The following is a 279,933-nucleotide window of genomic DNA, read 5'->3' as shown; positions in this document are numbered from 1 at the left end:
GTGATCTAGAAGACAGGGCAACAGAAAGCACCCATTCAGAAGAACTACAAGAGAAGCAAATAAAAAAGAATGAAAATAGCATAAGGGACCTATGGGATAATATAAAGCGCCCCAATCTTCGCATAATAGGGGTCCCAGAAGGAGAAGAAAGATCAAAGGGGATTGAAAAGGTTTTTGAAGAAATCATGACTGAAAACTTCCCAAACTTAAAGAAGGAATCCGATATCCAAGTACAGGAAGCTCAGAGGGTCCCAAACAGGAAGAACCCAAATAGACCCACACCAAGGCATATCATAATCAAGATGGCCAGAGTCAAGGATAAACAAACGATTCTAAAGGCAGCAAGAGAAAAGCAAAGAGTAAGTTACAAGGGAACCCCCATAAGGCTCTCAGCTGATTTCTCTACACAAACACTACAGGCCAGAAGGGAGTGGCAAGATATATTCAAAGCCCTGAATGAAAAAAAGATGCAGCCTAGGATCCTTTATCCAGCAAGGCTATCCTTGAGGATAGAAGGAGAAATAAAGAGTTTCACAGACAAAAAAAAGCTGCAGGAGTTTAGCAACACTAAACCCATGCTAAAAGAAATATTGAAAGGGCTATTCTAAATAGAAAAGCAGCAGGATGCTACAGAAATGAGAAACACACAACTGGAAAGGTGATAACTCATGAATTACAAATAAAGTAAACATGAAATTATAAAAGAAGACATACAAATCACTGAGAGTGGGAGAGGGAGGCAGGGAAATATAGAATATTTTTTTCTTTCTTTTTTAATTTTTTTAACAGTAGGATGGGTTTGAGATCATGTTACTATCAGTTTAATAAAAACAGTTATAGTAATGGGTTGATACATTTACAAAAAAGGGTAACCACAAGCCAAAAGTTTACAAAGGAGTCACAAAAATTAAATAAAATCCATGATAATACAAAGGAAAATTACCAAACCACAAAAGGAAGAAGAAAGGAACAAAGAGGATATACCAATTCAACTGCAAAGATAAGTTCAAAATGGCAATAAACACACATCTATCATTAATTACTGTAAATGTTAATGGACTGAATGCTCCAGTCGAAAGACACAGAGTGGCAGACTGCATAATAAAGCAAGAACCTTCAATATGCTGCATACAAGAGACCCACTTTAGGGAGAAGGACACATATAGATTGAGAGTGAAAGGATGGAAAAGGATATTCCATGCAAATGGAAAAGCCAAAAAAGCAGGTGTTGCAGTACTGATTTCAGACAAAATAGACTTTAAAACAAAGGCCATAAAGAAAGATAAAGAAGGACATTTTATAATGATTAAAGGAGTGATACAAGATGAGGATATTAGACTCGTTAATATATATGCACCCAATATAGGAGCACCTAAGTACATACAAGAATTACTAACAGAGATAAAGGGGGATATTGATGGGAATACAATCATAGTTGGAGATTTTAACACTGCGTTAACATCACTAGACAGATCTTCCAGACAGAAAATAAACAAGGCAACAGAGAAATTAAATATTACAATAGAAAAACTAGATTTCGTGGATATTTTCAGAGCATTTCACCCCCAAAAATAGGATATACATTCTTTTCAAGTGCACATGGAACATTTTCCAGGATCGATCATGTACTTGGGCACAAAAGAAACCTCAACAATTTTAAGAAGATAGAAATTATCTCAAGCATCTTTACTGACCACAATGCCATGAAACTGGAAATCAACAACAGAGAAACAAAGAAGAAAAAAAGGAAAGCACGGAGATTAAACAATATGTTATTGAAAAAACAATGGATCAATGAGGAAATCAAAGCTGCAATTAAAAAATACCTTGAGACAAATGATAATGAAAGCACAACCACTCAAAACCTACGGGACCCAGCAAAGGCAGTGCTAAGAGGGAAGTTTATAGCGATACAGGCCTTCCTCAAAAAAGAAGAACAATCTCAAATAAACAATTTAACCCACCACCTGAATGAATTAGAAAAAGAAGAACAAAAAGCCCCAAAAAGCAGCAGAAGGAAGGAAATAATAAAGATCAGAGAGGAATTAAATACAATAGAGATTAACAAGACCATAGAAAAAATCAACCAAACCAAAAGCTGGTTTTTTGAAAAAGTAAATAAAATCGACAAACCTCTGGCCAAACTCACAAAGAAGAAAAAAGAGAGAGCACAAATTAGCAAAGTGAGAAAGGAAAGTGGAGAAATTACAACAAACAAAATAGAAATACAGAATATCATACGAGAATATTATGAAAAACTATATGGAGCCAAACTGGATAACCTAGAGGAGATGGACAAGTTTCTGGAGACATACTGTCCACCAAGACTGAATCAAGAAGAATCTGAACACTTGAACAATCCGATCACTAGAAAGGGAATAGAAATAGCAATTAAAAACCTCCCTACAAATAAAAGTCCAGGACCGGACGGCTTCACCGGGGAATTCTACCAAACATACAAAGAAGAACTCATACCAGTCCTTCTCAAACTCTTCCAGACGATTGAAAAGGAGGGAATACTCCCAAACTCATTCTATGAAGCCACCATCACCCTGATACCAAAACCAGGCAAAGACACTACAAAAAAAGAGAATTATAGGCCAATATCACTGATGAATATAGACGCCAAAATCCTCACCAAAATTTTAGCAAATAGAATCCAACAACACATAAAAAAGATTATACATCATGACCAAGTGGGGTTCATCCCAGGGACACAAGGCTGGTTCAACATACGCAAATCAATCAGTGTAATACATCACGTCAACAAGAGAAAGGACAAAAACCACATGATCATCTCAATCGATGCAGAAAAAGCATTTGATAAAATTCAACACCCATTTATGATAAAAACTCTCGCCAAAGTGGGTATAGAGGGAACATATCTCAACATAATAAAAGCTATATATGACAAACCTACAGCCAGCATAGTACTCAACGGTGAAAAACTCAAAAAAGCTTCCCACTAAAATCTGGGACAAGACAAGGATGCCCACTATCACCACTCCTATTCAACATAGTCCTGGAAGTCCTAGCCACAGCAGTCAGGCAAGAGAAAGAAATAAAAGGGATCCAAATTGGAAAAGAAGAGGTAAAAGTGTCATTATATGCTGATGACATGTTACTATATATAGAAAACCCTAAAAGGTCCACACAAAAGCTACTAGAGCTGATTGAAGAATTCAGCAAGGTAGCAGGTTACAAAATTAACGTTCAAAAATCAGTTGCATTTCTTTACACTAACGATAAATCAACAGAAGAAGAAAGTAAAGAAACAATCCCCTTTAAAATAGCACCCAAAGTAATAAAATATCTGGGAATAAATCTAACCAAGGAGGTGAAAGAATTATACACAGAAAACTATACACCATTGATGAAGGAAATTAAAGAAGACTTTAAAAAATGGAAAGATATTCCATGCTCTTGGATTGGAAGAATCAATATTGTTAAAATGGTCACACTGCCCAAGGGAATCTACAGATTTAATGCAATCCCTATCCAATTACCAAGGACGTATTTCACAGAACTAGAAAAAATCATAATAAAATTCATATGGAACCATCAAAGACCTAGAATTGCCAAAGCATTACTGAAGAGAAAGAAAGGCTGGAGGAATAACTCTCCCAGACTTCAGACAATACTATAGAGCTACAGTCATCAAGACAGCATGGTATTGGTACCAAAACAGACATATAGACCAATGGAACAGAATAGAGAGCCCAGAAATGAACCCACAAACTTTTGGTCAACTCATCTTTGACAAAGGAGGCAAGAATATACATTGGAATAAAGACAGTCTCTTCAGCAAATGGTGTTGGGAAAACTGGACAGCAGCATGTAAAACAATGAAGCTAGAACACTCCCTTACACCATATACAAAAATCAACTCAAAATGGATTAAAGACTTAAACATAAGACAAGATACAATAAACCTCCTAGAGGAAAACATAGGCAAAACATTATCTGACATACATTTCAAAAATTTTCTCCTAGAAGAAATAAAAGCAAGAATAAACAAATGGGACCTAATGAAACTTACAAGCTTCTGCACAGCAAAGGAAACCAGAAATAAAACAAGAAGAAAACCTACGGAATGAGAGAAAATTTTTGCAAGTGAAACCGACAAAGGCTTGATCTCCAGAACATATAAGCAGCTCATACGACTCAATAAGAAAAAAATAAACAACCCAATCCAAAAATGGGCAGAAGACCTAAACAAGCAATTCTCCAAGGAAGACATACAAATGATCAAAAAGCACATGAAAAAATGCTCAGTATCACCAATTATCAGAGAAATGCAAATCAAAACTACAATGAGGTATCACCTCACACCAGTCAGAATGGCCGTCATTCAAAAATCCACAAATGACAAATGCTGGAGAGGCTGTGGAGAAAGGGGAACCCTCCTACACTGCTGGTGGGAATGCAGTTTGGTGCAGCCACTATGGAAAACAGTGTGGAGATTCCTCAAAAGACTAGGAATAGACTTACCATGTGACCCAGGAATCCCACTCCTGGGCTTGTATCCAGAAGGAAATCTACTTCAGGATGACACCTGCACCCCAATGTTCATAGCAGCACTATTTACAATAACCAAAACATGGAAACAGCCTAAATGTCCATCAACAGGTGACTGGATAAAGAAGAGGTGGTATATTTATACAATGGAATACTACTCAGCCATAAAAACTGACAACATAATGCCATTTGCAGCAACATGGATGCTCCTGGAGAATGTCATTCTAAGTGAAGTAAGCCAGAAAGAGAAAGAAAAATACCATATGAGATCGCTCATATGTGGAATCTAAAAAACAAAAACAAAAACAAACAAACAAACAAAAACAAAGCGTAAATAAAGGACAGAAATAGACTCACAGACAGAGAATATAGACTTGTGGTTACCAGGGGGGTGGAGGGTGGGAAGGGATAGACTGGGATTTCAAAATTGTAGAATAGACTACACTGTATAGCACAGGGAAATATACACAAAATGTTAAGATAACTCACAGAGAAAAAAATGTGACAATGAGTGTGTATATGTCCATGAATAACTGAAAAATTGTGCTGAACACTGGAATTTGACACAACATTGTAAAATGATTATAAATCAATAAAAAATGTTAAAAAAATTAAAAAAATGAAATTGTCATTTGCATCAACATGGATGGACTTGGAGGGCATTATACCAAGTGAAATAAGTCAAACAGAGAAGGACAAATACTGTACAATATCATTTATATATGGAATCTAGAAAATAAAACAACTAGTGAGTAAACAAAAAAGTCAACTCACAGATATAGGGAACAAACTAGTGGCTACCAGTGGGGAGAGGAAAGCAGGGAGGGGCAATGTAGAGGTAGGGGAAAAACAGGTTATTATGGGATAATATGAAACCATGTGAGTGAACCTTTTGAAATTGTAAAGCACTATAGAATTGAAAGACTCATTCAATTTGTTAAAAAGTGAAAAAAAGGAAAATCTATATGACATTCTAGGAAAGGCAAAACTACAGAGACGATAAAAAGAGCAGTGGTTGCCAGGGGGTGGGGGGAGGAAAGTAGGGATGAATAGATGGAGCATGGAAGAGTTTTAGGGCACTGAAACTACTCTACATGATAGTGTAGTGGTGGATACATGTTGTTATGCATTTGTCAAAACCTCTAATATTGTACAATACAAAGAGTGAACCCTACTATTAAACTAGGGACTTTAGTTAATTAAAAAAAGTCACAGTACAAGTGGAAGCAGAACATTGTTCCACTATGGTTACTGAATCAGCAAATCCTCAAGTGGAGAGTTACCCATCATAAGGGGCCCCTAGAAATATCCAGACTTTGCAAGCGCCATTAGCCTGTTGCTTTATTTATGCACAGAGGGGTTTTCAAAGGAAAATTTGGTTTCCAAAGGAAAATTCAGTTCCCAAAAGAAAAAGACTAAGGTGGGGTAAACCCTGAAGGGCAGAAGGACTCATTCACACATTGTATCTGTCTCTTCTATTAAAGTAAAGCAGTGCATTCCTCGGATGGCACACATGTTACACATCCATGCACACACCTAGCACTTACCAAATATGAAGCAGACATAAATCGCATGCCCAGGGTGTAAACTTGAGATACACAACAGACTAGATTGGTTCTACTACATTCATGTATCAATACTCAAAGCAGATTTTCATTCCGAACCAGAAAAAAAAAAAAAAAGCAGAAAAAAGATGAATATTAACAGGGTCTCATCTAAAGCAGTACTTCTTAACACGGGTATGGAAGCGGTATTGAGTCTTGTTAAATGCAGATTCCCAGAATTTGAATCAGGAAGTCTAGGGTGAGCACCCAATATAGGCAAACCCTCCAAGTGACTTTCATGCGAGCACCAAGGGATTCTGATGTGGTCAGGTCCACACTCTCAGAAAATCTGATTTAAAACCTTGCTCTAATGCATCACGTTAAATTTGATCCTCAACTGATTCCCATGCATGTTTAAGAAAAGGGAAAGAGATCTGAGACTAAAAGTTTCCAAAAATATTCATATTCCCAAAGACTAAACTCTATTCTCTTGGTACACCTGTGCTTTTTAAGTAGAACACACAGTTTAAAAATGTCCCTTTCTGCAAAATTTGACTCAGAAGGGTATTTGTGCGAAGGCTTAGTGAATCTCAGTCATTCTCAAATTCTATTATGTACATTGTGGGAAAGAAGGGTAATTTCTCACTGTCTTCAGTGAGGGAAGACTCTTATTTTATTAAAATTCTAAAATAGGAAGAAAACTGACCGAGAATTTTTGCAGTGAGAGAGAATCTGATACTATGTTAATTCACAAAGCCTGAAGCTTCTAGCAATACAGCAGGACAGAGAGTACTTCAGGGAGATTAAGTGTTCTTTGTGGAAGTCAAGACTTTCCAGCACCTGAAAGCCATCATCATCACAGATTTCCCCAAGTTCTATGTGGCTTTTGGAAACAGATATCCTAAAAATAGTTACATGAGGATTTGCTTGAGTTTGAAAGAGTAACTTTGTGTCTGTACTTACAAAAGCTAAAGTAAGCCAGAGAACAGCCTTAGGAGCTTTTCATTATGATAAAAGGAAGCACAAATATCTCCTAGGTAAGAACAAGATTTTTTTTTAAAAGAAGAGGGAAAAAATTAGAAATCTTAAAAAATTTAGAAAGACTGAAACAAGGGGAAGTTTCATTGGTGAGTGGCCTGAAGCCTTCTCTTGATTGGCATTTGTCCTGATACAGACTAATTTTGCTACTTCTCCAGTCAGTCTCTGTCTTCATCTTGTGCTTTCTCCTCAATCATGGTAAACTAGAAAGAGCTGGACTTGCCATCAGAATAACAGATTCTTTTTAATTCTTACTTTTCATTGAAGTGTAGTTGATTTACATTGTTAGTTTCAGGTGAACAACAAAAGGATTCAAGAACAACAGATTTCTATTGCTGTTATGATCTGAATTGCGTTTCCCAAAATTCCTATGTTGAAGCTCTAACTCCCAGAAACTCAGAATCTGACTGTATTTGGAGAAAGCGCCTTAGAGAGGTGATTAAGTTAAAATGAAGCCCCAAAGCCAACCTGACTGATGTCTTTATAAGAGGGAATTTGGACAGAGAGAGAGAAACACGAGGGATATGTGTACAGAGAGACAAGATCATTGAAGACACAATGAGAAGACAGGTATCTCCAAGCCAAAAAAGAGAGGCCTCAGAAGAACTCACATCTGGTCCTAGACTTCTAGCCTCCAGAACTACAAGAAAATGAATTCCTGTTGTTTAAGCTGCCCAGTCTGTGATGTTTTATTACAGCAGCCCTAGCAAAAACTTGAGGTAAAACCCTTGTCCCAGTTTCCTAATTAGCTTGTTTCCTCATCTGTAAAACAGATAAAGACATAACTGATGCTACTTGCACAGAATTGCTAAAGTAAATTATAATATGTTTGAAAAAACTGCAAATAGGGTTACACAAATGCCATCGCTAAAGCAGTTCACTATGAGAAGCTCTTCCCTGGTGCTCGCCCTTTCCTGTGCTGAAAGCCAGCTGTGGCATTAGGAAGCGCTGATAAGCCTACTGTCATCACTAAGGTCACACCCAACTTGTGGATTCCTGAGACTCAGGGTTGTTTGTGCTCCTTGGCCTAAGCTGTTGACAGCTGAGGACAAAGACAGGTAAACATTAAGTATGAGCAAGAGAAGAGGTTCTCTAGCCAGTCCCATTTTCTGTAACGCTGAAAATAATAACAAATATTCCAGATTGGAAAGGAAAAAAGTCATCTCAATGTTTACTCTTGTTAAGTAGCTTAAAATTGAGGAAGGAAAAACTGAAGACATTGATATTTGGAAAATGAGTTGAGAGGAAATAAGAGTAGGCAAGGCACTTTAATGAGAGTTCTATGAGGTATAGGGTTCTATAATGTATGACTATGAAAATGAAAAATGTTCAAAAAACGTTGGGACAGAAATAACTGAAATGCATTTGAATTCAATTTAAGGGGCTATAGAGGGCAATAAAGGAAAACAGAAGTAAAAAATTATTCTAAGAATATAAATAGCCTTTTTGGGAATACTGAAATATTGTTTATAAAATAAACAGACATTATAAAAAAAATGTGCAAAAGTCGAATACTACATTTCAAATTAAAATGACCTTTCAGTTCTTAGATACCTTAGAAATGAGCTCATAGAAACTAAAATTTGAAACTAAACATCTGAAAAACTAAAATTTTTCCCTGAAATGGAAAAAAAAAAAAAAGACAAACACGGAAAGAACACTAGCTCTTGTAATACATTACTTAGACGGATGTCTTGATTTTTAGAAAGTTCTGATTTCTTCTACAATGTGATTCTCAAATGTTAGTGTGCATCAGAATCATCTGGAAGGCTGGGAATAACAAATTGCTGAGCCCCACCCTCAGGTTTTCTGATTTAGGAGGTCTGAGAAGAAACTCAAGAGTTTGCATTTGGAACAAATTTTAAGGAGATGTTGTCGCTGCTGGTCTAAGAACACTTTGTGAACCAGAATTCTACAATGACGATGTTGGCGTTCCAGTTGAACACCATGGACTGAATACATTCATTTATTTGCACCAAAGGCTGCTATGTATTTGCATTTATCTCCACTCTTTCCCATTAAAAACAACAAATTTTAAGGACTGAAAAACAGGTAAGAGGCAACTGGCCTAGAAGACCCCAGAAAGCTAAAAGCTAGGCGCTCTCTGGGAATAGGCAATATCAAACAGAAGTATGCAGAGCTCGAGAGCTGCAGGCATCTCTAAGATAAGTGTAGGAGGTAGGACTGAAAATAGGAGAATCTGTTCAAAATCTGGGGCAACTAAGCCCCAGATCTCCTACTGTATCCCCACAGAAGATTGCATGTTTACCACCAGAAGGAATTAAACCATGAAGGATTTCGGGTCAGAGGAACCTGGCAAAGCTTGGGAAGTGCTTAACGAAAAAGCGAGGGACATAAAAGGAAAATCTACACACTGAAAGGCAACACCACACACACACACACACACACATACACACACACACACACACACACACACACATACACACACACACACACAGCTCCAGCCTCTATCCCTGGCCCCTTCCCTGTGCCCCACACAAAACACTAACTGGGAAGCAGAAAATTGACATGGTCCTCACTGGTAAAACGAATCAGGCCAAGAGAAGAGACCCATAGATACTGATATTAGGGGTTCCCCCAATGAAATGGGATCACTATCCAATTATTCTGCATTGAAGACCAGCAGGTATGCCCCAAGCACACACAAACAAACTAGAGTGTGCAGTGCCTCACTCTTAGGTGTGAATTATTTTCCACGGGTGACCAGATATCAGAACAATCCACCTAACAGGATGACAGTGAACAAAATAAACCAATAGGACAAGAGAACTTACAGAAAGCAAAGCTAGTAAATGCAACAATCAAAACAATAAACAACTATAAACAATGCTTTTAAAAAGAAAAAGATGCCACATTCATAGGAAAAAAATCCAGATGTCATTTAATTTGTTTAAAAAGGAACAACAAATATTAAATCATGACAACAGAAATGAAAAATAAGGCTGAGAAAATCTCCAGTGAAGTACAGAAGTAAAGTAAAAACATACAGCACAGTCCCTCTGAGTCCGTGGTGCTCGGCTGGGGGTGATTTTGCCTCTTAGGGGACATTTAGCAATGTCCAGAGGCACCACAGGTCACAACTGTGGAGATGGGTGATGCTGTCATGCTGCTAAACATCTGTTAACCAAACATTCAGAAATGAAGACCTGATTGAAATAAAGAGGGGTTCATCTGGGGTTTGTTAGGACTGCAGCCTGGGACCCTGAACTTGAACTGTGCACTTTAACTGTGTTCCACTAGACTACAGAATGAAGAATGCTTATAAAGACAAAAACTTCAAGGTCAGGTGCTTTAGGGAGAACCCAGGCCACTGTAACAGTGAGGAGCCAAAGTGAGCTGGGCATACATTTATAGTGTGGGTAAAATATTCTGCTTTTGCTTCTCCCTTTGAGACAGTTTTTATGTTTATTTGGGGTGTAGTATTTCAGTATCGACACATACACACGGGCACCCACACACATACACCAAGATATTGCTTCCCCAAGAGCAGTGGATCTCAAACCTGTACATGAACCAGCGCCACCTGCAGGGCTTGGTGAAACATGAATTGCTGGGCTCCAATCCCTGAGTTTCCTTTTTTTTTTTCTTTCAATTCTTATCAATTTTTTTAATTGAAGTATGGTCAGTTTGCAATGTTGTGTCAATTTCTGGTGTATAGCATAATGTTTCAGTCATACATATATTCGTTTTCATATTCTTTTTCATTATAGGTTACTACAAGATATTGAATATAGCTCCCTGTGCTACACAGAAGAAACTTGTTGTTTATCTATTTTATATATAGTAGTTAGTATCTGCAAATCTTGAATCCCCAATTTATCCCTTCCCACCCTCCACCCTCCTCTGGTAACCATAAGTTTGTTTTCTATGTCTGTGAGTCCGTTTCTGTTTTGTAAATAAGTTCATTTATCTTTTTTTTTTTTTTTCAGATTCTATATATGATAACTTCCATATAAGTGATAACATATGATATTTTTCTTTCTCTTTCTGGCTTACTTCACTTAGAATGACATTCTCCAGGTCCATCCGTGTTGCTGCAACCCCTGAGTTTCTGATTCTGTAGGTCTGGGGGGGGGGGGGGCAAAGAACTTACATCCTAACAATTCCCAGTTGATATTGCTGCAACTGGCCCCAGGACCCATTGGGAGAACTACTGCCCTAGAGAAGGAGACAATATAGATGCTTCTGCTGAAGTGATATGGCATTCTACAAAGCAAACTATCAATAGTCACGTAAAATTAAAACAGCCTTTAAATAAGCAGAAAGTACCTTTATGCTTTTTTTCCACAATCAGCAGAAATACAAGAAGACAGACAGCCCTTATGTCTGAGAACTGAATTTAACCCAGTTCTTTTGTAAATTGCAGTCCATAATATTCTTTTTTCTCCAAAATTTAGAGCCTGCAAAACCTTTACCCATTTTATTAATACTGGCTCTTATAAAACATTACCGCAAATCATGCTTCAGTTTTTACAGAGTGGTTCAATAAAGTGGGGTAATATAAGTTGGAGACAAATTCTTATTCTCACTGCCCAAAAGGATAAACAAAGGATAAATTACATTCAAGGAGTTCGACCTTAGCAGGAATTTTGAAGGCATTCCATATCTACCAAAACTAATCAGCTGCAGCCTTCTGGGAAAAAAATTGGGGCATTTCTATTTTTTTCAGGCTTTCTATGGGATGGCTATAAAAGCAAAGGATTTTGTTTTGGTTTTTTAGGAACATAAAGTCTCATAATTCTTCTACATTTCAACACCAAAAAAATTTTTGATGAAGCACTTTCAGCATTTTTAATGTATTTTTAAAGGCATTTAAACATACTAATTTAACAAGTGTTGGCTTCCACCAGTTCTTGTTTGTTCTATTTGCAGCTGCCTCCTGAGACTTAGATAAGAGCGATTGGTTTCTCTTCCGTGGAGGAGCAAGGGTATGACGCTAGAAGACGGGCACAGGTATGATGCTAGGGGTAACAGCCAACAGCATGGGGCTATAAACAAGAGGCAGGGGTTAGGGGGTTGCCGCTGGGTCCTACTTGGTATCAAATCCATCTAGTTTGCTTGCCTCTTCATCACAGAACATGAACGTGATCGGTATCTTCGCTGTAAGTGTCTTAGCCATAAACATCTTTGCCACAAGCATTTTTGCAGCAAACATTTTTGCCACATAAATGAATAGCCATGGGCAATTTTGCTGTGAAAGATAAAATAATGAAAAATAAAAGAGGGCTATTAAAAATGACATAATGAAACACAAGAGATGAATAACACAATTAAAAAGACTATTAGAAAATACAAAATATTTGAATACCCTTAAAATGTGTAGAATCATGGCAATACTGCTCAAATAACTGATTTTATTTTGTGAGTTGTACCTAGCACTCATCTTCAAAGTCTTCTATTCATAGTACTATGCATTTTTTTTTTTTTTGGCTTGTTGATACATCTCCCTATTTGACATAACACTTTTCTTTTTTGCTAAAATTTCTTCATTAAGAGAGGTCTCAGTTGCCAAATACTAGGATGCACATTGGTAACTAAGCTTTGGGTTGCACTGTGGAAGCTTCTACTCTGCTATTTGTTCTTGGCATATTGTCATATGTCTGTTGGTAGATGTTCCAAAGTTCTATGGGAAATGTGAGTTCAGCTCTATCAGCTTGATAAAGCCACCAATAATGTCACTAATTAGAAGAAATGCTAAGGCATTTCAACCAATTGAAATCAAACTGTCAAACCGAACTGTTGGTCAGTTATTTTATCTTTCACAGCAAAATTGCCTTATGGCCAATTAGTTACATGGTGAAAATGCTTGTGGCAAAGATGTCTAAGGCAAAGATGCTTACAGCGAAAATACCTGGAACCCTGAAGAAGTTCGTACTACTGACTTTACAAAAGATGATCCATTCAGGCACCTGCCCCTCCTCTCTAACAAAACAATTCTCAAGAAGGCCAACAATCGCCTCCATGTTACTAAACCCAGTGTTTACTTTCATTCTTCATCATAATTAACATTTCCAGGGCAAATCAACACTGATGACCACATCATTCCTCTTGGAATAATCTCTTCCCTTGTCTTTGATACTTCATGTTTCTGATTTTTCTCCTACTTCTCTGGCTGGTCCTTTTCAGGCTCTTCTGAAGCCTGGAGCACCTCACATCTTCCCTCAGCTCAATTCCTCATGCCTTCAGTCTCTCCCTAACCCTCCTCATGGGTACCACAGCATCCATCACTCTCCAAATGCCAATGTTCCCAAATTATATTTCAGTCTAGAACCTTTTTCTCAGCTTCATATCCACATGACCAAAGCTGACTGTACGATCCCTTCCCTAAAATCTGATCCAATATTCTCTACCTTGGTTGTGCAAAGTCTAGAAGACCTATTCTTTCTCCCTGCGCCACACAAAAGGCATCACCATGCCTGTAAATGGCTCTTGAATCCTTTTATTTCTCTCCACCTCCACTGCCACCACCCCAGTCCAAGGCACCACCATGTTTAGCCTGGATTCCCACAGTAGCCAGATCCACACACACATATCCATTCTTGCTGCCTCTAATATAATCACCACAAGGCAACCAGTACCATCTTCTAAAAACACAAATCTGAGAAGAAACCTCTTAGAGAATTCAGTACCAACCAATCTTCAGCCACTTCTCACCCACTGGCTAATAAACTCTGCATTCCCCAACTGAAAAAGGTGGTGATGGTTAAACTTAGCCATCGCCTTCCTCACCCATCCTCCTCAGCAAGGAAACTCTTATCCTGTCACAGAGATGATGAGATTTTTATCCCTCCTCCAACCTTTTTGGGAAAAAATGATGCACTGGGACTCTTTGGAAATTTTGTTTCTGAAAGAAAATGTCCCTCACTTACCCCATCCTTACTTTGTAACCTGGCTTATAGCAGGTCATTCATTTTTGTAGCACACTTTTTAAAAACAGTTATAACCTGGTCCTATCTTTTAGGGCCTGGACCTGCTCACACAGCAAGAAGAACAAAGCCACCAACTTCTATACATGGAAGTGTGTCCAGGCTTCAAATAACTTGAGTCTTTTTCTTTCTTTCTTTCTTTCTTTCTTTCTTTCTTTCTTTCTTTCTTTCTTTCTTTCTCTTTCTTTTCTTTCTCTTTCTTTCTTTCTTTCTTTCTTTCTTTCTTTCTTTCTTTCTTTCTTTTTTCTTGGCAAGGTAATGTAAAATTAAAATGGGGAAAGGTATTTAATATTTAATACTAAGCTTTAAAAAGAAATCTGCTACCATTGCTATGTGTCTTGATGCAAAGGCTATGAAAATAAAAGAATACAGATGATACTTGGCATTCAAAAAAAAAAAAAAAAAAACACACACAAGTCTGATGGTGTGACCCTCTTATTTAAAACTTTCCAAAGGTTTGGCATTGCTACTGGAAGAAAAGAAAATTCCTTAACACAACTATGATGCGAGCCCGGCTTCTTCGAACCCCCAGTCTCTGCTGCACCACCACTGCCCCTTATCCCCTGGGCTCCCTTCAGATCCTTAAATGCACACGCTCCCACCTGCTCTGGGTGCTATTTGCTCTGCCCTGCCGTACACCCAGTTAACTCTTGTTCATTTTGGCTGTCAGCCTAAAGCCCACCTTGTTAAGTAAGCCTTTCCCGACACTCAAGACTGTGATATCATACCACCACATACTTCTCCTTCATGGTACTTATCACAATCATGATTTTCTGTTTATCAGTATGATTGGGTGAGTAATGTCAGTCTCCCACTCTAGACTGTAGGGCAGACTGTAATTGCTTTGTCATGTATTATATCCTCAGCACCTGGCCCTGCCAGACGCTCAATAAATACTTGTAGAATAAATGAGTAGATAAACAAGAAAGATTAGCTGGGAATACATTAATGCACACTCTCTAATAAATAACATAGAGTCTGCTGACAAATAAATTGGCCACATAAAGAGGTGAACACTCACATAAACCGCCGATCCTTCAACACCTTGACTTTGGGGTGCTTCTGGCCTAATAGCTCATTTCTCCTCACTAGACGGTCAGTGGAATCCATAGACGGGTGGGTTTGGGGAAATACTTTTACCCAGAACTTTCTCCCATTGACTGGTCCTAAGTCATCCACTGAGCTACTTCCTGGCCCTCGGCTGTCCACATGCCAGAATGTCCCCACAGGCTGCTCACCTTTTGTACCAGCACCTTGTGCTAATCCCAGAGATAAGAGACATTTTCAGCATGGTAGGCATGGCCCTTCATGGTCCAGCAATTCCCTGAGTAGCACCCCCTCCTCAGTCACTCCTGAGCCTCAAACACAACGTGCGAGCCCCATTCATTTACTCCAAGTTCTCCAAACGTACCAGATTGGCTCTCCTCCCCAGCTTTGCACAGGCCATTGTCTCCGTCCACGACACTCTTCCCAGTGCCTCCTCCATCCTTCACACCTCTACTCGGCTGCCACCTCCCTCTGGCAAACATTGCTGTCCCAACAAGGCTTGATCGGGTGCTTCTCCTGTGTGGTTCCCCAACCCGCTGTGTTCCCCTAACCGTAGTGTGCCTCGCAGTGAAGCTACCTTGCTGTGTCCTTTTCTGGTCTCCCTCACTAGACCTTGAGAGCAGACGTTGAGTCTTTTTCAGGGTTGCAGCCTCAGGGCTTGGCACAGGGTTAGAAGCTAGTAGGTAATTAGTAAATCCTTATCGTGTGCCTATAGCAAGCCTCAGATTCTACTCATGCAGCAGCTCAAAGTTCGGTCTGTATCGCAATTCTGCAACTCAAACCAGTTCTTGATCCATTTGCTTCTACACAGATTCAGTACCACTGCAGAAACCCTGAGATGCGTTGCTTCCCTAATGTTCACTCTGCAAAAACGCCTACTGGAAAATGTTGCCTTGTGTGCGTTACCGAGTATAAGGCACTTTGTAGGCTTTTTTTCAGGGTTTTTTTGTAGGGTCTTTTTTGGTAGGTTTTGATAGGAAGAAAATAATTTTGCCAGAATCAGTACAATTTAAAATAATTCCCTCCCTGCTAGGCCGACGGCTTTTACTTTACTATAGCACTTTCAAAAGCATATTAGAAGAAACATCAGTATCCAGGGTGTTAACTGGTATTAGGTAAAAAAAAAAAAAAGTATTCCAAAGTTAAATATGTTTGAGAAACACTGGATAAAACAAAGATAAGTATCTTTGCTAAAGGACTTCTCAGGGCCTTTAACAAATTAGTCTACACTGTGAATTTCCAAGAGGAGGGTATGGTTCACAACCAATTTCCCAAACACATAAATCACAGGGCTCCAATCCCACCCCTTTTGTGTGTTTTGGGGGCACTGGTCTTCTAGGACCTCACATTGGGAAATGCTGCTTTATGAATACTTTCTGTATCTTATAGTGCACATTCCCTCGGCTTGGTTAAAAACTCCGATTGCTGCCTTATATGGAGTTATACTGTCCATCAGTGTTGGGTCGACTCACACATACAAGTGACATCCCTGGTCCCCTGCTTTGTGCAAGAATACACACAGCTGATGAAGCACTGTTCCCACAGCTCTGCCTCTGAGGGAACTTGCCCACAAGGCAGAATAAGCAAATGTCCACAACAGAACCCCCGAGGCACACGGTGCCAACGGAGCAGGCCACGGCCTCCACTGAAAAGAGCCAAAGGTGTAGAGGGCGAGTCTCCCACTTGGCCCTTCCAGGAAATCAGGGTAATGGTTCTTTTCTTGTTTCTCTCTTGAACACAGAACTGGCCCAGTTGGTTCTAAACTGTTCCTGGGCCCTCCCTGGCACACACCCCCAACACACACACACACACACACACACACACACACACACACACACCAGTTAATACTGTCATTTTATATATCTTTCCACAAAATTTCATCTTACAACCAGAAGTTTTAAAAATATAATTTCTAAAGGACAAGCAGACTCTCCCCTCTAATAAGCCATTTGCATAAAATATCATGCAAACAAAGAATAAGGGGACAGATGCAGAAACCCAGAGATCACCAGCTCCACCACCTCTTGGTAGATGCAGTAGTGGCAGCAGAGGAGAAGACTGTCCCCACGAAACAGCCCAGCCCTCAGCTTCTAAGCCCAGCTTCCCCACGACTGTGCTGGTGTGCACAGCACACAAGATCACGCCACCAAGTCTCTTTGCAGGACCCTTGTATTCTACGGGATTTATGGTAATAGCCCTATGTTTCTTTCACAGATCAATAAGGCTTCAAAACTGAGAGCTGGGGAAATAGAAAGCCACTGTGGGTGTAAAATGCACTGAATTATATGCTTATTTACTATTCCTCCTAGCATGTGAGTTGAGCTAATCATTCATTTGTGACCCTAGAAAATGTGCTGAATTGCATGAGCCTGAAAGCTGTGTGTATCAGGATTTGGCCTGCTTGGCTTTGGGGAAAAGAGAGGGTAGGAGAAAGGGAGACGGGAATTAGATTCAGCCAGTATGGATTGAGTACTTCCTTTGTCCTGATCAACGTGGGATGAGGAAGGAGGAAAAAAGCTGGGATGTGTAAGGACAAGTGGTCCCCCACTTAGGACAGGACCAGCATGACACACACCCTTCACACAGCAGGAGAGGAAAGATGGGTTGGAGGCAAAGGCAAGGCCACACGAGGCTAGAAAGAAAGGTACGGACAGGATGGCCGAGGACCATGATAACAAATGAGCAGCTCATGATCTGTAAAGGAATGACTTTACCCTTGATGTGGCTCCTTCAAGGCAAATTTATATTCAGCCACTTTGTTCAAGTAGACCCTGGCCACACCTTCTAAATAGTGACAAACCTCCGATGCCTCTTTTGACCCTTGATTTTTAAATTAAGGTGCTCTCCATGATCCGTTGTATGTGTGTGTTTGTCTACACCTAGCACCAAAGAGTTTCAAAAACGAAGGCATTACCCACCCTAACAAACCCCATCTGACTTGCTTCCACCTGATCCTCAGTGGTGGGAATGTCAGATAGGGCTGCAAGAGAGGGGAGGGGGAACACTACTCCATCGCTCAGACGGCTCCTTCCCTCAGCAGTATTCGTGTTAGAAGACACACAGGTGAAGGAGAGTCCAGGAGGCTCCTCAGGGAGCTCACAGTCTAAGGGGGCAGAGGACAACAAAGCCATCACCACAAGAAGAGAGGAAAAGTGGCAGCAGTGAGCGCAGGGAGAACGGCCCATGGCTTACGTGTGCAACTCATTTCCCTGTCACACTCCCATCGTTCCCATTTCTTGGGTGAGGAAACCGAGGCATGGAATTACACCCAGCAAGCCTGTCTCCAGAGCCACCATCTCAACCTCAACCGTCACCATCTGCTTCAATCCTCTGGGTGGCACCTTCTGCCACCTCCTCCCATCAAGTCTCCCAAGATCTCATATGACCTCTCCTTCCTCCTCCCCGACTCCCATGAACCCACAGAAGTGGCTAGAAGAGAGAGCAGTGGAGACTGCTGTGTGGTTGGCTTTGGCACCGTAAGTACGACACGGCTGCTTGTCTTCTTAACTGTTTTCTTTTACACTCATACCTTGGACTGTGGCCAGTCCAAGTCAGGAGAGCCAGAAACACAAAAACAGAGGGAAAAACCTTTTGGGGTAGCTGGAAGGCGTTTATCAATTATGAGAGGAGGAACATACCAGTTAGTAACATCATGACCTTGAATTCACTTAGCATTTTTTCCCCAAAGGGTCCAGTTTGCCACACGCAAATACACTCACCCCAGACTCAAAATTAGGAGGAAGGAGCCTTGGCTATGACTTCTGAATAAATGGATGCTAAGGCTATTTTAATGGGCATCTGGGTAAATTTATAGTCTGGTTAAAACTTCCCTTTTGTTGAGGGAAGGGCTTTCTGATTTCCCAAAAAACTGCCAGCGCACATCCCATTTCATCCTTGCAGTAGATTTTTACCACATTTCACAGCTAGGAAGCTGAAATGTAGAGACTTTAAAACACAGATTCAAAAAGTTCTGAGTACTTAAAGGTATGCCTTTTCTACAAAGCATGATTCTATAAAACATAATTTTTCTATAAAATAGTTACCCTGATTTGGAAAACTATTCGAGGTTATGCACCATCATTGAGAGAAGCTATTTTTCGGAGCTCTGTTTAAAGAAGTGGAACCACCCAGGTACAGACTCGTCTCCTCCACCAAAGCTGCTCTTAACACTGCTTAGTATCACTGCAGTCAGCCTCCTGGACTCACATTTTAGCCCCATTCACAGTGGGCCTTCGGCTGTTGAAAGAAACGCTGTGTCTTAACTCCTGCACGACAGTGACCTGGCCCTTGACTGATTATACTATTTCTAGTTACAGCGGTAGGGGTTTGAGTTCAAAGTGAAACCAACCACTGGAGACACTGAAGTGTTTAAATTCTCTAACTGCCAAAGCCAAGGGCTTATCTATCTCTACCGTGGGCCTACCTGTTCTCACAGTTGAAAAACACTTGACGGGAAAACCCTCTCTTTAAAAGAAAGAAACACTACATGATTCAACTGTGAAGAAGGTTGGGTGGTCACTAAAGGCTTTGAGGTTTTTAATCAGTTTCATGCAGAAACACTGTGGGACAAAGGAGGGACAGGGGAGGCCCCTTTGCCTTGGAACCCTGTCCTCTTAGCTGAGCTCCCCCCTCCACAGCAGAAGCGGGGTGACCAGTTGGTGATCCCAGCTCTACAGGTTAAGACCCTTCAGTCTCCTCACCTACGAAGCAGGGAAAGCAGTGCCTGCCGAACGGGACAGCTAGGGATGATTATTTCTAGGTCCGCCAGCACCAAGTACCATGAACCGGGGGGCTTCAAAACAAACACCTACTGTCTCACAGTTCTGGAGACTGGACATCTGAGATGGAGGTGTTGACAGGCTTGGTTCCTCCTGAGAGCTGTGAGGGAAGGGTCTGGTCCAGGCCCTTCTCTGCGGCTTGTAGGTGGCCAGCTCCCTGTTCACAGGGCACTCTCTCTATATGCATATCTGTGTCCAGATTTCCCCTTGTCATAAGAACACCAATCATACTGGATCAGAACCCATCCTAAATCCTTATTTTAACTTGATTACCTCTGTAAAACCCTATGTCTAGGTAAGGTCAGTCCATCCTGGGGTATCAGGGGTTAGGACTTGAACCTATGAATTGGGGGAAGCAGGGATTACACTGCAACCTATAGCACTGAGAGAGAATGTTTTTAAAGCCCTTGACATAATAAGCATTCAAAAACTGGCTCCTGATTTTCCCCAGGCCCAGCACCACCACTGCCTGCATTATAACTCTAGCTATTTAATCTCTTGAGCACACGGTCCAAGCCTATGAAGTGAGGCGGCTAGAATTGTGGATTTTAAAGACCTTTTTAAAGGCCTCTCTGCTTCTGTACCTTGTTAAGGCCTTTCTGTTTTCTAACACATATATTTTGCACTTTATAACATCTACCAGTCTGTTTTTTTTCCTCTTCCTTCTTTCCATCGTTCCACTTTTCTTTCCCTTCTTCATACCTACAAGCATCTCTGCCAATTACCTTGAATGCATTTTTTAACAGCACAGTAGTAGAGGTACACCTTAGTTTGCTCACATTATTAGAGGAAGAGATGGAACTTACTGGTTAAGTTAATTTTCCCCCTCCTCCCCCACCAAGTCCATGGGATAAAGGAAAACAGTCAAGGTGAGACAGGAGGGAAGGGGGCAGGGCACAACTATTAAAAGAATAACACAGCAATTAGCACCAGGATGGGGGAAGATTCAACTCCCAGTAGACCTTGAGCTTCAATCCACTGCTCATTGAAATACAGTAGCTGCTAAATGGTGCTCCCACGGGTGCCAGGACAGGTTCAAGGCTGACCATGAAAGTTCATAGGGTGGGTGATGACTGATTTCCTGGGACTCCCACCCCCTGCCCCAAAGTAGTTGGAATAATCCTCCCACTCGTTAGCATATGAAGCCGCTGAGCCCACAAAAACTAACAACCCCACTCCTTGGGGCCTCTCCCCCTTCTGAGTGAGACGTACTGCACGCTGTCTATGGAGTGTGAATCTACTTTTACTTTAAACTGAGCACACCTTGTGGCCTATCCCCCACGCCTTGTGGCCTTTATTTTGCCTTGTGAGACAGCCTGCACTCTGTCTATGGAGTACGTATCATTCTGAATAAATCTTTTACTCAACTGTGGCTCCCTCTTGAGTTCTTTCCTGTGTGAAGCCAAGGACCCACACTTGGTGGGGCGCATCCCAGGGACTCAAGAGGCCTGGGACACGGCCATCCCCTCGCCCCATATTTTCCTGTATCACAGGTTTTTTTAGACGTGTTTACAGAATCCAAAATAGCCAAACCATTCCTAGGAAGCAAATTAAGATGCCCTTGACCTTCCTGGGAGTTAAGTAAGGAGTTGTGTAACAAAGTGTTCCAGAAAGTCAATGACTAAGAGAATCATACAATTTTAATACATGAGGGAAATGGAGGCTCCTCTGAGATCCTTCAAAAGAGGATTTTAAGATCCAGAGAGAGGCTTCATGTTTTGCCTGATTGGATCATGAATCCAGTGCAGTAAAAAGTGGTATCTAGTATAATAATTACTTAATTTTGACTCTTAAAGGAGGATTCCACCACAGCTCGTGGGTGGTTTCACAGCAACAGAAACAGCACCAGACATGATCTCTAGAGCTGTGATTGTACCAGTGTGATCGTGGGTAACCTGGTGACACTGGATTACCTCATCGCATTTTTCTGAGTCTCATTTTCCATGTATCCAAAAAAAGGATAATAATTCTGGCCTCCTTTTGGAACTACTGGAAAGATCAAAATATAATAAAGTGTGTCAAAGAACATTTCAAAGCATAAAACCCTTTACAAACGTGATACTTTCATTATTAGCTATGCACATACGTACCTTCTCCCAGCTAAATGAGGTCAGGCTGGCTCCCCACAGGCTCGCTCCCCACTTTAAATGGAAATTAAAATGCACCCTGCCCGCGGGTTCACACTCCAATCACCTACAATAGCTTCTTTTGAGCATCATTAAGCAGCAAACCTGAAATGTTATCCTTCTTTTTGAAACCTCCTGCCCATCCCTTGACCATCCTCAGGAAAAGGAGGTTTGAAATGTAAAAAAAAAAAATCTTCCAAAATTCAAGGTAATTTTCACAGAAGCCAGGGAATACTTTGTGAATGAAAAATACTGCAAACCTTATCAGTAAACGAAGAATGCTGAAACCATCAAGTCATCAGCAGCTGCCACCACCCCCAGGGAAAACAAGCCTGCAGCCAGGCCTCTGCAGCCACTCACAATGGGGCACTCTGAGCGGACTCAGAATAAGAAAGGACAAGATACTGACCCTAGATAGCTAGATGCTTGTCAAAGGAATGATTTCAATGAGCCCACATTTGCTCCCTCCTATACATAGAAAAGCACTAAATTCTTTAAATTGACATGCCTGGTTTTCTTTAGTTAACAAGTAATCTTTTTAATGTTCCAATTACCTGGTCTTTGCTGTAAATAAAGCTCCTATATATCCTGGCTCCTCCCCTACCTCTTCGGAGCAGTCCCTCAGAGCTGAAGGCTGTCAACCTCGGGTGAAGGAGTTCGAGTCCTCAGAAATGCTGCCAAATAAAACATAGCTCTTAACTTTTACGCTGTGCGTTTATTTCAGTCAATAACTTGATATATATACCCTCTCCTCTCTCGAAAACTTTTGCATAACTACCCATCCACACGTGCTGAAAAGAAGTCTTTGCTTTGCCTTAATCCCTAGGGGCTACTAATGTGTTCACCCAAAAAGATGCCAGAACCTGCCATCATTGGGAAATATTTAGAGCTGGCTTTGAGAAGAGATCTTATTGTTGCTGGGGCAACAGTGATGTCACAGGAAAAGCAGGGGACTGGGAGCCGAACAGCCTTAGGGATGGGCCTGGTTTCAACTCTCGCTCAGATCATTTCCTTGTTCTGAGGCCCGTGGAGTGATGCACCCTAACCCTGCCCCAATACCAGCACAAGGATTAAGCTGTGCACATAGGCAGCTACATGTACACACCATTGAATATGTATGTGTGTATAAAGTACACTGATCCTAATATTTACTGAGCACCCATGAACTAGGCAGGATTCTAGCTCATTCCATGTATTATCTTATTTAATCTTTACAGCAAACCCAAGGGAGGAGGTACCATTATCCCCAACTGACAAAGCACAAAATGGCTAAATGACAAGTCAAGGCCACGCCATGGTGAACAGTAAAGCCAAGACTCAAAGCCAAGCAGTCCGACTGCCAAGTTCATGCTGCCCCCTCGCTGATGCATCCACCACCTACAAGCAGAACTCTTCACAGACTCCCTTGCCCCCACAGATGAAAATTCAAGCTCCTCAGTGCAGCATGGAAGGCCTCCCTTCACCCAGGCCAGGAGGGAGGCAGGGGACCCGAGGCGAGAGTCTCGGCAGCCCTAGTGAAGGCGTAGGAAACTAACTTCCCTGATGCCGATGCTTTCTAAGAATTCCTGCAATTTGCTTTCTCTCCCTTAGCTTTTTATGCTAAACAACCTCTCCAACATTCAATAGCTTTAACCAGGAAGGAGGTAATGGGCCGATAATCTCAGAAGAATGGACAGACCCTCTGAAATTCCTCCAAGGCCGCTAGGAAGACCGTGGAGTTTTAAGAAGAATGTAGCCCCCTGTGAAACGTCCTGATTGTTACCACCTTCTTGTTCCATCCAGTTTTTCTATAAAACCTCAAGACCCCAACCCCAAGAGGGATTCACAGTTGCTAAGGCATTAGCCTTCTCTGACTCCCCTTTGCCTGGCAAAGCAATCAAGCTGTTCTTTTTCTCCCAAATCTCTCTCCCAGTCTCAGTCTGGCTTTCAGGTAGCAGAGGCCGGTTTCGCAGCAGCACTGGCAGTATTTTCTCTCACTCTCTCAAGGCTTCCTCAGACTAGCCCCTCAGTCCTAGAGGTGGGGCCACCTTCAGTGTCACAGCTTTCCCTTCCCTCCTGGTGACCACTCAGCATCACACATAACCCTGGCTCTTGTCCTCTCAGAACAGAACAGCAGGTGTCAAAACACAAGTCACATCACTTGTCAAGCACTGCTTTTAGGGCAGTGGGGTTCTCTAGCCGCCAAAAGAGCTCATCCTGGGGTAGTCATGATCCAATCCCCAAGCTGACTTACCACCATCCCTCACAACCCCCTAGGCACCCAAGACATACAAGAACATGGCCCCCCCAAGACCTGACCTTAGACTGTTTACCTTTATGCGAACACACTCCTGTGCGGTCAAGCCATTCAAAATGGCTGTTCTCTTGCTCTCTCTGCACCCCCTGCTCGACCAGCCCCTGCTTCACTCACATGGCCACCCAATCCTCTAAATTATAGGGCTTAATCATAACTGCCTAGGTGCAGACTCCCTGCCCCAGCCACTGGTTTCCCTGGTAACTGATGAGCCAACCTGATGTCAATTCCCCCATTAATGGGACCCTCCTCCTTTCCCAAGTAGCAAAGAATGCTGCCGCGACCTGCCTGCTGTCTGCTGTCCACAGTGGGGCTTCGCTCCAGGACCCTTTGTTTCAGACATTTAAGATTCCATCCCTATTCAATAAACCATTGATCTCTTGTTGCTGCCTCCAATTTCCTTCTTCCGTCTGGAGGCTTGGCACCTACAAGGCTTGCAGGCCTGCAGGATGCACCCCAACAACCCAGAACTTTCCCACCTTTGAATCTCAATTCATCCAGTTCTCCCTACCAGGAAGCCCTTACCATCATCCATCCAAATCCTACCTGTTCTTGAAGGTCCAGAAAAAATGAAGTGCTCCGTGATTTTCCCCAAAGGAAAAAGGGCTCCCCTGACTTCCTCCATCGGACCTGATGATCAGGGATTGTGTCTTTTTTATTCCTGTGCCTTCAGGCACAGTGCTCTGCACGTAAGAGCTGCTTTAAAAACATCTGCATTTATATATGTATGACTGAAACATTATGCTGTACACCAGAAATTGACACATTATAAACCAACTATACTTCAATAAAAAAGAATGCAAAAAAGGAAAAATTTTTAAAATTTGCTTAATTTGCAAATAACAAGACGTATATTAAAACAAGCAAATGTTCATTGTAATAGGAAGGGCTGTAGAGAAAAGCAAGGAGAATAAAAGCTGAATAAGAAGAAAAAAGGAGTCACTCCCCCCTTCTTCCAGTTACAGTCAATAATTTATTACACCAACTATCTTTAGTGGATTATCTACAATGAGGGTTAGCTGACTGCAAAAATTAAAATTTCATCTCCAAGTCATGTTGACTAAATCAAGCAAGGTGAGTCAAAAAAATAATTTGTATACAACGCTCATAATCTTTTTTATTTTCCTCCTCCATGCAACCTGATGTGAAGCACTTTCACTGGACAACAGTGCTAACTTTATGACTTAACATCTCTAATGTCAATACTATACATTTGCACAAGTTTTAATCCACATGTCTACCTCATTCCCATACTCACACTGAGTTATACGCTAAGCAAACCAGGACCCCAAGAAAGAGCCCACCTCAAACTCAATGGCCAAGCAAAAATAAATCCATTCACTAATTCAACCAATCTGCACTGAGCACGTACCCCATGCAGGCACAACCATGACTCACTGCAAGAGCGGGGCCGCCAGCTAAGAGGAGCATCCGATCTTGCCTAAGGCATTCAAGGTCATGGCTTAGGCCAGTTCGGTACATCCAACCATTAAGCTGGTAGGTTAGTACAGCCACTGGCACTTTTTAGACGTATGAGGCTTATCTAATTCCCTTCTATGAGAGTCTATGGGAGCAAGTCTATAACCAAATTTGACCACACATGCTAATATTTTTCAGTGAGTAATCCAAAATAGTCCTTACAATCTGCTCTTTCCACTCCGGACATCCCAGGATTCCATCATTTTTGGTGATCCAACTTGGCCTGAAAGATTCACCCCGGGACCGATGAAACAATACCCTAGAGCAGGGGTCAGCAAACGTCTGGGCCACATCTGGCCCTGCCCAGTTTCATAAATAAAATTCAGTTGGAACACACCATGTCCATTCTTGTACAGTCTATGACTGCCTTCAGGGGACAAAGGCAGAGCTGAGTAGCCGGAGCAGAGACCACATTATCTTGATAAAGCATTAAATATTTACTATATGGTTGCTTATAGGAAAAGATTGCCAATACCTACACTGGAGGCGTTAGGTAATGAGACATCCCTAAAGGTACAGACTACAGAGTTTGCTGGGCTTTTATATTCATTTATACAAAGGTAGCGAGTTTCTCTAAAATATTTTAACTGACCCCTCCTTTTTGAGTAACACATTTCACCAGTGTGACCCGTTTCCAAACACCCATTACGCTGGCACTAATTTCACCTGTTAAAACTCATTGCTCATACCTATTGTGGTAATTGATGAAATCTTTGGGGTTGCCCAAAAAAATAAATAAAAGAGAGGTCCCCAGTAGCCCCATCTGGGGTATAGCCTTTCTCTGGGTTGTTAACCAAACGCTCCTGGAACATGAACTGATTAGGTCAACTGGCTGCTCCTAAAATGTGGCTTAAATGAACTCACACATTCTTAATGTTATCCCATCTATGCTGAAGTATTTAAACTGAATTACAGACATGGTAACACACTGACATCAACACTTACAGTAAAAATGATGTAATATTCTCAAGTCACCAGGACTCGCTCGGTTCTAGCGGCATTTGCAATTCCTCCACATGCGGGCATTTTACTGAATCACAGCTGCAAGCACCTTCTGACAGATTATACCAATTCCCTAAAATTCAGTCCCACTTTTTTGAAAATATAATGGAACTGAAGTATAGAATCCTACTAATAAAGCAGGGCTGACCATGGGAAATGCATTTGACTCTCCTGCTACTGCGATTTTTAAAAATTTACACTTCAATTCCCCATAGATGGTAGAGGAATTTTGCCTCGCTTATTAAGTCCTGAACTACAAATGGGAATGTGCGTCCTTACTGCACTTGGACTTGGGAATATTTAGAGCAAACACCAGTACTTTTCTCTGCAAACAGGCCAATAGGTTTTCCCAAACGACAGAGGAAAAGAATTCTTTTCTGCATTTCAAAATAAATAAGTAAAATAAAGAAGTTAGTATTTAATTATTACTGTTAAGAAGCACTGAAGTAAAACAACCAGAAGGTTAATACTTTGTCTCACTTTCTTAATCTAAGATTTTGGTTAATTTCACATTTTCCCATTTGTTATGAATCAAATAAGGTGTGTGCCCTGCTTTATTACTCCAGAAACAATTTTCCCAGTCATTTCTAATTAGAAACTTCTGAAATAAAACTAGAACAATGGAAAAGTCTCTTCCTCGTTTCGGCAAGGCACTGCTCGCTGAGTCCCTCCTGTACATCTCAGAGGAAAATGAGGCTGATTCTCAGTGCTTTAAGAACGTGCATCTCTGAAGAGCACCCTCATCGCTCAGGAAGCCATGTTTCCACCTTAACTTCCAGCAAATGTATTTGCTTGACTCAGAGGATTAATTTTTTGAAATACAGCTCTTCTAGTTGGAACTACCAGGGAGAAAAAATTTTAGCTACAATTTTCCATGTTTTCAATCCACCAATAAAGAAGAGATGCCGCAGTAGGAAAGCACTTGTCTTAGAGTATACTGATGCCCTCTCAAAAATAAAAGGAAAATAACAGAGTCAAGTGCCAACCATTTTCCCAGTGCCAACACTGAATACTACATAGAATTCCACCCTGTTCTTTGGCTGACATTGAAAATTAAACCCATACACAGGACGCAAACAGAAGGAGTCCTGAGTATTACTTCCGCAGACTGTCTCAACAGGCTCCCAGTTAAGGGATGCTTTCAAAACGCCCTTGAATGAGAGACCCCCAACAGAGAAGAGGTTTCTGCGTGTTTTCCTCAGGCTGCTCCCACCACCTGGTACGTGTACCAAACAGTCTCTTGAGTGATCATTCGGAGGCTGGTTGAAATTCTTCTATTACTTTGGGCAATTAGTCATTAATTGGACTTGCCTCTTCAGCCCCTTCCTAATTGGTACTCCTGAGGGAGGAGCTCTGGGAGGGGAGACTTCCTGCAACGAGTCGTTGTGCAGAAAACATGGTGGCCTCCCCTTCCAGAAAAAGGGGCCTTTCGTGCCCCACACACCTCAAGTACCTCACCTCAGTCCAAGTTACGCCCCCACCCCAGCCACACGAGCTGTACCTGGACAATAGGAAGTTTGCTTTAATAAACATTCCTGTGCCTGTCTTTATTTTTGTTGCTGTTATAATAATAATAGCATTTTCGAGCACTGTATAGTTTAAAGAACAACAACATAGATATTATCCACCATTTTACAGATGAGTAAACTGAGACTCAAGACCGTTAAGAGACTGGTTCAAGTTCACATGACATATACGTTGCAAGCAGGTACCCACCTCCACAACCCTAGGCTAGTCAGCTTCAAGGTCAGGACTCTGTCCACCTTGCTGCACTACTTCCCAGTGAGAAGGTCTCCTTCCGAGTGTGGTCAGCTGACTCCAGAGTTCTATCATTTTCAGAGACTTGGTCCCAGATACATTCATCTGCCACGTCTCTGTAGATTGACAGTCTGCAATTACGGGCCTGCACCAGAGTTCTTCTTAGGTAGAACAAGATTTTTGTTTAGCCAAAACTCTTCGTGGCCTCTTACAAATGACAGATGAAGGCCCTGGGAGCACAGCCTTGAGCTAAAGGGAATTAAGAGGAGAGGAACAGGCAGAGGGGTGGTTTTCTAAAGGATCATAAGGAATGTGCCACACAGAGAGAGGTGGCCAGGCTCTGTACAGGAGATCTGGGGATGAAAAACTTAGAAACTTAAAGTACAGAAATGCTTATTATTTGGTCTTAAGTCATTTGCTTTTCCATGATGGGATGTCATCCCCAGAGGCAGACTAGGTTGTGGTTAGAAAGGCACCTAGGGGGCAAAAGTTGAGTAGCTGCTCCCTCTTAGCGTCCTGTGGTGCTGGCCTCAACCTCATCCTGGCCCTGGTTCTCCTGCACAGGACACTGAAGCTTAGATAAAGTCTGAAGTGTACACAGCCACATGTAGGTGATATTTTGAGAAAACTAAAGAATTAGAACTTCTTCTTATTCACAAAGTGGTAAGATTCAAAATGGGATTATATAATTTTTGGTACATACATATTCATTTTGGTGATCATAAACTGTAGATCATAAATTGAAATAATTAAGCAAAAGGAGAAGAACCAGAACAAGAAGTCACTGGAAAACTCTACATCCCTCCTCCAAGAATGTCAGGAGATGTGAAGAGGGGCACTTGATGTCTCACTACTCATGGTCTGGGGTCTGCAAACAAATTTAATTAGCAGAGTGATCCTGGCCGCCTGGAGAATCTCAGAGCACCAGCAGTTGGGCTACAATTATATGTGTGGTTTCATTTACAGCTGACTATCTCCTATTTATCAAGTTTCCTAGATGCCTTATTACATTTTTATGATTAATAAAGTTGCTTTTGTCTCGAACTCTACAGCATCTATTCAGCTGTGAGGGGAGGTGGGAGGGAGAATTATAACAGCAGGGAGGAAAGGGGCCCCAATAGTGTTTCTCCAACTTCTTATGGTCCCTACTCATCTATGACCAAAGACGGTGTGGGAAGCCCTGAAGGATACCCTGACACTCAGAGCACAAATTCTAACTCATCCATCAAGATGTAAGGCCTAGAACTTGGAATAATAACTATTTTAGCATTTGAACAAAAAGCTTTGTGGTTCAGGGCTGGGAGGTCAGGAGACTTGAGGTCTTTGTCTTGATTTATTTATGTCCTGGTCACATGGGCAGGCTACCAGAATCACATCATTCTGGCTCTGCTACCCACCCACTCCATGACATCAGGCAAGTCACTCCTGGACTCAGTTTCCTCACTTGTCAAAGAATACCAACCTTCTAGAATTGCAGTAAGGAAAGAACACAAATTTTTGAAAATGTGGAAAAAAAATTTTTTTAAGAGTAAAACATGCTATGCAGTAACCAGGGATTACTTCCATTGCTCTATTACTTTTATGGTTGCAGTTTTTAACCACAATAATAAATACTGATTGAGACAAGGCAGCAGGATTAGGTGATATGAGTGGTACACCTTGCTGGTTGGCCAGCCAAATGTCTCTTCCCAGTCCTTTTTTTTGCCTGGCTCCATTATAGGGGCTGGAAAGCTAAATACTCACTTTCCTAAACACTGAGAGAAGCTAGGAGTGAAGGCATGACACAGTTCCGGACAATGAGAAGTAAGAGGAAATCTTCTGTAGCATTTGTGGTTTGGTTTCTGCTTTCTTGATTTTTAAAAAAAAAATTTTTTTACTGAGTTTCTGCTTTCTTGATTTAAAAAAAAAATCATTATAGATGGTATCCTCCCTTTTTCCTGCACTAAAGGGGGACATGATGCTCGGAGCATGGAAATCATATAACAACCATTAGGTAAAAGCCAAGAGAATTAGAAACAGTAGATCTAATGTCACTGAACTGCTGAACCAACACCTTCAATTCCCTCTCCCAGACCTCATCATATAGGTATAACAAATCCCTATTTGTTTAACCCCTGCCCCCTTAGTTACCTGCAGCTGAAAGCATTCCTGATTGATACACATATATCCTATCCACTTCATGGCCCTTTGTCTTCTAAAAGAAATTCCTCTCCTGGCGATCTGTTCAGATAAAAAGTTCAGCTCAAAAAGTAGAGCAGAAAATGTTTCCTCCAAAGACCTATAAGCAATAAAGAGATGATAAAGGAAAACGGACAGATTTCCTCCGTGAAGTTAGGAAATCACTATGGTGTATTAGGCCACTGGATCTCCCCATCTTCATGCACGTGTCTTGCCAAGACTCCCAGCCCATAATGAAACCTTCACCACCTACCCCACAGGGTTCCAATGACCAAAAGATGTAACGGCTGTTAAAGCTCTATATAGACTATAAAATGCCTCATATGCTTGAAGTTACCCAGGAGCCCATCCTTGGTCCGATTCTCGTCCTATAAGATCTGCTTCTACTTATACGTCTGTGCTGCTCACTCACAGGTCTATTTTCATCCCCTGTGTCTCCAGTGAGCTCCTGTTTTTTATTTCCAATCACCTCCTGAACATCGTCCCCTGGATGTCTTAAAATCACTCCGTACTCAGCATGCCCAAAGCTGAACCAATCACCACCCTCCACAAAACCCTTCCTTGCCTGTCTCCCTGGTTTCCAGGAATAGATGTCCCCATCCATCTATTTTCCACAGGTAGAAACCTGAGTCATCTTCAACTCCTCTCTCTCTTCTCCTCTACATTCTAATTTAAAAATAACACCACCATCCCCCACCACCATCACACACCACACGTTCGTGGGGAACCTGGTACTAAACCATTCGTAGACGACCTGCTTCTGGGTCAGGGTTTCTAAGGAGCAGAGCAGCTCCCTTGCTGTCATCTATTGAAAGTCAGCCCTCAACACGAGAGTTTGTAAAAAATAAAAAATAAAAAACATAAATAAATAAAAATAACTCTCGTTCTGTTGCCCTTGATCCCAGCACATCATTTTTTATCTGGACAGATTATACAATTTTCTGAGAGTTCTCTCTGCCTCCAGTTTTTCTGAACTCCCATTTACATAGAGATCCTCGTAAAAGACAAATTGGATTCCATTTTCATCTTACTCGAAAGCTCACGGGTCCCACATACCTACCTTCCACCTGCTGTCTTCCAGCTCATTCCTAACCCCTCTTCTTCCTATTCTTTTCTTTTTTTAATCGAAGTATAGTTGATTCACAATGTTGTGTAAGTTTCTGGTGTACAGCATGGTGATTCAGTTACATACACATATCTATTCTTTTTCAGATTCTTTTTCATATAGGTTGTTACAAGATATTGAATATAGTCCCCTGTGCTCTACAGCAGGAACTTGTTGTTTCTTCCTATTCTTAACTTTCTTCTCTCCCTGGATCCTTGTATCCACTGGGCACCTGATGACTTTTCCTTCCTCCTACGTCTTGCCTTTTTGCCTTGCTTTTCATGCCCTCCTCACCATCCTAGTCCAGCCTTACACAGCACATCTGGACTATTCCAGGAATCTCCCAACTGGGGTTTCCCATTTTCTTCGCTCTAATCCGCAGTAAACCATCCAACCAAAACAAGTTACTTGAACGACTCCTTTGACAAAAGTCCCATTAGCTACAAACAGAGTTCTCACTTCTCAGCCTGGCTTCCCAGACCCTCGCTCTTACGCTCCTCCTTCCTAGCCCAGCTTCATCTTTCACCCTCCTCCACGTGCACCCTTCACTCCAGGCAGCTGGGTTACCCTCCACTCCTCCACCGCCAACCACCAGGCCTCTTCCATTCCATGTCTTTCTCATCATCTTCCCTGAATGCCACCCCCACCCCATCTGCCCAGTCATTAGTCTTAGCTTTCCTGACCCCCGATTTCCATTAGGCCTCAAGCCAGAAATGAGCTCTTCCTCCTCTGAAGTCCCACAGCTTTCAGCACTGAAGTGGGGCTTTCTCTGCTCAGCTCTGCTCTCATGGTCCTCAGTCTGTTCTGGGCCTTTTTGGATCCCAAAGCAATTTGCAATCACCCTGACTTTCCACTTCGCCTTCCAACCCCACACACTCGGTAGTTCTGAAACACAGCCTCCCGCCCGCATCTCTCCCCACCCTCTGTGACATCTGTCTCAGGGACTCAGTGAGAAGCAAGGAGCTAATGTTCAGGAAATATGCGGCCCTCCTGTGCTGAAAGGTTCCGTCTTCATTACTCCCAGAGACAGAGTGTCCCCATGTCCGTTGTGAAAGCAGACGCCGCTGTGCCTTCGCAGCTGCCGCCCCGGAGCAGCAGGAAACCATTCTCCCAGCCCACTGTTCTCTTCGTTTGACACTCTCCCTTAAATACACCGTTTTTCTCATTTTCATTAATAATCCTTCTTTAACACCTGATCAGCCTTGCTGTCTGCTCTAGGTTAAAGACTATTATTCCATTAGAGTTTGACATTTGGAATTCAATGAGGCATTCATGCACAGGGAGTGCTAATGGGGAAAATGGCTTGAATCAGGGCTTTATGAACCAGGAAGTTTGGAAGATGGGAGGGGTGGGGGGTGGGGCAAAAAACCTCAGAAGGCTGCTTGTGTGCCAGCCACGCGGTCGGGGGGCTGAATCCAAAACAAGCTGTGTCACTGGTGATGGGCTTTGGACACAGATGTGACCTTTTCTGCCACCTGGGGATATTTATCAGGCAAGTATGCCTCCTAGATCATGTGTATAGGAAGACTTGGAGAAGCCTAAGGGAAATTAGGCAATAGACTTGGTAACAAGTCAGTGAGCCTAAAGAAACGTAATTGAATAGGTCTGCCTTTGCTGACTGACTTTCAAGAGTCAGGGCAGCCAGTTATTATGGGGACCTCGATGCATCCTCTGGTATTGTCCACCGTTCTGGCCCTTTGTGGGGCGTATGAACCAACAGTAATTATCAAGACTAGAGTGCAGCCAGTCTTCTCTCCCAGTTTTCCTTCCTAAACCCATCAAACAAAAATAACTATTTATGCTTGGTTTATCTATTCACTTATGATGTATTTAACACAGGTTTACTGTAGACTTACAGCATGAGAGCTGGATCTATCCCTCCCCTCGTGGAGCTCACAGCCCTTATAATTTCCAATTTCACCTTCATGCGGAATATACCTCCTCCCTGTGACAAGGGGAAATGTCATCTTCAATTTTGAGATGCAGAGAGAATGAAATCTCAGTGGGTATGAAAACTGGGGCTTGCAAGAAATACACATTTCTTTAATTTGTTGTAATCAACTTAACTCCAACTCAAATCTCCATCTTACCAGGCCAGAGGGCAATTCAGTCAGACATCACTGGCAACATGTGTTGCTAGAAAAATGGAGGCAGGGACCAACATTTAGCTCATCATGGCTATCAATATCATCCTCATCAGTCAAGCCTATTGTGGTCCCTGGAGATACGGTAGCCCTCTGCTTCTGAGACAGGGAGGGAGGGGGCAGGGCACAGCCATTCAAGGAATGACACAGCAATTAACACCAAGATGGCAGAGAATTCAACTCCCAGTCAGCCTTGAGATCCAAGATGGTGGGACATTTTACTTCCAGTGTACTTGAGCTTCATTATATGCTCATTGGAATACATTAGCATGCTGAATGGCACTCCCACAGGCGTCATGACAGTTCCGAGGCTGACCATGAAAGGTCAAGAAGTGGGCAGTGGCTCAGTTCCTCGGAATCCCACCTCCTTCCCTGAAGTAGTTGGAATAAGCCCCTCAGTTGTTAGTATATAAGTTACTGAGCCCATAAAAATTAGCAACCCCCACACCTCACAGCCTCTCTCCCTCCTGAGTAAGATGGCCCACACTCTGTGGAGTGTGTGTCTACCTTTACTTTGAAATAAGCACCCAACTCCCACACCTCAGAGCCTTTCTCTGGCCTTCTGAGACAGCCTGCACTCTGTCAATGGAGTACATATCTCTCTGAATAAATCTACTTTTACTCAACTGTGGTTCAGTCTTGAATTCTTTCCTGAGCGAAGCCAAGAACCCACACTTGGGAGGGTGCGTCCCAGGGATTCAACTGATACCTGGGACAGGGCCATCCTCTCGCCCCACATTTTCCTGCATCACTTCCATGCCACACACATATGGGGCCCCAAGAATCTTTGCTGAGGCTGGGACTCCTGGTGCCTAGAGTCCCACCTCCCCAGGCTTGTTATACGGCAGCCCCTCTGAGCCACTGCAATTTTCCAGGGTGCTGCTATGAAGCCAGTTGTGGGTTCATGATGAAGGTGAAACATCTCAATTTCTGGAAACCTCTCCCTTCCCTATTGAGAACACCAGGTATCATCTTTTCAGTTTAGCTATTCCAAAAGAAGAAAAGAAATACTGACTTCCAGCAGCTTCTGTTTTCACACAGCCAAAAAAACCTCTAAATCCTTGATTCCAAGGCTCACCAATGGCTTAGCAATCTGCTCAAAAGGAAGAAGGAAAAATCAAGAACAAACAGCAGTCAACTTAGCAGTCAAATTTATCATTCTGCCACAGAGATGAAGAAACTGAAATGCTGGGAAGAGTTCATCACCTTGGGCTCTACCTCCAAACCCGGGATGATCATACACCCAGCAAATGCGGTGGCAAATATTAGGAGTGCCTGCTGCTCACGGCTGTCTCCCATCCATCAGTAGATCCTGAGACTTACAATAATGTGGAACTGTGAGAATCCTTCTTTGAGGTTAGCCACATGAGGAGGGGAACACATGCATCTAGCCGTCATCCCCCACCAGGCCCCCTGCCACTAGTATGACATCATTCCCACTCCTCTCAGACCAAAGAGTACTGCGAGCTGATCCCCACCCCCTTTTCAGCGCTTCTCTTGCCATATCTTCCTGAACCTAGTCTGCGCTTTTTTTTTCCAATCTCCAAACCCCTCAGTTCTTTCTAGGGCAACTAACTGAGGTGTTCATTGGGCAAAGCCAAAGAATTCTGAGCATCCCTGCTGCAGGTCACCTGTGACCTCTGAGCCCTGAAGCCAGAATGCATGAAGAGAAGATGAGTGTGGAGGAGAGGAGGGAACTAGCAACCGTGAATTGGGCTGCCAACTTTTCAGGTTGGAGGGGAGCTGGAAGAGTCTAAGGATGTTGAAAATCCATTTTGAAAGGTCAGATTGGTGGACTGGTGGATCTACTCCGTGACTTTATTAACAATGTGTACAGACCTTGTTATATGCCATCATGTGAAGTCCCTTCCAAAGGAGACAAGAAACATAACGCATGTTTTTAGTGTTCAAAGAGGCACCACTTAATACCGGAGAAAGGGCACATGCACAGATATCTAAATGCCAGTAAGGATCATGACAATGACTAATATAAATTGAACACTTATAAAGTGCTGAGTGCTGTGCTAAATATTGTTATGTTAAAGCAATATTTTCTGTACTTGTCACAGCATCCTTCTATGGTAGGTATTCACATTAGCCCCAACTGCAGATAAGAAAACCGAGGCACAAAGTTTTTTTTGAACTTGACCAAAATCCTCTACTATAAAAGTCTAATCCAACAATAGCTTCTAACAGTTCATGACACCTTTATTTCTAAGAGTAAAAAGGTAGAAATTATGTAACTATTCAACCATAAAGGAATGTTAAATTAATTACAAGGGAACCATATGATAGAATATTGTGCAGCCATTAAATTCATCTATTGAAGAAAATAAAATCACACGGGAAAGTACTGATGATTAATGTTAATACAAAGCAACAGGACAGAAAAAATGTGTATGCTATTTAATACCCGTTATATGTGTTGGGGGGAGGGAGGGAAGGGAGGGAAGAAGAAGGGATCAGAAGGAAATAAACCAATGTTAATCAAGTGTCAAAACTTCAATCTGAACACTTCAAATACGTGCAGTTTATTGCATCTCAGTAATACCTCAATGAAGTCGTCTAAAAATGTTAACAGCGGGATTTTCGGATGGTAGAATCATATATGATTTTATTTTTTTTTATTGTCCAAATATCCTACAAGGATGATACACTGCTTTAATAAGAGTGGAAGATTCATGTTAATTATAAAAAAAAAAGAAGAGTTTATAAAGGGAGCTCTGAGAATAATAATGAAGAAGAATATTCTGATTTAACTGATATGGGGCGGCACCCCAGTATATTTGTGTTGTCTTATCTCCCCAGGGATGGGAACCACGGAGGTGCTCGGAGCACCTGGCCCAGCTGCCTGGTGGTTCTTGATGCCTGATAAATCATGACTATCATCATCATCACTCTTGCTGCTGTTCTGTTCCTCAGCATTACTGGTATATTTACATTCTCATATTAAATGGGTTAAAAAAAAAAAAAAAGTCTAGGTGGAGCAGATGGCTCAGACATTGGCAGATTCCGTGGAAACTTCCATGAGTAATCAGGTGTTGGAGCTGGTAATATTTTCCTGTCATGGACTCTGTCAGAAGCGTTCATCTCCCTGGGCCTGTGGGAATCGTAATGCAGAGCACTTTCAGACTATCAGTGTATAAAACTACAAGGAGAAAACTTTTTACTAAAATTAACGATGCCACGCCAGCCACAAAGAAATCCATCTCCCAAGTGACATGCTCAGCAGAGCTGCGCCAACTTCTGTAAAGGATGTCTAGACAATCTGACTTTGAAATACACACCCCACACCCAAACAGCCTGAATTCTCCCAGCCGGTGCCCAGCCAAAGTTCAAAGCCAGAAACCACGCAGGAAGAAAGGATTTGAAGATTATAAATAAACTTATTCATAGGGAAAGCGGAGCGAGTCTAGCCAGCTAAAAATTGATTGCCCAGAGAGGATGACTCATCAATGAGACCATAAAAGACCGTCTTGCAGCCATCACGCAGCAAGACAGTTCATTGTCTTTAAACATTAACTGCCTGTCACACCAGGCCTCCCATCAGCAGATTGCAAAGCCCAGAGCTGGCCTCATTAAGCTTCCTAGACATCCCCACCCTGCAATAATAGCAATCCACTTCTCCTGTCTCTTACTGAATCTCCACTTAGCAGCAAAAGGAACCTCATCAAAACTCAATGCCCTAGATTACTAGTGCATCAGCCAGTTGAAAGGATTTGGCCTGGGTCAGTTTGGCTGCCTGATCACTTGAAGACATCACATTTTTTAGATGAATATTTCAGGATTAAAGATTTCCACTGGTGAATGAGTTCAGGCCAAGAGCAACCTAAGACAGTCTCCTGAGATGCTGCAACCTGAAATGCCAAGGCAGTGGGAAAACCGCTTCTGCTGCCTTAATCATCTCTCTTGAATCATCAGAACAACACAGGACAATGCAGCTATGCCTTTTGTAGAACTGTGATTTCCTGCTACCTGCTTCTGCAGGATGGTAGGTGTGATTTCAGACATTCAAATTTTATCTCTGGAGCCTTGAGACTGTATTACAATGGCAAGCCTCTAGGTGACACAGAGATGCAAGGGCACCAAGAATAAATTACGAAGAAAATCAACAGAAATGCCATTCACCCCACAGACAACTCCTAAGCCCTGCCTGTGAAAATATGCTGTGATCACTGGGGTCGGGAGCTGAGACAAGCATCAATCCTTTTATTAAGGAACTCAAGGCCTGCAGAGACGGATAATGTGGGCTCGGACCTAAAATGATAGATGGGAAATGGTGAAGTCACACAGGAAGCACAAGTATATAAACTGTTCGGATGGAGAGAGATGACTTTTGCCCAGTGCGTGGGTCAGAGGAGACTGAGTAGTTGACGGTATTTGATGGATAAGATGGGAACATCTCTGGACATCAGTACCTCATACCACAAGAAGTATGAGGTCCTTTCAGAGGGCATGTACCAGCATGGGACCAGCTAAGCCTAAATAAGGGTCAGGAGAATGACTACTACAGGCTAGTCAAGGGTCACAGAAAAGTCACCGAGAGTGGCCAAGTTCAGGGACAAGTCACCCAATATACGCACAAGTGACTGCGAGGACCAGAGTCTAATATATCATCTGAGATACTAGCTGGCAAGGATTGGTAAAGAATAAAGAAGACTGGTTAAATATATGCAGCACATCTGTGCAGCATACTGTGATTCATTCATTAAAAGCATATATATATGTGTATATATATATATACACATATATATATGCATTTATTGTCATGGAAAGGGGTCCTCAATATAGTAAGGAGGAAAAGGGCGGTTAAAGAGTATCTCATACAAAATATCATCTATGTATGTATCAAGATGAATCCAACTTCACTAACTTATATGTACAAGAAACATCTCATTTCTTCATGCTAATCTACCTCTCAGCCCCCAATTTGGCAGAAAGTTCCATCTTAGCCAATAACAGAGCATCCTACATCACATTCCCACACCTGTACCAGAATCTCAGAACCTTTGATGGTGCCCACAAAACAAAATATGGCCCCTACTCTTCAGTCCATCATCCTCTCCTCCAATCACCTCATCATCCATGCCTGAGTGTTCCTTTAAGTGTGCCAAGCATATAACAAGAAAACCTAAAATGGCAAAATAGCAACAGCTTAAACAAGATAGAAATATCTCTCTCATAGTCTGGAGGTAAACAATCTAGGGTTGGTACGGTGGGGCCTTGTCATGTCACCCTAGAACATGGCTTCCATCCTCGAGGTCACCCCATGGTCCAAGAGGGCTGCTGGACATCCACCATTACATCCTCATGGTGGGTCAGGAGGATGACAGGCAGAAGAGGAAAAAAAGTCCTCTTCCTTGAAGTTCCACACAAAATAAGCTTTTCTTCATCACACAGATACAAAGGAGGCTGGGAAATGGTGTCTTGATCCCAAGTGGGCATGTGCTCACCTAAGATGGAGGGTCTGTTGCTAAGAACAAAGGCAGAAATTGGATTTGGAGGTAAACAAGTAGCTCTTTCTGCCACAGATGTATAAATTGAGAGGAGATAAGGGGTGCCAGGAGATCCTTGAGGATCATTAACATTTGAGAGAGAAGCAACCCACAGGCAGACTGAGAAGAAGTCACTATGGAGACAGAAAAAGTCCTGAAGAGAATGGTGTCAAGGAAGGCAAGGGGGGGAGGATTTTTTTCATGCTGAGAGAATAAGTCGATAGGGTAGGATAAGGCCTGAAAAAAAAAAAAGCTTATTAGAGATAATTCAATTGTCCAAAGGAAACAGATCTCCAGATAACAAAACTCCCGGGACTGTATCTTTTGTTATACTCTGCCCAGGTGCTCAGATGTTCCTAAACTCAGTAGTTAGGTAAGATTCCACCTTGTCAAAGGGGCCTTTCTACCAGGTTAATATGCCAGAATGGCCTATCCATGCCTGCTGACCCTCAGAGGCCTCAGCCGCACTGTTGTGCTGTATTCTTCATTGCTTTGCCTTATTTGTTCCTTGAATTCTCATGGTTTCAGGAGGACAAATACATGGAGCCTTCTTAAGTGATTATCAGGCCAGGCTGACTCAGGGAAAAAGCCATTCACCTACTTATAACGTAACATTGCAAGAAAAACAGCTAACATATACTGAATGCTTATTATATGCCAGGCACCCTACTGACAGCTCAATAAATATTAGCTCTTAGCATGTGTGAACGTGTGCCCATGCACGCACACACACACACACGCATGCACATGCACCCACATCTGTGTGTAATTAATCCTCAAAGTGCTCTGTGAGGCAGATATGCTTACTCTCATTTTACAGGCGAGGAATCGGAGGGTCCCAGAGGTTAAGTGGTCCACCCCAGGGGCAGAGGTCCTCTCTGGCCACATCCACTGCTGCTTCCGTACACGTTGCGCAGCGCCACCTCCTTAGCAACAATGTATTTTAGCCAATTTCTCATTATTTTCAGGCACAACTCTTTTCTTCCACACTCTCATTTTGTCTGTCGCTCTCTGGGCTATGGTAAGTTGGAAACCTAATTAGTAAGCTAGTGACAGTGAGGGTTTACGCAGAGCTGATCATTATTCTCTTCTGAGTAGGAAGCTATTCAGAGGGACGTGGAGGTCAGGGGTTCCCCAACTCCCCTGGATTCTCGCAGACACCTTTGATCTGATCATCTGGGTGATAATAATGATGATTACTAACACCTCCTGGACACTTGTATTCGAAGCATTTAACCCGTATTAACTCATTTTCCTTCCGACCCAATGACCTTAGGTGGGTAGATATTATTATCCCGATTTCGCAAATAAGAAAACTGAGGTACAGAAAGGTTAAGCAACTTTTCTAAAAACTGCAGTTAGAGAATATTGAAGCTTGAACTTGGATCCGAGAAGAATGACTTTGGAGCCTGAGCACTAACCATTCTGGTGCAGTGTATGTTTTTCTAATGGGTAGAGAATGGTGGAAGAATGGGTTATTTGGAAGAGCATCTTATCTGAACCTTCTATCACCCCCTCAACAAACCTACCCTACAGGATCAAGTCCCTGCAGGTCTCCCCAGGGGTTCTGCTTCTCTGCAAAGGTGAGAGGCACTATAACCTCCTAAACACTAAGAAGCCTCCCTCACCCTTTGGACATCCAGCCTCCCCACGATGTTAGTCAATGCAGGCTGCAGGGCCTGACAACCCAGTGATCCATGAACCATTAACTGGAGCAATTTTCAGCTTCAGGGATCAATTCCAACTGCAAGAGGTAATAAGGGCCAGGCCAACCAGCTGGAATAGGAAAGAGGGCAGATTTGAGTGCTCAGTAGGGAAGGACAGCCTTAAAAACATTCAGCCAAGAAGAAACATACCGGGTAGAATGTAGCAAGATAGTAGAATGCCTTCAGTCAATCAACAACCTCTACTGAGGCCCTAGCACTCCTGCTGAGAGGACAGGTGTTAGTGTTGAGAAGGGATATAAGAGAAATAAAAGACACACATGGTCTCCTCCCTCCAGGAATTAGTGATCCACCATAAAAGCTCAATGGTCCACAATAGTTGGCAACAAAGATGTTCTGGTCAATCAAATATGCTAGTTAGTTGAGAATTGCCACATAGAGCATTCAAGGACTGTTAATTTCCTAGATTTCAAAAAAACCAAAATAGATCATTTTTTTTTTAAAGATCCAAAAGTGAATAAGAACATTGAGAAATTGGTGATCTGCTTTTGGCACTACCAGTCTCCCTTTTCAGGTGCACGCTTCTCTCATAAGCCCTCCAATACATCCCTTACCTCCCCTATAGATGACCAAGTACCCCTTATTCTCCCCATTAGCAAGCGTGCCAAACCTACTGACGGGAAAGAATCTCAGAGTCCTGAGACATGAATTGGACAATGTGCTTTTTACATTTTAATGGGGTTCAGACCTTTAAGTAAAGGCAGGAATATTAATGGTGGGTATCAGTCATTTGTTAGTTGACTGGGGAAAGTGTTTAGAGGTAAGCAGTACTGAGGTTTTCTTCCTATGCTTTGACTTTGTTTTAAAAGATTAAACCAAAAAAAGTTACAATAAAAATTTTAAATGAGTAGAAACAGTAGATCCAATGAAATACACAGATAACCAAAAACTAATTCTTGTCCATTTTAGTTTCAACTTTCTCCATACTGGATTATCAGTAAGAAGCTAGGCTAGTAGAGACCGTGCCCTATTTTCTTATCTCCAATGCCTAGTACAATACTATTAACATTTGGGAAATGTTTGTTGAACTGAACCAAAGATGGTACTTCGAATTTATTCTACTTCCCGTATTTTTTAAAAAATTTAATGGAGGAAGACATTAATGAGAACTGAAAATTTCCAAAGCAAAGCAGCCCTAAAGAAAGGAAACAAAAATCGAGGAATCTAAATAATCCCCAAACTGGCAATGAGTCCCTAAGTTATAGAGAATTAACTATCATTCTTTCAACTACAATTACAGCTTTATTAAAACAAACCAACAAGTATTAAAGGAGAAAACATGTAGAATGTGATTTGAACTTGCCTTTCCATAAAGTCTGAACATATTCAATCCATACATTAGAAAATATACTGCAGCTGTCGATGGTAATAAAAATGTTATACTGAAATAGTACTAAAAACTGTTTTGGATTTTTTTTAGATGAAAATATATGTAAAGTGGGGAAGGAACAGGAAAAAAAAAAAACTTCCAACGTGTTAAATGTTCTCTATAGAAGAAAATACTTAAATTCAAGGAATTTCTTCACTTTCAGCTAAAGATGGTAGATTGAACACATATATCTTTCCTTTAAGCTTTCTAAAATCACAATAAAGGATAATTTAAAGGTACAGACTCAAAAGAACAATGGGAAAAAGAGACCATATTTTATAAACTGGAAGTCAGAAAAGCAGGTAGATTCAAGTTATCTGCCTTAGCAGGCCCTAAGGAAGCTGAATTTTCTAAGCCAGCAGGAAAAGAGCAAAGAACAAACACCCAGTTTATATCACAAACCCCCAACAGGCCCAGAGTAGCAGTGCCTTTCGATGTAAGGGTAAAAGTGGGATGACTGGAAATCTGTTTAAGAGCAAATAAGATGACACCCAGGATTTCTCTCCTCCACTCTGAGCAACTGGGTGACTCCCCTTCCCCAGCTCTGGTAGGGGACTAAAGGTTTATTCTCTGTTTAAGGGCCCCTGAAGTGGGAGACACCACGCCCAGTTGAAGAAAAGGCCGCTGTACTGAAATAAATAAATATATGCATACAGTCAGCCCTTCATATCCATGCGTTCTGCATCCACAGATTCAACTAACCACGGATCAAAAATATATTTTTTAAAAATGTCCAGAAAGTTCCAAAAAACAAAACTTGAACTTGGTGGGTGTTGGCAACTACATAGCATTTACTTTATATTTACCACTATTTATATACATTTTAACATTTATGTTATATTGGGTATTATAAGTAATCTACAGATGATTTAAAGTATACGGGAGGACATGTGTAGGTTATATGCAAATACTACACTATTTCATACAAGGGATTTGAGCATCCAGGGATTTTGGTTTGGGGCGTAGGGGTGGAAACCAGTTTGGTAGGTCCTGGAATCAGTTCCTCACAGACACTGAGGGATGACTATACTTACTGACTCCCAGATTTCCTCCCATACTTGGTTCCCAGAATGCTGTCACCCAGACACATATACAAACATAAACACATGAGCATGTGCACACACACATGTGTACACACACTTACACACACACACACACACACACACACAGGAGGCAAGATCCTCTCTGGATATCTGACTAGTCCAAAAGAACACATCCAATAACACTGATAACTGGTGTCAGAAGCTTCCCAGGCAAATAGCCCAGCCAGATCTCCCTATAGTAAAGACCACAGCACACAAGCTCAAATGAAGCTTCTAATCTGCTCTAGTGCCTCACACTTAAATACACACAGTCAAGAATCAACAGACATTTGAGGAATGCATCTATATGAAAGTCAGAGACTGTAATAAAACAGACCCAAAAAAACAACTTAGAGGCTATGAGGAAGAAGAAAACTTCAAAAAACCTTATAATTAATAATCATTAGAAAGATAAAAGAATATGTTGCATTCCTAAAACAAGAAAGGTATTCTATTTTTTAAAAGAAACATTCAAAAAACAAAAAGAGCTCTTAGGAATTAAAAGTATGAAAAGAGAAATGAAAAATTCAACAAAAGGGCTAGAAAATAATTTTGAGGAAATGTAACAAAAAGAGAGAAATAAAAGAGATGGAAAATGAGAAGAAAAATAAAAGAAAATTGGGACATTTAGTCAAAGATGTTGAACTTTTAAGTAATAAGAATTTCAGAAAGAGAAAAGAGGGAACAAGAGAGGAAATTGAACACATAATTCAATAAAGTTCATCAAAACTAAAAGACATGCTTTTTCAGACTGAATGTTTATCAGTACAAAGGATAAAAATAATCATACATTCAGATATATATCATGATGAGAATTCTAGAAGACAAAGAGAAAATATTATAAGCTTCTACTGAAGGGGTAAGAAACTGTTTTTTCAAACACAAGATAAAGAATCACGGCACTGACTTCTTAAAAGCATCTCCTGGAATCTTAAAGAAAAAGGAAGAAATAACCTTAAAATACTGAGGGGAAAAAAAAGGTTTTCCAACTTAAAATTCTATACCCAGACAAATTATTGATCTGATGTGAGGACGGAATTAAAAACATGTTAAGATATTCAACATTTCAGAAATTTTTAATCCCATGTGCCTTTTCTCAGGAAACTACTGGAATATGTGCTCCATCAAAATGAGAGGGAAAAAAAAGAGTAATAAACATAATCAAGAGAAAAGGAAAGCCAGAGAATAGAGAAGTAAAGGGGAACGCCAGGATGATGGTGAAGGGAGATGCAATACGACAGCTGTCCATCAGGCCTAAAGAGCATGGTGCTCTGCTTCCAAGCACCTTCATTTTGATGGTGATCACATACCCTTATGTGTGTGACTAGGTGCATATATAACTAATTACATCCCCAACTAGAAGAAGATCTAAGGGCATGGGTCACATCTGTTTTTGCTCAACTCTATAGCCCCAGGACCTTGAAGAATAAATAACTGAATGAATAAACAAATGCATGAGCAAACGATTTAAGTTTCTGAAATAGGGTTTTAATATATCCTCTCAGGACAACTAGATGACCCCATGTGGTCCTGACCACTCCTAAGAATCTAAACCTTCCAGTTTCTCCAGCAAGGTCGGTAATGCAAGCCAACACACCCTTTCAAACAAAAAGGTTCTCCTGCCCACACAGATGACAAAAAATAGCTTATCTGGTTGTTGTGTTTTGTTTAATGAGGCCAGGTGGGCGAGCTTTATTATGAACAGTGAAAGACACTAACATTCTCTGACCTGGAATCTCTTGCACCCTCCCACCAGTCTAGATCTTTGTGAGAAAAAGGAGATGCTGATTATTGAAAGACTATTAGGGCTTGGAAGGCAGCATTCTGAACTCTGAGGTCCTTTCTCAGAAGGTGGGAAATGGCAAAGGAGAAAGAAAGGAGGCAGCCTGGTTGAATCATCCTCTTTGCAGCAGGATGCTTTGGTAATCCATATATAGAAATAGTCATTACTTCTAACTATCCTATTTCCACTGTGAAACTCCTCAAAACTGATTATTTCATTAATTATAAACCAAGGAACAGAAATAATCAATTAACTAAAATTTTACTTTTTTTTAGCAGTAGCCATAACAGCAACATACACACAAATGCCACATCTCTCTTAAACAGTTGTCTCCCGAGGGTCTCCTCTGATCACCCCTTTAAGACAAAATGCATCAAAATCTGTCTCTAGGTGATGTCTGGAGGGAGGCTAGGGTATCCAGATGTGCACGATACTGCTTATTTGATGAAACAGGAAGACTCATTCTAACCACGTCAGTGACTTGTGGACAACTACTTTTCCCTGGATTAATACAAATAAGCTTGTCCCTTTATTTTTTAACTAGCCAGACATACATCTTTGCTTCTAACCAAAACACTGTTTCAGATGATCTAATAAACAGATAAAAGATTCGATGACATCTCCCTCATCTGTGTCTTCAAAGAGTCTGTGTATGGATGTAGGTGTTTCGTCTGTCACGTCATCATTAGTGGAACTCAAAGATGGGCCTTTGGACGGTCTTTTTATTCCTTTCTGTCTGCTGTAAAGAATGCCTAGGCTGAAGTGAAGACAATTTATCAAAGACATCATGATTCCATCCTCTCTGCCCCGACTGCACCCTTTCTCATCCATTATCCTCCCAGAGATCCAAGGCCCTGCGTGTCTGGCCGTCCTCCCCTCATTATCTACCATTCTGTTCTCATCCATCGCCGACTAGAGCTGCTCTTTATTCTTCAGTTCCTTGCCTTTCATTCTCAGAGCCAAATACCAGTACTGCTCATGCTGGTCCAGACATTCAGAATCAAAAGTCACATTAGCAATTCCTTCTGAATATGCTATCCATTAAAAAAAATTTTTTTTAAATTTACATTGACTCTTTTTCCCATTTAAGAAACACATACACATTAAGAGGCAGGTACCGTTTGATCCTCCAAGAGACTGAAAAAAAAAAAATGCCTTTAGGTACCACTGGCTCATATTCAATGGCACATACAGATTTGACTTTCACTCTGTCCTATCTTCATTCCAGGCATTCATATTTAACGCTACACATACTTGACTCCTTGACTTTTTTAAAGTCTCATATGCCGAATGGTGTACGAATTAATCCTGTATTCCATTCTCCAGCAACTTGTCATTATTTATCTGCAGTGACTGAACTGTCATTGTCATCTGTCCACCAGCTTTAGAAGGATTTAAGCCTCTTTCCATGTATAATCTAGCTGTGTTATTTATCATATTCTGTCAGTAACTCCTGCTTCCAGCGGTATCCGCTTCACAGCAATAGATCAACTTTAGGGCTGTACTTTCATGAACACGGGAACTGCTGCTCTTTAGCTACCAGTGTTAAGCCTGGTGGGGCTCACTGCACGGATCGATCCATCTCTGTGGTCCTAGTAACCCAGCTCTGGTGCCTCATCCCTAAACAGTCTTGTGATACCATCTAGTTTCTGTAACTCCCACTGAAAAGAGCTACCAACTGCCTTCCCAGAAACATTCTAGGTGAGTCAGACCCACAGCCCTTTAAGGAAACTGGATTCTATCTCATTTGGGAAAATCCTCAGCCCCTGAAAGCTTTTCTTTTCAGAGTCCACAGTAGGGTAAGTGCTAGCTAACAATACAGCCCTATTTTAGGATGTTTCAAGGCTTCAAATAGAGGGGCAGGCCTGAAATAGTGGATTCATTATGTTCCTTTCAGTGCCGCTTTTTAAATCTCTTGGAAAGCCTGCCCTCTGGATTAACTGGGCTTGGCTCCTGCAGTGAACGCTCACACACACCAGTAATCAGCATTCACCCTGACTTCTTTGTAGACTCAGACTCCAAACAAATCTGACTTGTGAATGGCTGGGTGCTGCCCAAGACTGAACACAGGCTACGTAAAATCAGAGCACGCTCCTTGGATACGAGCAACCGCCATGATGTCTTAACTAAGAGTACGACGCATTTCCAACACGTGGCTTCTTCTCATGCCATTTTGCTGTCTCTTGGAGTATTTCCATAGGAGTCCCCAGTTAGACAGTGGAAGGAGATAGAGCAGAGTCAGCAGCTAAGGTAACTGCAGATAAAGAATGTCCCTGTGTCCTTTAGTACAAATCATGGCCAAAAAAACAAAGTCTCCTCTATTTGGCAAAAGAAGAAAATAAGAAAATAAGAGGAGGAAAAAGCAAAATTTTTTTTTTTTTAAAAACAGCCAAGGCTCTGAATAGAATGTAGAAAGAACTCAGTCTAATACTTGTTACAGAGAGAGTCAGCAAACATTGTTTGGATTCAAGTCTTTCTTGAAAGCCATTTAATTGTACCCAGGGTCCACTTCAATAAAAAGGAAAATAAAGCTCAGAAGTGGATCAGCAGGGCAAGCTCCTTGAGGGGGAACCATGCTACGCATTCTCTCAATGCTGTGTAGAAAGCAGGTTGTCAGTAAATATTTACTGAACCAATGGACAAGTGAACAGATGAACACTCCAGTCCTTCCTTGACCTCAGCCCTGCGCAATGCCCACCCTAGACCACAACACTATTCCCACAATGAAATACTCCATTCTCATACTATTATAAAAGTTGACACTTTCTACTATAAACTAAACTTTGATGCCACAAGCTGACAATGTTTTTACTTGGATAGTACCATCTCCTCTGGCCTTTATCTCCTCTGGCCTTTTTCTCCCTTACATAGTTTTGGTTAGTATTTACCACCTAGACCATAGCAGGCATAGGTGTTGCTACAAATTCCGTGTTGCACTGCACTGCAGGGCTTACAGCATGTTTTATCATGGAACCACATTTTGGTTTTAATAAAACACAGTACCACACAGAGTGACATTCACGGTAATCTAATTAAATACAATGCCAAGGGAAATATGTCACTGTGAAGGTGAAACACACATGTTATCTCCTTCCCCTTTCCATGCAAGGGGCAGCTAAGGCACAGTTTAGAAAGATATTTAACACAGTGAGGTTCAGGAGTTTGCCAGCAAGATAACAAGAACAAAGAAGAGTGAGGAAGTAGGAAAAGACACAGAAAAGAAAAATAAGGAGGAAGGAGAAGATGCAATTATTTCAATTATTTCAATTGATTTCATTTTTTTCTACTTAAATTACTTTTTCTACTTAAACTAAAATATTTCAATGATTTTTTTCTGCTTAAATTTCAATGATTTTTTTCTACTTAATTTCAGTTATTTTTCATTTCAATTATTTTTTTCTACTTAAACCAAAATATCAAAGACTTTACAGACTTAAAGATTTCAGAGAAGTGGAGTTAAGTATCCCTAAACAATGGAGGAAAAGAACAAAAAAAGCCTTGTTCTTAATCCCATTACTGGCTAGTTTCTAAAAGAACCCCAGAATAGTGAGAATTTTGTTTCCTCCCCTCTTGTGTAAAAACAGACCGTTAAGGCAAAAATCACCAAGAGAATGTCTGGGTCCCAGGCCTGGCTACACTTTGACTGGCTGTAACCCAAGGCATGTCAATTGTTTTTGGCCCACAGTTTATTTAAAAGTGGAGGACACTGAATTTAATTACCAAAGCTAAGATTCCAATACTGTTTTTATGTAAGAAAATCTACCAGTTTGAACTTCTGCCTTACCTGTGAAATTTCAAATTTCCATTAGCATCAATGGAAGCTATATCTCACAGTGCATGTGGGTGAAAACCCAGGATAATAAACAACACACAACGAATACAAGCAACACTCCTCTCTCATCCCTACAGCCTAGGAGCCTTGGGAAACGAAGGGATACAGTGCTAGCAAAGTTGATCTACTGAAGAGCAAGCTGCACACTAGGCTGCCCCTTTGGGCAAGCAACTCCAACCTCCCTGAGGGGCTCTGGGTCTCCTTTCTCATTTTGTGGGATGGAAAATGCACATTGCTCTCTTCCATAAAAGGAGAAAGGAAATGACGCTGCATTCTGCTTCCATGAACCACCTCTAAAGAATCCTTTGCTCAAGGAAACCATAAGTAAAACAAAATGACAACCTACGGAATGGGAGAAAATTTTTGCAAATGAAACCGACAAAGGCGTGATCTCCAGAATATATAAGCAGCTCATATGACTTAATAAGAAAAAAACAAACAACGCAATCCAAAAATGGGCAGAAGACCTAAACAAGCAATTCTCCAGGGAAGAAATACGAATGATCAATAGGCACATGAAAAAATGCTCAATATTACTAATTATCAGAGAAATGCAAATCAAAACTATAATGAGGTATCACCTCACACCAGCCAGAATGGCCATCATTCAAAAGTCCACAAATGATAAGCACTGGAGAGGCTGTGGAGAAAAGGGAACCCTCCTACACTGCTGGTGGGAATGCAGTTTGGTGCAGCCACTGTGGAAAACAGTATGGAGATTCCTCAAAAGACTAGGAATAGACTTACCATATATGACCCAGTCATCCCGCTCCTGGGTATATATCCAGAAGGAACCCAACTTCAGAATGACACCTGCACCCCAATGCTCATTGCAGCACTATTTACAATAGCCAAGACATGGAAACAGCCTAAATATCTATCGACAGATGACTGGATAAAGAAGATGTGGTATATTTATTCAGCCACAAAACCCGACAACATAACTCCATTTGCAGCAACATAAATGTTCCTGGAGAATGTCATTCTAAGTGAAGTAAGCCAGAAAGAGAAAGAAAAATACCATAAGAGATCACTCATATGCGGAATCTAAAACAAAACAAAACATAAATACAAAATAGAAACAGACTCATAGACATAGAATACAAACTTGTGGTTGGCAGGGGGACGAGGGGTGGGAAGGGACAGACTAGGATTTCAAAAGGTAGAATAGATAAACAAGATTGTACTGTGTAGTACAGGGAAATATATACAGATCTTGTGGTGGCTCACAGTGAAAGAGAATGTGACAATGAATGTATGTATGTTCATGTATAACTGAAAAATTGTGCTCTACACTGGAATTCGATACAACATTGTAAAATGACTATAAGTCAATAAAAAATGTTTAAAATAAATAAAGAATCCTTTGCTCTGTTAGATACTAGAGGCAGGTTGCAAGCCAGAAACGTAGACCACAGGCTCAATTTCTCTTCTCCCCTACATCCAGCCCCTCAGTAAACCGTTGTCACCATGTCCTCCATGCCCAACCTGGACCCACGCCACTATCCTCACTGAGATTCCTGTAACAGCCTAACTGGTCTCTCAGCTTCTACTCTTGCCTCCGCTGCACTGCATCCTCCATGCAGAAGCCAGAGTAACCATCTAAAAGTGTAATTCAAATTATGTCATGCTCTGCTGAAAACATCCCAGTGGCTTCCTAATCTCTTTGAAATAAAATCCTACAGTACCTCCATATTACCAGCCCCACTTACTCTTCTTTCCCTCCTACTCGATGCCTTCCAAACACTCAGGTCTTCTTTCTGTTCCTTGATACTGAAGCTCATCTCCGCCTCTGGGCCTTTGCATTCACTGTTCCTTCTCCGTAGAACCCTCTATACCCAGATCTTTGTCATTTATTTTTTTTAATTGAAGTATAGTCAGTTTACAATGTTGTGTCAATTTCTGTGTACAGCATAACAGTTCAGTGATATGTATATATACATATATTTGTTTTCATTTGTTTCACACATACATATATTTCTTTTTCATGATGATTTACTACAAGATATTGACTATAGTTCCCTGTGCTGTACAGTAGGACCTTGTTGTTTACCTATTTTATATATAGTAGTAGTATCTGCAGACCTTTGCCATTTAGATCGCAGTTCAAGAACTCCATCCTCAGTGAGGCCCTCCCTGACTATCAATCCTACCAACCAGTTACTACGACCATTTTACTTTCTCCTTAGTTCTGTTCATAAGTTGCACTTCTCTCATGCAATTATTTGCTTCAGCAGAGACACCACTGTACTCCCAAAATGTCTAGAACAGGGCCTGGCCATAGTGCTCACGCCACCACTTTTTGGTGAATAAATGAATTTTGTCCTCAGATCTGATTTGTGAAGCAGTTCTTCAGTAAACCCCCTGTGAGTTGAGTTAACATGTATGATTCTTCAGGGAAGGTAGCAAACTATTATGAAGACTACTGGCAGCCCTTACTTGGGTTACTGTTTTAAATTAAATTTCTTCCCAAGCATTTAAAGCATTTAATTTAATTCTAAAAGGGCAAGAGCTTATTTCTGAGTCAGATCAAAGCTATTTTTTGTTTGGTTTACAGATAATGACACACGAACCTTGATTTCCTTTTGAAATTAAATTTTTATTAGATAAATATCCACTTAAACTAGAAGAGGGGAACATTTTTCCAATTGCAGATCAAAAGACACCCACAAAGCTCTCTCAAGGAGACAGTGACTAATTTTTCATCTAAGACAAGGCACTTCTGAGAGTAAAAGGGGGCACTATTAATGTACTGAGACAATAGTATAAATGAGAAAATACTGTCAACCTGGTTAAGGGCCACATAGGTACTTTCAAAAATGAGATGCAGTTGTTTGGGCTAATTTTTTACTTATTTTTGATGGGAGACTGTGTTGGATTACAGTTTTTTTTTTTTAAGAGAAATGAGAAGAAATGAAAGGAGAGTGCAATGTGAAAGAGATAAAAATATTTTTTAAGATTAAGGTGCAATTAACACTACTTGATAAATATAATAAACTTATTTTAGGTCTATATTTAGGTGAAACAATAGGGCATGAGTAAAAGAAAAGAGTGAATAGACAGGAAAAGGGCCGACAAACAGGATGGAAAGAAAGTCAGAGAGAAGCAGTGTCGCGGAAAAGAAGGGAGGTGGCATAAACAGATCCGAGAAGCTGTCATCGGCTGGGTTTCTCAGAAGGAAGATGGCGAGATGGAGGGCTTGGGGACAGAGCCTGTAGAAGCAGGGGAAGGAGGCAGAGGGAGGAGTTACGGTGCAACACAGGACCAGCAAAGGCTTCCACCTACCCCACAAGGATATCTGGAGCCGCGAGGGACCTCCTGAGTTTCTTAGGTTGGGACAAGGAAGCCAGGTCTTTATACTCAAGTGTCAATCAATCATTAGATGTGAGGCTGTCTCTGGAAGGAGGCAAGACTGTGAGTGGGGCAGTTTTCTTCAGCTGATCCCACCTCCAAAGAGAGCTGAAGGCACAGAGTCCATACAGAAGTTCAGTGTCTAGATAAATCATTTGGTTTCTTCCTCTTTCTCCCTGCCAAACGTGTTTCTGGTCTTCATTCTTATGCATATGAGGAAAATGTGTGTACACACCAATTTTTCGATATTTCTCTTGACATATCCTTTTGGATTAAAATATCCTTGACAGGGCAACTTGTATCTTTTCCTTACTGTTTTATTCCAGCATCTCTTAAAACCAATTACCATGGTAGATAGTCAATAGCCTTGGGAAAATCAAAATGGAATTCAGTCAGACCTCCAGGGCCTTTCACAATCTGGAGCCAACTGAAAATAACTACTTCCTTCCTGGTGTTAGTGCCCTCCTTTGTTGGGAGACCTGCCCATATTTTCCTTGAATTAATTCATACATTTTTCTGTTTCCTAATCCTCACTCCTTTTTTCATGGCTACCCCTGAAATGCTGAGAGCAGTCCATCTCTCTCAGCCTTAGAATCTCACCAATGAGAACATAAAAATATCTCATGTTGCTCATTTTACCAGAATAATAATATTGATGGCTATTTTTAGTAAAACTGAATTTTCTCCAAAAGTTCTAAATACCCACACTTAATTTTTCTATTTATATTTCACCTCCCACTTTTTCAACACTTTGATGATTTTAAAGCAGTTAAAGAGAATAGTGCCTAGACAATGACAATGTGAAAAGTTATTTTCCTATGTAATATTTTTTCTTCCTCATTCTCTAACTTGCTAAAACACATAGTAAGACTCTTAGGGCAAAAGTTTAAGCCTATTTGCAAATTATCATATGAGGCATGCCCAACTACAGAAGGAGGCTGAGATTCTTAATTTTATAGATCACCATAATAAACATGACTTCCAAGTGCTGGGGTTTTAATTTGCCAGGAGAATGCAAATATTCTGTAAACTAATAATTGTAGAAAACTAATTTGGTTTTAACATATTATTTGTTAGTTCCTCATATGTCAATCAACTTTGTTGGAATTTTTAAAATTTATAAACTCAGTTTGCCACTTTTTCTAAGGGTTTTTCGATACATGTGATAATTAGACTTTCAGTCTCCTTTTAGAAGTTTTTAGCTTCTCCCTCAACTCCTTGCCACAAGCTAAGATGTACTGGGTGTTTTACTGGCTTAGACAAAACAGGCCAACATCTTCAGAAAATTTTAAATGGAGACAGCCAAAGCTCAAGAGTAAGATTCTAAAATATTTCTAGCTATACGAAAAGTAAAAATCTTTAAGTGTGAAACCATGGATAGATTCTCATCAGGGCAGCATAATGAAACCAGTCAGACCTGAGTTCAAATGTACTGACCATCGGCGTGACCTGGAACAAGGTCTTTACTGCTCTGATCCCTGACTTCTTCACCCATAAAATGATCATCTCCAGGGTCATCACGAGGATCCAACAGACACTGAAGACTGTATTAAAAGTATTTAAAGCAGTAAACTAGCCTCTGCTCCAAAATGGCTTCCCTGATGCTAAAGCTGTTTGCTGATTCACTCTGACTTGGAATTCTTGCAACTTGTTTTTTCCTCTGACAAATCCCCATCTCTGTTTAACTTGTTCAACTGCTTTTGTGCTAAACAGCCCCTAACCTTCCCATTACACTCACTCTCACTACCCCCACCCTAAGCCTCCTTTGTTCCAAGAAGAAGGTCATATTCTGATAACCACCTGAGCTCCAGAAACCCACAAATCCACCACGAGATTTCCATGACACCAGACAAAATTGTGTCTGAGTGGATTTCTGGAACAAGAAGAATGCAAGACCTGCACACCCTGATCCTTATCACCCATCTCACACTCCAGACCCTTCCCATGAAACTTCTCCACACCCCATCCCTGGTGGACACACAGTTGTAAAGGTGCTAGCCTACTGTGGTCCCCTTTTTCTGACAAAGCAATTAAAGCTGCTTCTTTTTTACTTCACCCAAAACTCTGTCTCTGAGACTTAATTTGACACCGGTGCACAGAGGCTGACACTTCAGCAACATTATCATTGTTTATGGGTACATGCGTAGAATATGTGAAGTGTCAATTATGAAAATATACAGTGTAGTATATTTACATTCATGAATTGAACAGCAAACTATGCTTAATGATGATGGGCTTCAGATTCATGCCTAGGCAAGCAAATAATGAGGAACATCTATTTCCTTTATATACCATGTCTTGGGCTCTCCCTAAGTTAAGTACAAACCAATTAATAATTTCTGAAACTTAATTTTTTCTTTCTTACAGGAATTCAGGAGTTCACTTTCTTTTTGTCTTCAGGTCAGGCCACACTCAACTGGCTGTAACTAGGAAAACACACCTCCATCATCGTTCTGTGACAAATTACTCCATTAATATTTAGGGGGGAGTCTTTCCATAGAGAATTTCCTTCACCAGCCAATTGTCTTACATCTTTTTACCTCAGCATGCATACATTTCTCTGCAAATCTGCAATCATGGCCAGTGAGACCATTCCTGTGGGCGTATGCTTAAAAACCTCAGTATTTTTGTTTTATTATGATTAATGAAAAGATTTCTTTAACACTGATAGTCACATGTTTAATGCTTGTCACAGGCGTGTAAACACTAACCACAAGATTAAGAAAAGCTTTAGCTATCTGGATAATCATTTACTTCACATAACAATTATGTCAATGGATTACATTAAGTTATGACTGAAGCCTTGCTGAGTAGCTGACATCAGCCATTCAGATTCAATAAGGAATGGGAACCTTTGAGAAAAGTCCGAGCCGAATACCAAACAGCTGAGCACCTATTGATCTGGGTGTTTTTCTATTTTTAATTAGAAATTGACTTCTGCAGTCATTTTATAGTAGTAACCGATTAAAAGAAGCGGGGAGATTTAGAGTATTTCAACGTTTGCCTAAAAACCCAATATTATATGCTGTATCTACAAATGCAATATCAAGAGGAGAATTGAAGTAATTCTCTGGATAATTTAAAAAATCGTGATATGCTTTTAAGGGGGGATGGTGGGAAGCAGGGAATGGAGACACAAATTATCCATTAAAAGATCACTGCCTGTCCTTTAACCACTATTCATTTCCAAATGAACTCCCTCATTTGGGAGATGAATCTCCAAAGCAAAGAAAATATTTCAATGTGATTATGTCTAATTGTTTTTCAAAGGGTTTGAAAAACAATTATTTGCATCTATAAAAAGAAAGGAACTCTGTCTGTGGCACCACAAGTAAAACTTTGTCTAAATGATTAAGGTTTTTCCCACGAGGTCAGCCTTGCCCAAATGCCAGCTCAAACGAAAAAGCAACAAAACAAGGCCTTCAACATGTTTGAAAAACCAGTGAAGCCGCTTCCCTCCCCTGCTCCCTCCAGCGAGGAGGTCATGGTGGGTGGAGAAGACAAACAAATTTCTGTGAAGGCAACAGAACAACCTGAATTGGTTGGAAAGTGGATGTAAATTTAGATCACTCATACGAAGATCATTGACACAATCAGTAAATTTTATTAGCCACACCATCCAGATTTACTCTTTCCTCCACAAGAAACCCAGTAGAATAGAAGCCAGAAATACAAGGCCAGACCTGTCTTTCTACCTTCCCATTTAGCAGCCTTCCCAGGATAAGAGGATGAAGCCAACTCCGTACAGCAGACCAGTCTCACCCCGGGCCACCACTTCGCATGTGTGGAAATCGCTCATCCTGGAGGAGCCATGCAGCAAGCTTTTTTTTTTTTTGACAATTTCCCATGAAATGTGTCGCCCTGATCAGTCCCCAAATTCACACTCCTTGAACAGGTTGAATGAAGTAAAATAAACCTGCCATCTGTTCCTGACACTTGTTTAATTTGGGAGGGAATCTAAAATTTGACTAACTCTGTAAAAGGAGCTGAGAAAACGTAAACAAAGCCTCTTAATTTAAAGTTGACTGAACGCATGTTTTTCTCCCCGGTTCCAGACAATCTGCTGTCTTCCAGCTGTGCTTGCCCAATTCTGCCTGATTCTGGGAGCCCTGGTGTCACAGCGGTAGATAGGCAGGGTTCAAGGGAGATGAGACTGTGCCAAGCCGGCTTCCCCCACAGCATACAAATGAGCGCCCCAGGAAGGCATTCATAATGCAGAGCACACCCCGGTAGCCGGCCTGGCAGGGCCCTGCACGCACAGCAGTGGAGGCAGCCGGGACCCACCAGCGCCTGCACAGGCTGGCTGGCTGCAAGTCTGCCCCATCTCCTGATCGCCAGTCTCCTTTCCCGTCACCCTCAAGGGCTTCATGAATAAAGATGAAGGACAAACACTTTCTGCCTCTCTTTAGTACCTCAGCAGGTGCACACTTAATAAACTTACTTATCTCCCTGGGTATGAATGACCTCAGACATCCTGCAAATTCAAAACTGTCATTATTTTTTCTTTTTTCGTTCGCAAAAAATATGCTCAAGCCTCGGAGGAGGAAAAGAAGAGAATGCATGGGCGACAACAGTGACAACAACAAAATCTCAAAGAGATGCAGTGTGTCCACACAGAAAACAGCCACCCACAGTCACAAGTGCGCCTCCCTCCTTAGCAGCCCATCTGCTCTACTCACCAAAGCGGAACCACCAAATTCCAGTTTCCCTGTGTTAGCATGTGAGGAGCCCCCAGGGTCTCCAAGGAAGATTTCCCCATGTCTTCGGAAAGGGAGATTTGGATTGTGTTAATTTGGTCATCTGAAGGGTTGGCCAGCCCCAAACTCCACAGTTGATGCAACTGCTACAGAATTCACATGCTGCCACCGCATAAAGGGGGAAAGCTGATGTTACAGAGGGTTTTCACCTGGTGATGTACGATCAGATAACAGCTATTAATTACAGAGTACAGACCACAAACTGCCCCACATGATAGTATTACAATATGAAGACACAAATGTATGGGTGAGCAAGCCGGAAATTAAACACATTTTTAAAGTTACAAATATCTAGAAGTGGATTTCCTTTCATATGTGGTAGCTTCTTTCATCCCACAGTAAGTGGCACGTGTGTGTGTGCACAGTGAGTGTGCACGTGGCACGTGGGAGGCATTTGCTAAATGATTTGAGGGAAGGAGCGACTTAATACTGATGAATTGTGGATCCTGCTGCTGGTCTCCCTGGTTTCCCTAAGTGTTCACCGCCTCCTTCCACCATGCAGTTGATGTCATCCTACACACACAAATTGTAGTAACATATAAATAAAGACAAAGCATGAAAATCAAGGAAAGTACAAACTACACTAGAAAGACAAACCAAGGTGAAGACAAGAGTGAAAAAAAAAGACGAGTGAAAATGCATTGTGTATAGGTCACAGAGCCCTGTCAAATTGCTTCCAAACATCCTGAGAGCCAAAGGAAAGAGAAAACTGCTCAGCAACACATATATTTGTGTTACCAGAAAGGATAAAACCCCAGTTCCTCGGAAGAAGCCAGGTCCTAAGTTAGCATCAGTACTGAAACAACATGCCCAGATGCAGTTTTACAAAGGGAGCACCCTATCCTGTTGTTACAAGAACAGGCCAGACCTACTTCTGCCCCCGGGCCTTGGGGTCACTGTTCACTGTCTGAGATATTCTTCCCCTGTCTGTCACAGGCCTCAAGTCTTAGCTCAAATGTCACTGTCTTGGTGAGGCCTTCCCCAAAAACCCTGCTGAAAGCTGCAAACTTCCACTCTTACCCCTGCCCTGCCCCGCCCCCATTCTCTGGTTATTTTTCTGCATAGCTTTTACTATCTTCTAATATACATACCATACAACGTATTCACTTTGTTTATCGCCTTTAACTCCAGGCCCATCACCAACTAGAATATAAGTTCCATGGGATCTGAGTTTTTCTCTGCGTATCCCAGGGCCTATAACAGTATCTGGCAAATTTAATGAATATATGAGTAAATGGACAAATTTTCAACAATATTATTATGACATGCCACAATTTCCCACAGGGAAGTAATTCCACTGGACAAGATAATTTGGTCCTTTTATGTGGATGTCTGATCCTCTGGCTTGATTCAGAGTCAGACAATTAAACCACCTACAGTGGCTCTTAACCAGAGGACCAGACTCCTTTTATGAGACTCCTTTGAGACTCTCAAGAAAGAAGCAGACCGTCTAATGCAATACTTTCTGATAGAAATATAGTATGAGCCACAGATAGCATGTTAAATTTTCTAGACTCCACATTTAAAAAGTGGAATTAATTTCAATAATATATTTTGCATACTCAAATTATTGTTTTAATATGTAATGAATATAAAATAGCATCCAGTTTGTAATATTTTGTTACAGGAGCCACAGGCGACTAATAAACTGACCAAGGAGAAAAGAGCGATACAAACTACCAAAATCAGGAATGAAAGAAGGAGCATTGCTATGGACATTGCAAAAATTAAAAACACTACGACGAAAATGTTATAACTAACCTAATGCCACAAAACTTAAGAAAACTTAGAAGAATCATACAAATTCCTAGAAAGACACAAATGACCAAAACTGACTCAATAAGAAACAGAAAATCTGAATTGACTTATAATAAGAAAATAAATGTATAATTTAAAATCTTCTCACAAAAATAAGCCCAGGCCCTAATAATGGCTTTGCTATTCAATTCTACCGAATTTTTTGAAAAGAAAAAATAGCAGTCCTTTACAATTTTTTTTTTTCAGAAAATAGAGACGGAGGGAGTGCTACTCATCTCATTCTATATGAAAGTATTACCCTGAGAACAAACCTAGTAAAAGATACTACAAAAAAATTCTTCATGAACAAAGATGCAGAAATCCTTAATAAAATATTAACAAATTGAATCCAGTAACATGTTAAAAAAAAAATTATATACCATGAACAAGTGGGATTTATCCCAGGAATGCAAAGTTGATTTAACATATTTGCAAATCATAGTGTAATACACAGTATGTCGGTATGTCGGCAGTCTTAAGTGAGTAGGGCATGGGACGCAGGCCAAAGTTCACAATACCTTGTGTGTGTGGTGTAAGAAGTAAATATACACATGTGCTAGTAGCATGAGTCAGCATTATGAACAATACACATGCACCACTAGCATAATAAAAGGACAAGTGCGTGCACCTGAGTACACGCACCACCCCGCTTGTACTGCAATAAAGTGCTGTTTTGCTCCATGTCAGGTCCTCGCACATTATGTCAGCTCCTTGTGCATTTTTCTAGTTGGGCAGCTCACCTTCTTGAATCTGTCTCCAGCCTCCCTCAGCTGACACCGTATCAATAGAATAAAGGACAAATCCACATGATTATTGCTACGGATACAGATTAAACAGTGAACAATCCAACACCATTCTTAGTTTTAAACAAAAAAAATACTACCTCTCAACAAACTAGGAATTGAAGGGAACTTCTAACCTGACAGAGAACATCTACAAAACAACCCACAGCTGACAGCATATTTAAAAATGAAAGGCTTAACTACTTCTCCCTAAGACTGATTTAAAAAAAAAAAGGCTGTCTACTCTCTCCACTTCCATTAAACTATGTGCTGCAAATTTTAGTCACTTCCAAAAAAAAACAAGAATTAAAATAAATTAAAGGCATCCAGATTAAAAAGGAAGAAGTAAAACTGTCTTTATTTGCAGATGACATGACCATACATGAAGAAAATCCTAAAGAATCCACAAAAGCTCTACTAGAACTAATCAGGTCACAGGATGCAAATATAATATATAAAAACCAATTGTATTTCTATAGTCAATCATCAAACAGTCTGAATATGAAATTAAGAAAATTCTATTCACAGTGACATCAAAAAAAAATACAGTATTTAGGAATTACTTTTCAAAAAAAAGTATAAAACTTACACAATGAAAACTATACTTAAGCCTCCCTCCCCCTCAAAAAAAAAAAAAAACTATAGTTGCTAAAAGAAAGTAAAGATTTAAATATATGGAAAGACTTCCTATGTGCATGGATATAAGACTCAATATTGTCAAATTGATATATAAAGTCAATTCAATCCTCATCAAAATCCCAGCAGGATTTTTTTGTAAAAATTTACAAGATGATCCCAAGATTAAACGGAAGTAAAGGAACTAGAATAGCCAAAACAAAAAGAAGAACAAAGTTAGATGATCTACCCTAGCTAATTTCACAACATACCTTAAAGCCTTAGTAATTAAGACTGTGGTATTGACATAAAGAGAGGCATATAGATTAATAAGAAAAGATTCTAGAAATAAACTCATTTATTTTGACAAAGATTCCAACACAATACAACATGGAAAGGATGGTCTTCTCAGCAAATGATGGTGAGATTATTGGATATGCACAAGCAAAAAAAAATACATAAAATGAACTTAGACCCTTACCCTACACACATACAAAAATTAACTGGAAATGGATCATAAACCTGAATGTAAGAACTAAGCCTATAAAACCAGAATAAAATATGGGAGAAAATGTTCATGGCATTGAATTAGGCAAAGACTTTTAGATATAGTACCAAAAACACTATCCATAATGAAAACAAATCAATATACTAGACTTCATCAATATTAAAAATCTCTGCACTTCGGAGGACACCATTAAGAAAATGGGAAGACAGGTCAAATTCTGGAAGAAAATATTTGTAAATTATATATCTAATAAAGGACTTCTATCCCAAATATAAAGAAGTCTTATAATTGATTAATAAAATAAACAATCCAATTTAAAAATTGACAGAAGATTTGGATAGACATTTCACCAAAGAGTATATACAAATGGCCAATAAGCACATGAAAAGGGGGTTAGCATCCTTAGTCCTTAGGGAAGTTTAAATTGAAATCACAACGAGATACTACTTCACACCCACTAGGATGGCATTAATCAAAAAGCCTGACCATAACAGATGCAACTGAGACTGTGGGGAAACTGAACCCTTCACACATTGGTGATGGAATGTAAGATGGTGTCGCCACTTTGTGAAATAACTTGGTAGTATTTTTTTTTAGTTAAGCACACATAGTGAGGAGGGTATAGCTCAGTGGTAGAGCACATGCTTAGCATGTACAAGGTCCTGGGTTCAATCTCCAGTATCTCCATTAAAATAACTAAATAGATAAATAAACCTAATTGCCTCCCCCCTCAAAAAAACAAAACCCACAAGCAAAATGAATATATATATATATATATATATATATATATATATATATATATATATATATTTTTTTTTTTTTTTTTTTTTTAAAGTTAAGCATCACCTTTCATATAGCTCAGCAATTCCTTCCTAGGAATTTACTCAAAGAGAATGAAAAACATGTTCACACAAAGACATGGATGTGAATGTTCACAGCAGCATCATTCATAACAGCCAAAAACTAAAACAATCCAAATCAACTGGTGAGTGGATAAACACGATGTAATGTATCCAGACAATGGAATATTACTCAGCAATAAAAAGATAAAAACTAACGTCTGCTACTACATAGATGAACTTCAAAAACATTATACTTAGGCAAAGACAACAGATGGAAAAGGCCACATAGAGAATGATTCTATTTATGTTAAATACCTACAAAAGGTAAATTTATAGAGCTAGTAAGCAGATCAATGGCTCCTAGGACCAGGATGGCAGCCAGGATTCACTGCAAACAGGTACTAGGGGACTGTGCTAAAACGTGACTGTGGTGATGGTGACCAAGTTTATAAATTCAGTAAAAATCACTGAACTGTACGCTTACAATAGGTGTGTTTATAGAGAGTACACTTTATCTCAATAAAGCTACTTTTTTAAAAAGTGAAATGAGCAGTCACCTGCCTTCCAGAGGTTCATAGTCTAAGATAAAAATAATCTTTTAAACAAAATTGTTATGTGTGAACTCAGAGAAATGACAAAATACTAGAGGAAGGAGGTGCAATTACTTCCAGCTACAACTGGGTTATTTGTAGCAAATCCTGGGAGAAGGTACACATTCTGCCATTCTCCACTGCTTTTTCCTGGCGGCATTTTCCAGCTTTCAGTGTAGGTATGTCCCTGAGCAGAAGAGAACAATTTAAATCTTTCAACCAGGGTTTCAGAAGCCAAGGCACTAGAGAAAAGGAAACTACAAAAGAAAGACCCCCACAAGCTGCACTGGCTCTTCCCGAGGGGCATTTATCAGGTTCTAAGTTGTGCAGGACAACAAGCCAAGAAGCAAAGCAGAAAAGTGCATCTAAACTGAAAATGCAAGCACGCCTCCTGCAGACAGAATTCGGAGTTCAGGACCCTCAAGGATGAACGGCCCTAGTTAACACCCCAGATTTCCAGGTGAAATCCCTGAAATGCCGTCCTGTAGCTGAGATAAATAAGCACTTGCCACGAGGATTGAAATTCAGCCTTACATTGTGTTCATCACTAACTTCATGAAGGAGATGTGCCCCTGCTCGAACAGAGTCTAAGTGCTGGCCGAAAGAAAACCTCGTCTTCCCTGGGGGAGTGTTGGTTCACAACCTCAGGAGATCCCTGGACGAAATACAAAATTGGCCCTCTTACCCAGAGGACACGGAGAGACCAAAAAAAGAGGAAGGGCATTTCAGATGTGTAGGTGGCAGGTTTAACAATTAAAGGAACTTATGAGACTTGTCTTGCGCGCTGCAATATGAGCAGATCTCCACACCACCCACCAGAATAGTAGACGTTTATACAGAAGCCTGAACGGGGTTCCGTCACATACACCATCCAGGTGGTCTCAACAACACACTACTCTCTCAAGGCTGCATCCTTGAAAATGGCTCTAGCTGTGGGAACCACGGGCTGAATGTTTATTCCAAGGACAGGAGGGGATGGGGAGTTTCCAATTGCCTGGTTCCAGCTCATGGGTCAACCAGTGGTCACATCCTCTCAGTGACTTCCTACAGCAAGGAATAACATATCATTCAGATTACCCGTAAATTGTGATACACAAAGGCTGGCATTAAATTAAAACTTAACAGGCATGCTAAGAGAAAGGAGCAAATAGGCATAAAATATGTGAAAATACAATAGAAACAGACCCACTAGCAATCCAGATATTGGAGTTATTAGCTATTGAAATAATTGTTTAATATGTTCATGAGACGTGGAGAATTTCACCAGAAAAGTAAAATCTATGAGAAAGAGTCCATATTTTAAAACTTTCCCACAAATAAAGCTCAGAGCCTTTCACGGGTGAATTCTACTAGATACTCAAGGAAGAAATAATGACAACATTACATAAGTTCTTCTGGAGAATAGAAAAAGAAGGAACACCTCACAATTCCTTTTACACGACCTGCATAACCTTGATACTAAAACCCATCAAAGATATTCAAAGAAAAAAATGTAAATATCCTTTATAAATATAGATGCAAAAATTCTAAACAAATGGAATTCAGCAAATATGAAAAGGGCAGTTCATCACAACCAAATTTAATTTATTTCAAAAATTTAAGGTCAGTTTAACACTTGAAAATTCATTCACTTAACCTGTGAATTTTACCACATTCATAGAAGAAAGGAAAAAACTCCTATCTTCATCTCAGGTAATGCTCAAAAAACATCTGGTAAGAGTCAACGTGCATTTATAACTTTTAAAAGTTCAGCAAAATTAGGAATATAAAGGAATTTCCTTGATATAGTGAAGGGTATATTTTTAAAACCTACCAAAAACAATCACAAAATGGAATATTGAACGTTTTATCCCTGAGATCTGGAGGGTAACAAGAATGCCAGCCATTTCCACTTTGATTCAACCTTGAACTAGCCAAGGGGGAAAAGACAAGAAAAAGAAACAAACAGGATAAAAAAAATGGAAAGGAGGAATAAAAAAACTGTCACTATTCACACATAACATAATTATACAGAAATCTGAAAGAATATATATGATCTATTAGAATTAATAAGAGAACTTATCAAAGTCACTGAGATAGGTCCAAAAACAAATTGTACTTTTATATTCCAGCCAAAACATTTTGAAAATAAAACTTTTTTAACATGACATTATTTTTAAATATTTTTATTTAAAAAGTGAATACCAAGAAATAAATCTAATGAGAGATGTTTGAGACTTGATATAGATAAACAGCAAGCTCCTACTGTATAGCACAGGGAACCATATTCAATACTTTGTAATGGCCTATAATGAAAAAGAATTTGAAAAGGAATGCGTATATATGTACAAATGAATCACTATGCTGTACACCAGAAATTAATAAAACATTATAAATTGACTATACTTCAATTTAAAAAAACTCAATATAGAAAGCAAGAAAATATTACTGAGAGAAAATAAAGAACACTTACATATAGAGAGAAATTTCCTAATTAATAATGGAAGACTCAAAGCTGCAAAAATGTCGGTTTTCCTGTTGATCTATAGATTTTATGCAATCTCAGTCAAAGTTTTTCCTGAAAATTTTTCATGGAAAATGATGAAGTGGTTCTAAAATCGATAAGAAAATTCAAGGAGCCTAAAATAGCCACAGCAATCTTGAAGAACAGCAACACTGGCAGGGTGGTGGGAAAGGATGGTAAACCATTCTTTACAGTAAATGGTTTTTCAGTAAATGAGACACCCAGATTTTAAAAAATGAATCTTAAATTCTATCACACACACACACACACACACACACACACAAACGTATCAATTCCAGATAGATTAGAATCAAATGTGGAAAGTGAAACAATAAAGCTCCTAGAATACAGCGTAAGAAAATATCCTCACAGTCTTTCCTAAACAGAACGCAATAAGCAAAGAGGGAAAAGCATGAGGACTGTATTATTCTGTTTATCAAAAGACAACTTAAGGTGAGTGGAAAATAAAGGATGTTTGCAACCCACGTATTAGACAAAGGCCTTATATTTCAAATATACAAAGAACAACTGTAAATCAACTTTAAAAAAAAAAAACAGCAACCAGTTTAAAGAATGGACAAGAGACTTGTAAAAGAGGCATCCAAATAACTGATAAACTTATGAAATACTATTCAGCATCATTAGTAATTAGGAAAACCCACTTAAAAAGCCACAATGGAATGTCATTACACACCACTATACTGGGTATTTTTGGTGGGGGGTTCCAAAACAGACTACCAAGTATTGGTGGGGATGGAGAATAATGAAAACTCTCCAGCACCGCTGGTATAGATGTAAACTGTGCAACCACTTTGGAAAACAGTTTATCATCATCCACTAAATCTGAAGTCATGCACATCCTTTGACCCAGCATTTCTACTTCAAGTTACACAGCTCACAGAAATACCTGCTTATGAGTATCTGACTCTTGCAAGAAAGTTTATGACTCATTATTTGAAATAGCCAGAAACTGAAAACAGTACAAATGTCCCCCAACAGCAAACGGGATAAAGAAATTGTGTTATATTCAGAATAAAAATAAACTACAGCTATTCAAAACAACAGACAAATCTTAAAAACAATGTTGAAAGACAGAATCCAGGCACAAAAGGATACTAACTGTATGACTCCATTGATATAAATCTCATAAAAGGAAGAATAGGTTACCTTTTGGGAAAAGGTAATGACTGGGAGAGACCAAGAGGGAAGTTTATAGGGTGATAATAATTTTTTTTTAACCTGAGTGATAGTAATATGGTATGTTTATTTGGTAAAAATTTATCAAGCTAATCTATATAACACATATATCTGTGTGTGTATACAGGTGCATGTGTGTGTGTGTGCATGTGTGATACTTCAAGCAATGTTCATTTTGGAAAATGCCATGGGAAAGAACATTAAATGTGTATTGAAGAATTTCTAGAGCCAACACTTTGCTAATTGGGTGCCCTGTGTCACAGTGACCCCTTTTCAGGAGAGGGCAGAGTAGGTGAGACGTGTTGATGAGAGCTCTCAGATATGTCCCACTTGAGCACAATCCACGTGTCTCCTTTGCAAACAGCAGGGCAGGAATAGGCTGTTGTCCTTCCAGGGTTGGAAATGGATTCAAACTGATTTATCTCTATTTTCTCATCTTCCACCCCCTACCACAACCACCAGTAAACACGGCCATTTATTTTATAGTGCTCAGGCAAACTTGGGGCTGCAGTCTCCTTCCCTGAAAAGGACAAAGATCCCTGCGGTGCTTTGGGACCAGTTTTCCTGATCCCCGGTCTGACGCTGCCATGCTTTAGGAGAACAGTCCGGATGGCAGATACAGCCATAGCAGTCATGGACACATGGATGGTAGGTGAGGGATGGTTCTCAAGGCTGTCACGCTGAGAGTGTGAGTGGGAAGTGGGGGGAGACGGCTGAGACCAGAACCCTGGATAGATAAACACCAGCATTTAGAGAGTGCAAAGACCTAGAGGTGCCAGCATAAGAGGGAAAAAAAAAAAAAAGACTGCAAATGTGCAGTCATGGAGGTAAAAGGACACCATAAAATTAGGAGAAGGCTGTTCTAACAGGTCTACATAGTCTCTCCAGGAAGACCCTGATTCTCTGACCTAAATGAAGCTGCTCTACCTTTCCAGCCATTGACCTCCTTCTGGGCCCCTGTGGCGCCATGTCTGCAGTACATCATTTGCATTCATTATATCCCATAGAGTGTGTGTGGAGTGTTTTAAAATACGGCCAATTGTGGGTTCAAGGTTATCTCCAGGGAAACCAGCAGGCTGTCTCCTAAGAAGCCTCACAGAGTGACATTCTTTAGCTTAATGAATATATCCAGGTCCAAGGTTTGTCTCCTGGACTTGCAGTCTCAGACACCAAATGTGCCATCACATCGTGAGTAAATTGTTTCCTAGAAAGGACTTACATGACCAGGCTTATAAGACCCACTCACTTGGAGCCAGTACAGAAGAGTAACTATGAGCTTACATACTGAGGCCAGAATACCTAGAGTCAATCTCCAACTCCACCACTTGCTGACAGTGCAAACTTGGACCAAGTCCTGAACCTCTCTGGGCTACATTTCCTTGTGCGCAAAATGGAGACGTTAATAGTAACATCCTCAAAGATGGCTGTGATAATTAAATGAGTTAATACATACAAAGTGCTCAGAACAAAGCCTGGCACATGGTAAGCACTCAGTAAAGGTTAGCTGTCATTTTTTAAATTAAGTTAGAAAAATAATTTATTAACTTGTAATAACAAATATGTGTCCCAAGGAAGTTACAGTCATCAATTTAGCTAGCCACATCTGTGCTTGGTAAACCTAGAGCCTGACCGAGTAGACTTCATCACAGGATTCAAATAATGAGCAACAGTAGAGCATGATAGTTAAGAACTTGAGCTTTCAATCCTGGGTCCAGCGCTTACTAACCGTGTAACCTTGAGCGATTTCTTTAACTTCTCTAAGCCTAAATTCCCCTCTGTACAACAGGGGTGATGATATAGGGTCTTAATCACAGGTTGTGGCTAAGATGAATGGAAAACTTCTACCCGAGGCTTCACATGGTGCCCAGCGCACAGAAACCACTCAACCAACAATAGCTCTTTTTCTTAATATTTAGCCCAACTCACCATTCATTTTGTTATCCTCATCTGCCTCTCGAAACAATCAGCCCCTTTTTCTCTCTTTTCCTTGTTTTATTTTCTTCAACACCCAGATAGCCTCTTCGAATGTTATGATCCTTATACAAACTCATTTCCACATCTGGAGGGATGAACAGATAATCAACATAGAAGTGATCTGAGAAGGTTAAAGGACTATACGATGTTAACCACTAATAGCAATAATAATAAAAAAATTATATGTAATTTGAGAAGAAACACATAGTTAAGAGAAACATAACAGACCCTAAAATAGGATATCTTGGATTCCCCATCCACAAATTAGGGACATGATGACTTTTCTGTAGCACTGGCCTGAGATGTAAAATGAGGGGTATAAAACTCCTTGAAGGGATGGATTCTGTAGAAATGGCAAACAGAATGTAACCCCCATGTGGGAGAGATAGGAGGCAGCTTGTTTCTGGCAGCACAGCATTAAGGTGAGCAAAGAAGCACAAAACGAAACCAGAATTGGCTCTTCAGATATTACCCCGTCTCTCACCATCCATTACAACTGTCAGCTCCCCAACTAAGGAGTGGGGGCTGAAACCCAGGTCTGGCAAGAGCTTCACTCTTATTTCTCATTTATCTGTACTGGCGTCCATTAGAGACTCAGGACTGGGTTTATCTTCCAAGTTTGGAAAAACAGTGCATTTGCCAGTCATTGGCAAGAGATAAACAGTGAACATCAAGGAAAACCACTGACTCTCAAGATAGATTCTTTCCCCAAAGGGTGCTCATAGAATATTTGCCTCAGAGTCATTGACATCCAGAACGTCTGGAATGTCTTGGAGAGTCCTCACTAAGCAAGTGTACTGCAGAAGGTCTCACAGCTCCAATAGCTATGCACATTAGGGGAGAGAGCTCCCGTTGCCCTAGGAACACTCTTGTTGTCTGATAACCAACATTCTACTCCTGATCTTCTGGTGTGATGGCTGGTAAAATGCAAACTGCTCCATGAAGCCCATATGTGAAAGTTCACAGATATTTGCAGCTTAATGTTAATAAGTGTTGGATCCTTTTGTGGGCATGAATTACCTTTTCATGAAGGAAACAGAGGAAAAATACACACTGATTTGAGGGAGGAACTGCAGACTGATCTATCCATTCTCTGTACATAGATTTTGGAGCCAGATTGGAGAGTTTGAGAGAAACAAAGTCCAGGAAATCCAAGAAAACTGATCGTCATCATTCAAGAAGCATGTGTCAACACTCCAATGTTCATAGCAGCACCATTTACTACAGCCAAGACATGGAGGCAACCTAAATGTCCATCGACAGATGACTGGATAAAGAAGATGTGGTGTATTTATGCAATGGAATACTACTCAGCCATAAAAAGAATAAAATAATGCCATTTGCAGCAACATTGATGGACCTGGAGATTATCATACTAAGTGAAGTCAGACAGAGAAAGACAAATACCATATGATATCACTTATATGTGGAATCTAAAAAAATGAGACAAATGAACTAATTTACAAAACAGAGGCAGACTCACAGACACAGAAAAAAATTATGGTTACCAGAGGGAAAGGAGTTGGGGGAGGGTAAATTGGGAGTTTAGACTAGCAGATACAAATTACTATGTACAGAATAGATAAACAACAAGGCCCTACTCTATAGCACAGGGAACTATATTCAGTATCTTGCAGTAGCCTATAACGAAAAAGAATATGAAAAGGAATAAATGTATGTATAACTGAATCACTATGCTGTACACCAGAAACTAACACTACCTTGTAAACTAACTATACTTCAATTAAAACAAAACAAAACAGACAAAAAAAAAAAAAATAGACACTGACTCAAAAAGCAGTGGATACCAGCAACTTCGCAATTTTACCTAAGTCAGGCCTCAAGGTGTGGCTACTGATTCAACTGATTGAAAAGGACCACTTCATAAAACCACTTCACTTAAGAAAACCTTCTATTTTATCTCCCAGAGGAAGGGCATTGCACTTTTGAATGTGACCATCTGGACAGGAGAAAAATGAATGCAGTAATTTATCTGAAAATCATAGTTGGAAGAAAAAAGAACTTAAGGGAAACTTAAGTGTTTCATCAAAAGGAAAGGACTTGTAATCTCTCAGAAGACTGAGTAGATAAAAGAAAATCAGAAAAACTCAGAAATCTCAGTTTATTTTCTTAATTGAGGCAGAAGAATTGTTTTCCACAACCTAAAAAATGCAGGTGAAAATGAAATATAGTCTGAGGTACACAAAGCCATTCTTTGAGCAGAGAAAGCAAAACAGAAGCTGTTTAAGGAGCTGGCGTTTTAACAAAGGTGAGAGCAAGTGGAAAGTACCACCAGGCACGGTGCTGGCTGAATTCCGGGGCTTATCTGGAGGCTATAGGATTTGGAAGCCCCACACTTTGTTGAGCACTGGCTGACCCTGGCCTGGCACAAGTCTTAGTGATGGTAGAGTCACAGCGTTAGAAAAGAAAGATCAAGTCTTAAGTTTTACCCTTGCGTCAGGGGAAACAGGAGCCTTGCGGACTCGTATCCTGGGAGGCCACTTCTTAAGAAAACAAATACTACCCGGAGCTGTTAGCAGCCCCAAGGGGGACAAAAGCTGCCTGAGTTTGTAGCTCCCTCAGTCAAGGGTGTCACAAGGGTCATCTGAGTTTTGCTTGTGTAAATGAAATATACTGCCTGCCATATCAGGCACAAAGGATGCTGCAGCCATCAGATCATCAGCCACTACGACCGCCCCTGACGGTGAGCCGGAGGGAACTCAGGATGGAGACAAGCAGGCAGCCCAGCCTCTGCCTCCACCCCCAGCAGTGCACCTTGAGGGAACTCAGGACAGGAAAGCACGGGATACTGGCCCTAGACAGCTAGGTGCATATCAAAGGAATGATTTCAATGATCCCAGATTTTGCATCTTTCCATACATGGAAAAGCACCAAATTCCTTAACTTGAGATATCTGACTTTCTTTAATTAACAATAATCTTTTAATATTCCCGACTACCTGGCCTTTGCTACAAAACTCCTATGTATCCTGGCTCCTCTCCTGCCTCTTCAGGGCAGTCTCTTAGAGCGATCTGAGAGGCAGCATCCGAGGCTTAAGTCCTCAGAAACATCTGCTGAATAAAACATAACTCTCATTTTTAGGTTGCGCATTTTTTCAGTCGACACATGGGAAAGAAGTCAAACACCCAAGGCACTCCCATTTCCAACAGGAGGTAGAACAAGCCTCCCTTCCTCATTACAGAGACTGAGCCCTCAGAACCCAGATTAGGGCTCTGCAATACAGGGCAAAGGGCAAGTTGAATTCCACCGAGGACAACTGGCCAAGCGGCCATCCAGTGGTGGTCATTAAAATAAAATAAAGCTGATTTTTCAGCTTGCAGAATCAAATTTTATGTAGACCTTTCATTTTCAAGATCATAATTTGGTTCCCTAAATTATATTCTACGTTTGGCACCTGCCATCGTGGGTGAAATTTCCCAAACCTGACCAGTAACCGGTATCACAGGAGGAAGGGGGTGTGGGGAGTGCGGGGCTTGGAAGAAGGGCTCAAGAACTACTGAATCACCATCTGTAGGGTGGGACTTGGAAATGAGTGCATATGTCTCCAAAAGACTCACAACCACTATGCTCATAACGGCTCCATTCCTCACAGCTCCGAACTGAAAAAACCCAACTTTTCAACAAGAGAATGGATAAACAAATTTCAATAGAATGAAATAACACACAGCAATAAGAAAGAACAAATCACTGATGCAACAATATGGATGAATTTTGAAAGTGTCCTGTTGAGCAAAAAATGAGTCAAAGCAGTGATTCCATTCTTATGAAGCTCAAGTAAATACAAAGTTAATCTATGGTGATAGAAGTCAGAATAGTAGTAACTTTTGACTATAAAGAGGTTTTAATTACAAAGGAATATCAAGGAAATTTCTGGGGTGATGAATACATAATTGTTTATGTATACAAAACATCCATCACACTATATACTTCACATTAGTGCATTTTCCTGTGTATAAATTATTTTTTTAATTTATTTTTAAAGAAACTTTTTTAATAAGATAGGAACTATTAAACTATTTTTAAAGGTTTGGTACATTGTTTCCACTAAATGTTTTGCTTTTTTAAAAAATGTTCAGTTGCATACACACACATACAAACTCATTCCCTGCCCACTTATTGGTTATAACACTGAATGCTGAGTTAGTCTTGGAAAACTTGTATCTGAACAAAACAGGCAATGCATTTTTAAATCTGTTAAATTCACTGAATTGTATTATTTGCCTTGCTTTCGCACTGTTAAAATTCCTAACAGGTATTTTATTATAATACTATGATAAAAACATATCTTACCAGGCCTTGTAATAAAAACAAGCGTCAGTATTTAACTAAATGGAGTTCCAGTCAGGAAAATCATAAACTCCTTTTTTACTCTATTGTGAATTATTGTATAAGATGTCGTGTTTTAAGCTTTAGGAGTTACTTATTCAGATATTTTAAAATATAGCTTTTTAAAGTGTAATTCCTTTAGTCTCTTGGAATTGATGCTAAAATCACTATTGTTTAAAAGTAATGTGGGAGGAGGGTATAGCTCAGTGGTAGAATTCATGCTTAGCTTGCACCAGGTCCAGGGTTCAATCTCCAATACCTTAATTAATTAATTAATTAATTAATTAATTAATTAAATACTGGATGACCTGAAATTGTAAGTTGGTTGTGCAACCAATCACCACAATGTTTGCATTTCCTAATTATTAGGACACTGCTGGTGCTTCTGAGGCTGCAGCCTGGCCTCAGCCGGTCCCACTGACTGCCCCTCTGTGTGTTCCAATTAGTGTAGCCGCCTGTGTCTTCACTTCTCCCCTCCATGCCTTACCCTACCTCAGCACGGACAGCTCATCTGAGCGTCCACAGCCTCCTACGTGTTTCTCAATGATTTGGCTTCTCGATCAAATTTTCCTTCCCCTTCCTCCTTCTCTGCTACTCAATCCCATCAAATGCTATTTGATCACAATTTTGAAGCTTTAAAAAAAATAGCAAAATGGTAATTACATAGTCTACAGTGAGTATTTCACTCCCACCTATTGTTACCTGAGGAGTGGGTCAGCTGAAAATAAGCATTTTCCATCTGTAAGGGGTCCCTTCTGCATATGTTGTAATTTAGTTTACATCTGGCTTTCAACTCACACCTGCAATTCCAAACAAAACTGAACAGACTAATAAACAATTTTATGAAATACACAGGAAAGAAAATACACTAGCAAATCTTCCAGAACCTAACGGAGTCCCCAAATATATAACTTTATTACAGTGACAACTGTAGCCAAATATTAAATTAAGAAGTGAGACACTGTCAAGTATTAAAGGGAAGGCACACTTATTTGTCAGAGCTCAGGTCCACAGAACACATATGAATTGTCAGGTGTCCTCTTAGGTTCTTGAGACTCTTAGACTCACAAACCTGGAATTTAAATGCAGCTTGAGCTTGCCTACACCTTTGGTTTTACATTCCTGGATTTCCTCAATTCCCATGACTCTAAGAGGACAACTGCTCACGGTGGGACCAAGTGCCCTGTGTCCTTCCTACAAGCCAAGCACCTGTAGTAGAGTTCCAGACATGACTTTCAGAAGCAAAATGGCCAGTATCGTGGAAACACATCTAACTCTTCCATAATTTTAGATACAGAAGTAGTGCAAATGAAGAGTGAAAGAAAAAAAAATGTGTGTACAACTGGCAGCCTATCAACTTTCAACAAATTAAGATTCCACTCATCTGAACTCTACTTTGGTCTAATGATTGGTAACTTGAACTGATGGTTCCTGTGCTTCTCAAAACAGCATCTGTCAGTCCTGGCAGGAAGATGAGTTGTGTCTGTGTGTCCTCTTACAGTGCTAAAGCTAATTTTTAGGGTCTTAAAATCCTTTTGATGGATTAAGAGTTCCTGGTGAGCACAGTTAAACAAACCATTAGGCTGAGAACAAAGTTCCGTCCACACTGCAATGATCTGCTAATGAGCCGACTGCTGCCAATTAATCAGTTAAGTACTTGAACAATAGAAAAGCTGAGCTATTTATTTGTTTTCTTTTCCTCCTTTCAAATTGAGATAATTTACATAAAATAAAATGCAGAGGCTTTAAGGGTGTATTTGATGAGTTTTGATAAATGTATATACCCATGTAACCATAATGCTAGTTAAGATGTAAAATATTTCCATCACCACGAAAAGTTCTTTCATGTTCTTACCAGTGAATCCTACCGCTACCACCCAGAGGCAACCATGGTTCTAATTTCTATTACCATAGATTAGTCTTGCTTATTCTGGTTTCACATAAATAGAATCATACAGTATGTACTATTTTATGTCTGGCTTCTTCCATTCAACATAATATTTTCAATGTTCACCCATGTCTGTATTCTATTAGGTTATTATGTGAATATATCACAGTTTGTTTTTCTACCCTCCTGGTAATGGACATTTGGGTTGTTTCCAGTTTGAGGCTATGATAAACCAGGTGCTCTGAACATATTTGTACAAGTGTTTTGATAAATATACACATTATTTATCTTAAGTAAATTCCCAGAAGCAGACTTGCTAAGTCATAGGGTAGTTATAGGGCTTAACATTAAAAGAAATTGCTGAGCCATTTTTCTTCACATGAACACTTGCACCTCCCTCCTCCAATTCCTTCCACTGGTGCCCACATGCCATCCCCTAACCACATACCCACTCTAAAGATAATGCATCATTTCAAATTTTTTGTTTCTTCCTTAATTTCTGCTCTGACAAGTAACTTTGGTCATCATTGGCAAGACCAGTTTTAAGAACTCAATCCCAACAATGGAAGGTTAAAAAAAAAAAAAACAATAAACACTCAAAATAAGAGCTAGCTGCCCAGAACAGGCCTTCAGAGGCTGTTAATAAGGGGACGTTATGCTGTTGTGGCAAGGGTTTTACTCCTGGGTTAGCCTCTGAGCTTAGGCAGCTGGAAACTTTTTTTTTTTTCATAAGGCCACTTGGTTTTAACAGTGGGATCATTGCCAAAAGGGAAGGCATTATGCAAATTAATATTATAATAAACTGCATGTTACTAAGGTAATCCTGGACAAGTTTTTCCCTTTGTTTCTGCTTTGGAGACTTGGGGTTCCCCAAATTCTCTTGGGTGGCATTCCATGCCTGGCACCAGCATTCGGGGAAGGAAAGCAGTTGTTCACATGAAGACAGACCCAGTTTTGGCGTGATCAGCAACCATGCTCTTCACAGGAATAAGAGTCATCCCTTTGATAATATGAAAAACAAGGAAACAAAAGGTACTGCTTGAAAATAATGATTTAGCACAGAATACATTTTGCTCCAGTCAAAGCTTTTTTTTTTTTTTTATTTCCTAAGGAAAAAGTGTGTGGGCTTATCTCTCGAAAATGCCAGCATGGCTGTGAACACTGGGGAAATTAAAAGGCTAAATAGAACGGATTTCTTAGGAAAAATCAGTGAGTATGCAGAGGGCTGCATGGCTTATTTATTAAGTTGTGTGCAGGGGAGGATTATCTGCCTCAGACTTATCTATTACTTTGCGGCAGTGGTTTTTAAGTATAGAGGTTTTCTTGCATTGCACAAAGCCAAGTTCAAATGAGATCTAAAACTCAGTAACTTTGGCAGCTTTGGCCATGACATAGAAATCAGAAAATCAAAGGTAAATACTGTCTCCACCACCGTCCCTCACCCAGAAAAAGGAACAGCTTTGAAGAACATTCTGTAGCCTTTTGACATGGAACCAATTATTCTTTCTTAGAAACAGAGGTCAGTGCAATGTTAATGAAAGTGTCTAGAGAAACAAATGCTGCCTAATAAGGCTGGTGGTCAGTACATCCCCACTTACCACTGTGGTCAAAACCACTGTGGCCAGAAAGGACCAAGATAGAGATGCCTCTGTCATGTGAGGAAGAGATTCATAATCTGGAATCACATGTTACAAAAAGAGAACCGACGGATTGTGACTATCAGTGTGGCTTCCAGCACAGTCCACGGGAGTAACTATGGCTGGTGCCCTGAGGTCACATGCTGCCAGTTAACAGTAGTATTCTCCACTAATGACACTTTTGTTTTTAAATCAAAAAGTGCTTTATAGTATTGGTCAATTTTCAGAATATCTTGAAAATAAATAGGCTGAGTCAGTCCTTTTATTCTGATTTCATTTAAGAAGGAGACAATGACCAAGTATAGAAAAATCATGCAAAGAATAAAAACAACTACTGGTCCCCAAGAATGTCTCCTCTCAGTCCTCCAAATTTTAATATTTTTAACTGAAAATATGTCTCTACAAAGAGTCTATGAAATGTCCTCTGATAGCTCTTCAGAATGACATTACCAAATGTGTGTCCATTTTGAACAACAAAAATGTGGAACGTGGAACACTGGAAATAGGATGGATTTTGTCCTTTCTAACCCTCACGGTTACCATTGCATATGCAGCATAATATCACTATTTCCCCCTAGGTAGCACTTGAAATTTGAGTGTCCTTGAAAAGCTTTTTGCCTCTTGGTAATAACCCAATTGGACTAGATACTTCATTAGATCTTCCTCCTAAATGCATGGACCACTTGCTATTAGAATATACTTTCCAACTAAAGAAAAGTTTGCACTTGCCATCACAGAGAATCAACGACCTATTATTTGAAAGAAGCAGCCTTTCTTCTACAGATACCATAGTCATACTCATCTTCTTTCAAGAATCATAGCTCCAACCTAGCACATTCTTACAAGTCCTGTCGTGACTGACAGACACTAGGAAACACAAATGTAACACAACTCATCCTATAACCAAATTCAGTATGAGGAGAGAGGCTCTTAGAGCTCAGCCAGAGTGGTTTGGCTCCTGTGACATAATCTCATCACAAGTCGGTTTTACCTAAAAGGCAACAGAATGGCTCGCCGATGAGACGTGAGAAGAAGTGGCTCATCTCCACAATCCCGAGTGGTACTCTCAGTCATCTTGGTCCTGGCTTCCATCACTTCTCATTCGTGGAACAGAAATCCGGCCTCCTCTGAGATGCCCTTGTGTTTCTTGAAAGGGTTCACCTGGCCAGACTCAGATCCCCAGGCTTCTCCTGAAACCATATCTGACTCCCGATTTCCATGAATAGACAGGAAAGGGAAGAATGGCTCACCTTTGACCTGTTCATTTGGTAAAAGAGATTCAGCCATTTGTTAATCTTCCTGTTTCAAAAGTCTAAAAGACCACACTGGCCTTCAACACACAAATCCAATCCTAGAAATAAAAAGCCAAAGCCAACAGTAGTCCAGAACCATTTGTTTTAACATGTTTTTGATTAAGTTGGTCCAAATTTAGAGAACCACATTAGTTTAGCTACTGCTGTCCAGGACTCTCTGACAGTCTGATTTGACATGCCTCCATCTTGTTTGGGGTGAACAGTTTGTCCTGGATTTCTTGAGATTTTTCTACACGTCACCCCGACTGAAACTTCCAAATCCCTAAAACTCCCTGAGTCCTGGGAAAACTGGAATGGTTGGTCAAACTATTTAAATTTTTGTTTGTTTTGGGAGGAGGTGATTAGGTTTATCTATTTGTGTTTACTCACTTATTTATTTTTTAACAAAGGTACTGGGGACTGAACCCAGGACCTCATGCATGTCAAGCACACACTCTACTACGGAGCTATAACCTCTTGCCTTGGTCACACTATTTTAATAGCCAACAGCCAAAAAATCTCTTTCTGGAATCTCTTTTAAGATCTAACAAATCTTGTTAAGGTGAGTCTCCTTTTAGTATTTTCCCTACAAGTTCGTGGTTCTTCTAAACGAAGGAGAACAATAGGTGTATGAGTTTCCGAGGGCTGCCATAACAAATTACCACGAACCGAGTGGCTTAAAACAGAAATGTATCTTCTCACAGTTCTGGAGGAGACCAGAAGTTCGAAATCAAAGTTTTCAGCAAGGTCATGCTCCCTCCAAAGGCCACCGTGAATAATCCTTTCTAGACTCTTCTAGCTTCTGTTGGTGGCTGGCAATCCCTGGCATTCCTTGGCTTGTGGCAGCATAACTCCAATTTCTGCCTCTGTCTTTACATGGTCCTTTTTTCTGTGTGTCTGTGTCTCTTTGTGTCTCTCCTCTTCTTATAAGGAAATCAGTCATTTGGGATTTAGGGCCACTTGAATCCAGTATGACCTAATTTTAACTTAATTAATTACATCTGTAAAGACCCTATTTCCAAATAAGATCACATTCACAAATACTAGGATTTGGGACTTCATGTATTTTGGGGGAACATAATTTAATCCACAATAGGTCACCCCATCTTCATGATTCCAGTGGTTCTCAACTCTGAACACACATTTGAATCACTTGGGGGAAATGCTAAACACACACACATGCACATGCACACACACAGACACAAACACACATACCAACGCCCCTTCCATTCACTCCAATGCAGTAAATTAAGTTTGAATATCTGGAAGAAGCCTGAGCACCAGTATGTTTTAAAATTCCCTAGGTAATTCTCTGTATGCCCAATTGCTGGGCCATATGGTGGTTCTGTTTTGGGGCTTTTGAGAAACCTCTGTATTGTTTTCCATGGTGGCTGCACCAGTTTACATTCCCACCAACAGTGTACAAGGGTTCCCTTTTCTCCACATCCTTGCCAACATCTGTTGTTTGTGTTCTTTATGATGATAGCCGTTCTGACAGGTGTGAGATGGTGTCTCATTGTGATTTTGATTTGCATTTCCATGATATTGGTGATGCTCAGCAGCTTTCCATGCTCCTGTTGGCCATCTGCATTCCCTCTTTTGGAGAGATGTCAAATAAATAAATAAAATTCCCTAGTTAACTCTCATATGCATCCACTGTCCATAACCCTTCCCTGCCTCAAAGAATGATAAGTGTAGCTCAAGACAGGAACTACTAAAATGGCTTTAAGTATGACCCCCTTTCTCCAAACCAGCCTAAACTAATTTTAATAGGTAACTCAACCTCTGTGGTTCCCTCAAATAAATTTTGAACTGACGGTAAAAATACATGTTTTAATAACACCAAAAGAGCTCCCAACAATTTATCTCACCCAAGAGAAAAAGTATCTGGCAATTTAATCTCCCATAGTCAACATTTTTAAAGTTAATCTAGATATATATTTGACTCTTTTTACTGACCTGAAGCTTATTTTAGAGCACAAGATTACCATATTGTTCCTTCCAGAGATAATAGTAAATATTTCTAACCAGAGAAAACTGTGACCTTTCCAAGATCAGTGTCAACCAAGAACACAAAATTCTTCACAATCAATGATTTGGTGGGGTGAGGGGGGAGGATATTCTTGGTTTCAGATAAATGGGATTTTTTTTTCCCTCTGGACTTTCTCATTGCTTTGTGTTTTCCTTCACCCTGTTTAAACAAACTGGAGTTAGGAAGCCATCTCTGGCTATTTGTTTTCCCATTTTCATCACGAGTTTTTTTCTTTTAATTTACGTTTTCAAAAAACAGCATTTTCTGAGGCACACTCATGCTGAGCTGACCAACAGTGAGCCTACTGCAATCTTACTGGATGCTGAATGCGTCAAAGGGACCAAGTAGAAATGAAACGAGTGTTCTTAATTTCAGCAAGGCAAAGCTGCTCCACTGCACACTCTTCTTACTTCCTTTCACTGGGCTCTGAACATCCACAGGCCTGCAGCACATGCTTTCGGGCACTTTCCTTTCCTGCCAAGTCTGTAAAGGGAAAGATTCACTTCTCCTTCCCCAGGTGTCAGCCTCCGTTGTTATTGATGGCCACAAGCCTACACTTACTTGATGAAGCTAACGGGTAAAAGCACTTAAAAGGCTACGCTTTGTGGTTCCATTGTCATAATCCATGTAAAACAAACCAGACCCAACACAGCCCAACAAGCTCTCAGCCTATTATTATTGGGAGCTTATTTAAATTACAGGTTTGATTAAATTTGTAATTCAACCATTGCACTTAGCATGCTTTCCTTTTCTTTTTAAAACTAACCCCAAGAGAGACATTTACAAAATTCTGATCTCCAAGCTGTCAGATGAGAAAAATGTCAAGTGGCATGGGTGGCCAGAGGGAGGGGTTGCAAGTGTACTTAGAACAGGAAACTTAAATACGAATGGAATTTCACAGCTCACTACTTTTAAGGCTTTATCAATGGATACGGCATACATATTCGTCCTTGTTTTGACTCCCCTATTAATCCTGCCAAAGCACTGGGGAAAGAGTGGTGTTAAAAAAAAAAAAAAGTCCCCATATCATTCACCCTCCCTTTCTCACCCCTTCTTGATCAGATAAGCTCTTAACAAAGCATGAAGCTATTGCATTAAATTTTAATGTTTTAGCCCAGGAGTAAAGACGCCACTTCAGATGTCCTCCTTTGGAAAAGAGTAGTGTCACCTTGAGAGGTCAGCAACATATCAGTACTCCCACGAGGTGAGAGGGTACAGCTCAGTGGTAGAGCACATGCCTAGCATCCACAAGGCCCTGGGTTCAATCCCCAGTCCCTCCATTAAAAAATAAAACAAATAAATACACTTAATTACCTCCCCCTGCCAAGAACAACAAAAAATAAAATAAAGGAAACTTAAAAATACTAAAAAAAAAACAAAAACAAAAATAAAACTCCCACAATAGCTTAGCTATGTGTTAGACCATTCCAAATGGGCACTATAAAGTGATAGCCATTGTCACACACACTTCGAAATTTTATTCCAACAAACATGAAGGCATCTTGCAAGAAAATTAAATCTAACCTAAGTGTAGTGCATAGAGAATTTGTTTACTCATCTATTCGTACGATAGTTACTGAGCACTGATCCAGGGCCAAACACTGTGCAGAGTGCAGGGACCACTCGGCACAGCCTCGGTGATGAGCCAGGAGGGTGAGTATGCACCTCACAAAGACAAGAGAGTCTGGTAAGTTCTGTGAGGAGACTGTGCTCGGAAACCCCAGAGAAGTGAGACTCTATCTCTGCCTAGTTGGGAGGTGGCAGGGAGGTTATAAAAGAAACAGGAGACAATTTTGATACGGACGTATAAGAATAAACTATTTACAAAATGAACCAGCCAGAAGGACATTCCACGGAGCAGCGCATACAGAAGCCAGGGGCCAGGAAAGGGGAAAGCATGTCAGGTAGTAGTGCAGAGTGGCTGCAGAGTGTCTGGAGAGAAGCAGGAAGTGAGGCAAGAGGAGGTGCAGGTAGAACCCTAAGGACGTTTGTGTGTCAAGCTAAGGGGCTGAGCTTCACCTTCTGAGCCAAAGGTTATCATCCAGTGGCTCCCAGACATTCATAATTGCTCCACACAGTGTTTGTTTCTTAAAACATTGAGCTAATATTCAAATTCAGGAATTCCCCCTCCCCCACCCCAGAATCTGGCTTGCTTTCTTTTTTAACCCAGAATGGGCAATGATAGGCCACATGGACTGAAGCAGTGGGACAGGAGCAGCAGCCGGCTCCCAACACAGAGCATTCACTCTCCAGTTTGCCACAGTCCAGTTCCCTGTAGCCTTTCCAGCACTAAGACGAGTCTCAGCTGCCATTTATCACTGATCTTGATCTTATTCTTCTCGAAATAGAGAAATGTTTCTCTGAATCCATGTCTCTATCACAGACGGGAGAACAGGAGATGGGGAGAAGACATATGAGGGTCGGCTTTGTTCATTTATGTTGCCTGCCTGGCTTCCAAGGTTATAAACTTAGGTTTGTAACCCCTTTTCTAGACAGACAAAATCAAGGTAATAATACGAGGATATAATAATAATAGTTATTTGTAATATTAATGATACTAGTAGTAATGGTGAGTTGCAGTGCTTGGGAGGGCCTTGGCGTGTTATTAACTGCTGTTTGACTAGGTATCCTGAGTCCTGACTTGGAGTGTCTCCCCTGGCATGGTCTTGATGGAGATAAACTCCCAGGAGACAAGAGAAAATGGAAAACATGACCCACTTTATTAGTGTGGGCTAGACCTGTGCCCTTCATTCCACTGCAGAGACTTATTAAACTGGCCTAAAGCACACAGTTTAGGCTTAACACAGGCAGGCCTTTTCAGGCCTCTTCCAGTGATGCAGGGCCCAGGGGATAATGATAGTCAGAGGAAAAGAAAGAGTAAGGTGGCCCTGCCCAGATGGGGAGGGTAGCCTCCTCCTCAGCTCACAGCCTGGGACAGGACACAGGACCGAGGAGGCGTATTCGCAGGCATGGTCCTACCTATTAAGAATGGGAGCCAATCCGTGTCTGGGAATTGGAGTGCTCCTCTGTCCAAATCCTTCAGAAAGGGAACCCTGGTTACAGTGTCAACAGGATGGTTTGGGAAGAGGGAGACTGATGACAAGAAGCATCAGTGAGTAGGCAATGCAACCATTTATGCAAGAAATGGAAAAAAATATGAAAATGAATATATGTATGTATACGCATGACTGGGACATTGTGCTGTACACCAGAGATTAGCACATTATAATTGACTGTACTTTAATAAAAAAATAAAAGGTACATTGTTCAACTAAAAAAAAAAAAAAAAAGCTACCCACAGCATCAAGGTGGGATGGAAATAATTCATGTTAAAAATGATGTAAATAGAACAGTGGGACACCTACACCAGGTGCCGTATGCCCAGTACACCTCCTCTACAGTGTATGGGTTGCCTCTGCTCCACATGAGTGCCCCAGAGTATAAAACAGAATAGTTAACCGAGATCGGCAAAAATGGTTCCCTGGGGGAGTCTCACCCCTGACTGAAACCACACTTGGCAGAGATCTGGGGAAGCCCACTGGGAGGTGATAGCCTGGACCAGGCACAGTTTAAGGATGGGAAGTGCACATCACTGTCCTCGGTCATGATGGGGGAGTCAACTGCCCCCCACACAGAGAGTCAGTTAACAGAGGCCAGACTGAACATGTCCCCTGAGAGAGGGGAGGCTCCAGTCAACAACTACAAGCAAATCGAGTTCGAATCTGGCACATATCCCCCCAAAACATGTGGCCAGGTGAGAACAAATCCAGCCGTCCCAGCACCATTTGGGAATGACAGTGACACTAACGACCCAAACTCCCATCTCAGTCAGCGCTCAGCCATCAGTAGCAGAAAAGCCTGTGTTCTGGTGGCTTAAACAGAGAGGGTTTATTTGCTTCACATCGCAGGGAGTCCTGCATGGGCAGTGCAGGGCTGATGCGGCAGCTGGACCACACTGCCGAGGATGCCGGCCCTTTCTGTTTTCCCTCCCCTGCCCTCTGCCCCCTCGGCTTTATATTCATTCATGCTCATCACTTTGTGGATGCTAGCGAGAATTCACAGGCTCCCACTGCACCCTGGGCCTCAGGTCGACATTCAAGGTGGGAAGTCGTCTACAGACAGGAGACAAGAGTGAAGCAGCTTCTCAAAAACAAGCAGAGACAAAAGAAGGCGCCTCCAGCACAGGCTCTCAGCCTCCCAGATCTCCCGAATACTTTGCAACTCGATTCCTATCCACACATTCCTGATGACACCCAGGATCCTTATAATAAATGTGGTTCAATCTGATGCATTCATGAGGTCAGAGTCACCTCTCAAATCATACACAGAGCTCACAATTTACATGGCCTTTCAACTCCATGTGGGAGGGCCATTTATAAACATGATGGTTAATGGTTTATACAGTAAAAATAGGAATGGCAGCTACTATTTACTGAGCACATGCTACACTCCAGACACTCTTTGGGGCACTTTATACTCATTCTTGTCATTCTCACTCAGTCCTGACGAGGAAATGTCCTTGTATATCAGGGTATTGATGCTCAGAGAAGCAACTTTGCTGAGACCGTTCAACTCATAATGATCCACAGACAGATCCATCTGACTCCGGAGCTCAGTCCACTCTGCTAGGGTTTTTCAAAGTGTGATCTGAGGGCCATCTGTATTAAATTCACGATGGGGATTGCTAAGTATTCAAATTCCTGAGTCCCTTTTCAAACAGACTGAATTAGATTCCCTGGGGTTGGGACCAGCAGAGTTCAGGCATCTGCAGCAGAAACAAGTTTCTTGGCTAATTCTTCTCTAGGCTGTCAGTTCAAAACCACAGGAGCTTCCCAGGTGAAATCTGCAACTGGTCCTCATACTCAAAGGAGGGCAAGGAGAGATGGAAGAAAGAGGCAGGCCACTCCAAATGGGTAGGTGGCAGGTATAATAAGGAAGGGAACTTCCTAATGAGACTTGTCTTGGGCGCCATAAGATGAGAAGATCTCTGTGCTCACCCGCCAGCATCTTAGATGCTTATCTAGAGCCTTAACTGGTTCAGTCATGTACAGCACCCACATGGTCTCAACAACACATTACTCTTTCAAAGCTGCATCCTTGAAATGGCTCCAGCTACGGGAACAGTGGGCAGAACGTGCATAACAAACACAGGGGAGGGGGTGAGGGACCTTCAATTACCCAGATCCAGCTCGTGGGCCAACCAGCGGACAGGCCCTGTGAATGGAGAACCAACACATGCCAGAGTCCGGGAGGCACAGCCCCTACTCCCGGAGGCTCTCCTACAGTTACTGTGGGTAGCTCCCTTGCGGCTGATGACGGCTGACATCTTTCCCTTGGGTCAGCAGTAGGAGCACAAAAAATATTAAAAATAAGAGATTTAATTCTTCCTGTTGATAACAACAGAAGAGATTTCCTCCCACTTCCTTTTCCTTAGAAGGTTTACTCTAGAAAACATCATTGTAAGTAAGTACTTTCTCCCCCGTTGGAGATACATATAAATCCTTCTGAAAACTAGATAGGCCGTTTGTCAGGTCTAGGACCCAGGAATGTCTTTTTCAGAGAGCCTGGGAGCCAGTTTCTGCGGGAAGCTCGGAGCCTAACCGCGGTGGAGGCCTTCCTCCTATTTGCGAAGCTGCTTCCTATCATAAAGACAAGTTTGTTTTCCTCTGGATCAAGCCAATAAGCTAACACAGATGTTCGCCCCAATTACCAGATAAAGATGGGCTGAATTATTTGTGACAAATGGCTCCATCGAGGCCTCTTCCTATAGGACTAGTTATTTCTTATCTTGGAGCGTGTATGGAACGGGTGGCATCTGCTTGGCTATATAAGGGAGTCAGTTCCTTTCTGTCTTTGCAATCGCTTAGTGGACTGCCTGTGATGCACACCACATCTTGGTTTAATGCTTATTCAACTAAAAAATTGTTTTCCTTCTCCACTACTTTGCAGAGAGGTTTTCTGGGTTGGGAGATTTGGTTTTTAATTATATTTTCCTGACAGTGGCAACACTTCTATTTTGCAAGATGAAAGAAAAAACAAATTTATTTTAATTCTTCCTAAATCAGCTTGGTAGAAAGTATCTCTGAGAAAATGGTATTATCCGTGGCCGTATCAGGGGTAAAGACAACAACCTAACACAGGAGATGTGTCACAAGCCTCATCTCATACCCCCTGCACGTTCACCCTTACTTTGTAGATAAGTCCCACTCCCACCCCCCACAGGACCTCCTCAGTTTCCTCATCTGTGAACTGATAAGCCATTAACAACAGAAGTCACACAGCAGCTGAAGGCACCTCCCCACAGAAGGTTCCTGTGAAAGTGATTATCACAAGAAAAGCTCAGGTTAAGATGATTCTGGAAACCACACTTGTAAAAGCTCATTTCAGGAAATAACATACAATGGGAATAAGATAATTGAGTGTAGAAAAGTTAAAACTGACAGTTTCCACCCACAACATCCTTTCCCGCAAAGCCCCCAGGGCAGATTTTCCTGTGAACACTGATCAGGCCTGCGCTCCTGGCACCATCAGCTCACACAGCAGGTCAGGGATGACAAACCTTCCCCACCAAGAACTGAGGATGCTGAGTCAGGAACACAAAGGTTCCCGCGGGAAATAAGTCACTTCCATCAAGGATGGAAACACTTAAACCTTTTCTGAAATTACAGAAAGAGGGTTTCTTCCTCCTGTCATTCTAGGGTTTTCACCAGCAAAGCAGGTAAGGGAAAACTTAAATTGAAGAAATTGAGAGAAATGAGAATCAAGAAGATACCAGGTTTTCTGTTTCTTGGGGATTTGTTTTTGTCTTTTTTGCCCTTCAGTCATTTTGTTTCAATTATTCTCCTCATGGTAAATTAAAATCTCTTAAACGCATAAGCATACTATGAAGGAAGGAAGGAAGGAAGCAGCACCAACTTCATTTTTCATTTAAAATTACCTGCAGCCAAAAGCAACGCATAAGTTTCATGTTTTCTTAATATATTCTATTCAATATACAAAAGACATTATAATCAAAGCTTCTTTGCTAAAATTTCTGAGTTTGCATTTTTTTCACTCACTTATGAGCTGGTTAAAGCACGAATGGTGAAAGAAAACTTCCTCTGTGCTTTTAAACAAGGAATGGACCACGTGCCTGGGAAATTCTCTCAAATCCTTCCCGGCTCACTTTAGATTTCAATTTAGATGAATGTGCTTCTGTCCTGAGAAGTGTCCAGCTTCACTGATGTTTCTGGCTAATCCTTAACAGCTCCACAACTGGCTCTCAAGAGAGTCAAACTGTCCACTCCTCTCTCAGGACAACATCAATAATGGGGCCACTTTGGAATATAATTACAAACTTCAGTCAGAGGCCACTCAAATCCTTATTCACCAGATAGAAAAATAAAGGACTTGTTACATAGAACTCCTTTGGTTATGTTCAACATGCGTGCCCCAAAAGCAGGCGGGGAGAAATGACCATGAAAGGGGTCAAGATTAACAATCCTTCCCAGGTCGTGAGAAGGTTTTTCTCACACCGAATGCCTGGCCCACCTGCACTCTAGAAAGGTAACGCAAACACCAACTTGAGCCTTTGTAGCTGTCAGGCTGCCAACCACGAGCAGCACACAGCAGATGGCAGCTCTCGCCCTCACTGATGCCAGTGCGGTCCTGGCGAAGAGGTGCCCCTCGGTAGCACGTGGTGACAAACTGTGTCTTCACTATCCCTTTCAGTCTTACGCCCACCTCCTCACAATCCCCAAAATAGGATGACAGACCAACTGTTCGTAATTCTAATTTATTGCCACTGGTGGGGCTGGGAAGCATTCTAGGACAAGAAAACGTTAGCATAAGACAAGTCTGAAATAAAAAGTCAATCTCTGGACACACTACTTACCTGCTACTGCTGCGGAAAAATGTGTTACATCTTGGTGTTACAGCTTAGTCGTGGCAGCAACCTGGATCCGAATGAGAGACCAATCAGCACTCAGAGGGCTGGAGAACTCAGGTTTATTACGCCACCGGCCCTAAACAAGTTAACACTTCAAGCTCTAGACCCCCTCCGTAGGTTTACACAGGCCTTTTATAGGCTGCCAGTCTTACACTTTCCAACATCATATGCAAATAAAGTACGACAGAAGTTGACCAACCAGGAACAAGCTTTGTAGAACTAGACCAATCAGGAGTGAGCTCCATGCAAATGAAGTACCACAAATGGACCAATCAGAAGTTAGGGAAGTGGACCAATCAGAAGTGAGAGTAATAACCAATCAGGAGTGAGGGTAATAACCAATCAGGAATGAAGGAAATAACCAATCAGAAGTGAGCTCAGGGAACCAATAGAATTCTAAGTGTAAGTTAGCCACTTTAGAGGGAAAAAGTGAGATAAAGCCTCTGGGCCAGGGAACCAGACGGTGCTGGGAGGAGAGCAGCAGCCCCGCCTAGGAGTCCTGCCGGTCTTTTTATGGGGCTTCCCACCTCACTACCAGTGATAAAAACTGTTTCCTCTCTGCTGGGTAGAGCTGTGATGCTAACATTAAATTCTTTTATCAGGCATTACCTCTGGATCTCTAACGTTTTAGGGTTTGGAGATTTGTTTTGCTTTTCATTTTAAACACCAAGAGCATCTGTTGGCTGAAATAATCATCTATTACTGACAGTCCACTTCCCTCTCTATTATCAGCCCAAAAACGTGTGCGTGACTGTGACAGGCAGAAAGGCTCTGCTATTCGCTCTGTAGCCATCAAAAGCGTTTGGAACGAGCTCAGAGGGAGGATGGGGAACGAGGTAACCCTGTTGGTCTCTATGTAGGAGTGAACTGGTGGAGGTAGTGCCCCTGAAAAGGCAGGAACTGCAACATGAGAGCATTTCCCCACTTACGAGGTGAGTGTTTCTGGTCCCTGCCATGCTCTAAATCACAGTGGGAATGGAGTTGAAAAGAGTGATGCTCCAAAGTGCTTTCCAACAGCCTGTTCCTCTGGCTCCTGATGGCAAAAATAACTGGGAAAATGAACTCTGGGGCACACACGGTTAGTTGCCTAAACAGTATCTATTTCTCCTTCTTGCTAATAAAACTGTAATTTTGATTGGGGTGAGAATACATCCCATTCCAGGGAATGAATTTTGATCGGTGTAAATCAATCATGGCCACCCACTGCCCACTTTCCCAGACATTCTTGAGTTGAGGGGTAGCCCTGTTGCCCAGCCCTGGTAATGACCTGTCAAGGGAAGTCAGGCAGGAGACCTTGGGGAAGGTTTTACTTTCCTAATAAAGCAGAGAGACATGTTTGGCACTGTCTTTTTCTTCCCTTTTCTTCCTGCCTTGAACACAGATGTGATGTCAAGAGCAAGGACAAAAAAAAAAAAAAAAAAAAGGCCAAGAGAATCTTAGAGACACCAGCTCTAAGAATACTGAGTCACTGAGCTAATAATGTTAGCTTGTTACATGGGAAAATGAGCTTGTAGTCAGAATTTCTGTTGTTCACAGTAGAAATCGATCCTGACTTAAAATATCTGCTCCTCCTATGGCTTTGACACAAGAGTGCAGAACGGTGAGATTCCTCCTGAGGAACACCAATGCTTCAAGTGTCTAGATGTTTATTTGGGATTCCCCTTATAATCCATTATTTGTTTTAAGGATGCATATTTACATCAGGTCCACAAGACTCTGTCCTCGTGAAGGACTAATCCATAAAGAGATGACAATGGTGTTTTACCCTCCCGAGCTCAAAACTGTCTTAATCAAGACAGGAAATCAGGTTGGTTCACCTGCCTGGGGCCCGCCCTGTTCACACATGATAAATGATTTTCAAAGCCAAATACCATGGTGTGGCAGGACGCTCAGTTACAGAAGGAAGTTATTCGCCATAAAAACAAAGACTCAGAGAGCTGCCAATAAGAAGGTAGATCTTAACAGCATGGTGTCACAGCAGGAACATTTGTGCTAGAGTATTCTCTCATAGAGGGAAGAAAACTGTGTCTGACTGAATAAAAGGCTGGTATCTTTCAGCAAGTGATGATATCGAGGGAAGATGGTCAGACATCGAGGGTCCGATGATCAGGCACAGGCAAACAAGCTGTTCATCTGGTTATAGACAGTGTTGCAACAGCTACAGCTATCAAGTGGCTGCCCAAATTCCATGGCCTCTCTGAGAGAGGTACCAGAAGAGTTAGATGCTATGTGCTCTAAAAAACACTGCCAGCATGTAGTAAGAGCTCAATAAATATCTGTTCAATGTGTGCACATTTTCTGACTTTGAAAAGATTGAAAGCCCCTGCAAAGTGACACTGGCCACACTCAAGCTTATATGGAAGAAACAAATGAGCAGCTGGAAATGACAATTCACACAGACCCTTATGAGATGTCCCGGCTTCTGATGAACACCCAGTGGGAGGCTAAAGGGAACCCCATTTACTTTGTAAATTCAAGCCTTCTGGGGTGAATAACTTACATCCCAACAAACTTAAAGAACTTTCTTCTGAGAGCACCAAAACCCTGCCAGTAATCTTTAGAGACTTCTCATAAGACCTAAGCAGACATTCATATTAAAAAAGAAAGTTTCTTTAAAAAAAAAAATTCGTATTCTTTTTTCTTATAATTTCACACAAAAATTTTTTTTTTCTTTTTTATGGAGGGGCAGGGGATAATTTGGTTATTTATTTAATTTTTAATGGCGGTACTGAGGGTTGGACCTGGGACCTTGTGCATGCTAGGCATGCACTCTACTATTGAGCTATACCCTCCCGCTCCCCAGTTCATATCCTTTTAAGAAGAGAAAAAGAGATTGTTGATTCCCCAAAACTGATGGTTGAGTTTGACGGGTCAGATAATTGGTCATATTCTACCACTGGGGAAACTGACAACAACAAAACTAGCTAATATCTATTGCATGCTTGCTATGCATGGGTGCTTTGCATAGGTCAGTTCATTCAGTCTTCAAAATGACCTTAGGCAGTAATTACGCAACTGTTCCTCAAAGTACAGTTAGGAAATCGAGACTTAGCAAGGTTAAGTAACTCTCACACAGCTGTGAAAGGTGTGGAGTTCAGTCTGAGCCCACACAGCCTAATCCCAGAGCCCACACTATACTCCCTTAAAATTATCCCTATTTTCCAACAAAACTAGCTACTTCCTGCAGGCCAAGTATACCTGGGCTCCCTGGCCAGGGAATGCCACCGGGCTGTGGTGTGTATTCAGAACAGAGAAGGGACTTCACTTAAGGGCCCACAAAACCGTCTAATGAGAGGGCTGCTCAGAGCGCCCCTGCACTTTCTCCCTCTCTGTAACCTGCCTCTCTCCCGAGTCCACACTCAGTACTGTCTAACGATGTTGCTGAAGCAGGCACACTCACTTTACCACATGTGCTTTTCTTGGAGTTTTTAGATTCCTCAGTATTTTTAGATTCCTTAGGAACTTTTCCCTGCCTATGAGAGACCCACTTCCAAGAAGTAGCTCCCTGTCACCAAGGTACTACACAACCTAGAGAACAAGTCAATCGTAGCTGAAATTGTCTTGTTTCCCAGTTTGCTTGCTTCTTTTTGTCTCCTCCCTTGAGAATGTTAAATCCTACGAGAGCAAGGATCATTTCAGTCCTGGCCTAACAGAGTGCCTGACGCGCAATCGTTGCTTACTATAAATTTGCTGAGTGAATGAATGAACAAAAAGCCATAGGAAACAGAGCAGCTGTATACCATGTCCACCAATTCAGGGTTACACATAGTTGACATTTTTTTCGTCTTCATCAATGCTGTCATCACAGAAATAGCTGTAGATTATTAAGTTGCCTATTCAGTGCCAACATGACTGGGTATTTACATATCTTATCCCATTTAATCTTCACATGGCACATGGCAGACATCATTACTCTTGCTTTACTGATGAGGAAACTGAGCCTTAGAGAAACTAAGTTGTTTGCCAAAGGTTTCCAGTTGCCCTTGAGATGAGGCTTAAATTTCTTCACATGGTTCACATCTCCAACCTCATCCTTTTTTGTTTTTTGGCTCAAACTCCAGTCTGATGACGCATTCTCTATCAGTTAGAAATGTGGTGTGTTGGCTTAAACAGAATTTATTTTTTTCACCCAAGTCTGTAGGTGGGAGATTCAGGCAGCCATAATAACTGCATGATGTCAGCAAGGATCCAGTCTGTTTCTGTTTTTTTCTCTTCACACCATTCGGATTTGCTGTGTTGTTACTTCATGGTCACAAAATGACAGCTGTTCTTGTAAGCATCCTATCAATGCTCAAAGCAAGGAGGGGGAGGAAGGGGAAAATTCTGTGCCAGCTAAAATTTCCTTCTTAATCCTGAAAACAAAAACTTTCCCAGATTCCCTCCAGCAAACTGGGCTAACATTGCATCATCCAGAACTGTATCATGGAGCCGTCATCAGCTGCAAGAGAGGCCTCTGTGGTGGAAGGTGGAAAAGAAAAAAGAAGATAGAAATGGCCCTTGGGCCCACCAACCAGCCATGTCTGCCCCTCAGCCGTCCAGAGCTACTTTCAGATGCACACGTCAAAGCTCACTCTTATTTCCAGATCCCTGTACCTGTTCTTCCTGCTCCTCTCTTCAGCTCTATGTAAATGTTTCCTCTTCTTCGAAACCTTTCATGACTTGGAACCTCCCACCACCAAGACTGGGTAAGTGCCTTCCGATTAGCACCTTGGATTTACCTGCTTTTCTTCTTGTCTTTATTCTCCACTGGACCAAACTCTTTGAAGGTGGTACCGCATCTTCTTCATTGCTATGTCCCTGGCATCTATCACAATATCTGGCACAATAAACCTTTATTAAAGGAAGGGAGTGACAAAGCAAGGCATCAAATCCAGGTCGTTTCAATTCCAAAGTCCATGGTCTGTTCGCTAGATAACACCGGCTCCTGGGAATAAAATAACCTTTTCAAAACATCCATTGAAAACTCTCCAACCTTCCCCTCAAAGACACCATGGAGTTTTATCATTGTCATCATCAACATCCTCCTCACATTCCCTACTTTCTGTCTAACACAGGACCCAGAAACATTTAGAGTCACCAAAAGCTTGGCAGGAGGAAAACAGAGCCTGAGAAGAAGCCAGATGGGGTGTCTAGTCCTCCGTCCCCAAGAAAATTGAAAGCTGAATATAACAAATGAAAAGATTCCAGAATTTGAGCAAGATGCTCCAGTCTTCTTAATTGTAGCTCTAACACTAACTGGCATTGGCTTTCTGTTTTTCATATGTGTTTAGTAATTACAGACTGTAGCTCTGTGACTTTTTTTTAAATTCCAAAAAAAATTTTTTTAACTTGAATTCCAAATGTATTGTGATGGCTCAGAGGTAATTGTTCATTTAAGTGAAATATACACCTAACAGCCAGAGCTTTCAGGCAGACAAGCTCCTGCCCTCTCAGAGGTGGCTGAGAAAGTGTTATGCTTAACCTGTGCAGTGTTGTTAGAAAGAAAAGGAATTTCTTGTCATCTGTTGGCAAGGTACCATTCCTCCATCTATTTCCTCTGGACCCACATGAGAGGCACACCAATACCACCACTGCTCCAGCCACCACAGTGACAGGTAACTACCTTCGCCTGGGAGGAGAGTCTATGTTTCTTTGGCTTTTTAATTTCATCGTGATAGGTCCCTTCCTCTCTTTTTAAAAAATACTTTCCCCACTCAACATGCATACTTCATAAATGTTAAATGGGTCAGTCACTTTTCTCTTTCAGCATGTTTTTATTTTTATTTTTGTTTGTTTTGTTGTTTTTGTTTTGGGGGAGGTAATTAGGTATTTATTTATTTAATGGAGGTACTGGGGATTGAACCCAGGACCTTGTGCATGCTAGGGGCATGCTTTACCACTCAGCTATACCCTCTCCCAACATTGCAGCATATTTTTAAAGAAAAGAAATCTTAGTAACTGTGGGGATTTTTAATATATTCACAAACATTTTGATGTGCCTCCTTTCAAAAGGTGGAGCCTTTTCCCTTCCCTTTGAATGCAGGCTACACTTAGTGACTCACTTCTGACAACGGAATACAATGGAAATGATGGTGAATGACTGGAAGACCGGGTCATAAAAGGCACTGCTATCTCCTCCTCCTCTGTCATCTTCCTTTCTTTCTTCCTTCCTTCCTTCCTTTCTTTCTTCCTTCCTTCCTTCCTTCCTTCCTTCCTTTCTTTCTTTCTTTCTTCCTTCTTTCCTTCCTTCCTTCCTTCCTTCCTTCCTTCCTTCCTTCCTTCCTTCCTTTCTTTCTTTCTCTGTTTCTCCCTCCCTTCCTTCCTTCCTCTCTTTCTCTTTCTGTCTCTCTCTCTCTCTCTCTCTCTCTCTCTCTCTCATCACTCACTGTGGGAGAGGTGTCCATGAAGACACTAAAGATACCTTATGGAGAGGCCCACACAGCAAGGAACTGAGGCCTCCTGCCAACAGCCATGTGTGTGAGCTTGGAAGGAGAACTTCCAGCCTCAGTTAAGTTTTAAATGACTGCAACCTCATGAGAGGCCTTGAGCCTGAATCACCCAAACAAGCTGCTTCCAAATTTCTGATCACAGAAACTGAAATTTTTAAATGTTTGTTGTGTTAAGCCATTAATTTGGGGAATAGTATATTACATAAGAATACATAACTAATACAGCTGCATTAAAGAAATATTTTGTACAATTAATATACACCAATAGCCCATCCCCCAACATGGTTCCCATCTTTGCGTATTATCTTCCACATGTAAATGCCTTACATAATTATTATCCTAATGCAAATACAATTCTGATTGCTACCATTTTCTCATGGTTTAGCCAAACATTTCCCTTATTATTATGCCTTCATAGTTAACATTTTAAATGTTTGAGTAATATTTGATCATAACTTATTAAACCAATTTCCACATACTGCACATTTCTGCAGTTTCCAGTTATTCTACTAGAGCTTTTACTGCGGTGAGTATCTTAAAATATATAGCTTGTTGCTCCTCTTGATTTACTTGGTTAGAATAAACTTTCTATATTTGAATTACTGATTTAAAAAAAAGACACGAACATCTTTGTGGCTCTCATTACATATTGTCATATTCATTTTTTCAAAAAGACATCAATTTCTCAGCAGTGAACAGGTGTATGAGCTATACTATAATCATAACTGTATTGTAATCTTTTAAAGTTTTGCTAGCAGGTACAAAATTGCATCTCCAGTTTGCTTTCATTTGAATTTCTTTGCTTCCTAATGAGGTTCTGTGGTTTTTTGCATGTTTAATTACTATTTGTTTCCCCTCTTGTGAATTATCTCCTCCTGTATTACATGCTTATGCTTATTCTAATCTTACAGTGCACTTTTTCTTATATTTGAATGTAAAATTACAGATTAGAAATATTAACTTTTTATAATCTTTGATTAAAATGTTTTTCCAGCCAGTTGCCCATTTTTAATAGTTTGCTTTCTCACTATACAAAAATTCATAATTTTTTATGTTCAAATATATCAATACTTTTTATGTTATTTCTTCTATTGCTTTTTATTGCTGCAAAGCTAAAAGAGTACATATTCTTCCTCTGATATGAACTGCTATTTTCTTCTAGTTTCTCTAGAACTTATGGAGAGGTGTTTTGTTCGTTTTTTTGTATTTACCTCAAATCCATCTGGAGTTTGTTTTGGTGTATACGGTAAATATAGATTTTTAAAAATTATTCTTTAGCTTATTCATTTTTTAAATTAAAAATAGATCACAGTAACTTGTCTTTAAATTTTTACAATATTCCTAGGACTCAATGGATATTACTGAGTGTCCCCTCAAAAATGGCGAAGAGTGACAAGCCTGGGGCCTGTGGTAGATGCTATCAGTTGAGATTTCTTCCCTTTTTTCTTCACTGACATTAGAGATTAAGTGCTTCTGGGGCACTGGTCTCCTCCCCAGCCCCCGAGGTGAAGCATGATTGGCCCCAGCCAAGTACTTCCTTTTTCTGTGATTGTTTTAGGCTTGGGCTTGTCTCGCCATCTTGGCCACTGGTATGTGAGGGGATATCTAGAGGTTGTGGGGAGTGGTCTCTGGAAACAGTTTATCTCACTGAACAAAAAGAGACCTTTGCATCAAAGTGGCCACCTGCATGTGATGCCTGGAGCATGTGGGGCACCCTGAAATCATGAGAGGACAGGTCAGAGTACCAATGCTAGAGACGGTGGAGCAGACAAACGGTAAGACCTGGGTCTTGGGTGACATTGAGCCATGAAATTAATCAGCTCCAGAATTGTCCTCCCTAAGAACATGTCCTATGAGAGAATATATATTCCCACTTTTAAGCCACCTTTAGATGTCATTTCTGTTATTTTTGACTGAAGGTATCCTAAATTTTAAAACCTCTTTGATATTTTTCCCCTTGCTCGTTTCTTTCTCTCATATCAGTTAGAAATTGTGGTTCAGGTTTAAGAACCTGATTCCTGAATGGTGAAAGAGGTCAAAAGCCAGTGCACATCAAGGAGAGGGTATTCAGTGAAACTCCCTCTTAGCAGGACCTTCCGTCTTCACTGCCCCAGGGTTTGCATAGCTGTTTCTCACTCATGTTCCAAATGCCCTTGTGCTCGGGGATCTTTACCTTCTCTCTCAGTTGCAAGCACAGAACCCTAAGCACTTACAGCCTCCAATTCAAGAGGATGAGTTACAATGAATGACAAGCATCATTTTCTACTGCCATTAAATTCAAATCTCTCAATACCTCTTTATCCACAACACATTGAAAACTGAGCACTCTGATGAACAAGATTGTGATAGTAAGAGCCCTAAGCTACTGTGTTCTTACAGATTCCATGACAGAGGAACAAGGGCTGGCCCTGTTAACAACCATCTCAATGATTGCAAATATTCAAACAACCTGAAGCTAAATACAAAGTAGAAATAAAACAGTCTGTCTATATAAGTGGTTTTCATGGGTTCTATGAGCGCCAGAGAACTCTAAGGGTTTTGCAGAAATACCTAAGGTGAGGGTAGTTGGGACTGAGCAAGCAGGGCTCGCTTCTGGCCCCCCTCTTCAAATGAAAAGCTCTGCTTTTATCTAAATTACATCCATATTGGTCTAGTACAGAATATTCCATTTGAAGAAAGGCTTCTTTTTTTTAAGTTTTTAAATGCTAGTAACACTCTTGATATTTGGAGCCATCCAGAGGGTTGCAGTCAGGCAAAAAAGAAACCAATCAGATCATTAAGAGAAAGACAGGAAGAGACAGATCTTCTCTATCTTCTTGTGATTTTTACTTTTCTTCTTGTTATTTTCATCATAATGACTTAAGGAAAGATCAACATATTAAGTGTATTCTCCATATGAGAACTGAACAAGATCAAGCTTTCGGTATTGGATCCTTGTCCTGTATCCGATCGTCTCCATAAATGTTGGAGGAGGGTGGTCAGTAAGGGGAAGAAGGTGGGTTCTCATTGTTCCCTTATAATATCATAACCTGACAGCACAAATTACTGGCAGAGCTGTAGTCATATTGGCATGCACAGTCTATTTCTATTGATCCCTAAACTTAGAGAGTCCATGACCTCATCCAAAGTACGCTTTTTAATAATTCACTTCATTTAAGGGCCCATTAAAACGTCAGAACTGTCATAAAGCTTGTAAACACTTTGTTACCTCTAATGTCTTCAAAATAATCATACATTATTGATGAAATCTTGATACACAATCACTTTGCTCCCATTTGACAAAGCCAATAGAGCACATGCTTTCTCCACATCCCACCACAGTTTCCTCCCTCTTCAGCTACAATGCTTTGTTCCTAGTTCTCCCATTGTTCCTCCAAAAAGAACTCTTTGAAATACTCTCTTGTTCCAAGCTAGGAAGATTGACTCACGGGCTGATTTATTTCAAAGAAGAAGCTAGCATAATGGTACTGATTATAAAGTTGGCTGGATAAGCCACCAACCAGAGTGTGCAAATGTACGAGGGGGCTAGACAGGGAGAAATCTATTGCTAGCTGAAACGTCTGCTTCTTTGGATACCTAAGCCTTTCTCCTGCAGAAATTTCTAGGCGGGTATAAGCATAAAAACTTGATTTCAAGTACTTTTCAGTGGAACATAAGCACAAAGAACAGTATTATTTTGAGTATCTGTCAAACCAGGAAAAGGAAAATACATTCTCCAAAGTATGGGGATTCTTCCAAAAAATAGAGTTGTCAAATAAAATGCAAGATGCCCAGTTAAACAACAAATAATTTTTTAGTAAAAATATTTCCCAAATATTGCATGGGATATACTTACACTAAAAAATTTTTGTCATTTGTCTGAAATTCAAATTCAACTTGGTGGTCTTGTATTTTATTTGCTAAATCTGGCAGCCCTACCCTTTAACATTAAAAATGTGGAGGGGGCTAGCTCAATAGTTCCTAATCCTGGCTACACATGAGAGTTATCTGTGGTTTCCTGAGCCCACTCTTTAGAGCAACTAAATCAGAGTCCCTGGAGTGGGTCCCAGCCATTCTTTCAAGCTTCCCAAGGGTTCTAATGGGAAGCCAGCTCTTAGAAACACTATGCTAGAGGACTTTACTGACTCTAATGTAAGATCTCAGAGAGACATATCTGAGGCTTATCACTAGTGTCTTGGGTCTGGTGGTTGGGAAATACATGTATTTTTTAAAGTGTATTCAACATTATAATAAAACTCTATATTTGAAAAATAAAAACTTGCTTTTTATATTGTAAATTACCCCCAAAATGAAGGATAACAGAGTGATTTAGATCTGGAGAGCTAAGAGATAACAAAGCACAAGGCCCAGGACACCTGAGGCAAGTCCTAGTTGGGCAGAGTGCCTGGAGTGGAGAATAGTAAGCAGGCAGGGTTTAAAGGGTGCACAGGTGTCAAAGGTGTCCCAGGTCAGAAGATAGCACTGACCAGAGCCCAGGAAGGCAGACAAGGAGTATAACCAGAGGCCAAGAATGTAGACAGAGTCACAAGCCAGTCACCAGATGATGCACAACTGATCATGTCCTTCCATCTATTGCAGGATTCGGGGGGGTGTCAATCCCAGCACCTGGCTGACCCAGGGTCCACAGGTGACACCAGGGTGGGCATTTGGCTAGATTGGGGAACAGAGGTACAGAGAAGGGCAACTGGTAAAGTCACTTGTCTCAGTGAGGGCCAGCTGACCTGCACCTGCTCTGATCTGCTATGATTTTGGCACTTAGAAGGCACAGCTTTCAGTTCTGTTTACTTAAAGCAAGTTGAGTGATGCCTCTCAACCTCAAAGTTCTTTTCTGAAAGATGGGGAGAACATAACCTTCTCTACAGGGATGTGTAGGCAGCATTTTAAATCATGAGATATATGCAAAGGGAATGGAAGTGGCCTACAGGTGTCTTCACTGGAACCCATCGCTTTTCCTGTAACAGTCACTACTGACAGGCACCCCCACATCCTTCCATGTCCTGGGCGTCCCCTGCTCCTTCTCCAGGCTCCTCCTGCTCTCATTCATGTAGGTGGCTTGTTTAAAGGACAGTGGGGTTCCAGCGCCTGTCCCAGCACCCTGCAGGGTGGATCCTCAGTGAGTGCTCTCTGACTTAATCCAATCAAGAAATCTAAGCAGATGTTCCTCCCTCTAAGAACCTTCTGATATTCCAGACACTGTATATTTTCATACTCTCTTCTGTCTACATCAGTTTAAGTCTTGTATGTATTAGCTATACGACTTTGGACAAATGACTTAACTTCTCAAAGCCTCAGTGTACCCATCCTATAAAATGAGAGCATTAGTGGCACCTACCTTACAGGTTTGTCGTGAGGATTAATTCAGATTATGTATGAAAACCTTTAGCCCAGTACCTGATGTATTATAAGTACTTCAAAATTTTCAGCTATTACTAGAACAATCACCACTCAATTCGGCCACTGTCCCAGCAAGGTTCTTGACTTAGATGTATGCATTCCATGCCCACCCCTAATCCAAGAACCCAGAGACAGGTTTGCACCGCATGCTACAGGCCCACAATAGAGGTCAGGCATTGTGAAATTGCTCACTGTTTCAGAAATCACAAAAAGAAGCCATAAATATCCCACAGCTCTCACTGACTACAAAATAATAAAAGTCATTTGCTATATCCTCCTCCATCTTCATTTTGTGTCTTAGGCCTATATTTTACTGAGATTTCCATTCTCCTAATAAAATAACATCATGCTTTTATGATCTTCTCTGCAAAAAGCCCTAAACCATCCCATCCCATCCCCCAAAGGCATAAAAGTAAACCTACTGCCATATGGCACTGGAATTAAAGTCAGCATATTGTTGCGTTGTATAATTCACCATCATTATAAATGATTTCTCTGTGATATTATGGCATTAACCCACTCTACTGTGCAGTGATTCATTATAGTTTTAAGTTTGCAGCCCAGGCAGCTGTCTTTCAAATGGAGCTGAGCTGAATTTAGCCGCACAGACATGTTGTGTTGCCAACATCGTTCCCCAGCCCCGCCGGCTGCCCAAGCAAGCTCCCTGCTTTGGACCAGCCACGGAGCTTCTGGCTTTTAGCGAAGAATACGGCAAATCCACATCCCCAAGATTCCATCGAAATGTATAGAGGTAATCAATTCCATCCGTCATTAAAGACATCTGACCTTGTCACCCAAATTAGACTAGAAAATTTTAACTCAGGGGCCCAGCTTTCTAATACGTTAATTTGAAAGTTTGATAGTAGTGAATGGGATTCACAAAAGAGACTGTGGTATTGCCTTTAGTTAGGGAGAAGGATGTGAATTTCCCTTCCTTTCGAGGATGGTGCTTAGTATTTAATATGTGTGTCAACATATATTCAACAGCTACCCATGCAACCTTTATGTAGATATAAAACACATCACTCCTCCTGTCCTCTGTATCCCCAGACCTCTGGCTTCGGCAATGTCTTCCCTATTCCTCTCTTGTTCATTTGCAGGGACCCCAAAACCTGGGCTCTCTTCACCAAAGAAAGGGGGTGGGATAGTGGCAGTGGTGGTGGTAACTCCACTACATGTATCATTTTTCTCTCTTGAATGCCCCACCCCGAGCAGACCATGTAGCAGTCAGAAGGATGGAGCTGGGAATCACAATTTCTGTGAAGCCATCCCAAGGAGGTATTTAAGTTTTCAAAACAAAAGAAAAATGTTCCTCCTGGGTGAAATTCTGCTATAATTCTATGAGAGCAGTGGCTTTCAAGCTTTCTTGGTTGAGACCTTCCATAAGAAATACATTTACATGGCAACCCGGTTACCTACCACACATCAAACATGATAGATAGCTGATAGGTGGAAGAGAGAAAGAGATGTAGATACATCGTACCCTCATTAAAATTCTCCCTGATATTTTCTTTTTTTTTTTTTTTAATTCTACTTCATTTTTTAATGAAAAACTTCTACTTGACTGTAACCTGTTAGGTTGATTTCATGACCCACTAATGGATCTTAAACTGTGGTTTGAACACAATATCCCAAATGAACGAGCATTTAAAATGACAAAATTTTCTTCCCACCACAAGTAGAGAGACAGATCTTACACTGACACACACATATGCCCACCTGAGGCATCATCTGGTCCACAGAGCAGATTCTGAGCCAGAGGAGTAGTTGAAGGGAGAAAAGAAGAAGAAAATGAACTCCTCTTCCCTCTAGGTTTCATAAGCAGTGGGGACTCACTTGACTTTGGCAATGCTCAACATAGGCCATCAGTTCACATGGTGACCAGTTTATGTGAAAGAGCTCCTTGCAGGTGGAGGGACTTGAAGTCAGCCAAAGGTGGAGCCTGTCCAGGGCTAGATCACAGTGACTCAGAATGTGACTGCAGCAGCCTCCAGGGATGCAAGCAAAGAATCCAGTGGCCCAGGAAGTACAAAGAAACGCAGGGTGAAAGAATACAGTTAAGCAAAATGAAGAATAATGAGACCAGAACCACAGAGAGGGCAGCTCTAGGGGGTCAGTGTCAACATAGAGGAGGAGAGGCGGCTGATGGAAAGCACAGAGGGAGGAAGGACCTCAGGGACAGAGACCAGCTGAGGAGAAAGGGAGAGAAGCTGTATAGGTGAAGTGGTACTCACCCTGTTCCAGAACTGGAAACTGTGGGTCTTTTGGGAAATTAATGCAGTTTCTTACAGATGTCAATGCATCTTTCAACTATCAGCAGCTGTCCCCTGAACTAGAAAGTCCACTTGGGAACTTGAAGACCCCTGATATTTTTGCAGGATGAGACCTCATTTCTATGGATGGCAAAGACAAATGATGGTCCGTTAAGCCTGCCAAGCTTGATGATGATGATGACAATCATGATGATGACGACAATCATGATGATGACAACGATGATGGTGATTACAATGATGATGATAAATATTGGTTTTAGCAAGAATTTGAAAAATAATATTCCATTTTGGCTAGCTACTTTTCATCATCTTTCCTCCAAGGACATACATCTTCTCAAACAGGGGTTTGAGGTGTGCATTCATTTTCTTTCCCTGAAGTTAAATTTATTTTCACTGATTTTTAAACTCAAGACAGACTTGCTGGTATGTTTACACTGTGGTGTTTATTTTCAGAGGTAGAACTGCAATAAATGAAAAATATTTTCCCTTCAGTGAACAAGGAAATATTACACTTAGATATTTATAACTATGACTGGTTATTTTTTAAAACACAAAGTCAAAAATATTATAATTATTATACATTGCTAACAGTAATTTTCTGAGTGTTTCTAGTATAAAGACTGAAAGTAATATTCATGACATGAACTATACTTCAAACTGAATATGGAATAAAAATGGATTTAAATAACCAGAGCGAAATGCATATCTAAGTAGTAAGTGCAAATCAGTTTAGCTGTTTTATGCTAGAGTTACTATGATGGGAAATCACCATAATAAAAGTAATAAAGCTACTATTTTTTGAGTGCCTGTTTTATTCCAAGCATCATGATGGACATTTTATTATGTGTTCTCTTATTTAATACAACAAACCCAGGAAGTAGGTACTATTAACCCTATTTTGTAGATGAGGAAAGCAATGCGCAGAACAATTATGTAATCTGCCCGAGGTCACAGAGCCAGTTAGTGGCCAAATAGGACTGAAACCTGTATTGCCTGGCACAACTCTACAAGTGTCTCATGCTCTGACATCTCCTCCATCTCCGTGGGGGAATGACATGCAGGTGCTTATTCTGGGTACAAGGTTTTTGCCCAGTCAGAAGCCATCATCTTAGAACCTGTCAGAGAATGCAGAGGCAAAGATTCTAGAGAGTCAGGTTCTATTGCCAAGAAGTCACCAGACTGTATATTCACTCATGTGGAATGCAAGCTGAACTCACGAGGGTTTCAGAGGGTTTCTTTTCAGAGAGCTATATTCTCAGAAGAGGCTTTTTATACCACTACAATATCTGGGGAGCCTGGTTCAGCCTGTGGGTTCAGATGGCTTTGGATGTTCCCCTCAGCAGACTGCATGTTCCTAACAGAACATTGCATATAGCATAGAATGGAGGACACTTGGGGTGTTGTGGGTTGTGGTTTGGAAACTCAGAAGGGAGGAAGGCAACTGACATGGAGATGGAAGAACAGGTGTTTGGTAGACAAATGTTTGCTGGGCCATGCAGACATAATGTGACACAGAGAGGAATTTTAACAAACAGACTTTGCTAGGTTCCTCCCTCTCTGCGCACCTAGTTCATACTGTAGCCATCCATGGTGATGGCACCTTTCCTGGAACCGGCCTTCCATCTACATTCTTTAGGCAGTTAGGAGGAAAGTCAGAGGTTATTCCTGAGTCCTTTCAGCCTTGATTGTTTTCAGCTAGAAATAATTTACATGCCAAAGAGACATTTTGGGGTGGTGAATTTTATCCCCCTAAAGGTCCCCCCCAGCAAAACACTTCAGAAGTGGCATACAAGGATTCACTCACTTTCCTCCCAATCCCTCATTCCCATAATTTCATCTTAATCTCCCTTCCAGACTCCCTTAGGACTGAAAGCATCTCCCGTTCTCTTTCCTAGAGGTACCTCCCTGCACTCAAAAGCACATGCTCAAACGAGTGCATCAAGATGTTAGGTCTGATCTTCACTGTGCTCTTCGTTCACAGGAGGGAAAGGGACTGAGGACCATTCTCCATCACAGCCTGCATAAATTCCTCAGCAGCAATGAGGCATTCGCTGATAAGGAAGCAAACTGGATACCTAAAATAGGTCAGAAAAGTATTATACCACTTGACCAAGAAGACATTTTGGGTCACAAAGCTCTTTGTTTTAATACTGAACTCCAATTTTAATGAGCTAGTAACTCAAGTTCCTTGAATTTAGAACCTACATACATTTTTTAATGGGCGCTGTCCTCTCTCAGAAGGAACTATCTCTAGTTTTTTGCCATAATTATGGGATATGTGAACTAATCATGATTTCTTATGTGAGTGGTAAGAGAATAAGATTTTAATGCGCAGAGAGGGGAGAAACAAAATGGAGACCAATCTTCTAAATTTAACATAAATGGAATAATAAACAGTCATGAAGGGAATTTTGAGGATACAGTAACTTTTATTAGCTTGACATGCTGACTGAGAAAAGAAATAGCATGCATTTTTAAAAAGTGACTTTTAAGGAGGAATAATTTGTTTGCATAAAATATGATTACTTACCCTCATAAATGTTTATTTGAATTTATTGCACTATAACCAAAGCCAACTGCATCAGCCACAGCAGGGAAACCCAGTTCTGAATTGCAAAACAAACCAAAGGTGTGGCTGGGAGCACATCAGCACCCCATGCTGACTCAGAAATTTCGGCAGTTAAAATTCTGCTGATTTTCCAGGATCATAGGCTCTAATGAGGCTGAATCCTTTAGAAATAGGAAAAAAAAAAAATATAACTCAGACTGGGCCCACCCCTCCCAAAAAGAACACCACCCAGAAGAGGCTGGTCAGCACCTTTCTCAGGTTCACCTGAGTTTTCAACCCATGGTGCACATTAGAATCTGTCAGCTGGCAACCTGACGCCAGATCCAGCAGCAGATGCCATTTTTATAGGTTAGCATTTAATGAAGTTTAGAAGAATGTAGAGCAAAGTTTACATGGGCTATGCTCTCCAACTCATCTGTCTCCACCATTTCTTCTTTTCCTGGGCTCCTACCTTTATTCATTTACCTACCCATCCCTATGGGCCCTGCTGAGGCAGGAGAAAAGGGGGCATGGCACCATTAAAAGAATGACACAGCCATTGAGGCTATGACACAAATTGGTTGGAACCAACTAGACCCAAAATGGCAGAAGATTCACCATCCAATAGACCTTGGGTCCTCATTATAGGCTCATTATAATACATTAGCATGCTAAATAACATACCCACAGGGGCCATGACAGTTCAAGGCTGACCATAAAAGCCAAAAAGTGGGCAGTGGGTCCAATTCCAGGAAACCCCCACCCCTTCCCCAAAATAGTTGGAGTAATTCTCCCATTTGTTAGCATATGAAATTACCCAACCCATAAAAACTAACCACTCCCACACCCCTGGGCAGCTCTCCCTTCTGAGACAAACCACATTCTGTCCATGGAATGTGTAACTCTAAATAAACTTGCTTTCATTTACTATGGCTCACTCTTGAATTCTTTCCTGTGCAAAGCCAAAGACCCTCACTTGGCAAGGCACATCCCAGGGACTCACCCAAGGCCTAGAACATGACCATCCTCTCACACCCCATTCCCTGCGACTCTGGGATCTCTGGCCTACACACCTTGCCTTTCCAGGACTCATGAAATACTACTCTCTTGATATCAACAAGCTGAAAACTGTAAGCTGTTAGGACAGCCGTTCACATTGTCTCCATCCAGAAGGAGAGCGTGCAAAAAGGACCCCGACAAATGCTTTTACACTAATTTTCTCACTCGAGGCTGCTCAAGGAACCACAGCAAGTCAGAGGTAGAGGGAGACTCAAGATTTAGCCTCCCCACTCCTTAGTGCACAGGCCTTCCAAAAATCCTAAATCTACCTCTACTCCTAACCAACTGGATGCTTTATAAGAATTTACTAATGAAGGATGGAAGAGACTACTAAGGAATGTAGTCCTTACACTTAGACTTTCTCCTTAGAATGGAGAAAATGCAGAAGGATGAGGGTCAGAATGGGACACCTTGGAATCATGCAATCATGCAGAAAGAAAAATTATTTTCATACCGGTGATCCTCCATAATTGGACAACTTATTTACCTGGTATGATCAAGGAAAATCTCTTTAATACTGTGATTTTGTTTTTATATAAACAGGAAAGCATGACTTTTGGTGTCACCATGTTACTTCTACTATTTAACCTTGTCACACAGAAAACAATATGAAAGAGGGACAGAAAAAGGGATGGAAATAAAATGATAGAAATAATGAATCTCCCAATGTTCCAAGAACTGGGCTTGGGGAGTTATATGTGGTTTTGTCATAGGATCCTCACTGCTCCTCATTTTAGAAATCAGGAAACAGGAGTCAAGTTGGCCAAGGTCACCCAGCAAGTAACAAGGTAGCTGGCCCATATTTGATCTTTTAGAACTGCTGACCGATTACCATGTCAATTTCATTTTTTTTTTGAATGATATTTCATGGTTAGGCTTTGGTTTTTAAGGCTGAAAATAAAAACACAACATATTTAGTGCGACATTTCCATTTACGTGGGCAATTTCCATTTCCCTTTCATATACCTGGTTAAGGCCTTAGTGGCCCACAGTCACTGAGTAGCCACAATTTAAAATCTGATTTCCAAAGCTCTTTCTTTAGAACGCAACTGCGGAAGACAGAAGGAGCAGATGTCAGTGTAAATGCCACTGCATTGAGACAATTACTGGAAATGTAGCCTACAAGAGGATTTTTCTGAACTCTGCTGATGAACATTTCAGTTCTCTCATTCCCTTTGGCTACAGAGGAACTCAGTTTTAGTGAACAAATTTCAGCTTCTCTCGCAGAGACCTCTTCCTCCAGCGGTTTACTTCTCCACTGAGAGCGTTACCAAATAGCTCAAATATAAGGGCTGATAACTGTATTCAGGACATATTTCTGGACACTATGTTATGACTGTGTCCACCATAGGAAGTTGGTTTTTGTCTTTTTTAAAAAAAATCATCATAAAAGTATCTTCACAGCATGAAACCTGAGAAAGAACTGAACACCTCACACAGTGTGTCAAGAGGAGAGTTAACAAAAAAATTGCAAATATTTTATTTCCTCATCATTTCCCTAAGCCCTCTTGTTGTCCAGACCTTTCTGGCCTTTAAACCACAGGTAGATTCTGGCGAAGCTTGAGACAGATGGCAACGTAGAGTTGCTGGCAACTGAGAAAAATGTGAGTAATATCAAGCATCCACCTTGTAGCTTCAGAGGCTCATGACACCCCGGCTCCTTCCCGAAGCCTCAGGAAGGGTCACTTGCTGAAATAATTTTCTGGTTAACAAGAAATCTATGCAACATTTCATGCCTGGTGTTTCAGAAGCCCCCTCTGAGGGATCTACATTATGCATTTTAATTTAGGTCTACGTGTTTCATTTTTTAATAGAATGAACTGTGCATAACAACACACTTCGCAATATGAAATGAAAAGCCCTTGATACAGTTCATCTACTGGAAGGATTTAACTCTAAATCCAGAACAAATAAAGCAAAATCAACACAGCAGGACTCTAGCTTTCCTCTTCCAACATTTGGTAACTTGTTTGGGCATGGAATGAGGAAAGATCTGGGGCACAGAGGAAGTGGAGGAAGCAATAAAGCACATGAATGTTCAAGACATGCTAAGGAATCCTTAATCTCATCTTGAGTCAGTGACCTTTTATTGAGCATCACATTGTGTAAGACATTGTCTTGAATCCCTTTTGGTCATTTTGCCACATTTGCTGGAAATCAATCCTTTTGCAATTAGCTCAGATTTCAAATAACCTTTGAGAAGTTTTTTCACCATTGCAGCATGTCAATGGGGATTTCAGATTCATTTGAAAGCACAGCAGGAGGGCTAATTTGGAGATAATAGACATTTTCTCTTTGTATTCAAATCCACAAGGTTTTATAGAGCTCCAGGAACTTGTTGATTAATTAACACAAATTTTCTAACAAAAGCTCTGTCCAGGAGTGTGGCAGTGATCTTGAAGAGCCTGCACTCATTCCAACGTCTGACCCAAGAGGAGTAAGATTCATAGCGTTTAGCTGGTTTGCCTACAATCCCACAGCAGGCAGAGGAGCCACCTTCAAACATGTCTTCCGATGGCAGTGATTCATATTTGGCAACTGATTCTCAGTGTCCGTCCCAAAGACCCTGGAAAGGTGGGAAGCACTGAAGATATTGAGTGGTTCTAGGAGGCGGCCTCCTACCCCTCCTGCTCTCAACTGGTAGAACCTGAAGGTATCGTGTCCTCTGGCAGACGGAGCCATTTCTCTAAGAATTTGGATGAGTTGACTAGTGGGTTTGGGCAAATGACACGTCTTTAGAAATGGTTTTGCAGTTCAGCCGGTCAGGAACATAATTTACTTCTATCTACAAACCTGGGAAATTACAAAAATCTAGCATTCAACTCTCAGTTCCTTTTCCTTTGTGATGTTCATGAAAATCCTTTTCCTGACCCCAGAAGGTCATCTGCAATCAGAAAATCATTGTTATTTTTCCTTACTACATTAGTCTAAAAGTTAAAGAGATTGCAATGAGACTGAAAAGAGTTCAAATCTTCTTTCTGATTCCAAACCCTAGTCATTCAAGATCTAACTCCAGTGAGTCGTCACAAAGTCTTCCCCAGCCACATACAGCCCACACTGACTTACCATGGATGTTAGCTGCAGCATCATATACTACTCAGGGCTCTTCCTAACCTGGTTTCTGTAAAAACTGAGAGTTAAATAAAAGAATAAATATGGAAGCCAAAACACCAACTTTATTACCAAGTACTTTAGCTAAGACTAACCCCTAGATTTATTTAGGCAGACTTTCTCCCAGTCTAGGCAGCCCCAGACCTGGGCAAGGGGTACAAACATGCCCAGGTAAAAAATACACTTAGGAAGAGAAGCATTTGGGAGAGCCCACGCTATCTGTGAACAAACTAGTTCCCAAGAGGAGAAAGAAAGATGGAACCATCTAGAGTATGTTTCACCAGTCACATGGGTCACTCCTCCCCTCCATGGGGGTGGAGTGAATAAAAGGGAGAGAGAAGCCTGGAGTGTGCTCAGAAAATTTTCACCTCAAAAAAGCCAGAAATGGGGAAAAAAACCCCACTTTTCTCCTCAAGCACATAGCTCTGCATAGAATTTATCTGTGCATACTTGTTTGATACCTATACCTGGATTTTTAAGCTTCTTCAGGACAAGAGCCATGTCTTACATGTCTTGTATCCCTCACAGAAGCAAGTGCAATGCTAGGTAAAGAATGAGTATTTAATATATATTTGTTAATAAATATTTGTCTTTGAAAAGACTGATAATAATAGCAGGGATTATACAAGGTTAACTCTTCACATTTGTGAAAAAGTTTACCTTAGAAATTCTAATCTGTTTCATCAATAGGTTGGCCAGTGTGCACCTGGGTCCCAAGTCAAAGCCTCATCCAAAAGACCTGAGCTAAAACCATGCAACCTTATTCTCTATTATAACAAAAACAAAGCAAAACAACACAAACAAACAAAAACTCTATTTTATCATTCAGAACACATTAGCACTCAAAGACCTTGAGTATAATTTGGTGTAAGTTCAATTGTCACATAGAACCTAAATGTCTGTTTCCCCTTAATGAAATATCTATAGAAAATTTTGCAAGATTTGGTTGAGAGAAAAAAAGAAATACACATCAAATTGCAGGCAATAAGAGCCGGAAACTTCTGCTTAAGGTGTAAAAAGAGGTAGGATATACTCAAATTCCTCCAAGTCATTTGATGAAATCTAGCAGTTATGTCATAATCAGAATGAAGAAAATCTATACACTGAAGAAATGCCCTACCAGCACACCAAGCAAACTGTGGGTGTAAAATTCTTGAGTGTTTACACACCATCTGCCTAGATATTAAAAATGCAGTTCTAGGCATAAAGGGAAGCACAACAAATTAAAGAAACTTCTAACTGGAATGTCCTGAAATTGAAACTCTCAAAGTTCCTCCAAATAGGAGCAAATAAAGTGAAGCCTTCTCTCCGAACAAATACGGATTGCAAAAGCATTAGTGAAGCTGTCACACATATATTCGCCAGTGTCCTCTCCCAGGAAGAGGTAATTTCTAAGTATTCCTAGAAGAAAAAATTAATGCTACCTGGAGACACATGCCTGCATTGATCCACACTAACCAAGGACCTATCTTCTCAGAGGGAAGATCTGTAACTCTCAACCACAATGGACCAGAGACAGTTGATAGAGAAACTCTGTAACAGCATTACACCAACGGTATTGGGGTTCTGTCACCTACAGGGGAGCGTGTGAGGAACACCCTGAGAAAGTAGCCTTCCTAGACAGGGGTCAGCTATTAAGTGCTCACTAGCCAGTCAGCCTTAGGAAGAGATAAAGTAGAAAGCAGGCTCATGGACCAGCTCCAAGAGAAGTCACCAAAGCTTACCCAAACCTCTCCAGCTGCTATTTTTTTTTTAACTTAATGAAGTCATTTAATCATTTCACTTAATGGACACTCATATTGTCCTTATTAGGTGTCAAGCAGGGTTCTAAGTGCTTTAAGCCTCTTAACAAGCCTGTTAGATGATACTCTCTCATTGTCTCTATTTTGTAAATGAGCGCAGAGAGACTAAGTAACTTACCTAGGGTCACACATCTCATAAGTGATTTGAATGTAAACAGTTCAGGCTCTTAAATCCACGTGACTGTGAATAACCCAACAACCCTCTTGATCATGATTATCATGGACAGGTCCTAGTTAACTCTCATCGAGACTGGTAATGTAAAATGTTTGTCTACGTACTGTCAAAAAAAGGACTATAAAAGCAATATAACATTACTATTTATATTGTCCGTGAATGGAATATATTAGAATATATTAGAGTCCCTTCTTGCAAGTAACCTAAAAATGTCTATAGGACACTGTCTATAGGACTGTGGTTCTCAAACTGTAGCAAGAATCCAAATCACTTGGAAGGCTTGCTCAAACTCAAATTGCTGGGCCCCACTCCAGATTTTCTGATTTGGTGGGTCTGGGGTGGTCCCAGGAAGTTGTGTTTCTACAACCTCTCAGGTGCTGCTGAAGGGAACCTGCCTTGGCCAGCTAGGCCTGCCACAACATAATGCCATAGACAGGATGGCTTTAACAACAGAGATTTACTTTTCTCACAGTTCTGGAGGGTGGGAGTTCAAGATCACAGTGCTGGAAGTTTTGGTGTCTCCTGAGGCCTCTCTTTGGCTTGCAGATGGTCACCTTCTCACTATGTCCTCTCATGGCCTTTCCTCTGTGTGTGTGCATCCCTGGTGTCTCTCCTTCTTATAAGGACACCAGTCATACTGTACTAGGGTCCCATAGGGGCCTAAGCTTAACTCAGTCACCTCCTTGCAGGCCCTACTTCCAAATGCAGTCACATGGATTAGGGCCTACCCATGTGATCACATTTAATTTTCTCTCTTTAAAGGCTCCATCTGCAAATACAGTTACATCCTGAGGGATTAGCGGTTGGTATTTCAACATATGAATTTTGGGAGGGGGACACAATTCAACCTGTAATAGCACCACACTTTGAGAACCACTGGTCTAGTGAATGCAACAACAACATGTGAAGGGCATGCCCCAGCCAGGAGCCCCAGAAGGGCAATCGCCCTTGTGTGTCAACAAATTAAATGTGTTCATTTGAATCTGTTTTCATTGATGAGCATTACTTATGCCTCTCACTCCAAGCCCCACTATGCTGGCCAGGGTAGGGCCCTCTCAGACCCTCACCAGCTGTCTTTCGGTTTTTGGCTTGGAGGAGGCCAAGGTGCAACTTTCTTCAGTTGTCCCGAATCTGGGTTCATCTGACACCAGCCGCCTAAGTTTGACCCCAATGAGATCAAAGTCGTATACCTGAGGTGCACCAGTAGAGAAGTCAGTGCCACATCTGCCTTGGCCCCCAAGATTGGTTCCCTGGATCTGTCTCCAAAAAAGGTTGGTGATGACATCGCCAAGGTGACTGGTGACTGGACGGGTCTGAGGATTACAGTGAAACTGACCATTCAGAACAGATAGGCCCAGATTGAGGTGGTACCTTCTGCTTCTGCCCTGATCATCAAAGCCCTCAAGGAACCACCAAGAGACAGAAAGAAGCAGAAAAACATTAAGCACAGTGGAAAGCCAATCTAAGGTCTCATAGATGCCACTAGATGTGGACTATCATCCCTTCTCTATCTTTTCTCTAAACTTTGAGGCTCACATCCATAAAGCTAAGAAAACCAATATCTCCATGAATTTACTTATGCAATCCAAAAATCAAGCTGTTGCTGATAAAAGTAAGACTGCCCTTAAGAGTGAAACTTTAATTATAAATAAAAATAGATCAGGGTAGACAAACGTAAGTTCACCTTAAAGAGGGAAATGGTTCCCTATCAGTTCTTTTATGTAACAAAAATACCATAAACTGGGTGGCTTATAAACAACAGAAACTTATTTCTCACAGTTCTGAGGGCTGAGAAGTCCAAGATTAAGGTGCCAGCAGATTCAGTGTCTGGTAAGGGTCTACCTCCTTAAAGATGGATGTCTTCTCATTGTGACTTCACATGGCAGAAGGGCAAGGAACCCCTCTAGGACCACTCTTATAAAGGCACTAATCCCACTCATAAGGATGCCACCCTCATAACCTAATCACCTCCCAAAGCCCCCACCTTCTAACATCATCACCTTGGGGGTTAGGATTCAACATACGAATCTAGGGAGGACACAATCATTCAACCCATAACAGTCCCAGACCTACAAGTCTTGATTTTCATCAGGTTGAAGCTATTTAGACAGCAAAATGAATCTGAAAGGAGGCAAACTGGTCTTAGAAACATGGGGGAGGAAGGCTCCTAGTAGCCCATGGCATGGGACCATTTCAGCAGCATCCAGGGTCCAGTGAAGCACTTGGTTGGTCCAACTTGAATACCAATCCACCTGACGTGCTGTCTCCTTTCTGGAAACATATGCACTGAGATATGCCAACAGAGCTAATGACATGAAATATTTGAGTCATAAGTCCGCTAGTCTTCTTTCCATGGTCACGAAGCAACCTTCTGATAATTTGGTTTCTCATGCACATAACATGTCTCCAGGGAAAACATGCCTGGTCAGGCCAACCAGGAATTTCTGGTCCCATGGTAACTACATTTCTCATAGTAAATTATTAAGCTGGCATTCTCACTTTATACATCAGCCTGTTGAGAGCTTTCTTTTCATGCATGGGATCTCCCTGAACTCGTGTCAACTCAGGAATACCAAGAAGATCTCAGTTTCTGAACTGAGCCAGCCTCTGGTTCCTCCAGGTATATGCCATCTTCAGAAGCCCCCTAGTGACCAGTCACCTAGTTGTGCAGCACCCTGAGTGGATGACCCTGAAAAAATAACTTTGTGGTTGAGCAACAGGATCTTACTTAAAGAACAAGTAAAGCATAGACCAAAAAGGACAGACTTTGGAGTTAGACAAACTTATGGTTAAATCCTGACCCTGCAACATACTAGCTTTGTTATTTAATCTCTAACTCTCAATTTTCTCACTTGTAAAACAGGGGGAATGACTATGTTTTATATCAGTTGTTCTAAAAGTGTAGACCCTGGATGTCTTTGTTCAAGCTGCTATAACAGAGAACCACAGGCTGGATGGCTCATAAGCAACAGAAATTTATTTCTCACAGCTCTGGAAACTGGGAAGTCCAAGATCAAGGCAGCTGCAGATTTGGTGTCCAGAGAAGACCCACTTCCTAGTTCACAAACAGTCGTCTTTTTGGTGTGTCTTCACATGGAGGAAGGAGCAAGGGAGCTCCCTAGGACCCTTTCACGAGGGCACTAATCCCATTCTTGAAGGTGCTGCCCTCATGACCTAATCATTTCTCAAAGACCCCACCTCCTAAGAGCACCACATTGGAGATTAGGATTTTAGCATATGAATACTGAGGGGGGAATACAATCAGTCTACAGCACTGGACCAGTAGCATCAACATTTTTAAGAATTTGTTAGAAATGCTAAACCAGAAGTCTAAAGACTGAACCCAGCAATCTGTAATTTAACAAGCCTTCCAGAGGATTCTAATGCTCACTAAAGCTTGAGAAGCACTGATATAAATTGCTGTAAAGATTAGATGTCATGTGGACAAAGTGTCTAGTACAGTGCCTAGCACAAAAGCAGATATTCAAGACATTCTTACGGCTATTATTATTACAATCACAGGAAATCTGCAGAATGGAGGATTCTCCCATGATCTCACCACCATAGTAACTATTAATTTCCATTTCTTACTTATTATTTTTAAACATATAGTCAAGATCTTTGTATTTGTTCAATTTTTATAGATTTTTCCTTCTTTATTCAGTAGCATAAATATTTTTCATATGCTGTATAGTCTTCAAATTTCAATGGCTGCCCAGCATTTCACCAGGTAGACACACCATAATTTAAGTAATTATTTCCTTAGTTTTGTCCTACTATGCTGCTTCTAATTTTTCAAGAGACATCTTGGGCATACAACTTACTCTTTTCCTTGGAAAGCTTCAAACTCCTCAACAGAAGAATATCGCACCCCAGAGAAGGAATTTGTGTGAGTGTTCTTATGAATGGTCTACAAAAAAATTATTATGCCAGTATTTTCGTTGAACTGTTCACTACTAGAAATGATATTCCTCGGTATTTTATTAGGTAGAAAAATAGCATTATTAGAGATTTTTTTAAATTATTACCAAGTTTGAAGATTTGTACTTACTAAAAAGTAATGTGAATGTATAAACTGTTATTTGAATAGTTCAAAGAAACTCACAGTTATTTTCTTCTGTAAATCTATATAAATGGATGATCATTTTTAAATCTGAAAAACTGTAATTCTGAGTTGGTTAAAAACTAATGGATTTCTGTATCCTTTCATGTGAGAGAATATGTAAGTAAACAAAATTGAAAACAGATTCCTTTTACAGTCCTGTGTTTAAATATTTAGATACCTAGTGAATTTTACTATTGATAAATAATTCTAAATCTTGCCTTGCATTAAATTAATATATGCAATATATGAACAAAATTGAAAACAGTATAATGTTAATATTCATATTATCAGTAAAGGCAACTGTATATTATAAAAAAATAAAAACATGATATTTAGTTGCAGTGTAATGAATTTAAACATGGAAGGAATTAAGGTACTTACATCTGCTTTTGAATTACTATGCTGAGAATATATATAAGCTGAAAGATTAGTATTCTTTTGCTGCTGTTTATCACTACCAGTAAGAAGGATACTGTGATTGAGAATGTGGTTTGATGTAATTATAATTGGACAAATGTTTATTCCTACTTGTTATTTTGCTAAGGTCCTGGAATTGTACATTTTGTTTATCCTCATGATATCCTCATGATAAAAATAATATAGTGCTCACAGAGGAAGAAATATATAGATAAAGTGAATAGACTAGAGCTCAGAGATATACATACACACATGCATGCACACAACACACATACAAAGGCACTGGCTTTATGATAAAGATGGGTACCAGAAAGCACGCATTGTTTAGTAGGTGTTGTGTAGATCTCTTACCACCTCAAGTGTTACCACCTTGTTCAAACCACCATAATCTTTCACCTTCACTCCCATCAAAGCCTCCTATCTGGTCTTCCTTTCTCTTATGATCCTCTTCAGTCCATTTAACAGTAATCCTGTTAAAACAGAGTCAAATCATGCTTGTGTTTTTATTGTTTATTGTTCTCAGCTTTACTGGGATAAAATTTGACATGTAATATTGTGTTAATTTAAGGTGTACAGGGTTGATTCAATACTCTGATACATTGCAAAATGTTTACTACCACAGTGTTCATGCTTGTGTTTTAAAAATCTGAACAACTTATATGAAGACACAAAAGAATTCTTCTGGTCCAGTCAGATTAGGCAGAGAATGATAGCTAATAATTATTGCACATTTTCTATTATTAGGCACTATTTGACTTATACGTAATCTTCACTTAAGATTCCACATAATCAATCACTTAATCTTCACAATGAACCTATGAAATAGGCACTATTATTCCTCCCATTTAAAGAGGCACAGAGGTGAAGTGATTTACCAGAGGTCACAAGTTACTTACCTCTCTGTGCAGAGGCAGAGCTGGGAATTTGAACCCTGGAATTCCAGCTGCAGAATATTTGAGCAAGATTTGCAACAGATAGATTTGTTTACTAAGACTTTTAGATCCTCCAAGTAGTTTTAATTAATTAGAAAACTAAGTCATGGTGTTCATAATTGATTTTACAGCTATTATTCAATTAAATGGTAGGAGGGAATTATCAAAAAATCCAGCACATTGTCTGACTCTGTCCCAGCTTTCTGATGTCTGCCTGGTTTCTACCGCACTGCTCATTACATTATTCTCCTCTGCAGCAGACACAGGGGATCTTCCCTGGGTTCCTGGGTTGTTCCATCTCCCCCTGGGAGGTTAGACTGATGAGGAGGCCTGCACATCCCAAGGCTGTGCTAACACCTGGCTGTTGATGGAGCAGCGCAGGTGTGGAGGGGAGACAACACATCACTCGGTTTTGCTGGAGCAGAGAGAGGCGGGAAAGGGAGGCCAGCATGGGCAATAGGGTGATGCAGGCCAAGGGGATTCACTTTGCAAGGCTCAGCTTGTAGTAACCTGAAGCTACTAAAAAACTTAAAGTGAGAAGAGTAATGCAAAGTGTAGGATGGACTTCAGTGTGTGTGTGTGTGTGTGTGTGTGTGTGTGAGAGAGAGAGAGAGAGAGAGAGAGAGACAGACAGGCAGAAAGACAGGGAGAGAGAGAGGGAGAGAGGACATTTAACGTGTCAAGGCTCTCTTCTGTGGTGCACAAACCATGTATTTAGACAGGCCCTGCCTAGGGCATCTCAATTATCTAAATTATCTAACAAGTCAAGGACATTAACCCAGCCTTAAAGACAAATATTGACCTGTGTAGTCATGACCTAAACACAAGACATAATTAAACAGTAAACATGAAAAATTGAATGCAGCATTCAACTCTTGGGTTGAGGCTTTGAGAAATCTGGTAGGCAGGAAAAGAACTGATGACCTATTTGCTGTTGATAACTGACATCATTTCTTTTTTTCCAGTTTTATTGAGAATATAATTGACACATAACATTGTATATGTTTAACATAATGATTTGCTATATGTATATATTTTGAAATGATCACCACAATTAAGTCCAGTCCACATCTATCACCTTACATGAACACAATTTTTTTTCTTGTGATGAGAACTTTTAAGATCTACTCACTTAGCAACCTTTAAATATACAATATGCCAAATATAGTCACCATGGTAGATGTTACATCCCCAGAACTGACTTATCTCATAACTGGAGGTTTGTAGCTTTTGACCACCTTCACCTGTTTCCCCCACTCGCCTACAACAACTAATATTATTTCATTTGAAATTTAATAAGCGTGTATCAAGAGCCTTCTAGATTTACCACAGATAATAGTAACTGAAAATTCCATACAGGTGCTTGACACTGAGCTATCTACTTGAACTGAGTTATCTCATTTGACCTTAACACAACCCTGTGGAATAAGGAATTACTATCTCCATTTTATAGATGCGAAACCTGAGAATTACCTTGATGCCCACAAAAGCCTCCTATCTACTCTTCCTGCTTTTTTGTTTGATGCTCTTCAGTCTGCTTAACAGTGATCCTGCTAAAACGTAGTCAAATCATGCTAGTAAAGAGGACAAAAATTTGAATTCAAGTCCAATTCCAAAACTTGGGCCTTTCAAAAATTCTTTTAGTGATGAAAAATTTGCTCATTTGAAAAAAAGAAGTACAAGAAATAATAGAATAATTAAGAATAATAGAGTGAACACCTATGTCCCTACTACCCAGCTTAAGAATAAAACGTTTCATACAGTTAGGCTCCTATGTTCATTTCCCTCTTGTCTCCCAGAGATGACCATAAACCTGAATTTGGTGTTTATCATTCACAAGCATCCCTTTACATCATTTCTACATATGTTAGTGTACTTAACAATATATGATATTGTTGTGCATGCTTATTTAACATTTAAGTAAATGGTATACTGTAAGTATCTTTTACAATGTGATTTTTCACTCACTATGGTGAGCATATGAAGTTTGTCATGTTGATAACTTTAGCTCTAGCTTGTTTATCTGTGCTATATAACATCTCACTTCATGAACAATTACGATTTATTATCTGTTCTTTTCTTGATGAGCATTTAAATCACCTTTGACTTTTATTATTATAAATAATGCTGCAGTCAGAGACGGAGAAGATGGCGGAGTAGAAGGACGCTCGCAGGTCACCCTCTCCCACAAATACACCAAGACCCACATCTACAGACCCACTCAACCAACCAGAGCACCTGTGGAACTCCGACAGAACATCGCCCTCTTCAAAGGATAAAGACGCCAAAAATCTGGTAGGAGAAAAGGAAAAAAGAAAGAACAAAAGGCAAAGCAGCAAGGGACGGGTCCCGCGGGGAGGGAGCGGCAAAGGAGGACTGGCGCTCGCTCGCGGGTCTCCCCTCTCCAACTGAGAGGCCAGCGGGACGGAGGGGGAGCCTCCGAGGCTCGGATCTGTACAGAGCAGCCCTTGACTAACAGAACTAAGTTAAACAGACACAGAGCGTCCCCCCGACACCCAGCCTGAGAGGCGGGCCGGCAGCTGCGGGCACGGCGAGGCTGCACAAGCTCGGCGGAGGATGGAAGCGGCTGCACGGAGGCAGCCCCGGGGGAACGCAAGGGGCTGCGCGCCGTGGCTGTGGGTGCACAGGGCAGAACAACCTGGGCCCTCCATAAAACAGCAAGCTTGATGTGCTCTCGGGGGAAGGGTGCACACCCCCATCTCTGAAAACCCGCGGAAAGTTTTCGGGGGAAGAGAGGCGGGGCTCAGGCACAGCCGCCATATCCTCCGCGCTTAGCACTCAGGCGGGGGCGGGGGCGAAACCTGCATCCGCACTGAAGGGCTTAGCAGCCTCAAAGGCCAGACTGAGACTGGCCTGCAGCCCGGGTCAGATAGGATCCTTCCATTCTGGTCCCTCAGAGAACTTGCTCCACAAAGACAAACAAGGAGCTGGGTTTTGGCTCGGAGCAGGGACAGGGCTGTCCCCCCGGTCTTCCCCGAGCCCACCAGCGGAGCGCCGAAGGGCAGAGCACCGACCAGGGCGGAGCGCCGACCAGGGCGAGCGCTGACCAGGGCGGAGCGCGCAGCCGCAGAGAGAGCGGAACTACCGGCGGCGCAGGTAGAGGGTGAGCCGCCCCCCCCCCCCCCCGCCTTTCGGGCAGGAACACAGCCCCTGACCGAGGTGCTGGGAGGGGGCACGACCCGCCCTCCTACCCGGCCAGTCTGCAACATCTGACTGCGGCATCCGGAGGGGCAGCGACCCGCCCGCCCACAGCAGAGAGCTGCACCTGACCCAGTGTTAGGAGGAGGCGCGATCTGCTTGCCGACAGGTGCTGGGAGCAGCACAGAAGAGGGCGCCAACGGAGGGCCTCTGAAAACAGCAAGCTGAGCTTCCAAAACAGGACGAAGACAGAAAGACTTCACATTAAAAAAGCACACAGACTCCAGAAGAACACCGACAAACCACCACCCCCCCCCTTTTTTTTTTAATCTGTCTTTACCTGTTCTATTTTCTGTTACTCTCTTAATCTTTACTTCTTAATTCATTTCTATTTCTCTTGGGTTTTGATGTCCTGCTATTGATTAGACACAGGTTTCAAATACATCTATTCATCTCCCCCCCCCTTTTTTTTGCAAAGGTTTCAAAAGGACGTCTCAACCCAATTAATACTCTGCTTCAACTCACTCTTCTATTATTCATTATACACTGTTTTCAAACCCTCTTTCTCCCTTCTTTTAAAATTCTTTCTCTCTCTCTCTTATTTTTTTTTCTTTTTTTTCCTAAGTTCTATTCCTAAATAGGCATCAGATAGATAAAATCCTTAAGGACCAAAATAAACAACTGATACTCCATAAACCACAGTGCCAAAGAGGTATGAGCAAGATGAAGAAGCAGAAAAACCTTTCCCAATTAAAAGAACAAGAGAAATCCCCTGAAAGAAAGATCGACGAAATAGACATCGATAGCCTACTAGATCAAGATTTCAAAAAAGGAGTGATCGAATTGCTGAAGGAATTAAAAGAGATAGTGTTTAGAGATATAAAATATGTCAAAAATGAAATTGAAGCTATAAAGAAGAGCCAAGTAGAATGGGTAAACTCATTGACAGAGATGAGGAATGATCTAATAGCTGTGCAAAGCCGATTAGATAATGCAGAGGAACGAATTAGTGATCTAGAAGACAGGGCAACAGAAAGCACCCATTCAGAAGAACTACAAGAGAAGCAAATAAAAAAGAATGAAAATAGCATAAGGGACCTATGGGATAATATAAAGCGCCCCAATCTTCGCATAATAGGGGTCCCAGAAGGAGAAGAAAGATCAAAGGGGATTGAAAAGGTTTTTGAAGAAATCATGACTGAAAACTTCCCAAACTTAAAGAAGGAATCCGATATCCAAGTACAGGAAGCTCAGAGGGTCCCAAACAGGAAGAACCCAAATAGACCCACACCAAGGCATATCATAATCAAGATGGCCAGAGTCAAGGATAAAGAAATGATTCTAAAGGCAGCAAGAGAAAAGCAAAGAGTAAGTTACAAGGGAACCCCCATAAGGCTCTCAGCTGATTTCTCTACACAAACACTACAGGCCAGAAGGGAGTGGCAAGATATATTCAAAGCCCTGAATGAAAAAAAGATGCAGCCTAGGATCCTTTATCCAGCAAGGCTATCCTTGAGGATAGAAGGAGAAATAAAGAGTTTCACAGACAAAAAAAAAGCTGCAGGAGTTTAGCAACACTAAACCCATGCTAAAAGAAATATTGAAAGGGCTATTCTAAAAAAAAAGCAGCAGGATGCTACAGAAATGAGAAACACACAACTGGAAAGGTGATAACTCATGAATTACAAATAAAGTAAACATGAAATTATAAAAGAAGACATACAAATCACTGAGAGTGGGAGAGGGAGGCAGGGAAATATAGAATATTTTTTTCTTTCTTTTTTAATTTTTTTAACAGTAGGATGGGTTTGAGATCATGTTACTATCAGTTTAATAAAAACAGTTATAGTAATGGGTTGATACATTTACAAAAAAGGGTAACCACAAGCCAAAAGTTTACAAAGGAGTCACAAAAATTAAATAAAATCCATGATAATACAAAGGAAAATTACCAAACCACAAAAGGAAGAAGAAAGGAACAAAGAGGATATACCAATTCAACTGCAAAGATAAGTTCAAAATGGCAATAAACACACATCTATCATTAATTACTGTAAATGTTAATGGACTGAATGCTCCAGTCAAAAGACACAGAGTGGCAGACTGCATAATAAAGCAAGAACCTTCAATATGCTGCATACAAGAGACCCACTTTAGGGAGAAGGACACATATAGATTGAGAGTGAAAGGATGGAAAAGGATATTCCATGCAAATGGAAAAGCCAAAAAAGCAGGTGTTGCAGTACTGATTTCAGACAAAATAGACTTTAAAACAAAGGCCATAAAGAAAGATAAAGAAGGACATTTTATAATGATTAAAGGAGTGATACAAGATGAGGATATTAGACTCGTTAATATATATGCACCCAATATAGGAGCACCTAAGTACATACAAGAATTACTAACAGAGATAAAGGGGGATATTGATGGGAATACAATCATAGTTGGAGATTTTAACACTGCGTTAACATCACTAGACAGATCTTCCAGACAGAAAATAAACAAGGCAACAGAGAAATTAAATATTACAATAGAAAAACTAGATTTCGTGGATATTTTCAGAGCATTTCACCCCCAAAAATAGGATATACATTCTTTTCAAGTGCACATGGAACATTTTCCAGGATCGATCATGTACTTGGGCACAAAAGAAACCTCAACAATTTTAAGAAGATAGAAATTATCTCAAGCATCTTTACTGACCACAATGCCATGAAACTGGAAATCAACAACAGAGAAACAAAGAAGAAAAAAAGGAAAGCACGGAGATTAAACAATATGTTATTGAAAAAACAATGGATCAATGAGGAAATCAAAGCTGCAATTAAAAAATACCTTGAGACAAATGATAATGAAAGCACAACCACTCAAAACCTACGTGACCCAGCAAAGGCAGTGCTAAGAGGGAAGTTTATAGCGATACAGGCCTTCCTCAAAAAAGAAGAACAATCTCAAATAAACAATTTAACCCACCACCTGAATGAATTAGAAAAAGAAGAACAAAAAGCCCCAAAAAGCAGCAGAAGGAAGGAAATAATAAAGATCAGAGAGGAATTAAATACAATAGAGATTAACAAGACCATAGAAAAAATCAACCAAACCAAAAGCTGGTTTTTTGAAAAAGTAAATAAAATCGACAAACCTCTGGCCAAACTCACAAAGAAGAAAAAAGAGAGAGCACAAATTAGCAAAATAAGAAAGGAAAGTGGAGAAATTACAACAAACAAAATAGAAATACAGAATATCATACGAGAATATTATGAAAAACTATATGGAACCAAACTGGATAACCTAGAGGAGATGGACAAGTTTCTGGAGACATACTGTCCACCAAGACTGAATCAAGAAGAATCTGAACACTTGAACAATCCGATCACTAGAAAGGGAATAGAAATAGCAATTAAAAACCTCCCTACAAATAAAAGTCCAGGACCGGACGGCTTCACCGGGGAATTCTACCAAACATACAAAGAAGAACTCATACCAGTCCTTCTCAAACTCTTCCAGACGATTGAAAAGGAGGGAATACTCCCAAACTCATTCTATGAAGCCACCATCACCCTGATACCAAAACCAGGCAAAGACACTACAAAAAAAGAGAATTATAGGCCAATATCACTGATGAACATAGACGCCAAAATCCTCACCAAAATTTTAGCAAATAGAATCCAACAACACATAAAAAAGATTATACATCATGACCAAGTGGGGTTCATCCCAGAGACACAAGGCTGGTTCAACATACGCAAATCAATCAGTGTAATACATCACGTCAACAAGAGAAAGGACAAAAACCACATGATCATCTCAATCGATGCAGAAAAAGCATTTGATAAAATTCAACACCCATTTATGATAAAAACTCTCGCCAAAGTGGGTATAGAGGGAACATATCTCAACATAATAAAAGCTATATATGACAAACCTACAGCCAGCATAGTACTCAACGGTGAAAAACTCAAAAGCTTCCCACTAAAATCTGGGACAAGACAAGGATGCCCACTATCACCACTCCTATTCAACATAGTCCTGGAAGTCCTCGCCACAGCAGTCAGGCAAGAGAAAGAAATAAAAGGGATCCAAATTGGAAAAGAAGAGGTAAAAGTGTCATTATATGCTGATGACATGTTACTATATATAGAAAACCCTAAAAGGTCCACACAAAAGCTACTAGAGCTGATTGAAGAATTCAGCAAGGTAGCAGGTTACAAAATTAACGTTCAAAAATCAGTTGCATTTCTTTACACTAACGATAAATCAACAGAAGAAGAAAGTAAAGAAACAATCCCCTTTAAAATAGCACCCAAAGTAATAAAATATCTGGGAATAAATCTAACCAAGGAGGTGAAAGAATTATACACAGAAAACTATACACCATTGATGAAGGAAATTAAAGAAGACTTTAAAAAATGGAAAGATATTCCATGCTCTTGGATTGGAAGAATCAATATTGTTAAAATGGTCACACTGCCCAAGGGAATCTACAGATTTAATGCAATCCCTATCCAATTACCAAGGACGTATTTCACAGAACTAGAAAAAATCATAATAAAATTCATATGGAACCATCAAAGACCTAGAATTGCCAAAGCATTACTGAAGAGAAAGAAAGAGGCTGGAGGAATAACTCTCCCAGACTTCAGACAATACTATAGAGCTACAGTCATCAAGACAGCATGGTATTGGTACCAAAACAGACATATAGACCAATGGAACAGAATAGAGAGCCCAGAAATGAACCCACAAACTTTTGGTCAACTCATCTTTGACAAAGGAGGCAAGAATATACATTGGAATAAAGACAGTCTCTTCAGCAAATGGTGTTGGGAAAACTGGACAGCAGCATGTAAAACAATGAAGCTAGAACACTCCCTTACACCATATACAAAAATCAACTCAAAATGGATTAAAGACTTAAACATAAGACAAGATACAATAAACCTCCTAGAGGAAAACATAGGCAAAACATTATCTGACATACATTTCAAAAATTTTCTCCTAGAAGAAATAAAAGCAAGAATAAACAAATGGGACCTAATGAAACTTACAAGCTTCTGCACAGCAAAGGAAACCAGAAATAAAACAAGAAGAAAACCTACGGAATGAGAGAGAATTTTTGCAAGTGAAACCGACAAAGGCTTGATCTCCAGAACATATAAGCAGCTCATACGACTCAATAAGAAAAAAATAAACAACCCAATCCAAAAATGGGCAGAAGACCTAAACAAGCAATTCTCCAAGGAAGACATACAAATGATCAAAAAGCACATGAAAAAATGCTCAGTATCACCAATTATCAGAGAAATGCAAATCAAAACTACAATGAGGTATCACCTCACACCAGTCAGAATGGCCGTCATTCAGAAATCCACAAATGACAAATGCTGGAGAGGCTGTGGAGAAAGGGGAACCCTCCTACACTGCTGGTGGGAATGCAGTTTGGTGCAGCCACTATGGAAAACAGTGTGGAGATTCCTCAAAAGACTAGGAATAGACTTACCATGTGACCCAGGAATCCCACTCCTGGGCTTGTATCCAGAAGGAAATCTACTTCAGGATGACACCTGCACCCCAATGTTCATAGCAGCACTATTTACAATAGCCAAATCATGGAAACAGCCTAAATGTCCATCAACAGGTGACTGGATAAAGAAGAGGTGGTATATTTATACAATGGAATACTACTCAGCCATAAAAACCGACAACATAATGCCATTTGCAGCAACATGGATGCTCCTGGAGAATGTCATTCTAAGTGAAGTAAGCCAGAAAGAGAAAGAAAAATACCATATGAGATCGCTCATATGTGGAATCTAAAAAACAAAAACAAAAACAAACAAACAAACAAAAACAAAGCGTAAATAAAGGACAGAAATAGACTCACAGACAGAGAATATAGACTTGTGGTTACCAGGGGGGTGGAGGGTGGGAAGGGATAGACTGGGATTTCAAAATTGTAGAATAGACTACACTGTATAGCACAGGGAAATATACACAAAATGTTATGATAACTCACAGAGAAAAAAATGTGACAATGAGTGTGTATATGTCCATGAATAACTGAAAAATTGTGCTGAACACTGGAATTTGACACAACATTGTAAAATGATTATAAATCAATAAAAAAAAATGTTAAAAAAAATAATAATGCTGCAGTGAACATATATGTACTTTTCTTCTTGTGCAAGAGTTTGTCCAGAGTCTATAGCTAGAAGCAGAATCATTGGGTCATACATAACACACTCACATCTTCAGATTTACTAGCTGTTCTAGAATTGCTCCAAAGTAATTATTCTAGTTGCTGCTCCCATCACCAGTGCATGGCAGGAACTGTTGCCCACATCTCTCCCACCACTTGGTTTTATCAGATTTTTAATGTTTGTCACTCTGAAAAGTATGAAATGGTATCCGATTGTAGTTTCAATTTGAATATTTCCTTATCACTAGTGAAGTTGAGCTGCTTTTCATAAGTTTATTCAACTACTCAGGTTTCCTTTTCTGTCATTTATCTGTTCATCAGCTAGAGCCAAGAAGGTGTGAATGCATGACTCCTCCTGAGGACAAAAAACTGGAACTTAGGGCTCAGTACTATAGATGCTCATTGTCCAGTAGGACAGAGAGACAAGGACAAATACCAGCAGCTCTGCAAGGCAAGCTGAAAGAAGAATGGGATTGATGGGCAAAGGAAAGCTTTCTAGGGAGATAACTCTTAGGCCAGTGGCTTGAGAACTGATGGCAGCCAGGTAGAGCGGAGGAAGCAGTGTACAGTGAGGTACAAAGGTACCTGCAAAGCCAAGGTGGAAATAAAGAACCTGCTATGTCCAAGAATATAACAAACAGCTCTAAGTGGTGGGAATAGAGGCTTCCTGAGGAAGACAAATGACCAAGAAGGGGAAGCGGCAACCAGATCTTGAGAGTCTTGCATTCTACACTAAGGAATTAAGTGTCCTGGAGTCACAGGGAGTCATTAGAGGATCACAAGGAGGGAGGTGTCAGGATCACGTCTGCAGGATGCAGGAAGGGGTGAAGGGGGAAGGCTGAAATAGAGGCAGGACTGTTGGCAATGACAGTAGTTTGAAGGCTACCACGGTACTACTGAAAGCCTACACCAAGGTAGTGTCAGGAAGGCCAGCGGGGGGACTGAATTTAGGAGAAACCTAGACTAGGGAATCAAAAGGACCTGATGGACTTTTTGAAGGATACTGTTGAGGTCTGAAGAGTTCATAAATAGCATTCCCTTTTCCAGGCCTAGTTCAGACCAATTAAGACATAGACACAGATGTCAAGCAGATGAATATGGAGTTATCAGCTTTATTACTCATAAAGCCTACGTAAAAGGATAGATCTTAGGTATACAGCACAACGGACTCACCAATACCAGACAAGAGAAGAGAACACACATCACCCAGGCACCGGCAGCCCTGGACTCCTGGGGGACACCCACCCCATGGGGGCCCATCAGGGAGAATGCAAACCCTCTGTGGGCAGGTAGAAGGCAGACGAGAGGTGGAGGACGGGGCTGAGCCGCTTATGCTCAGTTCGTTCACCAAAACCTACCAGTGATTTGTACCATTTTTTTTAGATGCCACATGTAAGTGATATCATATGATATTTTTCTTTCTCTGTCCTACTGTAGAGCACAGGGAACTATATTCAGTGTCTTGTAATAACCTCTAATGAAAAAGAATATATATATGTATAACCGAATCACTATGCTGTACACCAGAAACTAACACAACATTGTGAAGAAACTTTACTTCAGTAAAATAAAATAAAATTAAATTAAATTAAGTTAAAAAATAAAAAAAAATTAAAAAATAATTTTCAAACATTTTTTGTTGATTTATAATCATTTTACAATGTTGTGTCAAATTCCAGTGTAGAGCACAATTTTTCAATTACACATGAACATATATACATTCATTGTCACATTCCTTTCTCTGTGAGCTACCATAAGATCTTATATATATTTCCCTCTGCTATACAGTATAATCTTGTTTATCTATTCTACAATTTTGAAATTCCAGTCTATCTCTTCCCACCCCCCACCCCCTTGGCAACCACAAGTCTGTAGAATTCTATGTCTATGAGTCTATTTCTGTTCTGTATTTATGCTTTGTTTGGTTTTTTGTTTTTTTTGTTTTTTTGATTCCACATATGAGCGATCTCATATGGACTATACTTCAGTAAAATAAAATAAAATAAAATAAAATAAAATAAAATAATTAAAATAATAATTATAAAATAAAATAAGTTTTTAAGAAAGCTACCAATCAGATGAATCATTCCTTCTCCTCTAGGGAAGAACAAGTAAAAGGGTGTGGAAGAAAAGGGCATCCAAGAAAGGGAGATATCTGATGAGCACCTCTCCCCTCATTTAAGGAAAGAAGGGAACCTGCTCTCCAGTAGACAACAAAAACAACATCTTGTTCTGGAAAGTGGCCATGGTGTAGTCGAGTCAACCAGAGCTGGCTTCCAGGCCAGCCCCCTCACCTCCTAGTTGTGTGACCTCAGCTAGATTGTTTACAATAATAGGGCTAATTCTTATAGAAGAATTACTAATTCTATTACTATCTCTATGATAAGTTCTTTTCATACATAAACTCATCTAATCTTCACATCAACTCCATGAAGGAAGTACTGTAAGTGTCCCCATTTTACAGATGTGTAAACGAAAGAGTTTGAGCTTTTTCTCAAGGTCACCTACCAAGTATGCAGCAGGGCCAAGGCTTGACATAGACTCTGTCACTCCAGAGATTTGTTTTCAATTAGGACACCTCTCAACACATAAAAGTCTGGTCCCAGTGCCTGGCACATTGTAAACACTACATTTTTATTACTATTGTAATTCTACAGTAGTCAGATCTTCACAGAAGGGTGGAGCCTTGAGGCATTGGTTAGAAATGTTTGATTAAGCGCAAGAGAAGCAATGTAGTTCCAACCAACAGCTTTGGAGGACAGTGTACAACACTTTTAACGGTAAAGGAAACACTGTTCTCACAGGTCAGCTAACTAGAGATGTTTACATTCATCTGAACAAGAATAAAAACAGCACATTTAGAGAACAGGAAGGAAAATGGCCCGACTGGCACAGAATATCCCCGCTGGGGTACGGGGGGTAAAAGAAGTCTGTGCAAGTGCTGAGGGGCCAGCTGGGGAACACCAGGCCACTCTATTACTCTGTTACATGTTCAATTTTATTTCCAAGAAGAAATAACCAACTTGAGACAAGAACTACATCTTGTACTCCATTCCTGAAATAGTGATTGGCCAGATTTGGGTGCTTATAAGTACTTCTATTTTGGGTGAGGCACGTAAAATATTTTCACTCCCGAATCACGTGTCGTTTTATTAATTGGCAATGGGACAAGTGTAATTAAAGACATGTGATTAGAATCGAGGCCGAACCTCAAGTAGAAACAATTTTGAGCAGACATGGTTTCTCTCTAAAACAAACCAGGCTCAGGTGAGGCAGGAAAGAGCCAAGCGTTCCGCAGCCCAGCAAAGACAGGGCTTGCTGCTCTAAAACCCGCAAGGTCAAGCCCCTGCGAGATGGGGGGAATGTTTCTTCTCCTACGAGACTGAGCTGGGTGGTTTCTAGGAAAAACAAATGCTTACCTTGGCAAAAGCAGCTTACTTCTTAAGCAGCTAAGTAAGAAAATCAGCCATGGAGAACGCCTTTCTGGGGAAACAGAGCCTCATTCAGGGCACCCATGTGGACCCTCACGTACGGGACCAGGGGCCACCCTACACCTCCCTGCAGCCCTTGGCGGAAGCCTGAGACATTGGTCACAGTTGCACTTGCAGAAAGCCCCAATAGGACAGGCTGCTTCCTGAACCCCACAGAGTGTGGTTTGCGAGTGTGCCCGACTCAGAGGCTTGAAGAGGGGATGACCTGTGGGAGTGGAGACTGGAGAGAAGGAGGAATGGAGCACGGGAAACACCGTCCTAGCCAAGTCCTAAGCCTGAAAGGGCCTCCCCATTTGTGCAGTTTTGAGTTAAGACAAAGCTCACACGGAACCACTCTTTTGAGATACTCTTGTCCCGTCAATAAAAATTTCATAAACTTGCCTAATAGTCCGGTGAGGTTTATGGAGCAGAGACCAGAGCAGCAGGGAGACTCCACAAAGGAGGGATTCATCCACTCCCCACTGCAGCAGAACTCCACCAGAGACAGGGCTGCCTGCCCCCACTTCTCCATGGGTGGCTAACCAGAACGGACACTGGTGGAGAAAACTCCGTGTCTTGGGGAATGAGGTGCTTCCTGATGACCACCCTTCACCCAGGTTAGGGAGCAACAAGCTTTGGGACAGAACAGAAGGGACACTGATAACCCGGGTCACACATGAACACTAAGGCAGCACAAACACCCCTCTTGCTACCTCCCCAGCCTGACACGTCCCCGTTGGGGAGGAGGTAAGACCCAAGGGAGAGAAGCAAGAAGGGAGGGATAACTTACTGAAGTCTCCAAGCACCTATGATTCTGGACCTAAAGACAAGAGAAACAGAAAAACATTTAGCAAATCTGAAATCCTGTGAGCATCAGCTTCGTTCAAGCCATACCCTTTCTAGAATCTCATCCGCTGAGTTTCTTCTAGAATTTTTTTCAGGAAAAAAATCAAGGCTTTAGGGCCTTCCCTGCCCCTCAAGATTTCTATAAAATTGACTCAGCCCCACTCCCCTGTCTCTATGGAAATACAAAGACTTCCACACAATTTTTGCAAATTCCCAGGGGGTCAGCTTCTCCTGGGCCCTCTGCCTCCAGGATCTTTCTGAAACTGATCTGTTGCCCACAACACCATGAATCTGTTGTGTTCTCGCTGAAGAGCTTTTGTTAAATTTTTCCATTGTTTCAAAATATGGGAAGATATTTTGTTCAGTCTATCTAGAGATGCATGTTACTGAACTGAGGTTCAGCTGCTTGCCACTCAAAAGCCAATGGTTTTAGAGGCAAGTGTCAGTAGAAAGGAAAGGTGCTTTAACCAGAAAAGCTGGCAGTCTGGGGAGGTGGCGGACTCAGCGTCCCCCAAAGACCATCTCCGAAGATTCTGCGTGGCCATGAAAGTTTTTACAGGGAAAAGAGGGAAACAATTTCAGCTAAGCACTGAGATGGGGGTCAGAGTCGTCGCCATCCCCGACTGAGCGCAGGTCTGTCGACCTTTCGTGATCTTTTCTTAGATGCTGTCTCATTCTCACAGTTTATTCGGGAGATTACTGAAGGGGAAGCTAGGGGAGATCTGGTCATCCGTGAATTGCTTAGTCTGCATTTTTACTTCTTCGATCTATGGGAAAACCAACAGCTTAAGCAAGTGATAAGACAAAAGGGGCCTCCTGCAGAGAGCTCTTTTCTGCCAAAAGCTGCTTATGCAGGCACGTGTGCATGAGCACGTGCACACACACACACAAAAACACACACATTTGTCTTTTCCCTCAGGGCCCCCCGCCCGCAGGGCTGCAGCTAAGGCAGCACCAGTGGTAGCCTGGTGTTAGAGATCATGGTGATTAAGCACAGAGGGGGAAGGCTGCAGGTAAGAACTTTGAGTCAAACAGACCCAGCTGAGGCCCAGGCGCTCCACAGCCGCCTGCTCTGAGACCTTAGGCAAGTCAGTTTGCCCATCTTCTCTCAGGCTCCAGGTCCTCCCTTGGAGGTAACAGTGCCACAGTGCCTGCCTCCCAGGATGGTCATGAGGAGTAGATGAAATATTGATCATCAAGCACTTGGCACATAGTAAGTGGTCTGTAAAAGTTAGCTGTTAGTCTTTTGTGCATGTGTAACAGCTGTGACTGGCAAATAACTCGATTGTCCTTTGATGATTAATCTCCTAACCTAATGATTTGCCCATTTCACTGATGATGTTGTTTGAGGAGGATCTTCTCAGCATGTCAAAAAAAAATTGTTTGACAGTAATAAATGGTGTTGATGCTTTTTCTTTCTCTCCATGAGATTCTTATTGGTCTTTTAAAGTCTGTTTTTTTGATGGACTGAGCAAACCAAGTCCAAGATTGCAAGTTAATGGTCACCAAGTGTGGAAGTGTCAACATATACACAATTTGCCTACTTCCCTAATAAAAAGTCGTATACTGTATACTTACTATGTGCTATGTGTGAGCTGCTTAACAAACTTTGGCCTTGCACCAGCCCAACAAGGTTTTACAATTGACAGAAGGAAGCTCGGAGAGGTGAAAAAACTTAATATAATACAATAACGATAGTAGAACGAGACTTGATCATTGCCTTGTTCATGCATTAGAAATACTACTTCTCTTATATGATTTTCTCTTTTTCTCATGGATTACCATCAAATAGAAGTGAAAGCAATTATGTGGTCACAGCTCTGAGATTGGAATGCACTTGTGGCACTGCAGACCCACAAGTATTTCTTCTCTGGTGAAATTTCCTGATCTCCAGAGCCAAACTCAGGATTGAACCTTTGAATAAAAGGACCTGAGGAGTTGCCAAGAGAGGCTGTACACAACTTCCTTTGTTTTCATCAAATAGGTTTCAAGGTAACAAAGTTCACATCTTTTCAACAGGCCCTAAGAAGTTTAGAGCTGCTAATGGAAGCTCATCAGGGAGGAAAGGCCAAGCTGGGAAAAATTTCTTTTATCCTTGCCTCCAGACTAGGAAAGAGGCTGGGGGGATACATTCAAATGAAAACATGTGAATAAACTTACTATAAATTCATTTGCGAACCAGGAGGTGTGAGCAGTAGGGGCTTTTGATGGCCCAGATGTTGTCTCATTCTTTTTCTGCCACTCAGTCTACTTGGAGCTTTTCTCTATTTTTTCCTTCTAACGCTCTAACGCTGATGATACTGTTAGAAATCAGCCTGGGACCGGAGACAAAAATGCAGATGCAGTTACAGAAGCATGAACAGCTGAAGCATGAAACTAATACGATCAAGAAAAGTAATAGAAAAATCCTAGAGGCCGGTTTAAAAAAAAAAAAAAAAGACAATGCTGAATCAGAATCCTTACTGCTGGGTAAATGGGCCAGAAGGACCATTACTAGAGAGAAAGTAATAATTATTCACACCAACATGAGCGGGGACACGGATTAGCTGTGGGCAGCACACCTTCCCTTTAAGGCACTAGGCCAGAGCAAGGAGAGGCATCCTGCTTTGCCACAGTGTTCCTCACTTTTTTCCTACCATCCCTGTGGCTTTGTCAGAAGGGATTTCTAGGACCTAGTTCCATGTCTGAGATCAGATCTGGAACAGAATTCTTGCCACCTTCTGAGATGCCACAAACCCAGCGGGGAATCCTGAGCTTCCGTGACAGTGCCACATTCTGCTTGCTATGAGGTATGTCCTCAACGCTCTCAAGGCTGCTGGCCAAGGCTGTTCACAGAGAAGGGAGGCATCGCGCCAGGGCTGAGATGAGGACATGTTAGAAAACGCAGGGCTGAGTACACAATTCCTCCCTCCCACAGACTCACAAAAATAAGGCAGAACAAATATCAGCCAGCGGTTGCTTTGCATTCTGGGCCAGCTCCTAAGATACAAGACCATCAGGTAAAATGGGCCCTCCAGGCAGGAGTGAAATCATCAGTAAAATCAAAGGAGGAAGCACTAAGTGAAGTGAAGCACAGGCAGTTCCCAGGGCTCTCTGTGCTGATTCCAGATGCTCCTGCCAGGACACAGGGCCCAGAGTCACAGGTGAATGCCCCAAATCAATAAAACCTCTTCATCCAGCCCCCCTCATTGGTCATCCACAAGATCCTCTCCAACGCGGGTTCCTCCAGGACCTGCGATACCTTTGGCCTCTAAGCTATTTCTCCCCTTCTTAGGCTGTGTTTATCAGCTTGAAAGTAACAAGTTGTGAGAGGGGCAGATTTTGAGAATGAGCGCATCTTTCAAGGATCTGCCTCAGGTGAGGACGTTGAGCAGTCTGCTGGGGCTGCTTCCACCATCCTAGGGGCTCCAGGAGAATCTGGGGATTTACTGTTCTCAGGCACATCCAACAAATGGGTCCATCTCAAGCTTCAGGGCCCCACTTGCTTCCTAGCAGGACCTTGACTCTGCCGCAGGAGACCTGCTGGGCATATTCATTCAGCTTCGTCTGTAGCTCGGCCACCCTTATAGCTAGATCCTGACAATTCCATGAAGCCTTCCCTGAAGCTGCAGGAGATGACAGCCTACTTCAGAGCAGTCATAGAGGCCTTCTGGTTTCAAAGCATGTCATGAGGTGGAAGTTGAGTGTACTAGTCTATTACTGTCCTTTTTAAATTTGTTTTTAAGGCTAATGTGGTTAACAGAAGCCATAGTCCTCCTCCATCCTGCTCGCTGCCACGCCCCATGCTGCTCTATCAGCAGTTACCGTATGACCCAGGACTTCTTCCTCCACCTGTGTGGCATCCCAGCGAGCCACAGGTGAAGGAGAGCCTGAATAACTGCAACACCACCACGTGCCAGGGGACACCGCCTCCCTTACAAGAATGGGATCCAGGGTGCCATCAAACTACTGAGTAATCCAGCGGCCAGCTGGCTTCCCCCAGGTTTATATTCTGCACCAAAATTCCTCCCTGCAAATCACCAACAGGATCCACTCCTGCATGCGTTCTCTGAGGTCCTGCAATTCCTTTGGTACATAAGCTATTTCTTCCTGGAGCAGAGACCTTGCCTGGGTTCCCCAGAAAGTTGAGCCTGAGCCAGGAGACTTGTAGCACTTAATTAGAGAGTATGGTCCCACGGAGCGGAGGTGGGGAACAAGCCATGGGGAGCATGGATGGACTGAGAGCCAATATATTGATGCATCATTGAACTGGTCGCACCCCTAAGTGTGACAGATGGCTTCACTTATAGGACTGCATCCCTGAGAAGTTGTATAAGCAGCATTTCAGGATCATCCCACAGTGAGGAGAAAAGCAAAGAATTTATCCACTGGCTCCCATGCCCATTTGTTAAAAGTTCACTACTTGTGGGTTATGAAGGAGTGGGCATGGGCCTGCTGTAGTGTTCAAAGCTCTGGGTGGGGAACAAGGTGCTGTTACGTTGTACATAGTGAAGTCACTTAGGGCCCTGCAGAGTTGGACCAAGAAACAGGCAAGACTGAGAAAATATAAACAGGTGCCTAAGAGGGGTCTTACACAATGCGTTTTCTAACCTTTGAAAAAATAGAAAGGTAGCCTAACACCTAATGGCTCCCAGTGAAGCATCATGACCTCTGGGCAATGATAAAATCAGAGCTGGAAAGTCAATGGGACATGAAAGGAGAAACCCAAGTGTTCACAGCCATGTGGAGGAAAAAAAAAAAAAAAAACAGTCCTCTTTAGGGTATATCAGAAGAATGAAAAATATACATCTCTCACCTGAATGGGAAATACCCCTTTTTTATATGATCATTCACTGTCCCATGATGAGCATTTATCCAGTCCATCAACAAATATGATATTTGCCAGTGTACCCATAATGACTTTTGGCACTTGCTTTATTCCCCTTGACGTGGCATTGAGTTCTTAAGTAAAACAAGCTGCCAAGTGTGGAGGGTGCTGTAGTTTTCTGTTATATTTGTGGCAAGGTACCTAGAGGCAAAGATGATGAAAACTATAGGGGAAATGTAGTCTGATATTCTAACAGTGCAGTCATCTCTGCCTCAGGCCACTTCTCTGGAATTAGTTACCACCCAGACCCGCAGTCAGCAAACTGCAGCTCACAGGCCAAGTCTTGCCACCACCCATTTGGTACACACAGTGTTACTGGAGCACAGCCATACTCGTTCATTTAGGTATTGTCTGTGGCTACTTCCTGACTACACTCGAAGAGTTGAGAAGTTGTGACAGAGGCCATAGGGTCTTGTACAAAGGCTAAAATGTTTACCACTCTGACAGGAAATGTTTGCCAACCTCTAGTCTAGACTGAAGCCCCTCGGTGAGCTTTCTCTTACGGGTAGGAACTCTACATTAGCACTAAGCCAAGGCTTTTAGAGCTGATCCCTCAGCCAAGAACAAGAAAATTCCATTTCCTAATCACCATGCTTGTGTCGAAACTGGGCTATTCTTTTCATGTCTGTCATGATTAATCCAGAAGCTGTAACTCCAGGACCACCGAAACCAGAGATCCATGGAGTGAAAACAAACACAGTGGAAACAAGATGTCTTCTCCTTCCTTTTAGCTAAGAACACAATTCTCAGATTCTTCCATCCAAATTGTGTTTTAAAAGCCACTCTACACACCTAGCCCTGACCAAACTCAAGCCACACCCAGGCAATTCCAGGAATTGTGGTTATTTCAGGTCGGTGCATGGAGGAAAGAGGAATCTCTGTTTAACAGGCTAAGTAAAAAAAGCAATTCTCATACTGCATCTGACCAAAGCTAGAGAACCTGTATGTTTATCACCCTCTGTGAAGGTAAGCCCAATTCTAACTTCCTTCCTGGGTATAATTTAGGTGCTTTGAAGAATAAGCAAACTACTGCAAGGTACGAGGGGTCAATATTATTAGTGCCTCTCAGTATGTAATGTTCTGCTATATTCTTATGTGATTCCAACTCAACTCCTACAAGAAGAAAAGCAAAATAACCAAAAACATGCCTTCTGGCAAAGAACAACATATAAGGAGATATAATTCTGCAGATGGCAAAATTCCAGACTTTTAATTTGCTGATTCATTGATGGGCATAATAACCCCATAACTTACTGAACTATGATGGAAATAAGGAAGAATTCTGCCATTTTGCATATTTAGCTGCATCCCCACAACAATCAATAGAAAAATCGTGAAAAATCACCCATACCACTGCTCACTTGGGCATGGTAATGGCATTCTTAGTGGTTTCTCTGCTTTCCATTTTCTTCCTCTCCAATTCCATGCACACTTCAACTGTATTATGTTTCTAAAACATAGATAGGAGAATTGCACTTTTTTTGCTATAAAATTTTGCAGTGGCTCCCTCCTTGTTACCTATGGAGATAGTCCTAGCTCCTCAGTAAATGAAGCTTTTCACAGTAAGACCCAAACCTAACTCACCAGCTTTATCTCTAGTATTTCAAGCATGGCCTTGGCCCTGGATGGATGCCACACTCTTCTTTGTTTGGCCCACAAACAGTAAATACACGTTCCTGGACAAGTCACCAAGCCACAGAGCTAGCTCTCTAACCACAAAGCGTGGAGAGAAGCCTAATGTTGTAAAGGGACTGCTGAAAGCCATTATGAGGTCTCATCTCTCAGTCAGTCCTCAAAAAGCCCCAGTGGACTAGACCAAGGAAGCAAGCCCAGTGTTGCCTTCAAGCTGCTGCCGATCACACACAGTCCTTCAAGTGACCATCCTACCCTGCTGTGACTGACAGGACCCTCATTCACTCAACTCCCACTGATTTCCCTCGAGGATATAATCTGATGGGTGTTGGTCTTGGTCTGTCTCCATCTTAGATAGGTAGGTAGGTAGGTGATAGACAGATAGATAGATAGATAAGATTAGATAGATTAGATAGATAGATTGATTAGATACATAGATAGATTCGTAGGTAGATACACACATACATACATATAGATATCTCATCCAGTGACGCAGCTGAGAGGTCCAGGGGATGCACAGGGTATTCAACAACATTCACTTGGTCATTCAACAAATATTTTAAAGCACTTACTATGTGCCAGGCCCTGTAGCAATGAGTATATAAGATGAGTATTCACTACTGTGGATGGGCATGGTAAATCAATTTGTGCCCTCAGTCCTCTGAGTAGCAGTCCTTGCCTAAATTGTCAATATTTGTGCTGTTTTCCCAGCTTTCCTATGTGTCCTGGGAGCTTCTGGACAAAATTCCAAATATCCAGTGTCTGGAGATCTCCAGGCTATCTTGTGGGTGCACCTGCTGGTCAAAGAAGTAGAAAGCTCACTGGACTATACACTCCATGAGACAGGTTCCATCATGCCACAGTAACGAGCACAGAGCCGCATGGCCAGTTCTCATGTAACATCCAAGTTCCTGCCACAAGTGCTATCTTGCCATTTATATCTCAGGAGAAATGCAACAAGGACCTTTACCTTCTACTCTGGCTCCTCATTTCAGAGGTTGAAAAATTGGGGCACATCACTGGAATTCATAAGGAGAAAAGACCACTGATTTTCCCTAAATGTGCTGATATGTAACTTATGCTATGGTTAAGTGCATGGGGCTACAATCTTAGATCCCCACCTGCAGTTCTTTCTCTACTAACTTCAAACACTGCTACTAACCCTGCTTTCTAAATGCCATTTGGGTCATGCATTCTCCCTGCCCAGAAGCTTTCAAAGTCTCCCCACTGTCTTCAGCCCAGATGCCTCACTCCAGCATTCAAGGCCTCCATAACCTGGCCCCAAAACTTATCTCCCTGGTACAAATCTCCTGTGCTTATCAAACTCGTGTCCTCACTATCACCTAACAAGCCATGTCCATTCCCATCATGAGCCTTTTAAGATGCCCTCTCCTCTTCTCACCATTCATCAAAATTCCCTAAATCACTCAAAACCTACCCAAAGTTCCACTGCCAAGGGGCTTTCTCCACACAACCCTACTGATGAAAAATGATCTCTTCCTCCCCGGAGCATGCATCTTGCCACGGGTGCCACTCAGGGACTGCTGTCCTGCTGGTCAGTTTCTCATGCAGGAATCACGTATTATCATTGTTATACTTAGCATCTACAGTGATGCCCTGTTGGCATCCTTGAGAAAAGGGGAAAGACCTATATTTCTTTGAAAGAAGGCTGAAAGAAGACTGAAAAGGCCAGGCTATCCCTACTAAAGGGAAATAGACAATGGAGTCAGAGTCCAAACAGAGCTTCCTTGGGCAACTCTGCTGGCTACCTCTCTAGGATTCCTGACTCAGAGCAGAGTCAGAGGACAAAATCCCAAGGGCCAGTTTCCTCCTAATGGTCTACATGGCAAAGAGCCTGAGCTTTGGGGGCATCCCTTAATTCTAGACTCCTCCCACTCAGTGAAGTCAGGCCCCTTGCTCACATTTACACGAGAGGGGAGATGCAGGTTAAAATGAGCATGTTGTGTTAAGTGTGTACAAAAGTACACTTACCTCTGCATAAAGTAACATGGTCCCCTACCCCCAGCCCTACACTCCTTTACTGAAATCTCCACAGCACTTAAATCTTGGCATAGAAGATGGCTCCACAGGATCTTCTCCTTCAATGAAAAAAAAAAAAAAATTAACCTTTGCACATCAACTAAAAATTTCCCAAAGCCTAAAACCTGATTATTCCTAAACTTCATGAATTATTCAGGCTGCTTCAAGTGAGAAAGATCAGATTTAATTATGTTCTGGAGGGGCATCTTCCCTAGGATTAAATGCAAAATATCCTCATCTGACTACTGCGCTGTTTTAAGAACAGGTTGTCGTGGGCTTTCTACAGAACTGTATATGCTAAGAAACAAAATAGGGTTCGCTGGATTGGCATAAGGGAAATAAATACGAAACTGAAGAGTCTTTTCCATATTCACATGGAGCCTGTTTCTACACACCCAGGCGAGAATGACAGCAGTACCAACACATGCAAACCCTAATAAATTAGCTGCACCCAATTATTAAGAAGGCAGCCTTAGGTCATAAAAACGATTTTGTGAAATTGATCTTAAATGAAAAATGTGTAATTACACTTAAAGCAGTTACAGGCTGCTAGTCGATGAAAAATTTTTATTTCCCGTGGAGTTGTACCACTTTCTGAGCATATAAAATTAGTTGGACTGGTAGAAATTATATTATAATCAGAAGTAGCTCAAGAGACAGAAACATTTTTCAACATACTTTTCAAAATGATTCCACAAACTGGCCAGCTATGCACCCAATGTGCATTTTATAATTTTATTGCCTTTGGCCAAAAGCCACTGTAAGAACTAGTGTTCAGAATTATAAGCAAGAAAATCATAATATTTTTTAAAGTGATGAATGCATTTTTCCTATATTCCTTTCCTTAGTCTTTCTTTAAGATCTGAAAGACTTAGATATAGTAAAAGCAAAAATAACCTAGGGAGAAAGGATGCATATAGATGAAAAGCTATGGAATTCATCCTTGATTCATCCCTTACATCACCCGCCACATCCCATCTATCACCAACTTCCGGGGGTTCCATCTCCAAATTTTTCTCAAAACCATATACTCTCCTCTGTCTCCACACTCAATACCCTGGCCCAAGCCACCATGGCACCAATCTCTTGACTGGCCTTTTTCTTCTGCTCTTGACTCCTGTAACTCATTCTTCCCGTAATAGGCTGAAAGATCCTTTTCAAAATGCAGACAGATCCTATCACTGCTCTGCCTCTGATCTTTCAAAGGCTTCCCCTTGCCCTTTCAATAAAGCCCAATCTCCTCCTGTGGCCTCCTAGATCTTGCTTGATCTGGCCTCTGGCCCTCTCCTCAACTTCACTTTTTTTCATTCTTGCCCTCCGCCACAGTGGACCATCACTCTGGTCTCCTTGGCACTCCTGAAGCTCTTCTACCTCCACTACTTTGTGCTTAGTACTCCTTGCCTCTGGAAGGAGTACTAAGCACTTTGCCTGACTCATGATATCACAGTTCCCCTGCTTATTCCCTGTAGAATAAGTATTTTATTAATTTGTTTACTTGTTGTGGTCTATTTTAGCCTTCAGTGAATACAAAACTACTAAGTGAATGAAATACCATATTTAAGAGATAGTAAATTCATGAAGAGATACTTGCATAAATAAGCAAATAATAGAAGTTTAGTTGTAATCTTATAACTGTCTGACAAAACAGAACTAGCCAGAAGTTTAAGGGCTACAATTTCTACTTTTTAATTGAACTAAAAATTACATGGTGGGAGGAGGATATAGCTCAGTGGTAGAGTACATGCCTTGCATACATGAGGTCCTGGGTTCAATCCCCAGTGCCTCCATTAAAATAAATAAGTAAAAACCTAATTTTACCTCCCCCCCCCCAATTTTTAAATTAAAAAAGAAATTACATTGGGCTAGCAATTAAAGACTTCACTAAAGAAGAAATTCATGCTACTAATCAACACAGCAATTTTTTGGCCTTCTTTATACTGAACATTTCAAAATTTAACTTTATACATTAATTTCATCAGAGTTAGCCATTTAAAAAGCTAAGCTAACCTGTCTTATCTTTTGTTCATTCTTTGGTGGCCTTATATGACTTGCCTGAAATAGTCTCACTGGGAAAATATTAAACACTATTTCCAATACTAGAGGATGGAATCAAAGAGTTTATCCACAACACCCACCAACTTATCAAGTCCGCAAAACCTAGACATTAAGGAGATGCAAAGAGGTATAAAGAGAATCACATCATAATTGATCTTCCAATCCATTCTTGAGACAAAACAAAGATGGGAGCAGGATGGATGACGGAAAGAGTAGGAACTCAAAAGAGGGAGAACTCTTCCTAGAGGGAGGAGATCAGGGCAGCCTTGAGCTGTGCTTCGCAAAATGAGAAGGTCTCACTCAGCTAGGAAAGGAGAGCAGGGGAATGAACATTCCAAGGAGGGAAAAGAGGGTGACCACAGGTGTCAGATATGCATGGAGAGCAGTGAGTAGCTTAGTCCAACTGAAGCAGAGTTAAAACTGTCAAGAAAAAGGAAGTCAAAAGAAGCTTGAGAGTATTGGGGGGTGAAAAGTCAGATTACGAGGCAGCAGCTCACCATATTTTGGCCTTACAGTACTTAAGAACAATGCAAGATTTTGGCAAAAGAACAAATTAATGGGAAATAAATGCTCCCGTTGTAAGAAACTGGGCGTTTAAGGACCTGCATTTATGTAGTGTAAGAGTATCTTATTAAATCAGTACTCAGAATAAATATACACCTTGTTAATCAACTACAATACATTAGTTACACTCTTTACAAAATCTTTAGTTAGGGGACATATGGATGTTAGAAACCTGGCAAGAAGCTTTGTTCGGAATGAAGGGAAAAAGTGGCTCAGAGAAAACCGTAAAATCATGTTGTAAAGTAATGACAATATAAGATTGAGTTCTAAAATAAACATCCATACATGTATTCTTCATCTCTTATCTAACACTTCATTTTTCAACATAATTTACAATGATCAAGTGTTTAAAAAAAAAACAACCCTGTGAAGTACAGCTTCTGATTTTTCAAATAAGAATGAAGAATCAGGTGACAAGTTCAAGGTTACAAAGATAATGTAAACAAATAGCAAGGAAAAGAACTTTCTGAATTCTTACAACTTACTTCAATCTCCGTACCATTTTACCAACAGCTGCTAAACTCCATGGTAGCTGTCACACGTGCAGTGTGGAAACAACACTCTGGTGGTATAACTATTACAAGAACTTCTTAAAGATAAAGACTGAGAACAGGTCCTTGGGGAAATTTCTATCTTTTCCAGGTCCTGTGACCATTCTACTTTGTATTTTGTAATCAAAACAAAATATAGATGACAGTTGATCTTGAACAACATGGGTTTGGACTGCACAGGTCCACTTATACATGGATTTTCTTCAATAAATACGTACTACAGTATGATACGATCCTCAGTTGGTTGAATCCTCATGCAGAACCAGGGATACAGAACCATGGATACAGAAGGCTGCCTGTAAAGATACAGTCAGATTTTCAATTACTCAGGGGTCAGTGCCTTAACCCCTATGTTGTTCAAGAGTTAACCATACTTGTAACAAGTTCCCTGAAGATATTAAGACTTCAAAACTATAATATTATCTCCTGCGGAATGTAACCATTAATTTCAAACATACTAATTGGTTGTCATGGGAAACTATTCAACCTGGTGTCTATACTGCCATAGAAAATTCTTTCATTCCTATGTGAGGAGAATCACCTCAAGTCACTGTGTCTCACTTATTTTCCTTCAGGCCTGGTTTGAATTAAATAAATTAGTGGCTATAATGTGTCATTTTATTTTTTAATTCATTTTTTAATTGAAATGTAATTGACTTAATTACATTAGTTTTAGGTGTAAAACAGTGATTTGATACTTTTATACATTACAAAATGACAGCCACAGTCAGTCTAGTTACCATCTATCACCATACAAAGTTATTACAATATTATTGATGATATTCCCTATGCTGTACATTACATCCCCATGACTTATTTATTTTATAACTGGAATTCTGTACCTCTAAATATTCCTCACCTATTTCACTCATCATCCCATCCCATCCCCTCTGGACACCACCTGTTTGTTCTCTGTATCTATGAGTCTGTTTCTCTTATGTTTATTCATTTGTTTTGTTTTTCATTTCATATGTAAGTGAAATCATACAGTATTTGTCTTCTCTGACTTAATTCCGTTAGCATAATTTACTCTAGGTCCATCCATGTTGTTGCAAAGGGCAGGAATTCATTCTTTTCTGTGGTTGAGTATTCCATTCCATATATATCATCTTTACTCATTCATCTGATTGGTGCTTAGGTTGCTTCCACGTCTTGGCTATTGTAAACAATACTGCTATGAACATTGGAGTGCATGTTTCCTTTTGAATTAGCATGTTTGTTTTCTTCAGATATATATTTAGGAGTGGAATTCTGGATCATATGGTAATTCTATTTTTAGTTTTTTGAGGAATCTCCATATAGTCTTCCGTTTTGGGTAAACAAATTTACATTCCCACCAACACTGTGTAAGTGTTCCCTTTCCTCATATCCAAATCAACATTGGATTTTTGAGGTCTTTTTGATGATAGCCATTCTGACAGGTGTGAGGTGATATCTCACTGTGGTTTGATTTGCATTTCTCTGATGATTAGTAATGTTGAGCATCCTTTCATGGGCCTGTTGGCCATCTGTTTGTCTTCTTTGGAAAAATATCTATTCAGATCTTCTGCTTTTTTAAATTGGGTTTTTTTTTTATATTCAGTATGAGCTGTTTATATATCTTAGATATTATCCCCATATCAGTTGCATCACTTGCAAATATTTTCTTCCATTCGGTACTTTGTCTTTTTGTCTTGTCAATGATTTTCTTTGCTATGTAAAAGCTTTTAAGTTTAATTTGGTCCCAGTTGTTAATTTTTGCTTTTGTTTCCTTTGCCTTAGGAGATAGATCCCAAAAAATGTTGTTGCAATTTATGTCAAAGAATGTTCTGCCTGTTTTCTTTCCGGAGTTTTATGGTTTCTATTCTTACATTTAGGTCTTTCATCCATTTTGAGGGTTTTTTTTATATATGGTGTGAGAAAATGTTTCAATTTCATTCTTTTACATGTAGCCGTTCAGTTTTCTAACACCATTTATTGAAAGGCTTTCTTTTCCCCATTGTATATTCTTGCCTCCTTTGTTGTAAATTAATTGACTACGTAAGTGTGGATTCACTTCTTGACTCTGTATTCTGTTCCATTGTGTCTATTTGTGTTCCATAATTATACTGTTTTGATTACTGAAGCTTTGTAGTATAGTTTGAAATCAGGGAGAATGATACCTCGTTTTCTTTTTCTTTCTTAAGACTGTTTTGGCTATTTGGGGTCTTTTGTGCTTCCATACAAATTTTAGAATTATTTGTTCTAGTTCTATGAAAAATGCCATTGGTATTTTGATTGGAATTGCACTGAACCTTTAGATTACCTTGTGTAATATGCTCATTTTAACAATATCAGTTCTTGTAATCCATGAGTTCTTGTAATCTTTTTATCTATTGCATCATCTTCAATTTCTTTCACTAATGTCTTATAGTTGTCTGAGTACAGGTCTTTTACCTCTTTAGTTAGATTTATTCCTAGATATTTTATTCCTTTTGATGTGATTGTAAGTGGGGTTGTTTTCTTAATTTCTCCGATACTTTATTGTTAGTATAGAAACACAAAAGATTTTGGCTAGGACTGTAAGACAATACTATGTTGAATAAAAGCGGCAAGAGTGGACATCCTTGCCTTGTTCCTGATCTTAGAGGAAATGCTTTCAGCTTTTCACCATTCAGCATGATACTGCCTTTAGGTTTGCCCTTCTTATGGCCTTCATTATGTTGAGGTACATTTCTTCTATAACCACATTGTTGAGAGTGCTTATACTAAGTGGATGCTGACTTGTCAAACACTTCTCTGCATCTATTAAGATGGTCATATGATTATTGTCCTTCAGTTTGTTCATGTGGTGTACCACAATGATTGATTTGCAGATACTTGCAAGAGCCAGCCTTGTATCCCTGAGATAAATTCCACTTGATCATGGTGCATGATTCTTTTAATACACTGTTGAATTTGGTTTGCTAATATTTTGTTGAGGATACTTGCATCTATGTTCATAAAGGATATTGGCCTGTAATTTTTTGTGTGTGGTGTCTTTGTCTGGCTTTGGTATGCGGGTGATGGTAGCCTCATAGAATGAGTTCAGAATCACTTCTTACTCTTCAATTTTTTTTTTGAATAGTTTGGAAAAACTAGGTGTAAACTCTAAATGATTGGGAGAATTCACATGTGAAGTCACTGGTCCTCGACTTTTGTTTGTTGGGAGTTTTTTAAATTACTGATTCAATTTCATTACTAGTAATTGGTTTCTATTTCTTCTTGGCTCAGTCTTTAAGATTGTATGTATATAGGAATCTATCCATTTCTTCTAGACAGTCCATTTTATTGGTGTATAATTGTTCATAGTAATCTCTTATGATTCTTTCTATTTCTGAGGTATATTGGTTGCAACTTCTTTTGAATTTCTGATTTTATTTATTTGTGCCCTCTCTCTTTTTTTCTTGGTAAGTCTGGCCAAAGGTTTATTGATTTTGTTTATCTTTTCAAAGAATTAGCTCTATTTCATTTGTTTCAGCTCTGATCTTTATGATTTCCTTCCTTCTACTAACTTTTGGCTTTGTTTATTCTTTTTCTAGTTCCTTTAAGTGTAAGTTTCTTAGATTATTTATTTCAAAATTTTCTTCTCTCCTGAGATAGGCTGGTATCACTATAAATTTCCCTCTTAGAACTGTTTTGCTTTCATAAATTCTGGATCCCATAAATTCTGGATCATTATGTTGTTTTCTTATGTCTCCATGAAATTTTTAAAAATTACTTTGATTTCATCAGTGACCAATTGGTTGTCTAGTAGCATATTGTTTAGCCTCCATGTGTTTGTGTTTTTTGCGGGTTAGTTTTGTTGCTGTTGTTGCTTTTTTGTTTATTTGTTTTGTAGTTAGTTTCTAGTCTTCAGTCATTGTGGTCAGAAAAGGTGCTTGATATGGTTTCAGTCCTCTTATATCAACTGAGACTTGCTTTGTGGCCTAGTATGTGATCTTCCCTGGAGAATGTTCCATGTGCACTTAAAAAGAATGTGTATTTGCTGCTTTTGGATGGAATGTTTTATGTGTGTTTATGTGTCTCTAATGTGTTATTTAAGACCAGTGTTTCCTTACTAATCTTTTGTCTGCATGACCAGTCCATTGATCTAAGTGGGGTGTTGTAGTCCCCTACTATGATTGTGTTACTGTCAATTTCTCCCTTTATGTTTGTTAGTATTTACTTTATATATTTAGGTGCTTCTATGTTGGGCCTATATATATTTACAATTCTTATATCTTCTTGTTGAACTGATCCCTTTATTATTATATGATGTCCTCCTTTGCCTTTTTGTTTTAATATCTATTTTGTGTAATAAATACTGCTACTCCAGAGGGTTTTTTGTTACCATTTGCATTGAAGACCTTTTTCCATTCCCTCACTTGCAATCTGTATGCGTCTTTAAATCTGAAGTGAGTCTCTTGTTTGTTCATATATATGTTGGCAGCATATATATGGGTTTGTTTTTGTATCTATTTATCTATTTATTTAGTTTTTTTATCCATTTAGCCACTCTATGTCTTTTGATAGGAGGGTTCATTCCATTTACCTTTAAAGGATTATGGATAGGCATGTACTTAATACCCTTTTGTTGTTTTTAGGATGTTTTTGTATTTTTTTCTGTTACTTTCTTGTTATTTTGCTTTCTTCCCTTGAGATTAGAGATGGTTTTTTATGTTGTGTTTGGACTCCTTTCTCTTTTCTGTGTGTATCTGTTACAGATTTTTAGTTTAGTTAGTTATTATGAGGTTTATATATAATAATCTCTATATATGTAATTATTTTAAGTTTATGATCTCTTAAGATTGAACACATTCTAACAATCCTGCATTTTTACTACCCCTCCAGACTTAATGTTTTTGACATCATATTTTCAGTATTGTTTTATATATCCCTCAACTACTTATTATGAATATACAGTTGACTCTGGGACAAAATAGATTTGAAGAACTCTGTGTGCCCACTTGAACTTTTTTTTTTTTAAGTGAATACTACAGTAGTACATGATCAGTGTTGGCTGAATCCACAGATGTGGAACCTCAGAAATGGAGAACTATGGATGTGGACTTTTGTATGTGAGGGCTGACTATAAGTTATATGTGTATTTTCCACTGTGCAAAGGGCCTGTGCCCCTAGCCCCCGTGTTGTTCAAGGGTCAAGTTGATTTTGCTACTTTTGTCTTTTAATATTTCTATTAGACTTATATGTGGTTGATCTACTAACTTTACTGTATGTTTGCCTTTACTAATGAGATTTTTCCTTCTGTAATTTCATATTTCTAGTTGTGCTCTTTTCTTTTCAAATTAGAGAACATTTCTTTTAAGGCCAGCTTGGAGGTGCTGAACTATTTTAGCTTTTGCTTGTCTGTACAACTCTTCTTTGCTTGTCTGTATCTCTCCTTCATACCTGATTGATAGCCTTGCCAGGTACAGTATTCTTGGATGTAGGGTTTTTTCCTTTCGTCACTTTGAATATATCATGCCATTCCCTTCTGGCATGCAAAGTTTCTCCTGAAAAGTCAGTTGCTAGTCTTAAGGGAGTTCCCTTATACACATGTAGTTGTTTTTCCCTTGCTACTTTTAAGATCCTCTCTTTATCTTTAATTATTTCTATTTTAATATTATAATATATCTTGATGCGACCTTTTTGGGGTTGATCTTGTTTGGGACTCTCTGTACTTCTGGGACCTAAATGTCTGTTTCCTTTCCCAGGTTATTAAACAAGTTTTCAGCTATTATTTCTTCAAATAAGTTCCCTGCCCCTTTCTCTTTCTCTTCTCCTTCTGGGCTCCTATAATACAAATGTTAGTACAACTGATGTTGTCCCAGAGTTCTCTTAAGCTATCCTCATTTTTTAAAAATTATTTTTTATTATTTCTATTCAGTTTCAGTAAGTTTAACAATTCTGTTTTCTACTTTGCTGATCTGTTGCTTTGTATTATCTAAGCTACTATTGATTACTTCTAGTGTATTTTTTACATCACTCACTGTATTTTTCAGCTCTGTTTGGTTCTTCATTATATCTTCTAAGTCTTTGTTAAACTTTTCCACTGTGTTCATTTATTCCTCTCCCAAGTTCATTGAGCATCTTTATGATCATTACCTTGAACTCTTTACGGAAGACTCCTTATTTCTACTTTGCTTAGTTGTTCTTCTGGAGTTCTGTCTTGTTCCTTCATCTGGAAAATTTTCCTCTGCCTCCTCATTTTACCTAATTTTCTGTGCTTATTTTTATGTATTAGGTAGTTCAGTTACATTTTCTGATTTTGGAGAAGTAAACTTTTGTAGGAGACATCTTATGGGGCTCAGATCCTTTGCAGTAGGACTGGCTACTGTAGGCACACTCGCAGGATGGGTGGCTGCCAGGCCCCACCATTGCTCATGGCCAGGTCCTGGGGCAACTGGCTGTTAGTCCAAGGAAGCCCAGGGCTGGTACTTGCTCACTACAGGGTGGGGTTTTGTCCTGGCACAACTGACTGTGGCCCAGTGGGTCCTGGGGCTGGTGCAGAAAAGCTGGCATGTAAGGCTTGGTCCCAGAGCAGCTGGGGCTGTGGGGTCCTGGAGCTGGTGGCAGCCCACTGATGGGTAGCGCCAGTTCCTGGGGCACCTTGCTCTGGGTCAGGGAGGGCCCAGGACTGGCGTCAGCACACTGGCAGGCAAATAAGCCCTTAGTGCTAATATGTTAGTGCTAAAAGTGTACTTGCCAGCACTAGTGTAGAATGAGCTCCGAAAATGGCTGCCATCATTGTTTATGTTCCCAGGGAAAATCCCAGTTGCCTCCTGCCTCTCCAGGAGGCTGTCTGGGATCAGCTAGTGGGTCTGACCCAGACTTCTTTCAAATTACTCCCTTGCACTGGGACTCGGGGCACGTAGGACATTGTGTGTACCCTTGAAGGGCAGACACTTCATTTCCTATGTTCCCTGGCTCTCATTCATAAGCCCTGCTGGTCCCCAAAGCCAGATGTTCTAGGGGCTTGTCTTCCTGGTGTACGATGCCTGGGCTGGGGAGTGCCACATGGGTCTCAGACTCCTCACTCCTAGGGAAGAACTTCTGCAATTGTGATTATTTTGTTTATGGGGTACCTACATGGGAGTGTGAGTCCTGACTATACCACATCTTAGCCCCTCCTACGCATCTCATTGTTTCCTTTTTTATATCTTTAGCTTTAACTTTGGTGTGCCTGCAAAAAGAGGTGAGCTCAGGGTCTTCCTATTCCACCATCTTGGCTATATCTGTATTTGCATTATTTTAAAATAATGGCATATGATTTTATTTTTGTCAGTATGCACATACATGTAGCTTAAAATTTATTTCTCATAGTCTGGAGCTTGGGAAGTCCAAAATCAAAGTGTTAGCAGATTCAGTTCTTGGTGAGGGCTCTTTTCCTGAACTTCTATCACACTCACATGGTAGAGAAAGAGGGGGCCTCTGATCTCTTCTTTTTTTCATAAGGGCACTAATACCATCAACATGACATTATCTTCTACTTCCATCTCAGACTGTCAACTAGATTACTTTTCACTAGTTACCAATCCCAAGGAATGATTCTAAACAGTTCTACCCACTGTATCTTGGTGTCGGATTGGCGAAGAACAAAATGCAGTCAAATATTGGATGGATCAATGCTGTACATGCACAGAGAAAAGACAATGCAAGATTAGCTTTAATAGGGGCCATCAGTCCCCACAGCCAGTGAATCTCTGCCAGAGGCCTATGCAGGTCAGTTTGCTATGCACATCCCTCAGGCACCACAGCAGAAAGACCCTGTTCCTTCTTCTGGAGAACAACTGGGGTAAGTCAGGAGCTATATGACACATACGATTTAAGCAGCAACAAGAGAGCATCCATTGAGCCTGAAACAGGGAAAGATGTCCCCACACAAGGTGATAAGCCCAGCACAGGCTGTGTGGGCTTTTTGTCACTTGATAAGGAAGTGTTCTAAGCTCAAAGGCCCATTCTTATAGAATCAAGTGGGTGCCAAAAGACTGCCTTTTCCAACACAGATCTTTGCCAGCCCTGGTACCCTACTGATCTACATAGCAAATGCACACATGTATAACATACACCCCACTTTTACAAATAAATTTCCTGGGGGAAAAACACTGAAGTGCTTTCAATATACATATATTTTTAAATACTTTGAAGTGGTTTTACAAGGGGAAAAACACTATGTTTATGAAAATACATTATATTTCATACTAGAGTACTGACTTTGAGGAAAAGGAGGGGTATAAAATAGCCTAAAGAAATGTCCTGGTATCAGCAAACACTAGTACACAGTTAGGCTTGTACTGGAAAGATATTGGGCTTACTGTATGGGCAGGAAAGAACAAACCCATGGAAAGCTTGATCTTTCTCCCCTCATCTCAGGTTCCCAAACTTTTCAACCTGCCACACTCTACACAAAACATTTAATGACCAAGGCTCTAGAACACTTAAGTACTATGCTGCTTCCAAAATGGCTGTGAACTTAAGAAACAAACAGTGCACTTTAGTTACTGAACATAATTCCATCTTAGTCTCTACACTGTTAAGATGTTTGCTTTGTGAGGACCAGAATAGATTATACCCTTGCCAACAAATTAATCTGCAATTTTTCTTTTCCTTCTGGAAGTCTTACTTCCTTCAAACTATACAACTCCCAACACAGGATCCTCCTGCCACCCTCACACTTTAGCTCTTCACAAACTGCTTACCTGGGTCCTTGTCTTATTTCTTTGGCAAGTTAAAAACTCTTGGTGAGCAGTCAATACCCTCCAGGCTCTTCAAAAGGCCCACTGTGCATCTTGTCAGCAGGGCCAAGTGCTTTGTATATAGCCTACATTCAATAATTTATATGTACAATTTAATACATTTATACTGAATACAAGTATTCAGGTTGTATTTTTTCTTAACTGTTCTGGATCATATGCTTTCTACTCCGAAATAAAGTTAAACTTTAGATAAACTCAGCATTCTGTTTATTGCAATTCTCTGATACCAGGTACTTTCAGTTCCTATCCTGTACACCACCATATTTACCATAAATCTATTTACCTCTGGGTAATGTATCTACATTTCAATGTGTCTACAGCTTCATTTGATCTGCCCTGAGGCTACGCAAGCCCACAAAGTGCCTTCTGAATAATTCAAGATTAAAGCATATTCAGTGTTGTGTAATTTGTTGTCTAATAAACAAAAAGCCCAAATGGTTAAAATGAGCTTTTTTTCCATTTGGTATACTGGGTATAATAAAACATTAAATTATAAAACTAAATACAAAAGGTAAGTATGACTTCAGAATTAAGTATATTCTAGTCAATTTCATTAAAATAAATATACCTCATATAACATATGCTAACTCAATATTGAAATAAATGGAACATATTCTCTACCAACTACACCCAATAATAATTTATGGTACTATACAAAAAAAAAAAAAAGTACCATGTGGGTAGATGCACAGTAAATATGTACTGAATGATCTGTACAGCTATCCTGTAATAGCCTATGAATCATATTTTCTAAATCATAAATTATCTTTCAAATGTGCCTCTCATCTACTCTTCCTGACTTCTAGAAAGGAAGAAACATTGCCACCTAATTCGTCATACTCCTCTCAAGCACCTCTTCCCTCAGCACCTTTGATATTGCCTTGAATTTAGCACCCTCTATCCAGGCAAGTCAGGGCCCAAAGGCTGAGGTTTGGGCCAAGTAGGAGAGCCCAGGGACCTGGGCACAGAGAGGTCTGACACTTACCCACAGGCTACAATGAGAAGCAGCATAGCGGGGAGGAGCCAAACCAAAGCCCGGGCAGACCATCCACCTGAATCATCATCCAAAGAGGCTAGGAGTGAAGACCAAAGTGTCCGAGTAAAGCCAAGAGAACCAAATAAGATCCAAGGTCCTAAGAGGCCAGTGGGGAGGGACACACCTAGAACACTCTGCTTGTGTGCAGGCTGCTGCTGTGCCTTTCTTTATACAGGTTGCCAGCAGCTTCAGCTATGGAGGGAGCTGAGAAAGTCACCAACCTCACAAGGGCACTTTTCTCTCAATAAATAGAAGGAAAAGAGGGAGGCAGGGCAAAACTTGAGATACATTTTTCGCTTCTATATATTCTGTGACAAAGAATAATGAATAAATCATACATTTTTGCATACTTTGGTTGGTGAAAAAAACTAAACACCATCATAGTTCCTTTACCAAGTTTTCCTAGGAAGTGGAATTTCAAACAATGTTCACGTATGAGCCTCTTGATGGACATCCTGGGTAGAAACTGTGTGGAAAAAATGACTGAAAGTGGTAAAGCCCCTTGAGCAATTCCTTTTAAGGGAATGTCCTCTGCATGGTGGAAAGGGGAGTTGAGGACCAGCAATTCTGTAAGGCTATTTACGTTAGGGACTTCTAATAAGAAGCCTCAGGTTTATGAGCTTAGAATGGTTCCTTAGAAGCCAAGCATTGCCACTGGCAACCAAATACACTATGCAGCACTGGCATCTTCAACAGAGCTCAAAGTTACTTCACACACAACAGCAGGGACTCAGGAATCACAGCACTTTGTATAGCCATGTTATTCTCCCTCATAAACTTGGGCGTTTCTTCAACTTTTAAATCATTTCCTCTAAGCCAGAGGGAGGAAACTTATTGAGAAGGGAGATGTTCCTTCAATCTCTTTTGGACAAGGTGGAATGATTTTGGCTTATTGCTTAAATCATTAATTCCCCATCATTTTCCAATGGGACTCTCATTTCATTAAAAGTAATAATAGTTGACAATCTATTACTGTCCCTAATGCCCCAAATTATTATTGCTGTATCTTGCTATGGAATATAAAAATAAAATATGCACACTGCCATAGATCATCAACTCAAACCAACTCACTCAAGAATTTTATTATCCAATGGAATACTCTGTGGGAGGTGCATTTCCCTTCTCGGGTATTCTAATATACTCCAAGTGTCCAGAAGAAGGAAATTAGTATGTTGTTCCAAGTTTATCTCCATCCCCATATTGTTATTTTAAGTAACTTGCTGGACCCAATGGAACTCTTAAAGCTCCTCCAAGGCAGAGGGGAGTTAAAAAACCCTTTCTCTGAGACCCTGCTGGACTCTGCTAGATAGAGCAGTCAATTGAGAACTTTACATCAGCAAAAAATAAATTTAATTAGTTAGGGTACTGGGGCCAGGAGGGCAGAAAAGTAAACTCTATTTATCATTTGATCTGGGGAAAGTTGCTTACATTCTCAAAACCTATTTTTCCATCTTTAATATAGTAAAAATATCTACCTTGAAGCACTTACCCCAGTTTCAGGCATAAAGTTCAAGGATTCAAAAACATTATTTGATATTATTGTTTCATTATTATTTCCTATGAGAAAGCAGCATTATAAGACATTAAAAAGATAAGGACAGTGCTTATTTAATCTTGACTATCATGCTAAAAAGTCTAGATTTTAGATGGCAAGAAAGCAATAAAAAAATTTAGTAACAGGAGTAACACAATCATACCTGAGTTTTAAGGAAAGAGAATCAAGACCTAAAAGATATAGATAGATATAAATATATAGATACAAAGATTGATTTGAATTTCTTAAATTTCCACTTTGTCCTTTTCCCAAAATGGTCCAAATCTATTAGCGTATCTCCTTCTTAGGTACAATTAATATGTTACTTTCCAACTATAAAATATCTATATTGCCAACTTATTTTTTTCTGGTGATATAGTGCTGATGGCCCACATAGGCAGAAGCTCTAACCAGTCAGTCATCTAATCAGTATTCTCCTGTAACAGGCATTAGCAGGATAGCACTGATTTTTAATAGTCAAGTAGCTCTCAGCCTTGACTATATTTGCGTATCACTTCAACCAAGCATCTTAGGACACCTAGATCTTCTGTCAGAAAGAAACTACAGTACTGAAATACATTTTTTAAATGTTAATTTAAAGTACAATATGAACTATTTTTGAAAAGGGGAATCTGTAATTTTTTAACTTATCAAATTGGCAAAGATTCCTAAAAAGATAATATTCAGTGTTGGAGAGGACAGAGGGAAAAAAGCACACCCAAATACTGTGGTGGGAGTATACACCTGACATTGCCTTTGTAGAGGATAAACCTACCAACATGTGTAAAGTTTTATGTGCATAATTTATGATCCAATAATTTCTACTTCTAAGAATTTGTCCCCAGGGAATTCCTAAGACAGCAGAGTAGAAAAACCCTGAGCTCACATCTTCTCAGGGGCACATTAAAATTACAACTATTTAGAGATTAACTATCAATGAAAAGATTGGAACCTACCAGAAAAGATCTTCTACAACTAAAGATATAAAGAAGAAACTACAATGATATGGATAGGAGAAGCAGAGTCATGGTACAGTCAAGTTCTATACTGCCAGGTACCGCCAGGTACAAACAGGAGAATAAATATATTCTGCACAAGGAACAAGGGGTCTGAGCCCCCATCATGCTCCCCAGCCCAGGGATCTTGCACTGGAATGACAAACCCCTAGAACGTTTGGCTTTGAAGTCCGATGGGGTTTATCTACAGGAGACCCAGAGGATCATGGGAAATAGAGATTCCACTCATAAAGGTCACATACACACAGAAAGTCTCATACACTCCAGGACCCAGGGAAGAAGCAATTATGAAAGGAGCCTGGGTCAGACCTACCTGCTAATCTTCGAGTTTCCCAGAGACAGGAGGCAGATGGAGATCACTCTGGGGACATACACATGGTCAGCTGTCATCATGGGGAGCTCATTCTACCACGTGGGCACTGGTGCTAGCAAGGGCCATTCTGGAATCCTCCCTTTACCTTATTAGCCTCAGGACCCAGGTCTGTCCCTGCCCACCAGCCTGTAGGTATAAGTATTGTGATGCCTCAGGCTAAACAACTCATTGGGTGGGGACACAATCCCATTCATCAGCAAACAGGCTTCCTTAAGAACCCTGAGCCCACAGCCACCCCTGGACATGGTCCTGACCACCTGAGGGCCTAAGATGTGGCCGCACACAGTAGTGTGCAGTCACTATACCCGAGACCCCCAGGGCACTGCAGCCACAGAATCTAGGACCCAGCTCCACCCACCAGTGGGCAGGCACCAGCCCCAGGATCCCCTGGGCCCAGGCCCTAGCCTCAGGACCAACCTTACCTACCAGCAGGTGGACACCAGCCCCAGGAAAACCACTGCCCCACAGCCTGCCATGGCAAACCCAGACCACCCAGCACCAGGACAACACAAGCTTTGGGACACACCCAGCCCCACAGTCAACTATTGGGAAACTGGCAACACCCACCAATGGTCCAACACCAACCCTGGGACCCTTGGGCCCTACAGCCAAACTCGAGAACATGGCTGTCTGCCACTGGGCCAGCACTAGCCTCGGGACATGGCTTCACCCACTGATGAGTGGGCACCAGCCCCAGGAACTTTTGGACCCCAACTCCACCCATCAGTGAGCCAGTGCTAACTCTAGGGCCCTCTGGGGATCCACAGCCCGTCACCTTGTGACCTGACCCTGTCAACCAATGGCCAGTAGCCTCCACAAAAGGCAGGGCCTAGCAACCAACTGGACCAAGGTCCAGCCGCACCTAGACCATCCACAGTAGTCAACAAAGCACAACAGAAGAACTCATGCAGCCTAAGCAGGGGCAGCCTTAGAGCATATAGTTCTGGTGACTAGAGGGGAGTGCACTGCTGGGACAGACAGGGTATCGCCTACAAAAGGGCAATTTTCCAAGGTTGGGAAATGTAACCAACCTACCAGATACACAGAAATAAAAATAGTAAGTTAGACAAGATAAGGAGACAGAGGAACAGGTTCCAAACAAAGGGAACAAGATAAAACCTCAGAAAAAGAACAAACTGAAGTGGAGATAGGCAATCTATCCAAGAAAGTTCAAGGTAATGACAGTAAGATGATCAAAGATCCTGGGCGAAGAATGGATAAACAAAGCAAGAAGTTAGAAGTTTTTAACAAAGTAGTCAGAAAATAAAAAGAACAACCAAATAGTGATAAAGAGTACAATAACTGAGATGAAAAATACACTAGAAGGAATCAAGAGTAGACTAAATGATACAGAAAACAGATCAGCAAGCTGGTAGACAGAGTAGTGGAAATCACTGAAGCTGAAAAGAAATAAGAAAAAATAATTTTAAAAAATGAGGACAGTGTAAGAGACACCTGGGACAACAATGAGTGTACTAAAATTCACATTATAGGGGTCCAAGGTGGAGAAGAGAGAAAAGTATAGAGAATATGTCTGAAGACATAATAGGTGAAAACTTCCCTAACTAGGGAAGGAAACAGACTTCCAAGTCCAGGAAGCACAGAATCCCAAACAGGATCAACCCAAAGAGGACCACACCAAGATACATGGAAATTAAAACAACAAAACTTAAAGAGAGAATATGAAAGGAGCAAGGGAAAAGCAACAAGTTACACATAAGGGAACTCCCATAAGGCTATCAGATGACTTCTCAGTAGAAACTGCAGGCCAGAAGGGACTAGTGAATATAAAAAAACTAAACAGAGTCACAGATACAGAGAACAAATTAGTGGTTACTAGTGAGGAGAGGGCAAGGTGGGGGGGCAAGATAGGAGAAGGGGATTACAAGATACAAATTTACTATTCATAAAATAATAAGCTACAGGGATATACTGTACAGCACAGGGAATATGGCTGATATTTTATAATAACTATAAATGGAATATAATCTATAAAAACTTTGAATCACTATATTGTACTCCTGAAACTAATATAATATTGTAAATCACCTATACCTCAACAAACATAAATAAATAGAGGGTGGGAAAAAAAGAAATTTTCCTCAGTAAGTAATCATAAATAAATCTCACAGATTCAGCTAACAAGCTGTTAACCTAAGCATTAATTACAGTACTAAAAATATGGAACTATCTGAATATCCATCTAGAAGTAACAAGAGAAACCAAGCACAGCCCAAATCTACCTCACCACCTTTTTTCATCCAGCCCATAAGCTAGCAGTACTTTTGATATTTTTAAATGCTGAAGTAAATAAAAAGAATTATATTTGGCAACACATGATAATTATTATAAAATTCAATTTTCTGCTCCATTAAACAAAGTTTTACTGGAACACAACCACATCCACACTCCTTGGCATATTATCTATGGCTCTCTGTGACATGTTATTTGGCACTATAACAGCAGAGTTGGGTATGTGGCCCCCAAAGCCTAAAATATTTACTATCTTGCCCTTTACATAAAAAGTTTGTAACTCTCAGTTAAATAAACAACCAATGGTTGAATGACAGCATAAATTTATGCTGCCACTTAAAACCATATAGATTATTTACTAGCGTGCAAGAATCCTTAAGGAATTAAATGAGATAGAGTATTCAAGAGTGTATCAAGTTATGACCAATTTTTATTCATTTTAATAACATACAAAATAGAAAAAAAGACTAGAGGAATAAAAACCAAAATATTAGTGGTTTTCATCTCTGGGTAGTGGAATTGCAGGACTTTTAAAAAATTTATCCATATGGCTTATATTTTCTAAAAGAATATGTCTTTGAATATTACCAAAATTGTGGCAAACTCTGAAATAGCCTCGTTGTCTATACCTCCTGGAATTCACACCTTGTACAATCCACTCCATTTAGTGTGGATGTGATGTGTGACTTGTTTCTAGAAGATGGTAAAGGTTTGTTACTCTCATGGTTAAGTTACACAGTAGTGACTTTCGTCCTGCTAGCAGACTCTCTCTATTGCTTTATTCCCTTGCGCGCTTTGATGAAGGAAGCAGTCATGTTAGGGAGACCTATGTGAAAAGGAACTGAGTTTGGCCTCTGGCCAACAGGTAACTAAGATTTCAGGTGGTCTCTAGCTAACAGCCCTCAGTCCAACAGGCTGCAAGGAACTAAATCCTGTCAAAAACCACATGATCTTAAAAGCAAAACCATCTCCAGTAAAGCTATTAAATGAGACTAACCCTGGCTGACACCTTGATTGAAAACTCGTAAGAGACCCTGAGGTAAAAGACCCAACTAATCTGTGCCCAGCTTTCTGACCCACAGAAATTGTGAGATAATAAATGTGTATCATTTTAAGTCACTAAATTTGTGGTAATTTCTTATGCAGCAATAGACACCTAATACAAATGTAATCATTATTTATATTAAATAATAAAGGAGAAAATAGCAACCTTTCAGTAGTTAAGCAATCTCAATTTTTTTGGATGCTGGATATAACATTAGAAAAGTGAACAGAGCAAATTAATGGGTCAAATTCTGCCCTTAGCTAAAATTAAGGTGCCAGCCAGCAACTGTGTGGGCTGCCCTAAATCCTGTAGCTATTCACACTTGGAATCAAAGATCCTGGAAAGAAATTCCGACTACCCAGGTCACCTAGAGCCTGGGTGTGCTGCTGTCTAGGCTCGACAAGAAATGGTCAGTTGATTCCCAGTGCTCTCTAGAGTTCTGCACCTCCTCTCAAAAACCCCACTTGAGTGATATGAAAAGAAAACTTACAGCTGTAGGATTATTGCTCTGAAATTGCACCCACCACCAATATCTAATATTTTCTGAAGGCTCATAACATACAAAGAGAATAAAATAAGCATGCCCTCTTATGTTTTTTACTAAAAGCAAGTTATTCACATTCACCTTGATCAACAGGATAATTACATGTGTAAATCTCCCATTCCGACCCCAAAATTGTCTTTAAATAAATTTCATGCAATTTTTATGTCCAACAAGCCATTACATTTTTATTACTGAAGCAGTAATAGCAGTTTATTAGATTTTAAAAATGCCCTACTGATCACTGAAGGTCTTTCTCCTTCCTCAAGTAGCTCTTAAACGGCAAAACTCATTGTCCATCGTGATTACTAGGTATTAGTCACAGGTCATAAATCTCCCCTATTTCTTGCAGTGGGTCTTTAGGGGATTAAAATAGGACAGTGAATAAACTGCTCTCTTAACCACTTAAAAGCATCATGTTTAGACTTATAAATATTCTGGAGAGATAGTCAAAGCATTGTCAAGACCAGTATTATTTGCATTTTCCTCCCAAACGGGAACAGTAAAGCTTAATTCTGATTTGTACTGCCCCAAAATGCACTACTAACATTGATTGGGCAAAAATTCCTTCTGCTGAGGTTTCCCACTCTCTGTCTGAATCACATTTAAAATATTTATGGTTACTCTTGTTACAGTAAAACTGCTCTCACATCTATTGCCCCCAGAGTAAAATCTCAATTTTAAAGGACTTCTCAGTAAATTTTGAGAGTTTGTGATGCAAATTATCTTAGAAACTTTCGCAGATGAACTATGAAGACTTGAGAGTGGAAGCTCAAACTGGCTCAAGGATCAATAATCCCAACTGGAGCTGTTCCAAAGAAAATCATGAAAAACATGATTACTCCTTTGGTTCACTAGACATGACATCAGTGAAGTCTTCTGGAACTAGTGGAGGTTTCCATTCTTTATTTTTGTCAGTCTTCTGGAATTCATAGGCCTCTGTGAATACCGAAACCACTGTGGCCTGAAGATGATAAAACTATTCTCTTCCTTTTCTCAAATCTTCCAACACTTTACTCATCCCATTTGTCATATTATTCTTTGTTTCATAATCTTTGTGTTTGCATCTCTCTTCTATACTAAGTAATTTAAGGCTGTCTTACTCTACAAACTTCCTAAAGCCTTGTACAAGGTAGGTCCTTTAAAATGTTGGGAAAATCTATAGATTTTAAAAAAGAGATTAAAAGACGTATTAACTAATTGTAGTATATGGAAATCTAATTGGATCCTGATTCAAAAAGAAAAGGTGTGAAAAATTTTGTGAGACAATGACGGAAAGTCAAATATTGGATATTCGACAATTAAGGAATTGTTAGATGTGATAAAGAAAAGTGTTTATGTTGTTTTAAAAAGAGCATTTGTGTATATATGTATATAAAAACAGAAGAAATGGTATGGAGTCTGGAATCTGCTTTAGACTAGAGAAAATGAGTAGGTGTATAAATGAAACAATGTTACAACAAGTTTGTTCTGTATAGCACAGGGAACTATATTTAATATCTTATAGCAGCCTATAATAAAAAATATGAAAATGAATATATATATGACTGAAACATTATGCTGTACACCAGAAATTGACACAGCACTGTAAACTGACTATACTTCAATAAAAAATAAAATAAATGAAACAATGTCTACTATGAGTTCAGCTGGGTAGTGGGTACTTGGTGGCAGGTATTATTGCTTTAAAAATCACCCCAATTGGTGGATTAAACGATAGCATTTATTTTGCTCACAAATTCTGCAATTTGGGCAGGGACTGGTAGGGATAGCTCAAATCTATTCCTCTTAGCATCTGCTGGGATAGCTCAAGTTTGAAGGTTGGAATCATCTGAAGACTTGTTAGCTCGTATGTCTAGTGGTTGATACTGGATGTTGGCTGGAACTTTTGCTGGGGCTGTTGGCCAGAACACCTACATATGGCGCCTAGGACTTGCTCAGAATATGACAGCTAAGTTCCAAGGGTGATGGAAGATGGAGAGAGAGAGAGTGCATGAGCAAGAGCATGCACAAGCACAGACACGGGGCAGAATCTGTACTATCTTATGACCCAGCCTCTTATTACTACTTCTAACCCATTCTATTGGTTAGAAGCAAGTCACTAAAACTAAGGCCAATCCATATCCCAAACTGTTCTTTTCAATGGTAGGAATGTCAAAGAACTTATAGCTTAACCTATAACCAAAAATTATTTACATTCCTCCCACATGCAAATTACACTCACCCCCTCCCAAGCCCCACCTCACTCAAGCCTTGTCTATCATGACAACAAGCTTGGACTCAAGGACAAGAATTTCATCACGTCCATCAGGTCCAACTGCAGATGAGGCTGCTCCGATTAGTTCCTCAAATTCAGCTTCTTGAGCTCAGTTCCCCACCTGAAGTCTTGTGAATTAAAGACAGAAATTATCTGACCTCCACGAAGTCAACACACAAAGGTTAGAAAGGGATACACACACAGTATATAAAGATTTAATCGTATGACAGTAACAGCACAAATGAGGGGGGAAATGGCGCTATGTAGGCACAAAGTTTTTGAATATTAAAATTAAGTTGGTATTAACCTTAACAAGATTATTATAAATTATGAATAATTGTAATTCACAGGACAACCACTAAGAAAATACCTAAAAAATGCATAGTAAAAGAATCAAAAAGGATTAAAAATACCTAGAAATAATAATAATATTGAGCCTTCCAATCCAAGAACATGGTATATATTTCCATCTGTTTCTGTCATCTTCAGTTTCTTTCATCAGTGTTGTATAGTTTTCAGAGTACAGGTCCTTTGCCACCTTAGGCAATATACAGATTCAATACAATCCTCAGCAAATTTCCAATGACATTTTTCACAGAACTGGAACAAAAATTCTTTTAAATTTAAATTTGTATGTAAATACTAAAGACACCAAAATAGCCCAAACAATCTTGAGAAAGAAGAGCTGGAGGAATCTGGCTCCCTGACTTCGGACTATACTACACAGCTACAGTAATCAAAACAGCATGGTACTGGCACAAAAACAGACACGCAGATCAATGGAATAGGATAGAAAGTCCAGAAATAAACCTATGCACTTATGATGAATTAGTCTATGACAAAGGAGGCAAGAATATATAATGCAGGAAAGTCTCTTCAACAAGCGGTGCTAAGAAAACTGGACAGCCGCATGTAAAAGAATGAAATTAGAACATTCTCTAACACCATATACAAAAATAAACTCAAACGGGCTAAAGACCTAAATGTTAAGACTGGATACTATAAAACAAGGAAAACATAGGCAGAACACTCTTTGACATAAATTTCAGCAATATTTTTTTTGAACAAGCTCCTAGAGTAATGGAAATAACTGCAAAAATAAATGGGACATAATTAAACTTAAAAGCTTTTGCACAGCAAAGGAAATCATAAACAAAATGAAAAGACAACCTACAGAATGGGAGAAAATATTTGCAAATGACACGACCAACAAGGGACTAATTTCTAAAATATATAAGCAGCTCATACAGTTTAACACAAACAAACAAAAAAAAAAAATCAAAAATGGGCAGAAGACCTAAATAGACATTTCTCCAGAGAAGACATATCAATGGCTAACAGGCACATGAAAAAATGCTCAATATCACTAATTACTAGAGAAATGCAAATCAAAATTACAATGAGGTAATCACCTCACACTAGTCAGAATAGCCATCATTTAAAAGTCTACAAATAATACACGCTGGAGAGGGTGTGGAGAAAAAGGAACCTTCCCACACTGTTGTTGGGAATGTAAATTGGTACAGTCACAATGGAGGACAGTATGGAGGTTCCTTAAAAAACTGAAAATAGAGTTACCATATGATCCAGCAATCCCACTCCTGGGCATATGTCTGGAGGAAATAATAATTCAAAAAGACATATGCCCCACAATGTTCATAGCAGAACTATTTATAATAGCCAAGACATGGAAACAAACTAAATGTTCATCAACAGATGATTGGATAAGGAAGGTGGGGTGTGTGTGTGTGTGTGCGCGCGTGCGCGCGCGCAATGGAATACTACTCAGCCATAAAAAAGAATGAAACAATGCCATTTGCAGCAACATGGATGGACCTACAGATTATCATACTGAGTGAAGTCAGACTGAGAAAGACAAATATTGTGTGATATCCATTCATATGTGGAATCTAAATTTTAAAAAATATACAAATTCTGTTTACAAACCAAAAACAGACTCACAGACATAGAAAACAAACTATGGCTACCAAAGGGGAAAGGGCAGGGAAGAATAATTAGGGGTTAACAGACACACATTACTATATATAAATAGACAGACAACAAGGACCTACTGTATAGCACAGGGAACTATATTCAATTTCTTATAATAACATATAATGAAAAAGAATTTGAAAAGAAAATATATGCATGTATGTATATGTATAATTGATTCACTTTGCTGTATACTTGAAACTAAAATTGTAAATCAACTACACTTCAATAAAATTTTTTTTAAAATACATAGTAAAAGCAATGACAAGGGAATTAAAATAGTACCAAAATAAAGCAACAGAAAAGAGTGGAATTCCATAAAAAGTAAATATGAGGATAAGAGAATGATAAGAAGAACAGCATGCCACAGATAATAAAAGCATGCCAGAGAGACATGCCCACAAACAGATGAGAACTATAACTTTATATTTAAATGAGCTAACATAAATTAAGAAGATAAGAGAGAATTAAGGAATAACTTGAACTGGAATTAAAAAAACTCAAATGAGAGGACTGGAGATTTGACAAGACAGAAGAAAAAATTTAGAAAATAATTTAAGATATACAAATGAATTACTTCAGAAATAAAGTCTAAACCAGAAGGAACACAACAGCAAATGTGTACAATCAGTAACACATTAAAGGAAATAAAACATGAAAAGGAAAAAAATCTTAATTCAAAAGGAAATGAAAAATATTGTAAATTGAGAGACAGCAATGAGTACAGATGATAAGAGAAGTAGATGCAAAATATGTACCATGGACTATAACTCAATAAAAAAAGTTTTAAAAAAATATGTACAATAGGAGTCACTGAAGAGAACCAAAGAAATGGAATTGAGAAAAAATTAAAAATTACAAAATTGAAAAAAAAATTTTTTGTCTATATATTGAAATGACACAGCACACACCTGGGAAAATCAATCCAGAACAGCCAACACTGAGTAATGAGGGGGAAAGATTTCCTTCTACTTTACTACTCCTTACAACATTTTTGTATTTTCCTCTCATTACTCTCAATATTTCACTTCTGACATCAAATGTATGAGTCCCCCCCCCCCCCACATTGACCAATTCTCTGACAACAGCTGGGTGTCCTACAATTCCATTCAATTCTGACACTGTCTACCAGGAGTTACTGTCAGGTCCCAAAAAACTAAAAAATGGAGTTACTATATGAGTCAGCAATTCCACTCCTATGATGTCTGAAGAAAATGAAAGTGCTCATTTGAAAAGATACATGTACCCCAATGTTCACAGCAGCATTATTTACAATAGCCAAGATATAGAAGCAATTTTAAGTGTCCATCAACAGATAATTGGATAAGGAAGATGTGATATACACATATACAATGGAATACTACTCAGCTATAACAAATGAAATTTTGTCACTAGCTACAACATGGATGGATCTAGAGGGTATTATGCTGAATGAAATAAGTCAGATAAAGATAAGTGCTGTATGTTATCAGTTATATCTGGAATCTAAAAAATGAAACAAATGAATGACTATATAGCAAAATAGAAACAGACTTATAGATACAGAGAACAAACTAGTGGTTACCAGTGGGCAAAGGGAAGCAGGGGGGAAGATAGGGGTAAGGGATTAAGAGACACAAACTACTATGTATAAAATAAATAAGCTACAGGGATACATTATATAGCATAGGGAATATGGCCAATATTTTATAATAACTTTAAATGTTGTATAATCTATAAAAATATTGACTCACAATGTAGCATACCACAAACATTGCAAATCAACTGTACTTCGATAAATATATAAATAAAAGTTTCTGTAACTATTAAAAAAGACGTCTATAAGTTCTTTGATGTCTTGAAGTTCTCCCTTCAAAAGGTGGCATCTAATTCCTCCACTACAGTACCCGCTTACAGTTTGAATGAAACCTTGTAACAGATCCCCAGCCATAACTACTCAACTAACCCACTCTTCAATTCATGCCCTACAGAAACTGTGTGAGGTAAAGTTAACTATTTTTTTTAAGTTGCTAAGTTTGAGGCAATTTAGTACACAAGGATATATATAACTAAGATAAAAAAACAGAGAGCATGTTAAATAATGGCATGGGGATGCAATCGACAAAATCCAAAAAAAAGTTTCTTTTGTATAGCACAGGGAACTATGCTCAATATATTGTAATAACCTTCAATGAAAAAAATATGAAAATGAATATATGTATGTATATATATGACTGGACATTTTGCTGTACACCAGATTGACATTGTAATTGACTATACTTCAATTTAAAAAACCCAAACTTTTGGAAACTCTACAAGAAAATAACCTAATATCTCAATCAAAAAATTCCAAAGAAAATAAAAATAACATCACAGTGATAATTTTTGGATCTGGATGTAAGCAAACCATTTAAAAAGCTACAGAACAATTAAAAATATGTAAATACTGACTGGATATTTGGTATTAAGAAATTATTCATTTTTAAGGTGATACAATGATGGTACTACTGTTATGTTTTTTAAAAGGGTATCATTGTTATGTTTTTTTAAAAGGGAATCTTTGACTTCTAAAGACACATACTAAAATATTTACCAATATTATGTCTGGAATTTGCTTCAAAATGGTTATGAAAGAGAGGGAATTGGTGAGGAAATGGAAATAAGAATGGCCATGAGTTAATAATTATCAAATCTGGGTGATGGGAACATGGAAGTTCATTGTACAATTCTCTATTTTTTATATGCTTGAAATTTTCCATAATAAAAAGATAAAAAAGAGTAAGTATGCACTTACATGAACACACATAAACAAATACCACACTATGATATTTAAGAGTGGGCTTAATAAAACCAAGTAATTACAAGCAAGATGAAGACCAGAAGAATTAGAATGTTTTACTCTCTAAAATAAATAATTTTTAAGTGTCAAAACCAAAATCCAGACTACACATTACAAACTAACACATCTATATCTGGAACTACTCTGGCTTGGAACTGGTATCTTGGCACATATTATTTGATCCAATATTCTATAATAACCTCAAAAGTATTATGCCTTCTTTTTAATTGTTTGATTCAAATTATAGTCATATTTAGACACCAGATGGACTTTCTTCTTCACCTATTCCATCATATTAGAAAGAGTATAAATTAGCACCTTATAATGACCCATGATAGACTTAGATCATCCACATAGGAAAGCAGTGAATAGAAGGTTATGCTAACCATTTGATGGTAAAAGAGACATAGATGCTATTCACAAGTCTCAGTGCGCCAATGGCAGCTGCCACCTGTTCTGCTTCACCTATTAGTGCTGTGCATGAACAAGAAGCCAAGAGACCGAAAAATCATGCAGATACTAATTTTTACTGCAACAATGGTATATTTTAAATTCCTTCCTTATAAATAGATACCATACATAGATAGTTATAACACAGAAATGCAAAGGAAATGCAATTACATGACTATTCTGGGCTGAGACCAGATGACTAGCATGGGTTCACAAAGGCCTCACTTCCATTCTCTTTTTACCCTTTATAAAGAGGAGGAAGGGGTTGTTTGCTTTAAGCAGATGTCTTATGAAAAGAATCAGCCCAGAAATGCCTCATTATTTTTCATTCCTACCAACTCAGAATTTGTGATAACTCATAGCTTGAGCTTGGCTGCAGGCATCATTAACAGGACAAAGAAAAGGCCTGATCAGGATACAAAACTGTAAAGGCGAACTGACTTTAATTATAAGGGGAAAAAAAAAAACCAAAAACACCACACTCTTAAACCTGTGCACAGATTTTTGAAAACCTAAGAGAAAGAAAATATTCCAACAGAAAGGTAAACATTAATTACTGGGTCTGGATAACAGGATTATGGCTCCATTTTGTTTCCTCCTTTTTTCTCCTGAGTTTTAAGAGATCTTTTTTCTTTTAAACTTTGAAACACTTAAAATTCTATTATTGTTACGGCTATATGAGAATTTTTTTAGAAGATTTTTATCTTTTATCTTTAAAAGCTTTTTATTAGCAAAGGGACAGGTTAACAGATGTCCCTTACTTAAAATTTAAATGTTTTATTCAGTAAAGCAACTGAGGAAAATATGTACTTATAATCTCTGCCCAAAGTATATATTTTGGTAAAAAAAATATAATTGACTGGCTTCCTCTCAGTGTAAATTACTGATATGTTGTAAATAAGGCTATACATTTTCTACCAATATGTCACAAAAAATATTAAGCATAATCAGTTCCTTCTCATGAAAACCACAGGGTTTTATTGACTCCAACAGAAGATAAAATCATTTTACTTACTGCTAGGTATTCTGTTTCAATGACCACCTGTTATTTAATAACAATGATAATAATAAATACATATGAAGACAGACTAATTTAGCCTCAAACAGAAAAACAAACAATGGAAGAGAAAGTAAAAAGTAAATCTCAACAGTCACGCACAGAAATACGAAATTTTCCTTAAACGTTTTGTTAAAAAATGAAAAAAGAGGAAGAGAAAAAAATAAGTATGTTTATAAAATCATTATGATAGCATCTAAGCCTTCAAACATGGCCCATATTTACCTTAATTCATAAACACTGCTTTTTCCTAGAGAGAATGTGTAGGTGTAAACTCAGAGATCCAGCATTAGCTCTAATCAGAATATAGCACTTCTTTCCTAATGTAGGGACACCCACTCTGCGTTATCTTTTAGATAACTACCCAGGTCACACAGAGTCACGAGTGATGGAATCTCCTGGTTTGGGCTCTCATTTATAGTCTTGACAGTTTTGTGTGACTAGCTGTTTGGGATAAGAGAGAACGGAGGAGGCAAGTGCTCTAGCACAGGAAATTCAGGGGAATTAACAGTACCAAAGGAGCAGCTATTATTATGTTTGCACATCACAGGAAAAGTTTTACAAATCCCCTTGGCTTAGAGATCCTCTTTAAAATAAGTATTTGGATAAGCCAGTGGGCTGAGCTTCTATTTACCTTATACAGAGGACAAACCCATGAAACTGGAGGAAGGCAGTATTTACTGGTTAAAACGTTCCCCAAATTGTTAGATCTGAAACACTTGATCATAAAACTGAAAATGGCCACATTACAAGCAACTTCAACCAACCATTCCTACCATTTAAAATCTTTCCACAATAGTGCTAGGGACCTGCTAGCAATAATTGTACTGAGAGTTCTTCAAACAAATATTTCTATAACTAATCAAGAAATATAATTAGAGGAATATATCTCTAAGAATATAGAAGAGTATAAAAGTAAAAGGCAAACTTTTAGATGGATTTTCTCAACTTCTTTCTATATCCCATGCTGATGGGATATAGAATGTCTTTCTATATCCCTCCAAGTCCAGAGAAGACATATATTTATTTACATTTTTATTACAGTTATTATTTACAAGAAGTTTCTGAGGGCCAAGATAATTATAGGGGAATTTTAGGGAGTAACCAATCAAAAATACTCATAGGTCTTCAAACTGTACCTGACACAATACCTGAAGATCTATAAAGCATCACAATTTTCATGCAGGTTTATAGATAGACTTAGGTTGGAAGAACAAATCTAAAGTCAGACATATCATCTGGTCATGTGACATATAATGACACTTAGGCTGCCTTTCAAAGATTATCAATGTCATAGGTGGTCACAGGACACAGAGGTACACATGTAACTGATTTCTGGGAAGTAGGGTCACATGTAACTGATTTCTGGGAAGTAGGGTCACCAGAAAGCTGCATATCAGGACACTTGCTACTTGGGCAAAAGAGAGAGAGAAACAAAGACACGATGTTTAAATGAAAAGACAACCTACAGAATGGGAGAAAATATTTACAAATGATGGGACAAAATATTTAGAAATCATGTAATCAACAAGGGATTAATTTCCAAAATATACGAACAGCTCATATAGCTCAATATCAAAAAAACAAACAACCTAATCAAAAAAATGGGCCAAAGACCTAAATAGACATTTCTCCAAAGAAGACATACTAATGGCCAACAGGCACATGAAAAGATGCTCAACATCACTAATTATTAGAGAAATGCAAATCAAAACAACAATGAGGTATCAACTCACACCAGTCAGAACAGCCATCAATTAAAAAGTCCACAAATAATAAATGCTGGAGAGGGTGTAGGGAAAAGGGAACCTCCTACACTGTTGGTGGGAACGTAAACTGGTGCAGCCACTACAGAAAACAGCATGGAGGTTCCCTGAAAAACTAAAAATAGAGTTACCATATGATCCAGCAATCCCATTTCTGGGCATATATTTGGAAAAGATGAAAACTCTAATTCGAAAAGATACATGTACCTCAATGTTCATAGTAGCATGTACATCCACAGATGAATGGATAAAGAAAATGTGATATATATACAATGGAATACTACTCAGCCATAAAAAAGAAAAAATAATACCATGTGCAGCAACATGGATGGACCTAGAGATTATCATACTAAGTAAAGTAAGTCAGACAGAGAAAAACAAATATGATATTACTTAAATGCGGAATCTAAAAAAAAATGATTACAAATGAACTTATTTACAAAAGAGAAAGAAACTCACAGACACAGAAAACAAACTTATGGTTACCAAAGGGGAAAGAGGGGAGAGGGATAAATTAAGAGTTTGGATTAACAGATACAAACTACTATATATAACAGATAAACAACAAAGACCTACTGTATAGCACAGGGAATTATATTCAATATTTTGATAACCTCTAACAGAAAAGAATATGAAAAAGAATACATATATATGTATATATTATATATAGTTAATAAAGAAATTATATATATTATATATATATATTTATGTATAACTGAATCATTTTGCTATATACCTGAAACTAATACAACATTGTAAATCAATTACAATTCAATTAAAAAAATAAAAAACAATGTTCAGGTTACCACTATTACATCAAATGATCACAGAAAGATGTCCTATGACAGGAAGGATCCACAGGAAATACACTTGAAGGACAACATCAGATCAAGGAAGGGTAAAATTTTGGCAACTGTTATTAAAACTGATTTGTGTCCTGCTCTGGTAATATGTACTATCATCAGAGAATTACTGTATGAGGGTTCTTCATTAGGTTCCTTGTGACTTTAAGAGTATTAAAGCAACATGGTACACACAGGGCAAAAGCTTAAAGTTCATGCTAACCAGATGCATCATTTTGATCAGAAGCTGCAACTATAACTTACTTACCTTTAGATGCTTTTCGATTAGATTTCTCACTGACTCCTTGCCATTAGTCATAAAAATCATAAATACTTTATTATAAAATAGTCTAATAGTCCAATGTATACAGTAAGTAAAATCATTTATGTTTTAAATACTAAGGGTTTTCAGTGTCTCTAAAATATTTATTTTCAGATTTTTAAAAATAAGAGCTTAATGATAAGTTACGAATAGTTGAATTTTTATTACTTATTTGAACATGAAAACACAAAAAGATTCACCCTTAAATGTAAACATTCTATGTACATTGGACCCTAACAAAAAACTGGTTATGTTAAAATCAGAGACTTGGGGTTTGGAAAAACAAAGAAACAGACAATGTTTTAAAAATATCATATAGCATATACTTTTTTAGAATTTCTTTATTAACTATCAGAATTTCCACCTGTTTTTCGATATCTACCCTTATTTCTACTTGTATACCCATATTCAAACTCTATCTCCGCCCCAAAGGCAGCAACTATAGCTCTAATCTGAGTTAAGTTCAGTCAACCCCCTGGACATTAACAATGTCTCTATCAAATGGTACGCCGTCATCACTGCTTTCATCAAACAGGAAAAGCCTATCAGAGATAAATATGGCTGACCCACTTCCATCTATTTTAAGCCACCGGCTCTTAAAAGGACAGAATACTTTCCCCTGCTTTGGACTCCATCTCTAGTTGCCTGCTTTCACTACCTTTCTCTCAAGGCTAGTGCCCACAGACTTTTATCAAAGCTCACTTGAGTGTTTAGTCCTCTCTGACTCTAGATTCAGATTGAGTAATTTTAACACCAATGAGGCAATGTCTCACTAACCTAGGATTCCAGGGTTTAAATTTCATGGACTATTTGATAACCTATCTAGATAGCAAAAAGGAAATACACTATAATATTAACAGAACTAGCAATCATTGCTTCATAGGATCAAAGCTGCCCTCTGATTTAGAGGCTGAATGGAGCTTCAATGTTTTATTTGATACTGAGTGACACAGGAATACATACCTTTCTTTATTTAAAGATGGTACCACAGAAATGTCTCTCTGTCTCCTAATTAGCACTGTAAGTGTGGTAAAATGCTTATTTATCTCAATACCAACCTAAGTTTCTTTCAACTGAACATATCTTTGAATTTAGATCTTTTCTTGCCTTTGCAGAAATGGGAGTCTTTTTTAGCCAGAGAGTTATCGAGGAACTGGAAAAAAAAAAAAAAAACAGCAAAATGATTCATTTTCTATAGTCTTTTAAAAAAGAATTCTCCCCTGAGTTTATCGTGAAAAGCCAATGAATATCAATTCTTGATAAAAGAGACTGAATTAAGAGAATGGAATATAAGATAGTTCTTTTATAAATATAAAAGATATTCAACCTCAAATAAAATAATAATAGATTCAACCCCACTGTGTGTATACTTCCAGTGAAGATTTATGCATTCCATTCTAAACTCTAGCCCTAGGTAAACACAGAACTATAGGTGGAAATATGCCATGTTTAGCACTAGAAGTAGCATCACAGTTCTGTAACAGAATAAAGCAGAAAATGGTTACGTAAATGAGTATTACAACATAAAGGGTACTGGTGATGAAACTACAATAAAGTAACATGAGTGAGGTTTACAATACTTTTTTACCTGGAAGCCCAGTTGTAAACATTTGCATTAAATTACTGCCCTCTAACACCTAACCAATCAGACAAACAAAAACCATCTTTTGTGACCATAAAATCATGAAGAATTTGTACTCCATGGCTCCTTATCTTGGTTTTCAGGGTAAGACATGAGCTGCGTTAAGTAGCTTCGCTGATTTTTCCATCTTGAATAACTGCCAGTTCTGGAACTTCATTCATCCTCAGAACCTCTGCATAGAGCAGATAATCATGTAGGCTTCTGGGAAGTGGCAACTGACAGATAAAACTGTCAGACTGCAGTTGTTCTGGTTTTAGACTGGACCGAATTTCCAATCGACAAAGGTGGGTAAGGGATGGAATAGAGGCTGAGAAACAAACAAAAGAAAGACGATACAAATATTTTAACCAGAGAGATATATCAGTACATTAAGGTACATGTCGTTTTCTTCCCCCCCATCTCTGTGTAGTACAAGAGAAGTGATGTTTACTTAGACTACTTTTGAAAGACAATTACTTGGACCAAGATGACCACAATAAACTTTATCCTTTTTACAGCCTTCATCTGGTTCCTCTCCAATTTCTGGCCATACATTCCAAGTCAGTACCCAGGGCCATATAAAACTGAATGTTCAAATTCTAAAAATCCGGTGACATAAGTTGGGACTTAGGAAACGAAGGATCTAACTTTAGAAATGATAGAAACTCACAGCAGTAAATGTTACTTCCCTCTTACTCTCATTGCAAATGGTCTCCAGACCTACCACATCAAGTGAATAAATGTGTAGCTTACATAATTTTTGCTCTTTTTATCCATAATATAGAACGAAATTTTAAAACTGAACCAGAGAGAAAAGGAATATTTATCAAGTGCCTACAATCCCATATGCCTATATTACTTCACACACATCCTCTTTTTATCTTCAATAACCCTATAAGGTATATATTATCATGCTCTTACAGAGATAATAAAACAGAGGTTTAAGTAACTTTCCAAAGGTCACACATCTAGTACATCGTAGACCAGGATTCAAATTCAAGTGCATATGACTCCAAAACATGCATGTGCATGTGTATGTACACCGCTGACAAAAGCTAATTACCAATTAAAGGGTAACTCACACACAATTAATTAAGAATCATAAGATAGTGGTTTCATTTTCCAAAATGAAGACTGTTAACTAAAGAAGTTAACATCCATGAAAACTGAGAGTACTAAAAACAGCTAGTGGTTTTTATGCAAATCAAATTTAATGCCTTTTTTGCCTTTTATTAGTCCAAGAAATCTTTTATAAATCCCTGTGAAATACACCAATGATTAAACAGATCTGGATCAGAGCAGCAAAGATAAGTACTATCAAGATCCCAACTGATATCAGACCAGTTGGTCTGACTCCAAGTTTAGGGTCCTTTAAACTGCAATATCCCACAGGGCCTGCGACATACTAATTCTCTAACATCAACATCTCCCAAACCACTGAGGTTAAATCCATCATCCTACATTTTAGTTTAAACTTATTGGTTTAAGTTTAGTTTAGTTTATTCAGAGTCTGGGAAACTCCTCAAACCATAGTGTTTTAAAATGCCAAATTAGAAAAGAAAGTTACCTGATTCTGTACATAAAACCTGAGTCTAAAAAGAGTATTTCTTTAAATTACCATGGGTTATACAGACTCCCCATTATAAATAATAAGACTATTTCATCTATAATATATAGCACATTTATTTCTACTGTTTTCATACCCATATACTGCTTAAATTTAACTCTTTTCTGTAAACTTAAAGGAAGAATCATCATTCTCACTTCTAAGATGAGAAAACACAGATAAAGGAAACATTGGAGGGATTCATAGGAAACCATACAGAGAGCACGCTCAAACTGCAAACCCCCAGTTTTCCAAAGAAGTAAGCAGGTTCAATTTCAACAAGCAGGTTGCCCATGTTCAACTATTACATGTAAGGAAGCCCTCTTACCCAGTGAGATCAGGAAAAATAATTGCTCCTCATGTCACTGGGTACACACAAATGTAATGAAAGTTTTGGGAATGAGCGTAACTGATTCTAGGTAAGCACACAACTCAGCTGGTAGAGACAGAAGTATGCTGACATACTAGAAAGTAGCCCATCAGCTACAAACACTGAGCATGCCATGAACATAGACAGATGAGACTGACAGAGCAAATGACAAAACTAGAGTGGGCGGGTTACAGTGAGACTGGTTAAAAGAATTTTTATTTATATTCAGGTGGAGTATAATACACATCTTGTTAAACTGAAATCTCTTCATTCTGCACATCCTTGTTTAAAACCAACCGGAAGAAATAGGATGGCTGTGCAACCCAGAGGAGAGCTGATCACTTGGGGCTAAAGGATCCTTAATGCTGCTCAGCTTGACCAGTTTGGCAGAGTACACTGACTCACCAGCTCCTCAAGCTGCCCCACAGCCTACTGCGGTGTGGACAAGCCTTTCGAGGTATTCTGACTACACCATTGTAGCCCTATCTTTAAAACTAAAGAAACCATTTGTTTCTTTGTGCTAATATGTTATATAGAAGCTTAATCATCTGTGATCAAGCCAAAACAGACCAGGACACATTTGCTATGGGAAGCTGAACTGACTTGCCTGTGCTGGCACTGTACATGAACAGAGCTGACACTAGAATCCAAATGATTTGACCCCAAGTCTGGGGTTCTTTAAAATGAGACAAGCCCAAAATAATTCTTCAGCATCTTCTAAATCACTGCAACTATCGTAAGTTTCAGAAGATCTTCCCACTTTATAATTAAAACAAAAGGGGAAGGGTATAGTAACTCCAGTTACTGGTTCTAATTTTAACTGCACCGTTTTCATTTTCCTCCTGTGAGCACAATAGATCACTGACCCAATGAACAATTAGAGGTAAGAACTGTATTCATTTGAACTGAGGGAGTCTTCCATCTGTGGATTATTAACACAGACAATAATACACCCATCAGCTCCATCTTAGTTTAATACGCCAGGGAATACTAAAGGAGTTGTACAATCATACATGCAATATTTCAAAGTATGCAAAATTTCTATGCAAGTTTTAGTGATGCATGGTATTTCCAGATGTGTTGCCACTAGGCTGAGAGAAGATCAAGCCATGCCTTGAATTTATAATATGAAAAAGCCCAGAAGCTATACATAAAACATAACTTCCATGAAAACCTGTTAAAACCAGATTTTAATTTGTTAAATAAATCTCTTTTCCTACATTATGGCACTGATCGTAACGTAGAAAATGATGTCTAAAACCATACCATACTTTTGATTCACTTTTTTGACCCAATCATTTTCAAGTTAGTATGTTAAACCCAGCTTACCTCTAGACTATTAGCAGACAAGCAACCTTTAACTTTTCATTTCTATATAAAAGTCTTCCGTTTTGTTAATTTTGTTGTATGTTACAATCAAAACAGAAGGCCACGTTATATGAAGTTATATTAAAATCAAAACAATGATCAAAATAAGTCCTATAATTCTTAATTCATTATGCCTGTTAATGCCAAGTTTACTAAAGCACAGAACTACATGCACATCACACATGCCTATACATACATACATATCTATATTTTCCACAACCATTCATCTCTAGCCTGCCCTCATGCCAATATTCAAATGATACATCTGCCTGGATTTTTTATTTCTATGGTTCTTCTGCATGGCTTTCCACATCAAATGTATTCTGGGCCATCTACTACAATGGATTTTCATCACTAATATATTGTCTTTCTGGTTCCATCCTTTTGTTCCCAGTGTTTCTGATTTTACTTGTACAGTCTCTCTCTCACTAATTACAACTAGAAACTTGGACAAAATACGAAAAGCTACTTTCTGAGGACTCGGAAGAATAAACAGAGACAGATTAGGGCAGGAAATCAAAAACTTAAATCAAGAACAGCAATGAATAGAATGAATGGAGAGAGCACTACCCAGTAAAAAGACCTGAGCTGGAGTTGACGAGCCACCATTAACTAGTTGTGTGACCCTGAGCAAGTTTTTTAAATGCTCTGACCTTGAGCTCCTCTTCTACGAAATGACTATGACTCATCTGTAAAATGGACAAAATTGACACTTCTCTGCATCAAAAGATTGTTGGTGAGGTTCAAGTTAGCACAAACCTGCAAAAGCATTTTATAAACTGTAAACAATATACAAATCCTAGGCACCACCTAATCTAGTGATTTCCAAATGTTCTGAATGTACAACCAGTTAGTGAAAAGTCATTGAGTATGTAACCTTGATATTGGATATTTATGTAAATATAAATTATATATGTATACTATTAACATTATTTGTACTAAATACACAAAGTTAAAAGAATAAGCTAAAATGAAGTAAGAATTATATTTTAAATGATTTCATTTATTTATTAAAGGTATAAAAAACCCTTTTCAATTTTACTAAAAACATTACCAATTTTTAATAAGAGCGAGGTGACTGACTAAGCTTCATTAATTCATCGTGATACGATAATTCCAGGATTTGGTTCTAGGTCCAGTCTACTTTGATACTTTAGTTATAAAGTCTGATGCAATTGAAAAAATATCTTACAAAGAACACATAGACTCAAACAGGAAGAGTAGACTGTGGCTTAGCTGAACTAATCAGGATACTAACTTATCCTATCTCGTAATTATGCAAAATTGTTATCAAAATTCATCTGGTAAACTTCTGTTTTTCCTGATATCAATCAGTTTATAAGGTAATTAGAAAGTTTAGCCTTTTCACATTTTTATTAAATGCCTTTAAATCTAAGGAAACTGTTTCCAAGTAATTTAAGTGTGTCAATATGAGAGTTTTTCCAGGTGATACAACACTGTTTTTGGCCAGAAAAATCACATAACAATAAAAATATTTTCCAGCATGTTTTCAAAATCATGTCCCCATAGCAAAGTTTCTTTCAGAAAGCAGTTTCTTTTTCACTCAGTTAAAATGTTATTTTTACCTTAAATCAACAGAATTTTAGGAAATATGTACTAGGTTTCATACTACTCATAGCTATTCATTACTACGGGAAACAAAAGTTAAGGAAATTGGAACAGTTGTATCTTCGCAAAAGAAAAATACGTAATTCACCTCTAAGTTCAAGGACTCTTTTTAAGTTGTCACAACATAAACAGCAAACTGCTGGATGTATAAACAAGAACCACGGTCACTCTCACCCCATTATAAAGTACTACAAAGACTACAAATTTTAAAGGTCATGTTTTTATAAAATTATTCACAACTATATTACTTCATGCAATTCTGGTTTCAACATACTCTCCTGTATTAGCCTGACGATTGATGATGAACTAAACTCACTTCATTTATGATGTTATCTTCATTTCCTTACATTTACAGAAAAGTAAGCCACTCTAAGTAGTCAGTGTTATTACATAGCTTTTCCAAATAAACATTATTCTATTAAGTAAGTCATTACTGTTGCAAATATATCTTTTCTGGTATGTATTTCCTTCAGTAGCTCTCAGAAAAGTAACTACCCATTTTCTTACTGAAACAGAATCTTTGTTAACAAATACCCTAAGCTGAGACATGTTATAAATATTACATATCTTCTTCCACTGTAGTACACCATACTTCCTATCTCCAAGGTTATATTTTTACTCCTTTCTTTTAACTCTTTAGCAACGTTTTCTATGTTTCTTTCAATAATATTTGCTAATAAGAAATGCATTTTACTTTGTCCCCATGTTATTTCAGCCAGTTTTACTGTGGCAGCAAGAACATACATTTCCTCAATGGTATGTTAATTTTTTGTCTTTTCACTACTGAATAAGAAAACTTAAAAGCTCTAAGCATTTATCATTATGTTTAGCAAATTTTATAAAAATAATGGATTGAGCATCATTAGACAAATACTGATGAAAAAAATCACAGGGTTTATCTTCATGTTCTGGATGCTTAGATTAGAGCACCTTGCTGATTATGATATTTTCATTACCTAATATCTCACCACACACTACAAACTAACACCAAGGCTCACTGTTAACTTTAGTAAAGGTGAACCATATTTTAAATACTTTTCTTGATTCTTCTGAACTACTTGTCAGCTCGGATTGGGTGGTCAGCATTTTTTATCACATGACATGGCAATCTGGTAAGAATTGGAGTGCAGCTCTATGATTATTTTATTGGTTCACTTTTACTTGTACTTTTAGTATTATCTGCATAAAACATTATTTTTTGCAGAAATCTTTTTAAGCCACTTGGCCAATTTCTGAGAATTGGTTGAGTTAAAACTGGATAATGTAATCACAATCAAACATGAACTACAATTCACTAAATTACACCACAAGTATGGGTGCCTGGTCACCCACTTTGGGAAGCATAAACCTAACCCACGTAGATATGTAGGTACGAGGCATTGGGCCATGCGTGCTAAGTGGGAAAAAAATGAAAGTTCAAGTCTTACAACTACAACCTTACTATAAGAGAAAAGATAAAATGAAAGGGAACTTAATCACTGATAAGCAATTCCATCTTCCCCTCTCCCTTAGGATGCCTGGAATATTTGAAAATTAAGTAAAATCATCTAGCTTAAGCATTTTCCAGTGGTAAACAAATGAAAAAAATGAATCATGGTTTCCAAATCTCTCAGAAATAAAAATACATTCTTCATTTCCCTAACTTGTTTAGGGAAATGTAACACAATGGTCTGAGGTTAACAGGAGAAAATCAAGCTTAGGATGATAAAGTAAATTTTAACTCCCACCAAAACCTTTCCATAAAGTGCTCAGGAACCCCTATTCTATCATAAACCAACTCTCCTTCCTCTAGAACACTTTACAGGACACTCTCTCCACCTCTTGTACTCACGGAAGCCTGATCCTCCTAAGAAAACTACTTCCTCAACCAACTTATAAAATAGAATTTTCTCATTCTTCCACATCTTTGTCACACCCACCACAAAGTCTCGAAGGCAGGTTAGTATTCTCATAGCCCTTCTGCACCACTTTCAGACTCATGTTTTTCTGTCCTTAAATTCCAACATATACTACTTCCTCTCCTTCCAGAGTCTGCTCTCCCTGACTGCCACTGCACCTGATCGTTACCATCACTGAGACCTCGGGCCCTGACTCCTCCTGCCTTCTAGTCTATCAGGTCCCTCCCTTCCTTTCTCACTTCTTTTTCTGTCTGATGGAATTCCACAGACCCATCACTTATGCTATTTTATTTTATCAAACTCAATTCTTCTGTACCTGCTCTGACAATCCCCAGAATCAGTCTAACCATATTCCCTCTGCTCCCCAATACAGAGAAACTGAAGCCACACTGGGAAAAAGCTACCATGTGACCGTACAAACTATACTACTTCCAGCCGCCACGAGGCCCCCAGGATTGCTTCGTAAATCTTTCACTAGTTCCTGTTTCCCACAACAACCATTCCAAACCAAGTTTCTCCTACCAACTCTCACTTCAGTTTCCTTCTTAGCAAGATTTTACCTCCGACTTCTTAAGTAAAAACAGGAAGTCTTCTAGGCTCTCTTTCTCTCAGTTTCTAATACTCAAACTATAAACTTTTTCACATCTACCCCGTCATCTCTCTTCTTCTCAAAGGAAAAAAGTTTGTTTATTTAAGGTTAATTCCATCTCCCTCTGGCTTATGTGAAATCTTACTATATAAATTATCACTTTGATCTCCAAATCTTTAATCTAATGTTTTTTTAAACAAACTGAGACCCCTTAACCTATAAAACATGTTCAAGCCTCTCTTGTTTTAAAAGAAAATTCTGCCATGACCCTGCATCATTCTCTTTTAGCCACTGCACTAAAGAAATATGTTTTTTTTTCATTCATAGATTCTAAATCAGTGTCTGATACATAGCTGGGGTGTAATTAAAAAATTCACTCACTAAGGAATTAATGAATATAAATAGCTATATTTGTAAATGCCTACCTACAGAAATACTTACATGATAGCTTCTCTTCTTTGAAGACTTCTGCCTATGATCCATATTTGGAACTAACTACAATTATAGATTTGAGTGGTTAAAAGTTATCAGATGAACAAGCTACCAAAAACTAAAGCTCCTATCCTAATTGCCTTTCCACCCTAAAATAAATATTTGGGATCTGGAAAACAATGTTCTTTTGTTTTAATTAGGATATAGCTGTCCCAGGGGTGTGCCTGCACACATGCAATACATATATGGGAAGTGAAATGGGCTTTAAAGTAATATCGGTGAACCGACAAGACACTTTTAAAAATTCTGTTTTAATTGCTCTAGGGCAACATTTTCCCCCTCTCTTAGCACACCGATAGATTTCTGATATCATCAAAGCAGTTTTAACAGCAAAACGTCCCAGCAAATGTGGCTACAACTCATTAGTACCTAGTTTAGTTAAGTTTCCCACCAAGCACACACAAAAAAACAAAAAACTACCACTTGGATTTATAAGAGGCTGTGTGAAGCAAAAATGATAAAATTGTAAGTGGGCAAATGGAAGCTTGTTAAAATTTTAAGTTAACTATACATTTCTCATTAAAACAAAACAAACAAAACAAAACCAAGCTTGGCTCTTAAATCTCATAATAGGGGCAGTCTGCAGGACTGCAGGACTGTTAATCAAGGCGTGACTCTGCTTAAGTTGTGAAGGCCCATAACATGGCTAGTAGCAGGGAGGTAAAAAGTTTCCTCCTCTACAAATAGAAGGTCACATGTTTGATTTTTGAAGATGAAAGGCCAATACTGATGGGGTTCTTAATTTTTAATTGAAGTATAGTTAAGTTATAATATTATGTAAGTTTCAGGTGTATAACATAGGGATTCCCAATTTTCAAAGGTTATACTCCATTTAAAAAAATTATACTTCACTTACAGTTGTTATAGAATATTGGGTATATTCCCTGTGCTGTATAATTTATTTTATACATAGTAGTCCATACTTCTTAATCATCTACCCTTTATATCTTGCCACTCTTCCTTCCCTCACCCCAGTGGTAACCACTAGTTTGTTCTCAGTATCTATGAATCTGTTTCTTCTCTGTAATATTCACAAGTTTGTTTTATGTTTTAGATTCTACATGTTTTACTGTTTGTGATTGTCTGTATGTATAAACTGTTTTACATCATGTTTAGAACAAAGCAGAGGAACACTGAAATGACTAGATCAAGAGAGTTTCCAGGAACCCTTTTACAGTCCTTTGTAGGATCAGATCCATGTAATACTCTGGATGGAACTGTTTATGTTTGATCACTAAAGTTCAGGATGAACTAAAGCCAAGTGTTTTTACCCATAAGAACATAATTTCCTAGACTTGATCTTGGTCAGTTGGCCAGGGGTTGGCAAATTTTTCGGCTAACAAGTCTACTGCAATGTGGCTGAATTGATGTTTCTGAGAGGTATATACAGACTCATGATCAAAAAATTGTCATTAAAGCTGCAGCCAGTCAGTAGAGTTTACCTGGCACACATTTCTTTCCTAATGTAAACAAACTGTTTGAAGACAAATCTTACTCAATGATTAAAAGATGAGCAGCAAGGAATTGGTTGTCTTTCTTATTTATAAACTACCAGGCCAAGCTGCTGTTTCCTTAAGGAGGAAGAAGGTGAGGAAAGGAGGGTTTTGACCAAGTATAAGGCATTTCCAAGACTTGAAAAGAGCTTAGGAAAAAAATGGAGAAAATCCTTCCCTTGCGATAGACACTGGTATACCTAAAGGAGCTAGGGAACTAAAGCTACCTAGGGGCTCACTGATTGTGGCAGAGCTACAAGAAGCATCTTTTCCAAAAAAGTTAAAAGAATATACCGACAAGGCAATTTTTTTTAATACCACGATAAGTTATTGGAGAAAGTGGGGTGAAACCAAGACTGTCAAACATTTAGAGAAGTAATCAAAAAACTATCTGAGCTCACTCTCATTGGTGTTAAAACCCTAATCATGCTTCTGCTTACTAGAAATCTTGCATCTTAAAATCCAAATAAAGGAGGGGAGAATACAGGTGACCAGTACACAGAAACTCAATGTCCTGAAAACTGAAGAAAAAAGAAGAGCTGGGTACATTCAAGACAGTCTTGAACTACATGAAGAAAGAGAATCATAATCCCAATCTGAAACTCAGGCAACTGAGGAGGATAGCATATCTTTTCCTTCTAGCCTTACTAAAGTCCAGCATTGTGATGGCTCCCATTATCTGCAGAAGAGTAACCACTGAAGACTATCGTGAGAGACCACTATGACCTCAAGGAAGAACACAAGCTTTCCCTAAGGAGTTTGCAATAAGAATAGGGTTAAAAAGTCTTTCTGGGATAGAAATAAAAGGGCTTTTTAAACACTGGACAACACAAGAGTCAAAGTGGATCAGGGTTTCTCAACCTTGGCACTAGCGTCATTGGGGCCAGATAATTCATTGTGGGTCCTGTCCTGTGCCTGGCAGAATATTTAGCAGCATCCCCCTGCCCACACACACACACTCCCGCTTCTATCCACTAGATGGCAACAGCACCTCTACCAATTGTGACAACTAAAATATCCCCTGTAGGGGGGCAAAATCATCCTGTTGAACACCGCTGCTTTGGATGAAACAAGTAACAAACAGCTGCCAGGGATAACTCACGTTCTTAGTAAACAGCATTCGTAAACCACCTCACCTCCTGAATCAGGAAATAGAAAAACCATCAGGATTCATAGGAAAAATGACAAATTCAAATTCTGGATATGTCAAAATGTGGTATACCAAGTGGAGATATGCAAAAGTCAGTTAGCTATATGAGACCACAACCAAGAAAAGAGGTCGTGGCTAGAGAAATAGAGCAGAAAGGCATTAGCTACATTAATACCTCTGAGAAAGGCTTCTGCAAGTCTTCAGCCAAAATAAAATCCTCTTAAGAGATGACGATTATTACCTCACACAAGCTCTACCTACTGCCTAATTAAACAAGGAGCCTTTGATGGATTTAGTCAACTGCAGGCTAATGCACTCATGCACAATTTTTACCTTCATCTGGACAAACCTGCCATATGTTAAAGTCTTCAGAGTAAACTCTCACAGATCTTTACTAATTGATAGTCTGCAATAATTTTCCCATTTGGCATATGTTCCCTCTTTTCCACTTTCTGTTTCCAAATCCACTGTCCCAAATTCTATCAATTCAGAATAGGTATCTGCTCTCTACCTCCACAGATACATAGTTAGTAAAAGCAGATGCAATTCTTATATGCAAGTGAGTTTTCCAACATTACCATTAAAGAAATTCTCTACTAGAAGGCTCAGACTCCAAACAGATTACACTTTTTCTTCAGCAAGAAACCTCTCTAACAGTCTGAATGCACCTCAGTTCAAGAGCATATTTTCCTGAATGTCTGTTTTTGATTGAGAAAATTTACTTAAATGTAATTTTTCAAGAAATTAGAAGACACATTTCTACACATGCATTAAGTTTACTTGTTAAAAACCCATTCAACATGTTTTATGAAGTTAATTTCATGTAAAAATATCAGTGAAGAAATAATTTTTCTAACTTAAGACATAATCTGGTTAACAAAATATAGTTGGAGTAAAATCTGACTAAAGAAATAGAAATAATTTGCATATATTATGATTAGTTTAAACTGGTTTCCTTGTGTAAAATCTACTGCGCACTCTTTAATGTTTTAACTAACTTAAAAGCTTTTTTCAAAAGTGAGGGTAATTCGAAAATTAGTTTTAAAATAGCTCACCTTTACAGTCATACCAACATACTGGCATACATTCAGTAAGAACAGGTAAAAATAAAGAATGGTGATACTTCCTTTTAGATGATGATAAAATATTAAAAGAGAGAACACAAATCCACATAAACTCCAAAGAAGAAAACTGCATTTAGCATTCTTCTGACCACAAACTAAATATTCACTAATAAGATTTTTAGGACTCACTTTTGTTTGTACAACCCTTACTAAAAATAAAAGGATATCATTACAATTTCAGTAAACATTTGTTTTTCTTTATTTGCTCCTTAGGCTAAATTTACAAAATCAGATGTGATTTTTGTTGAAGGAAATTACTATGATGCCCTTGCCGCAATCCCATCCTTGCCCCACACAAAGAAAATGCAGATAATGCCCAACTACATATATGTTTTCCAATGAGTTATCACTTAAAATTACAACAGTTAGTTTAGAGAAGGAAGAGAAGAAAAAATAGTGACGTGTGTTTGAAAACCGTACTTTCTTACCTATATGTTTCTGCAGAGCCCGAGAGGAGTTTGAGGCACGAGCAGAGAGCATCTTTTCAACAGCTGGAGGAAGGTTCCTCCAATTAGTAAACTCCAAAGTGAAGATAAGGATGTCATCGCTGACTGAGTCAATCCTATATTAGCAAGATGTTAACACACCGTTAGACACAAAATACACCAAGCGTTTGTCCTGAAAACAAACACCACATACCTATTCTTACAACATCTTAAATGTAGAAAGCAGACAGAGGACTGAAGGCACAGAAAATATTCGGATAACTAGAGAGAAGTTCAGTGGATGTGAAGAATCATCTACAGGTTCCCGCATGAAACTTGAGTAACTCTGTGTGTGGCTGACCAGTAGATGACAAGAGGAGTGTCTACTCTCACAGAGGGTAGTCTTAGTCTTTCCTTCTCATTCCCCAGCAGCAGTGGTAAGAAAAGACAGATTTAGCACCAGTGTTATCAGTGGATGTGCCATTATCTCCTCCCAATGGGGTCATTGCCAAATCTAGATTGGTCATCCTTACAGACACATTACTTAACAGTCCTGAAAGGATAAAGCCCAAACACTGAAAGTTATCCCTAAACTGAGTGTACAGGAGAGATGGCTTGTTTCTGCCCAACTCCCAGGCATGTACTACAACTGTTCTCCTCTAAGAATGTTCTCCATTATAGATGCAGCTCTGAAGGATGTAGGGAATAAGTTTTGCCTTTAAAGACTGAAAGAAGGTGTTGATGACAAACAGTTCTCCCTCTATTCTTTCAAAATAAGGTCAGACTTCCTACCAACACACCCAGAAGAGACGTCTTAAATTTTAGAAGCACTTGAATCCTAATGGGAGGAGCAATAACGTAAGAAAAGTTCTGATTTCTAATACCACCTCTACTACTTACAATCATATGAGTCTAAATTCTTTAAGCCTTAGATCCTGGTCTCTAAAATGAGAATAATACTCAACTGCCTATTTTACGGGACTATTCATGAAAATAATTGAGATAATACAGTAAACAGACTTTTAAAACTACCAGATATTATATAAATATTTGATATTACTAGAATTGGTTTGAGATTTTCAGTATTACATTCTCAGTGGGCCTTATAACACAGTACACGTGAAATTTAGTCAAAGCTTAAAGAGAACTCTAAATTCTAACAAGATTACTTATCTTCTACTCAGTTAGATACTCCCCTACCATCACACAGTTTGAAGAAAAATAAAATGATTAGGGTCTTTGGTGATTACTTCAAAAACAGAAATTCTTCTCATGGTTGCTTTTTTTGGACACACTACTGAGCAAAGCAAAAGGGAAAAAACAGAAGGAAAGGAAAGAAATTGAATAATACTCTAAACTTGTCTTCTCAAAGATAATTTATTTCTTGTATTTCAGGGTCAAAGTATCCTTCAAGTGACTGATTAGAGAGGCTAAAAATTATTTCCCAAATTCTTAATTCTCTACTACTCAAATTTACATAAGGAAGAACTGAAAGCGTAGCGCAAATGCCTTGGGAAACATTTTACTTCTCAAGCTCTCAGTGAAGTCACAATTTATTAGGAAATACTGAGAATAAATGAAATGATAAAATACATTCAAAGGCAAACAACCTCCTTGACTTTCTAGGAGCCCCACACCAAAGATTACTTGGTTTTGGGTCCTTATTTCTCTTTTAATGGTTTAATTTTTCTACCTTAATGTGCTTTAAGTTTCACTGTGACCAAACGCAAGTCATTTTTATGCAGTTATCTAAACACACACATGAGAAATAAATCTGTTTATACAGCTTTAGTTAATGGTGAATTTATTTTACCAATGCTGATAATGCCACTAAAAATGTATTGTTACTGTACTACATTGACCATTACATTGTACAAAGCAGTTGTACAATCATAAACGAGTGACAGTTAATCAACTAAACGCACAGATGACATTTACTTTCTATTATTTGCCTATTGCATTGCCGATGGGATGGAAATCTAGTTATGCTTAAAGTTGAGAAAATATTTCAACTCTGTAGATTATATTGTGACAGGCAATTATTCAGCCAGATACATTTTTTTAAGACTGTTTAAGACAACCAATACCTAGGAAAGACATTTATAATTTACATGACAAAGATTAAGCAACAGACTTAGATGTGCTATAAATAAGATACAACCAAAATCCACTCTAACAACATATTGGAATTTTTATGGGATAATTTTTTTTATAACAACTCTTTGTAAATTTGATCAAAGAAAGCAAAACATTTATCATACTCAGCAAAAACACTGGCTTTATCCATTCAATAAAAGATCTGTGAACAAAAATTTGACCATGTTAAGCATTTTCATTGCCTAAGTGAAATTTTCCATTGTATTTTTTCTAATGAATATAAAATATAAAGTTACTCTTTTGGAGTAAAACATATGCAACTGGCATTCTCAATTCAGATAGCTGAAAGTTTTACAATTCAAAACAATTTGCAGTTTATTAGTTCTTTTCTATCCTAACAAATGCAATAAATTTAACATAAACCCAGTAGCTTATTACCACAAAAATTTGCAAATGGGCTCATCACATAGGTAGAAGGGGACTATGTATCAGAACTGGGGATGGGAGAGTATATTTACTAAGACTTCTGGGAGAATAAAGCTAAATAATTTCCTCTCCTTCCAGCAGTCTATGCAGTTGTCTGCAGAAGAAAGGAAAAGAAGATAAATTTAATTTTTTCCCTGCACAGGTTCTTCCTAATTTAGGAGTAGAAAGGAGCAAGAAAAGTTGGTGCAGATCTCCCCAAGTTAGGCAAGGGATTAAGGTATCTGAAATTAAGTGTTATAACTTTTGTATCACTGGGGATACATAGGGCTAACTCAGCAGAGCACAGTGGTAACAGACACAGACTTGAGCCACACTAGAGGACAGCCTGGGTCCAAATCTAAGCTCTAGCAAAAACTGTGAGTTTGGGCAACTATGTTAAACACTCAGTGCCTCAATTCCTTCTTCTGTAAAATAAGAATAATAATATCAACTATATTTTATATTAAATGAGTTAATAGTCAAGAACTTAAAATAGTACCTACTGTGTGTCAGGCGGTATTTTAAGTACTGGTTAAAGAAATGAACAAACTAGAAACCAGAATGGAGTACGAAGGCTGAAAGTAATGGGCAAGTAATATGGAGTTCAGTTAGAAGCTTCAGTAGAGAAACACAAGGAGTGTGGCTGAGAAGAAAGTGGGTGCCTTGAAAATAAGCACTAAGTGGAGTGAGAGAAGAAAGGGAACACTCTGTCAGGGGTGCCAACTGCTACCATGTGTCGGTTGGATTTACAGTAGCAGCTGGGGAATGAATTCTAGAATGACGAGGGGCAACTGTTGCTAGCTGTCAGGAGCCCAAACACAACATAAAATTCACTAAGTAAATAGTTAAGGGTACTTAAACAGCTTTGTTAATAACTGGATATAACATTCATTGACGAATGTTTATATCTCAGCAGAGTATGTGTGTGTGCACATGCAAAACAAGTACGCATATATAAAAAACTTCCTAAAATCAGAGATTTCCCAATCAATTGTCAATAATCTTTATATTTCACTCAATTATCTAAAAAATAAAATGGATTTTTTAGAAAATTTACTGAAATGGAATAAAGGACAATGCAACAATGAGTCTTTGACAGATAACTTATGTTTTAATCAGCAGTTGAACAAAGAAGTAAATACAATCAGGGACTCAACCCATCATAAACTGAAAAAAAAAAGAAGTCAAGATCAGAACACATATCTAAATCTGCTTTTACTTCTGTATTCCTCAAACTTTCTATTAGAAAGCAGTTTTTCCTTACAAACCACATACCTGAAACACTTAGTATCAGAAAGGGATGACAGTTCTAAGCATAAAACCTCTGCTTAGTGAAAATTCTTGAATTCTATATTATGGCAGACATAATAAAAAGGTGAGATACTGGGATCTTGCCAAATAAAGATTTGTTCTTCACAGGAAGATAGAGAAGCCACCAGGTGGAAGAGGGAGTCCCAGAAGTACAAAGTTTATGCATGGGAACCATTAGTGTTGCCCGCATGAACCTCAAAGAGGATCTCTTCTGAAAAGCAAAACTCAAATAACAAGATATCAAAGCACTTTTCTGACACCCAAAATCTCAATATTGTCTACATTTTACTTTAGTGAATGGTAGTTTCTGAAGCAAAAAAAAAAAAAAAAGGAAGTCTTCTGGATGTTTTATTGAAATTTTACAAAATACCCAAGTTCTCTATATTCCTGGAGACTTCTCTTCTGTGTTCTCATTTGACTCAAATTATCAGGCCAAGAGAGTTCTCTCACAGGTACGATTACCTTCTTAGCCCACCTAAACACTTCAAACTTTTGCAGAGGCTGATAGAAAGTTTTTCTCTTCTTGCCCTAGAAAAATCCTAACTCAGCTTTCACAGAATCACTCATAGGGGCTACCCTTGTGAGAAACCACCTGAAGTAAACAGTTTATCCTCAGCTACTTCAAAAATCAGTACTTATTGAGGGAGACAAAGTTCAAATAGACAAGATGCTATAGGATAGGAGTATTCACTCTAGTTGACTAAAAGATGACAGAAATCTCCACAGCAGCTCTAACCACTCTGTCACAGGCGTTTTGAGAGCAGCATGAAGGATGGCTTAAGTAGAAGAAACATCGCTCTCAGGAGGGGTCCCTGACACCCATTCCTCTCTACTCCCTTCTAGCCACCTCTGACCTTTTTCCAGGACTCTATCCTTACACTCAATCTCACTATTAGCAGCCCCCAATTCCTTCACCCCAATCCAGCTATCAAAGTCTTCACATACACACACCACCACCCTCCTCCCAACACTCAAGAAATTGGGGAAAATTAAAGGCAGAATATTCATTCAAAAAAGGTAAGGTCCGCAATGGTAGGATTTCTTACCAAGAACTGCATAGTAGACTTAGTGGGTCAAATCCAGCAAGCAGGAGAGATGGCAACCATTCCTTATATTTTGTCTGTGCTTTAATTGCATGATTAATAAATTCAGATATGTGGCTCCAAGGTGTCAATGGACAACATTTCTTCAAAAAGTAGCGAAACACTGAAAACTTCTCATACTTCAGGCAGTATGCCAAATGAAGTTCATTTAACTGAGCTCCATATTTCAAAAGAATATTCACAATTCCAAAGAATTCACAGCTGAAGGAAGGAAGGAGAGGGGAGGGGAGGGGAGGGAAGGGGAGGTTAGACATTTATATTAACAAAAAATAATTATCACAAATAGTTAATAGTAGTTTGAAATGGAAAACAAGAATGGCAGATGGAGCAGTGGATGGTTTTCATATAACTAGTGGATTGAGACCAGGAGACTAGAGAACAGGGTGTGTTTTTAAAACTTTTTAATTTATAATTTGTGCATGGTTTTTAATTTTCAACTATGAACAACTCATGCCCTTAGAATTTAAAACATTTATCTTAAATAAGTTTTTAAATTATCACTGACAAATAGAAAACTATTCTCAAATTGTGATTCTTTTGTACAATTAAGTATCTCTACCGCAAAATACTTGCTAAACAAAGTTAATAAAACAATGAGATCAGTCCCTAAAGACAGATGACTCAGTCTAGGAATGTCTAAGATACCAGTTCCTTCAGAAATAGCCTTAGTCAATTTCCTGCTTTCAAATTTCTAATGGTAAAAAGCAATCACAGAGAAAAGGTTCTTTTTTTTTAATGAACAAAAATTTAACTTATAGCTTTAGATATTTAAATTAATCTTCTTTATCAAGTGCTTCTATAGAATAAAAATATATCATTTTATACCTATTAAGTTGGTTACTTTTTAAAAAAAATCATCATCCAATACTGGTCAGTTGTGGTTAAACTGACTGAAGATAAGTGTAACCCTTTTTTGAGAGAGCTAATTTGGCAAAACGTATCAAAAGAGGCATCACAGCAAAGTTATGAGGAACATAGACTTTACAGCCCAGACTGCTCAGACACTTACCAGCTGTATGACTCTGAGCAAGTTACTTAATCTTTCTGAGATAAAATTTTAAAAATTATATTCTATTTGTACAAATATACTAACCATAGTATTGTCTATAACATGTTCAAAAGATAGAAATTACCTTAATGTTTAACAGAGGAGCAGGTAAGTACAAAATATGCAATAGTCATCAAAAACTACAATTTGATGATTGTGTGGCCACATTTAAAAAATTGTTTCTTATATAATTCTAAATGTAATAAAGCTCAGTAAACATGTATGTTCACTCTGTGGACAACTAAAATTAAATATGCAAAAATAAAACAAGACTCCCTCTGAAATTGGCATTAATGCTATTTTGAATAACTAGAAATAAAAAAGAAACATTTCATTAATCATAGTATTATAGAATCTAAGTAAGTAAGAGTCATAAAAGTAACAGAGAAAACAAACATAAAGCATTTAAACCATTGTCATGTGAGGCCAACTACTTCTGAGGACTTACACACAGAACTTGAAATCAAGAATTTAAAGCAGTTAAGACACTATATACATGGGGGGAGGGTATAGCTCAAGCAGTGGAGAGCACGCTTAGCATGCACAAGGTCCTGGATTCAATCCCTAGTATCTCCACTAAAAGTAAATAAACAAGTAAACCTAATTACCTTCCTCCACCAAAAAAAAAAAAAAAAAAAAAAAAGACATTATATACATAAGTAAAATGTCACCTACCCCATGTAAATTTTTGTAAATCTATTTCATTTACTCTCTGATTTGTGCTTCTTTTCTTCAGTTAAAAGATTAAACAGTAATTATTTTATTACTAATCATTTGCATATCAATTAGAAAAGAAAAATCTGTAATTCTAAAACTCCTTTATAAAAATTAATAACTTTGTTTTTTGTCTGCTATAGCTTGCTATTTGTTCCTAGAAACTCCATCATTCATATCACTATTCTTATAAACAGCCCTGTATGTATTTTTGCTTCTGGCCGATTTCAGATATAGGAAAGCCAAAAGAATTTGTTGCCAGTAGTCCTTAACTACGAGAAATGCTAAAGTATATACTTCTGACTGGTGGTTCTAAACAAGTTATCACCAATTTATTTCAACTACTTCGATCTCATGTAACTAGTTTCTCCTTATTTTGCCTACAGCTATTACTTGTTGATTCTACTACAGAACAGACAAGCATATATGACATGGACTGCTCAACACATTCCAATAAATATGTAGGTAAACTGTGGGAAAAGCTCAAGACATTGCCTCATTACAAACGTGATCCATAATTCTCAAGAAGACTGTTAATTTTCAAGGTCTGTGTGTTTATATATGCAATTCAGGAACAAGCTGAATTCTTCCCTCAAGCAATGGGAAACCATCAATGGCCTAACCATAGATACTTTGGCGCTTAAAAAGGACATATTTTTGCTACAGAATACAAGGTAAATGGAAGCCCTAAATGTACCCTGTTAGATTAAGTGCTACAGATAGGTTCTCTGGCTATTTTCCATTTAGAAAAAACTATAAAACCAAGAGGCTTTCTTACTAAAGTTTCAAATATAGCACCTAGACATGTGGCTCTCATGCTAAGGAAATTTTAAAGATAAGGCCATAGATAAAGTATCCATCTCTAAATATGAGAGGAACATGTGCATGTATAATTCCCTATAATAACAAATTTTATTGAGTGTTTATTCTGTACTGGACATTAATGTTAAATGTTACATGGAAATTTGCCTTAATCCTCACAATAACCCTAAGAAGTAAGTTCTATTACCATCTTCACTCTAAAAGCAAAAATTGAAGCTTAGTAATTGGTAGAATTGAGATCATAATATCAAACCATGCACATACTAATGTATATAAAATAGATAAACAACCAGTTTATACTGTATGGCACAGGGAACTATATTCAATATCTTGTAGTAACTTGTGGTGAAAAAGAGTATGAAAACGAATATATGTATGTTCCTAATATGACTGAAGTATTGTGCTGTATATCAGAAGTTGATGCAACATTGTGAACTGACTATACTTCAATAAAAATACATTAAAAAAAATCAAACCAAAATCTAACAGTGAACATGATACAGCAAATTACTGAAACATCTATCCTAATTATAAAAACCAAACACTTCATGAAATAAACAAATTGAGAATTATTTCAAGGACAGACTTATGTTTCCCAAAGTATGTTCCATGGAACACTAGTCCTTGAAAATAATCTATATGAAAAAGGCTCCATAATAAAAATATTTGAAAAACCCTTTACAGTATACACTAGTCCAGAAAAGGGAGACATACAAGATAAATTTAATTTTAAACAGTATACTAGTTATATTTTCAAATTTTATGCTCAACTGTTTTTCTTCAACCTCCAGATACCTTTCAGAAGAAGTTAACTTTAGAATTAAAGCAATGGGTCCAACTGTTAATCTGAAAAAAGCATAATAAAGAGAGTATAAAAAGCCCCAGAAGTCTGTAAACACAGGAACAATGGTATATTTATTGTTTGCACCTTTTCAAACCTTTGTAGATTCATTTCCCTCTTAGAAATTCATAAAATACATCACCATAAGAAAAATTCTTAGAAGTCCTCCAGGAAAGAAACCTATTTACCACTGCTTAACCCTATGTTTCCCAAATTTAATTAACTATAGAACCCTTTTTAGTATCTATTTTTAATATTCTGTGTATTATCTATTAACAATGTATAGCATGGGTATTCTACAAAACACACTTTGGAAAACCTAGCTCTAAACCTGTCCAATTATCATACTGCCTTGTGTTAGAAGGGACAAAAGCACACTCCTAAAAGGCTTATGAAACTGCCAACTGCTACATTATAAACTCTTTTCCAACAGAACTACCATTTACATGGTGAATAGTAAACACACAATAAACTGGAGGCTCATAATACATTGTCAGCATTCCCTGAGCTTCTGCAAAGACTCTTACAAAGGTCTCAAATATATGTACAAGCTCCAGAAACTCAAGCAACTTCAGTGCTCCACATGACCTTGATTATTATTACATGCTATTGAGCAACAGTAGACCATAAGGCTTTGATAATCTTCAGTTAAAATATAAATTACATGGACATGTGTATGAATTTCTCAATACTTAATATAAGTTCTCTTCCAAGCCCTTATGGAGAAACAAAAAAACTCTTCAAGTCCTATATATTAAAAAGAAATAGTACCTGCTATATAACATAAATATCAAGAACTAATTGTGGCACATAAAGAGACTGCACATTATACAGTGAAAATCATAAGATATGAAGAGAAGTTTAAAAACTAAAAATGCAATGTCTAGACCTTATTTGGGGGCCTGTACATTTTTCATCATTCTGCTCTTTGAAGTTTAAAGATGTGCACAGAAACAGTGCCCAGATAAAAGCAGCACAGTAAAAGAAAATTCAACATGTTAACAAGGTTTCTTTTAAACAAACAGAAATGGGCAAATACCTTAAGCATTTTATTTTCAATTAGCCAACAAAATAGCTACCCAGCATATTAGTTGAATTATCAAAAGGCCACATACTAAGTTTACTGACTGGCTTTCAGCCATCAGCTGAAAATAAAGACATTAGATTCTGTTATATGCATCCATGTGTGATAGGATGACAAGAATGGATACAATGATTTTTTACAAAACTAATGGGTAACAACAATTAGTATCAATTAGAAAAACAGACAAAATCAGGCCAGTTAAACCATGACCTCTTTCTACAGTCATATATGAAAAGCATTAATATTTATTCAAACTGTCCTGAAATTTCTCAACTTCCCTCCTCTCTTACCCATTCCAGTTAAAGGATTCTTGTTCTTAAATTTTCTCATTTGAGTTGAATTACTCAGCTATGCCCTTGAAAGACTGCCTTCACATCAGTGAAGCTGTTAACTTTTTAGCCCCAAAGGACAAAGACTGCTTTTGTACAGTGGTAGAAAAGACAAGACACCTTTCCATCGTGCCTTGGAGTGGTGAGAAGAGCTAAAGGTCACTGCTTCTAACAGAAGCTTATCCTCTCCAAGGGATATCCAGCAAAAATGTTTCAGAATGCTAATCCTGAGCTAAAAAGTTAAATCAGCTGAATAAAACAATAAAGAAGGGAAACTTAAAACCCAAAGCCATTATTTATATTCATTATTTTCATCATCTTTTGATATTAATTATACTATTTGTAAAAGCAGATAGAAGTTTACTAGAACATAACAGGCCAACAATGCAAAAAAGGTCACAAATACTAAACTTCTAGATCTCAGAGAAATACCAAAAAACATACAATTAAGAAAACAAAAGCTTTTCCCTCATTAACACCTAAAGTCAGGTAAGTGTCAATTAAATCTTTTATACAACAATCTCACACCAAACTAACATTATTGTAACAACCCAATGATGCTATTAAAATAAAATTTCAGAACTTATACTACTAAAATTATCTATTACCCAATCTCTGACAATTTGAATATCTAATAATTAATTTTGGAAAACAGAGTCTTCCCAGTTCCCTGGTACCATTATTTTGACCAAAACTCAAATTTTTATTAATAATAATTATGTAATATAGGAAATTCATAAACTATTTCATTAAGAGAAAACAGCACAAAAAAGTTATTTTTAAGTGAAAATTATATTCAATTGTCCTTGCTTTTTAAATGATAATTCTAATTAAATTAATCAATTCAGGTATGTTGTAGAGAATCCATACTTACTGAAAGAAATAACAAAAAATTAACAAATTTTTCAATTTTGATTTCTTTTCCTAGCACTGACTACATTACACTCTTGATGTGCTAAAACAAAACCTACTGGAGGAATGACAGTTTTCTTGCGTGATCAGCTTTATAGAGATTCCCAAAATGATCAAATGATTTTCACATTACATGTACAATGAGACAACATGCAAACTGATGGCCAGGTATTAGCTTATATAAATGTAACATAGAGATTAGACGTTTAATTGGTATTGTTTTCTAGATAAATGGAGAATGGCAAAAGATGAATTTCTTTTCCAAAAATGAAGAGAATTAACCTTGATATTTTACGACTACGTGTCAAAAACTGTGCAATGTACTACACATATATACACACATTAAATGCACAGATACATGATTTTGATGCTACCATCTTTCAGATTCAGTCCCTTAGAAAATGTTTCCCCTTCAGTTAAATTCCCCACAAAGTAGGCAATAATGGCAAAGATGTATCAAAATTAAGTCTACTGCCACGGGTCCCAGGCAAACAAATAAAAAGTCAACTGGAAAGATAAGGAGAATGTACCCTCATAAAACAGGTATTCTGATATTTTAGCTTTTTCCCTAGAAACTAACAAATAATATTTTTCAGTGACTTTTTTTTTTTTTTTTTTTTTTTTACGAAAACCTACCTAATTAAAAATACATTTGGTCCTGTTACAAGTTCCCACATGGAATAAAATAGCTGACAAGCCCCTTTGAAGTCACCAAAACAGATTTCAGTTATGCTCTGGAGGGCCACTTCATAGAACAAAATTGCCAAGGGTAGCAAAAAACAAAGTTTGTTAGCTCATGTCTGTGACAAAAGACCACCATAAGCCATACTGCTTCTTCTTTATTTTTAGTTTTCAGAAGTTTGATTATTTGTAAGCTTGCTTTTCTTTGTGTTTATCTTATTTCAGGTTTATCTAGTTTCTTAAATCTATAAACTTATGTCTTTAACAAATGTTGGGAAGTTTTTGTTCATAATTTGTTCACATAATTTTTCTGAACCAATCTCTTTCTTCTCTTTTCTGGATCCTAATGACAAGAATGTCAACCCTGTTGATACTGTCCCTCAGGTTTCCCAGGCTCTGTTCTTGCCCCCACCCCCAATCATTTTTCTCTATTTTCTTCTGTTTGGATAATTTCTATTGGTCTATCTTCAAGTTAAAGGAAGAGTCAATTAACTTGAAGAGTCAGTTAACTCTTCCATTTGTCAATTTCATTCAGCTATGGAGTTCATGTAATTAATTTTTTATTTGAGATATATTTTTCAGGTTTAAAATGTCCATTTGGTTCTAGTTTTTATTTCTCACTTGAGAATTTCTACCTTTCCATTTATTTCAAGTGTGTTTACCTCATTAAGCACCATTATAATAGCTATTTTTAATTATCTGCTATTTCTAACACCTAGATCATCTCAGGGTTGATACCTATTAACTGTCTTTTCCTTTCAAAATTGGTCATATTTTACTGGCTCCTCAGATGTCAAGTAATTTTAGGCTATATCCTAGACACTGTCGATTGTTAATGGTGTGTAGACTCTGGGTCCTGTGTCCTGTTATAATCCTTTGAAGAATACTAATTTGCTTGTTTATTTTAGCAGGCATATCACCTGCTAGGTTAGGTTAGGTTCAGACTGCAATTTCTTTTTCATCTCTACACACAGTCATTCCAATCTTGGTTCAGTTCTCAAGCCTTTGCTATGCTGTTCTGGGTCTGGACCCATGAAAGTGCCACTGAGGGGCCTGGAGATGTGGATGATAGTTCAAATCTTGTTTTCAACAACTTGGGTCTGTCCCATGAACCCAAAGCTTGGGTGGGCTCTGGGCATATACAGGTTTGTACACAGAATTAAGAGAACTCCTTCTCCAGCTCTCTCTTCTCTGAGGTTTTCCTCATACATTCTGCCCCAGGTTCCATTTACCTAATTTCTCAGGCCAGAAAAACATTTTAAGGTGTCTGGGGGCTAAAAGGGTCACTGGTATGGTTAAAAATGTATAATTCAAACTATACTTATAAGATGATGAGGCATGAGCTTAGCTGCTATGACCAGAAAAACCAAAAATATCATTCCTCCAAAAGGCAAGACAAAGGCCAGAACAGATTATTGTTATATTGGACACACTGACACACAAGCATACAAAACCATTACGTTCTAATTTTAAAAATGTTAAAATCCTGACCTAATTATAAAATATAATGGAAATAAGATATATTTGGAGAACACTGAGACAACTAAAGTCATCAGCACAGCCCTAGTGGAAGTAAACTAAAATAGGGCTCCTCTGTGTAGAAAGACAAAACCTGAGGTGTATACGGTGAGCTTCTATGAAATCATGAAAGTTATGCAGATGGATCCCAGATACTGAGATTAACCAAAACCCCAAATACTCAGACTACGGTATATACCTAGAAGCTTAATTCAGGGCAAACAAAATGAACTACTATTTCATATACCAAATATTAAGGGATGGTAGAGACTGAAAGGTTTAGCAAATAAGTTTTTGATAGATGTTTAAATTAAATCATGGTTAGCAATCCATAATGGTGAATTCAGGAAAGCCAATGAAATTTGAAGTATGCCTATAAACTCTTTTGTGTCATTAAAAACAATAGCACTATCTGTACAAATTATTCCATTGTTGGACGGACCATAGATTTTTACCCAGTATGTCTTCTCTTACACATAGCCTTATTCTTACTATCTATTTTAAAGTGGAGTGGGGAATAACTCAGTGGTAGAGCATATGCTTAGTATGCACAGGGTCCTAGGTTCAATCCCCAGTACCTTCATTTAAAAAAAAAAAAAAGGATGATGATAATAATATCATCTCTTAAATAAATCTTTTTAAATAAAGAAAACCTTAGGAGTCTTATAAGCAAGTATTTGCCAGAAGCTAACAAAGTACCAATAATTCTTCATTTATTCTACTCATAGGATCATGGCAGATTAGTAAAACAAGTATTTTTAAAGCTTTTTAATTTAATTAGGATGACTTACAGAAAGAAATGCTACATACAAAGTACATTAAAAAGGCAATAATATATAAAATTAAAGTTCTATTTTTAGACTCATAACAAGTCTTATAAATTTCAAAAGGTAAACTTGAAACACAGTCTATACCATATCTGATAACGTTATTTTTAATTCTTTGTTTATCTTTTTACCCCTCAAGCTTTATTGAGACATAAGACTGAAAGATTATAGTGTGTATAATGTGGTGATTTGATATATGTATACAATGTACAAGGATTCTTCCACTGAGTTAATTAATATATTCATCACCTTATATATTTACTTTTTTCTGAGAGCATTTAAATTCTACTCTTGGCAAAATTCAGTTATATAATATGGCATTATAAACTACAGTCATCATGTCATATATTAAATCCTCAGGCCTTACTCACCATATAACTTAAAGTTTGCTTTAATTCTTGAATTGTTTTAAAGACCAAGGATATCAGAGAATTCCTGAATTTACTTTAATATCTTTGAAAGCACTACCTAAAATTCCTACATTAAAAATATAATCCAGAGCCAAAGAGGGAAGGAAAAAAAATCAGACATAATCACCTCACTTTTATTATAATTTGACTAAACATGGTGCATCATAGAAGGCTTTTTTGCCTGTTTTTTTTTTGTTTGTTTTTTAAGTTACCAGTTTAGCTCTAAGAGATACTAAATTTTATCACAAAACAAAGTTACCTAGAAATACATATCAATAAAGCTAAAAAAGAATAAAAATATAGCAAATATACATACTCCTTTTGGAAAGCCATACACATGGGAGTACTGAATCCAAAGATGAGGCACATCTGGGCATCAGGGCTGTAGCCACACCGGAGTAATGTTTCCAGGCACTCTTCATGCCCTCCAAACACTGCTGAGTACACAGGGCTCACTTTGTTTGGCCCAGTGTCACAGGCTCGGTTAGTAAGTGGTATTAGCAAGTCCAAGATTCTGCAAGTACACAAATTCAGGAGCATTTAATGCTTTTTATATGTACAGAAGTGTAGACAACATTTTAACAGCACATATTTTGAGTCATCCACTGATACATGTTTTTAAAAAACCCTGTCTTTGGTGTACTTCCTATCTATAATAAAATTATTACAGGCTACATACTCCAAGATGTTATACTTATTATTGAAGCTTAATAGAAAGGTCCTTAAACACATTTGAAGTAGGATAAAACTATGTTCTTATAAAAGTAAATAGGTAACATATTGTACTTTTTATCTTTGCACTAATTATTTACCTTACTACCACCACCCTACTCCCTAAAATTCAAATTTTATGTCAGATATTTTAGGATCTAATAAATTATTTAAAACTTCGTTATACTAAATATAAATTTGTACCAAGAAAATAAATTATTTTCCTCCATAAAGTACCAATCAAAAGTTTTTTCCCTAATTAGTAAGAATTTTTTAAGATAGTGAATGATATGAAATAAACAGTACTTTCACCAGAAAGAAATCAGAATTCCTGCTAAAATATTCCATGCTCAGAAAATAAAATAAGCTCTTTAAGTATTGAGGCAGATTTATTTTAAAAAGTGGTTGCTAAGTAGAGAAAGTTCTAAAAAAAATTTATTAAAACATTAAGTTCTCTTATGAACAACTATATGGAAACAAAATGGATAACCTAGAAGAGATGGGCAAGTTTCTGGAAACATACATTCCACCAAGACTGAATCAAGAAGAAACTGACCACTTGAACAAACTGATCACTAGAATTGAAATCGAATTAGCAATAAAAAAAAAACCTCCCTACAAATGAAAGTCCAGGACCAGACAGCTTCACTGGGGAATTCCACCAAACATACAAAGAAGAACTCATACCAGACCTTCTCAAACTCTTTCAGAAGACTAGAAAGGAGGGAATACCCCCAAACTCATTTTATGAAGCCATCACCCTGATACCAAAACCAGGCAAAGACACTACCAAAACCAGGCAAAGACACTACCAAAAAAGAGAACTACAGACTAATATCACTGATGAACATAGATGCAAAAATCCTTACCAAAATATTAGCAAATAGAATCCAACAGGACATAAAAAAGATTATACATCATGATCAAGTGGGGTTCATCCCAGGGACACAAGGGTGGTTCAACATATGCAAATCAATCAATGTAATACATCACATCAACAAGAGAAATGATAAAAACCACATGACCATCTCAATAAATGCAGAAAAAGGTTTTGATAAAATTCAACACCCATTTATGATAAAAACTCTCACCAAAGTGGGTATAGAGGGGATATATCTCAACATAATAAAAGCTATATATGACAAATCTACAGCCAGCATAGTACTCAACGGTGAAAATCTCAAAACCTTCCCACTAAAATCTGGAACAAGACAAGGCTGTCCACTCTCACCACTCCTATTCAACATAGTCTTGGAAGTCCTAGCCACAGCAATCAGGCAAGAGAGAGAAATAAAAGGGACCCAAATTGGAAAAGAAGAGGTAAAAGTGCCACTATATGCAGATGACGTGACACTATATATAGAAAATCCTAAAAGGTCCACACGAAAACTACTAGAACTAATCAAAGAATTCAGCAAGGTAGCAGGTTACAAGACTAATGTTCAAAAATCAGTTGCATTTCTTTACACTAACAATGAACCAACAGGAAAAGAAAGTAAAGAAACAATCCCCTTTAAAATAGCACCAAAAGTAATAAAATACCTAGGCATAAATCTAACCAATGAGGTGAAAAACTTATACACGGAGAACTATAAAACACTGATGAAGGAAATTAAAGAAGACTTAAAAAAATCGAAAGATATCCCATGCTCTTAGATTGGAAGAATCAATATTGTTAAAATGGTCACACTGCCCAGGCAATCAACAGATTTAATGCAATTCCTATCAAATTACCCAGGATATATTTCACAGAACTAGAACAAATCATAATACACTTTATATGGCATCACAGAAGACTTAGAATTGCCAAAGCATTACTGAAGTAAAAGAAAGAGGCTGGAAGAATAACTCTCCCAGACTTCAGACAATACTGCAGAGCTCCCAGACTTAGACAATACTACAGTAATCAAAACAGCTTGATATTGGTACAAAAAGACATATGGACCAATGGAACAGAATAGAGAGCCCAGAAGTGAACCCACAAACTTCTGGTCAACTAATCTTCCACAAAGGAGGCAAGAACATACAATGGAATAAAGACAAGCTCTTCAGCAAGTGGTGCTGGGAAAACTGGACAGCAGCATGTAAATCAATGAAGCTAGAACACTCCCTTATACCATACACAAAAATAAACTCAAAATAGATCAAAGACTTAAACATAAGACAAGATACAATAAACCTCCTAGAAGAAGACAAAGGCAAAATATTATCTCACATACATCTCATCAATGTTCTCCTAGGGCAGTCTACCCAAGCAATAGAAATAAAAACAAGAATAAACAAATGGGACCTAATTAAACTTACCAGCTTTTGCACAGCAAAGGAAACCATAAGCAAAACAAAATGACAACCTACGGAATGGAAGAAAATTTTTGCAAAAGATGAAACTGACAAAGGCTTGATCTCCAGAATATATAAGCAGCTCATACGACTCAATAAGAAAAAAACAAACAACCCAACCCAAAAATGGGCAGAAGACCTAAACAAGCAATTCTCCCATGAAGACATATGAATGATCAACAGGCATATGAAAAAATGCTCAATATCACTAATTATCAGAGAAATGCAAATCAAAACTACAATGAGGTATCACCTTACACCAATCAGAATGGCCATTATTCAAAAGTCTACAAATGATAAACACTGGAGAGGCTGTGGAGGAAAGGGAACCCTCCTACACTGCTGGTGGGAATGCAGTTTGGTGCAGCCACTGTGGAAAACAGTATGGAGATTCCTCAAAAGACTAGGAATAGATTTATCATATGACCCAGTAAACCTGCTCCTGGGCATATATCCAGAAGGAACCCTATTTCAAAATGACACCTGCACCCCAATGTTCATAGCAGCAGTATTTACAATGCCAAGACATGGAAACAGCCTAAATGTCCATCAACAGATGACCGGATAAAGAAGATGTGGTAATATTCATACAATGGAATACTATTCAGCCATAAAAAATGACAACATAATGCCATTTGCAGCAACATAGATGTCCCTGGGGAATGTCATTCTAAGTGAAGCAAGTCAGAAAGAAAAAGAAAAGTACCATATAAGATCGCTTATATGTGGAATCTAAAGAAAAGAAAAGAAAAGGACAAACGAACACAAATACAAAACAGAAACAGACTCATAGACATAAGAATACAAACCTGTGGTTGCCAGTAGGGAGGGGGATGGGAAGGGACATACTGGAAGTTTGAAATCTGTAGATACTGACAGGTATATATAGAATAGATAAACAAGAATATACTGTATAGCACAGAGAAATACATGCAAGATCTTGTGGTAGCTCATGGTGAAAGAGAATGTGAAAAATAATACATGTACGTTCATGTATAACTGAAAAATTGTGCTCTACACTGGAAATTAACAGAACATTGTAAACTGACTATAACTCAATAAAATAAAATTTTAAAAAAAGCGTAAGTTCTTAAGATTATTTGTAAACTTACCTCCAACACTCAGTTGGAGAGAAAGAACTAATCTACTCTCCTGAAATTAAAAATAAAACTGCAGGGATAATGTAAGCCAGGAAATTCCCCTCTTTCTGGGAAAAGAAAGGTAAAGCTACTCCAAAGTATCTTTATAAAATTCCTTCTCTTTGCTACTTTTCCTTAGGTAAGGCAAGACTAAGATAATAATATTTAGGAAGAACTTATATTTCACTATGGAGGAAATCATCAAATAGGATTCTCAAAACTGAGAACAAATAAGGGCAAATTCCCAAGAGGGTTTTGGTATCAATTTAAAGCTCAGAGTATAATTGTACCTAAGATTTATAATTAAATAATCAAGTTAAGAAAAACATCAAACTTTAAAACCCAAGCATTTTGTTAAAATAAAAACATCTATTTAGTGTCTCTTACATTTAATAAATGTGTTCAATTTTTTAATGGGTGGAAAAATTATACTCTTCAAAAAAACACAAACATGATTACAAACATCTTTAAGGAAATAGTAAAATACCATGCCACCTAGTGGCATAATAACAAAAGTGCAGAATCTGTTTTTCTACTATGTAAACATACTAAAGACAAGCCCATTCCACTATTACTTTTTAAATAATACTAATAATGTTATAAAAATTATGACTGGAGTATTATGACTCTAAAAACTTTAAACATGTATTTTAAAAAACTGATGCCAATTTATAATAATAGGCTGCCATATTCTCATAAGTATAACCAGGTTAATAACTTCTAAGATCCCTGGAATCCCCAATTTCAGGGAGTTCCTTCTTTAAGTCTCTCTCTCTCCAGAAAACACCAAAAATTTCATAGGAACTTTGGGTTAAGAAAGAAGAGTAACAGAAGCATGAGAAAGTACTGGGCTGAATTTGAAATCAGACAAAGAGAAGTTCAAAGGGTTCAAGATGTGGAGGACGACCCAGAGCACACGAAAGACAAAGACAACTCCAACAGGGGTCACAAACTCAAAAACTTTCTGGCCTCAGGGAGGTAACATAAGTAATTTGAATAAAGCCATCAAATTGGTAGCTAAAGACGTCTGGGATAAAAATGGAAAGAAGTGGGGGAGTACAGCCACAGCTTAAGAAGTCAGAGGGAAGACTTAACACCTGAAGAAAGCCCCCAGAGCTACCTCGCCTCACCCTAGGAAAGGGCAAGACTAAGAATCTCCGGGCATGGCACAGGGGACAGATGCGTGGGTGGATCTAATCACTCAGGGGACTAGTAGAGAAGGGAATACCAAAGATTATGCCTGGATGCAAACAGTCTGGCCAAGAAGTCTATTCCTTACTACCTTTGAATTATGAGTTCACTTTTATTCTTCATCTTTAACACTTACTTTGTATGGCCCATCTGTGCAGCTGCATGAATAGGTAACTGCCAATTGTCCTCATTACAGTAAAGATCAGGATCTGCCCCACTGGACAGCAAAAGCTCCACACATTCTGTGTGGCCCTCTTGAGCAGCAATGAATAAGGGAGTAGCTTTGTCCAAGGCTTGACAATTGACATTTGCACCTAAAATAAAATATTTAACAGATAACCCTCATTTATGCAAAAAAACAAACAAAACCATGGTAATTAACATAAATTTCAAAGCAGCTGCCTTAAAAGGGTTTCACAGTACAAGAGTTTTTCCCCTTTGGTGGATACTGATGTTGAAACATACTAATTTTCATAACTTATTGGTAGTCATTTAAATTGGTTCTGCTTTTATATTAGCAAGAAAGTAAGTGATTAATATTTTAGAATTCATTTTTAAGCTAAAATAAAAATCTTACTCAATGAAGGATTCATTTCATTCCAATCCCTCCTCCAACAAGCACTCTGAGGTCATTTAAATCATCAGTCATTTAAAAAAGGAAAAGCACAAGCCATCAAATATGGATAACATTTCTGATAATTACTGAAAGGATAAGAAAAAGCCTATATTATGAGACTTCATAGATGCACTAATTGATTCAGATTCAGGCTAAGAATTGTAAAAAAAAAAAAAAACCATTCAGCAGACATGACATACATGGCAGCTGTGCCTTAAAACTAATGTTCACTATACTCTTCATTACATCAGTTTTCTTCATGACAGAGCCTACAATAAACAGAAAAAGGCCTATTTAAATGGGTTTCTAAGCTGATTTTTAAAACATAAATCTAATCAATTATTTAGATGCTAATGTATAAAGATGTGAAAAAGTTTAAAGTGACCTCAAGTTTTGCAAAGATTTCAAAAACAGAATTTCCCAAACTTTTCTCATTGACAAATAATGTGTTAAGTATGTTAAGTATGTGTTAATACACTACCATGAGAATTTTTAAATTTCTGCAATACATCTCAGTGTTAAAATCATCATCATTAAGGGAGAAAAGATTACTCTTTATTTAAGAGGATGTTCCATAAATACACTTTGAATAAACCAAAGCCCTGAGATGGGTAAAAACTGGGCAAAACACAAATTGTAAGTTGCAGTTTATGGAACGGTCAGAAATTCCAACTGAATATTCAACAAGTCTAGATATATAGAATCTTCTTGACTTGTACAAGGTAGATGCTTCACCTATCAGCCTCACTACACAGTAACTGAGAAAAGACTAAGTGACGAAAGAAACCTACTTAACTTTCTTTTTTAAACAATGTTCTATTTTGATTGACAATTTCAATGTATCAGGAATAAGGAACCAGTTTCTGTAAGACTACAGGTAGGAAAGTTGGGAAAATGACAGATAATTCACTAAAAGGAAAGTCATTTTAAAAAGTTAGAAACATGTATATTACATTATAAACGTACCTACATACCTTTTCAACTTGTCGTTCATAATTATTCAGAGAGGAAGGGAGGAGGGAAAAAAAGAACAAAGCAAAACAAAACAGGTGCTTAGGGTTCCAGGAGACAGGATCAGCATGAGGAGTCATTAGAGTGCAGTTTAACCTATTTAACCTAAATGTTACTAACCTAAATATTAGTTACATACAAACTAGTGGAACTAGAAGTCATAAATGTATCAGGATAGTTCTCAGGAAGGTACAACGCAGAAGAAGGAAGATGAGAAATCAGAAGTCCTGGATCCAAGCTCTGATTCTGCCAGGAAATACTTTCTAGATCTTTGGCAAGGCACTTAAATGCTCAAGGCTGGGATTCTAATTACACACACACACACACACACACACACACACACATGCTTGAATGATTCTGGAGATTCTCTCAATGCTCAGATTTATAGACTCAGTATCTGTAACAGGTATCTTAATTTAACACTTAATGAGTACTTGTTTCTTTTGCTTCCTATTTGAACTTAAGAATTTGAAGGTTTGTAAAGAGAAAGTAGGAATAAGAAAATATGTACTCTGCTGTCTAAATGAACTTTGTTTTGTGTATTTGGAGGTAATTTATTAAAAGTTTAGGAATTACAGAAGATATCTGAGAAGCCTAGGTATTAAAAAAAATATTGCATGATGGCATATCTGGTCTATTTCCCATCTGCCTTGACTATCCATGTTTTGTCACATTAGCACGTTAGCACATACACAGTGTTTGGAAGAACTGAAAAGCCCTTGCATACCAAATGTTTCTGGTCACAGAAAAGTCACAGAGAATAAGAATGTCACCTCAGCACCATCTTCTCTGACAATGCTGAATATGTAATAGTTGTCACCGAGAAACCTTTAGCAGGTTTATATTGCTATTAACATTAATATACTGTACACATGCTTTGAAATAAACCCACTTAAATATCACATAATTGATCAAAACATACAACTCAAAGGGTTAATACACAAAATAACTAACTAAAAAATTAATTAGGCCTGTACGAGTCTTTTACCATGGGAAGCTGGAAATGGTCAGGTTCCTATAGGAAAAGGACAGCCCCATCATTCATCTTGCCAATAAACCTGCTGGAGTGATATATCATTATGGTCCTACTCAGATAAATTAGTAGCTGTGTATTGCTTATGTTGGTAATAGAGACTTAGCAACCAGGCTTATAAAATGCACTTTTATATATATATCTTATTTACCTCTAATATAAAACCATAAATTTCAGAACCTGATTTATATCTGGTCAAGAATTATTCTTCCTAGGGAGATACAAAGTTAAAACTCATGATCTTAAACAACGCAGAGGCTAATGGATTATTCTTACCCGATGAAATAAGTATGCTCAAGCTTTCTAGCTTGCCATACTGAGCAGCCACAAACAAAGGTGTGATTCCAAAGTCATCCTGGCATTCCTTGTTTGCTCCTTTTTTAAGAAGCAATTTTATGATCTCAGCATTCTCCTAAGGCACAGATTCATATTTTAAATAAGAGAAAACAAAGAAAATAGAAGATACTGCTTTTCTTACTGCTTTGTGTCTGTGTTTTATCCTCACTCTTTTTTAAGAGAGTATTGGTAGATGGGAAGAAAGAGTTAATCAGATTATTCTGTACCTTTAGCTAGCCCATTAAACATAAACAGATGAAACATTGAGCTCTAGGATTCTTACAAAATCCTACAAAATTTTGCAAGCCCAAGCACTAAAGTGTTATCACAGTTTCTAAACATGCTGCTATTAAAAAAAAAAAATAAGCCATTGCTCGTTATCAATTTATATCCCAGATATTCTGATGGTCTCTTAACTATGTTATCAACATTTGAAAAACTTAGATAATCCCTGCAGCCCCAAACTGCTAGAACTACTAGAGCAATGGGCTTATTCAGAATGATCATTAGCATTTAGACTGCCTTTTCTGTACTGCACTAACCATCATAAATCACAGGCAAGCAGGAAGCAAAAACTGTACAGAACTGTCATTTTAAAAGGGTAAAACACACAATTTACATGGAAATGAAATAATAAATTCAGAGGTTACCTGAAAAGTAGCCTGGTGCAAGGCGTTCCATCCACACATAGAATGGGATCCATTAACATTTGCTCCATATTGAAGCAACAGCCTTAACACATCTATCTGTCCATTTTCAACAGCTGCAATACAGCAGTCAAAAAAATTACTGTCAGTAAAGAAGCATGTTTGTAGGACTGGGCACTTTGGTGATGTTCTCATCACTTATTCACCTCAGAACTCACAATGCTGTGATCATTCCTATCAACAAATCAAAACATACGTACTTCTTATGCAATGCCAAAACATTTATCACAATTGTCTTAGCCCAAACCCATTGACATCTACATTCTTTCTGTACACATACAAAATTATTTTCAATTGCTTCTTAAAAGATACAGAGGAAATGGAAGCAAGAGGCAAACATTTATACTCTGATAATGGAGACAATATGTTTCTATTTTGTTAAAAAATGCAACTGGTAGGGCGATGGGATGAACAGGTCAGAAGAAATAGCACCAATCTGGACAAAGAGTCTCAAAAGAACTGAAAGGCTTGCTACTATTACTATCTGATCACAAATGACAATAGTCACTGACAAGCAAACTAAAAGCAGAATACTCCAAGTCTGTATCTTAGATTTTTTTTTACCATCATAAACAACAATCTTTGTTAAAATGATGTTCTTGTATCAACCAGTGAAAATATAGTAAAACTTTGCTTATTTGAACTAAAAGGGGACTCCAGATAAATTTGAGTGTGTTGTTAAAGAAATGCATATTCCTTAACCATAGTAACTGAAACTAATGACTACCAAGTTGCTGCTAAAGTAGATCCTTTGAAGAAATAGTTGCATGCCTACAGAGGCCTAAAAATTGTGTCCTCTTTTACTGATTTCATCAAATTATGCTTTTTTTCTCCCCATATATCTAATTTAACATTAGCACAAGATACGGATAGTTGTGAAAGATATGTGTAAAAGTGAAAGCTGAACATTTTGTTTTGATTATTATATACACTACAGAAGTCAGACAAAAAAATGATTTCCACTTTTAATATCATAAATATATTGAGACCTTATTTCTGCATCTCTAATATAAAATGCAAATAGCATTTTTATAGCTCTTGCTAATTATTTCAAAATAAAGCAAATTTAATGGTTAATAATTAAGAAATAGTGGTTTAGAAAAGTGTAGTTAGAGCTTATATCTACTACCAAAGCCTCTACTTTGGAAGAGTTGGACTGACTTCTTCATCCTTATATAAAAAGTTACCAAAGTCACAGAGCTAATGCCTACCAGGTTGGAACCCAGGCTTCCTGTCTGTTGGTCAGGACTCCCTCAACTACACCTGGTAACATTAAGAATAGGAATCAGCAAACTGTTTCTGTAAAGGGCCAGAAAATAAATACAGATGGTCCTCAACTTAAGATGGTTTGACTTAACAATTTTTCAACTTTAAAATGGTGCAAAAGGATACACATTGAGTAGAAACTGTATTTCAAATTTTGAATTTTGATCTTTTCCTGGGCCAGCAGTATGATCATCTCTCATGATGCAGGGCAGTGGCACCCAACTGCAGCTCCCAGTCAGCCACACAATCATGAGGATAAACAATCGATACACTTAGAACCATTCTGTACCCATTCAACCATTGTGCTTTTCACTTTCTGTATAGTTTAAATAAATAACATGAGATACTCAACATTTATTACAAAACAGGCTTTGTGTTAGATGATTGTGCCCAACTGTAGGCTAATGTAAGTGTTCTAAGCACGTTTAAGGTAGACTAGCTTAAGTTATGATGGTTTGGTAGTTAGATGTATTACGTGCATTTTCAACTTACAGTATTTTCAACTTACAGTGGGTTTATTGGGATGTAACCCCATCCTAAGTTGAGGAAGATCTGTACTCTATCACATCTAGCTTCTCTGGTTCAGCGTTACGTTTGTAAGATTTATCAATATCACTTCCTCTAGTTGTAGATCATTCATTTTCATTGCTGTATAGTATTCCATTGTGTAAATCGAACACAATTTATTTACCCACTCTATTGTTGGCAGAAACATTTTAGATAGCTTCCTGTTTGAGGCTGTTACAGAGTGCTACAATGAGAGTACTCGAGTACATGTCTTTTAGTGAACACTGATACATATTAATGTTGAATATATGCCTAGGAATGAAATTGCTGGGATACTGAGTATGTACCTACTCAGCTTTAGTAAATTCTTTCAAATAGTTTCTCAAAGTGGCTATACTAATTCACACTCTCACAAGCAATCCATCTTCTGGTTGCTCCACATCCTCACAAACACTTGGCATTTTCAATCTTCTTTTTAGCCACTCTGGCAGGTATGTAGTTTACTCTTACTTTAATCATCAGTAACTCCAAGTTCTCTTTGAAACTAGTTGAGTTTCAAATATTTTAAATAAACAAAATATAACACTGTCTTTAACCTGAGTTCCTTTGGGACTCACTAGCCTGGAGCCTGGAGGTACAAGTGAAGTCATGTTAACCATTAACTAAAATTTCAAATCCTGACTTTGGGTTACAAAAGAAACAACTTGATAAAAGCTATAGCTCACTGATGGTACACAGTATACTATATTGTGTTCTCTACTCTCATATATATTTTAAATGTTACACAATAATGTTTTTGTTTTTTTCACCAATTCACAGCCCCACTTGCTTAATATGGAAGCTGCATCTCCTGACAAATTCTACCACACCAAGGATTTCTGCTCCCCTAAATAATCCTGTCATCTTCTGCTGTGAGACACATCCCTGATGCACTCAACTATAAAAGCCACTTGAGGGTTATAACTGGCACAGGGATAATAACAATTACGTCTCCCAGGCTATAGATGCCATCTATCTCCCAATTTGAAATATGCAAGATGCCAAAGTGATGCTGTTTTCCCTGCAGTGCCCACTGTACAGGCAACATGCTACCTCTGAGCAGCAGTGGAGAGGATGCCCTGTTCCCTAACCTGCAACATGCTCTGTCATGAGGCCTCCTACAGAGCAGGGCTGCTTATATCCCTGTGTCTCTCAGAGTCGCTCTGGAAGCAGACCCTTCACCTTCTGCCTTCAGCTCCTCTCAAATTGGCTCAAACATGAATCTGCAGCTGCAACGCCAGGCTGTTCTTCCACTCATCTCCCAGAAGCCCCTCTACCACCCAATCACTCAAATAAAAATCTCCACCTCAAAAACTTTAATTCTACCCTGGAATTTGCCACTTACAAGTTTATGACACAATTGCTCAGATATCTCAGATATATGTGAATTACAGTTTAGGATCAAGGTGGTACCCTAACTGTGATGGAAAGGACAGAAATTGTGTAGTCAGACACTCTGTTCAGCTGTGAGCAAGTTATTCCCTCAACCTCATTTACACTTACAAAATGAGGGCAATCTACTTCCCTATGGGCTTTTATGTTGATTGAATAATTAATGTAAGTAAATATAGTAGGTGCTCAATAAATGTTCCTTCTTTCCCCCCCTCAATCCCCCTTATCCCCATCCCTGATATACAACTGGTCAACTTCTTTTTGTAATAAACTTCACTGAGAGGATACTTCAGCTTTTCAATTATGAGAGGTTAGGCCATAATCACAATTCCCTCAAGACCAATACAGTCCTCCAACTAAACTTCTCACATTGGTCACCTTCAGCCCCTGCACCCTACGGACAGCCTCTTCCTTTTGCAGGATCAATCCTTTTGTCCAGCAACTCAACTAACTGCAACTGTTACCCAGCACTACAAGAACTGCATATCCAGGTTCCCTTCAAAGTCAGAGTCCAGACCCTCAGGTTTCCCGAATTTACTGTCCAATGTATTTCCTCCATGATAATAATCTATGAATGGTTTTATTAGTTTAAATAAACATGTATGTTTATCTTTCCTCCTCACATACTGATTATGTCTTACAAACATATACACTATTTCCCATTCCCATAAAAGGAATCTAAAGCCCATAATCCTCTATCTTTCCATGGCCACTACTAGTATGAACAGTCATTCACTTGCCAGATTTTTCTCTCTTCCAAAAAACAGAACTGGATCTGCAGGTAGGCAGAAACTGTTAACACAGAAACTTTATGCTTTCTTGTTCTTCCACTTGTACTTGTACTTCCTGTACAAGTTTTCACAGACCCTAAAGAGAGTTACTTAGACTGTTTAGAGTTTAGAACTCTGACAATCACCTAATCCATTGAGAATAATGAGGGAAATTCAACTATAATTTCTACCATCCCACTGATAAGCAGAGCTGATTGGTGTTTCTTTGCAGGTGTTTCTTTGCTCCCTCAAATTCTCTATATAGGACCTACCTAGTACTGCATGCTATGGCAAAGGAGGCTAACACTTTAAACCAAAGAGGACTACTGCTCAGTTAAGAATGTATGAAGAGCTGCACTCTCCAACACAGAAGCCAGTAGCCATGCATGGCTCTTTAATTAACTTAACTTAAATTAAATTAAAATTTGAGTACCTCAATCAAACTAGCTTCATCTGACGTGCTCAAGAGTCACACTTGACTAGTGACCTTCATACTGGACAGTATAGACATAAGACATTTCCAAGTTCTACTGAATAGTTCTGGTTTAGAGTTTAGAATTTAACTGAATAGGAATTTAACCTAGAATACCAGGCATATCTATCTCCAAGATACATGCCTGTCAATGAGGACAGGGAGCCAGACCATTAGTTGTGTCACCTATGGCTTGGGGCAGGTGTTCCAAGGAGAGAAAGGAAATGAGTAATTCTGGAACCTGGAAAAGTACTGTGGACTCCCAGAGAGAAAAAGAAAGCAGAATCACAGGATCTGGTATTACACTGGCATCCAGTAGAGACCAGAGCCCCAGGATAAAGAACAAGGATGAAATAAAACACCTCACTTTGGAAGAAAGAGCTCAAAGTGCTGGGGCACACAGAGAGATGGGAGAAAGGTTTTCCTCCCTTCAATCCAAATAGGTATTACCTACAAGACTCCAGCTAAGATAGTAGGAAAGAAAAACCAGAAGCTCTGATGGTAGGGACACTGCCCCTCCCACAACAGGTCAGATTATTGTACTGAAGAAGCATAAAAGCAAAAGTATAAGATAGCAACGCTGACATGAGAATATCATTTCCCGCAATAACTTCTAGGGAGACATTTATATTTTTGAAGAAACATTTTTCCATTTCCTATATTTAAGAGTAAAAAAGAAGTAATCTGGGAAAACACAATCAGAATAACAAAATATTGTTGAAAAGAAGAAATCAAGGAAATAGAAGCAGTTGCTGGCCCACACAAAACTTCTAACCAAATCAAAACTTAACTGAGGCACGTAGCACATGGAGTGCAGTCACAAGCCCACACAAAGATTTCAAGAAGGCATGGACTCAACATACGATTCTCATTTTGCAGAAATATGGCAGACCTATACATACATGGAAGTGATAAATCTTAGTAGGAAGAGTAAACTCTAACTAGGAATAGTAAACAATGACCATTATTAACACAGAATTAATTAAAGAATAAATTTCTAAAAGAGGGACTTTTTAAAATGTAATTATCCTACCAAATGCTCTTTTGGCTAAATATCTAATGTGACTATGTGTTCTAGGGAACTACTGTAGACAAGTTCTGCACCAAATGTAAATCATAGTAAGCTGAGTTTTACATCTGTAAGCCAGAAATATACTCTTTCATTTTAAGGCTCAGATTCTGACAGCAGTTCTACTGAGCAACATCATGGTCAGTAAGGCTTAATGAACTCTTTAACCACAGGCTGTCCATCTCCTCTAGTTATAGCAGCAGATCACCTACATATTCTATTAGTACATTTGATCTACATATGAATTTTTAACTGTATCTTTTAAGTTCCACATGTACTCTATTTGATCTACATATGAATTTTTAACTGTAGTTTTAAGTTCTACATGTACTCTATTTGATCTACATATGAATTTTTAACTGTATGTTTTAAGTTCTACATGTACTCTATTCTCCATTATGCACTTCATTTTTCTATACAATTCAACAATAAAATAATCTTTCCATTGTGTACCTAATTTGAATAGAACTTTTTTCCCTACCTCTTTCACGAAGCAAAACAGAACATTTGTAGTCATTTTATCGACGGTGGTAATTCTCTGGTCCTGTGGTTACACTGACACCTGGCGGCGCTAGAAAAGAAACTAGACTGCAATGACAAGGGATTTTTTTTTCCTAGTGTTGTGAGTTCTATGTTTATTCTATGTGACTGCAAGAGTTTATGTTTTTCTAAGACTTTAGCTATTAAAATTCTATCCTAACTCCATAGATGGCATACATTAGTTACAACCTTTCACTATGGTGATATTACTGGTAAGGATGGAAAATTATTTCAAGAATGTCACTGGGTAAGTAGGACTGCCCAGTTATGTATCTCATAATTAACTTTTATAATCAGAACAGTTATAAAGTAAGGCTTTCTCATCAAAGATATAAACATAATTTCAAACCACTCTCCCTATATATTCAGATATATTCCTATAATGTGTCTTGGCCATGAATCTTTAGTCTGAAACGTAGTATTTTACTGCTATTTAAATTTTTTTTCTAAAATTTTAATGAAAAGTTATAATTCTTTCTTATAAAAAAGAGCTCATGTCAGCCCAATGACTAGCAATCTTAATGATGTATACTGATGGGAAAAACTGTTACCTCACAGACAAAATTCATACATTGAGAATATAACAGAAAGACGGTGATGAGTACTCCAATCTAATTCTACATGTTGCCAATGACATATCTCTGTTTCTGACAGAGAGGAATCTCATGGCCAATTAGATAAACACATCTTTCAACCACATAAAAGTCTCAGAAGACAAAAACCTAAAATTTCACCACCTTCCTATTTTTCCATGTTTCTCAAGCAACAGAGTCAAGAGAAACATCTGATTTAGATAGTATATCACCAAACTTAGACGTTCATCTAGAGCTGTAACACTGAATTCTACCACTTTCTGTAAGTATCCAATTCACGTCTTTGAAGTACTCATATAGCAGTATTTGCCTTACTGGAACCACCTCTGTATGATCTCCACAGTATGGCTCCGAGAAATAAATCATGACACTGAGAAGTCCCTATCAGAGAAAAAGTATATGGCAAAACATCCCTCATCCCAAGGACTCCTAATTATATACAAGCAACACTTTTATTTCAGCTATGATAACCAGTGATACTCGTTCTACAATTAATTGGCCAATGGCAATAATAATTATGAAGAATGAAGAGACAACTGCATTAACTATGTAATGATCCAGTTTGACAGCACACATCCACACTGTACAGAAAGTGCTACTCAATATTGTTCATAGACAGACTGTTGGTCTGCCAACTGTTACCAGTCCTCAACAAAATAAGAAGTTTTAACCTGAATGAAAATCAGTTATGTCCCTAAGCACACTGTTTAGTTCAGCTGGTATTTTTCTTGAAAGAAGACTTCTTTGATGAAGGAAATAGTGCATCGATTTACACTAAGGCTCAAGCCCCTAGTAACAACAGACTGACATTTTGACTATCACTGACCTATGGAACCTAAAGAGAACAGCAATTGCACTGTATGGGTGGGGCAGAGGTGGGGAATAGCTCATCTAGGTCTATTTCTACCATATACTAGAATATTAAAATACTGAAATCAAGAATTTTTGTTTTACTTTAAAAATTAACATGGATTTCCAATCTTAATATTGTGGATAAAGTAAGCATTTTCTCTTACTCTTTTTTTTAAATTTTTTTTTTTATTGAACTATAGTCAGTTTACAACGTTGTATCAATTTCTGGTGTATGGTATAATGTTTCTGTCATACATATATTCCTTTTCATATTCTTTTTCACTATGGGTGACTATAAGATATTGAATATAGTTCCCTGGTCTATACAATAGAAACTCGTTATTTATCTATTTTATATATAGTAGCTAGTATCTGCAAATCCCGAATTCCCAATTTATCCCTTCCAACCCTTTCTGCCCTGGTAACCATACGTTTGTTTTCTATGTCTATGAGTCTGCATCTGTTTTGTATATAAGTTCTTTTGTGTCTTTTTCCCCTTACTCTTCTTAGAAAGCATCCAAAAGCAATTATACCAAAATCAGCAAAGAAAATAAGAAACAATAACACACTCTCCATTTTTAGTAAAACTAGGATCCTGCTAAAACTCCAGATCAAAAATAAGTGGAGGCTTCCAAAAGAATGGAGGTCAACCCTAGGTACCTGTGGGAGAAAATGTCTCAACTGCACATCTCAGAAAAAGCTAGCAAAGTAAATGTCTCAAAGGTGAGAGGATGCCTCTGAGGTACAAAACATAAACTGCCAGCAGAAGGATATAAGATTCATGAGCTGGCAAGCAGAATGTCTCTGGACACAATTGAAATCTGAAAGTCAGAAGAGCTGAGTCTAAATAAGGAATTACACAAAGAAATTATATTTGCAAGAATAGTCTGTCTCTATTAACACAGAAGGGAAGCTCTGTTGCAAAAACCCCACAGCTGCCTATGCCCTACTGCTGGTGAAAGATAATGGCTAAATGAAGTCACACCCAAAACCATGAGTAAAAACAGAAACTAGCCAGTCTAGAATGTGACTTTAGCTCCTTGCCATTAAAAATCTCCCGAAAAAAGGTGAAGCTTGAGCAAAAACTCACATGAGTTATCACAGAGGAACATGCACAAATCTATAAAATTCCAGAAAGACTTATTAAAATAAGGAAAATAAATAAAAGGCACACCATGTCTCAGAGAAAACTAAAATAGGACAGGAAAAAATACTGTCACAAAAAAGAGAAGTAAAGTAGTGTCCTCCAACTTCAACTATAGAACACACGAGATTACCAGTAAAAAAATTTCTCAAAGAAAACGTGACCCAAGGATCATATACCTAATCAAACTGTTATCTAAGTATAAAATCACTATATTTAGTTATGAACATGCAAGAATTCAGGGAACATTATTTCCATGGGTCCTTTTAGAGGATTCTACTAAAGGAAGAATTCAGTTATCCAAGCAAGACTGGAAAAACCATGGCAAAATAACTGATGATAAACTTCTAAGCAATTTAACCACAGAACTATCAGAATAAAATAAAATAAAGGTATTAAGATGCCAGAATAGGATGCAAGACGTTATTTCCACTGACAAAGTAATGTGATATAACAAACTAACAAATTTTTGGAAAGGAAGGAAAACGGGAAAAGAGTTACACAAGGAGAATATAAGGATATTGATTTCCTCACCTTTAAAAGCTGGAATTTTAACTTTACACATCAAATATGACAAATAAAATGACATACTGTATAAATACATTTAATTGTTGGAAGGTAACCCAAGAAAGGTGATAAATATACTAGATGCATAATTGCTTACCTTAAGGAATGATATAATCTTAAAACATAGAAGAGAATGATGTTAAATATAAAGTTACATCGAGAAGGTAAACAGAACAAAAATTAACATTTTTTTTTTAAATGTAACTTTTTAGCGAAAAGCCATACTTCAGACCTGGGAAAACTCAAACTCCTATTTCCAATAACTAATATGCCCTCAAAAATGTTTATATCATGATTAATCTTTCCATTGAAAAAAATCTAAAAATAACTCCAAATATAAAGTTTAATTAATACAATACATGTTTAATACATAAATGCTAAACCTCAAAATTCCTAACACCTCAAAAAATAACTCTGAATGATCACTGATCCATGAAAATACTAGTGAAAAGTAAAATACAGGTTGGTTTGTTCAACTCTGGAACATATCAGCAGAGTTAGAGTTAAAGGATATGCCACATGAGCTAAAGTATGGCATATCTGACAATTAAATATTGAAATAGGCAGCTCCCCATAACACTATTTATAAAACACTTTGTTCTTAATAAACATTACTGCTACATTTAATGTTGAAGGTTACATAGATTAAGCAGACTCTGAAGAACAAAAAATGAAAAATAATCCATCAAAAGCCAAAACTGCATGCTGTGCAGCTTCCATAGAAATTGTTCTATGAAGCCACACTGGGTTGGATTTGAACCTCCAATTTATCAGTGTTGTTTTTTATACAGCAAAATAAAGAGAAAATCTACTTCTTATATAATTAGCTAGATTTTTACTTAGAATCTACTATGCTTATAAATAAGGCTATTCTTATTTCCAAAGCAGTTTTACAAACCTATCCTCCGAATATTTACTGTGTATGCATTTATGAGGCAAGAGAAAGGGAGTGGGGAGAGGAGAAAGCAAAGGTAAATAAGAGAAATAAGGCGGTAGACTCCTTGTTAAACATAAATTTCAAATTGCATGTTAGCAAATGATGTTCTATACAGACAATTTTCATGTGGAAAAATAAGAAGTTTCCTGAATTTCCCCTTTCTTGTGGGGTTTTCTCATCTTAATTCTTACTGCCATCAAACTGAAATGTTATCTTTCAGTGGGAGAGGGCATAGCCCAGTGGCAGAGCGCATGCTTAGCACGCATGAGGTCCTGGGTTCAATCCCCGGTACCTCCATTAAAAAAAAAAAAAAAAAACCTTACAAAGAAATCAATACAACATTGTAAACCAACTGTACTTCAGTTAAAAAAAAAGTTCCCTTCCAAACTAAATTTTCTGAAAATCTTGGTGAGTTCTGTGTAGAGAGCATATTCCCATTATAAACAGTGGAGTAGTAAATTTCCTAAATTTCTGGACTTAACCTTCAATTCAGTCATAATCACATGCCACTGACGTTGCTGATTTTTTCCAGTTACCTGTAAGTTTCCACAGTTCTGTATTCATTTTCTTGATGCTCTGGTTTAGGTGGTAAATGGACCATAGGACAGGTGCTGTAACATGCAAGGAATATGGCTTCCCTTGGGGTGAGGGGCAACACACTGCAAAGTTTCAGCAACGAACAGTTTTGGAAGATAATTCTACAGATGAGGGAGGAAGCTATATAAGACGGGCCTTTCTATACAAGTCCCCCTTTCTCACTTTAAATACAGTTAGTCCAATCACTCTTCCTTACCTAAAGATTATCATCTATAGTTTGTTGCAAACCTTGAAGTATTCTGGATTTTGTTTTAATAAAAAAATCTCTTCCATTATATACTGAAACACATATCACTACGGTTATTTTAAAAAGGGAGAAAGATACAGGTAAGCAAAGCAGATTGTGAAAGTCTGTCATACTATTTATGGCAGAGAGCAGACACTAGAGCCCAGAGCACCTAAGAATCACATATCCATTTTTCAACACCATGATCTTGCAAAACCTCAGGCTGTATTTTCCTTTTTTAAAAATACTCTACTTCCAAACAAGGAGTTTATACAATTAATGCAGTATTTGAGCATGTAAAAGTACTCTGGGTACTGTGTCTCCTTGGGCTTAAACTCTCTGCTTGAGTCAAATTATTTTTTGTATTAGCCAATACAAGACATAATTAGGATGGTAAGTTTTGCTGCCAAAGAAACTAACTAAATCCAATTACTATAAATAAGTGACTTAAAGCTAGTCACTGGTTTGAATTATCTTAGCAACTCTTCCTTCATTAACATAAAAAACAGCAAGTTAACTATATCCTGAAATGTAAATCACTAAAAACTCTGCATCTCTAATTTTCTCCAAATACTTATATAATAAATGAGCACAATACTGAATTTCATAAATGGAACTACTATATTTTGAAACTGTAAACTAAGTGATCAAATTAGCATTTCTCAAACAGTCCCATGGAATATTGTTTTTTGAGATACTCCTAAGTGTTCTACAAAAGAAAAATAGTATAACGATCAAATACATTCCAAACGCTGTCAAGTTAAAACAAGTGATGTTTTGTAAGAAGCCATCCCAGAGACCTTCATTCTTTCACTCAACAAATAATTTACTGAATGCCTACCATATACCAGGCACTGATCTGAGTTTTGGAGTTACAACAGTGAACAAGATAAATAAAATCCCTGCTCTTGTGGAACGTTCTTTCTGGTGAGGGAAGTCAATAAACAAAGAAGCAAATAAGTGAAATAACTGCAGCCAGTGATAAGAACTAGGAAGATACTAAAACAGGTTAACACTGAGTACAGAAGATACCGCAGACTTGGGGGGACATGTTAAGCTACATGGCTACTGTTTTTTGTTTTTCCACACTGGGGAATATAGAACATAGCATTTCCCAAACACATTGTGATAAGGAATCCTTCTGTCAATGAACATCTATTAACATTTCAGCGAATGAATTCAAGAAATGCCATACTAACCAATACACAGACAACAGGAGGATCAAGACTCAAATATAGCTTTTCTAATACTAAATACAGCGTTTCTAATCCTAAATCCCACCAGTGAAAGTGGAAATAATAATAGTACATATCTCACAGAACCATACTGAAAATTAAACTAGTTAATTCATGTAAAACATCTGACACAGGGTTTGGCACACACTCAGTGCTCAATAAATCTTATTGTTACTATTAATACAATATCCTGCACATATCTTCCTCTGTCATCACAGGACAGACTTATTTTTTCCTCTTTCAGTATCTTGAACACTTTACTCCTAATTCTTTTACAGGACTTGATTCATTTTGTTCACTCCTCTATATGTTAGATCCCTTAAAGGCAGCAACTATATCAGAAACTGTACATAGCATAGCCTCAACAGAAGCTTAAGCTTACCATGTAGTTGTACAGAATATCCAAAGTGGGTTAAATGTGGATGTAGGAAAAAAAAAAAAGAAACTTTATATAAAAAACAATCTCCCCTCTGGCAAACTCAACCGATATTATACCAAGGCTTCCATGAAGCATCTTTATAATGATATATTTCACATATTCAAAATACTTTTATAAATTAACATCACCAGTAACGGATAATTTTTTTCCCGATAAGATGTTCTAAGAGACCATTTCACTTCTGTGGCAGTCCTGAAGAAATGCATAATCTGTACTTTATTAAGAAAAAAAAAACCAGACAAACCCAAACTGAAAGATATTCTACAAAATAAATGGCCTGAACTCTTCAAAAATGTTAAAATCATAAAAGATAGAGACTGAAAAACTGTTCTAAATTACAGCGGGCTAAAGAGACATAACAATTAAATGTAATATATAATCCTGGACTTATCCTGAACTAACAAAAAAATTTTTTTTTGCTATAAAGGACATCAGAGAAACAACTGGCAAAAGTGAGCAAAATGTATAGATTAAATAACAGCACTGTAGCAATGTTAACTTCCTGATTTTGATCATTTTATAGCTGTTATATAAAAGAATTTCATTTCTTTTAGGAACTTCACACTTAAGTATTTATGGGTAAAGATGCATTATGTCCACCATTTAATCTCAAAAGGTCCCCCAAAAAATAATATATGGATAAATATACAGGGAGAAAAAAATGATAAAGTGAATAAGGCAAAAGAACAAATTTGGGGTGAAAAGTACGTAAGAATCCTTTTTACTGTTATTTCCATAAGTCTGAAATTATTTCAAAACAAAACACAGTTTTGACTAAACACAAAAATAACAGGAAAAAAAGGAAAGTAGCCACATGAAAAGATGTTCAACATTATTAGCAATTAGGAAAAATGCAACTTAAAACCACAATGAGATACCACTAAATCCCTATTAAAATGGCTAAAATTTAAAAAAAGAAAAATTTATCAATATCGTGTTGGTGAGGAGGTGGGGAAAATGAAACTCAAACATTACTGGAGGGAATGCAAAATGGTAGAGTCACTTTCTAAGAAACTTCCAAATTATTTTCCAAAGTTAAACATACACTTACCACATGGGACCCAACAATCTTAAGTACAAATTCAAGAGAAATGAAAACTTATATTCAAACAAAACCTGCATGCAAATGTTCGTAGCCATCTACTCATAATCATCAAACACTGAAAACAACTCAAATGTCTAATAACCGCTAAATGGATAAATTGTGGTGCATTCATACAAAGGAGCACTACTTAGCAATAAAGGAATGAATTACTGATACATGCAACAACATGTATGAATCTCAAAAGCATTATGCTAAGTGAAAGAAGTCAGTCTCAAAGGTTACATGTTGTATTATTCCATATATACTTATGACTGTCTGTTTAAAAAGGCAAACTATAAGGATGAAAACAGATCAGTGGTTGTCAAGGCTGAAAAGGGGAGAAAAGGCTGATTAAAAATAGGCAGCATGACAATTTTGGAAGGTGATGGAATTCTTCTGTGTCTTGCCTGTTATTGTCTTTACACAATTTAATGCATACATCAAAACTCATAGAACTGTACACTAAAAAAGAATGAATTTTATTGTACATAAAGTTTAAGAATATACATTTTTAAATTCACAAGGAAAAATTATTTTCATAGCCATTTTATTCCCAGTCCAGTAAAGACTAGGTAGGTTCTTTAACTCTCATTTTACAAGTGAGGAAACTGAAGCACACACTAAACAAATGAGCACACAAATTACACATAGCAGGACCAAAACTATAGTCCAGATAACACTCAATCTATACATATGTTTTATTCTCTTAATTTTCTCATGTTCCACCAAACTTTATGGGCCACAATGTCCCTGAAGACAAACAGGATGAAAAGGAGGCAGGGAAGAAAAAGACAGGTACTACAAGTGTGCCCTTTAGAATTTGGCCTTTGTTCTTAACGACATTAAAAAATAGTCTGTAACTGAGGAAGTCTGAATCCATACAGACAACAAAGTAATTATATTAAGTTAATTAAAGGATTAGCCCATGATTTCTTCCATAAAACCTTAATTTCTTTTTTTTTAACTTTTTTTATTGAGTTATAGTCATTTTATAATGTGTCAAATTCCACTGTAGAGCACAATTTTTCAGTTATACATGAACACACATATATTCACTGTCACATTTTTTTTTGCTGTGAGCTACCACAAGATCTTGTATGTATTTCCCTGTGCTATACAGTATAATCTTGTTTATCTATTCTGCATATGCCTGTCAGTATCCACAAATTTTGAAATCCCAGCCTGTCCCTTCCCACCCTCTGCCCCCTTGGCAATCACAAGTTTGTATTCTATGTCTATGAGTCTAAAACCTTTATTTCTTAATGCTAAGAAAAGGCAAAAACAAACATAAGGCATTCACAGGTAACTTTGTAACTATTGCTACAATTTAAGCTTTACTTGGTCTTCAGAATAACACAGAGAACACAAGGATGACGGTGACTACAATTCAGAACAGATTTCACAACTTTAAATAAACACTTAAAGATAATCCCAGATGCTATCACCTATCCAAGAGTAGAAAACAAAGGGGAAACTTTAAAAATACCTTTTTGGTTTTCAGAATCAAAGAAGTAGCAGGATACTATTTGCCAGAGAACATACTATAAGTACAACAGCGAGAGGGAAAATTACTTTAGCAAAATAAAATTTAAAAATAAAAAATTGTATCTGTACAACAAATAACATACTTCACCTAAAAACAGTGGTGTGGTTTCCTCTAAAGTAGTTGCATTAGGATCTGCCCCAGCTTCTAAAAGAATCTGCACAATCTTCCAATGTCCTTGACTTGCAGCAAGATGTAATGCACAGAAACCTTCAAAAGTCTTTGTCTTAATGTAGTTTTCAGATGAATCTATGAAAGAATAAAAAATTATCAGCTAGAAGATACAACTTCTGTTCCCTGTGATTAAAAAGCAAAGATTCCAAGAAGAATTTAATAAAATATTGAAAGACAATTATAAATGGGAGTTCTCATAGTTTAAAACTCTCTAGAAAATCAAGAAAATGTCCTACAAAGGTCACAGTGTAAATAGCTCTCCAGTAATCTTAACCACACACTCAGTTTTTCTTCTCTAATTTTTGGCAAGTGGGGGAAGCAGAGTGGCAGGAACTGAAAGGTAACACAAAGCAAGATTCAAAGAGGATCAAGAACCAGAGATTTGCTTAAGCAAGATTTACTGAAATGTTAATAAACTAGATTTTTTTAATTTCTAAATTTCCACGAGGGAAATGGTCTCATCTCTAGCATTACTTCCTTGTATTCAACTAACAACATGAAGGTAGTTTAAAATACTCCTTTTCTAATCTAAAACTACATTCTAGTCATTAATGAGGACTGCATTTCTAAAATAATAAAATGCACTCCAAAGAAATCAAACAGTGGCAAACAATTTGTAAGGAACTTATGAGTTGATTTAAGGTTTTTGAGGCTTGCTATGAAAATCTTTGGTAACATTCAAATTATGTAAATAATAGCTACATTAAAGTTTTTTAACTCCACAGCAAAAGATAGTATTAGGTGACTTTTTCACCTTTGCTTCCAAAACAATAAAATTCTAAACCCACAACAGCCCACAACAGAAAGCTGGGCTAGCTGTAAGGTGAATGGGGAAGGCATTTCTGAGAGCAGTGATAAACAAAAACAAAAAATAAACAATTTTTTAAAAACTTTAAATAATATTCTCTTGAAATATCAGAATTAAAATGAATGATCCTTACTAAAATAATCATGTTTTAAGTAATTCTTGTAATTGTAACTCAACGGTGAAAGTGGCAGACTAAGCCATAATAATATTCAACTTACAGCTCGCAAGCTTCAATCAAGAAAACAGACTTCAACTTTACAGGATACCGAACTAAATGGCAAGATAGAGTAGTTATATTTTAAAATTCTGTATCACAAAAGTGTTCCCCAGATTAGTCAGAAACTGACATTTATTCAGATATCCGTAAAACTATAAGGTTAAGATGTGAAAAACTAAGAACACACAGAGATTTAGCTATGTACATAGCTCCCAAATAGAACATTTCAACAGTATAAAGATGCTGATTATTCCCCAAATAATAATAAATTCATTATAATTCTAATCAAAATGTCAAAAGAGCTGGTTGTCGGTTGATTGGTTGGCTTTATACTTGGAAAATGACTCAAGTTGATAGGGATTGGGGAAAGGCAGGTAAGAATAACAAAGAATTTAGAAAAATAAACAATGAAAATACGGAGGGGAGCCTAAACTTACAATTATACCATGTGTTAAAGTTAGAACTAGCAAAATAATGTGGTACATCTGAACACAACTCTTAATCATTGTGCTACACTGCCTCATTCATCTAAGGATCTTCAGTATCTTGTTATCATGCCCAATATAACAGCATAATATTTTCTTAACATGTATCAATAAACAGCACTATGAATTAGATCATATATTTGCCACACAAGTATTTGTTTACGACATGTTTTAATTAATTACAAGATTTTAAGTGACCTTTAGTCAGCAGATGGTTTAATATTAAATGGCATATTAACTGCCACTGAAGATCAATACTGCCCTCCAAGATGATAAACTTCATGAAATCTCAGTACCTATTACACCAAACTTCCAATACAGGAAAGAAGACAAGCAAATTGGCTATTTGTGCTAATACTTTATACAGAAAGCTAAAGTGAAGTATATACATACATATGTATATTACATTTCTAAGTAATCCATGCCACACTTGAATGTTCTCCAACTTGAATGAGAAGACCATGGATGGCAGGGGAAGGGTTTAGCTCAGTGGTAGTGTGCATGCCTAGCATGTACAAGGTCCTGGGTTCAATCCCCAGTGCCTATGTTAAAATAAACAAACAAACAAATCTAATTATCACCCCCACCAAAGAAATCAAACAAACAAAAAACTAATTTAAAAATTTTTTTAAAAAGAATACAACCATGGATGATTTCTAGACTTGGATCTAAATTGAAGACAGTAAAGCAAAGCCTTTCTAACCATTTAAGACTCTTTCATTATTTTTGTGTAGATGTGAGCACCTTCGTACTTTAAAAAAGTATGTTTTAGGACTCTCTGGCAGTTCACTAATATTAGATGAAATTCAAGGAAGTGGAAATTATAAAGTAAAAGACACTTTTATGTACACCAGCTGAACCACAAGGGACAAGAGAATTATGAATCATATAAAACACAGGTATAGCAAGTATAAAGAATGACAGAAATGTCAAACTTGCTTTGGAAACTTCTAAGATTAACCCATAATACCAAGTTACCTGGTACAGATATAAAGATGTCATTGCTATCATTAAGCATAAGAGCCCTCACATCACTCTCAAGACTAGAAATATTTCTATTTCACCATCACTTTAAAGTACCTCCTTATATGTAGCTGTATGCTAGCTTGACTTTTTACGTAGTGTTCAACTACCACTCCCCACTGGTCAATATTTCTGAACTTTCAGAGACATTGAAATTATAATCTTTTTTAAAAGGCAGGGGATCTGAATAAAGTATGGGCTTTAACTTACAAAAGGAGGAATGAGCCAGGGTATAAAGAAAAGATTTTTAAAGTGACCAACAGACCATATAGACTTTTTGCTTCATTTTAGTTTGATTTTTCTACTTAGTGAATCAGATAACCATTATGTTACAGAATTCTGGACATTAATTCCAACTACACAGAACAACCAAACACATGGAAGACCAAGACCAAAAATGTCACTATCTCCTAAAATAAGTCATATAGCTGCTTCCTACCCTCTGTAAACTCTATCTCCCTACCTCTCACTGTAATCCCTGTGTATGCAGTACACAAATTAGGCTCACCTAAAATTTATTTCATAATAGTCAACTCCAATAAAAATCGTGAGAAAATTTTATTTGACCACTTATATCAACTATTCACACACTTAACTATGTCTGACTATCTTATCATCCAAAAACACCAAGCCTAAAAAAGTCATTAACAATGAAGGTGATATTTTTAATTTCTAAGAGAAAACACAGATGACTTGAATAGCCAGTTCAAACACATTTAGTCAAAAGTATGCCTCATTTTATTCAACAGTTACAGGGGAAAAAATGTAACATGAACAACCCTCTTCTGAGGAGGAAAGAGACAACAGTATATCTGGAATGAGCTTTCTGACTAGAAATGAATATTCAAATTCATGCTTTTGTCACTAGAGATAGTTTGAGAACTCAATTCTGAAAACGTGTATTTTAAATTTTGAGGCATAAAATCTATTTTTCTAATACCTTTAAACATTCCACTATAATAGACTCCAGAACATGCAATGTAAAAAGCAGTCACAACAAACTCCCTGTGTTATCATTTGGAGAATTCAGCCTTGCCATCCCTCATCCCTTAAAACAAACAAAAAACCACATCAAAAACCTGTAAGGATTGCTTCCTTTCCTATCCATGAGATAGTAAGTTAATAATTCTGGTGAGCTAGGGCCCTGGAAGTCTACACTCTGAGCAGCTATATGTGGTGGTAAGTACACAGGGAAGAAGAATCTGAATTGCCATGATCAGTGAAACGTAAAGGGTCTACTGAGTGTCATAACATGAAGTATTACACTCAACCTCAGTTTAAACTGACTGAATGTTCAAAAATGTTTATTCTGATTAAATGTTGGAAGCATGCTATAGTGGAAAAACATGGGCTTTAGAGTCAGAGAGAAATGGATTTGAATCAGATATCCTACTTTATAATGTAACTTTTGACAAGTTAACTTCTCTGAGCCTTTGCCTTTTCAATAATAGAACAGGAACAACACTGACTCAACGGCATTTTGTATGTTAGATAAATAATGTAAATCAAGCGTCTAGTACAGTGACTGCTACAAAGCAGTGCTCAATCACCATTAACTCTCTTCTCATGCCCCATCTCCTGGGTGCCAGACTCTCATATAGTCTCATTTACTGAGCCTTTCACCCAGTAGTGTGCTGGCAAATGTGTAACTGGCTCTCAGGGAGTGAAGAAAACCAGTTTATAGAATTGGTCTGTAGCACTGGCTGATTTCTGTGGTATAAACACTCCCACATAGCTGATCTCAACCTACAAGCATGAAGTCAACCAAATACAGAGTTGGAAAGAGAGGTGCATGATTACTCTCTGTCCCATCACTCTTGTTGTATTTTTCCCACAACACTTTTACCTTTTGAAATTATCCTGTTTAACTGTTTATGTATTTATCATCTGTCCCCACTAACAAGAATATAAAGGCAGGGACCTTGTCCGTCCTGTTCTCTTCTGCATCCTCAGCAAACACCAAGTCAAAGTAATTGGAAAGAGTCTCAAAATTAAGGAAACTGAAAAGTTAAAAAAAAAAAAAAAGACTCCTTCAAGCAAAACACTCATCCTCAATTTCAGTAGCACAGTCCCTTTTCTTTGGAGAAGGGACAAAGAATAAACATGACCAGTAACTACCAAATACTTAAGTTGAGATAGCGAACTACTTTTGCCACATCACTTTGCTCAGACAACAAAAACAGGCCAGGCATAAGTACCTTCAGATAAAGGACAACATTTATAGATGTCCAGATGGAACACCATAGTCATATAATATGAGGTGGGCAATCTTACCACTCTTAATAACACAGAGGCAGTTACTGTATGGCTATAGAAAGGTAAACAAATACTACTGTTAATAAGTCACATACTACCATTTTTCTATGTTTTATTAATCCAGTTTGCAAACTTGGCCTCCCAGACCTTGAATTTACTTTACCTGCATGAATTAACATCTGCAAACATTCCACAGAGTTGTGATAAGCTGCTTCATGAATTGGCATCCATCCCCTGTTATCAGCAACATCAACGCTACGTCCCTTTTTGAGTAGTTTTCTTAAGACTTTGACATTGCCTTCCCTGGCAGCAAGTCCAACCGTGGAGCACATGTCAGAGTAAGCCTCTGTAAAATCCATCCTTTTGACCAGTCTATAAAACAAGGCAGAAAGAAAACACTAGTGTCAGTAAAACAGCACTGCACTCCTAGGGATGAGTTGATCACAGTGGTCCTTCCAGCACCTCTCTGGACACTGCTGGGCGAGACCCTGAGGTAGACACATCCAGCTGCTAAGCCATAGCCTCTGCTAGTCTAAACCAGGGAGTCTCTCTGCTTGGGGGACTGGGACTCTTAAGAATGCTCTTATTAAAGATATCAAGGAAGTTTTAAGGGTTCCATCATTCCTTGTCCAAGCAGCTCCATCCTGCAGGCTTCTGCTTCTGTGGATACTCCAACAAAATGCACTCAATGGAACTCTGTTGAGGAGAGAACTAAACACCTTCAGTTAATCCCAAATGTATATTATGCAGAGACGGCCATTTAACTACAAGCAATGCTCAGCCTCAAGAATTAATTTTATAGCCCTCTACAGGAAAAAACTAAACCGAAAAAAGCTAGGAAAAAAGTGAAGGACATTTTTTGAAAAGAAGAAAGATTAAGTAGAAATTCCAGTTTTTCTGACCCTGCTGGTCCTTTCCAGAAGGAGCTAAACACTCAGGTTCTCTTTACTTGATGAAACAGTCCCACTGACTGAATATACTAAAAGGAATAAAGAGCATCATAAAGAGATGGGTCCAGCTTTCCTACACTAGTCCAGAAAGCTTTTCAAAGCATTACTGCCCTCTTCCTCACAATCTCCCTTCAAAGTTCATCTCAAGTTCCCCTGGAGTCAGTGTCCAGTGTAGCTCAGCATATGACTCTTACAAGGACAGTTCTTGTTAGTCACACTATGAGGCAGGTTGGGCTAAGATCCAGGATTTTCAGGGCAACAGTAATCACCCAACGGGTAGTCCCTCTCAGTAACACTTCGATCCCATCCTTCCTCTTAGTTTTTCTAAAGATCTTAGGAGGTAGTTCAGGAAATGCCAACAACATGGCTAGTCCAATACAGGTGAAAAACTTTCTAGAACCACATTCTAAATAATTTAATCAGAAAAGATGTGTTTGAGGGAAGAGGTTAAAAGAAAGCACACAGTATTTCCGACAGTAAATTTAAACTTATCTATAGTCACATTTAAGTATAAAGCTGTAACTGCAAGAAGCTGCTTCTATAGTGAGCCAAAGAGCTGATGTTAGCTATGAATTAATCTGATTGGATCAACTGGCCCATTGCTAAGAAAGTAAAGATATTTATTACAGAACATTTAATTATTCAGCTAATAGTTATTTACTGAGCACCAATTAGATGATCAGCAATGTGGAGAATATAAAGATAACACAGACAGATTCTATCTCAAGTTATATACCGTCTCATAGAAATGATAAATACATGTGATTCAGAACAGAAAGCAGGAGTGTCATAAGAGAAGTACAGATAAAGAGCCATGAGTAAAGAAGGGAGATACTCCTTCAACTTGGTGAGGGATTCAAGCTGGGCCTAAACAAGAGGGAGGATGTGGCAATAACAGGCAAAAAAGGGCATTCCTAGGCAGAGGGAAAAATATACCCCAAATTATGGAAACAAATAAGCAAGGGTGAGTAAGGGACAGTGAATAATGGAAACAATTAGTTCACTTTGGAAGGATGATCAAGTAAACAAAGAACAGTAGAAAAGTGAGGTTATGGAGGTAGCTGAAGGCCAAACTGGAGAATCCTGAATGCTAAGCTGTACTGTTTTGAACTATACTACTTCTAGCCAAGGCCATTACATCCAAGTTTCACAAAATAATAACAAATCTCACATTTTAGGGCAATTTATATGCATATTCATCTAACAGAAGAAAACTTCTTTCTACGTAGGAAAACCACACACACATGTAAGAATACTATTCCAAAGACATTAAAAACAGCACTCAAGTAAAAACAGATACAAATTCTCTTCCAAATTTTACTAGCTTTTCTCACAGTTACAAATGATGTTAATAGATCCAGATTAACATGCAAGAACCTAAAAAAAATGAACAGAATTGGATAATACCTCTGAGCTTATGGGAAAGGGAAGCCAAAAGAAAAGTACTATAATAGCAGAATCATTCCCTTCAACCCTTAATACCAACTAGTTAACATGAATAAACTGTTAATAAGATCTCCTTTTATTAAAAACCTCCCTATGTTCTAGATGAAAAGAGAGTACAGAGTCTAACAACAGAATATATATAATGTAATAACAAAATACGTATATTATATAAACCTCAGATGGACCTGAACTGGTAAACAAAGTATCAGCTCAAAAATCAATTTTGAGATGATTAAGGAAATCTGAATATGGAATAGACATTTGATTTTGTAATTATTGTTGATTTTCTTAGATGTGATAATGACATTGTGGTTATTAGGAGAATGTCCTTATTCTTAGAAGTTTCAGCAGTGAAGTCAGCACATGCAACTTGCTTCAAAAGTTTTAGATTAAAAAGTATATACAGAGCGGGAAAAAAAGTAAAGCAACTATGGCAAAATGATAATTATTGGATCCATGTAGCGGGTATATGAATGGTCACTATACTCTTTTTTTCCAGCTCTTCTGTACGTTTGAAATTTTTCTAAAAAGTTAGGGGAAACTAACCATTCCAGGCAAAGTGAAACTACAACTTGGAGAAAATATTAAAAGATCTGGTTTTTATTTTTTAACTGATAGCTGATTTACAATGTTGTGTAGTTTCTGGAGTACAGGATATTAATTCAATTACACATACATATAATCTTTTTCATATTCTTTATCATTATAGGTTATTACAACAAGATTATTAAATGTCTATTATACAAGATACTGAATACAGTTTCCTGTGGTAAACAGTAGGACTTTGTTGTTTATCTATTTTATATATAGTAGTTAGTATCTGCAAATCCCACACTCCTAATTTATCCCTCCTCTCCCTTCCTCCCCTCCAGGTAACTAAAGGTTTGTTTTCTATGTCTGTGAATCTGTTTGGGGTTTTTTTCATATTCTTTTTCATTATAGGTTATTATAAGCCATTGAATATAGTTCCCTATGCTATACAGTAGGACTTTATTGTTTTATTCCATATATAGTAGTTTGTATCTGCTAATCCCAAATTCGTAATTTATCCCTTCCCACCCTCTCCCCTTTGGTAACTGTAACTTTGTTTTCTATGTTTGTGAGTCTGTTTCTGTTTTATAAATAAGTTCCTTTGTACCACTTTTTAAAATGCTAAATATAAATGATATGATATTTGTTTCTCTCCATCTTACTTCTCTTAGTATGATAATCTCTAGGTCCATCCATGTTGTTGCAAATGGTATTAATCATTTTTTAAGGCCAAGTAGTATTCCATTGTATATGTAAGACCTAGTTATTCTTAAATTAAGTTTTTCTTTTTGGCTTGTTCCTGCTGATTTCTTAAGAGTACAAATTACACATTCTGAACCTGGATGTTCTAACATTCTTTCATAATGTTAAAGGCCATGAAAACATAAAAGCTCAAGAAAGAACAATCAGTTTGTTAAGGCTTCTGTTTTCACATACAGAATCATAGCCTTCATGGCTCAAGTGAGCTTCCTAAACAACATTTTGGAGCAGCAGCTCTAACCAGTAGATCAAAACATTTTTTAGGATACTTGATCCATTAGAGAAACTCATGAAAGCTATTAAATTTCTTCCCCCCAAAATATACACAGATCCGGAATTGTGTATACAATTTCAGAAGGTTCCATGTATGACTTCCAAATTCTATACAAGAGCTAAAAACCTTTGTCTACTTTTTTCTGAGTGAGCTCCTAAGCATACTAAAGATGAATCAGGTCGTTTCACACGGAAAATTTAAATATGTAAGCAATTTTTGTTGAAATAATAGTAGCTCTTCTACAGGTACAAAATTTCTGCAGTAAACTTTGTTTTTATTCAAAAGGTAAAGATTTTTTTAAGTAAAATCAAATACAGCATACTTTCCCAGCTTGTGCTCCCCCTGTCTGCTGTTATATGGACAAAAATTCACTTTTCAAAACAGAACAAAATGTTTTCTACATGTCAACTGCAGCACCCAAATATACCTTGTCTCAGGATCTAGACCACACACCCACGACGCCTGCCCTTTCTCTACTCCTTCCCTTCCTCATTTGAAAACAGCAGACAGTTCCTGCCTCAGAGCCACAAATCCCAGAAAAGGACTGTGGGTACTGTAGTCTTCTGCCGACGCACACCGGAGAAAAGGTAGGAAAATTTATGGAGACTTCTGACGAATCCTCTGCTTAGTATAAACGAGGTCAATGCTTAAAACCCTAAGCAAGCAAAGTAATACTACTGACTCAGAGTAGGAAAATATTCCTCAAACTGCAAGCCCCAGTGTGCTTTGCGCCCCCACGTACGGAGTGCAGCCTTTGCGCCTGCGCAGCCGGTTGCCTGCGTCCAAAAAGCTGTAGTCCCAGCCTGCAGAGACCACAGCCAACCGGACGGCGGCTGCGTACGCTACAACCACCGCCACTGCCATCGTGCAGGAAGATCAGGGGAAGGATGTGGGTTTTTGGTTACGGATCCCTCATCTGGAAGGTGGACTTCCCCTATCAGGACAAGCTGGTTGGATATATCTCAGGCTACAGCAGACGCTTCTGGCAGGGCAGCACCGACCATCGCGGCGTTCCTGGCAAGGTGAGGCACCAGCCGTCCCCTACACTTACTGCCCCCGGAGCACTGCTCCTCAACTCTTGGCCCAGCTCCTGGGACCCACACCCCAACGTCAGGCACCGATCATGTACATTAGGGATGATGTGTTATATCTGTGCACCTTCCTCGGCCACCTGCCCCCTACTCTCTCCCAAGCCAAGCGCACTCTTTCCAAAGCCGCTTGAGATGCTGGGGGTTAGTCCTTGAGGAGGTAAGAAATGTGGGCACAAGCTCGCACAAGGCTGACGTGCTAGGAGGGGGTCCCATCTCTTAGCAACCACTGCCCCCTCCTCCAAAAGGCAGGAGATAAATTTTCGTGTCACCACAGAGTTGAAATACTAAAATCAACTAGCAAATTCATCTTTTTAGCAATTAAGTTTGTTGGCATTTCTGCATTCTGGCAGACTTTCATTGGTTTCAGTTTAAAGGTGCACGTTATTTCTGGGGTTTCTTTAAATCTTTCCAAAGATTTTATTGTATGACACCTAAGGTCACAGAACTAGTTTCCAAAATTACCTCCAGTTATTAAGGAGTTTACTTTGATCACATTGGTTGTCAGGTACTTCTGAAGTTAAATGAGTCTTGGTTTGTTACCTGAGTAACATAGTACCAATATCTTATCCAGCATTACTTAAATGTTTTTTTTTCCTCAGTGGTTCTCCTCTAAATTATGAATATGAAATGTAAGTTCCTTGATCCATTTTTCAGTCATTCATTCAAAGACATTCATAATATATGTGTTGAGAAAGTAGCAGCCCACTGCTTATGCAAATCTGCCTTGTATTGGCTGCAAAACAACTAATCTGTAAGGAAAATTAAATTTGGTGTAACTGATAATTTTGATAAACTGAACACTTTTTATAGTTAACCTCCTAACTTTTAGAAGAGTAGAAAAATTTTTAATTGCTTACATGTTCTCTAAAATACTCTATAGAAGCTTGATTACCACCTTTTAAAAGAGAATTTAATTTTGGTCCAAAAACACAATATTTAAAATGCTAGAAATCAGATGTAGAAAGAGATTGGGGTTAATTCCAAAGAAATGTCTGTAGGCGTGCATCATGGAAAAGGGAAGAGAGTAAGGCTGTAGTTTGCACCTGCTCATAAATGAGACACAAGATTAAAACCACAAAAATCACAAAAGTTATAAGTTATAAGTGATTCTAGAGTCGATGAATTAAGAATTTGGCTTTAGGTAGACAAGATGACTTGAAAACAGGGCAGTGATTTAGGGCAAATACACATTTATAGGCCAACAGAAACTTCATGGCCAAAGTATCTCTAAGAATGTTATAAAACAGTATTTAAAACTTTAAAGAACTAAGTTAAATAAAATGCCTTTTAAGTTGTCAGATATGAGCACTTAAAATTGCCATTCTGAAGAGGAAAGCTTTAGCCCAGGCTTCAATTTTAATGACTTAAATTTAAATTTAATGAATTAAATACTTACAAATATGCTTATGGCATATTTTACTACTCTAGTCTCAACCAAAATGTTTATGTTTGTTACATAGCACACTGAGATGTGTACACTGTCAACAAACTTGTGATAAGAAACTGCCAATTCACTACAACAGTTCATGAGTTTTTAAAAGCCAGCTATAAAAGGTAGCTATAAAAGCCAACATCTCTCTTTTTATTTAAATGTACTAAAATATAGGAAAAGTTGGGGGGAAAAAACTGCAATGGCTAATAGTTTGACAGCTATTTTTATTTAAAGAATCCATCATAGCAAATTAAAGGAAAGCCCAGACACTACACATTTTCTAAGTCTACTATTCTGTTTTAAAAAAAAAATTGAGAACATTATTATTTTACTTCACATTTTTTATAATGGATCACCAGCCTTATATAAATATTAACTATCTAACAAACAAGAATACAAAAGGCTACAGAAATATCTAGCAAATTAAAAGAATGACATAGATGCAATATAGGACTGTGTTTTTTACCGCAACATATGCTCCTGGTGAGTTAATCATCATTACATATGAAATGTGATATTATTAAACAAATGTTAGTCTCATTTCCACATACTGCAACGTGACATTTATAGGAAAAATACCAAAAATACTTGCTTGACTAAATTATGCTTTCTTTTTAGCTTTATTAAACTTTTATATCTTCCTAAGTTTAATTAAAATCTCATTTATTTATAACAAAGCTGGCAATTTCTCATCAAATTAAGGATTTATTTAAATGTGAAAATTTTTCTCATCAGAGAGAATATATTTCAATTTCAAAAAGAGAAAACATTTTAACACGAGAGATAGTCACGAACATTTACTAAATCCCTAACTTTTCTAGATCTAGATCAGAAACATCACTCATTACCCAATCAAAGCACCCGTCATTACTCATATTTCACATTTTCCAATCCCTTTCAGTTTCCAAGACCCCTCCTTCAGTTTCACTGCCCCCCCAAAAAAAACCATTTAAGTATGTTTGCAAATTTATATTGTTTCTCAGTAACATATTTATTTTAGGAACAAAGAGCTTAAGTTTTAGGAAATATTTCTGAGTAAATATATCAGTAGTGCCAATAGTCCATGTCTGTATCATCCATAAGCAGTCACAGGAATCCATTTATTTTCCCTTAATGACTCCCTGTATGTACACTCTTTGTTTTCTGTTTCAACTGCCACCACCTACATCTAGGACTTTACCTCTTCTCCTTTCAACAATTACTACTGAGCACTCACATATAAGTGGGAGACACCTATGCAAACAATACCTGATAAGTGCTGTAAGGAAGAATGAAAGCAGCAATGAGAGTTTAGAAGGAGCTGCTGTAAAGTCATCTGGGGAGACAGCCAAGCATTTATGGAGACAGTGGCAGGAGGATATCCAAGGGAATCTAAAGGAAGAGAATTCCACACAGGGTACTGGTATATCCAAAAATATGAATGTTTGTAAAAGTTATAAATAATTCAGCACAGCTTCAGAGGGAAAGTGGTAAGAAATGAGGGCTGTAGTTAACTCATGCTAAGGAACTTTTCTTTTAACCTGTAGAATATTACAACCCTGAAAAATTCAAAGCACAGGAATGAGTAGCCTAATTTTTGCACCAGAAAGTCATTCTACGGCCAAGTAGAGAAAAGACTGGAGGTAGGCAGCAAAATCCCTAAGGAGGCAACTGCAGAATGAAGAGAATCCAGATTCAGAAGATGGGGCTACCAAGAACTGGTGACTGGGCTGGATGAAAAGGGAGGCAAGGAAGGGTAGAGTGCAGAACTTGCCACCTGGACCACAAACATTTCTTACTCAAAGTCTACCTCATTCCGACTCAAAATTTGCATACTATACACTTTACCACGCTGATCTTCCCAAAAGCTCATCTTTTATCATGTCAGTCACCTACTATTCAAGTGCTATAGTAGCTCCTCATTTCCTATTTTTCCCAAATTTCAGTGGGTTATTTTCCACTTTCTCTAATTTCAATTCCAATCTTCGGCTTTTCAAATCTGACTCTATCCTATTTCTCAAGTTATCTTTCTGAATCATCGTCCATATAGTGGAGGACCCTCTGCTAAAATCAGACACTTGTCCTGGTATAATCCTGCTTCTAGACCCTCACTCATAAATCATGAGTCACAGTGCCCTTTTGCCAGAATTTTGTCTTCCTTTCTGACCAGCCAAGACTCAGAATTCTTATTGCACTTAATACATACTATACATCATAGTCCTTAAGTATTCTCTATTTCACATGTTAACTTCATATTCCAGAATTACAATATAACCTCTTAAACAAGAATCAAGGTTTTACCTTCTCTACAACACAGAGTATAGGTATTCAATAAATCGCTCCAAATTCACTTTGAAACTGAAGGTAATATGGCAATGACCCACACTGTAGTAACCTCACTGTAGCACTATTAAATACAAAACTAGTCAAATATAAATGTCCAAAAAACACAGGAATGTTTATAGTTCATTGATGGCAGAATATTATGCAACTTTTAAAATGTATGAGAAGGCTAACAGGAAAGTATAATTTAAAAAAAAACATAATTCAAAATCCCATGTGTTCCATGATTATGAATTATCTATACCAATGGACAAAGACTAAAAGGAAATAGCAACAAAGATGACACAAATATCTGAAATATAAAGGCTCACTGTGTGCCAGACAATAGGCATATGAGAAGGTAAAGTTATGGCTTGCAATTCAGCTTTCTCACTAATGATAACATATCAGGAGATACACAGCCTTTGACACCAGGTAGGAATTGTATTTTTTTTTTAATGTAAATTCTCAGACAGCTCCAGACCTATAGAATCAGGAACTACCTCCAAGTAATTTTGATCTACACTTAAGTTTTAGAACCACTTCCCTACAGGGAAGCATGCTAAAATGTCGTGTTTTGTTACCCAGTAAAACTGTAACAATCTTTTTTTCTAAAGGGAAAAAATTGACCAGAACTTCTATTTATAATTACTTTTTGCTTTTGCTTTTCATTTTAGATGAGCCTTAGGCAGATACGTGTTTTTTAATATATCCATTCTAAGTGAACATAATATACTTATTACATGCAAATTAAAGAGAATCTTTTAGAAAGACCAAGTTCGTTTGGATAAGGCGTATTTCTCCTAATTCATTTAAATTCATTTAAAATTTATCATAAAAATAAGTACTTTTCAAAAAGTGCTTAGTATGAGCATACGAACTTAAAATATTCCATGTCAACAGTAAGTTGCTAAAGCTCGGTTAGATAATGAACTTTAATTCAGAAAAAAATTTTTTTTTTTTTTTACTTTTTTTTAAAACAGCCTGGAAGAGTTGTGACTCTTGTTGAAGATCCTCGGGTATGGTATAATTACTCTTTTTTGTATAGCCTTTAATCATAAAATGTTAAGTTGTTTCTCAGTTTTAATAATCAATGAAATTTTAATTAACAGTCATCACAGACAACTTGAACTACACTTAAGTCTAGAACTCCTGATGTATTTGTTGTATTTCTTTTCACCTGTTGGGAAAAGCTGGAATGCAGAACCTAAGGCAGACAACCAAATAAAACCAATGGCATGTAGTCTTATGTTTTCTTTCTTAATGAGTTTGTAGACTGAGAATTTTGTGGTTCCCTTTGATATAAATGGATCCAGCCCTCAGACAGCCAGACTACCACTAAGATTCAAATGGGACCCTTAAAGATCTCCTGACATTTGCTAGAAGTCTAATATTTCACCAAAAATTCCAGTCATGAATTATCACTTTCTTTATTGCCTAACTTTATCAATAACACAACAGGTTTCCTTAAAGGTTTGAAGCACTAGAAGACTTTTACTTACCTGTAGTCCTCTGTTTCTTAAATATTTTCAATCATTTTATTGAGGTATAGGTTCAAAATTTTGTATTGTGAAATTAAACATTTAACTTCAAAAAGGACTCTGATATATAAAAATCAAGCTGCTAGCAACAGCAAATGAATAACGTGAAATTATGAAATGCTTTCATTTACATTCAAATGGTAACAAACTCCTAATTGAAGTTAATAAAAGGCACTTTGTTTCTATAGAATGTTAATTCATTCAAAAAGATGCTTAGCAACCTAAAGTTTAATAATTAAATAATTAAAGATTGTCAAGAAACTAGAAAATTTGTTACAAACTATAAACCTTGCTTATATCACATCTTTTATTAGTACTACCAAAAATCTTTATAGCTAAAGTACATTGCTTTTGCTGACACTGTTCATAGGCTATTTTGACAAAAAGGCTGCCATTTAGTGTTCTGGACGAAGTAATTTACGAAGGATATAAGTCTGGCAGTAAAGAAATGAACAAATAAATGAAACTGCTATGGCCTTAATAGTATATTATTATTATTATTATTATTATTATTATTATTATTATTATTATTATTATTATTATCATGACGACGACGACGACGACTACTACTACTATATTACAGAGGTTTTAAAACACAGAACCCTTTCTGCAAACAGGGAAACACCTAATGCATAAAGAGATAAGTGATGTTCAACTCTAGCTGAAGGGGGTTGGGGGGTCAAAGCCCTTGCAGCCAGCCCCCCAATACTTACATCCAGACAGCCCTGAGTTAGGCTTTAGGGTGACTACAACACTCCATAAAGCAATTTGGAAACTACTGCCCTATACCGTCAATGAAATGTTTATAGATTTAAAGCTTCAGAACTGTATTTTTAATGACCAAATGCAGGCCTGGTATTTTTTCTTCATTTCAGTCTCGTAAGTTTAAAATAAGTCCCATAATTTTTAAAATGTAAACAAAGATAAATATCCTGGTGTGCAAGAAAGTCATTTACTCAGATTGAAAAATTTAAAGTGCTGATTTTCTTTATTGTTTCATATATACCTCTTCAGTGCACTTTAAGTGAAGCAAAACAGTGCTGATTTCTAAGGATATACAAGATACTTTCTTAGATCATAATATATCTTCACCTATTTTAGCCTTGTAAATATGAAATAATATATTCTTTTTATTTATTTACAGGGTTGTGTATGGGGTGTTGCTTACAAACTGCCAACAGGAAAGGAAGAAGAAGTAAAAGCATACCTTGATTTCAGAGAGAAAGGAGGGTACAGGACCACAACAGTTGATTTTTATCCCAAAGATTCCACAACAAAACCATTCGCTGTGTTGCTATATATTGGAACATGTGATAACCCTAATTATCTTGGTCCCGCACCTCTGGAAGAAATCGCTGAACAAATTTTTAATGCAGTTGGTCCAAGTGGAAGAAATATAGAATATCTTTTTGAACTTGCAAACTCTATTAGAAAACTTGTACCAGAAGATGCAGATGAGCATCTTTTCTCTTTGGAAAAATTAGTAAAGGAACGTTTAGAAGAAAAACAGAACCTCAACTGCTTAAAAAGACCTAATCATTGACTTTTCCAAACAAGCAGAGCTTTTAGTCTTCAGAAAACAGCTTAACAGTACAATGGCAATATAATTTGTAAATGTGTTTATTTGAAGATCTTATTTGTGTTTAATGTTGTAGTCAAATTATCTTCAAAATTTATAGTTTAACTGCAAGTGGCTTGAAGCACATATTCAAAATATTGGGGTATAGTTAAAGAAAAAATTCAAGTTTCAATAATATAATGATTCTCCAATTATATGAAATTTAATACTTGCTCATGAGAAGTGAGTTCTTCGTTAATATAATGAGAGTTATTTTGGAACCTGTTTTTATCTGAATAAATGTAATTCTGTTGTTTTATATCACAGTGCTATTTTGAAGTTGTTGAGAATTAAACCAAAAGTCCAGTAAATAAGGTTATACCTTCAATATCTTCCATACATTAACTCTGTAACCATGGTTTAAAATATAAAAGCTTAAAATAATGTTTAATTAGAAATGTACAGTAATATAGACAAGATTTCAGCCTTGATTGTTAATTTCCTTGTTTAGGTATTAAATGAGACCCTTTCCAATTGAAGCCAAAAAACCCCCAGCATTTTAATATAAAAATTTCCTTGGAATTATAATGTACTACACCTCTCCTTTTTGAATAAATTTACTTTACTACATGGGAAAAAAACCTTTCAGCTAAAAAAAAGCACAAATTACATTATACAGATCACTAACAGTGCAGTCTGTCCTTCACTTTGTATTAATCTTATACTGAAACTTAAAAAAAAAAAAAGATGGGCTTTTTTATATTACAAATTAACAGAAATATATATAATGAAAGTTTGGTGTTTGAAATGGCTTTTAGAACTTTAATTTTTTACAGTAAAAAGTGGCATTACCTGATTGTTTGCTACACAGCTTTTTTTTTTCCTTCTTGTATCTTGTCACCTAACAAAGGTATCCACTGAATAGTGATGATTCTACTCAAGTAGGAAACATACATGCACATTATTAACTCAGGTAGAAGTAACTTTGATTCAAACTAATCAGATTATTTATTATTATAGGTGATTTCTTTTTCAGCAGGATATATGGTCTCTCTGAAATTTCAACATAAAAAGAATTTCAATATCACATTAAATCTAACATGAAACTAATAATTAGTATAGAGGTTTTTCACATAAAATAAAATAAAGCTGGGTTCACAGTTTTGAAGGCACTAGCCTGCTGTGAGCCCCCTTTGCCGGACAAAGCAATAAAATTGCCTCTTTTCTCCTAAACTCAAAAAAATAACAATAATAAAATAAAATAAAATAAAATAAAATAAAATAAAATAAAATAAAATAAAATAAAATAAAATAAAATAAAATAAAGCTGTCCTACAAAGTGGGAACAGTAGTCTTTTTCATGTTTTTTTTAAATTTATTCACACCTTACTTGATAATTTACTCACCTACATAACTATTTAAAATATTTTCTGGCAGGGAGGGTGTAGCTCAGTGGTAGAGACCATGCTTTGCACAAACGAGTTCCTGGGTTCAATCCCCAGTACCTAACTATTATTACTGAAAATAATAATAATAATTGAAATAAGTAAATAAACCTAATTACGTTCCCCCCCCAAATTTTTTTTAAATAATGATAAAATAAAATATTTTCCAACATTTGAATATTAGCTTTCAAGAAGGCATTTCACTTGTCCTGTACAACAGGAAGGGTACACTAATACTCATTAATGAATGTCTCATAAGGATGTACTAGGAACTTTACACGTGGAAGCATCCTCTGAGCTTGTTTCCATAGTAACTTGCCCAGTTACATATCTAGTAAGTAGCAGAAACCTGTGTCTCTGCTAAAGCACAAGATCTTTCTACAATATATTTAAAAACCCATCTTCACTATCCTGCATCTTTTTTTCCAGGAGGTAAACTAGATTAACTTTTTTTATAATGAAGTAGTATGTGACTTGTTACATAGAGATGTCAGTTATGATAGATGCATACAAATTCCCACAAATATAATAAGCCTATCCAAGATTCACATGCCATAGGTCAGAATCACACAGGTGAATTCAGAGATCCAGCCTTTCATTTCACATACATACCTACGTCGAAAGGAATTTGTAACTCCCCAAAGTGATTCTTCTTCCATTTTATATACAATTATGTTATGAAATATCAAGGGGGGAGGATTACTTTGGGATTCCCGTTTATATGTCTTTCCAGGCTTTCAGTGAGAAGTCAGACTAGAAAATACACATGTGGTATACCATCATTTATAGGCAGACCATGTTCCAAAAAGCCCAGGGATAGATACCCATGTTTCCCTGGGATGGAGAAACATGACTAAAATGGACAAGTTAAACAATACTGAATTAGAGAAGCTAGGATTGGAGCTTCCCAGCTAGCAAGAATCATAAAAGTACTGAGTTACCTACAACATAATTTACTTTTGTCAGCAAAACTGTAAGTCTCTACAGCGTTTGGACCTCAGTTCCAAACCATTCTCTCTCACTGTGCTCTCATCACACACACATAACTCAGACTGTTATTCCTCAGAGAAGAGATGTTAGTCAGGTGTTAAGTTTTAGGAATCTAAGAAAAGTATGAGTGTAAACCCTACACTGAGAAAAGAAACTTTTTTTTTTGAAATACAAGTGATACATTGATTTGCTTTTAAAATATTTAATGGAGGTGAAGAAATTTAAAATAGAGGGTATAGGAGAGAAGCAAGATGGCGGAGTAGAAGGATGCTTGTAGCTCACCCTCCCCCACAAATACACCAAAACTCACATCTACGGACCTACTCAGCCAACCAGAGCACCTGCTGAACTACGACAGAACATCGCCCTCTTCGAAAGACAAAGACGCCAAAAATCTGGTAGGAGAAAAGGAAAAAAGAAAGAAGAAAAAGCAAAGCAGTGCGGGACCGGTCCCACGGGGACAGTGCGGCAAAGGAGGGCTGGCGCTCATTCTCTGGGTCTCTCCTCTCCAATGGAGAGGCCAGTGGGACTGAGGGGGAGCCTCCGAGGCTCAGATCTGCCCCGAGCACCCCTTGACCGACAGAACTGAGTTTAACGGGCACAAAGGGTCCCCATGACACCCAGCCTGAGATGCAAGCAGGCAGCTGGGGGCCAGGACAGGCAGCCCGAGCTGGGCGGAGGACTGGCGCAGCTGCACTGAGGCAGCCTCGGGGGACTGCAGGGTGCTGCATGATGTGGCTGGGAGGGGATACAGAGCGGAACCATCTCAGTCCCCCATAAATTGCAAAAAAAGCAAAGCAACACTGCTGGTGTGCCCTGGGGAGAGGGACACCATAGCCTTTGTCTCCTCAGACCTGTGCCGCCATTACTGGCGCTTGTCGTGAGAAGAGAGGCGGGGCACAGCCACAGTGTCATATCCTCCTGTGTGCAGCACCCAGGCGGGAGCGGGGCCGAGCCCTGAATCTGCACCCAGGGGCTCCGAAACCTCCTAGGCAGGACTGAGACTTGTTTACAGCCCGAGGCAGATAGGATCTTTCTTGCGCTACCAAGACAAACAAGGAGCTGAGATTTGGCACGGGGCAGGGGCGGGGCCGTTCTGCGGTCTTCCCTGAGCCCACCTTCAGAGCAGCGACCTGAGGCGGAGCGGGCAGCTACACAGAGCAGCGGAGCGACCGGAGCCAGGAGAGGGTGGGCAGCCACCTGCCTTCCTCGCAGGAACTGCAGCACCTGACCACGGTGCTGGGAGGGGGCACGATCCGCCCACCTGCCTCACCAGAGCGCAGCATCTGACTGTGGCATCAGGAAGGGGGAGTGACCTGCCCGCCCACTGGGTAAGAGCTCAGCACCTGACCCAGTGTTGGGAGGGGGTGCAATCTGCTAGCCAGCAGAAACTGGAAGCAGCACAGATTAGGGCGCCAACAGAGGGCCTCTGGAAACAGCAAGTTGAGTTCGAGAAACAGGGCAAAGACACAAAGACCTCTCGATAAAATCATTAACAGCACACCATCTCCAGGAGAACTAGATAACTGATACTCCTTAAGCCACAGTGCCAGACAGATATGAGCAATATGAAGAAGCAGAGGAACCACTCCCAATTAAAAGATCATGAGAAATCCCCTGAAAGCACAATCAAGGAAATAGACATTGATGGCCTACTAGATCAAGATTTCAAAAAAGGACTGATCAAAGTACTGAAGGAACTAAAAGAAATAGTGTTAAGAGATATAAAATATGTCAAAAATGAAATAGAAGCTATAAAGAAGAACCAAGTAGAATTAGTAAACTCATTTGCTGAGATAAGAGCTGACCTAAAGGCTGTACAAAGCAGGCTAGATAATGCAGAGGAACGAATAAGTGACCTAGAAGACAGGACAACAGAAAGCACCCAATCAGAATAGCTGAGAGAAAAACAAATAAAAAATAATGTAAACAATATAAGGGACCTATGGGATAATAATAAAGCGTGCCAACCTACACATAATAGGGATTCCAGAAGGGGAAGAAAGAACAAAGGGGATCGAAAAGGTATTTGAAGAAATCATGACTGAAAACTTCCCAACCTAAAGGAATCAGATATCCAAGTACAGGAGGCTCGGAGGGTCCCAAACAGGAAGAACCCAGACAGACTCACATCAAGACATATAATCAAGATGGTCAGAGTTAAGGATAAAGAAATGATCCTAAAGGCAGCAAGAGAAAAACAGAGTGAGTTACAACGGGACCCCCATAAGGCTCTCAGCTGATTTCTCTACACAAACACTACAGGCCATAAGGGAGTGGCAAGATATATTCAAAGTTCTGAATGAAAAAAAGATGCAGCCTAGGATACTCCATCCAGCAAGGCTATTCTTTAGAATAGAAGGAGAGACAAAGAACTTCACAGACAAGCAAAAACTAAAGAGTTTAGCAACACTAAACCCATGCTAAAAGAAATATTCACAGGTCTACTCTAAATAGAAAAGAAGCAGGATGCTACAAAAATGAGAAACTCATAACTGGAAAGGAGATAACTACCGTGAATTACAGAAAGAATAAACACAAAATTGTAAAAGAAGACATCTAAATCATTAAGAGTGGGAGAGGGAAGCAAGGAAAGCCATTGTGGAAAACAGTATGGAGATTCCTCAAAAGACTAGGAATAGACTTACTGTATGACCCAGGAATCCTGCTCCTGGGCATATATCCAGAAGGAACTCTACTTCAAAATGACATCTGCACCCCAATGTTCATAGCAGCACTATTTACAATAGCCAAGACATAGAAACAGTCTAAATGTCTATCAACAGATGACTGAATAAAGAAGATATGGTATATTTATATGATGGAATACTATTCAGCCACAAAAACTGACAACATAATGCCATTTGCAGCAACATGTTTCTGGAGAATGTCATTCTGAGTGAAGTAAGCCAGAAAGAGAAAGAAAAATACCATATGAGATTGCACATATGAGGAGTCTAAAAAACAAAACAAAACACAAATACAAAACAGAAACAGACTCACAGACATAGAATACAAACTTGTGGTTGCCAAGGGGGCTGGGGGTGGGAAGGGACAGACTGGGATTTTAAAATGCAGAAGAGATAAACAAGATTATACTGTACAGCACAGGGAAATATATACAAGATCTGGCGGTAGCTCATAGGAAAAAAAAATGTGATAATGAATATATATATGTTCATGTATAACTGAAAAATTGTGCTCTACACTAGAATTTGACACAACATTGTAAAATGACTATTACTCAATAAAAGAATATAAAAAAACGAGGGTATAGTATCTTAGGGCACAATATAAATAGCTTATATGACTTTGGCAGGAGAAAGATCTATTAGATTAAGTGAGAAAAGAAACTTTTAATATAAATATCTAATGGATTGGATTTTTAAAATCCTACTCCTACTTGGAGCCACTATTATACTTCCTTTTCACACTTTCAAACAACATATTCACCATTCAACCTACCAAGAACTGTAAGCACTATCCAAATACCACCTCCATACATTAATTGTTATCATTCAGGGGAACAAAGGTTGCTATGATGTCAACTCTGAGTATCCAAAAGCACGAATGTGACCCATTTCTTTAAGACTGATTTTGAAAGTTTCACCTTTGCCTATAGATATGCATTTCATCTTAAATAGGAAACTCTCTTTCATTTCCTACTGAATTGTTTATTATTTTACCTGACTGTGTATTTTATATCTTAAAAGTACCCATTTAATTTTAGTATATGTAAAGCAGTACACAGTACCTGATATAATACCCAATACTCAATAAGTACTATCTAATATTACTTTATATGGAATATTCAAAAAATACCATGAATTTAGTATCTCTGAGATTCATGATTACAATGATGCCTACAGTTTAAGAACCATGTTTGGTCTATCAGAAGTTTTCAAGCATTTTAGTGTCAAAATTTCATTCCACTATATTAGATCACTCTTTTTCATAAATACGTATATTTTTAAAATTATAACTTTGGAGCAGTTGTGAATATCAATGTAAGCATCATGCCCCTGTAATTGATCATTCCTGATTATTTCAAAGTCAATTATATGATAAATGTGCTTAAAATCCCCTCTCATCATACCATGTTAAAATCTACATATCAAATACAGTATTCCAATTATGCCTATCTGTTTTCAACAAAACTACTGTGACTATATTTTCTATGAATTTATTCAGCTTTTAACAATCTACTTTTGTGCATTTCTAAAGCTTTCAAATAAACTCACCCTAAGCATACATTAAAAACTCAACACTTAGTAGAATTGTTTTTTAATCCTGTGCCTACTCTTCAAAGAATTTTAACTCCTCCAGAAACAACTACTAAAATTATTCTTCTGTATGTCAAATTTATATGATGAAAATCAGCTTTCTTGAATTCCAGGGTTGTTCAATTCTTCTTAAGTTTCATTTTACCTTTCTAAAATATTATATAGTTCAGTACCAATTTCTCAGTGGTTTTATTTAACAGTACTGAATGAACCTCCTTGTCTTTATAAATGGTTTGCCAACACACATACCACCTTCTTTAACTGGAAAAACCATCACTTAATCCTACATTTCTTTTCTTACTCTTCCAGCTTTCCTAACCTTCACAGAATCTTTTTAACTACAGTTTCTATTTCCTTATGAACTCGTCTTAATGCCCCTCTAATTGACTTTACTCTGCTGTACTCTGCCCAATTGTGCAGTCTCAAGTCTCCAATGAACCCTTCTTGGTTCTACTCCAAGATCTCAGTTTTCATCCTTTATAATTCTGATGCATCAAACACTAGTGAAAAAAAAGCAGAACATTTCACTGCATTTCTATTTACATCTTAGACTACTGTTTTCAGATATATAAACTCATCAAATCCTACGTCTCAGTTACCATTTTTATTAGAAAACTTTCAATTTCTACCCCCTCTCAAAGTCTTTACAACTCTGTAAGTCTTATAGGTAAGGTATCTCCAGCCTACCTATACAAACACCTGAAATTTGGTATACTAAAAACAGAATTCATCTCCTTTCCCAGCTAGAAAAATTGTGTCCCACATTACCTCCTTGCACATGATACACATTAAATGTTGAACAACAGATAGAACAGAAAACACAACAAACAGGTTTATCACCTGTTTGGTGATAAATTGGTGAAAATATCGCCAACTTACAAGCTTTCATAGAAAGTGAATATTTTCAAAATGCAGTTGTACACCTTGTTTACAATAAATTTTAGCATTTTACTAAAAACTTAATATAATGTTTTGTAATAAAAAGTCAAAAAGCAAAGTTAAAGGGAAGCCCTGAAGCCTAGCTGTGATATGATTTAAAAGGTTTCATGTTGTTAAGACCTATCCTTCAAGTATGAGCTGCAAGATATCTCAGTTAAATTAAGAACCTTATAATACATGCATTCCAATGTTCATAGTAGCACTACTTACAATCGCCAAGACATGGAAACAACCTAAACGTGAATCAACAAATGACTGAATAAAGAAGTTATGGTACACCAGAAATTGACACACATTGTAAACTGATTATAACTCAATCAAAAAAAGAAAAGAAGTTGTTATGGTATATATACAATGGAATACTACTCAGCCATAAAAAAGAATAAAATAATGCCACTTACAGTAACATGGATGGACCTGGAGATCATCATTCTAAGTGAAGTAAGCCAGAAAGAGAATAAAAATATTTTATGATCACTTATATATGGAATCTTATTATAAAAAAAAAAACCCCACAAATGAACTTATTTACAAAACAGAAACAGACTCACAGACATAGAAAACAAACTTATGGTTACCAGGGAGGTAAGGGATAAATTGGGAGTTCGAGATTTGTAGATACTGACTACTATATATAAAACAGATAAACAACAAATTTATACTGTATAGCACCGGGAACTATATTCAATACCTGTAGTAACATATAATGAAAAAAATACCAAAACAAATACATGTATGTAGATATATGACAAACATTATGCTGTATACCAGAAATTGACACACTGTAAACTAACTATACCTCAATTTTAAAAAATGGTTAAAAAAAAACCAATTGAAGCTCAACTAAATACATTGCTCTATAGGTAAAAAAAATTTTAATTAAAAAAAAAGAAACTTATAGCAAGAGTTAAGAGTTTTTACATCTTCTTGCCTCTAAACTTATTTCTTCTTTCTAGCACATTCTCTACTCTGCACTCAGAATTATCTTCCTTAAATATGAAATTAGGCTGGTCAATAACCGAAAACACCTCCCAGGGCAAACAATAAAGTTCAAATTCTTTAACCTGCTATCCCACTACTTACAACCTGGTGTTAGCATGTTTGTCACATTTTACTTTCCACTAATGCACACCCCACCATGCTCAGTCACACCATCATCTTCAATCATTAAGACCCAGCAAAAATGAGGGGTTAACAGTATGTCGCAAGCAGTAACTATGCACCAAGACTACCAAAATAAAAAAAGACAGGCCCCAGATATCAAGAACCACATTTGGTGGGAAGACACACAAGCAAGTAAGTCAATGTTATTTAGCATAATGGTTGGGACATAAAATAGAATACAGATAGGCAGATTATTAAATCAAACTAGTAAGATCAGAAAAAGCTTCACAGAAAAAAAAATAGTTGTTCATGGATCAAGGAACAGTAGTGCACTTATGGGACACTTAACTAAAAATGCCAAAATCTATTCCAAGTACTTTACATGTATTAATCCCAATTTTCTTAAATGACAAAAATGAGAGACAAAAAGAGTTTAAGTTAAACAAACATAAAAATAGTAACTATCACTGAATACTTACAACATGCCAGGCACAGTGCTAAGCACTAAAAAGGAACAAAATGGAATTAAGACCTGTAATTTGGGGGAAAAAAAAAAGTGAGAGATAGCAGCTTTATTTTGTACCTCCACTGGTAAATTTTAACCCCAATGAGATTCTTTCCTAAAACATAATAAAATTAAAACAATGGAAAAAAATACAATATATGAAAAAGGATTCATTTAATTACCCACATCCTACAGCCATAATTTTTTTAAATTTAAAAAGAAATATATTTTATCCAATTTTCTCAATAGTACTAATTGATTTACTTAACAAATGCTTATGAATTATCTACTCTGTATAAGACAAAATAAGCACATGAATTTTCTTCCACTTCCTACCAAAATCCCACTGAAATTAATTCATTTAATCTGGAAGAGAAAAAGCAGGTGGGATTACATTGAGGATTAAGACAATGCAGAGAAATCTACAGAACAGAACAAATATGCGGGCACATCTTCTACCTATTTACATTCAAAATTCTCTATGATGATAACTAATGCGCATAATAATGACAGTGCAAGGTAAGATTCATTATGAATCATCAAAGATAAAATAAGACCACTAGCATTATAGGCAAAGTAGATATACACTACATCACAAAATTCTTGGAGTGCTAGAAAGGTCCCCTGCTTGCCCCTAAACATCTTCACACTAATGCCTAAAACTTTAGCGGGAACAGTCATGCCTTTCATTTAGGAATCTAAACTAGTGGTTCTCAATCATGGGCCATTTTGCCTGCCAAAGAACATTTGGCAATGTCTGCAGGCATTTTTAGTCGTTACAACTTGGGGGCGTGGGGGAGGGGGTGACCCATCCTACTAGCATCTAGTGGAAACAAGCCAGGGATACTATTAAACATTGTACAATGCACAAGATAGCCCCTCACGACAAAGGATCATCTGTCCCAAAATGTCAACAGTGCCAAGAAACTCTGGTCTATACTCCACTGAAATGCAAAAACATAATGTTTTTAGTGTAACTTACACATAAACAAGCCCTCTACCTCAACCCAATCCAATCAAGCTTTTTTCCCCCCTCTACTCTTCCTCCATGCTGCCAATCCAGTAGTTAGTTACTTATTCTCAAGTTTAACAACTACTCAGCAGCATTTACTTGACTCAGCTGGCTGGTCATTACCTCCTTCTTGAAACTTTCTTACCTCCTTTCTCTTGACTTCCTTAATATCTCAGTTTCCTGATTTTCTTTTGGCTTTCATGGGCACATCTTTCCAGTCTGTTTCATTAAGTCTTTACTGCTGTTCTGTAGCTAATGTTGCAATGACCCTTATCTTCCCTTTGTTACCCTTATTTGTTCCCTAAATGATCTCAACCAGAACCATGGTTTTAACTATATCCACATGCTGATAATGCCAGAATTTACAACTCCAGCCCTGACGTCCCCCTGAGCTTCAGATTTACTTAACTCGTTAGCTCCACTTAATGTCTAACTGATATCTAATGCTTAACATTATCCAAAACAGAACCCTTGATTCAGAAATTATAATTATAGTAATCAAATCACATATGTAAAATGTTAACAACTGGGGAATCTAAGTTTGAGTCTTGCAACTTTTATGTAAGTTTGAAATCACTTCAAAATAGAGTCAAACAAACAAAAACACAGTTCCCATCAGTCCACATTCTGTTCTTCCTTGTTTCAGTAGACTGCACCACTAGATCCTCATAAAACATATCTAAACATCATCATTAATTCATCTCTGTAAGAATGTGCCATGTGCCACATCAATATATTTAAAGTGATGAAAGGGGGAAACTTACAACCAAGAATACTCTATCCAGCAAGGCTCTCATTCAGATTTCATGCAGAAATCAAAAGCTTCACAGATAAACAAAAGCTAAAAGATTTCAGCATCACCAAGCCAGCTTTACAACAAATGTTAAAGGACCTTCTCTAGTCATCAAACCGTAAGAAAAGAGAACAAAAAGAAGAAAGAGAAAAAAAAAAAAAAGAGAGTCCTACAAAAGAATGCTTTGGCTGTTTGGGGTCTTTTGTGGTTCCTTATAAATTTTGGAACTGTTCTAGTTCTGTGAGGAATGTCACGGGTATTTTGATGGGGGTTGCATTGGATCTGTGGATTGCTTTGGGTAGTGTGGCCATTTTGATAGTGTTAATTCTTCCAATTCAAGAGCACAAGAAGTCTTTCCATTTCTTTGTGTTATTTCGGTTTTCAGAGTATAGGTAACCTTGGTTAAGTTTATTTCTAGGTATTTTGTTGTTTTTGATGTAATGGAAATGTCTCTGCCAGTTATAAAATTCTGGTTTTTGAAGTGAAAATAAAAAGTGAATGAAGGGCCACAAATTGCAAAATAGCCTTCTTTTTTATGAACGAGTTGTATTTCATTACATATATAAATATATGCTGCATCTTCATTATCTATTCAACTAATGATGTGCACTTAGGATGCTTCCATATCTTGGCAATTATAAACAATGTTGCTGTTAAAAGCAGGGTGTATTATCTTTTTGAATTAATTCTTATTTTGTGGCTGGCTTTATTTCTTTGATAACTATGTAAGTTTAAAAAGCTAAAGGTCTAAACATTCTTAGAAACAATGAACAATACATATATGGAAATTAAAAAATATATGTTCAGTTAAAAAAGAAATGATCTATCAAGCCATGAAAGACATGGAAGAAACTTAAAAGACATATTACTAAATGAAAGAAGCCAGTCTGAAAAGGCTCCAACTGTATGATTCCAACCAAATGACATTCTGGAAAAGGCACAGCTACAGAAACAATAAAAAGATCACGGTTTCCAGGGGGTTGGGGAGGTGGAGGGGAGGGATGAATAGATGGAGCACAAGGGATTTGTAGGGCAATGAAATTATTCTGTATGATACTATGGTGGTGGCTACATGTCATTACGCATTTGTCAAAACCCATAGAATGTACAACATCAAGAATGAACCCTAATGTAAACTATGGACTTTGGTTGATAATAATGCGCCCATGTTGGTTCATCAATTGTACCAAATATGCCACACTGATGAGGGATGTTGAGGATAGGGGAGTATATATGTGTGGGTGGGGAGGGCTATGTGCAAACTCGGTATTTTCAGCTCAATTCTGTTGTGAACCTGAAACTGCTCTAAAAGAATAAAGTCTATTAAAAAAAAAAAAAGAATGTGCCACATCTAACCTACCAGCAAATTCAAGCTGCTCTATGTGAAAAATATATTACAATTCAGGCCATTTCTCCCCATCTACACCACTACCAGCTTCCTTATTGGTCTCCTTTTTGCCACATTTGCCTCCTATGTTGGTTTCCTAGGGCTGCCATACAAATTACCACAAATCAGGTAGCTTAAAACAATAGAAATGTATTGCTTCACACTTCTGGGGATTAGAAGGCTGAAATCTAGGAGTCAGTAGAGACATGCTCTTTCTGAAACCTCCAGGGGAGGATCTGTCCTTACTTCTTCCCAGCTGCCGGTGGTTGCTGGCAAACTTTTAAAAAAATTTTTTTAACTGATGTATAGTTGATTTGTAACGTTGTGTTAATTTCTGTTGTACATTATAGTGATTCATTTATGTATGTATTTCTTTTCGTATTCTTTTTCCTTATAGGCTGTTACAAGATACTAAATATAGTTCCCTGTGCTATACAGTAGGACCCTGTTTATCTATTTTATATATAGTAGTGAGTATCTACAAATCCCAAACTCTCAATTTATCCCTCTCCACCCCTTTTCCCCCTGTCAACCATAAGTTATAAAACCCCAGTTCTAACATCGCCTCTCCTGGGAAGCCTTTCCCATTCAATCCCTGCCCTTCTTTATATCTCCACTCTTAACATCCCTCTTCTGTATAATCTATAGCATGTGCCTCATAATACATAAAAAGTACTTAGACTAGTGCACACAGTAAATGTTATATAAATGCTAGCTACTTTATTATTACCACAATAGGTTACTATTATTTGTGTAATCTCTCTGGCTAGACCATGAGAGACAGAGGACAGAGACCCATTCATCTGCCATTTACCAATTCCAGTGTTCTGGTGCTCTGGCACATATTAAGCATTAATAAATAAATTAATAAATTAGTTAATGAACAACACCTCAATTCTGGAACAAAGTAATTTTCTGTGTGTGTGTGTGTGTGTGTGTGTGTGTGTCTCAAATTCCAGGGGTGGGGAGGAGTCCATCTTTAGCAGATCTAGAAAGAAGGTCTAGCTTTTCCTACGTCCAGAAAGACAATGACAGGTGCTCTATAGCTACCACTATATAGCCCATTATATTGGAAATTAAAACGTTGGCATTTTTTAAACAGGGGGAGGGGAATCCAAAACGTTCTGTGTTATCTTGAATGCAATCAGACGGGTCTTAACCTTATGTGACTTCATAACTTTACATTCACCTAGCCCTGAACCTCACAGAAATTTCTTGATAAAACAGCCATCCAACAACCCAACTCTGAGATGAAGAAGGAGCCCCACGTCGGGTAAAAAGGCAGGGGTCGAGCTGTCTAGCTGCCCTCCCCACGAGAAGAGTCCCCGTCCATGCCACCCTCGGAGAAACAGTATTCTTCATACTGGGGGATGACAGGTTCCCTCAGCTCGGGCACCCCGAGCCCGGGGCTGTAAAGACTGAGCCGACTCTCCCGCGTTAGTCAGGAGCTGTAAGTGCTGAGATGACCACAGCCCACAGCAAAGAGGCGGAGAGAAGCTTCAAGCGGGAAAGACGAAGTGGACAGAGGCTACATGCGGAGAAAAAGAAAAAGAAAAGCAGCGATAGAGTAGAGCAGTCAGAGACATCGCCACTTTTCACTTCTCATGGCTACCTTGAATTTTTTCATCTGAAAACCAGCACCCGCCTCCCTCACACGCTCTTCTACCCGCTCCAGTCAGCGCCCAACCGCTGGAGAGCCGCGCGAATGGCGGGAGAGAGCGGCCGCCGCCTTCTGGACTCACCGGCTTTTCGTGCTGCCACTTCGCCGCCGCCGCCGAAAACGCTGCTCCGAGGCCCGGTCTCCCAGCGTCGCCTCCCAGGAGGCCGCTGCGTTCGCTCGCCGCCGCGAGACTGCGGCTGTGGGAGAGGAGAATAGCCCGGCTTGTGTTCCGGCTTCCGTAGGCAGACGGCCCGGCGGCCCCGGATGTTGATTTGCCTCCTGCCCCGGAAACGGTGGCGGGAAGCCCGAGGGGGCGGGGGCGACGTTGCCGGGCTCTCCGGAAGGAGACGTGGCGGCGGTTGGGCCCCGGGCTGCCTGGGAGCTTGGTAGTCCCGCCGCCTCCTCCTCCTCCTCCCCCTCCTCTCCTCTGTGGGCCGAGGAGGTTGTGGCGGCGGCTGGAGAGCTCGGCGGCGGAGGATGGAGGGAGGAGGCGGCGGCGCACGGAGTCTGGTCCCAGGCGGGCCGGTGTTACTGGTCCTCTGCGGCCTCCTAGAGGCTTCCGGCGGCGGCCGAGCGCTCCCCCAGCTCAGCGATGACATCCCTTTCCGAGTCAACTGGCCCGGCACCGAGTTCTCTCTGGTCAGTGCCCTCGCTAACCCCGCAGCCATCTCACTTCCTCCCGGCACTGAGGGTTCGGCCCCTTCCCTCCGTATTCTACGCTTTTTTCTCCTAGAACCTGCAGGCGCAAGCCTTCTTCCTCTGTCCAAAGCTTCACTAATCCATGTTCATTCATTCGTAACAGCAAATGTTTATCAAACATGTTTATGTGGATGTGCCCTCCCTGCTACGCCTTCGGGATACAGCGGTCACCTGCTATCCCCTTTAAAAATCTATCTCACTAGACCTTACCAACACTCCCACCCCGTGGAAGAAGCTTTCCTAGAACCACATCAGGAGCACACATGTATCTTCTCTTTGGAAAGTCATCTGCAGCTCTTCCTCCACTAGCAGCCTTCCTTCCTTCGAGGAGTATTACACACCACCCTACCCACATAACCAGTTGTACTGCTGGTCTCAGTTTTCTCTCTCGTATTCGTCCTTTCTTTCTTGAGTACACACACAGCACAAATACATATATGCACAGCACTTTTCCCTTCAGATTTGTTTCTGAGAGGGCTCTTTGGCCTGTGCGATGTTAACGATGCTCTCTGCTGAATATTCTTTATAGTTTTAATGTATTACGACTGTTATTTAAGACCCCAGAACATGAGATTTTGTGATCGGTTTTCCTACGTTGAGGAACATCTTTATAACCTCAGTAATGAAAATTCGCAGGCCTTTTGCCTTTGGGAAGTGGACTGCTGAAAAGTCTTCCTATCCACTGTAGACCAATAAAAATTGCAGTCTTGTGACGTTTACCATATGGTAATTAATTCATTTGTTTCAAATTGAAGTCCTGGAAAGTGCAAACTTTTAAAAAAAAATCTTACTCCAATTACCTGCAGTCGTTCTACTTGGAAGACTATTTTACTATATTGTTCTATTACTATTTCACTGAAACGTGAGTAAGTGATACTATGATATCAAAACAGAACTTAACCAGGATAACAGATGTCATCATTACCACAACAGATTTCTATTTCCAAATGTTAGTTTTTGCTAATATTTTATACCTGGTTAGTTTCTCCACCTCTCAGTTTTCAGTTCTCCCATTCTGGTAGTTCAGTGGTTCTCAAATTTATCTAAGTGAATATTTCTGTGGGAAACCAGATTTACCTTTGCAGTAATGCCAGGAAGTACTGATATATTAAAATACTTATATGAAAGTTTGTTACAGGTCAGATATAACTTTAGGAGGCTTGGGATGAGAATACTTTAGTACAGCCTTTAGTATTATTTCCAAAGAGCACACTTAGCATGAACTTGGCAAACGTTTAAAGAATGCGGTCATTAAAATTTTTTACTTTTGCACCTGTGTTTTTTTAAATTAAAAAAGGCATGCCAATATGTGGCCCTGAACACTTAACTGACCTATATGGGCATAACTAAAACTAGCATTTTTAAAAGTTACTACCAAATTATTCAGTTTTCTTTCTGGCACTGGTGTTCGCTGGCTGAAAAAAAGGTTATGGAAAAAGATATCAGTCTTAATGTATGCTGTAACAACCTTTCATACATAGAACAATTTTATTCTGAAACTTTGTTTTTAATTACTTTTCTTTGGCGTAGCATAATCTAAGATGGGCACATTTGAAAATTTGGGGAGAAAATTTTTTTCTTTTTTTAAAGTTCGAGTTTTTTGAGAAAAATCTAGAGACATTTTTCTATGAGCTGGTAAAAGGTCTGTGCCTCTCACGCCAAAATAAGCCCCAAGAGACATTATCATTAGCCTTTTTTTTAAAAAATAGTGTTATAATCATAAGGCTTCCTTTTCCTACTTTGTGTAATTGAGACTACAGCCCTCCACACCTGGCACTGTCATTTTGTTTTATAGGCCAGTTGGTTGGACATTTGTATGTAACTAAGCAGCTGTGTGAACTGAAATAAAGATCTTTATCTCTCTACCACCTGAATTTGAAAGAGACTGAGTTAGAAGATCTGAAATTTTTTTAGCTGTAAAATTCTTCTGTGCTCTAAATCATCTTCCCCTTTCAGATATATTAAAATAATACATAATCTTTACAATCTTGCTTTCAAATCCTTAGAAGAAGGATTCAGGTACGCACCAAAAGTGTGTACATTTCTAAATGTTTATGATAATTAATGATTGTTATATTCTTTGTTACTGGTTTTTAGCAGTCAATTTTGTTTTTGTGTATATATTTTCCTTCTGAAATAGCATCTCTGTGTCATTAAAGTGTTCAATTATTCATTACTTTACAGAGTTCATGACTTTCACCAAAGGAAAACCACAAAATAAATCTAATTTTCTTTCTACTTCCGTTGTTAGTACTGAAATGTATTCCCACTCAAGAATTTTCCCCAAACACTACACTTGGAAAGAATGGTGACCACCTTCATGGTTTGAAGCATGTTATATAGGTTGACAAGCTGTGCGTTGAGTTTAAATTCCTTAACCCTAAAGACCACCCCTTTTGACTGGTTTCAACGTATTAAAATCTAATTTTTATCAAATCACTAATATTACCTCTTACACTAGAAATACTTTAAGATGTTAAGTTATATAAAACAAATTTTTAAACACTATCTGTGATTCTGTACATTCAGAATTTATAATATTTGGGGTTTTTTTTTTAAAGTACTTGTTTTACAAAATAAGTAGGAAGCATTTTAGTAGTAGATCAAAAAAATTTCTTAGCAAACCACAAAAGGTTAACTTTTTCCCAATAATTTCTATTATTAAAAAGTAGGGTAAAGTTTGTTTAAATGTTTACTTTGTGATCCCAGTAAGTGACTCAGTATTACAGCAAAAATTTTCAGACTGAAGAATTACCACTTGTTCTGTTTTATTGAAGAGGAAGGTAGCCCTTCCTAAACTAATGAAAAACAAACCTTTTCAACAAGTCTTCAAACATTAAGTGATAGCTTCTAGTTCTGTTACCTTTTACTTTACCTAAACCTTAAAAACAATAGGAAGAGAAATAAATTTCATCACATAGACCTACAACACAAGATTAGTTTTAACTACAAAGAAAGAATTCTTTCTTTGCTGTGGTTCCAAACAAGCAGTTTCTATCTCCATTGTTGGAATTGTGGTGAACATTTTAGTAAATAAGTCAATATTGCTGTAAAATCCAACTCTGAAAAATTAGATTGCAGGTACTTCACAAATAGAGACAAATACATTTAAATCGTGCTACTGTCCACCTTTACTACAGGTCAGGAATGATCTGACAAGACTTCAGGCCATCCATTGCTAAATGCATGTGAGTCATGCTTTGCACAACTCACTGTCATATATTCTGAATATACCTGAAAAACACTGAAAGACATTATAAATGTTATGTCTTACAGCAGTTTGTTGGCTCAACTGAATGTTTCTAAGTATCCCTTTATCATAAATTTGGCTTTGCAACTCTCACTTTCAAATCTCTTTGATTCCTCTCTTCACTTAAAATGATCTTTTAAGCAAGGATCCTTGGCCATAGTCCAGAAGTCTATATAGTAATCTTAAAAAATGTTAACAGAGCTCAAATATGTTAAAACAGTGAAGAGCACACAGAATATGGAACCAGTCTGCTAGGGTTCATCTCTGGGCTGGGCTACTTACTAGCTGTGTTACTTTGGACTTATTTAAGATCTGGGCTTCAGTTTCCTTCTCTTGTAAAATGGGTACAATGCCTGTCTTGCGCATCAATGAGGTAATACATGTGTAGAACATAGTACGGTAGTCGCATAGCTAATACAGCTAGTTTTTGCTGCTGTTTTTTGTTTTGTTTTATTGTCTTGAGAGATCATTGCCCTAATTTGTATTTGTGTTTAAGATGATATTGGTTTCAAGTAGTACTAGTTTTATTATAGATCAAAGTTGTTAAGTTGAGAAAAGAGCAAGGTATGTAATAAGAGTGGTTCTTTCCTTGCCAGAGACAGCCAAATAGTTACAGTGGTTTCACAATACTGTGGAGAAAAGAGAGAATTGAATTATCACAGAACACCTTTCATAGACTGTGAAAACCTCTGCCTTAGTGATTAGTAATACATTTGCTATTATAAAGCAGAGATTTCTTTTTAGTTAAATAATATCAGTTATATTAATTGAATATTTATTTGAATTACATGGGTTCATATTCAATTTGTGAATTTGTTAGGTTTTGTAGTGTAGAAAGCTTTAAGAATAGTTTTGTTGCTATAGACCAGGAGTTGGCAAACTACACCTTTGGGCTGACCCACCCCAATCTTTATTTTTGTAAATAAAGGTTGTTTTCAGAATACAGCCATGCTTATTCTGAAAAATTTGTCCATACTGCCTGTGCACTTTCTTCCTACAGTGGCATAGTTGAGTAGTTGCAGTAAAGACCATGTGGCCCACAAACCCTAAAATATTTACTATTTGGCCCTTTACAGAAGAAATTTGCTGACTCTCTACAGACTAAAAAAACTAAGTACAGAAGACCCATAGTGATTTTTCTTTTATAAGTGATTTATCCATATGTTATCCAAATATGAAAAATACTGCACTATATTATGTTCAAGTGGCCCCTCCAACACAGTTGAGAGTGTGTTTATAAAGTGCTATAGATTCTCACATACAGGTGATAATTGTCAATAGGAGTAATAAATATTCAGTCATATTTTATCCATGAACATTCATTATCTCTTAATGATTTTTAATCCATATTTTAACTTCAGTCTGTTGCATTACTGCTTTTTTCTTTATACTCCAAACTTTATTTTTGTTCATTTTTTCCAGTTATATTATAACACCAGGATAAAGTTTATTATCTTCACTTTGTCATTTAAAAATAGGTAGAATTTCTTCCTCCTTTTGGAAGTATACTTAAAAATCCTCTTGAAATGATGAATTAGTTTGACCTAGGACTGTCAGTCAGTGTAGTTCAATTTAATCAGAGAAAGTAATGTACATTTTTGTTTTATTTCTAGCCTACAACTGGAGTTTTGTATAAAGAAGATAATTATGTCATCATGACAACTACACATAAAGAAAAATATAAGTGCATTCTTCCCCTTGTGACAAGTGGGGATGAGGTAAGTTTTTAAGAATATATTGATAATCCCTGTCACCAGAGATACTTATTTAAAACACTGCAACAACCTAACCTTAAAATAAAATTGAGTGACAGGTTTCTCATTAATCCTGTTTTACCATAAAAATAGTAATCACTTTTATTATTCCTGAATTGATTGATTTTACAGTTCAACTTGGAAAAATTAGCAACCAATTATTAGTGCTTTAGATGAAAAATCTAACTCCCCACTTGCTTTCTTTTATAGAAATGAGGGTTTTGAAACAAGATAAAAATTTTACATGTATATGTGACATTTTTATGTAAAGAATTGCTAATAAATAAATCTGTAGGTACCTTGTGTTTTCTATCTGAGCTCATGACCATTTCTTCCTTGTACAATGCCCTAACTGCCTCTTATCCATCCTTCAAGTCAATGACTTCTTTCAAGATGAGACAGGAGAGGCAGCATGGTAAAATGGAAAGGAAACCAGTCTAGGAGCCGGGAGGCTGAGGTATAGGCTACAGTTAGCTATGGAACCTTGAACAAATTTGAAACCTAATTCCTCCACCCAGTAAATTTATTAACCTAGTTTTATAATATTTTCACAATCTGTAAAATGGAAGTATTAAACCCAGTTAGTGCTTTCTTAGGTTTTGTTCAGATTTGAAATCTGTGAAAGACAGCTGTCTGTTTCATTTTGTTTAAACCTCCTTAAGACACAAACACACACACATGCAATTACAGGCATATATATGACATTCAAGTCTGAAATATAAAAATATTTAAAAAGGGAGAAATACCGTAAAATTTTCCAGTGTATTCTACAGGAGTCAGCTATTCTGAGGCTTTCATAGCTAGAATTTGTTTAGAAGCAAGCATTTAAAAATTCTGAAGTAGGTTTATAAGAATTGCTCAGGATACTGATACTCAAAAACCTTTTTTTTAAGAGAAGAAAAAATGGAAGATTATTCTATGGCTTCATATTTTATACTTCAGGTCTTTTGAAAGAAGTGGCATACCATAAGATCTTTTTAAAGGTTTTTTACTTTTTTTCCCCTTTTATTTCCAAGCATTTGTGATTTGACCAGTGAGTTAATATCCAAACAATAGAGTTGGTTGAAGTTCTAGAATAATTAGAAGTATTAAACTCTAGTTCTTTCACAGGAAGAAGAAAAGGATTATAAAGGCCCTAATCCAAGAGAGCTGTTGGAGCCACTATTTAAACAAAGCAGTTGTTCCTACAGAGTATGTATTTTATGTTCACTTGATTAACTGAACTTGATAACATCCCAGCAGCTAACAGACCCTTGAACATAATTTTGTGTTTTTCACTCTATTATGTTGTATCAAATTTTAAGTCAGTTGTAACTCTAAGCTGTTGCTTAATAGTATTTTGTTCATTTAAATTCCTATAAAGTATTTGCAGCAAACACCCAGTAATATCAATTATCAAATAATATCACTTACCAAACTGCTTTGAATGTTTTTCAGATAAAAAGAAATTTCCTTATATAAAATTATAATTAAAAATGCTAATTGTTACTTTTTAGGCTATGTAGAAAATGATCCCTTGGCCAGGTGGTTTTTTCAGCCCCCGCTATATTCTAGACCTATTTCCTTCACAGAATTTTCACATTTAGTTAATTAGTGAAAACAGTAAGCTTCAGAAATTTCCTATTTTCTGCGGTGTGATAATAAGTTTCATTTAATGAAAACTTACTCTAAATCTTCGGAGAAATCTATTCAGCTGCTTAAAATATCAAAAAAGTAATTCAGTTGAGTTATATGGCTTTTGTGTATTTAAATACACCCATCTTTCCTAGATTGAGTCTTATTGGACTTATGAAGTATGTCATGGAAAACACATTCGGCAGTACCATGAAGAGAAAGAAAGTGGTCAGGTATGTGTTTCTTTAAAATATTAAATATAGAACATTATAAAATGAGAACTTTAATGAAAATGATTGTTTTAAGTTGTATTCTTAAAAATGTATTTGCAAAATACTTACTATATTTTTATTTTATTTTTAAATGTAGAAAGTAAATATTCATGAGTACTACCTTGGGAATATGCTGGCGAAGAATCTTCTATCTGAAAAAGGTTTGTCTGTACAACATGATTTGATAGCAATGCTGGAATTTGGTTTAAAGTATATGTTCAGATTGGAATTTAAGTGATCTTGTTAGAAACTGTATGAATTTTAAAGCACTAAAAATTCTGAACAATTCCTTAGAAAACTTTTTCAAAGAGATCTTTTCATTATTTTCTGCTTTAACAAACATGCTTTTTTCTACCTATTAATAAATTTTTCAAATCCTGTTAAGACATACATGTCAGTGTTATTTATATAGTATTAGTCTTTTCCGTGATTTAAACAAATTTTTTATATATGGAAATAGACATATAGATGTATCCTTTAAATTATTAAATATTTTTATTAATCTTTTATTCAAATTGGTCAACTCATTTAAGATTAAACCTTTCACTGAGAAAAAAACACTCTGTTGTGGCGAGTTTTTTTGGCTCAAATAGAGTATTCCCCAGCTGAAGATATAAACATTAAAATATGACTGTCCTTCTAAACAAACACATTTCAGAGAAACTATCTAAAAGTAGTAAGTTAAAAATTATGTTTGTTTTGGGTCTTCTTTAGAAAGAAGTTAAGATTACAAAGTTGATTGAAAACTTAGTCATTTATATATTACATATAAGTCACTGGTCATTATTTACACTTACCTTAGTCTTATATTAATCCACAGAACAAGAAGCAGAAGAAAAGGAAAAATCAAAAGAGGCAAGTGATAAAAGTTGATTTTTTACTCTTAACATCTATTGTTAGTGAGACAAGAATTTATACAACTTAATTGACATTTGTTCTTTAACTGTCTATCAAGTACCTCAAAAGATTTGATCAAAGAAAGTTTACAATGTGTTAGGTTTTTCTGAGAAAATTTATGCCAAAATACTTTTATTTATTTTTAAGATCATACAAAAATAAATGAATTTCCAAAGATATGTCTGGGAAAGTTTCTATAATAGTACTATATCACTTCTATGCTTAGCAGTAGTTCCTTCCCTCTATTTAACATTGGAAACAGTTATAATATGAACTTTTGCAAATTTTTCTGTTATTGGGACCCTGTCTCTTTTGGGTGAAACAGATTAACTATACATGTAAATAACAAGCTATCAGATTGCAAGCATCTTAAAAGCAGGGACTGTCTTTTATCTCTTTACCCCGCAGTGCAAAGCAGAGTGCCAGACATAACGTAGGCCCTTCGTAAATGTTACTGAATGTGAATATATAATTGATGACTGGAAGATAGGACTGTTTAAAAAGAATGATTCCTTGGGGTGACTAATGACAATTTTTAAATGCCCATATAGTTTGAGGAATGCTTTCTAAATCCTAAGAATTTCCATAGAGTGAAATAACTTATTGATAGAGGATATTAATAATAAAAGTGGTTTCATATCATAATGATACTTTTATTAGAAGTAAAGTGAAATGGCAAAAGGCCTTAAAAATTATCTAAAAGGGATGCCTATCATTTAAAAGGGTGGCTTTAGGGGAATTGATAAGCTAAGCAAAGATACACATAGCATTGCTATTTTAAAAGATTTTAATTTTACAGACTACCTTTCAGATAAAATATTTATCTCAAAATATTTTTGGCTCTGGAGGATAGCAAGATGGAATTCAAAGTGTGAAATGATAAAGGAAGAGGAAGAAAAGGGTAAGGGAAGAAAACTAACATTTATTGAGCCCCAGTTTATAAGCCAGATGTTGTGCCAGGCATGTAACAAAAGATAATGCTCAATTCTCCCCACAGCCTTTCAGTCTGTATTATTACTCTAATTTTACAAATGACAAAAAGTGAAATTTGGTCAAAGTCATAAAGCTAGTAAATTCAAAGCTTGGATTTAGCCCAAGATTTTCTAATTCCAGACACTAGCATGAAAATAGCATACAAGAAATCTCAAAATATTTTCCCTGGAAACATTTATTTATTGTCTGTTTTGCATATGGAGCTGACAGGGTACCAAAATGATACAAGATGAGCTGCCTGCCTCCAAAGAGCTTGCTTGGAGATCTTATTAACGATATTTTGTTAAAGCCCTTCCATTCAATTTTTCTTGTGTATATGTAGCTAAAAGTATGGGAGCTGATTCCTTAAAAATCTTTGTCTTCTGGGGTCATCTCCTTTATTCCCCTATTCTGTGAAAATGTCTTCATTTGTCTTCTAGCCTTGAATAGATTTATACAGTAGTTTATATGCTGAAAAATATGTCTGTTAATAACAGGGAAGAAGAATGAGCCGATTGGTGAACCAGTACAGTATTTAGATTCCTGTTTTAGAAGACAGTATTTACTGTGTAGCCCTACTTTTTGACAAATCAAACTTCAGACCTCTAGAATCCAGATTCTAACACAGCCATTTACTGAATTTAGTGAAGAAAGCTCTGACCAGCCGAGTATAGTAATTTTCTGTATTTTATCTTAGTCTCCTTTTTTAGAACCATTGAAAATAATTCATAGTAATCATGTTACTATAGTCTTTTATATTAATGTACATCTTAATTTTAGCACCGAATTTCCTTTTATGCTGTATTAAATTAGCTCTGAAAATATGTATTTGCTCAAATAAGAATATGAATCAAAAGAATATTAGAGGGAGAGCTTATTGTAACTACAGAAATGTTACCTTTATAAATGTTAGTTTATAAATACAGTTTTTTTCCTTTCAGAATAAGTGCTTCTCCCATCCTTACCACACCACTATTTCTAATGAAAAGTCTGTTTTATACTCTTTTTTTAAGATTCCCACTAAAAATATCGAAGGTCAGATGACACCCTACTATCCAGTGGGAATGGGAAATGGTACACCTTGTAGTTTGAAACAGAACCGGCCCAGATCAAGTACTGTGATGTACATATGTCATCCTGAATCTAAGCATGAAATTCTTTCAGTAGCTGAAGTTACAACTTGTGAATATGAAGTTGTCATTTTGACACCACTCTTGTGCAATCATCCTAAATATAGGTAGGATGTGGATTTAATATTTTAAACATGAAATGCACACATGCTTTAAAGTGTTGTGTGCTTAGCTTTAATGCTTTGTTCTTATTTAATAGATTCAGAGCATCTCCTGTGAATGACATATTTTGCCAGTCACTACCAGGATCACCATTTAAACCCCTCACCCTGAGACAGCTGGAACAGCAGGAGGAAATACTAAGGGTGCCTTTCAGGAGAAATAAAGAGGTATGAGAATTATCTAACAGTGTTTCCTTTTCCAAATTTCAGAGCACATGTCAACATTTTACTGATTTCTGTAGTATAATAATAATTTATTTTCGTGACTCAAAATTTACAATTTCAATTCTTTTAATTGATTTTAATTCTTTTCTTTATTCGAGTACTTTTCAGAAACTGTTTTAGCATTCTCTTACACTCATGATTTCATAATAAAGTTTGCCATCCTATTCACTGCAGTTAAGTTTAATTTTCAGCTAGTTAACTGGACTTCCCAGCTAAGCCTCTTGAAGAAATAGCAACTCATCTCCTAACATTTTATTTATTCTTGAACTCATTGCTATTTATCATCAAACCATCACCCTATCATTCTTCTGAAACTGTTCTTACTAAGGTCAACAGCAATCTTTTGGTTCTAAATTTGCTAGACATATGCATAACTTAATCTTAGCTGAACGTTTGAAGCTTGAACTTTTTCTCCTTTTTTTACTTCAGGTCATTGTATCTGCTTCTCTCTGGTTCTCTTCTCCTATGTACTACTTCTTTCTCTACTTTCTGCCCCTTAAAATATTGAAGTTCCCCTGGTTCTATCAATAGCTGCCTCTCTTCTTACTGTACATAGTCTCCTTAAGTGAGCTTGTCCATGCCCTTTCTTTCTCCTTCCATTTCTAGGCCCATAAGTTCCAAATATACATCTTCAGCCCTGATCTTTCTCCTGAACTCAAACCATAATCAAAGTAATTAATATGTATTGAGTCTTTACAAGTATTATCTAATCCTCACAACAACCTGTAAGATATACTATTATCATCCTCCTTAACAGGTTAGAGAACTGATGTTCAGAGAGAGGAAGTGACACGTGATTGGTTAGAGGTTGGAATTAAAACAGTCTGATTCTAGAGCCTCTTAACTACTTCTCTCTGCTGCTTCTCCCTTTTGATATGCTATCTTCCCTTTTCATCTGCCTGTTGGACATACATACATTTTCAGTATTCTCAAACTAACCATTTTTTTCTCTTTCACACTGACCCTTTTCTTATCTTACCTATTGCTTTTAAAGCAATTGTCTAAGTCAGAAACCTAACTCATTTTTCTTACTTATCTCTTAATTCATCTCTAACTCTAATCATTTACTTAATGCTATCAGTGTTCTAACTGCTTTTCAAGTCTGTCCTGTCATTAGTTCAGACCATATCATTTCCTAAGACCAGAAAACTGGTCTCCCTCATGCATCCTCTTTCCAGTCATTCCCATACAGCTGATAAAATGTTCTTTTGATTATGTATTTAATCTTTTGGTTGTTAACATGATCTGTACTTCAGGATAAAACCATTGCTAATACAATGGTATTATCAAATGAGAACACAAGACCATTTGTGATACGGCTTCCACCTCATCTTTCGTCACCATTCCTTTGATCCCAGCTATTTTGAGCAGCGTAAGAGTTTCCTAAAAGTACCATGTTCTTTCCAACCTCCTTGCCTTTGGAGATACTATTTTCCCTCTTCTGTTGCCTTCTGCCCTCCCTGCCCTCCACCTGATGAACTTCTGCTTGAAGATGTGCTTCCAGTGTCACTTCCTTTGCAAATGAGCCACATCTTCTAATGGCTTACCCCAGGAAGAGGTAAATGTTTCTTCTTCTGTGATCCTGTATTTCACTCAGTCCTTCACGGTAGCACTTACATGGCGTAAATTGGCTGTTTTTCCTACGGTTCTTACATTAAAATGGAGGGAAAATAAATAGTGCTTTCATTCTTTTGGGGTTTCCAGCTCCTTGCATGATTCCTGGTATGCTGTGGCTACTTAGCAGTCGGTTACTAACATTCAGCTACAAGACCTTTGCAAAAGTATTGCCAGACTCTTTGTGGACATTGTGAACCCTGCCATTCTGATAGGAGAAGAAAATTATCTTAACATTAATCTTCATTTGATTTGAAGTGCTCTATTAAAAGACTGGAGATGATATTCTCTTCTGATCTTCTTCTTGATAAGTACTGACAGGCACTTAAAAGTCATCTCAATCAAAATACTTCACAAATCCAACTTTAATTATTCTTCAAGGTAGAAGTGCCAGTTTATTTTTCTTTAATTTCTGTGTTTAATCTGTGAGTTGAGAAAAATTATTTTTAAAAAGGTACAGATGATAATGCTTTCAAAATACCTAAGATCTCTAGAGTACATGTTGTACGTGAAAATCTTAGGTAATAATGTAGGATGAGTAATTACTTAAAACTGATCACCTTTATTTCAGAATAATTTTTTTATAAATTTAGTTTATTACACATAACTTTTCTTTAAAAAATTGATATTTGGCATACAGTTTGCCTTTTAAGTGTGAACCAAGCATTACCATAAGGAATTGTTTTCTTTTTTAAGCAAAAATACAAATCTTACTATCAGAATTTTGGTTTGCTGTTCTGCCTGTGTTATTATATTACATTAATTTGGAGATTAGTGGACTTAGGAGGAATCCATTTTATGAATTTCTAAACCTTGCTACAAAAACTACTATCATCTTGCATTTATTGGAATAATTTTCCTTAAAAATGAAAGTAGATGCTCTGTCCATAAGAGGCAATAATAAAGGGTCATGCTTCTGTTCTTCCTCCTTCTTCCTCTTATCTCAGCTGAACGTTTCACTGTGCGGTATTGTTGTTTTTCTTCACTACCTTACTGTAGGTCTCACATATTCCAGGTAATTAGTCTATTAGACCTTAGTTCTTATGGGTAGTAACTATGTCTGCTTCATTTTTAATACTCAGCACTTAAAATGGTGCCAGGAGCATACTAGGCTCTGAATGTAGAAAGAATTATATGTAAAATTCAAGGTTATTTCAAAAAATAAGAAGCCATCTTGGCAGTCTTTGTTCTTCCTTAATACTGGAGGAAAGAGAATTTAAGGTCATTGGTTTCCAGAATAACCATCAGGTGACTCGTATAAGCGAAACCGGAAAAGAACCACAATTGGTCAATGGCAATTTCAGCAGGTGAAAAAGGAGTCTATACATTTACTGGAAACCGTTTTACTGTTTGACTTTTTTTCAGTTATTTTATTCAGTTAGAGTTAGTACACTCACTTCTTCAATCCTGGTCTGGATTCATTTCCTTTCTGCTCACTGTCAGTACCCAGTGAACTACCAGATTCTAACTCATTAACCTCTTTCATAACTGACTTCTTCTGGCTCCCCGACTTGTATGCACCCTTACTTTAGATTCTCTTCATCTCTGGCCTCTTTCATCTCTGGCATCTCTTTACTGTAGCTCCTAACGTGGCTCTCCACCTTTAGATTTGTTCTTACTATTCCTTTGTCCCTGCCACTGCTAAAGTAATTACTTAAAAATCTGATCATACACCATATCTTTGCCTAAAACCTTAAAGAGAATGCCCAAACTATACTCCACAGCTTTGCTCTTACCTCTTCCTCAGGTTCACATGCATATGCACACACACATACATGAAACATACATAGACAATTCACATAACTCACAAATTATTTTTTGTTTCATAAATTAATCAAGGGTTTTCTCTTTGTAATGGCTTCCTGTTTCAGTTCTTCAGAGTCTACTTGAATCACCCCTATCTGTGAATCTGCTCTTCCCTGTACCCTTATTAGTTGGCATCTTCCTTTATTAAACTGCAGGTTCTTCCAGGGCAGCAAGCAGGTCCTGCTACATTTTAATGATTATAATTAATATTCATATTTGCTCCCACTCAGCTCTTCTTTAGCCTGCTTGTTATCCTTTCTTTACCCATAGTATTATATTTTCTAAAACTAAATGTAGAGACACAAAATCTAACAACTATCAAAGTACTTAGTAAGAATAATGATATAAAATATATGAAATGGAAATTATCACTGTATGTAAAAATGGTCACCATTCCCATAACTGGTTGATGGAACTAACATTTGTGTAGAGCTTTCTTTGTACTGTTAAGTGTTGGCAAATTTATTTTCTTAAAACACATTAAAAATGAGTGGACAACTTTTATTTTCCAAATTTTTTAAAGGTTAAAAATAGTAATTTAAGTCATACTGAAAAAACATTACGTATGGTAAGTAAGTCCTCAAACATGTTTGTTTAACTTTAGGAAGATTTGCAATCAACTAAGGAAGAGAGATTTCCAGCAATCCACAAACCAATTGCTGTTGGTTCGCAGCCAATGCTCACTGTTGGAACAACCCACATATCCAAATTGACAGATGACCAACTCATAAAAGAGTTCCTTAGTGGTTCCTACTGCTTTCATGGGGTGAGAAGTGAACCTTCAGTTTAAACATTTATCTTAAAATTTTCACCGGTGTATTATTTAGTCAAGGGGCATTAGTGACACTGAAAAAGAATTTTGTCTCTAGAGAAATGGCAGGATTCTGGAAGCCTCCCCATGGCCAATTTCTCTCTGCATCTTACTATAATGTAATGCATAGCCATTATATTCTCTTTACTCACAAGCTAAAACTTGACCTTTACTTGACAAAAAATATATATATATATAAGTCATTTGTGATTCTGGCTGATTGCTGGAGTAGGCATCAATGATTGTATATAGCCTGCATTTTGATTATGTAGCTTTAAAACTTGAGTTAACATCTATAAAAGTAAAATTTTGCCCCTGACTGAGAGCTCTAGTGGGAAACATACTTAAAGGGAAATTTTCATTTTATTTTATTTTACCAAGGCAATACAGCAGTTATTCTCTGCATGTCTATTTTTTTTAAGTTTCTTAGTAATTTTTAATTTTAATTTTCAACTATATTATTGCTAATGCAGTTTTTTTTTTTTTTAATTATAAATATGTCCATCCCTATCATGTGGCAATATTGAGACAGGCCCCAGTTTCCCTTTCTCTGTACTGTAACTTGATCTGTTTTCTTTCCTGTAGGGTGTTGGTTGGTGGAAATACGAATTCTGCTATGGCAAACATGTACATCAGTACCATGAGGTATAGAACAACATTTATATTGTTCTACCACTAGATGGATTAAAGTCTCAAAAATCTTTCCTGGAAAAAAAAAAGAAGGGGCAGGAGTTGGTATTATTTTTAATTATGAGATGATTTTAATATGGAAATACTCATCAGAGTGTCTCTAAATTCTGGCAAATGGAAAGGTTGGTGTTATTTAAGACTAAGTCAGTCATCTTATAGTAACATTGTTTATTAACTACTCAGATTTGTGTATTATTGTCAGCCTGGAGGAATAATAAGCTACTGTGACTAACCTCTTTAGTTGACCGAATAATGTCATTGTTATAATTCATCTTCAAATTAAGAGAGTGAATGATAAGATAGTACATTACCACTCAAGTTAATAAAAATAGGGTAAATACAGCAAGTTTCTCCACTAAAGAAAGTACTATATCTTCAAAGTTTTAAGATTACACATACTGGCTTTTTATTGTTTTATTTATAATTTCATAAATCTCCATTCTCCCACCCTTGAGGCAAGCTGCTTAAATTCTAAAATTCAAGCCCCAGTAATTTTATTTGCCATAGTTGTACTTTGGTAAGGTAAACTACTAGACATTGAAAACAAACATAAATAAATATTGACTTGGCTGTTTTAAAAGGCTCTTTTTATTCCCCAAAATAAGTAACAACTGGTAATTAGAAAATATTGTATTTGCCCTCTTGAGATGTTTTGAGCCAGTCTTAAATTTCAAGATGGATCATACCAGGAAAAATCAGCTCACTTTCCACATTTAAATCACTTCAAAGTTATGAGGCATCTGTAAACTAGGACATTCTTTTCTTCATTTAAACCTGAGATGTTCCATTTCACTATTCTTTCCATTCTTGCTGCTTTGTAGATGTTTTATTTATTTTTAATAACACTTACTGATACAAAAAAAGGTAAAGTATCATCTGAGTACAGCCCAGATAATATCCAGTGGCTTTTTTTTAACTGAAGAAATATATGCCAGAAATTCAGAATGAAAAGTAAAATTCTCCTCCACCATTGGCCCATTTTTCAAAAGTAACAGCTGTTAACATTTTCTTAGTTAACCCACCACAAGGGGAAAAATGCATACATGTAAGTGTTATTAAAACCTTTTTATATTTATGCAGAAGGGATATACTAAATGCACTGCTCTGCGCTTGTTCTTATCACCTAGTATGTTGGAGATCTTTCCATGTCAGCAACAACTGATCTTAATTTTTTCAGCAGGTACAGGAAATTGTCCCTATACCTACAGTGTATTTAGCCAGACCTCTGTTGATGAACCTTTAAGTTTTTTCCAGTTTTTGCTGTGGTAGCATCTTAGTGAGCATTTCTTAAATAGTTGTGTTCATGAAGTTTTGCAAGTATATTCATCGGGCACATTTCTAGCAATGTATTTGCCATGTCAAAGTATATGCATACTGAACAGTTGCCTTCCCAAGGGTTGGACCAGTTTACATTCCCATTAACAATGGTTGTTTTCCCATACGCTTGCCCAACACTAGGTTTTATCATACTTATTTTGGCCAAGGTTATATAACCTAGAACTTTTTGAGGAACTCTGCTAGGAGCTTTGGGAGATAGAATAATAATAGTAACTAACAAATATAGTGCTCACTGTATACCAGGCACTATTCTAAGTACTTTACACATATTAACTTATTTAATGCTCATAACAACACTAAGAGATGAGTATTGTTATTCCAAAATGAGAAGACTAAAGCAAAGATTTGCCTAAAGTCAAATAGGTAGTAAATGGTGAAACTAGAAGTCAAACCCCCAGGCAGCCTTGTTCGCTGTCCAACCTCTTTAAACAATTCATGATGCAGCTCTAATCCTGGTCTATCTAGGAATTTACAATATAGTTGCTAAAAGAATGGTTAATGGCTCTCTCTGCCACTCGGCAGTAAGCTCCACTTCAGCAGTGGCTGTGCCTGTGTCCTTGGCCACTGTAAGGGGTTTTAATTCTACTGATTAGCAGGCTCCCTGGCAAAATATGAAGAAGGAAAGGAAGGACGGAAGGGAAGGAAAATGAAGGAGAGAGAAAGCACATATAGTACAGTATATAGATAGTGTTTAAGAAATAATAAAAGCATAATGGGAAAGTGGGTTTCTGAACAGAAAGTCTTGACACAGAAATAAGCATGGTATCAAATAGAGGCCAGAGATTTCGTTAAGAATCACAGTAGTATGTGGTCATAATATTTAAGTATTAGAAATTAAACTGTTAGGTGGGCGTGAGATGTTGACAGTGGACGTGTGGAAGACGAGCCTGAAGTCAAGAACGTCTTCAGGAAAAAAAAAAAGAAAGAACATCTCCAGGAAAAAAATTGACAGGACTGACAGATGTAGGAGAGGAAAGAAATAAAAGTCAAAAATAACTACATCTGACTAATATATATGAAATAGATAAACAACAAGTTCATACTGTAGGGCAAAGGGACCTATATTCAATATCTTGAAGTAATTTATGGTGAAAAAGAGTACGAAAACGAATATATGTATGTTCATGTATGACTAAAGCATGCTGTATACCAGAAATTGACACAGCATTGTAAATTGACTATACTTCAGTAAAAATGTATATATACAAAAAGAGAAAAAAAACTACATCTAGACTTAGCCAGACTAGAAAGTACTGGTTTCATAATTAAAAGAAACACCAAGTAAAGAATAATGAGCTCAAATTTCTACTCATCAAGTTTGATGAACGTTATTACATCTAAACATAGATATCCTGTGTGCAGATGAAGGTAAGGACTAGAGCTTATAGGCTGTCAGCATAGATGTCTACTTGATGATGTCAAGCGTGTATTATGACAAATATTTTTCACATTTTAGGACAAGGATAGTGGGAAGACCTCTGTGGTTGTGGGGACATGGAACCAAGAAGAGCACATAGAGTGGGCTAAGAAGAACACTGCTAGAGCCTATCACCTTCAAGACGATGGTACCCAGACAGTCAGGTAAGATTAACTTCATTTGCCTTTGAATCTGATTAGAAGAATATTTAAAACTCAGCCTATTGAAAAACATAAATCTAAAGTAAAATTTCTAGTCACTTTTTTTCAGGGACATTTTTTAGGTCTACTTTCTTTTTCAGGGGTAACAACATAGTGTAATAGTAAGAGCACAGTCTCTGAAGTCGTATACCCTGAATTAAATACTGGCACTTCACTTACTACCTTAGGCAAAATACATAATCTTCATAAGCCTCACTCTTCTGGTCTAGGAGTATTTGCCTCAGAGAATTGTTGTGACATTTAAATGAGGTGATTCGTGTAAAGCATAGTGCTTTGCAATAGCATGCAATAAACTTTGGCTGCCGCCCTTAATAGTGGTGGTGTTACTAACAATGGTGCAACTTCTGGTATTAGTTCTAAAAGGTTGTTACAGAGCATTTTCCCCCTTCATGTGTAATCTTCACCTTTGTAAGTTACTTAATTCTTTTTAAATATACTCCAGCATTTCCTTTTGTTACTTAACCTTTGTGAAGTAATGGTCGAAAATAGTTAAACATTGACTTTTTGAAAAACTTAATCACATCTGTTTTGGGCTATATGGTATATGTTGTTATAACAGAAGTAAATTAATCTCCTGTCCCAAGGATAACTAAGCTTTAACTTTTCCTATAGTCTATTACCCACTGAATTTTAAATTATTCATTCTTTTTCCATCTCAGATGTTAACTTTGTCCTTCCTAGCACATATGGTATTGAGAGAGACTGTTTTCAGAATGTGCTGACTTCTTGGACTGACCAAAATCAAAAGTAGCAAAACTAAGAGATGGGCATTTAAATATTAGAATATACTAAACAGATGGATATGTCTTATGTTTATGTTTCAAATGAAAATATCTCATGGTATCATGTGCAACAAATACTGAAGCACAGAGCTGTGAGGCTAACAAAATTAAAACTTTGCACCCTGCTCGTTTGGAATGTATGACTTAGCCTAGGCTTTACCGTTACAACTTGCATTACAGTATTTTAATGAGTGGAGCTGGATGGAGGATGGGAAGAAGCACACAAAAAAGCAAACAAAATTCAGGGCTGGGGAAATGGTCAACTTTAAGAGAAAACTTTTTAAAAAGCAGTTTAACCTTTACTATTTGTATATAAATAAGTAATATGCAAGTTGAAGATCATTCTTATTAATTAATTCTTATCTCAATTTTATATTCTCTTTATAGAAAGCTGAAAAGCTTTCTCTGTAGTATAATCTTAAGAATATGTATTTTTAAGGAATATTTTATAGTCAGATTTTTATTAATTTTTTAATTGAAGTACAGTCAGTTATAATGTTATAATGTATCAGTTTCTGGTGTATAGCAGAATGTCCCAGTCATGCATATATATACATATATTCAGATTTTTTTTTAACTAATGCAAAACTGATTCCTCTATCTTCTCTCCCTACCCATTATAATTACTCTGAATTAGTGAAGTTTTAGTCTAATAAAACGTGTGTGTTTTTCTGATTCAGGATGGTATCACATTTTTATGGGAATGGAGATATCTGTGATATAACTGACAAACCAAGACAAGTGACTGTAAAACTAAAGTAAGACCATCAAATCATGCTTTATGCCTTTCTCTTTAGTGTGCTTCCTATGGGGAAGAGTTTTTATAAATATAAAATATAATTTTCCTAAGGGGAAAAGTTTATATAAAATAAGATATAATTATAAAATATACAGTATTTATTTATAATAATTTATGGGTTTATTATAAAATTATCATTTATACTAAAATACTAAAATGATTTTAATAGTTGTTTATGTTATTTGTAATAATTATCAAATTATTTCAGTTATTTGTTAAATTATACAGAACCATGCACAGTCATTTTTAATCCTTGAGAGGAAAATAGTTTAAAATAATTTTGTATGGTTTGGGCAGTGCCTTAAAGTACTCTCTGTTTTAGGTGTAAAGAATCAGATTCTCCTCATGCTGTTACTGTATATATGCTAGAGCCTCATTCTTGTCAGTATATCCTTGGGGTAAGTAAAAAACTAATACTCAGAAATTCATCTTGGGGCCACATTTTAATTTTTAGCATTGAGTCTATAAAGTAGTCTCCAAATTTAATGTAACCCTCATATTACCTCTATAAAAATTGACATCTTTTTTTTATTGAGGTAATTTACATAAAATAAAATGCAGAGTTCTTAAGTATTGAGTTGAATTTAATTCTTTTTTTTGGCAGTGGGGGAGGGGGTAATTAGGTTTACTTACTTATTTTTAGAGGAGGTACTGGGGATTGAACCCAGGACCTTGTGTATGTTAAGCATACGCTCTACCACTTGAGCTATACCTTCCCCATACCATAAATCAGTTTTACCTTTTTTTCTTTTGATTCCTTATGAATGGAATCATATAGTATATAGTTTTTTATGCCTGGCCTCTCTGACTTAGCATGTGTTGTCATCATTTGACTCCTACCAGCGATATATGAGCATTCAGTTGCTCCACATCCTTACCAACATTTGGTGCTGTCAGTCTTTTTTATTTTAGCCATTTTAGTGGTTTTAATTTGCATTTCCCATATGAAAAAATGGTGTTGAGCACCTTTTCATGTGATCATTCATGTATCTTTTTTGGTGAAGTATCTAGCTAAGTCTCTTTAAAGAAAAAACTATTCTGACACTTACAAAACCAGTAAGGAAGACTTTATTCAGGACTATTGCCACAGGTGTCAAGACTATCACAATAGGATAGAGAGATCCAGCTCATCTCCAAATACAGAAAAGACAGCAAGAGTGTGTAGCCAACAAGCAGAATGGGAGGTTGGATGTGGTCAGTGGATGGAAAATTAAAAACTAATAAAAGGAGACATCAAGGGTAGGGGATTCTTGCTAAACTGACGTAACAGGATTATTGCTGAAGGCAGGCCAGGATGATCAGATATCAAAGATGAGACAAGAGGAATTTGATCAGATATGGACAGTGATTAGATACTGAATGATTTCTCTCTAAACTGACTTAACCAGAATTCTTGCTATAACTGGACTCAGCATGTGCATGAACAAAGAGAGACCTAGTCAAAAAGAAGGTTCAGGGTAGCCTTACTATGGTTTGGTCAAGGATAGTCTTTCTCAGTCTTTTACCCATTGTTGTGGTTTGTCTTCTTATTATTTATTTCTAGGAGTTCAAATATATTCTGGACATGAGTTCTTTGTATTTTTATTGTACGTTTCCCCCAATCTGTGGCTTGACTATTTGTTTTCATAATGTCTTTTGATAAGCAAATGTTTATTTGATGAAGGGCATTTTATAAATTTTTTCCCTTTTTTTGCTTAATGCTTTTTTTGTACTAAGAAATTTTGCCACCCCAGAATCATGAAGATTTTAATCCTCTTATTTCCTTCTAGAAACTCTGTAGTCTACCTTTGATTATGTGATACTCAAGGGTGATTTTCTTTATATTTATCCTGGCTGGAGTTCATTGAAATTCTTGGATTTGTGGGTAGATACAATTCATCAGTTTTGGAAAAATTTTGGCCATCATCTTTTCAAAAATTTATTTTGCCCCACTTTTTTTCTATTTCTGGGACTTAGTTTAAATATGTTAGTTTGAAGTTATTCCCAAATCTCATATATCCTTTATTTTATTCTTACTTTTTTCTTTGTTTCAATTTGGGTCATTTCATTTCTATTTAATTGTCTTAAAGTTCATTGATTCTTTCCTCTGCTGTGTCCCTTCTACCACTCTGAGTGAATTTATCTCTGATATATCTTTCATTTATAACATTTTCATTCAGTTTTTTTTTATGATTTTATTTTCTCTGCTGAAATTCTCCATCTGTTCACACATGTTGTCTGCATTTTTACCATTTTTTACATCATATTTATTGTAATTATCTTAAATTTGATAATTTCAAAACCAGGCCCATCTTTGGGTTATATTTTTCTTTGCCTCTTTCTTGAACTGTACAACTGATTTTTTTTGTCATAATCTGCTACGTTTTGTTATATAAGACCTAGCTATGTATTGCCCTCTTATTCTTGTCCTTTACTCCTTTTCTCTCTCATCTTTTACTTAAAGATAAAAATATCTTTCCCACCTTTCTGGCATTTTATATGGATGACTAAAAATCGTTTTTCAAAAAGCTTCATTTGTAGAAATAACATTGGTTATTTCTCCAGAACAAGCACTGGTATACATTTAACAAATTTATATGCATATATTCATTCAGCAGATTAATACTGAATAAAGAAAGTATTCACCTTAGCAACTTTTTAATGGTCTTATTATTGTTATTCTTTAGGTTGAATCTCCAGTGATCTGTAAAATCTTAGATACAGCAGATGAAAATGGACTTCTTTCTCTCCCCAACTAAAGGATAATAAAGTTCAGGGGCAAAAAATGATCATTGGAATCTTGATGATTTCTGTCTGACCATGTGTCTCATTATAGAGCTCAGCCATTGGACCTCATCTAAAGGATCGTATAAAAGGACTCTCAACCACTTTGTGAATATATATGTGTATATAAGAGGTTACTGATAAACTTCTAAGGCAGACATTGTCTCACTTGTTTCATTTTTGTTATGTCTTATGAACTGATTGTGTGTTTTTCTTTGCTTGGATAATGTACTTCCAAAATAAATCGCATCCAAGCAATTTAGAGTCCATCCTAATGAAATGTCATAATCGTTGTACCTACTGAAAATTTTTAAATAATAGATTTATTATGTAAATTATAGTATATATAGCTAGTTAATTAAGAAAAGATAACGAAGAAAGAAATTAATAGGAGGTGTTTAAATGAGAGACCATGTTAAATATGTAAATTCTAGTGCCTGAAATCCTTTCAACAAGTTTTTATTTAGGAACTGCTGCCTACCAGGTATTAAACTAGAAACTGGGCATATAACAGAGCCTCACATAAACATTTTCTTCTCCTTGTTAATCTCAAGAAACTCTTATTTGTAATAGATTATTTCAGAACTTTTATCTGTTTCTTTCTCCTTGATATGATTGTGTCCCCCAAAGTATGTACCTGGCTCAGACAGTTTTTCTTCTCTTCTGGCTTAGAATGGTTTACTCTAACAAAACACACTGTGCTGGCTATCCTTTGTACTTGCCTATTCTATACTACAGATTTCAGTTTTACAGCACAATATTTATTTTAAAGTGAATAAAATGTCCACAAGCAGTGTTGTCATGTAATCAATGGCAGATTATTCAGTTTCTTTATTTTCTCCATTACCTTGTTGCACACAGCATCATCCTGTTGTATTTTGCACCTACATTATCTAAATAAGGACAGAAAAGTAGCCGTAAAATACTTTACTCTTCCTACTTTTCAGCAGTCTGGTCAAAGATACTTTAGTTTGAGAAAAGGTTAATACAGTTGGCTATTGGAGGGCTGTTTGTAGATTTAAGTAGGAAGCAGCACATTTAGAAATAGCATGCGCTTTGAATTCAAACATAGGTCCAGAAACTCTCTTTAACTTACTAGCTGTATGATTCACAGACAAAGCAGTTAAACACTTTGAGCCTCATTTTCTCTTTGTAGAGAGACTACGTACTTCATAAGGTGGTTATGACAGTGCATTCATTTTTACTGTATATAAAAAGCCTAGCTCCAGTACTTGACACTAAGTTCCTAATAAGTGTTTATTTCCTAATAGCTCCCTTGTCTCCTGTTAACATCATAAGATCAGAGGCCAAAGCCATTGAAATTTATTTCTTTAATAAATGATAGAATTATATTTACTTTACCAATGAATTAAACAAGAATTACCTTCACATTTAGATTCTCAGTATAGGTGGGGAGGGAGTTAGACTGGAAAGGTTAGTACCAGAGGACACTGGGACTGTTTAGGCCAAGCTCTGTTGTATGGGGGAGGAGGGGGTGGAATACCTTAGAAACTATACTGAAATAGTTCACCACAGAAGATTCTTAAAAATAGAAGTCATAATAGAAAGTCAGTCAGTCTTCTACCTTGGCTGACAGCTTCAGCTTCATTGAGAGGAGGGCTGGGCCAGGCATCTCCATAGCCCTTCTAAATCTTGGGTCCCCTGTCAGAGGCCATGAAGTCCGATCTCTGTAGTTTGCTGCTACCTCTGCTGTGCAGCCATTCTTCTATATAGCAGACCTAGTGTGCTTGGAGAAGTCTTTCTCACAGTGGAGTTTCTATTAAGGTGGGTGCTAAATCAGATTCTTTGGGGCAAAGCCTAAGAACCTGCATTTTAAATGTTTCCTGGGTGACTCTCTGTATTTTAAATAAATTCTTCAGTAATTGAGAATCGCTGGCTCAGACACTTGACTTTTAACAGTTTCACACACACTAACCCTCCTGATTCGGGTTTCAGGAAATAACTAGTAACTCATCTTTATAGGAAGATTGTGACATGGAGACCTTTTTTTTCCCCCCCTATTTCTAGCTTCACTTGCTTTTCTTCAAGATACCACTAGATGTGGCCTTGTTTATAGTCTTACATCCTTGATTAAAAGGACTTGATCACCAAAGGTCAACAAATTATCTCAGCTAAACTGAATAGTAAGCTTTGTGTAGTCCCTGGTGAAACAGCCTTTTCAGTCAGTCTGATAAACAAAAAGGCCTGATCTGATTTCTGACAATGCTGAAACTTCATTGTACATAATCAGGCCAAATTACTGACCCAGTAGCATCAAAGAGCAAACATAAAAAGGACTCAACCTAAACAGGGAAATTAAAATCAAGGTTTAAATTTTGAATAAATAGTATTTGCAATCAGAGTTTCAAGTGAAAATAAAATACCAGCTATCCCAGAAAGTGGTTTTAAACTCTTTTCCTAGTTTTGGGTGATTTTACTTATTATCAGTGTTTACATTTCCATTTGAAGGCAGAAATAAATGATACATATATGAATGTTTTATGTGATAATGAGCTGTTGAAGTAAAAGTTTTCAAAATATATTGCCATAGTGACATGGCTTAAAAGAAAAGCCAATTCTCCATTTCTTTTTCTCAGTTGTTTGGCAGGGGTGGTAGAGAAACCTTGGACTACTACATACTAAGGGCATGCTTTATTTCACATGCTAGTAGTCTCAAAGTAGGCTGTACAAGCAGGCGAGATGATCCAGTGGGTGACGGGAAGAAAACATTAGAAATTCTACTAATTTTCCATCTGTGAAAGAGGAATTAAGCTTCACTAATATTTAATAGGTGGACTGACACTGGTGCACACATTCGTAAATCAGGTTTTGTATGATAAAAGATGAAGTATCCTGAGGGGGAGAGCGAGTGTTACATGGGTAGAACAGTTGGTGGGGATGCCATTGTTAGTCTTCACTTCCACCAGGTTGCATCATCCTAGACTAAATTAATACCTCCATCACTTTTTAGAAAATGGAACCGTCACTTTAAATATTAGCATCAGGATCAGACATTATTAGGTGCATAACCAGTAAGAATTAAAGTGAGCAGTTAACAGGTTACTTACACCAGTCATGGCTCCAGTCACTGTTGTTCTGGTATCCTACACGCTTTCTCTGTTAGAAGTGACACAGTACACTAATGCTTTTTCACAGTGGTTAGGAAGAATGAGTATGTCCTCACTTGCAGTCAGAAGAAACTACAGTTTAAGGACTACTGGAATTCCAGTCTTTAATACCTAAAGAAAAATAAAGGCAGGCCTGACAATCACAAAATTTAGAAAATGGAAAGAAGAAAGGCAAAATTACTAACAAATAGAATATAGGACTTGTAGTGTTTTACATCCATACTTATTTGTAAATTTTTAAGAATTTTATTACTTTTTAATATTTGAAACAAAAAGTTCATCAAAAACAAATCATGAAGAAATTCTGGAAATGGTAATCAACTATGCAAGACATTTGTGAGACTATGAAATGCTAAACATCTCATCAACTACATTATGTATTTCAAATCTATTAAATTGCTATCCAGTATGTGTCAAAAGACTAAATTGTGCTTTGCCTTGAATTTAAGGGAAAAATAGCTTCCTGTATATTTGCCTGAAGGACAAATATAATTTTCATTTTGTAAATATATAATACACTAAGGATCAAACTTCCTTAAAAGTCCAGCAAAGTAAGTTCCAAAACTCAGTAAGTCAAATCTGCTTTACTATCTAAATTCACTTAGTAATACAGCCAAAAACCGTGAACTTTGTTAGGTTCTAAAAGCTGTGTCCTCAGTAAAATAGTTTGCCAGCAGTGTTCTTTAATAGCATTTAAAACTAATTTACTCATTTAAGAATTCCATCGGAGCTCCAAATATTATCCCGTAGATTAGAAAATAGGAATAATTGGTCAAGGAAATTGGAAGTTACTGTTCCCTTAGATTAGTTTTTCATACTTAACTTGTATTTATTAATATTCTTAAGCCATGCTGACAGGAATTATTTGTCAGAAAAACTTTCATTAACCACCTCCAAGAAAGTTTTACTTTACTCCCCAAAAGCCAGCTGTGAGCAATCTTGAGTCATTATTCTTTGAATTTCAGATTACAGGCCACCTCAGACTGCTTTTCTGATAATAAAAATGATAGCTGTCACTTACTGAACATTTATTGAACTGTAGGCACTATGCTAAACCCTTCAGATACCTTATGTTCACAACCCTGTGAGGTAGGTTTACTATCTTAAGCTCACGGATAAGGAAAATGAGGCTCCAAGAGCTGAACTAAACTGCAGGTGCCTGAGCTACCATTTGAATCAGTTCAGATTCCAGAGTCCATGTTTGTGAATAATATGCTGTAGTGCTCTCTACTCACAGAAACATCTTCTGCCCCATGAACCACTCTTGGTTATTTCAAAGAGAACACACGGAAGGGCTCAGCAAAATGTCGTATAAAATGCGGGAAATGATTGATTCTTGTCCTGGTACACTGTAACATTTTTTTTCTACATATTATTTTTATCATGGGACTCCACTAA

The 279,933-nt window shown here is 38.2% G+C and overlaps 3 protein-coding genes and 1 non-coding gene across 8 annotated transcripts; 3 read left to right on the top strand and 1 right to left on the bottom strand.

Moving 5' to 3' along the window:
- Window positions 1–106,472: 106,472 nt before the first annotated feature.
- On the bottom strand, window positions 106,473–252,462 carry ASB3 (ankyrin repeat and SOCS box containing 3). Of its 4 annotated transcripts, XR_010384174.1 has the most exons (19): window positions 252,275–252,390; window positions 247,315–247,367; window positions 246,133–246,163; window positions 226,355–226,563; window positions 221,319–221,477; window positions 205,900–206,012; window positions 205,190–205,325; window positions 202,390–202,567; window positions 197,189–197,386; window positions 187,630–187,887; window positions 182,714–182,847; window positions 169,909–170,894; window positions 141,127–141,204; window positions 137,691–137,797; window positions 131,360–131,514; window positions 129,144–129,173; window positions 114,945–115,063; window positions 108,050–108,113; window positions 106,473–107,867 (listed from the first exon to the last, which is right to left on the bottom strand). XR_010384174.1 is itself a non-coding variant. In XM_064494489.1 (12 exons), exons 3-12 carry the CDS (start codon window positions 246,138–246,140, stop codon window positions 170,689–170,691), a joined length of 1,599 nt encoding a protein of 532 aa, XP_064350559.1. In that variant the 5' UTR covers window positions 246,141–246,163; window positions 247,315–247,367; window positions 252,275–252,390; the 3' UTR covers window positions 169,085–170,688. The 4 variants fall into 4 exon arrangements, 3 of the variants coding, with proteins under 3 accessions (XP_064350559.1, XP_031322886.1, XP_010988577.1); XM_064494489.1 differs by lacking the exons at window positions 106,473–107,867; window positions 108,050–108,113; window positions 114,945–115,063; ... (2 more) ...; window positions 137,691–137,797; window positions 141,127–141,204 and having other exon boundaries at window positions 169,085–170,894; XM_031467026.2 differs by lacking the exons at window positions 106,473–107,867; window positions 108,050–108,113; window positions 114,945–115,063; ... (3 more) ...; window positions 141,127–141,204; window positions 247,315–247,367 and having other exon boundaries at window positions 169,085–170,894; window positions 252,275–252,296.
- TRNAA-UGC (transfer RNA alanine (anticodon UGC)) lies at window positions 139,453–139,525 on the top strand. Its single transcript has one exon. It is a non-coding gene; the product is annotated as a tRNA-Ala (tRNA).
- On the top strand, window positions 230,865–238,393 carry CHAC2 (ChaC glutathione specific gamma-glutamylcyclotransferase 2). Of its 2 annotated transcripts, XM_010990276.3 has the most exons (3): window positions 230,865–231,173; window positions 235,959–235,994; window positions 237,661–238,393. In XM_010990276.3, exons 1-3 carry the CDS (start codon window positions 231,039–231,041, stop codon window positions 238,057–238,059), a joined length of 570 nt encoding a protein of 189 aa, XP_010988578.1. In that variant the 5' UTR covers window positions 230,865–231,038; the 3' UTR covers window positions 238,060–238,393. The 2 variants fall into 2 exon arrangements, with proteins under 2 accessions (XP_010988578.1, XP_031322889.1); XM_031467029.2 differs by lacking the exon at window positions 235,959–235,994 and having other exon boundaries at window positions 230,866–231,173.
- Window positions 252,463–252,512: 50 nt separating the features above from the next.
- ERLEC1 (endoplasmic reticulum lectin 1) lies at window positions 252,513–276,214 on the top strand. The gene is made up of 14 exons (XM_010990274.3): window positions 252,513–252,831; window positions 257,755–257,859; window positions 259,006–259,086; window positions 259,665–259,742; window positions 259,879–259,942; window positions 260,602–260,636; window positions 262,664–262,887; window positions 262,980–263,109; window positions 267,191–267,352; window positions 267,983–268,042; window positions 270,882–271,006; window positions 272,526–272,603; window positions 272,967–273,042; window positions 275,311–276,214. Exons 1-14 carry the CDS (start codon window positions 252,670–252,672, stop codon window positions 275,380–275,382), a joined length of 1,452 nt encoding a protein of 483 aa, XP_010988576.1. The 5' UTR covers window positions 252,513–252,669; the 3' UTR covers window positions 275,383–276,214.
- Window positions 276,215–279,933: the final 3,719 nt, after the last annotated feature.

This window comes from Camelus dromedarius, chromosome 15, assembly GCF_036321535.1.
Source record: "Camelus dromedarius isolate mCamDro1 chromosome 15, mCamDro1.pat, whole genome shotgun sequence".
Taxonomy (NCBI): Eukaryota; Metazoa; Chordata; class Mammalia; order Artiodactyla; family Camelidae; genus Camelus; species Camelus dromedarius.
The sequence above is the reverse complement of the archived record's forward strand: the minus strand, read 5'-3'. Positions and strand labels throughout refer to the sequence as shown.

Bases quoted from the DNA above. Each gene is read 5' to 3' on its own strand.
- ASB3 (XM_064494489.1), bottom strand. The intron at 187,888-197,188 runs GTATGTATATTT...TCCTTCCTTCAG, and splicing joins TGTATGGCTTTCCAAAAGGA to CTGTGAATTCTTTGGAATTG. The intron at 170,895-182,713 runs GTAAGAAAGTAC...TTTGTTTCTCAG, and splicing joins GGCTCTGCAGAAACATATAG to CCTCTATTCCATCCCTTACC.
- CHAC2 (XM_010990276.3), top strand. From the start codon at position 231,039: ATGTGGGTTTTTGGTTACGGATCCCTCATCTGGAAGGTGGACTTCCCC. The intron at 231,174-235,958 runs GTGAGGCACCAG...TTTTTAAAACAG, and splicing joins ATCGCGGCGTTCCTGGCAAG to CCTGGAAGAGTTGTGACTCT. The intron at 235,995-237,660 runs GTATGGTATAAT...ATTTATTTACAG, and splicing joins CTCTTGTTGAAGATCCTCGG to GGTTGTGTATGGGGTGTTGC.
- ERLEC1 (XM_010990274.3), top strand. From the start codon at position 252,670: ATGGAGGGAGGAGGCGGCGGCGCACGGAGTCTGGTCCCAGGCGGGCCG. The intron at 252,832-257,754 runs GTCAGTGCCCTC...TTTTATTTCTAG, and splicing joins CCGGCACCGAGTTCTCTCTG to CCTACAACTGGAGTTTTGTA. The intron at 259,743-259,878 runs GTATGTGTTTCT...TTTTAAATGTAG, and splicing joins AAGAGAAAGAAAGTGGTCAG to AAAGTAAATATTCATGAGTA.